General features: G+C 42.7%; 3 protein-coding genes across 5 annotated transcripts; 1 reads left to right on the top strand and 2 right to left on the bottom strand.

Moving 5' to 3' along the window:
• Window positions 1-33,640: 33,640 nt before the first annotated feature.
• LOC145343203 (isocitrate dehydrogenase [NADP], mitochondrial-like) lies at window positions 33,641-92,765 on the bottom strand. The gene is made up of 11 exons (XM_080189239.1): window positions 92,595-92,765; window positions 79,389-79,480; window positions 76,715-76,880; window positions 71,476-71,636; window positions 66,523-66,666; window positions 65,592-65,728; window positions 51,727-51,878; window positions 41,681-41,793; window positions 39,203-39,300; window positions 37,444-37,536; window positions 33,641-34,153 (listed from the first exon to the last, which is right to left on the bottom strand). The coding sequence occupies exons 1-11, from the start codon at window positions 92,680-92,682 to the stop codon at window positions 34,069-34,071; spliced, it is 1,329 nt and encodes a 442-aa protein (XP_080045365.1). The 5' UTR covers window positions 92,683-92,765; the 3' UTR covers window positions 33,641-34,068.
• An 11,560-nt stretch (window positions 92,766-104,325) lies between these two features.
• ptcd2 (pentatricopeptide repeat domain 2) lies at window positions 104,326-141,791 on the bottom strand. 3 transcript variants are annotated; one of them, XM_080189236.1, is made up of 10 exons: window positions 141,690-141,791; window positions 138,075-138,167; window positions 135,427-135,556; window positions 130,504-130,621; window positions 119,012-119,090; window positions 117,181-117,272; window positions 113,640-113,753; window positions 111,538-111,612; window positions 108,825-108,938; window positions 104,326-106,493 (listed from the first exon to the last, which is right to left on the bottom strand). In XM_080189236.1, exons 1-10 carry the CDS (start codon window positions 141,784-141,786, stop codon window positions 106,269-106,271), a joined length of 1,137 nt encoding a protein of 378 aa, XP_080045362.1. In that variant the 5' UTR covers window positions 141,787-141,791; the 3' UTR covers window positions 104,326-106,268. The 3 variants fall into 3 exon arrangements, with proteins under 3 accessions (XP_080045362.1, XP_080045363.1, XP_080045364.1); XM_080189237.1 differs by having other exon boundaries at window positions 141,684-141,778; XM_080189238.1 differs by lacking the exons at window positions 130,504-130,621; window positions 138,075-138,167; window positions 141,690-141,791 and having other exon boundaries at window positions 135,427-135,523.
• A 213-nt stretch (window positions 141,792-142,004) lies between these two features.
• Window positions 142,005-223,778, top strand: mrps27 (mitochondrial ribosomal protein S27). The gene is made up of 11 exons (XM_080189723.1): window positions 142,005-142,076; window positions 148,256-148,336; window positions 158,545-158,615; window positions 160,574-160,632; window positions 189,562-189,676; window positions 197,512-197,590; window positions 200,823-200,938; window positions 206,930-207,032; window positions 207,162-207,304; window positions 214,759-214,914; window positions 223,463-223,778. Exons 1-11 carry the CDS (start codon window positions 142,016-142,018, stop codon window positions 223,700-223,702), a joined length of 1,224 nt encoding a protein of 407 aa, XP_080045849.1. The 5' UTR covers window positions 142,005-142,015; the 3' UTR covers window positions 223,703-223,778.
• The last annotated feature ends 12,311 nt before the right edge of the window (window positions 223,779-236,089 follow it).

Raw genomic sequence — 236,089 nt, 5'->3', positions numbered from 1 at the left:
ACCTGTGTCCTCTCGTAGCGACCATTTCAGCCCTGGGAAATAGCCTCTGAGAATCCACCCTATCCATTCCTCTCAACATCGTATAAACCTCTATCAGGTCGCCCCTCAACCTTCGTTTCTCCAGGGAGAAGAGTCCCAGTTCTCTCAACCTATCTTCATAAGGCATGCCTCCCAATCCAGGCAACATCCTTGTAAATCTCCTCTGTACCCTTTCAATAGCTTCCATGTCCTTCCTATAGTGAGGTGACCAGAACTGTGCACAGTACTCCAAGTGGGGTCTGACAAGGGTCTTATAAAGTTGCAGCATTACCTCCCGACTCCTAAACTCAATCCCTCGATTAATGAAGGCCAGTACGCCATACGCCTTCTTGACCACATCCTCCACCTGCAAGGCCGATTTAAGAGTCCTATGGACCCGGACTCCAAGATCCCTCTGCTCTTCAACACTGCAAAGACTCCTATCCTTGATATTGTATTCCTTCATCCCATTGGTCCTGCCAAAATGGACACTACATATTTATCTGCGTTGAAGTCCATCTGCCACTTCTCCGCCCAGTCTTGCATCCTATCTATGTCCCGCTGCAACTTCTGACATCCCTCCAGACCATTCACAACACCACCAACCTTCATATCATCTGCGAACTTACTAACCCATCCCTCCACTTCCTCATCCAGGTCATTTATGAAAATTACAAACTGCAAGGGTCCTAGAACAGATCCCTGGGCACTCCACTAGTGACCAACCTCCATGCAGAAAAAGACCCATCCACAACCACTCTCTGCCTTCTGCAGGCAAGCCAGTTCTGGATCCACAAGGCCAAAGCCCCTTGGATCCCATGCCCTCTCACCTTCTCAAGAAGCCTTGTACGGGGGACCTTATCAAATGCCTTGCTGAAGTCCATGTAAACCACGTCTACTGCTCTTCCTTCGTCAATGTGTTCAGTCACATTCTCAAAGAACTCAGCTAGGCTTGTAAGGCACGATCTGCCCTTGACAAAACCATGTTGACTATTTCTGATCATTCTAAACTTCTCCAAATGCTCATAAATCTTGTCCCTCAGAAGCCCCTCCATCAGCTTACCAACCACTGAGGTCAGACTCACTGGTCGGTAATTTCCCCGGCTATCCCTGTTCCCTTTCCTGAAAATAGGAACCACATCCGCAATCCTCCAATCCTCCGGAACCTCTCCTGTCTCCATCGACGAGGCAAAGATCATCGCCAGGGGCTCTGCAATCACCTCCCTCACCTCCCACAGTAACCTGGGGTACATCCCATCTGGTCCTGGCAACTTGTCTACCTTGATAGCATTTAAAAGTTCTAACACATCCTCTTCCTTAACATCCACATACTCAACCTTTTCAGACTGCCGCAAACCTGTAGTACAACCTCCCAGATCACTTTCCACCGTGAATACCGAGGCAAAGTACTCATTAAGCACCTCTGCCATTTCTTCCGGTTCCACACAGACTTTTCCCCCTTCACCTTTTATAGGTCCTATCCCTTCTCTTCTCATCCTTTTACTTTTCACATATTTGTAGAAGGCCTTGGGATTCTCCTTAATCTTACCTGCCAAGGCCTTCTCATGACCCCTTCTGGCTCTCCTAATTTCCTTTTTACGATCCTTTCTACAAGCCTTATACTCCACTAGATCCTTATCATCTCCTAGCTCTCTGAACCTTTTATACACCTTTCTTTACTTCCTGACTAGGTTCACCACTACCTTCATGCACCACGGCTCCGCGACCTACCAAAACCTCCTTGTCTCATCGGAACGTTATCGTGCAGAGCTCCAGTCAAACATTCCTTGAATATCCGCCACCTTCCTTCTGTACTTTTCCCCAAGAACGCCTCCTTCCAGTTTATTCGTCCAATTGTCTGCCTGATGTCATCATATTTCCCCTTTCTCCAGACAAACACCTTCCTAGCCTGCCTGATCCTATCTCTTTCCAATGCTATCGTGAAGGAGATAGAATTATGATCTCCATCCCCAAGATGCTCTCCCACTGAGAGATCCGTCACCTGTCCTGGTTCATTAGCCAGCACCAGGTCAAGTACAGCCTCTCCTCTCATAGGCTTATCCACATATTGTGTCAGGAAACCCTCCTGAACACACCTAACAAACTCCTCCCCGTCCAAACCCCTTACCCTAGGGATATTCCAGTCGATGTTTGGGAAATTAAAGTCTCCTATCACGACAACACTGTTATTACTACATCTCTCTAGGATCTGTTTCCCTATCTGCACCTCAACTTCCCTGTCGCTATTGGGCGGCCTATAGAAAACACCCAGCAAAGTTATCGACCCTTTGCTGTTCCTAACTTCCACCCACAGAGACTCTGTAGGCAGTCCCTCCACGGCATCCTCCTTCTCTGCAGCCATGACACTGTCCCTGATCAACAGTGCCACTCTGCCACCTCTTTTGCCCCCCTCCCTGTCCTTCCTGAAGCATCTGAATCCTGGCACCTGAAGTACCCAGTCCTGTCCCTGAGACATCCAAGTCTCTGTAATAGCCACCACATCACAATCCCAAACAGCAATCCACGCCCTAAGCTCATCTACCTTATTTACTACACTCCTGGTGTTAAAGTAGACACACCTCAGCCCCTTGGTCTGGACATTTCTCTTCTCCACCACCCGTCTAACCTCCTCCCTCTCATACTGTCTACAGTCCTTCCCTACCCAGGAGCTAACCTCCTCGGTCTCAGTCTCCTCATCTCTGTTCCCTCCCCCCAACCTTTCGAGTTTAAAGTCCCCCCAGTAGCCGTAGCCAGTCTTCCCGCCAAGATATTAGTCTCCCTGGGATTCAAGTGCCACCTGTCTTTACTGTACAGGTCACACCTGCCCCTAAGGAGGTCCCAGTGATCCAGGAACCGGAATCCCTGCCTCCTGCTCCAGTCCCTCAGCCACGCATTCACCCTCCACCTCATTCCATTCCTGCTCTCATTCTCCCGCGGCACAGGCAGCAATCCTGAGATTACTACCTTTGCGTTCCTCTTTCTCAACTGTCTACCCAGTTCCCTATAATCCATGTGGTGAAGGGATTGTCTTATGAGGAAAGGTTGAGTTGGTTGGACCTATGCTCATTGAAGGTTATAAGAATGAGAGGTGATCTTATTGAAACATGCAGGTTTCCGACGGGGCCTGACAGGGGAGATGCTGACACGGGGGCGACCAACATAAGGGGCAAAGTTCAATATTAGGGGTCACTCAGAGATGAGGAGGAATTCTTTTCCCAAAGGAATGTGAATCTCTTCAATTGACCCCAACTCCATGATCAGACACCCCTCCTCACCCACAATTATTGACATGCCACAATCGGCCATGCCTCCGCATGCTCGCTGATCCTTCCCGCAATCATCGAACCCTTAACCCCCATGACTATTCCAGGCCTCTCTCCCACCCCACACTCCACACCATGCTGTACCCATCCCCTGTTTGCATTGTACAGCATGAAAACTACCTGTTTTTGGGCTCTGACCTGTCAATCAGGCTGATCCCAGCCACAGGAACTGATATAAAAACAAGGACATGCACAGGATATCAAGTTAAAACTCAACAATTTTTGGGATAACCAGAACTGTTTTCCTTCCTCCCCACTTGAATCCTGCTCCCATTTAGAACTCCTACTCCAACAAGTATCACGGCAGTGAAGTTTATTTATTAGAATCACAAGTAGGCTTACATTAACACTGTAATGAAATTACTGTGAAAATCTACACTCCAGCACCCATTCAGGTACACTGAGGGAGAATTTAGTATGGTCAATGCACCTAGCCAGCATGGCTTTCAGACTGTGGAAGGAAACCAGAGCACCTGGGGGAAAGCCACCCAGGGAGAACGTGCAGACTCCACACAGACAGTGACCCAAACCAGGAACTGAACCCGGGTCCCTGGTGCTGTGAGGCAGCACTGCTAACCGCTGTGCTGTCATTCTGGCTGTTACTGCATCATAACTCTGTAAGAAGCTAATGAGGATTTTTACACGTTGTGGTTCAGGTTGACTCATAATCAATTTAAAGCAGAAATGTAATAGTTGCCACCTGCAATTGTATAGACACCATCGTGAGAAACAAGAGCCCTGTGGGGAGAAAGGAGAAGGTCAGATCCTGACGAGGAGAGCTGGAGGTGTAAAGAGGTGAAATCATGGGGACTGCAATTGTTCCCAGTTAAGTATGTGTCTGGTTTTAACACGAAAACCAGAGGCAGTGATTCTGACTTCTAGATTTTGTTCATGAAGTGTAATTGTATATCATTATAAGCAGAGCCAACAGCAAGTTAGCTCAGAACAAATCTCCTTCATGTACAAAAATGCACCAAAGAGGCATGAATATGGAAATATAAACTTCTGGTTGATGAGTATCAGAAAGGAAGATAGGTTACTGTCTGCATGTCAGCAACCAATGAGGGATTAGTTCCAAAATGGCTGCCTATTTCTATTTTAGGCATTTCCCCTTTAATTATCATTCCTCAAGTATTTATATTTCTTAAAGTATTTTAAGAGGACATTTATTAATATTCGCTGCTGATGAAGCCGTTTCTATTGCAGAATTGCAAAGCTGGCAAGAATATAAAAGAATGAGTTGAAAAAAATAGCAGAAAAAAAATCCATCAACAAGTAAAAGACACAGCGGTGTTTGTAATCAGACAAAGAGAAGACTGGAGCATGTGAGGAGGAAGATACGCCTCTCTGTTCGCAGGGAGTGACCGGATTCAATCCCACGAGGCTCTGTATCAGCACTCCTCACTATTTCCTCTTTGCAACATGCACAATGTGAAACAAGGAGATTGACCATTTTCTGGACTTTTTAAATTCCTTTTTCTCTGCGCAACTTGCAGCTGAGTTCCCTTATTTCTTCAAACAAAGGAAAGGAAGCGGAATCGAAAACTCTACCCTCGTTTCCCCGAGGGACTGAGTTCACACACGAATGACCGACATGGAAAAAAGAGGGATTATAAGAATACAATGGAATATGGCACAGCCATTGCTCAAAGCACAGACACAAGCGAATGTTTCAGTTCTGCTGACCTGCTCACACATTTGTCTACAAGCTGAAATTTTAATTGCATATTTTCAGAAACAATATTCACACACAAACAACACACACACATAGACCCACACACATACATACAGACAGACACCCACACATATGCCCATACACTCACACACACAAACTCTGACATGCCCACATCCACATATCCACATTCACACACCCACATCCATGCAGATTTGCACATATCCACACCCATGTTAACCCACATAAACCCACATACATACGCACTCAAACACACTAACCCCTCACATACATACACAGACACACAAACCTGCACAAACTCACAACCTGAAAACCCCATGTACACACGCATTCTTACATGCACACACATAGACATGCCCACCCACACACAAACACACATGTACATACCCGCATGCACACATCCACACCTACCACCAGACACACACACACACACCCACATGCACATCCCAAACCCAGGCACATGCACAAACTCACGCCCACATAAACACACCTCTATACATAACAAATACACATGTCACACATACAGATGTTAACACACACAAAATACCTGTGCTGGATTTACTGTTCCCGTTCTTCTCAGCTTCTTGATGACAGGAACAGAATATCTCGTGAGATATTTGCATTTTACGTTGACAGGAAATCTTGTCGAAAATCCCACCACCCCTCCCCCCACCCAACCCCATCCCCACCATGGAAATCCTGATGTTGAACATTGGGAACCCCAATATAATAAATTTGCACGTCATTATCACACTCCCGTTTCATCCCACTCCCGTTAGCTAATCCATTCACAAAGGCATGAATTATGACTCAACTCCCACGGTGTGCGTCCGGCTAGCAGACTCAGCAGAGGATCCCAAGTGAATGTCACACTTAGGAGAAGCAGGTCATGACCAGGCAGTACCCTGGCATTGACCATGAAGCGCTGCTAGGCACTGCCCGTGGCACTGCTCTTGGCACTGTCCCTGGCACTGCCTGGGAACAGCTCTGGCACTGCCCTTGGGTGTAGTGCTGACCTTACTCTAGGCACTGACTCCTGGCACTTCCTGGGAACAACCCTGGCACTCCTGGGATCAGCCCTGGGAACAACCTCTGGCATTGTTTGGGAATAACCTTGGCACTGCCCCCTGGCATTGTTTGGAGTAGCGACAGGGAGGGTGGCATGGGGAGATGTGCACAGGGTGAGTTTCTATATTAACTTTTGTGCATTGAGGCAACCTTTAAACTGGCACCCTGATCTTTACATAGCTAAATAGCTGGAAGGGTGGACTCAATCAGAGACCACTCTGCCATTGTGAAGTTGTGGCACCCACAGTTTCTAACAGTACGGTGAGCAAGCTGCAGTCGGTGCCAACGACTCCAATGCCACTTTTCCCACCAGCTACCACACTCAGCAAAAAATGCGGTAAAATTCCCAACCTGGTCAATTTTCTTGCTCAAGCCTCAGCACAGATGAATTTGGTGAGCCCAGTCACTTGAACAGCTTGATTGTACCTCTGGTGTGAGCCCATTCCCTGGAAGGACCTGCACTTAGAAGCAGAGAGGAAGTTCAGCCAGTCCTGTCGCAACAGTGGATTCAGGCTGCTGTTCAAAAACAGTGATCAGAATCTCCAGCTGATCCCTGGCTCAATGCCCCTGAAACAGAAAACCGGCCTCTCTCTCTCGAGGGTCCCTGTGTGTCCTGACGACAGCTGGATACAAGACTGTAAAGCATGTTCCTTGTGGATGCCCATCTAAATACATTTGCAGATGCACACACTTTTGCTCACAGATACTTACAGATATGTCAATGTGTTTGCATCAATTACAATTTAAAAAGGATGGTTTATTTTAAATTACAATTCATTCTGATATCTCAAGCCACATGATGGGCCTAGGGATATCACATGAACACATTTGCTGCCAACATAACACAGCAACTCCAGTGATTGTTTATGGTAATTTCCAAATTACTGATATTTAATAATGAAAGTAAAAGATTCGGTAGATGAACGAGAGACCTTTACAACTTTTAGCTCAAAACAGCACTATCCATTTGTCCAAAACCTTCAGTCAGGTTCTCTGACCTCACCCGCAGCTGGGATTTTCCAGTCCCGCTGCAGTGAATGGAGACTTGGCCAAACACCAGCTTCTCCATTTTCGCTGGCACTGGCAGTGGGCTGTGATTGGCAAGAGAATTGCAGCCCCTTTGTGCTTGTAGACATCAACAGAAAGTAAAATTGAACAGCTTATATAAAGGGTGACTAGTTCAGAAAACACCAGTTTTACAGCACAATGAGAGTTGTCCCCTTAGGCTTTTCAACCAGGAAGGGAGGCATCTGAGAGGCGATCTTCTGACAGAATATCGAGAAAACTGCTTATGAAAGTGAAATGAAACGGTGCAAATAAGATGCTGCTCCATTGATTTTATTTTACTGTCAGCACTGAAAATGAACAGAGATGGAAGTTCAATGCTAGAGAAGGTCCAAGTAGCTTGAAGGGACAGATTTCCTTTTTCTAAAAAAAGGCAGAATGAAAAATTAGAATTTCTCATGTCAATGTCCTGATCTTGGTTGCTGTTACAATTTCCCCTGGGAACGGACAACCAGGGAAGCCAATTATCTGCTCTGTGGAGTGAGGTCTAAAGGCTGACTCAGAAACTAGACTGAGTAATAGCTAAACAGGATGGTTAACCAAAGCCAGCGAATGGGACTGTTTGCTGTAGATCAATTAGATAAAGGGGCAAAACCTAGATTCCTGGAAGACAATTCATACAAAAGTAAAAATGTGCATTAAGCAAAGATCATTTAGCCCATTAAATCCATTCCTCTATGAATTACCTATAACTGAGCCAATCATGAACACCACAAAACTTAATTAACCGCCTGAAAGAAATGTTCCAAAATAAATTTGCCCTTAACTGCAAATACTGCAAAGTGAATCTCTAGCATATTTAATTAACCTTACTATCTCTGTTATTCAATCCTATCCAACTATTTCTCACTGATAACCATTTCTCTGGTCAAGCCACCTTTTATGGAGTGTCCAATTAGATCTGATTTATTCATATAACCTTTAACCTTGTTCCAACCAGATACTTATCCAATTCCTTTCAGAAAAAGTTAACAAACATCCTATTAACTGGTGGTCTGTGGCAAATATCCATTATTCTGGCAAAAAATCTTTTAATCTCTCATGTCATTGCAACCTTATCCATTTTGTATTTGGACCCATTAGTTCTGTGTTAACAATCTAATTTAAACAGTCTGGCTGCCTCTGAAACATGAAAGTCAAAGCTTTTTATTCCCTTTGTGAACCATTGATGTGCAATCACTTGGACTTTATACAGAGTTGAATGACTGTTCCTATGGATATGCATTCATCTCAAGCTGCAGATAGTGACAGATCTGTTTGTACTAATGTAGGGTTTATCCACCAGTCAAACAATAGCACTCACACCAACCTTTTGCAAACTTCCAACCTACATCAGTATCCAACCAGCAAACTAGAAATACAAAATAAATTGAACACTAGTTATGTAGGCTTCATGAGCCAGATTGCTGGGATTATTCACCAAAGAGAAGAAGTTGGTGGATGATGAATCTGGGAAAGGATGTGTGGATAGTTTGAGTCATGTTGAGATCAAAAAAGGAGGAGATATTGGGGTTCTTGAGAAACATTAAGGTAGAAAAGTCCCCAGGCCCTGATAGGATATACCCCAGAATACTGAGAGAGGCAAGGGAGGAATTGCTGGGGCCTTGAGAGAAATCTTTGTAACCTCACTGGCTACAGGGGAGATGCATTAAAATGTCTGACAACACCAGGTTTAAGTCTAACCGATTTATTTGATAGTAAACTCACAAGCATGTCATTCTTGCTTTCAGACAACCACGCAACCCCAAACAGACCATTGTTCGCAGCAAACTACCCAGCCTTCAGGAGAACAGTGATCACAATACCACACAACCCTGCCACAGCAATCTCGGCAAGATGTGCCGGATCATTGACACAGATGACATCATCACACGTGAGAATACCATCCACCAGGTACACGGTAAATACTCTTGCAACTCGGCCAACGTTGTCTACCTGATACGTTGCAAGAAAGGATGTCCCGAAGCATGGTACATTGGGGAGACCGTGCAGACACTACGACAACGGATGAATGAACATCGCTCGACAATCACCAAGCAAGACTGTTCCCTTCCTTTTGGCGAACACCTCAGTGGTCATGGGCATTCAGCCTCTGACCTTCAGGTAAGCATTCTCCAAGGCGGTCTTCACGACACACAACAGCGCAGAGTCGCTGAACAGAGACTGATAGCCAAGTTCTACACACATGAGGACGGTCTCAACAAGGATCTTGGGTTCATGTCGCACTATCTGTAACCCCCGTGACTGGCCTGGGTTTGCAAAACCTCACTTACTGTACTGTCTGGAGACAACACACATCTCTTTAACCTGTGATCAGTGCTCCTTCCACTCTCATTGTCGGCCACTTTAAGACTTGAACAGCAGATTAGGTGTAAAGATTTGCATTCTAATCAATAATCTGTAAACTGTCTGTGCTTTATATGCTCTGTCTGAGGCCAGAACTCTCCATTCACCTGACGAAGGGACTAACCCCGAAAGCTTGTGAGTTTACTATCAAATAAATCGGTTGGACTTAAACCTGGTGTTGTCAGACTTTTTACTGTGTTTACCCCAGTCCAATGCTGGCATATCCACATCATGGATACAGGGGAGATCCCAGAAGATTGGAAAATAGCCAATGTTATTCCTTTGTTTAGGAAGGGTAGCAAGAATAATCCAGGCAATTACAGGCTGGTGAGCCTTACATTAGTGGTAGGGAAATTATTGGAGAGGATTCTTCAAGACAGAATTTACTCCCACTTGGAAATAAGTGGGCATATTAGCAAGAGGCAAAATGGTTTTGTTAAGTGGGGGGTCATGTCTCACTAGCTTGATTGAGTTTTTCGAAGAAGTGACAAAGATGATTGATGAGGATAGAGCAGTGGATGTTGTCTACATGGACTTCAGTAAGGCTTTTGACAGGGTCCCTCATGGCAGATTGGTGCAGAAGGTGAAGTCATATGGAATCAGATGTGAGCTAGCAAAGTGGATACAGAACTGGCTCGATCATAGAACAGTAAGAAGTCTCAAAACACCAGGCTAAAATTCAACAGGTTTATTTAATAGCATAAGCAGCGCTCCAAAAGCTTGTGCTTATGCTACCAAATAAACTTGTTGGACTTTAACATGACGTAGTGAGACTTATTACTGTGCTTACCCCAGTCCAACGCCAGCATTTCCACATCATGTCGATCATAGAACATAGAGGTTAGCAGTGGAAGGGTGCGTTTCTGAATGGAGGGATTTGACAAGCAGTGTCTCTCAGGGATCAGTGCTGGGACCTTTGCTGTTTGTAATATGTATAAATGACTTGGAGGAAAATGTAACTGGTTTGATTAGTATGTTTGCAGACAACACAAAGGTTTGTGGATTTGCGGATAGCGATGAGGACAATCAGAGGATACATCAGGATATAGATTGGTTCGAGGCTTGGGCGGAGAGATGGCAGATAGAATTTAATCCAGACAAATGTAAGTAATGCATTTTGGAAGGTCTAATATAGATAGGAAATATACAATAAATGGCAGAACCCTGAAGAGTACTGATAGGCAGAGTGATCTGACTGTACAGGTAAACAGGTTACTGAAAGTGGCAATGCAGGTGGAGAAGGTGGTCAAGAAGGCATACAGCAAACTTGCCTTCATTGGCCGGGGCACTAAGCTTAAAAATTGGCAAGTCGTATTGCAGCTTCATAGAACCTTAGTTAGTTCACACTTGGAATAGTGTTTAATTCTGGTCACCACACTACCAGAAGGATGTGAAGGCTTTGGAGAGGGTATAGAAAAGAGTTACCAGGATGTTGCCTGGTATGGGGGGGGGCATGAGCTATGAGGAGAGGTTGGAGAAATTTGATTTGTTCTCATGACGGAGGTTGAGGAGCAGTCTGATAGACGTCTACAAGATTATGAGGGGCATGGACAGCATGGGTAATCAGAAGCTTTTTCCTAAGGTGGAAGAGGCAATTACTTGGGGGCATAGGTTTAAGGTGCATGGGACAAGGTTTAAAGGAGATGTACGAGGGAAGTTTTTTATACAGAGTTGGAGGGTGCCTGGTACTCGCTGCCAGCGGAGGTAGTGGAAGCAAATACGATAGTGAGTTTTAACTGGTGTCTGGACAAATACGCGAATAGGATGGGAATCGAGGGATATGGTTCCCGGAAGGGTAGGGGGTTTTAGTTCAGTCGGGCAGCATGGTCGGTGCAGGCTTGGAGGGTTGAAGGGCCTGTTCCTGTGCTGTAATTTTCTTTGTTCTTTGAGAGTGGGAAATGGCGCATGAGCAGTAAGGGGAGCACTCCACTACTGTCGCAACATGTCCCCTCAGTGTTGATTAATGGATAACCCTTCTTCCTCTTTGGATTTTCTTCAGGACATTGACACCCTTTTAAAGATGGAGTACACACAATCACGATGGAAGGGGAGGCTCATGAAAATCTGGTGACCTTTCCCGCGGCAGGAGAGCAGAGAAATCTCTCTGTAACTTTCACAGGCCCAATTTGCACCCCTTCCTCTGGAAGCAATGTCACTGTAGAGCCATACCAGCCCACCCTGCAACCAGAATGCACTGCAGGTGAGCTAAAATGGCTGCCAATGGGGCTTCCACCCCTCACTGGAAGGAAAGCACCCCTCGTAAGCTGCCAGCCAATCGGGTTGGCCAGCAGATACAGCAAACCCAAGAGTGTCAAGAGTGAACTGGTAGGTGATGCTGAGACTGCCGGCATGCCCAAGGGGAAGGGCCATGGATCCTGGAGTAAGCTAAGTCCTGGATGTGGTAGGTTTGGGCAATCTGAGGAGAGGAGCTGAGGGGGGGGGGGGGTGGGTGGATGAGGGGTTTTGTGGAGCAGGTGGGTAAGTAGAAAGAAGGGTACAATCTCAGAGAGGCTGCCTCAATGTGTAAAGGGCGCCTCCCCTCAAAGATCGTACCCGTTCCTTCCCATCCTTTTAAAAAGATTTTTTTTAAGTGGCCTGCACACTCACGCTTGACTGTGCATGTCAGCCACGTTATAACGTAAGACATCGTGTTAACGTTTGTTAACAAATTCAATTTGCCCTTGATTATTTCTGTAAATATCACAGGCAGCCTGCTGATTTTGGGTGCCCAGCCCATCTCTGTGTTACGGGGGTGAGTTCTGGGATGGACACAAAGCTGATGGTGCTAGTTTACATGCCTCTTCCATCAAAACCGTGCCAGCCAGGGGCACATAAAACCCAGCCCTCAGTCTCTCAATCTAAGTCATTGATACGGATTGTAAATAGCTGAGACATAGAAAGATAGAAGCAGGGGTAGGCCATTCGGACCATCAAGCCTGCTCTCTCATTCATTTCGATCATGGCTGATCATGAGATTCAACATTCTAACCCCACCTTCCCTCCATATCCCTTGATCCCTTTAGAACATAAGAAACAGGAGCAGGAGTAGGCCATCTAGCCCTTCGAGCCTGCCCCGCCATTCAATAAGATCATGGCTGATCTGTCGTGGCTCAGTTCCACATTCCCACCCTTTCCCCATAACCCTTAATCCCCTCTCTTATCAAAAACCCATCAACCCGCGTCTTAAAAATATTTAGCAAGGTAGCCTCCACCACTTCAACGGGCAGAGAATTCCAGAGATTCACCACCCTTTGAGTGAAGAAGTTCTTCCTCAACTCCATTCTAAACTGCCCCCCCCTTTATCTTGAGGCTGTGCCCCCTAGTCCTACTGTCCTTTCTGAGCGGGAAGAGTCTCTCCATCTCTATCCTATCCATCCCATTTATCATCTTTTATGTCTCAATGAGATCTCCCCTCATTCTTCTAAACTCTAACGAGTACAAGCCTCGTTTATTCAGCCTCTCCTCATAGCTCAACCCCGTCAACTCCGGCAGCAGCCTAGTAAACCTCTTCTGCACTCCCTCCAAGGCCAAAATATCCTTGCGTAAGTACGGCGCCCAAAACTGCACACAGTACTCCAGCTGCGGCCTCACCAATGCCCTATACAGCCGCAGCAAGACCTCCCTACAGAACTATATCTAATTTCGTCTTGAAATCACACAACATTTTGGCCTCAGCTACTTTCTGCAGTAGGGAATTCCACACATTTGCCACTCTCTGGGTGAAGAAATTCCTCCTCACCTCAGTCCTAGCACTGATCCTTTTGGCACTTCACCATTCCTGCCTGCCAACTTCAAAAAGTTCTATTTATGCCCACGCTCTGCTTTCTAGGTGTTAACTAATCCGCTACTCATGCTAATATATCACTCCCAACTCCATGAGCCCTTATCATGCCTACTAACGTTTTATGTCGCCACCCATCAAATTCATTTTTGAAATCCAGATATACCATATCTACCGATTCCCCTTTGTCCACCCTGTTTCTCTCTCCTTCTTTGACAGGCGAAGTAATATTTGCCAATTTCCAATCCATTGAATCTATTCCTGAATCTAAGGAATTTTGGAAAATCAAACTAGCACACTCATTATCCCAGCAGCTCTCCCCAGAGTAGAAGCCTCCAGATCTTAAGGATTTATTGTACTTTAGTCTCTTAAGTTTCTCCAATATTTGTTCTCTGCTGATATTATTTTTCATCACTTTTAGCCCCTAGGTTACAATCTCTTTCTAGTATTAAACTTATGTCTTCTACTGTGAAGACAGACACAAAGGCCCAAATTTTCACTCATGGGTTGAATGCACAGAGAGGGAGATTTCTATCTCATATGCTTATACGATTTTCATATCCTTTTTTTCCCTTTTTTAACAACTTTTTGGTGGCATTCTACTGGCTTTTAAAATGCTCCCAAATCTCAAACTTACTCCTGTATTTTTCCAATGCTTTAAGCTAATTTACTCTTAACTTCCTGAAGAAGCCATAGATCTGTCTCTGCGATTTCCACTCTTGTTTCCCTCACTGTCCTGAGATACATGTCATCTGCTCCTGATACCTTCACAGCCTTAAGCACAGACAGCATATCCAATACCTTGCCCTTATCAATTTTAACTCCTTCAAGTGTCTGAACTACCTTCTCTTTCATTATGATCGACACAGCAATTTCTTCTATGTTCAAGACAGATATAAAATATTAATTTAGTACCTCAGCTAATTCCACTGTCTCCATTTGTAAATCCTCCTTTTGGTCCTTAATCGACATAACTCTGCAACTGATCACCCTTTAGCTATTTACTCTTCATATGTCTATAGGAGAATTTGGGGTTTACTTTCATGTTAGCTGCTGGTCTCTTCTCATTGTCTCCCTTTGCTTCTTTTTTAAATTCATTCAAGGGCTGTGGACTTCACTGGCTTGGCCAGCATTTACTGCCTATCCGTAACTGCCCCTGAGAAAGTGATGATGATGCGTTGCCTTCTTGAACAGCTCAAGTCCATGTCATGTAGTGCGGTTAGGGAGGGAATTCCAGGATTTTTGACCCAGTGACAGTGAAGCAATAGTGATATAGTTCCAAGTTAGAGTGGTGAATGGCTTGGAGGGGAATATTCTGGAACATCCTTCCTGTATTGAAACCAAAAGAGAAAATGCTGGAAAATCTCAGCAGGTCTGGCAGCATCTGTAAGGAGAGAAAACAGCAGATGTTTTGAGTCCAGATGACCCTTTGTAAAAGCTATAAGGCGTAGGAAATGGGAGGTCAGGGGGAGATATTGACTTGAAATGTCAGCTCTTTTCTCTCCTTACAGATGCGGCCTGACCAGCTAGACTATCCAGCATTTTCTCATTTGGTTTCGGATTCCAGCATCCGCAGTAATTTGCTTTTATTCCTGTATCGACCCTGTCTAGTCCTGTTAGAAGTTTCTAAGTTTCTATGAGATCCCCCTCATTCTCCTGAATTCCAGCAAATATAATCCTAACCGACTCAATCTTGCCTGATATGTCAGTCACGCCATCCCAGGAATCAGCCTGGTAAATCTTCTTTACACTTCCTCTGTAGCAAGAACCTTCGTCAGATGAGAAGCCAAAGCTGCACGCAATATTCCAGCAATGCTCTCACCAAGGCCCTGCATAACTGCAGCAAGACATCCCTGCTCTTGCACTCGAGCCTCCTTGCTATGATACCATATGCCTTCTTTACTGTCTGCTACACCTGAATGTTTACCTTCAACCACTGTTGTACGAGGACACCCAGGTCTTGCTGCACATACCACTTTCTCAATTTATAGCCGTTTCGACAATAATCTGCCTTCCTGTTTTTGCCGCCAAAGTGGATAACCTCACATTTATCCACATTATACTGCATCTGCCATGCTTTTGTTCACTCACTCGACTTGTCCAAATCACACCAAAACATCTCTGCATCCTCCTCACAGCTCAACCACCGACCCACCTTTGTGTCATCTGCAAATTTGGAGATAATACATTCAGTTCCTTCATCTAGTTAATATATGTTGTGAATTTCTGGGGTCCTAGCCCTCATCCCTGCGGTATCCCGCTAGTCACTATCTGCCATTCAGAAAAATACCTTTTTATTCCTACCCTTTGTTTCCTGTCTGTCAATCTGTTTTCTATCTATCTCAATACATCACTCCAATTCCACGTGCTTTAATTTTACACACTAACCTCTTACGTGGGACTTTGTTGAAAGACTTCTGAAAGTATAAACAAGCCACAACCACTAGCTCCCCTTCATCAACTCTACTAGTTACATTATCAAAGAATTCCAGGAGATTTGTCAACCTCGATTTCCCTTTTGTAAATCCATGCTGACTCTGCCCAATTCTGCCATTGTTTTCTGTGATAAAATCCTTGATAATGGGCTTTAGAATTCTCCCCATTACCAATCTCAGGCTGACTGGTCCATATTCCCTGTTTTCTCTCTGCCTCCTTTTTTAAATAATGGGGTTACATTAGCTATCCCACAGTCTGTAAGAAATGTTCCAGAGTCTACAGAATTTTGAAAGATCACCACCAATACATCCACTATTTCTCAGGCTGCTTCCTTTAGGACTCTGGGATGTGGATTATCAGGTTCTGGGGACTTATCGGTCTTCATTCTCATCAGTTTCCCCAACACCATATCTCAGCTGATACTGATTTCCTTCAGTTCCTCCCTCTCACTAAACACTGTGTTCTCCAATGACATCTTCTTCGGAGCCTTCAACATGTCATCAGTGAAAATGAATATCTCATCAAGGCCATACCCACACCTCCATTACTTGCCTTCAAACAACTGCACAACCTCAAAGAGACTATTGTTTGCAGCCTTCAGGAGAACAGCGACCACAACACCACACAACCCTGCCACAGCAACCTCTGCAAGACATGCTGGATCACCGACATGGATACCACCATCACATGTGAGAACACCACCCACCAAGTACACGGTACATACTCATGCGACTCGGCCAACATTGTCTACCTCATATGGTGAAAGAAGGTGACAAGGCATGACAAGAGCATGCAGGTGCTATGACAACGGATGAAGGGGCAATGCATAACAATCACCTAGCAGCAGCGTTCCCTTCCTGTCAGGGAACACTTCAGCAGTCAAGGGCATTCTAGTGGTGACTAGTGGAGTGCCCCAGGGGTCGGTGCTGGGGCCTCAGCTATTTACCATTTATATAGATGATCTGGAGGAGGGAACCGAGTGTATGGTGTCGAAATTTGCTGATGACACCAAGATTGGTGGAACGGCAAATTGTGCGGAGGGTGTGGAGAGTCTACAGAAGGATCTAGATAGGCTGGGCAAATGGGCCAGGAAATGGCAAATGGAATTTAATGTTGGCAAGTGCGAGGTGGTCCACTTTGGTAGGAAGAATGGTAGGAAGGATTATCACTTACGTGGCGAAAAACTGCAGCAGGCGACGGTGCAGAGGGACCTCGGGGTCCTTGTGCATGAGTCGCAAAAACCCAGCTTGCAGGTGCAGCAGGTGATCAGGAAGGCGAATGGGATGCTGGCCTTCATAGCGAGGGGGATTGAATATAAAAGTAGGGAGGTCTTGCTGCGGCTGTATAGGGCATTGGTGAGGCCGCAGCTGGAGTACTGTGTGCAGTTTTGGGCGCCGTACTTACGCAAGGATATTTTGACCTTGGAGGGAGTGCAGAGGAGGTTTACTAGGCTGATGCCGGAGTTGAGGGGGTTGAGCTATGAGGAGAGGCTGAATAAACTAGGCTTTTACTTGTTAGAGTTTAGAAGAATGAGGGGAGATCTCATTGAGACGTATAAGATGATGAATGGGATGGATAGGATAGAGGTGGAGAGACTCTTCCCGCTCAGAAAGGATAATAGGACTAGGGGGCACAGCCTCAAGATAAAGGGGGGGCGGTTTAGAATGGAGTTGAGGAAGAACTTCTTCACTCAAAGGGTGGTGAATCTCTGGAATTCTCTGCCCGTTGAAGTGGTGGAGGCTACCTCGCTAAATATTTTTAAGACGCAGGTTGATGGGTTTTTGATAAGAGAGGGAATTAAGGGTTATGGGGAGAGGGCGGGAATGTGGAACTGAGCCACGACAGATCAGCCATGATCTTATTGAATGGCAGGGCAGGCTTGAAGGGCTAGATGGCCTACTCCTGCTCCTATTTCTTATGTTCTTATGTTCTTATTCAGCCTCCAATCTTTGGGTAAGCGTTCCCCAAGGTGGCCTTCAAGACAAACAACAAAGCAGAATCGCCAAGCAGAAACTGATAGTCAAGTTCCACACACATGAGGATGGCCTCAATTGGGATCTTGGGTTCATGTCACACTACATGTAACCTCCACCATTTGGCCTGGGTTTGCAAAATCCTACTACCTGCCCTGGCTTGAGACAATTCACGCCTCTTTTTCCTGTGATTATCCCTCTCTCCACTCGCGTTGTCTGTACTTGTAAAGACCTGATTACCTGTAAAGACTCACATTCCAACCAATATCTTGCAATTGCATCTCTGTTTATATATGCCGTGCTTGTGAACCCAACTCTCCACTCACCTGATGAAGGAGCACCGCTCCGAAAGCTCGTGCTATCAAATAAACCTGTTGGATTTTAATCTAGTGTTGTGAGGCTTCTTACTGAAAAAAATATCTATCACTGTTACTTCAGTTACCTAAGTAACTATTCCGGGGGCAGAAAGGAGAGGGATGCAGTGACATAGAAGAGTTCACAACTGCCTTTGGGGTGAAGTAGACAGAGACCCTTCAACACACCAGGAAGGCTGATTAACGGCTTGTAATGTTTTATTTCACATCTTAATATGGTAACAATAGTAAATCAACCTGATGAGTTGGAGTGAGGTGGAATTTTTCTATTGTTTTGTCTGCTCTAGGTCACTGGATATTCATTAATCATGAATGATATATGATAGAATGATAATTTTATTTCAATTTGAATAAATGCATTGTGTCTTGGAAGGGATTCAACTCTGGTTATTAATCATTGCTGTAAGTGTTCAGACAATGTTTTTTGAGGACTTTCCATGGCCAAATTAGACTGATTTAAACTCATCTGTTGCTGTCAGCCTCCCCTGAAAGGACAGTAGTCTCACATGAATACTGGTGGACCAAATTCAACGTAAATGCTCAAGCTTAAACAGGCTAAAAGGAAATTAAATAATTGAAGCAATCAAACAAGAGCAATATGCTGATTTTTTTACAGATTTCTCTACAGGCCTACAAAAGGCAAAGAGAAAGGAAAACTGCAAATTTCATGACTATTCTTCCAGATATTATAAATAAAGTAACTTTTAACAATCATGTTTGGATGTATTTGAAACAAACATGAAGTAACGCCTGTAAATACCTTCTTGAAAGCTTCTAATTTCTAAATTGAAATGAGGGGAAAATGTAATTGTCAGGCAGGTGGTATAGGTATGGAGTTGGTGAGGTTTGATTTGCGAAAGTTGTGTAGGGTAGATGGATAGGCCATGTTAAATTGCCCCTTAGTGTCCCAAGGTGTAAAGTTTAGGGGATTAATGAGGGGCGGCACGGCAGCTCAGGGGCAACACGGTAGCACAGGAGCAGTATGGTAGCATAAAGGTGGCACGGTAGCACAGTAGGACCAGCACAGTAACACAATAGGGGCGGCACGGTAGCACAGTGGTTAGCACTGTTGCTTCACTGTGCCAGGGACCCGGGTTCAATTCCTGGCTTGGGTCACTCACTGTCGGTGTGGAGTTTGCATGTTCTCCCCATGCCTGCGTGGGTTTCCTTCAGGTACTCCGGTCTCCCCCCACAGTCTGAAAGACGTGCTGGTTAGGTGCATTGACCCGAACATGCGGCGGGGTGTGACGACTAGAGAAATTCCACAGTAACTTCAATGTAGTGTTAATGTAACCCTTACTTGTGACCAATAAATAAACTATAAACTTAAAAATGTGGGTCTATGGGGGATAGGGTGAGAGAAAGGTTAGCCTGGATAAGATGCTCTGTCAGAGAGCCGGTGATGACTTGACGGGCCAAATGGCTTCCTTCTTCTTCTGCACTGCAGGGATTCTAAAATTATATAAAAAGTTAACCAGGATTTCCAACTGAACCCGCTTCGAGGAGTATAGCCAGTGGGTACGAGCAGGTGAATGGGGCAAGAGGCTGTCTCTGGAAACTCACAACATGATTCCCAGCAGTTGGGGTGTAGCAACAATGGGGTTGGAAGCCTTACTTCTGCTTCACAAAAAAAAATTTTTAGTTAACTTTTCAATCCTGTCCTGGGCTTGCTGCTGCTTTGTCAAAGCTAAAAGACCTTTCAATTTTAGCAGAGGGTCATCTGGGCTCAAAACGTCAACTCTTTTTGCTCCTTACAGATGCTGCCAGATCTGCTGAGATTTTCCAGCATTTTTTCTTTTGGGACCTGGATCTGCATCGTAAGGGCTGTAACCTGCAATGTTACAGACCAGGTGCTGCAAAACGGGATTAAAATGGGCAGTCGGTTTCTTTTCTTTTGGCCGGTGAAGTCATGATGAACTGAATGGCCTCTTTCAGCATCACAACATTTCCATAGTTCTAAATATAACATTCTGCATTCACCCCTGCAAGAAATTACAATTAGAGCTCTAACAAGTGGGGGAAACATTACATGGGAACTGTCTTCAGTAATCGTGTAAAGAGTTCCTATCAGTTATTGGAACCACAAGATATAAAATACACCTCATCAATTGCTGTGATTCAATCACTATTCAATGGCATTGAGTTAAAGTTGTTCCATAGCTCTCATAAATATTCTCAATCTCCAAATACAGAAATATTTGCTAAATTGTTTTTGACAATTGCCATTGAGTCTTTAAAGTATAGACTACAATTCATTTAGTAAATAATGATTCCAATAAATAAGAAGGTTATTTTTTCTTAAAAAAATGTCATTTGGGAATATTTACTGTGCAAACTTGGAAGCATCAAACCACACGCCACTTTGAAATGATTAATTTCTATTCCTTAAGCATATGGTTAGCTGTTTCTCGTGTGAACGCTCACAGATTGTTTGCAATACTACTGTAAATCTAGTCAAAAATGTTGTCTGAATTCCCACAACTTCTTTCTGTTTCTCCCACTTTGTGTGGATAGAGACATGAGACTGAAACCAGAAAAATGTGAGGTGCTCACATCCTCTTCACAAGTTCCTGTGTGCGAAAATTATCTGTGCTTCATTCTGTTACATATTATTCAAAAATTAGTAATCATCATTATTCTCCAACAAAGGGAAATGATGCCTATTATTCCAGCATTGTCCATTTTTATCAGGCTCTCTAACAAACTACAGACAATTAATGTTGCTTCACTAGTGGAGAACATGAGTATATATTCACTTTGCAACATGTTTTTAGTAGAACACACAAAATATGGCAATTCTTTTGATCGCTTGGTGATTTTAGTCAGGGAGTAAGTGAACCACATTGAGCAGAAAGAGACTATGTGACATTCCTCTGCTGAATTGGCTGATCTCAGCTGGGATGAGAGTAAGAATTTTATTTTCAGCCCTGGCAGCCTTGAATTCAAGGAGAAGAAAAGTCTGCCGTGATTTCTGCTCTTGGTCACGATCCAATGATTATTCGGACTGGATTGGGTTTGGGTTGTCATAGGAAACATAGAAATCTCTAGCACAAAAGGAGCATTTGGCCCATCATGTTTGCACTGGCTGACAGGTAGCTACCCAGCACTTGGTCTGTAGCCTTATAAATTAGACAACTTCAAGTGCCTACTGATGTACTTTTTCGAGGGTTTCTGCCTCTCCAACTCTTTCAGGCAGCAACTTCCAGATCCCCTAGGTGAACAGATTTCTCCCCAATCCCCTCTCAACTCCTACTTCCTATCCTAAATCTATAACCTTTGATTCCCTCCATCAAGGGGAAGGGGATACTCTAATCCATGCTATCTATAACCCTCATCATTTTATGTGCTTCAATTAGGTCACCTGTCAGTCTTCTCTGTCTCAGAGAGAATAAACCTAGCCTATCCAATCTTTTCTCATAACTGAAATTCTCCAATCTAGGTAACATCCTCATAAATCTCCTTTGCATCCTCCCGAGTACAATCACATCTTTCCTATTGCGTGGTGACCAGAACTGCAAATAGTACTCCAGCTATGACCTAACTAGTGTTTTACAGTTTGAGAATCTCCAGTTCTTACATTCTATGCCTCAGCTAATAAAGGCCTTCTTGGCCATTTTATTTATCTGTCCAACTACCTTCAGGACTCAGTGGGCATTGACACCAAGATCCTTCCATTCCTCTATGTTTCTCGGTATCCCACATCTTATTGTGCATTCATTTGCCTTGTTAGTCTTCCCCCAATGCAGTCCCTCACATGCTTCCAAATTGAGCTCATTTGCCACTGTTGGGCCCAGCCATTAATACCTTCTTCCAATTTAAAGTTTCCTTTTCATTATCAGCCACACTGTTAGTGTTTCTATGGTCTACAAATTGCTTAATCATACCGCCTACATTCAAGTCCAAAGTCCTGAAAACAGTCACTAAAACACCCATTCATAATTACAATTGTTTTCCTGCATCTGAGCCAGATTTGGATCCAATTTGACATGCCTTGGAATTTTACTTTCATGTCATTTGCAACCTCATCAAAAGCCTTGCTAAAATTTACATAGATGACATCAAATGCATTATCCTCATTGAGCCTACTTGTTGTGTCCTCAAAAAACTCAATCATTCAGACAGCAATGACCTTCCCTTAAACCGTGCTGGCTGACTTTGATAACTCTGTGTCCTTTTAAATGAAGATTTATCTCATCTCTCTAAATTTTCAATAATTTTCCCATCACCAAGATTGAGCTGACTGACCTGTAATTCTCAGTCTACTCATTTTGACCTTTTTAAACAATGGTACAACATTAGCTGTCCTCCAGTCCTCCGGTAGTCAGAGACTGGAATATCATAAAGGCAAAATACTGTGGATGCTGGAATCTGAAACAAAAACAGAAAATGCTGGTGAAACCCAACACATCTAACAGCATCTGTGAAGAGAGAATAGAGCGAATGTTTTGAGCCTGGGTGACCCTTCATCTGAGTTGGAACATGATGGAAGTTTGGAACTTGATGGCCAGAACCTTATTATTTCTTCTTTTTCTTCCCTTTACAGGCAAGGATGAATTTTGTCCTGACTTGGGAGCATTCATTTTCAAAGATATTAAACCCCTTAACAGTTCCTCTCTCACAATATTAATCTCATCAAACTCCTACCCCCTGTTTACATCATCCCTCTCTTTTGTGAGAACAGATGCACTGTATTCATTTAGAACCATGCCATTTATAACCCATCTCCACACACCCTTATGTTCCCAATAATCCCTACTTTTACTGTAGTTATCCTCTTCTTTCCAAATTTAAAAAACATTCTCTATGGGATTTTCCTTGCCAATGTATTTTCATCTTCTCTCTTTGCTTTCCTTTTTAATTTTCCCCCCTATATTTTGTATACACCTGTAGGTTTTCTAGACCTCTGTATCTGTCCTAAGTTCCCCTTCTTTGCCGAATCCTCTCCTTTAAAATACTTGACATTATTTATGTATTTGTCAGTCTCACCCCTTTTCTTTAACTGCTCAACTTGCCACTCCGTTCCACTGGTCCATTTGTGATCCTGAAAACAGTCCAAAATTGTTCCCTCTCCTGTTGGGTTTACTACATCATGAGTACAAAAAAGTTCACCTGAATGAATTTTAAGAATCCTGCTCCCTCTTTGCCTAATCCTAATTGAGTCAATGTTAGGGTGGTTGAAATCTGTTACCACCACAGCCCTATTGTTTTATCGTTCTGAGATTTGTCTGTACATTTATTCCGTTATCTCCCTCTGACATTTAGCGGTATATATACTGCCAGCAGTATGATTGCTTCTTTTTTTATTCTTCTGTTCAACTCATAATGCTTCATTTAATGATCCTTGTAGCATACCAGCCTTCTTCACAGCTACAATTGCTTTTTCAATCAATGTTGCAACCTAACTCCCTCCCTATGTCACCTGAAAGTCAATAACCAGGAATGTTGAGCTGCCATTCCTTCTCTTCTTTCAACTGTGAGAGGGATTTTCCAGTCATGCCCACCCTGAGACTGGAAATCCACCCCCCCCAACCCCGCCGCCCGAGGTCAGCAGACCTTTAAATGGTCCAACAAATTTTCCATCTCACTGTGTCTTTGTTCTGGCTATTTTTTACTCTCATGTGGCAACCTGTGCTCTCTGGTCATTCGCCTTATTCTGTACATTTCTCGTAATGAAGGACACCATTTAGCACTGCCAAATTGATTTGTTTATTTTCTAACCTGTTCCCTCTGCCTTCCAGAAACATTTATTACTTTTCTGCCTATCATTTCCAACTCTTCTCTCCTTTCTCAATGTATTTTCAGGATTCCAACCCCTGCCAAGCTAGTTTAAACTCTTCCCAAACAGAACAAACAAAACTTCCTGCAAGACTTTTTAAAATTTCACGGGATGTGCACATTGTTGGCTGGACAGAATTTATTCCACATCCTCTATTGCCCTTGGGAAAGTGGTGGTGAGCCATCTTCTTGAACTGTTGCAGTCCATGTGCTATAGCTACACCCCCAGTGCTGTTACAGTGGGAGTTCCAAGATTTTGACCTAGCGATGGTGAAGGAACGTTGGCGATATAGCTTCACATCTGGATGGTATGTGGATTGGAGGGGAACCTCCGGATGGTGATGTTCCAATGCATCTACTGCCCTTGTCTTGCTAGATAGTAGCAGTCATGGATTTGGAAGGTGCTGTCGAAGGAAGCTTGATGAATTGGTTTCATTACATCTCGTAAATGGTACGCACTGCTGTAACTGTCTATCATTGGTGGAGGGATTGAATGTTTAAGGAGTGGATGGGTCTTAACCAAGTGGATTGCCTTGTCCTGATGTCAAGCTTCTTGAGTGTTGTTGGAGCTGCATTCATCCAGGCAAGAGAGGAGTATTATATCTGACTTGTGCCTTGTAGATGGTGGGCAGGCTTTGGGAGTCAGGAGGTGAGTTACTTGCTGCAGAGTTCCAAGCCTCTGACCACAGTAGCCATAATATTTATATAGCTAGTCCAATTCAGTTACTGGTTATTGGTATCCTCCAGGATGTTCATACTGAGGGATTTAGTGATGGTAATACCTTTGAATGTCAAGGAGAGATGCCATATCTCATGAATGAATAAAAAACCTCTGTTCTATCATTCAGTTAGATCGTCGTTTTACTATATCTTACTTCACTTACCTGCTTTAGCTCTTTATCCCTTCATATCTTTCTTTAACTTTTGCATTTGTTGGTTATTTTTGATTTGATTTGATTTATTATTGTCACATGTATTGGGATATGGTGAAAAATACCTTTCTTGTGTGTTATTCAGACAAAGCATACCATTCACAGAGTACATAAGGGAGAAGGAAAAGAGATGGTGCAGTCACAGAGTGTTGCAGTCATAGCTAGAGAATGATCAGCTGAATATATGGTAGGTCTATTCAAAAGTCTGATTGCAGCAGGGAAGAAGCTGTCTCAAGTCAGTTATCATGCATCAGATTGCTATGCATTTCTATATTCTTGACTTGCTTGCTGCTTTATACTAATTGGAAAATGCTTCTGTCATAATTTAGACTTGTGGCTTTATGGTGGGATTTACCAATCTGCTGTTAAAGCTGTGTCATGAGAAACCTCATAGCAACCATTGATTATCATCTATTGATGGTTTTGCTTGGGGGACCCTAGAAACGTTTCAGCATATTCAGGAAGTCCCTTGGAGTGTGATGTTTGCAGGAGGTGCTTGTGTGGGCTGATTTCTGAACATAGAAAAGGTGGAGAGCCTCTTCATTTAAAGAAAATCAATGTTCTTGCATTTATGAAGTGTCTTATCAAAGTTGCTAGTTGTCCCAGAATATTTTACAACCATCAGATTGTTACCTTGGAAGCACAATCATAGTTGTTAGATACCAGCAGTTAGTTTGTACACAGCAAGGCCTACAGACAACAAACAAATAACCTGTTGCTCTGTTTCAATGACATTGGTTAAGAGAGGAATGTTGGCTAGAAGTGAAATCCACATTCGGCTTTGTATAATCTCATATCTATCACGCACAAAAACAGAAAATGCTGGAAAATCTCAGCCAGTCAGACAGCATCTGTGGAGCGGGAACAGAGCCAACATTTCGTGTCTTGATGCCCTTCGTCAGAACTGTTCTCAGATCCTGCATTCCGCAGTAATTTGCTTCGATTTTAATGTCATGCTTATGTTCACTTATGTTCAGGAAGATAGGCACTTGGTTTACTCACTAATTTGAAAGATGATGGGTGGGATTCTCCAACCTCATCCAGCCAGTCCCTGGAGCCAACACGAATGGAGAATGGAGCACTCAGCCAAAACTCCATTCACTGCAGCGGCACTGGAAAATCCCAGCCACTGGTAAGGTTGGAGGTTTCTGGCGGATGTTTTTTTAATTCATTCATGGGACATGAGCGTTGCTGGTTTACTGCCCATCCCTGGTTGCCCTTGAGAAGGTGGTGGTGAGCTGTCTTCTTGAATCACTGCAGTCCAACCCAATTGTCATCAGGGAGGAAATACCAGGATTTTGACCCAGCGATCATGAAGGAACGGCAGTATATTTCCAAGTCAGGATGAGTGGCTTGGAGGGGAACTTGCAGGTGGTGGTGTTCCCATGTTGCTGCTGTCCTTGTCCTTTTAGATGGAAGTGGCCATGGGTTTGGAAGGTACGAAGGATCTTTGGTGAATTGCTGCAGTGCATCTTGTAGACAATACACATTGCAGCTACTGTTTGTAAATGTGGTGCCAATCAAGTTGGCTGTTTTATCCTGACTATATACCATTGCCTAGGTGCTACACTCAAATCAGTGTGGGTTACAGGCTTTAGAATATGGTGACACATGCTGTTTTGACTGCAGCAGATACTTGCCTTTCTATTTTATGGTACTTTAAATTCCAGAGGATGAGTGTGCCCATAAGCGGAATAAGAAATGTCGTGTCACTCTATTCAGAGGAGCACAGGACTAATACTGCCGGCAAACTAAACTCAGCACATAAAACGATTGTTAAATGAGTGGTCTCCTGGAACATGGAATTAGGTGCTCTCTTAATCATATAGAAAGTTTCACCTCAACTTTTCTGGGTTGTGAACAGTTCCGTTTTAAAACCATGTACTCTTACTCAGTTGTTTCAGGGAGCACATCCCCTTTCACATTCATTTGAATTGCTTGTTCCTATGTGGTCTGAAAATGAAATGGATTAAACTTCATGTTTAATTTTTTTACACCTATTTTTATAGAGGAAACATTTCAACTACTATTACACAGTGGCAAATTCAACTGCACTTATTGGTATAGTTGATAAACTACAAAGATTAAAAGGGAACATTTACAAGCGCACTTTACTGCAATCATTTATTTTCTCCTTTCCTTTTTCTCTCTTGTTGACTTCACAGTGGGATTCAGTTTTAACAATGGATATCTTACCTGAATGATCATTTTTGTTTCTACATTTAAACAGCGAGTGCTAACAGTATTAGTTGGAAATGAACTTACGCTCACCCATTGTCCTCTCTCACACATGTATATTCCTCAGACAGGACACTGGATAGCAATCAGGAACATGAACCCTGGCCAATTTTCTCTGGTAGCAGTATTTTGCAAAGAACAATGTGTTTGTTCATTTTTTTAAACATACCTTAATTTTTTCCATGTTTCTTTTCCTGCCCATTTTTCCATTGAAATAAAAGTTAATATCACATCTTCTTTTGTCCTAATAGGAAACATGCATTCCATCTTGTACTTTATTTTTTGTTACAACCCACTGTTCAGATCTCATCCTACCTACCTTTCACTTGTTGCAAAGCTGACATCTAATATCACAAAAATTATGTCCCTTTACAACTTGCTTTGCTTTGGTAGTTTAACGATCAGTTAAAGCTTAGTGGTCTTGTCCAAATAATGCAGCTAGAATTGTTTGAGATGGTCACCGACATTGTTGATTGAGAAGTGTCTTGATTGTCCGTATCAACGTCCAGAAGACACAGTAAGCTTCCACTGAAGAGAAGATGAGCAAAAATAAAAGAATTGAAAGTAACCATTTGATATGGATTGATCGGGAGTTGCAGACATGGAGTAGGGATAAAGGAAATTTACTCTACTTGGTGGGAAGGGGTAATTGGTGTTCCTCATGGGTGTGTCCAGAAGCTTCAGTTATTCAATATATATATCAAAGATTTGGATTAAAGAATAAGGAGCTGTATATCTAAGTTTGCGAAATTACAAGTTGTGTAGATAAAAACTGGCAATTTACTCATCTCTCCCACTCACCTGACAAAGGAACAGTGCTCTGAAAACTAGTGGCATTTGCTACCAAATAAATCTGTTGGACTTTAGCCTGGTGTTGTGAGACTTCTAACTGTGCTTACCCCGGCATGTCCACATCTCAATTACAAAGACAGGCAGACTAAGTGAGTGGGCAAAACATTGCCAGCTGGAGCTTAATGTAGGAAAGACTGAGGTCATCCATTTAGAATCCAAGAGTGACAAGTCAAATTATTTTCTTAGTAAGAGACTAAGAACCATGCAGACGTAAGGAGATTTGCATGTCCAAGTACAGAAAACAGAGCACAGGTATATAAAAAAAATCAAAAATACTCATGGAATATTAGCCTTTACCTCAAGGGGACTTGGAATACAAAAGGAGAAGTTAGACGTCAGCTGCACAGAACTTTGACAGATCCCATCTGGAATATGGTGAGTGCACTTCATAAAGGAATTTTAAAGGAGTGGCGCCAGGGTGGCATAGTGGTTAGCACTGCTGTCTCACAGTGCCAGGGACCCAGGTTCAATTCCTGGCTTGGGTCATTGTCTGTGTGGAGTCAGCACATTCTCCCTGTGTCTGCGTGAGTTTGCTCCGGTTTCCTCCCACAACCCGAAAGACGTGCTGGTTAGATGCATTGGCCATGCTACATTCTCCTTCAGTATGCCTGAACAGGCGCCAGAGTGTGGCAACTAGGGGGAACTTCATTATAGTAAGCCTACTTGTGACACTAATAAACTTTATTTTAATAACACCGCTTCAGTAGAATAGGCTTAAAAAAGTAGGTATGTGGACATGCTGCATAAACCTGCACACCAGAACATGGTAACACTATCTTAAAATTTGAGAAAGGCTAAATATGAGTGAAATCAGGTAGCACTTTTTCCACACACAATAGAAAGTTTGAACTCTCTCCACACAAGACTGTAGATGCTGGGTCAGTTAGTGATTTTCAAGACTTGGGTTGATTGATTCTTGGTAAAGGTGTCAAAGTGGATCAAAGGTAAGTAGATACAATTGAGATACAGATATTATTGAATGTCAGAACAGGTTGGAATGGCTGAACAGTATACTGTTGCTATTAATGACTTGGTCCACCAATGGATGGAGACCTGGGCAGGCCACATTTTTGGAATTTTCCATTAAACATGGCCGCCGTTACCAAACAGAAGAAAAATGATTAGACCAGTGAACAAAAGGAACATTTCCCAAATGACCCTTCCATGCAGCCTTACCCAATGGGCAGGATTTTACAGCCTCGCTCACTGCAAAACAGTAAAATCCCACTCGAGGTCAATGGACCTTCTCATTGTCTGTGCCTCGCACACTCCAATTCCCGTGGCGGACAGGGTAGTAAAATTCTGGCGAATGAGTTTCATGTGGCCAGATTAACAGGAAGCAAAACACTGCATACAATGGGGAAGGAGGGGTATATTATCCACTCCCATTTGGGGACGGAGGGGGAGTGGTGTGGGATGTGTTGTGGGAAGTGCAAAGTGGCAGGAGAATTGAGCAGGAGACCCAAAATGATTTTCACGTCAGTGGGACTTCCCTATTCACTTGTCCCCACCCCTGCCAATGATGTAACGGGAATCTCTATAGCCGTGATACTCATTTGCATTAGTCTCCCTACATTGCATTGTCCATTTATAAAAGAGTGAGGGCACACCAATGTGGATCACAAAAGTCCCCAGTGTGTGCACACTGAGTAATAGAGCCCACTGGAGGTGCACAGGTAGAGCAACAGGGGCAGAGAGGGTCATGCCCCAGCTGTAACTGGGCAGAGCCGAAGTGGGATGGCATGGGGGAAGCAGTGAGTTCCACTGGGGGGAGGGGGGGGTCCAAGCTTTGATTTTTTTTCAAAATGGCGCCCTGATCTTTCAAAGGTTACTGGCAGGATGGGCTATGTCGTGGGACCCACCCCTTCCCTTTAAAAAAAAATTGTTTGAAAGCATGGCAGGAAAAGACAGCAAGGCAGCCAACGGCTTCCCTCTGACTTTCCCACTTGAGACACTTCGAAAAAAAATCAGAAGATTCCAGCCAATGTCTCTCTCTCTGTCTCTGTAACTCCCAGGACTTTCTTACTTTGAGAGAGCAGAGTAAAAAAATAGTGATGATATAACTCTTGCCTTTGGATTTAAAAATCTGAAAGTTGTGAGGAGGGAAGACAGAGCAAGGTCAAGATTAGTAAGAGATTTAATTAGGTTTGGTTCTTCATGCTGCTTCTGGCTGGGTGCTTGCAATGTTATGTTACCACTGCAAATTGGCTGGAAGTGGCAGGTCTGGATGGAAACACTCTTGCATCAATGAGTCATAGCCACATCAGCAATGTGCGTTCTGCCTTTCTTCTGATATTCTTCATTAAATTTGAGGAAAAATCGCAAGATTGGGAGTCATGTGTGGAAAATGGAAGTTTCTTTGTCCTGCTGTTCAACAATACATTAGAAAGATTCAAAGTTCACCTAACTGTGATCTTTCCGTTCTAGCTGCTTTTACAGTTGTTTTTCTGCAAATGGAAGAGTGGATGGAGATATTCTTCTGAATGACTGTTGTGGGGAACACACCATGGGCTATTTTGTAGCCTTGATATTGGTACAGGTGCAGCCTGCTTTTGCTTGCCTACCAGTCAAACATAGAAACACCGAAACTAGAAGCATGAATAGGCCATTTGAGTCTTCAAGCCTGCCCCACCATTTATGATGATCATGGCTGATCATCAGATTGAATATCCTGATTCCCCACTTTTCCCCATATCCCTTCCTTCCTTAAACCCCAAGAACTATATTTGATTTCTTCTTGAAAACATGTCTACATATTGCTGTATTGACATATGGTTTGAGGTTAATGAACCAGATAGTGCAGGAAGAGGACTTTTACCCCATCGAGTCTTCACCAAATCTCAAAAGAATATCCCATCTGTGCTATCCCCACAATCCTGCCCATTTCCCATGGCTAATCCCATCTACACATTTACATGTCTTTGCACACTAAGGGACAATTCAGCATAGAAAATCCACCTAACTTGCACATCTTTGGACCGTGGGAGGAAACCGAAGCACTTGGAGGAAACCCAAGCAGATACAGGGAGAATGTGCAAACTCCACACAGTGAAGAACCCCTTGAGGGCCAGTTTCATATAAACCTAAAATGTTCAGCAAGAAATGGATAGATTCCATTAGGTCATCTGTTTTATATCTGACCTGATTCTATTCTCCATCTCAAAATAATAATAAAATAGCAAAAACTGTTTACTCTAGTTAGCAGTGTTGAAATATAGAAAGTAGTGATTCTACCACAATTGATCTTCAAAGATGAATGGAATAAGAATCAATAGGAAGCCATATGGATAATGTACAAAATCCATGCAAACAGTTCATTATCTTGATTCGGTCACACCTTTCAATTTTCATCACTTTCTATTTTCTCAATTGTCAGAATGCCAAAAAACAGGGGAAAAAGGTGTTTCCACGGCTTTCATGGTGTGTGAAGTTCCTCAGATTGACGACATTAGTGAAAAAAGTACAAAACAAGAATCTTATTAAGTTGGGCTAATGATTGTCAGCTAGATTTTTTTACTATGCCACAATCCCTAGAATTTATTAACTCCCTACTTGCTCACCATTCCCAAACCTTGTCATTTCCCATTGTTATCCATTCATTATTTTATTCTGGTTTGTTTCTTCTATTGCTCTCTTTTTCCCTTTGTGCATCTAACCCTTAGCCCTTCACTTTCACATCTTCTCATTGCCTCAACTGGAGATAATTCCACTTGGCTCAGTTTATCTACATTTGACTTCCTCTTTCTTGTTCAATATATGCAAGTTCCCATGTCTGCTATTTCAACAGCTGGTGCAATCTGTTTGCACGTTCTCCCAACCCGATATGCCTATTTGTCATTTCTGCCGAGCCTTTGTAAAGTTTCTTTTGTCCTTGTTCTTGGTCATAGCTGGAGTCAGTAGGAGAAACTGTTATCCAAACTAGCCTGCAATGTAAAATCAGTCTATCCCTGTTATATAGAATGGATCAATTAGTCATTGTAAAGTAGGGGAGGTTAAACCCAGCAACTTTCCCTGATTGAGAGCAGAATTGCCCTGACATCGATAGAGATAGGCATGACTAGAGGGTCAATTGTACTGATGAAGAACAGAATAGCAATAATTAAGATAACAAGCTTGATGAGAAGGCATTTTCATAAGCAAGCAAGGGGAGGCAGATTTGGATGCATGTGGGGGGGCAGGGGGATGTGGTTTAAAAAGTGACAGCTGAAGAGAATCTAGACATCACCCTGTTATCTTTTGGGTTTTCGCTCCAGTGGTTTTGCAGAGAAGTGGGGAACTCCCAAGCAGCTGTCAGGTATGGTACTTAAATATTCAAATAGGTCATTCAATTCTGTTTTAACCAACAACCCTGTCTTTATCAGGCAGCAGACCGGTTTCCTGAACTGTTGGCAACTCTCCAGCATCTTTCAGGCAAGTGCATAGCGAGAAATACTCCTTACCTGGAGATCAGCAAAATTGAGAAGCTCCAAACATGGTCAGGTGACAGATTACTGCTCACAGGCCCCTTCATAACAGTGATAACAGTGTTTTCAGTGCTTGAGGGGTAGTTGCCAACTTCTTGCAAGGCACTTCACCTGTCCTGCATTTCACTCACCTTTAGCTGTAGCTCTCTGTTACCGATCTTTGCCACAGCATGGGAGCAGTTTATATATCTTTACTTTTCATCTCTGATGAAGAGCAAAAGGGGTAACAGCACCAATAACAAGTGGACCAGCAGCAGAAGGAGCAACAATAGCAACAGCTGCCTTCTCCTCTGCCCCCATTCTGCTCCACAGGTCAAAGGGGATGGTCACCAAGATCCAGTGGAAGGAGGCAACATCTCCAACACACAGAGGATCAGTTCTCTCTCTCTCAACATCTTTCAGCACCTGTGCCTCGGGAGGCTAGTATGGATAGCGGAGAAGGACACCATTTGTCAAGGGTGGTTGTGAATCATGGGTGCGCAGGGGCAATAGGCTAAGGGTGAGAGTGACTATGAGCTGCTCAGATGGAATTGGCTGATGGAGACTCGGCCGGGAGACTCACCAAGGCCATGGTGCCTAGTGGGAAACCTGCGAAATGGCACAGTGGGCTGGGAGAATCGCCCCCATGCTGTTCTGAGGTGATCGACACTGGAGAATGCTAGGAAAGTCAGGTTTGGCATCTGAAATTATCTCTCCACTCAGCTTCTCTATCTCCCTGAGGCCCTGGATCCTCCCATTACTTAGTCTCCAGGATAGAGGGTCCACACTCTGGCTGTTGACTTTCTCCATGCCTGCTTGGTTGGAGAGGTCATCCTTCTCTGAACCTGCGCTGCAGCCTCAACAATCCACTTGCAGTTGAGCCTTTTAAACATGTGTCATGATTCCTTGAATTAGAAATGCTTCCGGAGATTCAACAGGTTCCCAACCCAGCACTCATCCTGGCATTTTGGCGGGGGATATCGTTATCCTGCATCCATTATTTTCTAAAACCATAATAACCGGTTAGTAATTAAATTTTAATTTTCACTCTAGTATCGATATCACCATTCATTACAAAGGGGCTGGAGATTTTAGCATAATTACTGCAAATCCATTTCATTTTAATGTCCTCACATACACACAAAGAGTCAATACGATATTTAAAATGAATTGGCAGCATTTTAGAAATTTTAATATGAAAGCTTCCGTTTTAAATCTCGGTGGCAAGTTGGAGAACAGCCTTTCACACCTTTACACCTCTTTCACAGATATCTCAGCGCGTAATTCCAGCTTATCCGAATGATGGTATTATAGAGCAGCACGGTTTTCAAAACAAAACTTTCATTTTAATAACATTTCTTTTAAATCAAAAGGCGCAAAGTACAAAGTTTCAATGGTTACTGAGCAGTTTCTATTGGCATAAGGAGAAGTTACAATTGGCTCACTTCTGTGTTACAGGTAACAGGCCTGAGACCACATGAAACCAAGAGTTGTTTTTGCATCAAAACTGCTGCCACAAAGGAAGGGATTACAGGAGGTCGAAAATAATCATTTTTTCCAATTTAAAATAAAGTTCATGTTCAAATAAACATATAACAGCGACAATGAACAGGAGTTCATCACAAATCAAAGCAAATCCAATCGCCCGAGTAAACTACCGCCTAAGTGCCTTAAATCTGCGTCAGAAAATAACATTGGCTAACAAGCATCCGGGAATGAATCCTGAAGGTTCTTCATTGTTCTCGGCCCTTTTCAATGACTCAACTTCTTGTCCAAGTTTTCCTTGATGGCATCGAGAAATTCTTCAGTGTACACATAGTGCTGCCCTGGTTTTACACTAGCAATGGAGGAAATGACAGAATGTGAGTGGAAACAGCTTTTGAGCATTCAGTTCCTTTTCAATTCAGGCACAAACAACAGAATTTGACCTTTGCAACCATACCCAGTTTGAACTGGTGCCTACTGCTCTGCAGCATAACTATTGCAACTAACCAGTCCCTGCAGTAGGCATCAATAACTCAAGCAATTTTAAAGCAGGAGGTCAAAACTAAGGGGTGCAGCACATTGCATTTGGGCCTAATTTAGGTAATTCCCCCCTCCCCAGAGGAAATATTAACACTAAAATCTGGCATGTCACTACCTTACATGTGTTACATTATTTTTGAGCACTGTTTACCAGTATAAGGGTGGGATTTTACAGCCTTATTCATTCTAAATCCTGCCCAAAATCAACGAAACTTACAATGGTTCATCTCTTGCCCGCTCCAATTCCCATGTAGGCGGGGCGGTAAAATTCCAGCCTAATTGTTTTTTAAAAATACCTGATTTTTGCTTACTTGTATCGGACTCCTTTATTATTTATGCCTCATTTCTTTGGCACTGTGGATGCAGACAAATTTTGTAACCAACTTTTCTCATTGTTCTGCTTATTGTCAGTTCTTCATTGCTATTTTTTGCTATTCCTCATTTGCCTACATTTTTGACAACTGATAGTAATTGATTATTAATGGGTACTATTAGCTAATTAAGATTTTTTGCCCCACCGATACGTGATGTTTTGCAGTGTACCACTTGGGAAGCGAAGTGTGATACCTTTGAAAGGTAGAGAATTATGGAGCTGTACTACATGCAAAACATTTAATTATATAGATGTTTCCACAAGTGAGTAAGCAGCAGAAAATATGAGAAAATTAGTATAGAAATGGAGGTGCTACTGATTTGGAAGTCAATGCATCTGTAGATACAGCGATGCTAGTTACTTCTGTAAGTGGTCTTGGCATCTTGCAGTTAGGAGAATGCCCACACTGCCCAACATCTATTAATACAGTAGTGTGATATAGTTCATCAGCCTTCAGTTTCAGAGCAATACTCACAATACTCTCCATAATGTAACATATTTAGGAAGGTCAATATATGGCGCAATAAACAACCTAACCAAAATCTTCATGAACTTTGTAACAATGGTACACACCCAAAAAAAAATGGGAAGAGGTTGTTCAAATCAATTAAGGTAAACTCTCTGGTATATTGAATCTCTCAGCATGACATCAGATTGTACTTTAAACAACGCCATTGCTTCACAGTACTTAGCAGATTACCCCAAATGTTCAACAATCAAAAGAAGCTGTTCCTGATAGCGCATTTAAATTTACGTTTCAACAACATCCATTTGTGTTCTCAATTCTGAAGCTTGGTGTACTTTGGGATAATAATCTGTTTTCTATATCGATATACCATTTTAGAGTTTAAGCTATTTTGATATATTTCCCCATGTATTCCCTTCCTTATCTAGGAGGCTCAAGATTCTTTATTTTTCTCATAGTTCTTTCTTTTCCTGAAGTCTTTTTAATGCCAAGTTTGTAGTGCAGTGCCCAAAATGGCATTAATTAAATTGTTGTCTGACTAATGCATTGTAAATCATCACAGTCTTAAATTTTACTTTTCAGCTAAATTGCCGAGTAATCTGTTCATTTTTATAAAATGGTTTTGTTGCGTTGTTCCCAGAATTGACAATGATATTGCTGCCATTATGCTCCAGTCCCATTCACTCTTTTCCACAGATCTGTCATCAGTTCCTGACACCAAGCTCAGGTGTACGCAATAGTGCCAAAACATGGGGTGGGGAAAACTTGCACTGCTGAATCCGCTTATCTGCACGTCAACAACAAAATTTAGATAGACATTCTATCTCATCACTTAAATGTTACTGAACAGAGTGAATTTTTGAGGCCCTAACAAAGGTCTTTGTGGACACCATTGACCCGACTTTACCATCAAGTTGCGCCCATTTTTGGGTGTGAGAATTTGGTAAAGTCGGGCATGAGGTGAGTAGCACTTGACTTAATGGGTTGCACACCCAAACTTATCAGCATTTCCCCCTTTACCACCGCATTCAGCACAAAACAGACATGGTCCGCAAAGGTCCGATTCAGACGCTCCAACTTCTGAGGAGATAAGTTCAGAGCTTCCGGTGGCTTTCCTCGGGGGTGGGAGGTGGGGGGTCTTTCTGGTGGAAGGGAGGGGTTGGGGCAATGTCTGTAGGGATGAGGAAGGCATTATCCAGGCTGGGAATGAAGTGGCAGAGGAGTGTTTTTCTATTTTTTTTTACTACGCATGCACAGTTGAAGGCGCCAATCGGAGTTGCAGCATTTCAGGTGCAATAGGCCCCACTCAAAGGCTGGTGCAGCACAATTCAGAATCACTGCTATTTTCTCAGGCAAAGTGCGTATACAGGCACCTGAGAATGGGTCTAAAAGTCAGATCTGAAACACTCCCAGTTTCAAGTCTGCACAGCACTTAGAATCAAAATGGTAAAATAGGGCCCCATGAGTCACATCCTGACAATTGAAGCATCTTCTTGTAATAACTTTTGCTCACCAGCTAGGTATGAAACAACTACGGGCAATCTTACCTAAAAATTCTAAGTGCCAAACAAGTGTAAAAATGGAAGAGAATTGCGCAGAATTTTTGGGCAAGTTAAAGATCAAATCTTAGCACGCTGTAAGGAAAAATGAAGGAAGACATGTTTCCTGCCAATAGGGGGAGGGAACAGGTTCTAAACTGGCCCAAAAGCCAGTGGCTTATAGCAGAGGGTGCCCTTGTGCATATTTCTCTGTTCTGTGCTGTTGCACACTGGCAGTGTCACTGGGCACCAGGCAGTGCGAAAGAGTTGGTGCCTAAAAGGAAGCAGCAGGGGGACACCGTGCACTGTGCAACTGGGATTGGGAGGGGAGAACACTGCCCACTCTACAACTCCCCCAATCCTAGTTGCAGAATACGCAGCATCCCCCTGCTTGCCTCCCCTTTGACCCCACCCTCTTAACCCTTGACACTGCACAGTGCTCAGTGGACCCCAGTTGAGTGTCTTTTAACTGGGGCATTATCAAATGCGTTCTGGAATCTATATTAAAAAATACCCATAGTCATTCCCTGGTTAGAAATAATGAAGGTGAAATACTGATCTTATGGGCACTTTTCATGAGTCTTCCCTCATTCCTATTCTAAACAAATCCCTGACCAAGTTTCATACCTTGTTCTTGATTCCTCTGCTGCTAATTTACATACAGGCTTTTTAAACTGACTGAGGATTGACTGCAATTTTACATTATAAAAAACATGCTCACTTACTTCTGCAGCCCATGAATACAAGCTGCCAAGTCCTTTGTCATGGTACCACTCTCCACAGTTTCTATACATACCGTCTCCAAGATATCAGCAAACCTTGGAGAAATATCAATAACAGAAAGTTGTATCACAATGGAAAAACAACAGGATTCTTTAATGTGCCATGTCACAGAGTGGGAAGAAACAGGTTTGTGGCTGGGGCTCTCTGTTAGGAAATCCAGTAGACTGGGGAAAATATACTGAAACAGACCACGTGCTTTCTTACATACAGGGAAGAGCGAATGGTGAGGCAATCACACTGGTCACTTCCTCTAGGGTGCTACTGCAGCAAAGGCTTTGCTATCTTGGACAGAACTTGTCACTGGGTTTGAAGTGACCTCCTGCAGCTTAATGACACACAAAGTCCCCAAAAATAGTGAAGGGAGGTGCTTAACGGTGTAAAGAGGAAGGATTGAGATTGGACGAAGAAAAGTTATATTCTGATAGCGAGTTCATAAGATATAGGAGCAGAATTAGGCCATTTGGCCCATCAAGTCCACTCAGCCATTCAATCGTGGCCAATATGCTCCTTATCCCCATTGTCCTGCCTTCGTCCCCCATAGCCCTTCAATACATTACCAATTATAAAACTGTCTAACTCCGCCTTAAAATCTGTCTAACCCCTCCTTAAATTTACTCACTGTCCCAGCATCCACCGCACATTGGGGTAGTGAATTCCACAGATTCACAACCCTTTGGGAGGAGTAGTTTCTCCTCAACTCTGTTTTAAATTTGCTACTCGTTATCCTAAGATATGACCTCTTGTCCTAGAATGCCCCACCAATGGAAGTATCCACTCCACATCTGTTTTATCCATATCTTTTATCATCTTGAATACCTCAATTTGATCTCCTCTCATTCTTATAAATTCCAGTTAATATAGGCCTAAATTGTTCAATCTCTCTTCATATGACAAACCCCTCATCTCTGGAATCAATCTAGTGGATCTCCTCTGAACTGCCTCCAATGCCACTATATCTTTCCTCCAGTACGGGGACCAAGGTTTCTAAATAGATGAAAGCATGAAGATTTTGATATTTGAATGGAAAGGAACTCCACTTGCAGACAGCACTCGATACAGCTGTGAAACTCAGCAGGAGGTTTGACAAAGCTGGGGATACATTGCAGCTGAGTGACATGATGCCATACCCATGGGACGGCACGGTGGCACAGTGGTTAGCACTACTGCCTCACCGAGCCAGGGACATGGGTTCGATTCCCAGCTTGGGTCACTGTCTGTGCAGAGACTGCACGTTCTCCCTGTGTCTGTGTGGGTTTCCTCCGGGTGCTCCAGTTTCCTCCCACAGTCCAAAAGACGTGCTGGTTAGGTGCATTGGCCATTCTAAATTTTCCCTCAGTGTACCCGAACAGGCGCCGGAGAGTGGTAACTGGGGGATTTTCACAGCAACTTCATTGCAGTTAATGTAAACTTGTGACTAATAAATAAATAAACATTACACGCATTTTCCACAACGGGTTCCTGGAAAGACCAGATACCATAACCATAGCTCCAAATGATAAAGTTCCTATTCCAAAGGTTCTACTTTCATCCATTTAGAAAACTGCAACAAGCACTTGGAACTACCAGAAGCATAAAATCCACACTTTTGCTCACTGCTTGAAACACTCAGTCTTGTCAGTATAATATTCTGCTTAGTCATGGTCAATCCATAAACTTCTGGGCATTCTCAGTACATTGCTTTCAAAATCAAAAAAGACTCACTGCTTGAGTTGCTGATTGCCATCGAGTTTTGCTCTATGCTCTAGCCCTCGAGTCCAGGCAAAAATACTGGCGATGGGGTTTGTGCTAGTGGCTCTGCCCTGGTGGTAACACAAGATAAAAAAAACAACAGTGTAAAGTCACAGTGTGGAGTGCTGAGAGGTGGTAATTCAGAAGTAAACCGTGATGCACCAAACGTTTGTGCAAAATTCACACGTACATCAGGGCTTCCCAAACTCTGGGTTGCAAATGCCTCTGGGGTCACACGATGTTCTGGGACTGCGAATTCCAAAGCAGAAATGGCTGCTGGGTGCTCCAGTTTCCTCCCACGGATGTGCGTAGATTTGCCATGCTAAATTGCCTCTTAACGAGCCGAGATGTATTAGGTGGATTTGTGGGGTAAATATGTGGGGTTATGGGAATGGAACCTAGGCAAGATGCTCTGTCAGAGAGCTGTCGATGGGCTGAATGGCTTTCATCTGCACTGTGGGGATTCTATGATTCTATGGATACTATCCCAACACACCCTAACTTGGCTCTCATTCTGGGATCACTTAGGTCATGGCAATTTTCAAACCTCATATTGGGTGAAGTGAGTAAAAGTTTGGGAAGCACTGGCCTATATGTTCTGTCAGTCACCTGTGGTACTGCACAGAGAGTCAAAACCAAAGTGAAGCATGACTGGAAGGCAGGGATAACAGAATATTATATTGTAAGAGGGAAAACAGATATAATTCAAGTCCCATTTTACAGTGACACATTCTATCTTTATTTTTATACCCCCCACTATAAATGCCCACATCTGTACCAATAATGAATGCTGCCTATGTAAACTCTTCCTGCTGTAACTATACCCACCAGCCAATGGTGGTGCAGTAGCACCCCCACTGGAAGCAGAGTAAAATTACAGGCTGACAAGTTCTCATTGTATGTCCATTGGAATTTGTGGCTGTGTTAAAATATCTTTTGGCTACACTTCAGTGAAACACCTGGAGACAAATTACTATGTTCAAGGTGATATGAAAGTGCCAGCTCTTGTTTAAGTAGAATTCTGGAGAATAATGAACACATTCTGGCGTTCCAGGTACTGTGGACAGGACTATCATTCACACGCATATTACAGTTTCCTATACACACACACACGTGTTACAGTCTCCTATACACACATGTTACAGTCTCCTGTACACACGTATGTATTACAGTCTCCTATACAAAGTACAAATGAGCAGGACAATGGTATAATGGCAGAATCGGTAGACACAGAGTTCAGCCCTACTCATCTTAGCTCCCAACCTGACACACATCTAGTGATGAAATGCCGTGAATCTCAGGAAATGGCCACCTTTGGGAGTAGCAGCACTGCTCTGTAAGTTAGGTTGATTGGCCATGCTAAATTCCCCCTTAGTGTCCTGGGATTAATGGGTAAAATATGTAGGGATATGGGGGTAGAGCCTGGGTGGGATTGTGGTCGGTGCAGACTCGATGGGCCGAAGGGCCTCTTTCTGCACTGTAGGGTTCTATGCTGTATGATTCTATGAAGTGGGGGATATACCTGCTTTCTCAAATACAGAAGTGTCACATCAGATGGGAAATTTACAGAGGGAAGAACTTTCAACTTCCAGGTTAAAAAAAAAGTAATCAAACAGAAGTGATTTCAATGGCTTTGTCTATATCAGACCTTTATATTATGTAACAGAACAGTTACATAGTAACTTATGACATAGTCTATATTGAGGTTTCCTCTAGCCTGCACAGGGAACAAGCCATTCACAAGCAATGTTCCTGTTAAGATGTGGACATGTGCTGCCACACATCAAGCAACTGTACGGTGCAACAAGTCTGCAGCTCACAACAAAACAAAAGATAGAAGGAATATGGGTTGATATAATCCATACAGTGCAGAAGGGGGCTATTCAGCCCATCGAGTCTGCAGCGACCACAATCCCACCCAGGCCCTATTCCTGTAACCCCACCTTGCTAATCCCCATGACACCAGGGGCAATTAAGCATGGCCAATCAACCTAATCCGTACACCTTTGGACTGTGGGAGGAAACCGGGAACACCCGGAGGAAACCTATGCAGACACGGGGAGAAGGTGCAAACTCCACACAGACAATGACCCAAGGCTGGAAGTTGAACCCGGGTCCCTGGCACTGTGAGGTAGCAGTGCTAACCACCGTGCCACCATGCCGCCCACTGACAATCCTTTTAATTTTGATTACAATTAGCTCCAGTTAAAAAAAAATCAACCAGCATGAGTTCTTATCGTTCAGTCTCAGTTTAAGTAATGAGTGTTTTAAAAAGAATAGAATTTCGAAGTTAAAACAAAAATCGAACATGGTGGGATGTAGATGCTACAGTCAGGTTGTCCGTTACAGTGTCTCTAACTCTGGTGTCTAGCTTTATCTGTCAGGAAAGATAAGTGGATAAGATATCCCATGCTGTATTATTTGCCAGCTCCCATGTGCAGGCACACTGACCTTCTGATGTTCTCTGAAATGGCGAGTTACAGTTCCATGAGCTGCCTCAGCTTCGATTGTTTTCCCATCTGGACAAATCAGCACTGAAGTCATCAGTCCAAGAGAACCAAAACCTGCAGACAAACAATGTCAGTGTGACAAACGAGACACAGCATTAGTCTGCAGAGCAGGCTTCTCCCCAAAGCAACCTCAAAATAAATTACTGTCAATGTAACATGAACTCAAGTATTTTCACACACTCAGCCAAACACTTGCTTCAGAAAACCATCTTACCAGCTCAAACGATTTGTGTTCATTCTGTTTCTATTCATTTATTTTTGTGCACTTTCATGTTCAACAACCAATGTTACCACTGCAGAAAGGAAACATGCCATTTCAGGCACTGGAGACAGTGGTTCATGCACCTGCAATTAGTGTGTTCTGAGAACACACCATAGTTTAAATACAGAGTGTGAACTATGGTGTGTTCTCAGAAGTCCCAAGGAATTCAAATCCTCACCGCCTTTTTAATGATGCTATTTAACCAATAGCAAGAACCAAGAATAAAGGGAGCAATGGCTGAAAAATATGCTAAAATGATATGTTACCTAGTAGGCAAGTTTGCTGATGACACCAAGATGGCAGGGTTGGCGGGTACTGAAGTGGATTGTCAGGTGATACAACAGGATATAGATAGGTTGGTGCATTGGGCAGATAGGTGGCAGATGGAATTTAATCCTGACAAATGCGAGGTGATGCATTTTGGAAGGAATAATGCAGAGAGGAGCTATGTGATAAAAGGTAGGCAGATTAGGAGTATAGACATACAGAGGGACCTGGGAGTGCAGGTTCACAAATCCATGAAGGTTGCGTCACAAGTGGAGAAGGTTGTTAGGAAGGCTTATGGAATGCTAGCCTTTATAGGAAGGGGTATAGAGTATAAAAGCTGCCGTCTAATGCTTCAGTTGTATAGAACGTTGGTTAGACCGCATTTGGAGTACTGCGTCCAGTTCTGGTCACCTTACTACCGGAAGGACGTGGAGTCTCTGGAAAGGGTGCAGAGGAGGTTTACCAGGATGTTGCCTGGCATGGAGGGGACTGGGTTACGAGGAAAGGTTGGAGAAACTGGGACTATTCTCCTTGGAAAGACGGAGATTGAGGGGGGACATGATAGAGGTATATAAGATACTGAAGGGAATAGATAGAGTCAATAGTGAGAGACTGCTCCCTAGACTGGGTACAAATACGAGAGGTCATGATTTAAGGGTGAGGGGGGAGAGGTATAATTTGGATATGAGAGGAAGGTTCTTTACGCAGAGAGTTGTGGGGGTATGGAACGCGCTACCGAGTAGCATGGTGGAGGCAGGAACGTTGGACTCGTTTAAGGTTCAGTTAGAAAGACACATGAGTGAAACAAGGATGGAGGGTTATAGTAGGGGCTATTAAATAAAGTTAGAACCTCGGGAGACACCGGAAAAGCAGACTTGTAAGATTAACATTTTTGTCTTTTTATTCCGCAGGTGGAGGTCCACCTCGTTGTCAAACGAGGGGCATGCACACGGTGGGTCGTGCATGGGCTGCTCCTGGAGGTTCCGGGAGTGGCCTAGTACTTCGTGTCGGTGTGTGTGCTTGATCCTGGACCGGTAGACAGGCGCCGCAACAGCTCAGTGACTAGCACTGCTAGCTGTGCAGATACATGGATTTGGGCCTGTGTCTGTGGGAGTTTGCGCATTCTCCCTGTGGTTGCGTGGGTTTCCTCCGGGCGCTCCGGTTTCCTCCCACACCCCAAAGATGTGCTCTTAGGCTGATTGGTTTTACTAAATTGACACTATTCTCCCCTGAATCTGGCTAAGTTAGGGGTTCCATTCGTAGACATGCAGGGTAGAATAGGTGTAGGGTGATGCGGCGGCGCGGGCTCGTTGGGCCGAAGGGCCTGTTTCCCGTGCTGGGTTGTTCTTTGTTCTTTGTTCTTTGTAATGTGTTCTGCAAAACTGCAACTAAATGCAAGTCAGAATTCAACACATCAAAACACTTCTATCAGCATCTCAAATAATCTGCCTTTAAGTCATTGAATTGTAGAATCCCTACAGTGCAGAAGGAGGCCCATCGAGTCTGTATTGACCACAATCTCACCCGTAGCCTCTTATATTTACCCTGTTAATCCCCCTGACACAAGGGTTAATTTAACATGGCCAATCAAACTAACCTGCACATCTTTAGATTGTGAGAGGAAACCGGAGCATCCAGAGACACAGGAAAACATACAAACTCCACACAGACAGGGACGCGAGGCCATAACTGAACCTGGGTCCCTGGCATTGTGAGGACTCAGCGCTAACCACTATGTTACTGTGTCAGCCATTTAAGGTCTGAGGACTAGACAGGTGGGATGTTACGGCCTCACTTGAGCGAGACCAGAAAATCCCGCCCGAGGTCAACGAACATTTCCATTGTCCGCTCCTCCTCCCCCTCTGATTCCATGGTGGGTGGGGTGGATAGAATTCCAGCAATACTATGGCTGGAATTTTAACCTGTTAATGATTGGTCAAAAAGTGGGACATATAGCAGGTCCAGAGCCTAACTACTGCAGGAGTAAGCTTTCTGAAGCTGTTTCACTGAGTTACAGGTTTCCAGGTCTATCAGAGAAGTCTGGTGGAATGAAGGCTCTTTATTAAGGGACCCTGTCAGGGCTCTGAATGACTGCAGGATGTTTTATGGGGGGGGGAAGGAATCAAAAAGATGCCTAATGAAAGATAGGGTAGGTTGTCCCTCCCCCCAACACCCCCTCCTCCCCCACCCCCTGCCACCGCCCACTGGTTCTCAGTCACTTCCCAGGAAACCATGATGGGGAGAAGGTGGTGTTGGATAATGTCACTTGACCAGTAACCCAGAGGCCAATGTTCTGGGGACATGAGTTCAAATACCACATGGCAGCTGGTGGAAACTGAAATCAATTAACAATCTGCAACTTAGCCAAAACCCCTCACACTACATTCCATATACAGCAAGCAACCTACATCCAACTTAGCTAAAACCACGGGGGCAATGATAGAAAGTGGGAGAAAAAAAACAAGGGAGGGGATTTGCTTGGGTGTTTATAACAATGGTAATGGAGTAACGATGGTCTTTATTTCAATGAATGGATAATTTTGTGTGAATTTCTCCCCTGACTTGTACTTTGTTGAATCCATTTTCACCCTGGACTGCCGCCTTCAGGTAAATGGTCTGATCAGCCTTTCAGAGAAGGAAAGAATATAAGTGTGATGGTGAAACGAGACGTGGTGAGGGAGGAATGAGGGCACAGTGTTTCTGACTGAATGGTCAGATGCATAGTGAAGCGTGCGTGGATGAGTCTATTGTGGGTCTCTCTGGCAGCCCAGGGTGTGGCTGCAGGAACCACGGGGACATCTGATTCCTCCCCTTCCTCAGAGGCCCAGGCTCTTTAGCCAGTGAAGGCTGACAACAAAGGTTCAGATGCACACGAGTGAACTCCAAGTCACTTGAAGGTAACTCTAAAATGTTGTACTTTACTTTTGAAGTAGTGATTTCAGGCTGACACTAGTCAGCACCAGATTTCACTGCGGCTCAATACTAGTTGCCATTTTGCAGTATTTGAAGCTTTCCTGACATATCCATTTCTGTAGGCAAACACTCTCCATCATCCTCTCAATCTGCGGTGGGATTCCAAGAGACAATGGAACCTATGTGCTGGCTGTTAAAGCCAGAGCAAAGGGTTAAAGTCTCAGTTAATTGGAACTGTGTTTGTATTCTATAGTTCATCATATTCATTTCCTGAGAGCTGGCTGGGAATTCCCTGCCCATCTCTGAAGCTGGCCAGCTGAAATCCAGGGGTGAGTGGGATGATGGCAGGTTCCCTAATCCCACACCTATGCCCACGTCCCCATGTCCATTCAAATTCCCCTTTGCGGGCATGCAACAGCTAAAGCTTTAGTCATTCAGGAGATTCAGTCCAGGACCAACTTGAATAACTAGCTGATGCAGACTCAAGCATGCACGTTCTCAGTGCTGTCTCTGCAGCCCCCCAAGCTTGAGCATTGTTGGGTGCAGTGTGGTTAACCAGCCACATTCCCAATTTTGTGCCACACATTCAACACCAGTAAAAACCTCTCATAACCAACGGGGCAGCATACTCGTCAATCTCAGCATTATGCACTTCTTGGTCTAATATTACTTGAGTCTAGTGTGAACTAGTTGAGCTAAATGGTCTCCTTTTATGCCTTACTGATTTAACAGGTTGGATCTTATGCCCTCCACCCTGCTGGCATATTTGAAGGAAGGGGAGCCTCCTAAAATAAAACAGGTGTCCAGCTCACCCTTGGCCTATTGAGGCCCTTAAGTGGCCAATCAATGGCCAGGGCCTCATTCCATCTCTGCCGCTGTATTATGTGGTTAGAAGGTGGAGGCCAGGCAGACAGCTTTCACTGTGTGGCTTGCTATCACCCAGGAAGGGGGATATCTCCTTTGCCCTGTGCCCATCATTTCCCCCAGCAAATCCAGCCCTTTGATGTGGTGAATACATTGCAATATTCTCTAATGCAATACACTCTCTGCACAGTGGTCAGCTAGTTATTAAAGCTGGGTCCTGAACTGAATCTCTTGAGTGACTAAAGCTTTAGCTGTTGCACACAATTAAGGGGGAATTTGAATGGACATGGGGATGCGGGCATAGGTGTGGGATTAGGGTTGGGAACCTGCCATCATTCCGCCCACTCCCTGGCTCAAGAAGAGCAGCTCACATTAGACCCACATCAGACTTTTCCACCTCCATTATCAATCATCCTGTGGCTTTCAGGAGATAATTAATGCAGAATTGGGGTGCATTTTGCACTTTCCTTCACTGACCAGCGAGTCAGATTGAGACAGGGCACATTATGTACCATCCAAAACCTTTCAAAGCTAGATTTGAATTGGTCTCAAACCAGCTGAATGCCTAATCCAGAAGTGGCCAGATATTCTTGCTACCTGTTGATCTACTCTTAGAGTCCTAGAGGTTTACAGCATGGAAACAGGCCCTTCACCCAACTTGTCCATGCCACCCAGTTTTTACCATTAAGCTAGTCCCAATTGCCCGCACTTGGTCCAAATCCCTCTTTACCAATTTTACCTATGTAATTGTCTAAATGCTTTTTAGAAGACAAAACTGTACCCTACTACTACCTCTGGAAACTCTTTCCAGACACTCACCATGCTCTGTGTGAAAAAAAACTGCCCCTCTGGACTCTTGTATCTTTCCCCTCTCACCTTAAACCTATGTCCTCGAGTTTTAGACTCCCCTGCCTTTGGGAAAATATGTTAACTAACTATTTTGTCTATGCCCCTCATTATTTTATAGACTGCAATAAGATCATCCCTACGCCTCCTATGCTCCAGGTAAAAAAGTCCCAGTCTGTCCAGCCCCTCCTTATAACTCATACCATCAAGTCCCAGTAGCATTTCAATAAACCTTTTCTGCACTCTTTGTAGTTTAATAATATCCTTTCTATAGCAGGGTGACCAGAACTGTACATAGTATTCCACGTGTGGCCTTACCAATGTCTTGTACGACTTCAACAATACGTCCCAACTCCTGTATTCAATGTTCTGACCAATAAAACCAAGCATGCCGAATGTCTTCTTCACCACTCTGTCCACCTGTGACTCCACTTTCAAGGAGCTCTGAACCAGTACCCCTGGATCTCTTTGTTCTATAAGTCTCTCCAACGTTCCACCATTAACTGATCAAGAGCTGAACTGATTCAATCTACCAAAACGCATCACCTCACATTTCTCTAAATTAAACTCCATCTGCCATTCATCAGTCCACTGGTTCAATTGATCAAGATCCTGTTGCAATCCTATATAACCTTCTTCACAGTCCACTATGCCACTAATCTTGGGGTCATCTGCAAACTTACCAACCATGCCTCTTAAATTCCCATCCAAATCATTAACATAAATGACAAATAACAGTGGACCTAGTACCGATCCCTGATGCATACCACTGGTCACAGGCCTCCAGTTTGAAAAACAACCATCTACAACCACCCTCTGTCTTCTGTCGTCAAGCTAAGTTTGTATCCATTTAGCTGCCTCACCCTGGATCGTGTGAGATCTGCCAATCTCATACACATCCTCTTCAAAGACTAAGTTTCTACCTATGGCAACAGCTTTGGCTTGGCCAACTGAAAACCTTTATTGTGCAAATATTTTTGACATTTGCTGAGAATAATAGCTAAGATCATAAAATTGTAAGTCTATAATAAAGCAGAAAAGGCAGGCTACACGTAGCTCCACAAGTAGCAGTTGTGAGTACTGGGAAGATAATCAGTTTGGTCTAATTCATTATCACGAACAATTGCATTTAGTGTCAACAGCTTCTCAGAAGAAAGTTTCCTGTTGATATCCACACATACAGAAGTAACACTATTTTCGTTCAAGGGATCTTTATAATATTTTCACTTCTTCTTCATGAAAGCAACTTCCTTTCACGTGAGATAGCCTAGCCCTCTCCTCATCCCTGTAGATGAATAACAAGTAGGTTAACAGAGAACATCGAGAGCCACATGAGCTTTTGAAACCCATTGGAAGATGAAGGCAGCATTAATCTGAACAACTTGCATTTACAGAAGTACCTTTAACATAAACAAAAATCTTAAGGTACATGAAAACAGACACTGAGCCATAAGCAATTCGGGAGCGAAGATAAATTAAAAGTGATGAGCTTTGAAAGATACAGTGAGGAGTGTAGAGGTGAAGAGGTTTAGGAATCAACTTTAACGTTTCAGGATTGAAATTGAATTGACTGAAGAGGAGGAAGTAATGACCTAATGGTGTCATCGCCAAACTATTAATCCAGAAACTCAGCTAATGCTCTGGGGCTCAAGGTTCGAATCCTGCCATGGCAGATGATGGAACTGAATTCAATTTAAAAATATCTGGAATTAAGAATCTACTGATGACCATGAAACCTTTGTCGATTGTCAGAAAAACGTACCTCGTTCACTAATGTCCATTAGGGAAAGAAATCTGCTGCCCTTACCTAGTCTGGCCTACGTGTGATTCCAGAGCCACAGCAATGTGGTTGACTCTCAATTGCCCTCCAAGGGCAATTAGGGATGGGCAATAAACGCAAGCCAGCCAGCAACACCCATGTCCCATGAATGAATATAACAGACTCTGCCTCTGAAGGGTTGGAATGATACCCAGAATGCCAGTGTATTTAGGAGTGGTTACAAGGCTGGGGAAGATTGTAGATATAGGTTGGGTTAGGCCATTCAGGCTGATGAAGGGTAAGGATTTTTAAATTGAATGCACTCAGGGTTGAGATGTGAAGAAATGATAGTGCAACAAGCGGAATTTGATAAGGAACATGCAAAGTTTTAGACAGGTTGTAACCTATAAGGTAAAGAAGAGGACAGAAATTCATGTCTGGTGGCTATAAAGACACACATAAGGGTTTCAGCTGCAAAGGGACTGAGATAAGGGGCAGAGGTGGGCAATGTTGCAGAGGTTTATATAAAGCAAGTTTGATGATGTATAAAAGCAAAATATTGCAGGTGCTGGATATCTGGATACAAAACACCAGGATTAACAGCATCTGTGGAGAGAAGAGCTCTGAAGAAGTCACACGGACTCAAAACGCTAACTGTTCCTCTCTCGATAGATGCTTGAGTTTTTCCAATATTTTCTATTTTGGTGACGGATAAAACGTGTAATTTAAAGTTAATTTTACATTCAAATGTGATGCCAAGATTGCGAACGAACTGGTTCGGCCCGAGAGTGCGGTTAGACAAAGAGATGGCACTGGTGCCAATGGACTGGAGTTAGTGGCAGAGGCTGAAGGTGATGAATTTGGCTTCCCTGATGATGCGCTGGAGGAAGATGTGATTCTGCCAGGATGTCAAAAAAGTAGTCAGTCCACATGGAAACAATTGAGTGTTTGGGAGAAATGATAGAGAACTACAGTTAAGTTCCATCAGCCCTCTTGTCCCAGTGGATGTTGTCATCACTGGAACAGCACATCGATAAAGTGGAGGACACAGTGGGTCCCTCAACATCTGAGAAAGTGGAGAAGAGATTGGATACAATGGCTGTTTTTGGGCAGATAGGAATCAAATCCTGTCAGGGCAGTGCCATGAAGTTAAATAAAATGAGAGGCTTTTCAGGTGAATAGCAAGGGTCACCATATCAAACACTGTGGGAAGAGAGATGCTAACAGGTAAAATATAGGACAAAACTATCGGTCACTTTAAGTTGGACAATTCTAATAAAATGGGACAATAATATTTGGTACAAATCAATATGGTCATTAACTAAATTTAATAATAATATAATGCAGAAAGCTGCCAAACAACACAAAACACCGATAACACAAGCCGGAGCCTGTAACAAATGTAGCAACAAGTTAATATTTCAAGTAGAAACCTTGGATCAGAAGTTGTGGTGGAGGATTGAAACATTGGCTGGGATTTTAATAGTCCATTGAAGATGTGGGCAGGCTGGTAAAATGGTAGCGGAAGGTGTAGGGAGGGGAGCTCACTGTTCTGGCTTGACTAGTCCCTGACTGAAACAGGCAGCCACATTATTCAATTAACAAGCCAACCGATGGCCATCTTACGACCCCACCAGCATTTTACCAGCAACAGGACGGACTCCCACCATATGGGAAGAGGTGGCAGGTTACCTGCAGGAACAAATGTGTTGCAGAGAACTAAATAAAGTTGAACATGTGATTGCCCATTCATAATTATTGCAGCTGTATAAACTCTAATTCTATTTATAGTTAAACTCAGAAGGAGTCACTGCCAGGTTAGACTGGTGAGTGTTGCTCTTGGCTATAGAGGGGGAGACAGTCCATTCGACTGAAATTTGATATGGGAGGGAGGTAAACTGGAGAAATAACAGCAGACATTGCAGGGAGAGAAGATTCTGTTCCAGGGCCTAGGGCAAAAGTGCAGCAGCTCAGATCCTTATAGACGTTAGCTGTACAGAAATAAGCTAACACTGAAAATACAAGTAATCATATGAGAATTAGTGTGTCAAGTTCATTATTTTCTTTATCCACAAAAAACAAGGTGAAGATGAAAGGAATTAATGACTTTAGATTTAGTGTGTTGATATGGTGCTAAATAAATCACAGGAGCATTTTCTCACCAAGTGTTTGCTTGGCTCCTGAGCAGAATAACAAAAATCTAATTTGGGTTATGAAGGGGAACTTCTGTTAAACACCAGATAGTCAGCCCTTACAACAACAACTTGTATTTAAATAACATCTTTGGGGGGCATGATGGCACAGTGGTTAGCATTGCTGCCTCAAAGCACCAGGGACCTGGGTTCAACTCCAGCCTGAGTGACTGTCTGTGTGGAGTTTGCATGTTCCCCCATGTCTGCATGGGTTTCCTCTGGGTGCTCCAGTTTCCTCCCACAGTTCAAAGATTGTGGTTAGGTTGATTGCCATGCTAACTTGACCCTAGTATCATGGGGATTAGCAGGGTAAATATGTGGGGTGAGGGGAATAGGGCCTGGGTGAGATTGTGGTCAGTGTAGACTCGATGGGCCGAAGGGGCATCTTCTACACTGCAGGGATTCTATGTAGCAAAGCTTACTATGTCACTTTACAAGAGCATACCAAACAAAACCTGACACCAAGTAACATCAGAGATATTAGAACAGCTTGGTCTTGTAGGTAGCTTTTAAGGAATGTTTTAAAGGAGAGAGGTGGCATGAAACAACTCCCACAGAAGTAATAAAGTATTTAGACCATTTACAGCAACAATTGATGTCACTAGAACCAAGAATGTATCCTCACCTTCATTTTGTTTTATAGAGTTAATCACACATGCTATCTATTTATCAGCATACTATTCACAATGCATTTATACTAAACCTTTATTTTAAAATAAACAATTGCACTTTTTTGCAGATGATTTCATGTACACAGCGGCCAGTTACACATTGAAGCATTTTGGCAAAATCTTTCTGAATAAGGAGTACACTGATCAGCTAGTCAGCAAGTGCTTTCAGAAGCGAAGGCAAATATCAGTTGTCTCCCCTTAAATGGGAGTTACCTTGTGCCAGGATGTCAGATTGAACATCTCCGTCATAGTTCTTGCACGCCCAAACAAAACCTCCCGAGGACTTCAACATCTGAGCCACCATATCATCGATTAACCGATGCTCATACCAAATGCCCAGCTTGTCAAACGCTGCTTTGTAATTTCTGTCGGAGTATAAAGGCCAGGCATAAGCCAGTGAACAATGAGATTCAGGTATGAATCATTATTAACTGCAGATATTTCACCATGTAACAAATGACAGCCCCATTCTAGTTAGATCTTGTTTATAGAAAAAGTCAGTTTGGTTCAGTGAAAATGCTATTGTATCAGTCTACACTGAGATAAGAACAGAATTTGCATTGCAGTGATGCGGCAAATTAAAACTGATTCAATTTAATACCTACCTTTGGGATCCATACTGAAGACAATTCTGCTAATTTTTTTTCAATATGGCTTCTCTGGACTGTGGGGAGCCATGTCTATGTATCACTTAAGCACTTTAACAAAGGGGTTTCTGTGGTTAAATCACGGGATCTGATTACAACATATACCCAGCTGAAAATAAAATGTGCATGTTTTATTCAATGGTAAAAGCTCCAGACAGCTAGTGTTAAATTATTGGCTTCAGGAACAGGGGGAATGTGCCTAGCACGACCCCTGCTGGAGACCTTGTGCCTGCACAACCAAGCTGTCATCATGGTACAAATATTCATCAGATTGCGAGGGGGAAAAGCACTATAAAATAACCATTGCTGAAAGTAAGAGATAAAGAATAGAATCACAAAACAGACCTTTCATGATTAATTATGTTTTCTCCTTTATAAGCCACTATCAATTTCTCAAATAGGTTAAACACAAAGCAAAATGGCAGCTTTCACTCTAATTTCTTCAGGTCAACCCTGAGGAATGATTCCTTGTTTATAAACTTCTATCAATTTCACCATTTGGAAGCTGAGAATTATTTGGCTTGTGATAAAAGGGACCATTCATTGTCCTCAGGATCTTTGGATTAATTAAACTTAAACATCTCCATTATAATTTAAGAGCGGGGTAGACATTTTACCCCATAAAGCATGGTTCATCAGTCAGTGAGATCATGTGTGACTTAACCCCACATCCCTGAATACCTTTATCAATCTCCAATTAAACATATGAGCAAGGAGCAGGAGCATTCGGCCAATCAAGCCTGCTCCTCTATTTAATAGGATCATGGCTGCTGAGACAGTATCCTCAAACCTACATCATATAACTCCCAATAGAATCATAGGGTCATAGAGGTTTACAGCATGGAAATAGGCCCTTCATCCCAATTTGTCCATGCTGCCCTTTCTTTTAAACCCCTAAGCTAGACCCAATTGCCCACATTTGACCCAAATCCCTCTATACCCATCGTATCCATGTAACTGTCTAAACACATTTTAATAAACAAAATTGTACCCACCTCTACTACTACCTCTGGCAGCTTGTTTCAGACATTCACCACCCTCTATGTGAAAAAATTGCCCCCCTGGAAACTTTTGTATCTCTTCCCTCTCTCACCTTAAATCTATGCCCTTTAATTTTAGACTCCGCTACCTTTAGGAAAAGATATTGACTATCTAGCTGATCTGTGCCCCTCATTAACCTTTCAGCCCTTGCCTACCGAGAAGCTATCCACCCCTGCCTTAAAAATATTCTAAGATTCTGCTTCCACAACCTTTTCAGGTGGAGAGTTCCAAAGACTTTTGACTCTCAGAAAAAATTCATCTCATCTCCATGTAAATGGGCGACCCCTTATTTTGAAACAGTGACCTGTAGTTCTAGGGTCCCTGCATGAGGAAACATTCTCTCCACATCCACCCTATGGAGAGCCCTCTTACTCACCTCTTACTCTTCTAAACTCCAGTGGATACAAGCCTAGCCTGTCTAATCTTTCCTCATTAGACAACTCACCCTTTCCAGCTATTAGTATGGTTAACCTTCCCTAAACTGCTTCCAAACTAACAACTGACCCAGCAGCCACTGCTGGTTAAAAATGAGAGCTCTGAATTTTAATCATCCTTTTCGTGATCTGATAGCCCACCAACACTTCCACTCAAGGTTCACATGAATGAATGCTACAACTGGTTGAAACATAGAAAACATAGAAACATAGAAGATAGGAGCAGGAGGAGACTATTTGGCCCTTCAAGCCAGCTCCACCATTCATCATGATCATGGCTGATCGTCCAACTCAATAACCTAATCCTGCTTTTTCCCCATAACCTTTAATCCCATTCGCTCCAAGTGCTATATCCAGCTGCCTCTTGAATACATTCAATGCTTTGGCATCAACTACTTCCCGTGGTAATGTATTCCACAGGCTCACCAGTCCCTGGCTGAAGAAATGTCTCCTCACCTCCATCCTAAATGGTCTACCCTGAATCCTCAGACTACACCCCCTGGTTCTGGACACCCTTATCTTGGGAATAGCTTTCCTGCATCTACTCTGTCTAGTCCTGTTAGAATTTTGTAAGTCTCTATGAGAACCCCCCTCATTCTTCTGAACTCCAGCGAAAACAATCCTAACCTACTCACTCTCTCCTCATAAATCAGTCCACCATCCCCAGAATCAGTCTGGTGAATCTTCGCTGCACTCCTTCGAGAGCAAGGACATCTTTCCTCAGAAAAGGAGACCAAAACTGCACACAGTATTCTAGGCGTGGCTTCACCAAGGCGCTGTATAATTGCAGCAACACATCCCCGCTCCTGTACTCGAAACCTCACGCAATGAAAGGAAACGTATCATTTGCCTACTATAATTGTGGTACCAGACTCCAATAAATGAAAGAAACAGAAGCTGGAAGGAGTCAGCCATTCAAACCTGCTCTGCCATTCATGTTGATCTTGGCTGATCATCAAATTCAATATCCTGATCCTGCCTTTCCCTCATGTCCCTTGATCCCTTCCGCCCCAAAAGCGATACCTAATTTATTCTTGAAATCACATGTCAATGCTATCAGGGAAGAAAGCAGAGCAAAAAATTAATCTGATGCTTTTATATTCAGTGGATCTTCTCTCAATCGTTAAGCGGTCATACCACTTTCACTTGTTTGTTTGAGTTGAATAAGATGGTAGGGATTTAGGATGCTTAGGAACTAGCTTCAATATTACTTCTTTTTGCGCAGTGATTAGAGAGTGATTTAGTAGCTTGCCTCAGTAGCTGATAAATCTTTCGTACACATTGTGTTGTAAGGTTTCATTTCTGAGTGGACAGTCAGGAATGAAGCAGAGTAAAGGACCCCTAAAAAGCAGTGTAGCTTTTGCAAGAGAGGATTTGTGGGGGCAAAAATCTGCAAAAAAGGAAAGTTCAAAAGAATCAGATGATATAGATGTAAACTTGTTCAAGTCAGGCAGAATGTACAGAGAATGGAAAAAGGAAATGCAAAAAAAACGCTAGAAACACGTAAAGAGTAAAAGTCAAAATAATAGGCAAAGGGCAGGGCGAAGTCGATTAGGGACTGAAACGGAAATCTTGTCTTGGCCAAGGTATTAAATTACCACTTTTCATCTGTTTGCACAAAAAATAATTCTGTGAATGTCAGAGCAAAGGGGAAGACAGTAGAGAAATTGAATAGGATAAAGGATTTAAAAGGTTGGCAGCGCACAAAATGGAAAAGTCACCAAGTCTGGAAAGGATGCAGCATGGATTGAGTGAAGTTAGGGGTAGAAATAATAGTCAGTCCTCCTCAGACACCAGCATGATGTCAAAGGACTGAATGCAGGAATCTTGGGAAATCACAACATCAGCTTTTCTTGCCAATGAAAACATGAACATTATAACTGGTTGACATGGCCATTCTGAAGCTTACACTGAACTATACTGTTAATCCTGCTTATGATATGCTCGGTGTAAAAGCAATCTGGAGGTGATGATTTTGGGGTCCATTGCCTGGTGCCTATTGATCCGAAAGGTAAAAAGAGGGACAAATGGTGAAAAGGCAAAATTCAGCAGAAAGCTACTGGAGTGTGAAAACAAAAGGCCTGCTGTGTGGAAAATAAAAGATAGATGTTCCCAGAGGCCCAGATACAGCTTGAACCAAGTGTGCCAAAGTGACAATTAGGTCAGGCATTAGCATTGGAATGTTTATGAACTGATAGGTGTCAAGAACACGCATAGCGCAAGATCCCGAGTGTTTTGACTTGGGCAGATGGTTCAATGACATCTTTTGAAATTGGGCCATTCAATTAATAGCAAGGTAATGATTGGGTTAAATCGGTCTCCATAAACTTTACAGTGAAAAGAAAACATGGAAAAGGATTCCCTGGGCAGGGAGAAAGATATATTCAGCCAGATGTGGTGTGACCACCAAGAAAGAACAAGGCCGGGAGAGTGACCAGGCAGTGATTACATGTACACTAGTAATGCAAAGATGTATGGGGGGGCCAGGTTCAAATCCCACCCATTCTGTGTCCATTAAGATCTTTCATCAATTTAAGGACTCTGTTAGGTTGCCTATCCAACTTCATTTTCCAAGAGAAGGGACTAGTTTGTTCATCCTTTCCTGGGTATAACCTCACAGCTCTTGTATCAACCTAGTAAACATTTTGCACCCTCTCCAGTGCCTCTATGTTCTGTTTATAATTTAGCCATCAGTACTGTGCACCATACTCCATCCTGTGTCTAACCCTGTTTCGATACAGGTTTAGCATGACCTTGCTACCTTTCAATTCAATTCCCCTCAAAATAAAATCTAGTGCTTGGTATCCTTTTTTAAAGGACCGTATTAACCCCCATTGCTACTTTTAGTGATTTCTGTGATTGCACAATTTGATCCAAAACCCCAATTAGAATTTTGTTTTCCAAATAATATGTACCCTTCTTAGTTTTCGTACCAAAACGTAAAAGCTCATACTCACATGTGTTGAAATTCATTTGCCAATTCTAGATGTCTATTCTGCAAGATTGGTGGTATATTCTTGCAATTTGCTGTTCTCTTCAACTCGCCCCGTCACAATTTAGTGTCATCAGAAAATTTTGAAAGTGCGCTTTTGATGGGATAGATCGGGAAGGGCTACAGAGGCTGGGATTATTCTCCTTAGAGAAGCAAGGGAAAAGTTAATGAAGGTGTGTGAAATAGTATAAGGGAGAAACTATTCCCATGGGCAGAAGGTTGGTAACTCGAAGGCAGAGACTTAAGAAATTTGGCAAAAAATCCAGAGGGTAGATGAGAGCTTTTATTTAAGCAAATGATCTGGAATGCACGTGGGTGGTGGAATCAAATTCAATTGATTGCAACAGGTTACATACTTGAAATGAAAAACTACCTTTGGAAAGAGCAAAGGAACAGACAGTCCATTCAAAGAGGCAGCAGAAGTACAAAGGGCTGAATGGTCCCTTTCTGAGCTGTATGATTCTCAGTCAATAATACTGAAATGGAGTAGCATAGCATCTTCATCCTTTTAATATCATATTGAGATAAGACATATCAATTGAACAAAATAAATCTGATTATAAACATAGTTCTGTATGTAACTCCTGTAGACAAAACATTTCTATCAATTTCAGATAAGTCTTGCCCCAAACTTGGTTTGCCTTGCTGGATGCAGGGTCAATGTGGCAAAGGCCATCCAGTCAGCAGTAACGGCTAGCCAACAAGGCCCATAAATGAGGTAAGTGGAGGAAAGGTGCTGGCACTGCCAGTATCTTTCTGACAATGGATGGGCCTCTTGCTGAGGTTGGAGGCTGGCAGGTAACTCCACTTTGAGTTGCCCTCATGGTGTCCTCCCTCTCCAAGCAGCACCCAGCTCTCCCAGCCTCACATAATTGTTGAGTCTCTGATAAGGCTTCCAACCACTTTGGTCTGCCCACCATGCTTAATTGAACGGGGGTCCCAGGGGTGGCTTCTGAATTGGCAGCCCTCAGGACGACTTCCAATAATAATCTGCCACAGCCACTTCCAGGTTCCTAATCCCAATGGGATTGTGCTCCTTTATTTCTCTCTCCAGAAGACCTGCTAAGCATTTCCAGCATTTTCTGTCTTTACCTCTATATTCATATACACCTGGGCTTTTTGGCAATGCGTCTAATGCCTCTTCATTCTGCAATCATATTTATCTATTTCAATAACATGTACCTTCCAATCAACATCAAATGCCGTTTACGATTCATCTGCCCTCCACTCTGTTTTGTTTTTCTGGGATCATGCTATTTTCCAAAGTCAGCTGAGTAAACCGCGATCTGTCTGGAATCAGGAACCTTGGCAGTGACAAATTCTGACGGTAATTGGGTCTCTATGAAAGACTCTGGTGAGGCAGGAAACGGTGAGAGGAGATCAAGACTGTATAAGAAAGAAAAAAGAGAGGAAAAGAGAAAGAAATAAAGGGAGACAAAGTATTAGTAGAGAACAGATAAGTAGAAGTGACAGGCAGCCAACAACTAATGAAACTTGAGCAATTCAGAACTACAGTCAGAACAGTTGAGATATGATTGGGAGTCACTCTGTGTAGAGGACCAAGACCCTGTCTAGGGACACTGAAGGAAGAACTTCAAAATAATCTCTGCACATTTATTAAAGCTTAGGTAACAGGGATGAGCTCAATGATTTGGAGACGATGACCAAAGTATAATGATACAATCTGGAACAATGTTCAGTGCATCACCTGAAGTGGCTGTAAAAGTAAATACAGGGGAGGGAGGGGTGAATACATCTGGAAAACAGATAAAAGCCTTTGGCTGTGGTGCCACTTTTGCCAGGATATAGGCATGGTAGCTTTGACGTTTTTGTTACTGGATTAATGATCCATAAGAATGCAAATACAGCAAAGGCTCTGGGCCCTGACAACATTCCAGCACTAAAACTGAAAATGTGCTCTAAAACTAGCCATGTCCCTATCCAAGCTATTCCAGTACAGCTGTAACACTGACAATATGGAATAACCCAACAATATGGAATATTTCCCAGATTTGTCCTGTACACAAAAAAGCAGGATAAATCCAACCTGGCCAATTACTGCCCCAGCAGTCTACTCTCAATCATCAGTAAAGAGAAGGAAGGTGTTGATGACAGTGCAATAAAGCTGCACTTATAAAGCAATAACCTGCTCACTGATGCTCAGTTTGTGTTCCGCCAGGGCCATTCAGCTCCTGACCTCATTACAGCCTTATTCCAAACATGAACAAAAGAACTGGGGGGTTGGGGGGGGGTGGATTCTCCCAGTCGGCTGTGCTGCATGAGTGGTGCAGCAGGCCGAGAGACATCAGTGGCAACCGTTGACGTCACAAACTCTGCCACTATGTTTCTTCCTGTAATAAGCTCCACACCGGAAATCAGTGCGGAGCTGATTACAATATGAGAATCTTCATTTCCATACGATTAGCGGGCCCAGGACTGAATTCTCTGAGCTCGCTAGCGTGTCCCCCATTGTCGGGAGTGGCTCACTCCAGACGGATTTACTCCTGCTCCCTACTAACAGGGAACAGGCGGCCTGACCCCACTGGAGAGAAGAGGCCACTGAGGCCCTCTGGGAGGTCAGGGGTAAGGGGAGGTGCTCCTTGGGCAGTGCCAGCCTGGCACCCTGGCACTGCCCAAGGGGCAAACTGACAATGCCCAAGGGGCACCTTGGAACTGCTTACCAGGCATCAGACTGTGCCAAGAGGTGGGGCCTGTTGGGGACTAGTGGGGAGGGCAATCCTCTGACACTCTGCACTTCGGATGACTGGGAGAGGGAGGGAGTGAGGCCAATTGGGGGCTGGCCATCTGAGTTGGGGGGGGTATCAGGACTGATCAGCGGGGGGCGGTTAGGCCGGGATTGTCCATTGCTGTGGGGGTTGGAGGGGTGGGGTGTTCGGGGTGATTGGGGCTGGCCAGTGAATGAGGGTTGGGGAGGAGCGGAAGATCAGCGTTGGAGGGTTGCGGGGTTGGCCAGCAATGAGAGGCCACTGCACTGACAAATCAGCACACACTCTGGTGCTGGCCTCTCAGGCAGGAATAGACCCCATCCATGCTTGGATCTCTATGATGTGCAGGGTGCCAGAAATTCATTTTGGAAAAAAAAACCAGAGGGATTTAATCCCATTTTCCCACACTTTGAGAACTTAGAATTTTTTTGGGAGAATCCCGGCCCTGAACTCCAGGACGACGTGAGATCAACCACCCTTAACATCACAACAGCATTTGACTGAGTATGGCATCAACTAAAATTAATGGGAAGCAGGGAAAAACTCTCCACTGGTTGGAGTCATTCCTAGCACACAAGATGGTTGTGGTGGTTTGAGGTTAAATCATTTCAGCTACAGGACATCACTGGAGTAGTTCCTCAGGGTAGTGTCCGAGGCCCAACCATGTTCAGCTATGACATCAATGACCTTCCCGCCATCGTAAGGTCAGGAGTGGTGATGTTCACTGATAATTACACAGTATTCAGTAACAGTCATGACTTCAGATACTGAATCGGTCCACGCCCAAATGCAAGAAGACCTGGATAATATCCCTCCATGACATTAAATGGTAGCACCATTACAGAATCCTCACCATCAACATCTTGCAGATTACCATCAACCAAAAATTTAACGGGACTAGCCACATACTATGACTACAAGAGGAGGTCAGAGACTGGGAATTCTGCAGAATAACTCATCTCTAATCCACAAAGCCTGTCCACTATCAACAAGGCACAAGTCTAGATGAGTACAGCTCCAACAACACTCAAGAAGCTTGACATCCTCCAGGGAAAATTACCAGGCTTCACTGGTACCCCGTCCACAATCATTCAATCCTTCCACTACTGACGCACAGCAATATGCACCACTTACAAGATGCAATGCAGCAATTCACCAAGGCTCCTTTGACAACTCCTTCCAAACCTGTACCTCTGCTACCGAGAAGGACAAGAGCAGCAGATACACCACCACCTGCTCATTCCCCTGTAAGCCACATATCATCCTGACTTGGGAATATATCGCTATTTCCTCACTGTCACTGGGTCAAAACCTGGAACTCCCTCCCTAAGAACACTGTGGTGTACCTACAGCTGGTGGACTTCAGCATTTTAAGAAGGCAGTTCACCATTACTTATTCAAGGGAAATTGAGGGTGGGCAATAAATGCTGGCCAAGACTGTGAGGCCCACATCTTATGAAAGAATTTTTTTAAAAACTTCAAACGTGAGAGTATTCTGCGAATTTGACTTCATTTTTGAATGAACAGAATCTCAAAATAAAAATTGTTCTCAGTAAAAGTAACCATGAAGCTGCTGGACTTTCCTTATAATCCACCTTGTTCAATTATATCCATTGAGAAAAGAACCCAGTCCTTCAGATCCACTCTGGCTATAGTAGAATCATAGCTATAGCAATCAGGGGGCCATTCAGCCAATGTGTCCATTCTGGTTCCCTGCAAGAGCAACTCACCCTAGTCCCATTCCCTCATCCTTTCCCCAGACACTGACATTTCTCTTATCTTCAGTTAATTACCAAATTTCCTTTTGGAAAACCCTGATTGAATCTTCTATTAACACTGGCAGCCAGAGTTTACCGGATCCCAATTTCACACTGGGTCCAAAATCTTTCCTTTGATTCTTGCCATTCACCTGAAATCAATGACCTCTGGTTTTTCACTCTTTCGCCAACAAGAACTGCTTCTTTCTATCTATCCAGTCCAGAGCACTCATGATCTCCCCTCAAACTCCCCTCCTCCAAGGAGAACAGTTCCAGCTTTCCCAATTCATCCACCTAATTCAAATCCCTCATCTCTGGAACTATTCCCATAAATGTTTCCTGCATCTGCTTAAATGCCTTCATATCCTTCCTAAAGTGTTGTCTAAAATTGCACACAATACTCCAGTTGATGCTAAACCTGTGATTAATAAAGGTTCACCATAACCTCCTTGCCTTTGTATTCTATGCGTCTATTATAAAGCCTAAGATTCTGTGTACCTTATTTACCACTTTCTCAGCCTGTCCCCGCCACCTTCAGTAATCTGTGCAAGTATGAACCCAGGTCCCACTACTCCTGCACAAAATTTGGAACCATATTCTGCATTTTATCTTACCCTTCCTTGTTCTTCCTACCAAAATGTATCACTTCACAGTTCTCTGCGTGAGTTTAATGTACCGCGTGTGAGCCCATATCACCAGCCTGCCTACGTCCACTTATAGAGTCATAGAATCATAGAAGTTTACAGCATGGAAACAGGCCCTTCAGCCCAACTTGTCCATGCTTTTTTAAAACCCCTAAGCTAATCCCAATTGCCTGCATTTGGCCCATATCCCTCATCGTACCCATGTAACTATCTAAATGCTTTTCAAAAGACAAATTTGTACCCACCTCTACTACTACCTCTGGCAGCTTGTTCCGGTCACCCACCACTCTCTGTGTGAAAAAATTGCATCTCTGGACACTTTTGTATCTCTCCCCTCTCACCTTAAATCTATGCGCTCTGGTTTTAGACTCTCCTACCTTTGGGAAAAGATATTGACTATCTAGCTGATCTGTGCCCCTCATTATTTTATAGACATCTATAAAATCACCCCTCAGCCTCCTACGCTCCAGAGAAAAAAGTCCCAGTCTATCCCGCCTCTCCTTATAACTCGATCCATCAAGTCCCGGTAGCATCCTAGTAAATCTTTTCTGCACTCTTTCTAGTTTAATAATATCCTTTCTATAATAGGGTGACCAGAATTACACACTGTATTCTAGGTGTGTCCTTACCAATGTCTTGTACAACTTCAACAAGTCCTGTATTCAATGTTCTGACCAATGAAACCAAGCATGCTGAATGCCTTCTTCACCACTGTGTCCACCTGTGACTCCACTTTCAAGGAACTATGAACATGTGCCCCTAGGTCTCTTTGTTCTGTAACTCTTCCTTACACTCTATCATTAACTGAGTAAGTCCTGCCCTGGTTCAATCTACCAAAATGCATCATCTTGCATTTGTCTAAATTAAACTCCATCTGCCATTCGTCAGCCCACTGGCCCAATTGATCAAGATTGCATTGTAATTAGAGATAACTTTCTTCACTTGAAATCTTTCACTATCCTCCTCAAAGTTTACAATATTTCCCACATCTGTACCATTCCTAAATTTTGAATTGATGCCCTGTACCAAAGTCTAGGTGATTAATAAAGATCAAGAAAAATAGTCGTTCTCTCTGAACCCCACTGTACACCAGCATGGATAGACAATCGGCTAACTTGGCTAACAATATTTTGTCATGGATAGAGGATTGGCTAACTAACAGGAAACAGCAAGTAGCAATACGGAGGTCTTACTCAGGTTGGAGGGCAGTAACCAGTGGAGTGCCACAGGGATCAGTGCTGGGACCACAGCTCTTCACAATATATATTAATGATATGGAGGAAGGAACAAAGTGCACTGTGGCCAAATTTGCAGAAGCTATAAAGATGGGAGGTAAGGTAGGTTGTAAGGAGGATTTAAATTGATTACAGAAAGATAATGACAGGTTCAGTGAGTGGGCAGAGAATTGGCAAATGGAATTTAATGTGGGAAAATGTGAGACTGTTAATTTTGGAAGAAGGAATGGGAAGGCGGTTTATTTCTTAAATAGAGAGAGACTGCAGAAAACAGTAACGCAAAGGGGCTTGGGGGTACTTGTACATGAAACCCAGTATGCTAGCAAACAATGTACAAAGAACAAAGAACAAAAACAGCCCGGGAAACAGGCCCTTCGGCCCAACGAGCCCACACCGCCATCTCAACACCACCAGTCCCCCTCTCTACCCACGACGCCTGTCTAATGTTTTATGGCCATCCAGATTGAGGGAAACTGATTTAGGGACAATTTATTCCTGCCAATCAGCCTAACAGCACATCTTTGGGGTGTGGGAGGAAACCGGAGCACCCGGAGAAAACCCACACAAGCACGGGGAGAATGCGCAAACTCCCACAGACACCGGCCCAAATCCATGCGTCCGCACAGCAATCAGTGATAGTCACTGAGCTGTCGTCTTGCCCAGTATCTTGTCCAGTTTAGGCACACACTAATGACATGAAGTACTAGGCCAATCTCGAACAACCAAGAGCAGCCCCAGTACGACCCATCGCGTGTATGCCCCTCGTTGGACACGAGGTGGACTGACTTAAAACCTGTGAATGAAAAGAGAAAAAACATTATTTTCATACTATACCCATTTACATTACCAGGGACACTCCAATGCTAATGACCCTTTTTTAAAAGGATCTCCTATATCCACCCATCTCCAACCCAGTCATGTGCCTGTCTAAGTTACTCTTAAATGACTCTAGTGTGCTTGCCTCCACCACCTTACTTGGCAGAGCATTCCATACTCCCACTACCCTCTGTGTGAAAAACCTCCCTCTAATATCTGTGTTGTACCGCTCCCCCCTCACCTTAAGTCCATGGCCCCTTGTCCTACGTGTCTCTACGTGTAGAAGGTAATAGGAAGGCAAATGGAATGCTGGCTTTTATTTCAGGGGGTTTAGGGTATAAAAGCGAAGAGGTGTTTCTGCAACTGGACAAGGTACTAGGAAGGTCACATTCAGAATACTGTGTACAGTTTTGGTTCCCTTATTTAAGGAAAGATATATCACTGGAGGCAGTACAGTGGAAGTTTACTAAGATGATCCCGGTTATGGAGGTTTGACATATGAGGAAAGATTAAACAGGTCAGATTCAGAAGAATGGGAGGTGATATGAAATATATAAGATTCTTAGAGGGTTAGACAAATTAAATGCTGCGAGGATGTTTCCATTCGTTGCAGAGTGTAGGACCAGAGGGCATAGTTGTAGAATAAGGAGGTGCTCACCTAAGACGGATTTGAGGAAGAATTTCTTCTCCCAGAGAGTGGTGAATCTTTGGAATTCTTTACTCCAGGAAGCTGTGGAGTCAAGTCCTTGAATATTTTCAAGGCTGGGATTGATAGGTTTTTAATCAGTGTGGGAATTAAGGATTACGGAAATAAGGCAAGAAAATGGATTTAGTGAGTGTTGGATCAGCCAAGGTCTCATTAAATGGTGGAACAGACGCGAAGGGCTGAATGGCCTACTCCTGTTCCTATTTCTTACGGTTTTATAGTCTTCCTCCAATCTAAAAAACAATTGTTCACTGTTACCCCTTGTTTCTTGCTACTCAGCCAACTTTACATCTTTGCTACCACTTCTCTTTTTATTCCATGGGCTTCAGGTGGCTAGCCTATTATGTGGTAATTCATCAAATGCTTTTTGAAAGTTCAGGTACACCACATCAACTACATTACCCTCATCAACCCTCACTGTCACTTCATCAAAAACTCAATCAAGTTAGTTAAAGGTGATTTAGTTAAACAAATCCATACGCTTTCCTTTAATTAATCTACATACAGCAATTTGGTAGTACTGACCTTGAGTATAGCTGAAAAAAAGAGACATACTGGGTGGGATTTTAAGGCCTCACTCCAGAGAAACCGGAAATTCCCGCCCAAGGTCAACAGAGATTCCTGTTGTTGGACCCTCACCCGCTCCAAATCCATGGCAGGTGAGGTGATTGAGTTCCGGCAACTAAGTGTTTCATCTCACACTAATGATTTCATCAGGACAGCTCTCACGAAAAGACCATCGTAAAGGGAGCAATGAGAAGAGAGTGCTGACTGGTTGGAAAGTGCACTCTGGTTGGTGGAGGGTAAGTCCAACCAGTTTATTTGATAATAAACCCTTTAACCTGGTGTTGCGAGACTTTTTACCGTGTTTACCCCAGTCCAACACCAGCATCTCCACATCGCGGTGTTGCCATGGGGAATGCTGATATTGTTAAATGCCAAGTTTTTGTTCAAATTCAAACCAGACTCTGGATTGCTCCTCATCTTTTTTTCCATAGCTCATCTCAACCAGAATCAGCATTTAGCTAGCTAGATTGCAGCATAAGGTTCAACTTTGAATGATTAAAGAGGAAAACTCACAGCTCAAAAATATCCTGGAATATATCCTTAAACCGTCCATCATAAGCCTTCATAATGGTGTTTTTTGTACTCATATAAAGGGGCCATTTCTTCGCTAGGGCATACTGGAAACAGCTGTGTGCAAATCCTGTAATAGACTATACATTTTAAAAAAAGTAGGTTAAAGACTATTCACTACATAAGATTGTTAAAATATTCTAAAAAGATATACAAAATTAGAAATATTAGTCCAATGTTCTATATTCAGTCTCCCAAGGGCTTCACACTAATACTGGAGGTGAAATTTAATGGCCGCAGCAGTGGGCATGTCCACTGGCGAGAGAACTCCATCACGGCCATTCCAGACCATTCCTCCTGCCAACCCTACCAAATGTGGTGTTTATCAGACACTTGCCTGGTTAGCGTCAGGGTCTTTGTCATGCTGAGGGCAGATTTATCTAATGACTCAATCAGAGGCTAGCAGCCAGCTCTCGTATGGGAATAGTGTCACTGCCAGAAGTGCAGGGCAGCCAGGTTACACGATTGGCACCAGAGGCTGGAGTGAGGGTGGGAGATGTGAGATTGTAGTTCCCGTCAAGGACACCCATCCACGATGGGGAAGCGTTTGGCTTAAAGGGCAAGGAGTATCTTCAAGCCTGTGTGGCATTGCCGTTGGCAGGTATCTCCAATGGACACTGGCCACCCAAGTAGCTTTGAGCTCCGGTTAGGGTTATGATACCTCAGAGCAAGGAAGTTACAGGCCATATATATCATACATCACAAATCAAAGGAAAATACTTTAAATATGGATGACTAAATATAGAAATTATAATATGCAAGTTGGGAAATGTGCACAAATATTAATAAATACTCAACAAAAGGTTACTGTTAAGTACAGGATGGATGGATAAACTTAAGCCATACTAAATTCTGACAGTCACAAGTGCCTTACCTCATCTGTATTGAACATTCCCATTCCTACCCCTCCACCAGGGAAGTCAAACACATTCCATTCCAGGGGTTTACTCCCATCCTTGGGTTCAAAGACAAGTTTAAAATTTCCTGGTTGGTCCATGACAAAATCTATGGCTCGATACTGGAATGCAAGCAATTGTTACAGTTTGAGACTCACATAAAAACATTAACCACAAAGTGTAAAAAGACATTTCAGTTTAATGTTTGACACTTGAAACCCAAGTCTGCAGTGCTGCTTTGTTTAATTTTTCCATGTTTTAATCACTTACCCAAGCCCTTGGTTTGACCAGTTATCCATTGCTGTTGTGCCCATTTGCTTCAGTTCTCTTCCACTATCTGGTGTTACTTAACAAACTATCGTTTTGTGTCTGAAGAGAAAATTCCACACTTATGGGGAAATACAAATCCAGTGTAACATCTTGTGTGTTACGTTTTTAAAATAAGACTAAAATAGGTAATTTTTCATATAAAATTCAGTGTTCTTTGGAGACAACAAGATCCCTTTAATTAATCTCACATGGAATAACACATGGACTGGATCTTCAAGGGTATCTGGGAGGTTCTGTGGAGGGGTGAAAGTAGTGGCTGGGACCCAATGCCAGTATTCCCTAGCCCATTCCCAGGGTTTCCAACTTTAAGGAATCTTTGCATTTCTAGCCTGGCCTGTTCCATTGCAGGGTCTGACACATCCTGGTCCTCTGCAGCTTTCATGGTGTCAGGCCAGCTTTTCAGCAAATCATGTTTCACCATACCTCACAGAAGTGTTCACAGAATCCTACAGTGCAGAAAGAGGCCCTTCGGCCCATCGAGTCTGCACCGAACACAATCCCACCCAGGCCCTACCCCCATATCCCTACATATTATACCCACTAATCCCACTAACTTACACATCCCTGGACACTAAGGGGCAATTTCTTAGCATGGCCAATCCACCTAACCCGCACATCTTTGGACTGTGGGAGGAAAACGGAGCACCCGGAGGAAACCCATGAAGACACGAGGAGAATGTGCAAACTCCACACAGACAGTGACCCGAGCCAGGAATCGAACCCAGCACCCTGGAGCTGTGAAGCAGCAGTGCTAACCACTGTGCTACCATGTATGGTGAACTATGGTCTACATGAGGGAACCTTTTAAAAGGTACGTTCGCAAGGTCCTCCTGATTCTCTCTCCCCCATGCCAAGATATACATCCTCCCACTCTATATGACCACTCCTGCTTCCACGGCAGAAGTCTGAGTAGTGTTGAGGAGCAGAAGGATCTTGGGGTCCGGGTCCACAGGACTCTTAAATCGGCCTCGCAGGTGGAGGAGGTGGTCAAGAAGGCGTATGGTGTACTGGCCTTCATTAATCGAGGGATTGAGTTTAGGAGTCGGGAGGTAATGCTGGAACTTTATAAGACCCTTGTCAGGCCTCATTTGGAGTATTGTGCGCAGTTCTGGTCGCCTCACTATAGGAAAGATGTAGAAGCTATTGAAAGGGTGCAGAGGAGATTTACAAGGATGTTGCCTGGACTGGGAGGCATGCCTTATGAAGTTAGGTTGAGGGAGCTGGGACTCTTTTCCCTGGAGAGACGAAGGTTGAGAGGCGACCTGATAGAAGTTTACAAAATGTTGAGAGGAATAGATAGGGTGGACTCTCAGAGGCTATTTCCCCGGTTTGAAATGGTCGCTACGAGAGGACACAGATTTAAGGTGCGGGGAGGGAGGTTCAGAAGTGATGTTAGGGGTAAGTTTTTCACTCAGAGGGTGGTGAGTGAATGGAATCGGCTGCCGTCAGTGGTGGTGGAGGCGAACTCGCTGGGGTCTTTTAAAAGACTTCTGGATGAGTATATGGGGTTTAATGAGATTGAGGGTTATAGATAGGTCTGTAGGTTGGTAGGTGATGATGTGATCGGCGCAACTTGTGGGCCGAAGGGCCTGTTTGTGCTGTAGTGTTCTATGTTCTATGTTCTATGCCAAGCTATTGCATTTCCATGCTCATTCACACTCTATATACTGTATAGAACCAATGAACCCTTTCATGGCAATAGGAAAAATAGCTTTAAAATAAACCATCGATAATTTTCTGTTTTCTTTTAAAAAAAACTCAATTTTTATTACAAACCAATAAAAATGTCAACCATCCAGATCCTTTAATTCCAATGGATCTCTGGGTTCTCAGCCAAGACAAATTACGTATACTTTGCTGATACCCCAGAAATCCAATAGACTGTTGGTACACTTGAACCCAAGGGAAAACATTGCTTAACAGCTCTGTCTGGCCTCTTCAGTCAATTGCTCAACGTTTATTTACACAATCATAGAATCCTACAATGCAGAAGGAGGCCACAAGGACCATCAAGTCTGCACCGGCCACAATCCCACCCATCCCTGTCCCTGTAGCCCCATGTATTTACCCTACTGGTATTCCTGACACTAAGGGCAATTTAGCATGGCCAATCCACCTAACCTGCACATCTTTGGACTGTGGGGGGAAACTGGAGCACCCAGAGGAAAGCCGCACAGTGACCCAAGCCGGGAATTGAACCCGGGTCCCTAGCATTGTGAGGCAGCAGTGCTAACCACTGTGCTACCATGTCACCCGACAAGGTACAGAAGTGTTTAGTGCTTGTAGTTTCAGCTACAGATACTTATAAGCGCAACAAACAGACACACACAGACAGTGAAATTTCCATCTTTCCTGGCTCTCCTCCCAAGATGTACCAGAAATTTTCAACTCCTGCTACCACCTCAATGATGGAAATCTAGCCCATGGTGTGAAATTCAACAATTACCTTGTGTTAAAACATCTAACTTTCTGTTCATAGTGAAAAGTGGGACCCAACTTTCAGTTTATTCATGTCCTTTCAGAAACCAATCATTTTTGATGAAAGCTTCTAATTCCATTTTCTCTCTGTCACAAAGGCTTTTTATTCAGACCTCTTACCTCTCTGCCCATCTCTACCTCTCTCTGAGCTGAAAGCACCTGTTTCTGAAACCACCTTTTACAAATGCACCATAGAAAACATTTTTTCTGGCTGTGTCACAGTTTGGTATGGCTCCTGCTCTGTCCAAGACCACAAGAAACTACAAAGGGTCATGAACGAAGTTCTGTCCACCACGTAAACCAGCCTTCCATCCATTGACTCTGTCTACACTTCCCTGCTGCCATCAGACCTTTAAAAGGACGTACCCTGCATTAAGTTCTCTGCACCCTAGCTATGGCTGTAACACTACATTCTGCACTCTCTCCTTTCCTTCTCTATGAACAGTATGCTTTGTCTATACAGCACGCAAGAAACAATACTTTTCACTATATGCTAATACATCTGACAACAATAAATCAAATCAAATCTGTCCTTGTTTTTTCACTATCAGACATAAATATTTCATTACTCCCCAACCTGAACCCTCTTCAATTTCCAGTGCTTCAAATTTCTGCTACTCAGATCCTCTCCCACCCCACATCAATCTCTGTTGACTTTAGCTGGATGTTCATCAAGGAGACCAGTTCCTCACCCTACAAACGCATCTCCATTAAGGATGCCCTGCTGCCCTAGTTTTGGGCCAGGGATACATGAATTGGCAATGAAGGTGGAGTGTGGTGAGGTCAGCAGGTGAGGGAAGGCCTGCCTCTGTTGACTGGGACGACGGCCCAGTTGTATCATGACCATTACGTACTTGAGCCCTTGCCCCAACGATCACTGACCAGAAATGTTCACTCTGTTCCCTCTACAGATGCTGCCTGACCTAGAGATTATTTCCAGCATTTTCTGTTTTAATTTCAGAAATGCTGCATTCTGCTTTTGTGGCATTATTAAGAATGACTGGTTCCCTTCCCTAAAGCTCACTCATGAAATAGTTTGGTTTTTTTTACGGCAATCTAACATCCTCATAGTCCCAGCAAGTCTGACAGTATCTGTGGAGAGAGAATAGAGCCAATGTTTCAAGTCTAGATGATCCTTTGCCCACAGATGCTGTCAGATCTGCAGAGATTTCCCAGCATATTCTGTTTTTGTTTCAGATTCCAGCATCTGCAGTATTTTGTTTTTATCCTCATGCTCACTTTTAATTACACCAGGTCTTATTGCCAACTGTATTTATTATAAACTGAATTCAAATCCTCAATCGTCATGGTGATAGTTGTTGCATTTCGAGAACATATTTAGCAACCTCAGCACATTTCAAAGCTCTTCAAAGCTTCATTAAATGTGAAGTGTTGTTTTGTAGTAAATATAGCTGCCAATTTGCACACACTTAAGATCCCACAAATAACAAATGAGATGAATTAACAGTTAATCTCTCCAGGTGGAGCGAGTTGAGGGATAGATATTGACTCGACCACCAGAGACCACTTCTGGATATGCAGCTATGTAATATCTTATCCAAAAGGGAACATCTCCAACAATACAATGCTCCCTCAGTACTCTCACAAGTGCCAGCCTATTTTATCCTCTCGCTATGAAACTGCTCTATACTATAAACCACGGTGACTATACTCATACAGTAATAGTCCTAGAGGTTTACAGCATGGAAACAGGCCCTTCAGCCCATCTTGTCCATGTTGCCCTTTTTATTAAACCACTAAACTAGTCCCAATTGTCTACGTTTGGCCCATATCCTCTACACCCATTGTACACACGTAACTGTCTACATGTTTTTTAAAAGACAAAATTGTACCCGCCTCTACTACTACTTCTGGCAGCTTGTTCCAGACACTCACCACCCTCTGTGTGAAAAAATTGTCCCGCTGGACCCTTTTGTATCTCTCCCCTCTCACCTTAAACCTATGCCCTCTAGTTTTAGACTCTCCCATCTTTGGGTATGAAGACAAATACTGAATGCCACAAGCAGGTTCAACTACATGCAGAACATTTGAACTGATCTCCAGCAGACATGAAGCAATTTCTTCACAATAGGGCGATAAATCTCATCAAACAACTGTCTTACCTGATCTCCATACGCATGTCGTCCTATTGTGATAGGTTTCACCCAACCGGGAACAAGCCGTGGGATATTTTTGCAAATAATTGGATCTCGAAAAACGGTGCCACCTAAAATATTTCGGATAGTTCCATTTGGGCTTTTCCACATCTTTTTCAGTCCAAATTCTGAAAAATGACCAGTTGGGCTTTGGTCAGTATTCACATTGCAAGAAACTACATTGGATATTCTGTAAAGGCTTTGTAAGGGAAACATTCATTATTAAGAAGTCAAACATTCACAGGCTGTAGGTTCGCAGTTCCTGGGTCACTCAGACTATCAGATTCACTATTTGAGAGGAAGTTCACCAGCACCACCAGGTGGCAGAATGATATAAAAATTAAGATTTCAGTCATGGCGTAAGAGGATGAGACACATTAGTTTTACAACATAAAATGGAAGAACAGATATTTTAAAACCTCTTTTAAGCAACGAAGCTGCTCTCATTCTTTTTTCAATGACTGACATCAATGCCAGATATTTTCTATCAACTGCAGATGAACTGACTAGTATTCCCGAGTGGTGACAGCAACAGTCAGTCAGTGAATCAGATCACATTATTCAAAGCCAGCCAAACACAGAATCACCAATTTAAAACACTTTCAATTGTAAAGTAAAACTGATCACATAATTACAAACAGATTCTTAGCACGGGATTTTCCAGCCTTTCCTGCCAGTGGGAATTGCCAGCCCCGCCGAAGGTGACCCCTGCCACAGGTTCCCCAGCAGTGGAATGGGCGAGCCACACAAAACACCATGGACTTCAGTGGGACCAGAAGGGTCTTCCAGTCCCGCTGAAGGCTAATGGTGAGCCACTTCACCACCACAAAACATGCCACCGTGTTTGGGGAGGGGGCGGGGGGGGGCGGTGGTGCGGGTGGAATCCACTTAAAGAACAAAGAACAACCCAGCACAGGAAACAGGCCCTTCGGCCCAACGAGCCTGCGCCGCTGCATCACCCTACACCTATTCTACCCTGCGTGTCTACGAATGGAACCCCTAACTTAGCCAGATTCAGGGGAGAATAGTGTCAATTTGGTAAACCAGTCAGCCTAAGAGCACACCTTTGGGGTGTGGGAGGAAACCGGAGCGCCCGGAGGAAACCCACGCAACCACAGGGAGAATGCACAAACTCCCACAGACACAGGCCCAAATCCATGTATCTGCACAGCTAGCAGTGCTAGTCACCGAGCTGTTGCGGCGCCATCTACCGGTCCAGGATCAAGCACACACACCGACACGAAGTACTAGGCCACTCCCGGAACCTCCAAGAGTAGCCCACGCACGACCCACCGTGTGCATGCCCCTCGTTTGACAACGAGGTGGACCTCCACCTGCGGAATAAAAGACAAAAACGTTAATCACAAGCCTGCCTTTCCGGTCTCTCCCGAGGTTCTAACCCTTATTTAATACCCCTACCATAACCCTCCATCCTCGTTTCACTCATGTGCCTATCTAACTGAACCTTAAACGAGTCCAACGTTCCCGCCTCCACCACCCTACTCGGTAGCGCGTTCCATACCCCCACAACTCTCTGCGTAAAGAACCTTCCTCTCACTTCCAAATTATACCTCTCCCCCCTCACCCTTAAATCATGTCCTCTTGTATTTGTAACCAATCTAGGGAGCAGTCTCTCACTATTGACCCTGTCTATTCCCTTCAGTATCTTATATACCTAAGATTGCACCAGGGCTAATCATATCTTGTACTGAGGGAAATGAGAGTTGTCTGTTACCTTCCAGACAATTTAAATTTAAACATCACAGGCAGACGGATTATCTAATTCAAATGATATTCCATCCACATACTGAGCTGTAAGAACAGATGAACCATATCACATTCAGTTTAACCTAATTTTTTTTTAAGTCTTATCTTCACCTATCAGCTGCTCTAATTCTTTTTGACTCCAATTGTTATCTTTTCGCTCGCTCAACATCTGAGTTTTTGTTCCCTCGTCGCTTATTTCCCACTTGTTTTATTCCACTAATTTGCCTCTTATATCAATTTCTGGTTTGCTATCTGTTAAATTACTCTTGAGAGAAGATCTGTTGACACTAAATAAACCACAATGTATTTAAAGTATTCTCATTTAAACTTTCAGTTCTGCCTTTATTCCTGCCAAGTTCAGCCAACTATAGAACATTTATGGCACAGAAAGAGGTCACTTGGCCCAAATTGACTGTTCCGGACAAAAAAATGGCCCACCCAGCATATTCCCACTTTCCAGCATTTAATCTGTAGCCCTGCAGGTTACGGCACTGAGGGCACTTATCCCAACAGCTTTTTTTTATTCATTCGTGGGACATGGGCATCGCTGGCTGGCCAGCATTTATTCCCCATCTCCAGTTGCCTGAGGGCAGTTGAGAATCAACCACATTGCTGTGGCTCTGAAGTCACATGTAGGCCAGACCAGGCAGATTTCCTTCCCCAAGGGCATTAGTGAACCAAATGGGTTTTTCCGACAATCGACAATGGTTTCATGGTCATCAGTAGATACTTAATTCCAGGTTTTTTTTATTGAATTCAAATTCCACCATCTGTCGTGGCAGGATTTGAACCAGGGTCCCCAGAACATTAGTTGAATTTCTGGCTTAATAGTCCTGCCACTAGGCCATCAGCTCCTTGAGAGCTTTCAAATTAATTGAGGGTTTCTGTCTTTGCTACCCTTTCAGACAGGGAGTTCCACACCTCACAACTCTCTGGGTGAAAAATGTTTTCCTCATCTGCACTCTAATCTTTCTACCAATCACTTTAAATCTATGCCCACTGACCTCGTCCTGCTAAATTAAATAGGCGCTTCCCAGCCACTCTATCCAGTTCCCTTTCCTCATAGCTGTAATCTTCCAGTCTTGGCAACAACCTCGTAAATCTCTTCTGTACGCTCCCTAATGCAATTACATTCTTTCTATAATGAGGTGGCCAGAACTGCATACATTACTCATGTTGTAGTTTAACTAATGTTTTATTTATTTCCAGCATAACCTCCCTGTTCTTACATTCTGTGCCACAGCTAATAAATGAAAAGATTCCATTTGCCTTCTTAACCACCTTATCAACCTGTCCTCCTACCTTCAGGGATCTGTGGATATTCATTCCAATGTCCTTCACTTCCTCTACATCTCTCAGTATTCCTCCTATTCTTGTGCAATCCTTTCTTTGTTTGACCTCCTCGAATGCTACACTCCACACTTCTCTGGGTTGAATTCCATTTTCCACTATTTTGTTCACCTGACCAGTCACACAGTCATAGATGCTTACATCATGGAAACAGACCCTTCAGCCCAACTTGTCCATGCCGCCCTTTCTTTTTTAAACCCCTAAGCTAATCCCAATTGCCCGTATTTGGCCCATATCCCTCTATACCCATCTTACCCATGTAACGGTCTAAATGCTTTTTAAAAGACAAAATTGTATCCGCCTCTACTACTACCTCTGGCAGCTTGTTCCAGATACTCACCACCCTCTGTGTGAAAAAATTGCCCCTCTGGACACTTCTGTACCTCTCCCCTCTCGCCTTAAACCTATGTCCTCTAGTTTTAGACGCCCCTACATTTGGGAAAAGATATTGGCTATCTAGCTGATCTATGCCCCTCATTATTTTATAAACCTCTATAAGATCATCCCTCAGCCTCCTACACTCCAGAGAAAAAAGTCCCAGCCTACTCAGCCTCTCCTTATAACTCAATCCATCAAGTCCCAGTAGCAACCTAGTAAATCTTTTCTGCACTCTTTCTAGTTTAATAATATCCTTTCTATAATATCTTTCGATCCAGTCCATTGATATCTTCCTGCAGTCTACAGGGATCCTCTTCACTATCAACCATGCAGTCAATTTTTTTGTTGTCTGAAAACTTCTTGATCATCCCCCCTCCATTTACATCCAAATCATTAATATATACCACAAAGAGTAGGGACCTGCTGAACTCCACCGGAAACAGCATTCCAGTCACAAAAATATCCATCAACAATTATCCTTCATTTTCTGAGTGAATTTTGCAATCAGCTGGATTCCCTGAATTCTCCTGGATCCCATAGGTTGATTTTTTTTTTAGCCAGTCTGCCTTGTAGAATTTTGTCAAAAATCTTGCTTAAAGGCCAAGTAGACCACATCAACTGCACCACCCTTATCAATGCTCCTTGTACTTGTGTGGAGACAGAGGATGTGGGTATAGTTCTCAGCTTAAACAGAGAATGGAAACCCAGACTTTCCTCAGCTACATGCTTCATCGAGCCATCAGAGCAACCCATCAGCTGCCCATTTCAGATTCAGCTTGTAACCTGGATCAATGACAAAAATTTCTTCCACCTCCCTTATAATGTCAAATTACATAGCCCTTCATTTCAGGAAAAATTCCTCTTTGTCAAATTATTTCAATCTAGATTACACAAAAATATGCATATTTTACATGATATTTATATTTTTCTATATTTGATAACTGGAGTGGCACTGTGGCATAGTGATTAGCACTGCTGTCTCACAGCACCAGGGACCTGGATTCAATTCTAGCCTCAGGTCATTGTCTGTGTGGTGTCACACATTCTCCCCCTGTCTGCGTGGATTTCCTCCGGGTGCTCCAATTCCTCCCACAGGGTTGGGTTAATTGGTCACGCTAAATTGACCCTAGTATCAGGGGGACTAGCAGGGTAAATGTATGGGGTTATGGGAATAGTGCCTGGGTGGGATTATGGTCAGTGCAGACTCAATGGGCCGAATGGCCTCCATCTACACTGTAGAGATTCTAAGATTCTATGATATAGCTCTTGGGGCTAAAGGTATCAAGGGATATGGGGAAAGGGGGATCAGGATATTGAATTTGATGATCAGCCATGATCAAAATAAATGGTGCAGCAGGCTCAAAGGGCCAAATGGCCTACTCCTGCTTCTAGTTTCTATGTTTCTATGATGTACAAGTTTCCTCTTTGCCCAGCAAGTGTGCAGAGAGCCAGAACTCACTGTTGCATGATATAAATACCAACCTTTTTATGAGTGCGCAAAAGTTGAACACAGCTTCGACAATGAATTGTGCAAAAAGCAAACTAGCTGACTACACCATTAGTTACTGCATTCACCAGGCACTAAAGCAGGCTCTATGCATACAAACACACACACACACACACACACACTAATACTTACTGATTTCACACAAATGGGGAAACAAGCTCTGGCTACCTATTTTTTTTAAACAAATCAATCTCAATCATATACCTGCCACACGAGCTTCATCTGGTGTAATGGTGGCACATTTCACCGCAACTCCGTATTTTTGTGTTGCCATTGCAGACTCAATTGTCACTCGGTCAGCTGTTCTATCTCGATTTGGGAGACCAAGATCATAGTATTTCAACTCCACATCCACATTGGGTAGAATGAGCTGCAAAATAAAGCACAGATCAACATCAGCACACAGCACCAAGAGGCACATCCACAAGCCACACCAGCTCCTGGGTACCTTGGGGAATAATGCATTAAACAGGTTTTCAAAGAAGACAGTGTTGCCAGGACTCTGACACAAAAATGCGTACATATTATATGGTCTGCAAAGTCTGGTGGTTAGTATAGATCTCATATAAAAATGGCATCCCCCAGCTGTGTCTCTGAAAGAACTGTTTAAAATGTATTTATTAGTATCACAGGTAGGCTCACATTAACACTGCAGTGAAGTTACTGAGAAAGTCCCTTTGTCACCACACAGGTACCTGTTCAGGTACACTGAGGGAGAATTTAGCACAACCAATACACCTAACCAGCACATTTTTTGGACTGTGGGAGGAAACCAGAACACTCAGAGGAAATTCACGCAGGCATGGGGAGAACATGCAGACTCCACACAGACAGTGACGGAATTGACCTCAGAATGGAACCTAGGGGAATTTCACAGTAACTTCATTTCAGCCTCACTTATGACTAGTAAATAAACTTTAACTTTATCTTTTAGGTCCCTAGCACTGTGAAGTAGCAGTGCTAACCACTCTACCACCGTACCACCTGCATTAATAACTGCATTATTATTGGGGGTGGCATGATGGTGGTGTGACTGGGGTATCAGTGTCTGTAAGGAATGATACCTGCCATTATTCAGAGTGGATACTTGCACAAAGACAACTAAAGCTGATACAAAATGTAATGCTGCTAAAACCTGTACATTAAAGCTTCCATTAACTTTAGAAGACAAATGAATTTCCCCTTCCCTAACCCAGGAGGCAATGAGGCAAATTGTAGTACACACCAATTAATTCAGGCTGGGCCAGTTATCAAACCCAATTATCTAGCCCAATCACCAAGATCAGTTCTGAAGAAAGTTCCTTGACCTGGCAGGATTTTATGGCCTCACTCAGCTGAGATCAAAAATTCCCACCCAAGGACAACTGACATTTCCGTTGTCAGACCTTCTCCCGCACCGATTCCATGGCGGGCATGGTGGTAGAGTCCTGGCTATTAATAACTTGGTTCCTCCCTCCGTAGATGCTGTCAGACCCGCTGGGTATTTCCAACATTTTCTAACCATAAGATCTTAAGACATAGGAGCAGAATTAGGCCATTCGTCCCATCGCATCTACTCCGCCATTCAATCATGACTGATTTTTTTTCTCATCCCCATTCTCCTGCCTTTTCCCATTAACCCGTGATCCCATTATCAATCAAAAACCTATCTATCTCTGTCTTAAAGACACTCAATGACCCGGCCTCCACAGCCTTCTGCAGCAAAGAGTTACACAGATTCACCAGTCTCTGGCTGAAGAAATTCCTTTTTTTTGGGGGGGTGGTTTCCCCCCACTAAGGCTTTCAGGTCTGTATGACTTAGTACCATTATGCTTTATGTAATGTTTGTTAATATAAATATTGTGAAATAATGAAAAATCTCTGTAAGCTCTGATATTGCAACACATTAAAAAGTCTGACAACACCAGGTTTTAGTCCAACCTATTTATTTGATAATATACTCACAAGCTTTCGGGGTTAGCCCCTTCGTCAGGTGAATGGAGAGTTCTGGCCTCAGACAGAGCATATAAAGCACAGACAGTTTAGAGATTACTGATTAGAATGCGAATCCTTACACCTAACCTGCTGTTCAAGACCTGAAGTGGCTGATAATGTGAGTGGAAGGAGCACTGATCACAGTTTAAAGAGATGTGTATTGTCTCCAGACTGTCTGGAGACAATACACATCTCTTTAAACTGTGATCAGTGCTCCTTCCACTCACATTATCAGCCACTTCAGGTCTTGAACAGCAGGTTAGGTGTAAGGATTCGCATTCTAATCAGTAATCTCTAAACTGTCTGTGCTTTATATGCTCTGTCTGAGGCCAGAACTCTCCATTCACCTGACGAAGGGGCTAACCCCGAAAGCTTGTGAGTATATTATCAAATAAATAGGTTGGACTAAAACCTGGTGTTGTCAGACTTTTTACTGTGTTTACGCCAGTCCAACGCCGGCATACCCACATCATTGCAACACATGCCATTAGTTTCTCTTGGTGTTCTTTTTTAAGACCCGAGTTCACTTTGATAATTTGAGCTACATTCATATTAACAAATGGTTAACAACATTAGTCGTAGGTGGAAAAGCTACTTGGTCAACAACTGGTTAAGTGGACACTATAAGAGAGAGGGATAGGGTGGATATAAAAGTTCATTACAGTGGTCATCATTCCCACTAAAAAGAGCTGATTTGGTATTGAAAAAGCAATTCTAAGCAGCACAGCTCCTGCTGATTTCGCACTTTCTTTAATGCTTCTCAGTGATTTTTTAAACTTTCAGAAATAATCAGATGCAGTATTAAATGATTCTTGCAATCAGAACAAATCATTGAGGAGGAGGAGGATACCACAGAACTTAAAAGGCCTTCATTCATTTGAATTCAGTCTATCACAACAACTACCTTCTCTTTAATGAAGCTCCATATCACTCTGGTCATTTCATCTCCATCCATTTCCACAATTGGATTCTCTGCTTTGATTCGTTTTTTGGCATCTGCAGACAAATAAAGACAGACATCTTTCAATCATCTACTGAAATCTTTAATATCAAAGGAAAGCAAACCTGTGCATGTGTATATGTGTGCAGACTGGAGGGCCTGTATATGTGTGTGTACAGAGTCACTTGCAGACATTTGGTAAGGGTGAGGGGAATAAAACGGCAAATGAATGAATGCTGCAGTGACTCATTTATTAGGTAGGTTTTCATCATTCAGAAAATTAGTATTTTCAATCCTAGCCTGCCATCTTAAGAGAAAGTTTAAGTTTATTTACTATTGTCACATGTAGACTTACATAAACACTGCAATGAAGTTACTGTGAAAATTCCTGGTTGCCACTCTCCAGCATATGTTCGGGTACATTGAGCGAGAATTAGCATGGCCAATCCACCTAACCATCTCATCCTTCGGACCGTGGGAGAAAACCGGAGTCCCCAGAGGAAACCCACACAGACACGGGAAGAACGTGCAGAGTCCAAAGAGTGACCTAAGGTGGAATCAAACCTGGGTCCCTGGCGCTGTGAGGCAGCAGTGCTAACCACTGGGCCACCATGTCACACAAGGCTGGCAAAATAACTTTACAAACCATGGCTTAAAGTGCAAGATTTTCCCAATAAATTCAACTCGAATGATACAATCACAATATAGGAAAGAATTCTGTTTCTATGGTTACTCTATCCAATTCTACGCATTTTTCATTCAAACTGTAATTCCAGTTACAATTGCATTTACTTGTATCATGTTACCATCTGCCAATTTCCCATGTCAACTTTTCAATTTAAAAAGTGCTGTGACCACATTTATAATAGAAAATGCCAATATCATATTGCAAGTACAATCTTCTGCCAGTACAACTTACATTAGCCTGTGCTGCAAAGAAACAATTCTGTTTCTCTGCTTCCAACTGTTTATCAACATTACATAAAAAGAAGAGAATGTATGATTACGATTGAGGACTAAATTACATATATCTGCGCAATCCAATTATTCCCCGCCTTCTAATCCTCTCACCTGAAGACAACTGGTCTTGCTGCCTTGTATTAGCATACCAAGATCGAGTAGAATTTATATTTGCCTGGAATTTGCAGAGTCTTTTCCTGGTTAAATGTCAGCATTATGAATTAGGCAGAATCTTCAGGATTTAGCACAAGCACAGAAGAACAGGGAAATCCTGAAACTGCGGTCTGTCTATTACTGCAGGCGCGACTGTGGTCCCACACTCCCAACTTCCTCAGAATCAGCAATCAGTGAAATCAATTCATCTGACCTGAACTTGCCCGTTTCTGTTGTCTGCACAAAATCCCACCGAAAGTTAAATCTTTGTCAACGAGCAGCACGGTAGCACAGTGGTTAGCATTGCTGCTTCACAGTGCTAGGGACCCGGGTTCAATTCCTGGCTTGGGTCACAGTCTGTGTGGATTTGCATGTTCTCCCCATGTCTGCATGGGTTTCCTCCAGGTGCTCCAGTTTCGTCCTGCATACTGAAAGACGTGCTGGTTAGGTGCATTGACCCAAACAGGCAGCAGAGTGTGGGGAATTGCACAGTAACTTCATTGCAGTGTAACTTCACAGTAACTTTCATTGCATAAGCCTTACTTGTGACTAATAAATAAACTTTATGAGGTCTGACTGGGTTTATTGGTCATCAGAAGAACAATTAGGAATGTATAGCCAATTTCACCCTGAAAGAAACATGCAGTACGCTACTGAGTGTTTCCAGTGTGATTGGAATCCTAACAGTGCAGAAGGCCATTCGGCCCATAGAGTCTGCACCAACCACAAATCCGCCCAGGCCCTATCCCCACAACCCCTCATATTTATCTTGCTAATCCCTCTAACACTAGGGTTTATTTAGCATGGCCAATAGAATTTTTAATCTAGACTTTTTAAATAGTCATTTTTTAAAATTACAATGACATTTCATCTTCTATCTTCATTACATGTGTATCGTTATTTTCCCCTGTATACAATTTTCAAAAGTTATTTGATTTTAGTGCATTTCATTTCCTGGTAATGTGATTGCCTGCTTCAATTGCCTGCTGATATTACTGCATCTGGGCATCCCCATTAAACTATACCACAATCAAATACTTATCAAAGCGGTTAAAGTTCTCATTGCAGAGGTCAAAAGATCCCTAAGTGAGGCTTCCTTTAAGGTTAGTTATCACCCTTACTTCAAGACTTGTAGCATAATCCAGACCAATATCTGTTTTGCACCTGGAATGCACAGCCTGTTAAGGACGCCTACTTCCTGATGCCGCACTTTTGTTCTAATACTTTGCTAATTGGATTACCCCCAACAAAAGTGAATGGGAAAGGTTCAAAATGGGCAAATCAAAAGCAAGGAGAAAGAAAGTAGAAAATTGCTGGTGGGAACTGACTCATTAGTTACAACTGACTAAAATAACTCCTAGGCCAGTGTCCCTTCACCAAAGTTAGATTTATTTACACAGTAAGCAACACTCAGACATTTGGAGTGCGCTTAATCCTTACGCTCGACATTATGTACACATTCAGGGCTCCCCGATTGGACAAGTCTCAATGAGGGCACTCGTATTCTAAGACGTCCACATCATGGGCCTTGTTAAAGTCATTACACTGACTAATCCTGAGTGACCAGTAAAAAGAATACATCAATAACAAAAATTAATTTGACAAAAATAATGAAGTGAATCGCTCAAAAACCATTGAGAACAAAATGCCTGACTTTTTCTTTAATAGATGAAATTTCTAATGCACAAACTAAGCTTGCCAAAATACATATTTCACAATAATAACTACATTTATTTACTGAATTGCCACTGAACATCTTCAGAAGGTCCACCCAGCTTGTCCACAAATACTAGGCATATGGAGATTTTAAACATATGTTCAGCTGGAGATTTATCCTTGCGTTAATGTTTCAGTTTGATGTTTTGTCAGATGACCTATATTTTGCTGGTCTTGTATCACAGCTCTTTTGACTGCATCTTCCAAAACCATGACCAATGAACAGCATGGTTACAAGTGGTTCACACTGCTGTCTCACAGCACCAGGGACCCGGGTTCGATTCTGGCCTTGGCGTCTGTGTGGAGTTTGCACATTCTCCCTGTACCTGTGTGGGTTCCCTCCAGGTGCTCTGGTTTCCTCCCACAGTCCAAAGATGTGAACGTTTGGTACATTAACTATGCTAAATTGCCCCTTAGTGTCCCAAGATGTGTAGGTTAAGTGGACCAGGGGGTGGGCCTGGGTAACATGCTCTTTTGGAAAGTCAGTAGAGACTCGATGGGCCAAATGGCTTCCTTCTGCAATGTAGGGATTCTATGATCTTGGTCACATTGAAGGACAAGGGCAGAAGAGGCATGGGAACATCACCGCCACCTGTAAGTGCCCCTTTAAACTGCACACAATGCAGACTTTGAACAAAATTGCCATTCCTTTACCGTTGCCTGGTCAAAAAGCAGCTGTGGGTGCACCTACACCACATAGACTGCGGTGGTTCAAGAGGAGACTCACTGCCACCTTCTCAAGGGCAATTAGAGATGGGTAATAAATGTTGGCCCTGCCTGTGATGCTCACATCCCATGAACGAATATATAAACAACACCACCATACTCACAAAGGATCATCAGCCTGAACTGGCAACATGACCCCTCCTTAACTGACAGAAGTTGTTGGTCTTACTGAGTGATTCCAGTTTTTAATTCAGGTTGTCAGCATCAACAGTATTTAGCTCTCTATGGTATCATAGTGACCCAGCGTGCATAGGAAGCATTTACACATGTTTAAACATTTCATTTACAAGGGCCAATAAATCACAGGTGGCTCTGCTGTTGGCTGCAGTGCAGTTTTGTTTGAAAGCTTTGTTTAGCTGCCCTTCCCCAGCACTCAGTCCTGAAATGCAGCATTCAACATAATCTCAGCTGCAACAGGAGAGACTTGTTTCCATTTTGACCTAGTTGGGCTACAGAATTAATCACAGCACATTAACATGGCACAGGGGCCACCTTCAGAAGGCAGGAATCCTAAACTCCAGTTTGCTTTCCTAAAATAAGAAAGCCTTTCTTTTCATGGTGGATTTTTTTTAAATTGGAGATGCATTTACTGGCGAAACAACTGCTGTGAATGTTTGCAATGCTCATTGGTTGTTTAAGGAGGGGGAGTGAAGGTGACTGAGTACATACTGAGCTCTTTAACAATCACTAGTCTTGTGACCGGCAAAGCAATAAACTGCAACTGATACCATGGCTGCTGCCACAAGCCAACACCATCAGTGGGATCAACCTTCACAGCAGAAAATAAAAAAAGATGACAATATCTGTAGAGGACATAGGATCCAAAGGTAAAGCACTTTTATTGGTAATATGTGGGAGGAAAGGAAAGAAACCAAAATACAACAGAAACAGGAAAGAGAGAGAGTGTGTGGAAATCACTACCACAGAAAGTAGTTGAGGCCAAAACATTGTGTGATTTCAAGAAGAAATTAGATACGGCTCTTGGAGCTAAAGGGAGCAAGGGATATGAGGGGAAGGAGGGGGTCAGGACATTGAATTTGACAATCAGCATTGATCAAAATGAATGGCGGAGCAGGCTCGACAGGCCGAGTGGCCTACTCCTGCTTCTAGTTTCTATGAGAAAGGAATTGAAAAGGACAGAGAGGGAAAAGGAATAACAAACAAAAATGGAACAACAGAATTAGACAGAAGCTAGGAAGGGGAATAAAACATGGGACAAAAGGAACCATGAATTCAAGGAAGAAATGAGAGACAATCAGAGGGGACAGAGATGGTGGAAAGCATAATGAATGTAACTCAACAAGCAGAGAGAGAGAGTGAGAAAGAAAGAAATACAATTCAGATTTTACTTAAATATCTGTGGTCAAGGCATGAGGAATCACACTGATGGGCTTTGACTGGGATGATGGGTGTTGTTGGGGGTCATGGTGGCAGAAGTAAGACCATGCCAGCCCTCACCCAGTGCCATCGCCCTGCTGAGATTAAGCTGTCAGCTGGCCAATCAGCAGCTTCTGGTGGCACCGTTGGTAAAGTGGGAAAGGCAGATGGTCAGGCAGAGAAGGGGCAGGCCCTCAGCAAACGGCAGCTATCAATGGGTGGGTTAAAGAGCCACTGAACGTGTGTATCAGGGTGATGGAGAAGCTGCGGCAGGAGGTCAGCAGGACCAGTCATTTACAATTTGCTGCAGATGGAGGAGCTGTCACCAACTGTGCAAATCTCAGCCTGAGGCACTCAACATGATCGCTGACTCTTCATCCAGCTCTCTCGCCCCACCATTGGCACAGATTGAGAAACATTAATATCATCGCCCAGCTACAGCAATCACTACAGCCACACGTGACCTCATGGTTTGATGATGACTCCATGTGTGCCCTTCTCAGTGACCAAATGGTGGGAAGCTCCTCTCCCGTGGGAAGGGAAGAGGTGACATCATGTCAGGCCAAGCAAACCTGGATGGAAGTGGCAGAGGAGGTTGGTAGCACCAAAGTAAAGGCAGGCTGTGTGCCTTAGTGACTATCGTCTGGTGGCTGTGACATCCATCATTATGAAGTGCTTCGAAAGGCTAGTCATGGCACGAATCAATTCCAGATTGCCTGGATCCACTACAGTTTGCCTACTGCTGCAACAGGTCCATAGCAGACACCATGTCCCTGGCCCTGCACTTAACCCTGGAACATCAGATAACAAGGACACCTCTATCTGACTCCTATTTATTGACTACAACTCAGCATTCAACACCATTATTCCTATAAAACTCATCTCCAGACTCCATGGCCTAGGCCTCGGCATCTCCCTCTGCAACTGGAAACTGAACTTCTTAACCCACAGACCACATTCAGTAAGGATAGGCAACAACACCGCCACCACAATCATCCTCAACACCAATGCCCCACAATCTTGTGTTCCCAGTCCTCTACTATACTCCGTATACACCTATGACTGTGTAGACAAATTCCCCTCCAACTCTATTTTCAAGTTTGCTAATGACACTACTGTACTGGGTCGGATCTCAAACAATGACGAGACAGAGTACAGAAATGAGATAGGGAATCTGACAAACTGGTGCAGCGACAATAATCTCTCCCTCAATGTCAACAAACAAAGGAGATTGTCATTGACTTCAGGAAGAAAAGTGGAGAACATGGCCCTGTCTACATTAACGGGGACGAAGTAGAAAGTGTCGAGAGCTTCAAGTTTTTAGGTGCCCAGATCACCAACAACCTGTCCCGGTTCCTCAAATGCCGACACTATAGTTAAGAAAGCCCACCAACACCTCTACTATCTCAGAAGACTAAGGAAATTTGGTGTGTCAGCTACAATTCTCACCAACTTTTACAAATGCACCATAGAAGACATTTTTTCTGGTTGTATCACAGCTTGGTATGGCTCTACTCAAGACCACAAAAAACTACAAAATGTCATGAATGTAGCCCAATCCATCACGCAAACCAGCCTCCCATCCATTGCCTCGGTCTACACTTTCCGCTGCCTCGGCAAAGCAGCCAGCATAATTAAGGACTCCACATGCCCTGGATGTCTCTTCCACCTTCTTCTGTCGGGAAAAACTCTGAGGTCACATACCAACCGACTCAAGAGCAGCTTCTTCCCTGCTGCCATCAGATTTTTGAATGGATCCACCTTGCATTAAGTTGATCTTTCTCAGCACCTAGCTATGACTGTAACACTACATTCTGCACTCTTTCATTTCCTTCTCTATGAACGGTATGCTTTGTCTGTATAGCACGCAAGAAAAAATACTTTTCACTGTATATTAATCATGTGACAATAATAAATCAAATTGAAATCAAGTCTCTTTCAGTTGACTAATTCTCCTGGCTGGCTGATGGAAGACTGATAACCATGCGTACAATCCTTTAACCCTTGCACTCTCGGAGTCCAGTGATGGCCCCGGCTCTCTCAGTATGGTTAGTGTTTAATCAGATGTAGCTCTCCTGAACATTGCAGCCATGCCAGGCCTGAGGAGCTGATAACTGGGAGATTAGGTAATGATCCCAAGGCTTAGAAATGCAAAGCCATGGTAATCTTCGGAGTTATAGGTATTAAAAAGCCACTGAAACAATTTGAGCTTGTTGCCACCTGCAATTATCTTATAACTATACATGGCTGCCTCAATGAGGAGATGCAGCTGTCGGAGAAACTGGTGCTCTGAAATCGGGAGGCAATTTCTACAGCACGTCTTGAGGGTATATTCCTCTGCTTAGGCAGCCCAGCACACTCCAAAGGCTGGGAGCATGTGCAGGGAGAAACCGGTGTTTCGAGCCCAATGTGATTCTTCTTCAGAACCGAAGAGTCACAGAAGACTTAAAATGTTTACTTTGTTTCTCTCTCCTCAGATGATTTGATTTAACTTATTCACATTTATTAACATAGTGAAAAGTATTGATTTTGCATGCAATACAAACAAAGCATACAGTTCATAGAGAAGGAAAGTAGATACTGCAGAATTTAGTGTTACAATCATAGTTAGGATGTAGAGAAAGATCAACTTAATGCAAGATAGGTCCATTCAAAAATCTGATGGCAGCAGGGAAGAAGCTGTTCTTGAGTCGGTTGGTATGTGACCTCAGACTTTTGTATCTTTTTCCTGATGGAAGAAGGTGGAAGAGAGAATGTCTGGGGCGCATGGGGTCTTTAATTACGCTGGCTGCTTTGCCGAGGCAACGGGAAGTGTAGACAGAGCCAATGGATGGCAGCCTGGTTTGTGTGATGGATTGGGCTACATTCACAACCTTGTGTCAGGCACACTGAGTGTTTTCAGCACTTTCTGCTTTTGTTTCAGGTCAAGTACCGCAAGTGGCTGGCCTGCAGGGCATTGCTGTCCTAGTCTCCCTCTCTTCCTCATTTAGTGGACCTCCATCAGGTTGCACAGTTCTCATCTTCCTCTGTGGTAGCTTCCCCTGTAAGGGTCCCTTCATGGCTACAGAGTTCCCCTTCACTCAGACTTGCCTCCAGGTGAAGGGGAGCCACCAAAGGCATCACAAGGGTTTCTCAAATAACAGTCCCTTCTCCTCTCACACAGTCTCAGCTGCAGCCTCCAACTCTTCCATGCAAAGCTCCTTATCAGACCTTGTGGCATACCTGTGCTGCATTGACCTTGCCAGAAATCTACACCCACCACCCAATGTAGCTGCTGTGATCAATGTAAAATTGCACAGGGAGTGAAAACTTGGAGTGTATTGGCAAATTAATTGTCTCAACTAGGATTTAAGTGGCTTACTAAAGTTGTGGCTGCTTGCCTACTGTATAACTAAGACCGGTATCATGATGTCTGATTTAACATAAAATTATACTCTGTGACTGAGATATGCTCCTATTTTGTACATGTGGTGACCTCTGTTACAAATCATTTACTTTTCCTGCTGTGGGCACTTGTTCATGGAGGTACCATTAGCATACCCCTTCTGGTAGCATAACCTGAAGGCAAGTTCCCAAATCTATCAACATTCAGAATGTTGTGCAGAATGAATCAACGGCACCTTCTGATGATGCAGAATGTCACAGCAGACATTCATTAGGAAGAAAATGTAATAAAATCTGTGTCACAGAAAGGACATGTTGTTGACAGGAGTTATGTGTCTGCAGCACGTTTGGAGTGTCATTGATGTTTGCCCTGTGCAGACAATTCCAGGATTGATATTGTCCAGTTTCCATCTAACAAATTTGAAGAGAATACGGTCACTACATTCATTTACCATCATAAACCTTTAGTTTGGAATTTACTTGGATATCTTTTAAGAACATTTATGCATATCATATGCATGCTTTCATGTTACCAAAAGCTAGATAGTGTATTCTGCAATAAAATCTCAATATACTATTTATAACAAAATAAATCAGATTAAATGTATGATGTAGTGACAGGCAGGACTGTGCAGGAAATGGCAATTTCTTCATCTAAACTGTTTTAAGCAGCATTTTAGCAATATAAAGTAACTTTCTAGAAATAGATTTAAATGTTTACAACATATTTTATTATTCTAGATAATCAAAAATGTCAATTATCCTTACTTGCCTTAAGGAACTCATTCTTTTACATTCAACTATTTTTGGTTGATTGAGCATGCTGGCAGAATGGCATCATTATTTAATATAAGGAAACATGGGCAGTTTGTTCATCACTGACAGTCCCTCAACTAAGTATTCATGAAAGTTGTCACCTTTCTGTTCTTTCTCACCTTCAAATCACAAATACCACTCCTGCTTTTGAGACCTCAGAGACATTTGCCATTGTCCACTTCCAATGGACATGTCACACTCAATGGTGTTTGCCCAACCAGCATTCATAATAATGTTCATTGTCTCTGCTGGCGAATGCTTCATTTGTAATACACGGTAATAATTTATCCTCAGGATATCTGTCAGCAATGTTGGCCAGGCTCCATTTATTACTCAGTCAAACCTGAGATTGGGGTAGAGCTTGTCCCCTCTGGGGCAGTGCAGGCATTACCCTGTTGGCACTCCCACGATTGTGCTCAGCAGCGAACTCATGGTTTTTGACAGATTAGCAATGGAGGATCTGTGGTAGATGTCTAAGTCTGGATGGTGTGTGCCATGGATGGTCCAACATCACTGCTCATATCTTTCCTGGTGTTAACGTTTGCAGGACTGCAAGGTACTGGTGAAAAGAGTTTGGCAGGTTACAGCAGTACCTGCTGAAGGGAAATACATTCTGCAAACACAATACACTGGTAGCAAAAAGATTGGACATCTTGGCCCAAAACAAGATGTCAATCAATCTAAATACACTGACCTGGAAGCTGCTGAGCTTCCTTCGTGTAAGAAACATGCTTTTACTGGCAGAAGGTTCAGTAACCTGAGGGTGAGATTTAAGATAACTGAAAAAAATTTGCAGGGGATATTAGAATTTCTTGTTAATCAGTTGAGTTGTACTTGCTGAAATGTAGAATATGAAAGGATAGTAGAAGATTTAATAGCGACTTTCAAAGGATGTTTGGATTAATGTTTTAAAAATAGATAGTCGGGACTCTGAAGAAAAAGCAGGGAAGTGGAACAAATTGCATACCCCTTGAGCACAAAAGGATCAGTGGTTTTGTCACTAGATTAGTCACCCAGACCAGTGACCCAGGGTAATCCTCTAGGGACCCAGGTTTGAATCCCACTACACCAAATGGTGAAATTTCAATTCAATAAAAATCTGGAATTAAAAATATAATGATGACCATGAAACCATTGTTAGTTTTTTTTTATTCATTCATGGGACATGGGTGACACAGGCATGGCCAGCAATTACTGCCCATCTCTAAATGCCCTTGAACTGAGAGGCTTGCAAGGCCATTTAAAAGGGCAGTTGAGAGTCAATCACATTTCTGTAGATCTGAAGTCACATGTACGCCAGACCAGGCAAGGCAAAGAAGGCAAATTTCCTTCCCTAGAGGACAATAGTGAATCAGGTGGGTTGTAAAAACCCATAAGATTCACTCATATCCTCTAGAGAAGGAAATCTGCTGTCCTTTGCTGGTCTCATCTACATGTGACTCCAGATCCCTCAACAATATGGTTGACTCTTAACTATCTACTGAAAAGGCTTAACAAGCCACTTAGTTCAAGGGCAATTAGGGCGACAAATGCTTGGCTAGCCAGTGATGCCCACATCCCATAAATAAATAATAGCCTCCTTCTGTGTTGTATGAACATAGAACATAGAACATTACAGCGCAGTACCGGCCCTTCGGCCCTCGATGTTGCGCCGACCAGTGGAACCAATCAAACGGCCCTCTAACCTAAACTATTCCAATGTTATCCATATGCCTATCCACTGACTATTTGAACGCCCTTAAAGTTGGCGAGTCCACAACTGCTGCAGGCAGGGCATTCCACGCACTTACTACCCTCTGAGTAAAGAACCTACCTCTGACATCTGCCCTATAATTATCACCCCTTAATTTAAAGCTATGTCCCCTTGTGTTAGCCATCACCATCTGCGGAAAAAGGCTCTCACTGTCCACCCTATGTAACCCTCTGATCATTATTCACAATTTGCAAGAGGATCCATGAAAGATAAAGATGTGCTAACAGTTTCTGTGTCAGTTTCTTGCTTTGACGCATATTATCCAAATTACATTGCTAGATACTTTAACCATTGCATTGAAACTTGCACTGAGTTTTCAGCTCCATTCTATCTGCAAATGAAATGATTTTGCTCAATTGTGGCTCACCTCTCTCCCATTCCCATTCAAATCTATCCAAATTTGACCTCTTTTGCTTCTCCAAGCTATAGGGAAGCAGACAACATTCAAACGGCACTGTGGGCAGACCTGACGATTTGAAGCAATTCAAGAAAGCAGCTCACCATTACCTTCCCAGGGCAATTCCAGTTGGGGAATAAATGCTGGCGGTGCCAGTGATGCCAATATCCATGAATTTTTTTAGAACTCCAGTAGAGGTCAAACTTGTGTTTTAAACAATAATGTATTCTATGCTTCTATTCATAAAGCCCCAGGGCCCCTTTTATGAACAATGTTTTTCAGCTTGCCTTTCCACCCTCTCCTCCAGCATTCCCTTTCAGAATTTCACACTGGACACTAAGGGGCCATTTAGCATGGCCAATTCACATAACCCGCACATCTTTGGAAATAGAAAGACTTCAATTTACATAGCACCTTTCACTCCCTCAGTGTGTCCCAAACTGCTTTCCTGCCAATGAATTAGTTTTTCTGTTGTGAAGTCAGGTTGAAATTTAGGAAAATGACAGCCAATTTGCATACAACAAGCTCCCACAGTAAGGTACATCATAGAATCCCACCGTACAGAAAGAGGCCAATCAGCCCATCGAGTATGTACCAACCGCAACCCCATCCTGGCCTTATTCCAATAACTCCACATATTTACACTGCCTGACACTAGAGTCAATTTAACATGGCCAATCAACCTAACCCACACATCTTTTGGATCGTGGGAGGAAACCGGAGCACCCAGACAAAACCCACAAGGTGAGAATGTGCAAACTGCACAGACAGTGATCCAAGGTTGGAATTGAACTCCTAGCACTGTGAGACAGCAGTGCTAACCACTGTACCACCGTGCTGCCCAAAACCATTACCAGTTGATCTGTCTTGGGGATGATGACTGAGGGATTGGCCAGGACACAAGGCTAACTCTGCTGTTCTTCCTTATATCGTTGCCGTGGGATCATTGACGTTCACTTGAGGGAACTGACGGGACCCTGATTTAACATCTCATCCAAAAGACAGCACCTCTAACAATGCAGAACTTTGTCAGTACTGCACTGAAATGTTAGTCTTGATTGAACTCTCCTCTTTATTAGTTATATAAAGATTGGAGATGTGGAACCAGCTGTTTGACAGTCAGGAATCATCTGAGTGGGGAATAAAGTTTTCTTTCAAACTTTCCAATTTAGCCATGCTGGTTGGGTGACAAACGGAAGTGAGGTGTTGTTGGAAACTGTATAATTAAACCTCTTAGAATATATTTAATCGGTTAACAATCCCATTCACTAATACACAAAGAACTTAGTGAACAAATCGAGTATTTTACAACACAAGTTTATAGGTGAACGATATTATAAATATAGACACAGACATTTGGAATGGAGAAAGCCGGATTGACGAAGTCTGGACACGAGCAGGGCACAAAGGAAGTTTTTTTTTGGAAAAGACTTATGGCTCTTCCACAAAACTGCTTTAACTCAAGTTTTGCATCGAACCATAATGGACCATCACTACCAGTTACTAAAGCTAGAATCTCTTCATTGTAGGGTCGCTAGCCATTGCTGAGCTCCTGGAAGAAGCATTTTTTGTGAATTGAATGCTTTGACCAATTCTCACATCCACCGTGGAATAGGCAAGAAGTGTAAAAAAGATAATTTTCCACGATCCTAGTGTGAGTAACAGAAAGGCAGCATGTGGAGCGTCGCAGTGTTCAATCTGGCCCCAAATAACAATATAACTAACAAATCATAAACCTGCAAAACTACAACGCCGGCAACCCAGCTCCAGGACAGACATTTACGTGCAAGCCGTCACGTCGCCAACTGATAGCAAAAGCTAAAACTGATAGCAAAAGCTAAAAGTTTGGGGGTGATTTCAGGCTGCAGCAAGTATCAGGCTGACTCACAGTCTCTTCGCTGGAGAGTGCAGATGCTGGGGAGGCTCCGGGACCCGCTGCAGATTGAGGAAGGCACAATCCTGAATAAACTCGCCATCTCTCTTTCTCTCTCTGGCTCCACAGGAGAGGCTGCGATGTGGGAGCAGGAAGAAGGCAGCCACGCAAACAGCGTGCAGCGCCCGCTAACGTGCTGCCATTAGGTTTGACACTGAGAGTGCGAATCTCAGCCAGCCCCCAGTGGCATACCGACTCTCAGAGCACTGCCCCGAAAGACCATCACCTCTAACACACACTGAGGCTTCGTTTACAGCCAGTCAGCTCTGGAAACCCCGGGCACACTCTCTTCCACCTTCTTCCATCGGGAAAAGATACAAAAGTCTGAGCAACAGACTCAAGAACAGCTTCTTCTCTGCTGCCATCAGACTTTTGAATGGGTCTACCTTATATTAAGTTGATCTTTCGCTACATTATAATTGCAACATTGTCTAGATCCAATCCTTTCCTTCTCCCCTCTGTACTCTAGGAATGGTATGTTTTCTCTGTATAGTGCGCAAGAAACAATACTTTTCACTGTATACCAATACACATGGCAATAATAAATCAACTACACTTTGAGATGAATGGTGACTTCCTGTTGAAGAGCAAAAGATAGAAAGTTATGTTTCTTAACACAGATGCTTCCTTCGTCACTCTGTGTGGAGTTTGCACATTGTCCCCGTGTCTGTGGGTTTCCTCCAGGTGCTCCAGTTTCCTCCCACAAAGATGTGAGGTTAGGTTTGTTGGCTGTGATAAATTGACCCTAGTATCGGGGGATTAGAGGGTAAATGTGTGGGGTTACGGGAAAAGGGCCTGGGTGGGATGTGGTCCATACAGACTCAATGGGCTGAATGGTACTGTAGGGATTTGACGGTTCAGACTGCCTGCCAATGATTGAGCTTACTTCACTGAATTGTATCTCTTGCCCAAATGGCCTTATCACTAAAAAGCACTTGCATAAACTGAGGCAATGATTCACACAAGGGAGCAGGACACTTCCCAAGAAACACCTCCAACCATTTCCATTCACAATGCTAGATAGAGGCTACATGTTACAGGTTTAAACCCAACTCAGTTGTCTCCGGGAGAATTTCCTCAGCTACTGGAAGTCGGCGGTCTGGGAGGATGTGAGTGAATGGCAACTTTGGCCATTTGACCTTTGGTTTATAAATAACCCTGGTGTCTTCAATAAAGCCTCACCTGTCATGATGGTCAGCATGGTCTGGATGGGAGGACTGTTGAACTCCACTAGCATTCGGGTGGCACAGTGGTTAGCACTGCTGCCTCACAGCCCAGGGACCCGGGTTCAATTCCTGGTTCCTGCTGTCTGTGTGGAGTCTGCATGTTCTCCCAGTGTCTGCGTAGATTTCCTCCAGGCCCTCCAATTTCCTCCCACAATCCGAAAAATGTGCTGGTTTGGTGCATTGGCTATGCTAAATTCTCCCTCAGTGTACCCGAACTGGTGCCAGAGTGTGGCAACTAGTGCATTTTCACAGTAACTTCAGCAGAGCTAATGTAAGCCTACGTGAGACTAATAAATAAACTTAAAAAAGAACTCCTGCAAGTTCAATTTTGATGGACCAAACTTTGTTCTGGAGAGAAAGTGTCTATGTCACCAGGGCCTGTTTTTTCTCAAATGGCCAACCTTTCAGGAAGGCAAAGTCCTTCAAAAGGCACTCTGAAACTCTCCTCAGAAGCACTGATATTTTGACTGGGAGGAGTTTGCCACCAACCATTCAAAATGTTGACAACTTATCCATCAAGCTGCATCACACTTTGAGTCACAATGTCTTAACAATGAGGCAAAGTAGCAGCGGAGAAAGGAAGTGGATACTACACTCCAGATCCTACTACGTCATGGGACATCCTGCCCCAAGTGCCCAAAGGACTAGGTCAAGAATCACCCTGTTTAATCGCATGAAGGCCCATGGCAGAAACTCAAGACCCTGAGTGAATATCATCCTTGAATTGAGAGACAGCTGCCACCACTAACAACTAGGCCCCAATAGAATCATAGAGGTTTACAGCATGAAAACAGGCCCTATGGTCCAACTTGTCCATGCTGCCCTTTTTTTAAACCGCTAAGCTACTCCCAATTGCCCACATTTGGCCCATATCCCTCTATACCCATCTTACCCATATAACTATCTAAATGCTTTTTGAAAGACAAAATTGTAACTGCCTCTACTACTATGTCTGGCAGCTTGTTCCAGACACTCACCACCCTTTGTGTGAAAACATTGCGTCTCTGGACATTTTTGCATCTCTCCCCTCTCACCTTAAACCTATGCCCTCTAGTTTTAGATGTCCCTACCTTTGGGAAAATATATTGACTTGATCTGTGCCCTTCATTGTTTTATAGACCTCTATTAGATCACCTCTCAGCCTCCTACACTCCAGAGAAAAAAGTCCCAGTCTATCCAACCTCTCCTTATAACTCAAACCATTGTGTCCTGGTAGAATCCTAATAAATCTTGTCTGCTCTCTTTCTAGATTAATAATATCCTTTCTATAATAGGATGACGAGAATTGCACACAGTATTCCAAGTGTGGTCTTACCAATGTCTTGGACAACGTCAACAAGATGTCCCAACTCCTGTATTCTGACCAATGAAATCAAGCACACTGAATGCCTTCTTCACCACTATGTTCACCTGTGACTCTACTTTCAAGGAGCTATGAACATAAACCCCTAGATCTCTTTGTTCTGTAACTCTCCACAACACCCCACTATTAAGTGTAAACAGCCAATACACATTGCTTACACATATCACCCAATTCCTGTATATTTTTCACAAGAGCTTTGATTGAGGCATCCATAACATTTTTAAAATTTATAATAAAATTTGGGAAATCTATTTAGTTTTAGAACACTTATTTAATAATTCACAGAATTTTAATCTAAAATGTACAGGGAATCAGACATTTTGATATATCCATATTCAACACAGCAACCAAGTAACCATTTGTTCAACTGTTTATGTAGTTATTCCTCACTCCTCACAAACTGCCCCTGCTCCAGTTTTATTGATACATTTGCTGCCAATGCAGAGAATTCCTGATTGGTACTAGTTTGCACTGGACATTTGTTTTTCAATCTGACAATTTCCATCACAGATTAGATTTTTTAAAAATGGTAATTTTTCATAGCTACTTAGCAGGATAAGACCATAAGACTATAAGACAAAGGAGCAGAATTAGGCCATTCAGCCTATCGAGTCTGCTCCGCCATTCAATCATGTCTTTCTCATCCCCATTCTTCTGCCTTTTCCCCATAACCTCTGACCCCGTTATTAGTCAAGAGCCTCTCTATTTCTACCTTAAAGACACTCAATGACCTGGTCTCCACAGCCTTCTACAGAAAAAGAATTCCACAAATTCACCACTCTCTGGCTGAAGAAATTCCTCCTCATCTCTGTTTTAAAGGATCGTCCCTTTAGCTTGACGTTGTGCCCTCTGGCTCTAGTTTTTACTACTAGTGGAAACATCCTCCCCATGTCCACTCTATCCAGGCCTCTCAGTATCCTGTAAGTTTCAATAAGGTCCGCCCCTCATCCTTCTAAATTCCAACGAGTACGGACCCAGAGTCCTCAACCATTCCTCATATGACAAGCTCTTCATTCTAGGGATCATTCTTGTGAACCTCCTCTGGACCCCTTCCAAGGCCAGCACATCCTTTCTTAGATTTGGGGCCCAAAACTGCTCACAATACTCCAAATGGGGTCTGACCAGAGCTTCATACAGCCTCAGAAGTACATTCCTGCTCTTGTATTCCAGCCCTCTTGACATGAATGCTAAAGTTGCATTTGCCTTCCTAACTACCGACTGAACCTGCAATGTTAACCTTAAGAGAATCTTGAACAACGGCTCCCAAGTCTCTTTGTGTTTCTGATTTCTTAGGCATTACCCCATTTAGAAAATAGTCTATACCTCCATTCCTCATTTCAAATGCAAAACCTCACATTTTCCATGTTGTATTCCATCTGCCACTTCTTTGCCCACCCTCCTAACCTGTCCAAGTCCTTCTGCAGCACCCGCCCCCCGTTTCCTCAATACTGCCTGTCCCTCTACATATCATTGTATCATCTGCAAACTTAGCAACAATGCCTTCAGTTCCTTCCTCCAAATCGTTAATGTGAAACATTGTGAAAAGTTGTGGTCCCAACGCTGACCCCTCAGGCACATCACTAGTCACTGGCTGCCATACTGAAAAAGACCCCTTTATCCCCAATCTCTGGTTTCTGCCAGTCAGCCAATCCTCTATCTTTGCCAGGATCTCACTCTTAACACCATAGGCTCTTAACTTATCTGACAGTCTCCTTTGCGGCACCTCGTCAAAGTCCTTCTGGAAATCTAAATAAATCACGTCCATTGATTCTCATTTATCTAACTTCCTTGTTACCTCCTCAAAGAACTCTTTCAGATTTGTCAGATATGACCTCCCCTTGACAAAGCTGTGCTGACTCAGTCCCACTTTATCACGCATTTCCAAGTACTCTGCGATCTCATCTTTAATAATGGACTCTAAATGATAGAATATATTTATAAAGTGCATCCATTAGCTAACAATCGGTACATACTATATCATTAGCTGGCTATGTTTCTAATTTCCAATTGCACTGAGGCTAATTGCATTCACTGTTATTTTTACACAAATTGCATAGCAACATGAGATGATGGGAGATACAAGATTAAATGAGACATATAAGATGATGAATGGGCTGGATAGGATAGAGGTGGAGAGACTCTTCCCGCTCAGAAAGGATAGTAGGACTAGGGGGCACAGCCTCAAGATAAAGGGGGGGCGGTTTAGAACGGAGTTGAGGAAGAACTTCTTCACTCAAAGGGTGGTGAATCTCTGGAATTCTCTGCCCATTGAAGTGGTGGAGGCTGCCTCGCTAAATATTTTTAAGACGCGGGTTGATGGGTTTTTGATAAGAGAGGGGATTAAGGGTTATGGGGAGAGGGTGGGAATGTGGAACTGAGCCACGACAGATCAGCCATGATCTTATTGAATGGCGGGGCAGGCTCGAAGGGCTAGATGGCCTACTCCTGCTCCTATTTCTTATGCTCTTATGTAAATGTGAGAATCCAAAAGTTGCTATTTGAAAGAAAAGCATTGCGTTGCTTGACTCGCCATCCTAATGTATTAAGCAATGTGAAATTCCTGTACTTGCATCGTAGGTACAAACCAAACATGTCATCGCAGGGGCTTATCAATTTCAATCCAGGTATGCTTTTTATATGGGAATTAAAGAAGATCAGGATCAGGGCAAATGGTTCCTTGCGCCTACTCCACAATTCTATAACATCATGTGATCTTCTACCTTAGTTCAATTTCACCCCACACCCCTTTGATTCCCTCAGGGTCCAAAAAAACCTATCTCCTCCAGTTTCAACAACTTGAGTATCCAGATCTCTGGGATAGAGAATTGCAAATATTCACAATCCTCAGAGTGAAGGCATTTCTCCTCATCTCAATCCTAAATGGCTACCTATCACCCTGAGACTATGACCCTTTGTTCTAATCTCTCCAGCTAGGGGAAACCAGTCACTCATCATCCATCCTGTTGCTTTATTTTCAAACATAAACTCGCCCTCTCACCTAGAAGCTCAGAGATAAATGGCACAGAAGGAAGTCATTCAACTCATTGCATCCATACTACAAGCAACTGATTTAATATACTCTTTAAAATACTCTGCCAATAAAATACAAATCAAACTTTGAAACTGATAAAAGATTTCCTGTAAGTTCTTGGTTCATTAATGAACAATTTGTCAATCTGTCATATTGGTTCAATTGCATAGCTTACACTGAATCCTATCAAAACTGGCAAGACTTTGACATACACCCAGCTTCTTTGCTGGGAAGTATTAATATGCTAAAATGACCTGACCCAAACTTGCAGCCTTCCAATAAAATACATTGTCACAAACTCTGCTGTAAATGAGGCGAAACTTGCAAATCATGAAGGATGTGTTTCATATGCAGGGAGTCATGCCTTATGCAAGACTTTATATAACACTTTAGGAATCTAAAAAAAAAGATGGAATGTCAACAAAAAGAAAATAACTTAGTTTTAAAGTTAAAATGTGATCCCACTGAAATTGCCAAAGAAGTTAGAAAGTTTATTTACATTAACTGAATTTTTCATCAAACTAATCTTTTGCATTCAAAAAGCTGGTTAAAAATGCAGCTGGAACCATGTTTATCCTTGATGATCACGACACTAACCTTGACATTTGGCTTGGTGGGAGATCCTGTACCCAGGAATGGGAACTATATTGGCATGACAACCAGTAAAGACTATATTTACACACCTGTCTGTCATATTTACTTGAGCTTTGTTCACCAGTGTGATGAAGAAAACTGATGGTGACCTTAGACTTCAGCAATTGTGAAACTGAATTTTGTAAACTATGGCTGAGATTAATAAACCTGTGTACCTCAGAGGTCTTTCACTTTCCTACAAGTCATGCAGGTATCTAGGGCAATGTCCTGCTCACCTTAATAGTCAGCATGCTTGCTGCAGCCTTATCAATAAATCAATGTAGCTCACCCTTGGATACACACAGGCAGCAGGTCGTGTCTTTTCATTGTGGCCTCATACATCCTTCAATGCAGCAGCTTTACTCTCATCACATTGTGCAGCATTCAGCAAGGACAGGCCCGTGGTTATACACTTTTGCTGGAGGTTTAGTGAATCACAATTAGAGTTAAAAGTTTATTTGTTTGTCACAACTAGGCTTACATTAACACTGCAGTGAAGTTACTGTGAAAAGTCGCCACACTCCAGTGCCTACTCAGGTACACTGATGGAGAATTTAGCATGGCCAATGCACCTAACCAGCACATCTTTCAGAACGTGGCAGGAAACCGGAGCACCCGGAGGAAACCCAGCAGACACGGGGAGAACTTGCAGACTCTGCACAGGGAGTGACCCGAGCTGGGAATCGAACTTGCTTCCCATGGCATAGTGCGACAGCAGTGCTAACAACTGTATCACTGTAACCTGCAGCATTTGTTCCTGCTACATGAGGTAATCTGCAAATAGAAAGTTTTTGTGCCCAGTGTCATAATACTTGGAAACAGCTTATTCAGTCTCTCTGCATACTTATCTGCTGCTTCCTCCACAAAGAACTCATTATTAGATCTTGGAGAAGCAGATGTTGTTTTGTTTGGCTCAGCTGGCTGGATCGCTGTTGTGGATCAGATTGGTGCCAACAGCATGGGGTTAGGAACATAGGAACAGGAGTAGGTCATTCAGCCCATCCAGCATTCTCCGTCATTCAATACAATCATGACAGATCGGACACTTCCTTGCCTTTCACACGCTATTTCCATAACTCTTTACATTACTGTTAATCAGAAATCTACTTTAAACATACTGAGTCTCCACAGTCCTCTGGGGTGAGATTTGAAAGATTCACAATCCTCTGTGTAAAGATATTTCTCCTTATCTTGGTCCTAAGTGACTTCCCCATTATTTTCAAATTGTGCCTCTGATTCATGATTCGCTAACCAAGGGAAAATCTTATCTGCATCTATGCTGTCTATTCCTTTAAGTATTTTGTAGGTTTCAGTGAGATCTCCTTTCATTCTTCACAACTCTACAGAATGCAGGCCCATTTTGCTCAATCTCTTTTCATAAGGCAATCCCACCATTCCCAGAACAAGTCTCGTTCAATTCTCTTTCCTGCTGGATGGATTTAGGAGCCCCCTCCTTGCCCTAAATACAATGAAGATTATGATGCTGTGGGTGGAGCACGTCATAGGGCAAAAAACTGAAGAAAGAAGGAACAACACGTCTAGTTGCCTATGGTTATGATGATTACCCTAATTACATTGACACTTAGTTACCTTGTAGTTGACAAACTATTGCCAGTGTCACAAACGCCCAAACTCACTGTTCCTCCAATTTTAACCTCTCCTTCTGCATCATCCTTTCCCCCAACACCGACACTCATGGCTTTCAGCTTTGCTGGCCCCATGCTGTAATTCTCTCCTTCAACATTGCTGTTCCTCCATCTGCTTTAGGATTTTCCTTCAAGCACCTAAAATCTCATTTGGCTCAGTGTCTGCTTACATTATTTTGCAGAGTAGGTTGGGATTATAAACATACACATCAGAAGGTGTATGACTTGCCAGAGGGAACGTTTTCTCCCTACTTGCTCTATCAAAATCCCTCAGAATTTTGAAAACCCGTACCAGGTCTTTCTTTAATCTTCTCGGTTCTAAAGGTGACTGATCCCACTCTTCCTGACCTCTTCTGCACCCTTTCGCTTTTCCAAGATAACAAACTGATTTTATTATTTTGCGATATTGGAGGGGAAACTAATAGTTTTTTGAATGTGGACATCACTTTAGACCATTTCAGTCTCCCAACTGCCCAATGTCACCCAGATAATCAGTGCCCAACCAGTTTTTCTTTCAACATTGAGATAAAGACTAGCAAGCCCCAGTGACTATTTGTTTTGAGATTTTATTTTAGCCAAACTCAAGCTTTCTTCTAATAGGAGTCATTTGATTACTTGCGTTACTGTTTTTTGCACGTGCATTGATGACTGCGTCCTCTTTTGTGAAAGGCGTAAGTAGTAATTCAGATTATTTACCAAAAGTTTGATCAAGGAAGTGGGAATTTCGACACTCAGAGGATGGTGTCTTTGGAGTTCTCTCTCCCCAGAAGGTTGTGGAATCTCAGTCAACAACTTGGTTCAAGACAGAGATCGATACTTTTTAGATATTGAAGACATTAAGGAACATAAGGATTATGCAGAAAATGGTATTGAGGTGTGTGACCAACCATGATCTATTTGAATGACAGAGCAGCCACGAGGGGCTGAATGGCCTACTCCTGTTCCCATTTCTTATATTCCAAGTGGTAGGTTGTAGATGAGAAATAGGGGATGATCAAGGTAGAACCTTGGAGGACATCGAGGTAATGATGTGGGAGCAGGGAAATAAACCATTGCAAGTGATATGCTGGCTACGAAAGGAATGGAATTTGATGAGTGCAATCCAGCTGCATGAGGGTGGAGAGGCATTGGAGGATGGTCAACTGTATCAAAGATCACATATATAAAGGCAAGATGAGATGATAGTCTATTATTGTCACAATCACATATAACGTAATTGTCACTTTGGCAATTTGTTTTGCTGCTGCAGAGTGGAGGAACCCAAATGGGCAGGTGGCATGGACTTGGAAGGTGACAGCATATCTGAAGCTTGTGGGGTGGAAAGGGAGGTTGGAAAAGGTGCAGTAGTTTGCCAGGATGGGGTTTTTGGTCTTTTGGTGTTTTTGAAGGACAGCAAATTCAAGGGAGAGGGGGAAGCGTACCTACGAAGAGAGAATTGCTAACAATATCAGCTAAAATGGGAGCCAAGAAGGTAAGTTGGGTGGTCAGCATTTTACGGGAATAGGGTCCAGGGAGCAGGATGCGGATATCACGAACAACATTAGCTCAGAGGGCATATGGGGAAATTGGAGAGAAACAGGAAGAATATGAAAGTTTGGGACTAGGACAGGGGGAACCTGAGAGGAGGTTTGGCCTGGTGGGTTTGAGAAAGGGATGCAGTAGTGGAAGCTGGTCAAATAGTCTCAATCTTAGCAACATGAGCTCCTTGATGTTTGGTGAGGGCAGAGGAGACAAGGATTAAGAGGGACCTGAGAAGATGGTTTGCAGTACAGAAAAGCAGCCAGGAATATCCTGGAATTGTGAGCAGTTTTGGCAATATTAGAGGAGGTCCCTACAGTACTTTATATGGTCCAGCTGGATTTGGCAACGAATGCCAAAATCAGTTGTTACTTTGTGTGACAAATCAGTGAGTGATTAATGTGAGGTAGTTATTTAGTAGCTTCCTAAATCTTTAATTTATTAAATCCAGAAATCAGTGATAATGGACACAGAAATACAAGAAAATATACTTTGCAGTTCAGAAGTCCGATTAGAGGGCCCCTTATTAAGCCCATTGAACAACATTTTAAAATAAAATAGTTATGGTAAAGGGAGCAGCTTAGTGTTCAAATACAGAACATTAACAGATGCAAAATTCATCATATCCTGAGTGGACTGTGAGCATCAATGAAAGGAACGTGGAAGGCAAGAAAATGCTTACCAAATCTGAAAGTATAAAACAATTAGTCATCAGGGTCCTGAAAGAAATGGCGGAGGTGATAGTGGATGCCTTGGTGGTTATTTTCCAGACGTTGCTGGATTCCAGGGAAGTGCCGGAAGATTGGAAAACGGCTAATGTTACGCCGTTGTTTAAGAAGGGTGCCAGGCAAAAGGCAGGGAATTATAGGCTGGTTAGTTTAACGTCTGTTGTAGGTAAAATGTTAGAATCCGTCATCAAGGAGGAAATAGCGAGGCATCTTGAGAGGAATTGCTTGATAGAGCAAACGCAGCACGGTTTCGTTAAAGGGAAGTCGTGTCTGACAAATTTACTGGAGTTCTATGAGGATGTGTCTAGGGCGGTGGATAGAGGAGAGCCGGTGGATGTTGTCTTTCTTGATTTTCAGAAGGCGTTTGACAAGGTACCTCACAAGAGGTTATTGCAGAAGGTCAGGGGACTTGGAGTTGGGGGTAGGGTGTTAGCGTGGATAGAGGATTGGTTGTCAAATAGGAGGCAGAGAGTGGGGATTAATGGGTGCTATTCGGATTGGCGGATGGTGACTAGTGGAGTGCCCCAGGGGTCGGTGCTGGGGCTTCAGCTATTTACCATTTACATAGATGATCTGGAAGAGGGAACTGAGTGTAGGGTGTCGAAATTTGCTGATGACACCAAGATTGGGGGAACGGCAAATTGCGCGGAGGGTGTGGAGAGTCTACAGAAGGATCTAGATAGGCTGGGCGAATGGGCCAGGAAATGGCAAATGGAATTTAATGTTGGCAAGTGCGAGGTGGTCCACTTTGGTAGGAATAATGGTAGGAAGGATTATTACTTACGTGGTGAAAAACTGCAGCAGGCGACGGTGCAGAGGGACCTCGGGGTCCTTGTGCATGAGTCGCAAAAACCCAGCTTGCAGGTGCAGCAGATGGTCAGGAAGGCGAATGGGATGCTGGCCTTCATAGCAAGGGGGATTGAATATAAAAGTAGGGAGGTCTTGCTGCACCTGTATAGGGCGTTGGTGAGGCCGCAGCTGGAGTACTGTGTGCAGTTTTGGTCGCCGTACTTACGCAAGGATATTTTGGCCTTGGAGGGAGTGCAGAGGAGGTTTACTAGGCTGATGCCGGAGTTGAGGGGGTTGAACTATGAGAGGCTGAATAAATTAGGCTTGTACTCGTTAGAGTTTAGAAGAATGAGGGGAGATCTCATTGAGACGTATAAGATGATGAATGGGATGGATAGGATAGAGGTGGAGAGACTCTTCCTGCTCAGAAAGGATAGTAGGACTAGGGGGCACAGCCTCAAGATAAAGGGGGGCGGTTTAGAACGGAGTTGAGGAAGAACTTCTTCACTCAAAGGGTGGTGAATCTCTGGAATTCTCTGCCCGTTGAAGTGGTGGAGGCTACTTCGCTAAATATTTTTAAGACGCGGGTTGATGGGTTCTTGATAAGAGAGGGGATTAAGGGTTATGGGGAGAGGGTGGGAATGTGGAACTGAGCCACGACAGATCAGCCATGATCTTATTGAATGGCGGGGCAGGCTCGAAGGGCTAGATGGCCTACTCCTGCTCCTATTTCTTATGTTCTTATATGTGCATTTACAGATTTTCAAGTCCAAATTCCTTTAGGAAAATACAGAATGTATTTGACATGGAACCACTTCATGTTGTGATTAAGAAGAAGGCCTTCAAAACAGAAATCATGACTGCATGTGTACAGGATGCTGTAGTATTGTATTGCAAACTATTTATAAATACTGTAAAATGTTACTGTATGACTTACGTTAACCACACAGTTTGGTAAAGGACCTTCTAAATTATCCAATGAAACTGTTCGCAAGAAGGAACTGAACATGTGCTAAAGGTGAAATTTTATTTAACATTTATTTATTAGTGTCACAAGTAGGCTTACATTTACACTGCAATGAAGTTACTGTGAAAATCCTCTCGTTGCCACACTCTAGCACCTGTTTGGGTACACTGGGAGAGAATTTGGCATGGCCAATGCACCTAACCAGCACATCTTTCGGACTGAGGGAGGAAACCAGAGTACCAGGAGGAAACCCATGCAGACTCTGCACAGACAGTGATCCAAGCTGGGAATCGAACCTGGATCCCTGGTGCTGAGGCAGCAGTGCCAGCCAACGTGCCAAAGAAATTTGACAAAAATACTATGACTTACTAAGACAACAAGTCTCTCTATTCAAGGTAAAATGGGGAACATTATTCTCTGTTTGCTTCATCTTAGAAAAATGTTGGCCTGAACCCAAAGTATGCTTCCCTGGTTTAAGAATGGACAAAAACACACTCCATCAAGCTGGCCAAACAATTTTGGAGCAAGTTTGAGGAATTATCCAAATAGAATTCCAAACTGAAGGTAGAAAAAAAAACATGCACGTTGCTGACTTGGGCATGCGCACAGGATCAATGATGCCCATATCCCCAAGGATATGTTATACAGGAAGGTTGCCCACGCCAAGGGACAAGCTGGGTGTCCAAAGTTCAGATTCAAGAATGCTGACCAGGGGTATGAAATGCCTTTAATCACAGCAAGTGGGAAACTGGGTGACGATCAAAGCAAATGGCGACATTAGCGGCGTGCAGGAATTCCCCATCACAGCAGAATGTGGCTTCAGAATCTCCTGAGCAGATGCCAACCCTGTAAACAGGCAGGGATCATCCCACACCACTGGCAAAGGACTACTTTTTGTGTGGTGACACTTGTGGCAGACTTTGTGTTTTCAGAATCAGCTTGTTCAGCCATCCAAAGAAGAGCAATGAATGATCACACCAGACCTCAGCAAAGTTCCATGTTGCATTTCCATCATCTCTTGCAGGTGGAAGGATAGCAATCACTTCCCGAAGTAATCATTATTGCTTTCTCTTTTCCAATATTAAATAGCCAGCTAGAAAAGACACAGTTTTATTAACACTACAGGAAAAAGTATATCATCAGGTTTTATAGTTTTATAATAGCTCACTGGTGCAGACAGTGACCAATGACATTTTTGCTAAAATTGTTGCTGTTAAAACTGCTCTCGCAAGCATTTCTTGGAACTTTTAGATGAGTGTACAAATGTATGGATTCTGATTTAAATTAAACCAAAAAGTGTGATGAATAAATAGTTTTTAATTTTATGTTTAAATCTGATGGAACTGTTCCAAGTTTTTTGTGGGATCTCTGGATATATTATAGTAAAATTGAGTGGGGGCACATTTTCCTTCTTTATCCTCCAAAGGCAGGTGGGAAAAGGTAGCATCCAAATTGCAACATGGTTCTTCTTACATGTATGGTTTTTGTCTTGAATCTTGCACAACTACTGTAAGAACTACAATTGTCAAAACACACTCATCTCCTTTCAATTCCTTTCTTCAATACTTGCTCTGTATCTTTGTGCGTTCTTTAAGTCTTGTTAGAAACAACAAAACTAGACCTTAGAAATAAATCCATTCTTTCAGACAACTGCATGACAGCAATAGTTTATGAAAGATGTCCAATACAGTTGTTCTACACTGTCCAATAATGCCTAGATCAGTTGAGTTACTCAGAAAGTAAGGCTGAACGTAGAGGCTTGAAGGTCCGTCTGCTAATTTTCCTTGTGTCTCGCAAAGGGTTAAGGGGCTTTTTTCCATTTGGTGTGTGGCAAAGCATGTCATCGAGACTCAGTGCTGTGATTTGTCCAGATTTTTTCAGCGTTTCACACACATCCTCAAACTGGCTTCGAAGCTCTGGGTTGTTCTCCAAGGTTTCACGCACCAAAGCCACCTGGATGATAAATGGATCCTCATTAATACTGTCTTATGATAAATAACCTGGCAGATCACATGCATTCTCCATGTCGCAAATGCGAATAGTTTGCCGATTCACAATAAAACTAAAAATTGGCAATAGACAGGGACAGATTTAATCTATCAGCAGCAATATACTTAATACGAAGGCTCAACCTTGCCCCTCGCCTGAAGTGTGGTGATCCTCAGGTTAAATCACCACCAGTCAGCCCTTCCGCTCAAAGGGGAGAGCAGCTTATGGTCATCTGGGACTATGGCAACTTTACCTTTCCTTTTACTTAACACAACTGAGTTGTCACAATGTTTTATTTCAAGGGCACAAAAGGGCAGAAAAACACGGAGCAAAGTCTGGGTAGATTATATTATTCATCCCGAGGAGTACCTGCATAATCTCCCTAGCTTTGCACCACAGCATATATTATGCATTTATTATGCATAACAAAAGGTGCACAATATATAAACCAGAAAATATATGAACAGCTAGGACAAGGTGGTGTAGCATTTCCTACAGATATAGAGATTACCTCAGCTAACACTCAGTTAGTCAAGTAACTGTCAGATGCTGTACTGAAACAGACAGAGTAGATCATTAAATGTGTGAGAATTATGTTATTGTTTTAATATTTGTGGGGAGTATTGTCCTACTCTGGAAAGAAGGCTGTGTGCCTGATTTAATTAAGTTGGGAAAAGGTTACTAGAGACAAGCTGTCTGGGAGGTCTAAGACATAAAATGATACAGGTGTTAGGTTTGTGTATTTGTAACAAGATATTCTGGTGGATTTGAGGTTCAAGTTAATAGGTCGGATCTAACATCTGCAATTTTAGATAAATTATATAGAATCATAGAATCCCGACAGTGCAGAAGGAGGCCATTCGGCCCATTAAGTCTGCACCAATTACAATCCCACATATTTACCCTGCTAGTCCCCTGACAGTGGCAATTTTGCATGGCCAATCAATCTGACCCATACATCTTTGGACTGTGAGTAAAACCGGAGCACCCGGAGGAAACCCCCACAGACACGGGGAGAACGTGCAGATTCCACACAGTGACCCAAGCCATGAGTTGAACCCAGCTCCCTGGCACTGTGAGGCAGCAGTGCTAACCTAATTTAAAGTAAGAGTTTGTTTGAATATTATAAAGGGAAGTCAGAAGTGACAAGATACATTTTGCATCTTACAGGAATTCCATGTGTAAACAAAACAGGATATATTACATTTTATTGACTGGAAGCAGAGACAAAATAGAAACATGAAAGGTTTTAGTTCCAAAAAACTGTGAGAACAATGGAACTGAAGATGAAGGGGTATGTTGAGTTACTTTGGAAAAATCTGGAGGTGCTGGCTGTGTGAGGCTGGGAGAAGGTGCAATTTGAATCAGCTATCCCCAGTCATGTCAGAAAAGCTTAGGGCTGCTAAAAGCAGTCTTGTTTCTGAAGGTTCCTTGGATCTCCACAGTACAGCAGAAGAAAGTTTCAGAGGTCATATGGCATATCTTATTAAAGCAACAGCAGTTTTACCTTGGGTAATAGTACTGGATTTAATAGTTAAACATCTATAAGGGACTGTTGCCTGAAAGGTGTTCACTTGTAACTCTGACTAAGTAGGAAGATCTTTGGGGGGAATGTTCTATATGACTCATTTTAACTATATAACTTCCCTTTCTTCTTGTTAGTGCACCTTGCACTTCAGATTTTTAAAATTCCATAAGTGTTACTGACTTCTTGCTCCTGAGATCAATGTTTTCCTTCTCATTTACAGAATACAAAAAAAGGGTATGGTCCAGAAAGTTTCCCTCTGGGATGTAGTTTGCTGCGCAATTAGCATCTGCTGTCATCATAACACACAATCAAAGTCCAGGTAGCAGTACAGTACCGCAACTGGCTTCAGTGCTTCTGGGCAAGATTCATGAAAAATCAAATGAGTCAAGGTTCCCGTCCATGATTGCTGTTCTCAACACTATACTGAATTCCATCTAAGCGAACTCGAGCTGATGATGTAAGTCTGTCACTGACACTAGCTACCAAGTCACATGAAAACCGATGGACTTCTTTTAAACAAAAAAGGTCTTTGTGACATGTGCGTTGCTGACAAGGCTAGCATTTATTGCCCATCCTCAGTTGTCACTGAGGCATGGTATGTGGGCAGGCCACCTTCTTGAACCGCTGCAGTCCTTGTGGGGGTATTCACCCAATCTCTGTTAGGTGGGGAGTTCCCAGGATTTTGATCTAGCATTGATGGAAGTACAAGGGAAGTGCTCAAGAGTTCAATCAGTTAGGACATCAAGTTTATCTATTTGCATACTCACCACTTCTTGCGAAAAATCCACCTTCTTCACAAACTTTGGGACATTGTCTGCAACTGCTTTTTCCAAAACGGACAGCAGATTTTGATGTGCTCCTGACAGAGCTAGTAAAAGGACCTGAACAGAAATTGCACAATTAAATTTGATATAGTCCTTTAGAAAAAATATATTCTCAGTTGCTGGTGAAAACACACTAGTGAACACAGAGTGTTCAATTGTGGTCGCCACACCACCAGAAGGATGTGGAGGCTTTGGAGAGGGTACAGAAAAGATTTACCAGGATGTTGTCTGGCATGGAGGGCATTGGCTATGAGGAGAGGTTGGAGAAACATGGTTTGTTCTCAGAGGAACGACATAGGTTGAGGGGCGACCTGAAAGAAGTCTGCAAGATTATGAGGGGCAGCAACAGAATGGATAGTCAGAAGTTTTTTCCCAGGGTGGAAGAGTCAATTACTAGAGGGCATAGGTTTAAAGTACAAGGGGCAAGGTTTAAAAGAGATGTACAAGGCTAGTATTTTACATAGACGGTGATGGTTGCTTGGAACTCGCTGCTGGGGCTGGTAGAGGAAGCAGATACGATGTGACTTTTAAGGGGGGGTCTTGACAAATACATGAGTAAGGTGGGTATAGAGGGATATGGTCCCCGGAAGAGTAGGGAGTCTTAGTTCAATCGGACAGCATGGTCAGTGCAGGCTTGGAGGGCCAAAGGGCTTGTTCCTGTGCTGTAATTTTCCTTATTTGAAAAGTATATTTAAATATTTATCACTTTCAAAACACATCAACTTTGTAAACTCATGGGATTAAATTTATGCAACCAGTTGCTTTAATATTTTGAGTGTCATTTAGGTGAATCTGCAGGGTACTCCCTCCAAGGCCAACATAAATTTCCCTGAAGTGTGATTTTCAAAGCTGAATGTAACACTTCAGGTGGTGTTTGACCAAGTTGTCGTTGATCAATAGTTTCACTTCTTCTTCTTGTCAAATTTTCCTAATTTGTCTCAAGATTCTATAGCCTAAATTTTTTAGTTCCCAAGCATAAGGGCAAAAGAAATAGGAACTGACATAGGCCACATTGCTCCTGAAGCCCACCCTGTCATTTAGTAAGATTTATGACCTCATCCCCACTTCCCTGTCCAATTCATCTATCCCTTAATCCCCTACGTGTCCAAAAACATATCTTAGTCTTGAATCTGCTTAATGACTGAACATCTACAGTCTTTGAGGTAGAGAATTCCAAATGTTGACAATTTTACTAAGAAATTCCTTCTTATTTCAGTCTTAAATTATTGACCCCATTTTCCAAGACTGGGTCCCATGTTCTAGACTCTCAGACAAGGAATCCACCTCTCAATATCTATCCTGTCAGCATGTTCATAATCTCATACTCATAAATAACGTTTCAACAAGACTATGTCTCATTCTTCTAACTTCCAGAGATTATTGGCCAAATCTTCTCAACTCCTTACCACAGAACAACCCTTTCATCATGGTAACCAATCTTGTGAACCATTGCCGCAATTTCCAAGTATATCATTTGTTAGATAAGGAAACCAGAATTATATGCAGTATTCCAGGTTTGTTCTCTCAAAGCCCTATACAACTGTAGCAAGACTCCTCACTCTCTTATTCCAAATTACTTACAATAAATATGGACATGTAATTTGCCTTTTTAATTGCTGGTGTGCCTGATTGCTAAGTTTCTGTGCTTCTTATACTGGGGCATCCAAGGCCCTCTGAACATTAACATTTAAAAGTTTCTCATTATTTAAAAAAAAATTCTGACTTTTGATTCTTCCCAAAATAAATAACCCCACATCTTCCCACACTGTACTCCAATGGCCACCGTGACCTGACTAAACCCTCTTTGTGTTGTCCTCACATTCCCATCTAGGTTTTGTATGTCAGCAAACATGAATATATTAATCTCTTTCCCTTCATCTAAGTCATTAATAGAGATTGTAAACAGTTGCAGTTCCAGCAATGAACCTTGTGGCACTCCAATAGTTAGTCTGCCAACTTGAGAAAATGCTCTGTTTATCCCTGCTCCCAGTTTTCTGACCATAACCAATCCTCCACCCATTCTAATACATCATCCCTGACCCATGACGCCTTAGTTTGGGTAATAATCATCCTTTTCCTGCAGCCAGGTTTCTGTATTGGTTTTAATTCATACCCTTTACAGTGAATTTGTGCTTCGTAACTCATTTCATATGCAATGATGTATGTGTACAGAGCTTTTACTTGGATAGCCAGCCCTGCCTTCTCATATATTCTGCGGACCGTTTTATCCTACTTTTTCATTTTACTTAATGCATATTGAGCACACCAGAGTCACAGATGGCAGAGTAAATGTCCTTTTGCTTTGCTGCGATGAAACACCTACTCTTTACTGGCAAATGGGGCTGAAGTGAGATTAATGGCAATGGAAGGCAATTTTTAATTTGTCTGAACTCCCTTTTGTTCCACATGTCAAATTAGCCTGTTAAAATGTTTACACATTTTTAGGTGGTTTGTAAATATATCACTGCTGCCAAGTTCTATTGTGAAAAGACAGAAAATGCAACACATTGAGGCCACTAGTAGCATGAATCAAGATTATTTTTCTGGTTTGTTCCACAAATTACAAGCCGTCTACTTCATAATCTTCCAGCATTTCTTGGTCGGATCGTGTTAAATGAACCCAAATTCTTTTGCTAACAGTGATGAAAATACTTACGTGGAGATTAAGACAAATTCTGCTGTCTGTGTGCATAATGTGAGAGTAAATTGACCGAGCTTTTACAACATCATTCTGAAAAAGAGAAATGAAAAAGGCATTAGTCTTTTTTTCTGTAACACAAAATTAAGAGCTGGCATCATGTGATGTTTCCAGTGATGGAATAGCAAATACCAGATGCTACAGATTTGTCCTGGTTACTAAGTAATGTTAAAGGTGCTGATTTTGTTATTTCCACAAAAGAAAGCTGCTGAACAGAGCATTAAAATTAGAAAGAGACAAGGTACATCTGTAAAAGGAGAATAAATGACTTAAAATGCAGTTCCAATATTAATGGGTGAACATTTAAATTCATAATTTAGTTACATCTCTGGCACAGTCTTGAACCACTTAAGTACTGTGAGATTAAAGAGGCTATTTTCCATTGGGATATCAGGATCCTAGATGCTAAACTCTGCAAAACAGACTGCAATTTGATTATTTTCTTTAAACATATTAAACAACTTAAAATCTTGGAAATTATACTTCACACAGTTGCACGTCTCAAACCCAGAAAAAAATTAGAATACCCACAAATCCAACATTGCCTGTGCTGTATTAAAATTTTTTTATATTGCTTTCTCTTCCCGCCCCATCCCCAGTGAAATATTTCTAAAATACCGTGCTATCACAATTGGGGTGGGAGGAGAAAAGAGAGATGAGATTCATTTCCGTTCTTTTTAAAGCATTTACTATTCATCCCTCAGGTGAATTTGCTGCAGCCAAAGTCAGCATTTATCACCATCCTTACTGCCTCCTGAGAAGACGACTGGGAGCCACTGTTTCAAGTGATTGCAATCATGTGGCAAAAGTACCCCCAAGCTGCTGCTGGAAAGCAGCTTCTAGGATTTTGATTCAGCGATGATAAAGGGATGATGCTATAGTCACACACTGTATTGATGTGGAGGTGGTACAGATTTGGAAGGTGCTGCTCAAGAAGCCTTGGCGAGTTGCTGCAGTGCGTCTTGTAGATAGTGCACACTGTAGCTATGTTTGTTTATTAGTCACAAGTAGGTTGACATTAACATTGTAATGAATTTACTGTGAAAATCCCCTAGTCGCCAAACTTCGGCGCCTGTTCGGGTACACTGAGGGAGAATTTAACATGGCCAATGCATCTAACCTGCACATCTTTGGAGAGCGGGAGGAAACCGGAGCACCCAGAGGGAACCCACACAGATACGGAGGATGTGCAAACTCCACACAGACATGACCCAAGCTAGGAATCAAATCCAGGTTGTGAGGCAGCATTGCTAACCACTGTGCCATCCCAAAGAGAGCAAATATTCAAGGAGTTGGATTCAAGCAAGTGGACAATTGTAGCCGTAGCATTATTTCTTTTCTTTATTACTTCATAGGATGTGGTGTTGCTGGCACAAAGGCATTTGTTGCCCATTCCTAATTGCCCTTAATTGATTAGCTTGCCAGACCATCTCAAGACACAGTTAAAAGTCAACTATATTGCTGTAAGGCTGGAGTCTCTAGGGAGTCAAACCAGGTAAGGGCAGTAGGGCCGTAACATTCTGGCCTCGTCGCACCTGACACAGGTCGTGTCGGGGCAGCGTGTGCGAGTGGTCTAGCCAGTTTTGTGCCAGTGCAAACCCATATTGGGATTCTCCCAGCCACCATGGCAGGGTGCCAGATTAGCATATTTAAATAAGATAAATATTATATATGATAATATATAAAATGTGGATCTCTTTCTTACTGCAATGCCACAAGCAGCGCAGTGTTGAGATTTACTCAACAAACTAAAAATTAAACAAGAATCCCACTGAAAAAGCTGCAGGATTCCTGTACTTTGGTTACAAAAATAACCTTAAATCAAAATGAAAGCAGAAGTATTTTCATCTGGAAAATAATTGAACCAAATGAACTACTGTTCTTTTTACATGTGTTCTCCCAGTCTAGAAGCTGTTGGAACCAAAACCACATAGAAAGAAAACACTTCTGATTCTATTCTACCATGGGCCAATTATTACTAATTATGCCTAATTATGGCATTACTACCCTCAGCATTAACTTATATACTGCGTGCTGCTAGGCTATGTCGAAAACCATACCTGCTTGATTGCAAGTGCTATTGCAAAGCAGAATGCATGTCGGGCAATGAATTCTCCTCTTGCCAATGATTCTTCCAGCAGCATGCTACATATCTTGTGTGCTTCCTCCGTATCCTGTGTGAAGATTATTCAGATGTTTTTACCAGGAAACAAACCTGGAGTTCAGATGATGCAAACCTGTCCTAGTGGACAAAGCCACAGACCATCCTCTCACATTAGGACAGCAGGACAGGTCAACATTCTCTGTTCAAAATGATACGTAGAAGAGAGGACATTCAGGTGATTGGATTGCAAGAAGAGGCAAAATAACAACTGAAGATTAAGGAAAAATACATATAAATTGAATGTGTGTCTTCCAGCTAAAAACTGTACATATAACACTAGTAATGATATTTGTCACATTTCTGTTGATGATTAGCAACTTGTCTTCGTTCCTTGGTTTCTAAGAAGTTGGCCTCCATCACAGTGAGGCCATCCAGTCATAGAATCATAGGCCGTAATTCACCCAGAAAATGTTCTAAGTGTCAAATTTGTGGGAAAACTGGTTCAAATCATGCCAGGTTTTTCAGAGCAACTCCAAACTTGAATCTCCCACACTCTGTGCAATGCAGAGATCACAATCGTGAATATCATTAAAAGCCTGGGGGGGGTGGCGCTATTCACTCTGGAGGCTGACAGCTTTGGGTCTCTGCAAATGTGCAGTGGCCCCAATCTGTCATCCTCCCGTTCGCTGGCCAACCCGGGACTCTCTCAGTACTGCCCGACACCTCCGCAGCCCAACTGCAGCCCCCACGAGCATTCCCAGGCCAACCCCAACATCCCTCCCCCCATTCCAGAGCATCCCGATCTCCACCCGCCCCGCCCCCCCCCGCCCCCGAGACTGACCACTCCCCAAGCCACCTCGATTGCTCACCTCCCTCCATTCTCGACCGATCCCAATGCAAAATGGTAGTGAGACCCCGCCATCCCCATAGATTGCGCCCCAAGTCCCACACCAGCTGGCCCCACTCCCGAGGCCCTGCACCCTTGGCACTGCCCAATACCCGATTAAAATAAGATTAAAAACAGATTCAAAGTATTTACCTTGTGTTCCACCGCTTTCCAGTGCAGCTCAGATGTTGCAGATATCTGGAGCTGGGACATAAATCCCGCTAAATGGCCGACCTGCGATTCTCCAAGATGGGAGATCGCCCCCCCCGTAGAATAGAATCAGAAGGCCATTTGGTCCATCAAGACTGCAATGACAACAATCTCACCCAGGCCTTATCCCTGTAACCCCACGTATTTACACTGCTAGTCTCCCTGACACTAAGGGGCAATTTAACATGGTCAATCAACCTAACCCACACATCTTCAGACTGTGGTTTCCTCCCACAGTCCAAACCACAGCATTTGGTGGAAACTCACGCAGCCATGGGGAGAACATGCAAACTCCACGTAGACAGTGACCCAAGTGAATTGAACCTGGATCCCTGGCACTGAGAGGCAGCAGTGCTAACCACTGTGCCACCCTGCTCTCTGTGGATTTGATATTAATAGGCTTTTCTCTTTCTTGCTGCCTGCCAAACAAGTGTTACAATATTTTCATCACTGGGCAGACATTGACTTTGTTACAGCATTGGACATGCCCACAGTGTTAATGATGAGCTAGAAATTCCCTCAGGTTTTATTTTATTTCAAAAAAAAATGAGTCTTCCATCTTCAACTTGTAACTGAAGACATTTCAAAAATTTTGGAAAACAGAGGTATGTGGATAAATCATTCTGGACAGAAGTAGTGTTGGGGTCATCTTGCCATGAAATAACACAACATTTGTCTGCTCACCTATCAACCCTATTTACATCTGCCTGCAGTGACCCACCACAACAGAGAAGAGAAAAAGGTGATCTATACAGGTCATCAAATACTGGTTAATAGTTTTCACTGGTCAGTGGGATGAAATCAGTCATCACAAACTTAAAATGATCACAAAAAGAATTAATAGGAGGCCAGAAAAAATATATAAACAGAAGATGGTGACAATGTGGAATGGATTGTCACAAATTGTTCTGGAAAGAAAATCCATAAGTTATTTTTAAAAGGGTATTCGATGTCTGCCTGAAGAATATAATTAAACAATATGGGAAATTAGTAGAGGAATAGAAGTAGTAACATAGGTTCATTCTCAAGGAGAAAATAATGGTACAGCCTTGGTGGAATCTACCATACCTTATTGAAATCACTCACTGGATTTTTAAAAACATAATCTGTGGGACATGGTGTTGCTAGCTTGCCAGCATTTACTGCCCATCCCTAGTTGTTCTTGTTCAGAGGGCAGTTGAAAGCCAACCATATTGCTGTGGCTCTGGAACCAGGTAAGGATGGCAGATTTCCTTCCCTAAAGAACATTAATGAACCAGATGTGTTTTTCTGACAATCAACAATGGTCATGATCATCAGTAGATTCTTAATTCCAGATTTTTTAAAATTGAATTCAAATTCCACCTTCTGCCGTGGTAGGATTCAAACCCGGATCCCCAGAACATTAGCTGAGTTTCTAAATTAATAGTCTAGCGATAATACCATGAGGCAATTGCCTCCCCCAATTGCTACACTAGATTAATGTCCTGGCAACAAATTAAAAATGTGTTGATAATGCGTTGAATATGGTATATTCAAGCCTATCAAAATGCATGCAGTCAGTCTAAGGACTATAGAAAGGTTACAGTGCAGAAAGAGGCCATTCAGCCCCTTTCATCTGTGCTGGCTGAAAACTAAAAAATAAAATAACTAGCCACCCATTCTAATCCCATCTTCCGGTACCAGGCCCGTAGCCTTGCAAGGTACAGCACTTCAAGTGTTGATCCACGTACCCAATTAACACACACTGTGTACCTTATAATGAAATGTTAAGTTAAACTTGTATTTGTTCGGGTAGATACTTCTTAGACTTGTATTTGTTCGGGTAGATGATTCAAGTCGAAAATGGCTTACAGTTAGAGCTTAAACCAGGGTTATAGATTTACAGATTAGAGTCTTTGTAGAAGATCTAGATGTTTGCAACAGAGCAGTAAGATTTTTTGCCATATAAGTGACTAAGTCTCTTGGTATAAAGTACTCATCGGGTATTTATATAGCCCACATCCCTTCTACCTTTTCTCTCCATGTCCCAATTTTATTCCTTACATACCAACAGGGAAGTGCCTATGACTAGAGTACAAGTCCATAGTTACGCACAGCCCTCCACTATTCACAGGCTACTAAGAGGAAACCAAGATGAATGAATGAGCATTGTTTAATAACAACATCCCCACACATGGTCAGGGCATTAACAGGTTTCAGTTGTTTCTTCATTTGCTTTTACACAGGCTGTGCATGAGAATGCTTTCTGTTTATTGACCAAATTCTCTGCATTCAGATCTTTAGGAGTGATGGCTTTCTTCCAGTGCCTCTATCTACAGCTTCAGTTGACACAGATAAACCAAGGTATAAATATGTTTATTAGCATTAGTGGAGAACTGTCAAACAAACTTAAAGCTTGACATGTTTAAAAATCACTTACCATTTTGTAGCAGACAGCAAATGCCAGCGTGTAAGTGTCTTTACTAAATTTTATTCCTTGATTTTTCATTTCTAGAAGAACTCCCAAAGCACCTAATCAAATAAAATTTAACACTGAATAATAACAGCACCATATCAAAGAGCAAAGACAGAAATTATTGAATTAACACTGGCATGACATATAATTTAATTGGCACTTCAATTTGAAGTAATCACATTATCATTATGCATTATACCAATAGTAATTACCCCGCAGGATTAAACATGCCTCATTCTCTGATATTACCTAAAATCCCACAACGTTCTCCTTACTCTCTGTATCTGGTTGTGTGCAATCTACTTTTTTCCAGGTGTAATCTAGGCAGAGACTTCAGTACAATAAAAGACTGAGAGTTGGAGTGCTGTATTATTCAGGGTGGCATGGCAACACAGTGGTTAGCACTGCTGCCGCACAGTGTCAGGGACCTGGGTTCAGTTCCTGCCCTGGGTCACTGTCTGTGTAGAGTCTGGACGTTCTGCCAGTGTGTGTGTGGATTTCCTCCAGGCACTCCGGTTTCTTCCCACAGTCCGAACGTCGTGCAGGTTAGGTGCATTGGCCATGCTAAATTCTCCCTTAGTACATCCGAACAGGTGCCGAAGTGTGGCAATGAGGGAATTTTCACTGTGACTTCATTGCAGTGTTAATGTAAGCCTACTTGTGACACAAATAAATGAAAAAACTTATTCATGTCTTTCAGATGAAGCACAAAACCAAACTACCATCTATCTGTTGCATTCATTCAATTAGATGTTAAATATCCCAAGACTCATCCAGCAAGTGCAAAGAGTTCTCCCAGTACCCCGTCCAGCATTCTACCCTCAGAAAATATTGCCAATTAAGTTCATTCAACTGATTTATTATTTATGAGAGCAATATGGTTGCCATGTTTGCCTTCATAACGGTTATTACACATTAAAAACCTCAATGGGCCAGTAAGCACGTACGGATATCCCAATAATATAATAAGACACTTTATAAATGCAAATTCTTCCTTAATGACTACTTGATTTGCAACATCTGTTGGGTTTAATTTTTCCCTTAAACAAATAATAACTTTTAGATTATAAATGTTTGTAATCGAAAGAAATTTGGGACGTTTTTCATCAGGTATTGGGACAGGACAAGTTAACAGATCAGAAACAACTATAAATTTAAATAGTTGTTAGTACAGAAACTGAGCATCGCTGAAAAAAGGGACATGCTGAAGTTTTTCATCTTGTACTCACCAGGATACTCGGTATTAATAGTCTTTGGTATTCTAGCAAATATCCTGATGAGTGCAAAATGAAGAGCTTTGACATGAGTCTATTTCCAGGATTACTGAAGTATAGATTGGTTTCCAGTAGATGCTATTACCACAGGAAGGTTTACAAAACCGTACTTGGTAAAGTTACATAACTCATGCTCTGGTAAACAATCACTTAGATAGCTTTAACATGCTCCTCCTCTTTCTCACAATTTGCTGAAATGTCCATATCACTTTACATACAATAATCAATTCATTACTTGGATGCTTTGAAAATTGTAAATCACTCCACTATGCCTTCAGGAGTGTAATGATTTGTGACTGTATCATTATGATTGTTGATATACAAGGATGATTCCATGGTCAGGCACCAGTTAGATAATTATGGGCACAAGTTTCCAATAATTTGAAAACACATCTGCACTTTCCTGGGTCTCTCACTACCACAGAATAAGGCCAATGAAGAAACAATCACTCATGTTCAACAATAAAAATCTTTGATCAGCACACATTATAAAGTATTCTGGTTTGTCAAAGTTCACTTACGCTCATAGCTTTCCTTCATAAACAGCATATCCATAACAATGTTGAAAGAAGTTGAATCAGAGAAGAAACCCTTCAGCTTCTACAGTCAAAAAAAGTGAAGTTTATTCGTCACGAGAAGAATTAAATTATGGGCACATATTGAGCAGAATTTTCCCAACCCTAAGGAGGTGGTTTTGGAGGAAGGGCAGGAAATTCATATAGCTATGACTGACTTCAAAAAGAATCATACAGTAATCATTAGTAAACAGCTAATAAAAGATGGAGAAGCAATACCGTGAGGATTTAAATATATTCTTCCAAAAACATTGGAAACACTGCTGCCTCGCAGTGCCAGGGACCCAGGTTTGATTGCTGGCTTGGGTCACTGTCTGTGTGGAGTTTGCACGTTTTCACTGTGTCTGCATGGGTTTCCTCCAGGTGGTCTGGTTTCCACCCACAGTCCGAAAGACATGCTGGTTAGGTGCATTGTCCATGCTAAATTCCCCCTCCGTATATCTGAACAGGTACCGGAGTGTGGCGACTAGGGCATTTTCACAATAACTTCATTGCAGTATTAATGCAAAAACACAAATAAATAAACTTTAAACTTCATTCCAGAAGATTGTTTTGCATTTTAAATTAAATTCCATTTCAACTTGTATTAAAATCATGCTCAAATTTCAAACGTTTCATCAACTCAAGTACGTACAATTGATTGAACAGGCCGGCATGGGTAAGAAACGAGGTGTACAGTATCCAACAAAATACAACACTATGTGGTCATGAAGGGAGCAGCTCCATGCGTCAATTAACCAACCTCTATTGTAACGTCAGGTTCTCTGGCACTTAAGTTATCCATTTATCTTGCAACAAAATATGCAGGCTTAATGTTTGGTGCAACATATTATTCCAACCGCACAAGATGCCTATTTATTTCAGAAATTAGTAACATGATTAAATAAATTTGTTCAAAATACAGGATTATATAACACAGAAATTAATCAATTCAAATTCTATCATAGATAATTTTCTGTGGTATAAAGGGGGAAACAAAATTTAAGTACTTGTAAGTTCTTCTGATAAGGAGTATGTTTGAATTTTCAACCATTCAGGAAAAAGCACTTCACAAATGTGACTTTTGTCAATCAACATAATTTAATCTTGCACTTTAAATATAACATTCCAAAAATTATCGTTTATGTTTAGACAAGAAATCTCCTTGGTCTATTTGACTTCAATTAATTTATGTGGGTATCGCAGCACGGCCAGTGTTATTATCCATTTCCAATTGCCCAGGAGAAGGGTTGTGGTGCACTACTTTCTTGAACTGCCACAGTCCACCTGATTAAGGTACACCCACAGTGCTGTGGGGAAGTTTCCAGATTTTGACTCAACCACAGTGAAGTAAGAGCAATATAGTCCCAAGTCAGGATGGTGTGAGATTTGGAGGGGAGCTTTCAAAAGTGGTGGTGATCCCATGCATCCGTTTCCCATGTTTTTCTAAGCGAGAGAGGTCATAGATTTGGAAGGTACTGTCGATGGAACCTTGGTGAATTGTTGCAGTGCATATTGTAGACGGTATACAATGCTGTTGCTGCATTGTAGTGGTGGAGGGGGTGAATTTTTAAGGCAGTGGATGGTGTGTCAATCAAGCTTGCTGCTTTGTTCTGGATGCTGTCAAGCTTCTTGAAGTGTTGTTTGAGCTGTACTGATCCAGGCAAGTAGGAATTATTTAATCACATTCCAGGCTTGCGCTTTGTAGACAGTGAACAGACTTTGGAAAGTCAGAATGAGTTACTTCTTGCAGAATTCCCAGCCTCTGATGTGCTCTTCTAGCTATGGTTTTTTATGTAGCTGGCCATTGGTATCCCCCAGGATATTGATGGTGGGGTTTCAGTAATGCCTGAATGTCAAGAGGAGATGACTAAATTCTCCCTTGCTGGCAAGGATCATTGCTCGGCACTTGTATGGCACCCATGTTGCTTATCATTTTTTCAGCCCAGGTCTGAAAGTTGGCTAGGTCTTGCTGCATGCAGGCACAGATTGTTTCAGCAGCTGAAGAGACAAAAGAACTCCTCACCTTAGCAAAAATGGCGCTGGAGCCCCAAATCCAGAAATCCTGCCCCTCTATCTAGCATCCACCATTTTTGCCAAGATGGGAGTGTGGGGTTGGGAGTGGGGGCAGGACCTTTGTCTGCATTTCACAGAGGCAGCAACACATAAGAACTAGGAGCAGGAGTAGGCCATCTGGCCCCTCGAGCCTACTCCTTCATTCAATAAAATCATGGCTGATCTTTTTGTGGACTCAGCTCCACTTACCCGCCCGTTCACCATAATCCTTAATTCTTTTACTGTTCAAAAATTTATCTAATCTTGCCTTAAAAACATTCAATAAGGTAGCCTCAACTGCTTCACTGGGCAGGGAATGCCACAGATTCACAACGCTTTGTGTGAAGAAGTTCCTTCTCAACTCAGTCCCAAATCTGCTTCCCCTTATTTTGAGGTTATGCCCCCTAGTTCTAGTTTCACCCACTGATGGAAACAACTTCCCTGCTTCTATCTTGTCTATTCCCTTCATAATTTTATACATTCCTATAAGATCTCCTCTCATTTGTCTGAATTCCAATGAGTATAGCCCCATTCTACTCAGTCTCTCCTCATAAGCCAACCCTCTCAACTCCGGAGTCAAACTAGTGAATCTCCTCTGCATCCCCTCCAGTGCCAGTATATCCTTTCTTAAGTAAGGAGACCAAAACTATACACAGTACTCCAGGTACTGGCCTCATGAGCACCTTATACAGCTGCAACATAATTTTGGTGGGGGTTTTTAAACTCCATCCCTCGAGCAATGAAGGACAAAATTCCATTTGCCTTCTTAATTACCTGCTGCGCCTGCAAACCAACTCCTTGAAATTCCTGCACAAGGACACCCTGGTCCCTTTGCACAGCAGTATGCTGCAATTTTTTATCATTTTGATAAAATAGTCCATTTTGCAGTTATTCCTACCAAAATGGATGACCTCACATTTAGCAACATCGTACTCCATTGGCCAGACCCTCGCCCACTCATTTAGATTATCTATATCCCTTTGCAGACTTTCAGTGTCCTCTGCACTTTGCTCTTCCACCCATCTGCGAATTTTGACACACTACACTTGGTCCCCAATTCCAAATCATTTATGTAAATCATAAACAATTGCGGTCCCCACACTGATCCCTGAGGCACACCACTCATCACTGATCACCAACAAATGAGGGGAGATCTTATAGAAATGTATAAAAAACACCCATTTACCCGCACTCTTTGCTTTCTGTTAGTTAACCAATCCTCTATCCATGCTAATACATTACCCGTAACACTGTGCACCTTTATCTTATGTAGCAGTCTTTGGTGTGGCACTCTGTCAAATGCCTTCTGGAAATCCAGATACACCACATCCACAGGTTCCCCATTGTCCACTGCAATGTAATGTTCTCAAAGAATTCCACCAAATTAGTCAAAAATGACCTGCCCTTCATGAATCCAGGCTGTGTCTTACCAATGGGATAATTTATATCCAGATGTCTTGTTATTTCTTTTTTGATGATAGATTCAAGCATGTTCACTATTACAGAAGTTAAACTAACCGTCCTATAGTTACCTGCCTTTAGTCTACCTCCTTTTTTAAACAGTGGTGTCACATTCACTGTTTTCCGATCTGCGGGAACCACTCCAGAGTCCAGCGAATTTTGATAAATTATCACTAGTACTTTTGCTATTTCTCCTGCCTTCTCTTTTAGTACCCTGGGCTGCATTCCAGCAGGACTAGAAGACTTGTCTATCTTTAGCCCCATTAACTTGCCCAACACTACCTCTTTCATGATAATGATAGTTTCTAGGTTCTTACCTGCCATAGCCTTCCTGTCATCAATTTTTAGCATGTTATTTGTGTCTTCCACTGTGAAGACCAACACAAAATATCTGTTCAATGCCTCAGCCATTTTCTCATTTCCAGTTATTATATCCTTATTCTCATCCTCTAAAGGACCAATGTTTGCTTTTGCCACTTTTTTTGTTTTATATTATTTGTTGAAACTTTTGCTATCTGTTTTTATATTCTGAGTTAGTTTACTCTCATAATCCACCTTACCATTCTTTATAGCTTTTTTCATGGCTTTCTGCCGATCTATAAAGATTTCCCAATCCTCTAGGTTCCCACTAATCTTTGCCACTTCGTACACATTTTTTCAATTTGATACCTTCCTTTATTTCCTTAGATATCCATGGCAGACTTTCTCTTTTTTTAAAAGCATGGCAGACCATAGCAGACTTTCTCTTCTTATCACTGGTATATATTTTTAAAAGTGCAGCAAAGCTGCCTTCATTCCAAAGCAATTTTCGTCACCAATGTTTCTGAAATGCAATCAGTGGGATTTACGAATGTGAGGGAACTGTTGAAAGCTACCAGAGTTCTCTGCAGAAATCATGTACTCTTCTGGAGGAGGATGGGTATTCATTTGGGATTGTTAAAAGTAGATATTAATCTGCTTAAAAAAAGATAAGCTCTGTGGAACTGTCAAGCTGTCAGGTTATTTGAATTCCCAGCTCTTTAAATTTTGAATAAAAAAAACCAAGCACCTTTGAGTTGAAAACAGTGCTCACAATTTCAAACATGATTATTGACAGAAACCTGTGGCTTATATTTATAGGATGAATATTGCATGACTGCTTCCACAACCTGTCATTATCATGGTTAATGGCCTGTAAATTCATTTTGACATAAAGGTTATAAAGGTTAACTATCCTTGGGCTACAAATACATATGTTTGTTTTTATACTGAATTAAGTTCTCAAAGGAATTTAAATGCATTGACTAGTTTCTTATCAGTAAGATTGTTTCTTTAACATAATGAAGTCTGTAATAGACACTGGGAACTTCATTTTATTTAATCTCAGCACGGCTCCTGAGACCTGCCCATAGTGGATACTGAATGAGTAGGCATAGAGGATGTAAGTACAAAGGCTGGTGGGTGAGGGGCATGAGCTGGCACTAGGTTGGTATATGGGCTACAAAGGGATGAGGGAATTGTAGGTTAGCATTAAGTTGGCATAAGAGCTATGAAGGGCCATGGGAGTGAGGTAGCATAGTATATATTGGCATGGATGAGGTATGGGAAATGTATGGGGGTGTGATGTGGAAGGGCTGGAGGGCTTTTTTCTATTTTACTGTTATTATAACTGAGACAAAATCCCAAAGGACTGAGATGGATCTTTTCAACTGCCTGCTTGACACTCAGCAGCTCCTATAGGTCTACAGCCCCCATAATGTTTCCGGGGAGAGTGGAACTGATTTCAGCATGCGCCTGCCAATCACCCCTTGAACAAGAATTGGACCATTCTGGAAGTTTCTTCTGAGTTGGGTTTGCGGTGTCAGGAAAATTTTCCGCCTCTGTGATCCAGGCCTGAATATTCACTTCCATCAGCAATCATACATCCGTACTTCTGATTTTGTGCGAAGGAAGGTCATTGGTGAAGCACGTGAAGATGGTTGGGCCTAGGACACAACCTTGAGGAACTCTTGTAGAAATGTCCTGGGACTGAAAAGATTGACCTCCAACAACGACAACCATCTTCCTTTCTGCTAGGTATGACTGTGTGCCAAACTGCCAGGAATTAATTTTATGCACCGAATCATTAAAGCATCTATTTCTTGCTGGTTTCTAATGAATTTTGGTATCTTCTGAATTTTATTTCAAAATAATTGATGTGGTTTCTTTATAATACAGCAGAACCCCATGTCAAAATTTAATTTGCTTCTAAGAGGTTGCTCAGCTACAGATGACATTCTTTGGGGCAGCACAGTGGTTAGCACTACTGCCACACAGCACCTGGGACCCAGGTTCAGTTCTGGCCTTGGGAGACTGTCTCGCTCTGTGTCTGCATGGCTTTCTTTTGGGTGTTCTGGTTTTCTCTCAATCCAAAGAATGTGTAGATTAGGTGGATTGGCCATACTAAGTTGTCCTTAGTGTCAGGAGGATCAGCAAGGTAAATATGTGGGGTTAAAGCGATAGGGTCTGGGTGGGATTGTTGTTGGAGCCAGCTTGATGAGCTGAATGGCCTCCTTCTGCATTGTAGGGATTCCACAATTCTATTCTTTGTTTGTGGCTCATTTCCCGACCAACTGGGCAGACAGATGTTTTACTTTCACATGAAAGATAGATCATTTCATCTCTCTGGAGGTACAGAACCTTCCACTAGCAGTAGATGTGAACAGCTCATGTCTGTGAAGATTTATCAAGGCTGCTGTGCCAATCTGACTCCTTTGTCTTGACTCAGATGCCTTGCAGTAATCTCTCTGAAACCTTCACCTATGCCAATTTGCCCGTCTTGCTGAGCAGGTTTGTTGCATAAACATTCAAAAGAAATGAAATTCTATTTGCATTAAAATTCTTAAGACGCAAATGAGCTACTTTCACATTTAATGATATTATCAGAACTGTTCAATCGTCTGGTAATTCACAGTCTGCCTTTTATTATTCTTTACACAGTACTCTAGGGAGACCACACATGCGGTATATTAGAATTTGTTCTTTTTAAGTGTGTGTGTGTCTGTATGGAGTGCTGATGAAATGGAATTAAACTGGAACAATGAGATCAGAGGCTATGCTTCAATTATGAATTAAACTGCCACCTAGTGGGAAGTCTGCTAGAAAGTCTCGATAATTCTGTTGCTGGAGGGTGCGAGGGATGGAAACTGGAATCTAAATTGATTTAGGCTTGAAGGCTAGGAATCAGATAATAACATTCTGTTCAATTACAATCCAGTGCATGCAGTAACCATGGAGCATCAAATAACCTTGTGCTGCTTTGTATGTACCGTCAGCTCAATTTCACTGATTTACTGCAAGATATCCGAAAATATACTTACTAAAACTTTATTTTCTCCCAGTAATCAATTAATTTGTAATGATACTGTTGACAGCCCTCTGCAAAAATAAACCCATAGTATAATACAGCTCAAACAGAAATACCTGGGAACTCACAGCAGGTCAAACAGCATCAACAAAGACAATGTTCAGATCATGGGTTATATAACAGAATTCTGTGCCATGATAGAATTCTTTGATAAGGTGGATAGTGATGCAGTTGATTCTGAGACCAGCGTCCTGAATCGCAATAAAGGTAGCTCTGATGGTATGAGACTTGAATTGGCCATGATGGGCTGGGAAACACTACTGAAAGGAAGCACAATGGACAGGCAATGGCAGGCATTCAAGGAACAAATAGGTGAACTCCAAAAGTTGTTTATTCCTGTTTGGCGCAAGAGTGGAAAGGGAACTGTGGCCAAACCATGGCTTACAAGAGAAAGTAGAGACAGTATTAGATTCAAAGAAGCAGCATACAAATTGGCAAGAGAAAGCAATAGACCTGAGGATTGGGGGCAGTTTAAAATGCAGCAAAGAATGACCAAGGGATTGATAACAAAGGAGTATGAAAGTAAGGAAGCGGGGAATATAAAAACTGACTGTAAAAATTTCCAAAGGAATGTAAAGAAAAAAGGATTGACAGGCCCCTTACAGTCAGAAATGGGAGAATTCTTAATGGGGGACAAAGAAATGGCTGAAGAACTAAATTCATACCTTGCTTCTGTCTTCATAAAGAAAGACATGAACAATGTACCAGAAGTTCTGATAGAAACAAGTTTTAGTGAGGAGCTGAAGGAAACCAGCATTAGTAGAAAAATGGTTTTGGGGAAAATGATAGGATTGAAGGTGGATAAATCGCTAGGTCCTGATAATCTTCATCCCAGCGTATTTAAGGAAGTGGTTCTAGAAATAGTAGATTCAGTGGTGGTCATTTTCCAAATTCTTTGGACCCTGGACTGGTTCCTACAGATTGGAAGGTAGCTAATATAAGCCCGCTATTCAAAAAAGGGAGGTAGAGAGAAAACAGGGAACAATAGACCAGAGAGCCAGAGAGTTAATACTGGGGAAGCTGCTCGAGTCCATTATCAAGGATATCATAGCACAGCATTTGGAAAGCAAAGGTGTAATCAGACAACGTCAACATGGATTAACAAAGGAGAAATGATGCTTGACGAATCTATTGGAATTCTTTGAGGATGTAACCGCAGAATTGGCCAGGGAGAGCCAGTGGATATGGCTTATTTAGATTTTCAAAAGGCTTTCAACTTAGCAGACTACTCTGTAAAGTTAAAGTGCATGGGTTTGCAGGTAGTGTCTTGAGATGGATAGAAAGCTGGTTAGCAGAGAGAAAGCAAAGAACTGACATAAATGTGTCTTTTTCCCATTGGCAGACACTGATTAGCGACATTCCATGGGGATCTGTGTTAGGACCCAACTATTCACATTACATATTAATGATTTGGAAGGAGGAACTAAATGTATTATCTCCAAATTTGTGGATGATACAAATTTGGATGGGAGGGTGAGCTGTGAGGAGGATGCAGAGATGCTTCAGCGTGATTTGGACGGACTAAGTGAAAGATCATCTGCATGGCAGATGCAGTATAATGTGGATAAATGTGACGTTATCCACTTTGGTAGCAATAAGAGAAAGGCAAATTATTATTTGAATGGGTGTAAATTGAGAGAGGTGGATACTCAGCAAGACCTTGGTATTCACATGCATCAGTCACTGAAAGTACACGCGCAGAAACAACAGGCAGTAAAGAAGGCAAATGGTAAGTTGCCCTTCATAGCAAGAGGATTTGCGAATAGGGATAGAGATGTTTTGCTGCAATCGTATAGGGCATTGGTGAGGCCACGCCTTGAGTGTTGTGTGCAGTTTTGGTGTCCTTATCCGAGAAAGGATGTCCTTGCTAAAAATGAGGTACAGCAAAGGTTTATCAGACGGCTTCCTGGGATGGCAGGTCTGTCATATGAGGAGAGACCAAGTTGGTTAGGATTAACTCATTGGAGTTTAGAAGAGTGAAGGTGGATCTCATAGAAACTTATAGAATTCTAACAGGGTTAGACAGGGTAGATTCAGAAAGAATGTTCCCGATGGTGGGGAAGTCCAGAACAATGGGGTCACAGTTTGAGGATAAGGGGTATACCTTTTAGGACTGAGATGAGGAGAAATTTCTTCACCCACAGGGTGGTGAATCTGTGGAATTCATTACCACAGAAAGTAGTTCAGCCAAAATGTGTGATTTCTGTAAGAAATTAGATATAGATCCTGGGGCTAAAGGGATTAAGGGAAATGGCGGGGGTGGGGGCAACGTTAGCAGTTTCTTCTTATCAAGGTCTATGTACATTAGTACAATAGGAAGCTGGTTGACAAGGAAATTATACACAGGTCAAAGAAAACATTAAAACCAACAAAAATCATGACATAATGAACCAATATTCAGTTTAATCTCAAGGAAAATATTTAGAAGAGATTGCTCAACAACTTTTTATCCCATGTAAATGTGTGTGGAAAGGTAAATTAACATTCATTTAAAAGTGTGAATTGTTCTGAACCAAATATCAATAATTGGGGTTAAAGGCTTGATTGCCAATTAAAATAGCAGTGACTTCAACATTGCTGAGAGTTGGATTGTTTTGAACAAATCGACTGACGGCAAAGTAGACTATATTGAACATGCTTTTGTATTGATGCCAGCGGGACAATTTCACTGCAAATTACTGAAGGACAGGTCTTGTGCGGCAAGCAGCAAGCCCAGGGCAAACCTGCCACATTCAGCAAGATTAGCACGTAGGAAAGCTATGGTTTTTAGCAGGTTTTTCAGGATGTCAGCCCTAGTGAATCTGGCAGAGTTACAATAGTGTTGCCATCAGCGATGGGAGATTTGCACTTTGGGAACAGGCAGTGCAAACACCCCACTGACACCCATAGAAACGCCTTGGGACGTTAGACTACATTAAAGACACTTTATAAATTCAAGCTCCTGCTATATTTCAAAGCAGGCTTTCCTCCTACAGCTTTATGCTCCCGGAGAACAACGAATCATCATTTGCTAAACATGTTTCTCCAATTGAGGGAAGTTGGTCAGAAGGAATGGGAATGAAGCTAATTGAGAAAGAAAATATCTCGTGTCTGTACAGTCACTTATCAGATCTCTTAAAAGTTTGAAAGCGTTTCATACAGAAAGAATTATGTTGCATAAATAAAATTCTTAATGTTGATGTACAAAATACACCCAACTATGGGTTGTGCCTGGAACGGACACAAGGCAATTGGTTCCAGGTCTGTCATTAGTGGTAATCACAGTAAGATGTCTCACAACACCAGGTTAAAGTCCAACAGGTTTATTTGGTAGCAAACGCCACTAGCTTTCAGGGCTTTGTGTTTACCCTAGTCCAATGCTGGCATCTCCACATCATGATTAGTGGTAACAGCAGGCAATCAGTTAAGGGTCTCGCACAAGAAGCCTGTTTCACAATATTAAACTGTGTTGGACTGTTGGTTTTGCAGGTAAGGCTAGCATTGAGATTCCGTCTCTACTTGCCCTGTGAAGTTGGTAGTGGGCCTTTATTCTGAAATGAAATTCATGGAGCAGTTTGCCATAACTGAGTGGCCAGACCAGGTGAGGACAACAGGTTTCTTTTCCTGAAGGGGATGAGCGACCAGTTGGGTCACTGTTTAAAAAATAAGGAGTCACTCGATTAAGACAGAGATGAGGAGAAATTATTTTCTCAGAGTCTTTGGAACTCTCTTCTTCAAACGACGGTGGAAGTAGAGTCTTTGAATATTTTTATTCAGGACGAGATAAACTCTTGATTAACAAGGGGGTGAAAGATTACAATCAGCTCTGCCGTGGTCATATTGACTGGTGGAGCAAGTTCAGAGGGCCGAGTGGCCGACTCCTGCTCCTAATGCATACTTCATAAGTCCAACAGTTTTACGATCACTTTCCCAATACCAGTTCTTAAATTCTAGACTTTTTCTTTGTTATAAATTGTTATAAACCTTCAAATTCTCTCACCACCATGCAGGGATTTTAACTCATGTTCCTGGATGAGGTGAGCACTGATCCAGATACATTATTATTATACGATCATGCCCCATTCTGTAGGCCAGTTTGATAACAACAATGACATTTTTAATTTATTATCCTGACGGTTTGGACACACCAGATGCAAAGGTGGATCAAGATTGTTTTAATCTCGATCAGTGCTTCTACAAATCCTCCTTCCATCTTTCAGGTACATTAGAACAAAAGTGTTAGCTCTGGGCTTTGATTACCAAACAAATTTAACAGTAGACATACAAGAAAATAAACATTATATGCATACAAGTTTAAGTTTACTTATATATATTATATTGCACACACATTCACACTTGGTATTAACATTGTAATTAACTTTTGGAAAGAGTTTTTCTTTTGAATATGAAAGAATTTTGCCAGTAAATATGCTCTAACAACTGTTCCAAAGACTCTCGGAAGACTCATCTTTAGGAAAGGTGTGTTCAATTCCGTTTCACCCCCCCCCTCCCTTTTCTCTATTTCCCTCGATATTCATTTCAAACAAAACTCTATCGATCCTCGTCAGGAAAACTTTACCTGGTCTTTCACCATCTCTTCTGCAGTGTCTTCTAAGCCCAGCTCATAACACAGTCTTATAAATAGAGGACCAAACTTGAATTCCCCAAATGCCATATTTCTATTCTCAGCATGGTATCTATAGACAAACAAGAAGAGTACTGCACTTTAAAGTTTATTTATTAGTCACAAATAAGGCTTACATTAACACTGTAATGAAGTTACTGTGAAATTCCCTAGTCGTCACAGTCCAGTGTCTGTTCAGGTACAGTGAGGGAGAATTTAGCATGGCCAATGCACCTAACCAGCATTTCTTTCAGATTGTGGGAGGAAACCAGAGCACCCGAAGGAAACCCAGGCAGACAGGGGGAGAATATGCAAACTCCACATAGACAGTGACCCAAGCTGGGAATCAAACCCCGGATTGCTGGTGCTGTGAAGCAGCAGTGCTAACCACTGTGCTCCCATGCCGCCCTAATTGTGATATTAATGTCAGTAAATTATACAAAATGAAAGCAGTGTCCATGATTGGAATTAAATTACTAATTACCCGTTGGCAACTGTTGTGCCAAACGCAGAGAAAAATTCAATTAATCCATTTTACATCACCATTCTTCTATCTGCACAATGGCAAGACTGTCTGAACACCAATGTAGCAATGATTCCATGAGCGGACAATATTAAACAGTGTAGGAAAATATTTTTCTTTGCTGTCTCCCAGAAAATCAAAGAAGTGAATAGATAGCTGAGGAATTTGTATGTTCCAAATAATATTTTACATTTTCTTATCACAAAAGGCAATTAATGATTGGTTGAGTGTTTATGACAAATCCACAGTTATGTGGCCATATTCATAAGAACATAAGAACATAAGAAATAGGAGCAGGAGTAGGCCATCTAGCCCTTCGAGCCTGCCCCGCCATTCAATAAGATCATGGCTGATCTGTTGTGGCTCAGTTCCACTTTCCCGCCCTCTCCCCATAACCCTTAATCCCCTCTCTTATCAAGAACCCATCAACCCGCTTCTTAAAAATATTTAGCGAGGCAGCCTCCACCACTTCAACGGGCAGAGAATTCCAGAGATTCACCACCCTTTGAGTGAAGAAGTTCCTCCTCAACTCCGTTCTAAACCGCCTCCCCTTTATCTTGAGGCTGTGCCCCCTAGTCCTACTGTCTTTTTTGAGCGGGAAGAGTCTCTCCACCTCTATCCTATCCATCCCATTCATCATCTTATACGTCTCAATGAGATCTCCCCTCATTCTTCTAAACTCTAACGAGTACAAGCCTAGTTTATTCAGCCTCTCCTCATAGCTCAATCCCCTCAACTCCGGTATCAGCCTAGTAAACCTCCTCTGCACTCCCTCCAGGGCCAAAATATCCTTGCGCAGGTGCGGCGCCCAAAACTGCACACAGTACTCCAGCTGCGGCCTCACCAATGCCCTATACAGCTGCAGCAAGACCTCCCTACTTTTATATTCAATCCCCCTCGCTATGAAGGCCAGCATCCCATTCGCCTTCCTGACCACCTGCTGCACCTGCAAGCTGGGTTTTTGCGACTCATGCACAAGGACCCCGAGGTCCCTCTGCACCGTCGCCTGCTGCAGTTTTTCGCCACGTAAGTAATAGTCCTTCCTACCATTCTTCCTACCAAAGTGGACCACCTCACACTTGCCAACATTAAATTCCATTTGCCATTTCCTGGCCCATTCGCCCAGCCTATCTAGATCCTTCTGCAGACTCTCCACACCCTCCGCACAATTTGCCTTTCCCCCAATCTTGGTGTCATCAGCAAATTTCGACACCCTGCACTCGGTTCCCTCCTCCAGATCATCTATATAAATGGTAAATAGCTGAGGCCCCAGCACCGACCCCTGGGGCACCCCACTAGTCACCAACCGCCAATCCGAATAGCACCCATTGACCCCCACTCTCTGCCTCCTATTTGACAACCAATCCTCTATCCACGCTAACACCCTACCCCCAACTCCATGTCCCCTGACCTTCTGCAATAACCTCTTGTGAGGTACCTTGTCAAACGCCTTCTGAAAATCCAGAAAGACCACATCCACCGGCTCTCCTCTATCCACTGCCCTAGACACATCCTCATAGAACTCCAGTAAATTTGTCAGACACGACTTCCCTTTAATGAAACCGTGTTGCGTCCGCCCTATCAAGCAATTCCCTTCAAGATGCCTCGCAATTTCCTGCTTAATGACGGATTCTAACATTTTACCTACCACAGACGTTAAACTAACCGGCCTATAATTCCCCGCCTTTTGCCTGGCACCCTTCTTAAACAACGGCGTAACATTAGCCGTTTTCCAATCTTCCGGCACTTCCCCGGAATCCAGCGACGTCTGGAAAATAACCACCAAGGCATCCACTATCACCTCCGCCATTTCTTTCAGAACCCTCGGATGCATTCTATCCGGTCCTGGGGACTTGTCCACAATCAGCCCCTCCAGTCTGTCGAGCACCACCTCTCTAGTAACAGTAATGTCATTAAGACCCTCCAGTCCTACCACCTTTCCATCGCTAACACCCGGCAAATTATTCACGTCCTCCTCCGTGAAGACAGAAACAAAAAAGTTATTCAAGACCTTAGCCATATCCCCATCCCCTACCACTAGCTCCCCTTTCTCATCCTCTAAAGGACCAACGTTCACCCTAGCCAGCCTCTTCCTTTTTATATATTTATAAAAACTCTTGCTATCCTTTTTTATATTAAGTGCTAGCCCAGCCTCATAGCTTCTCCTACCCTCCTTTATCAACTTCTTTGTCAATCTTTGTTGACATTTAAACCTTTCCCAATCCTCTTCTCGCCCACTACTCTTAGCTACTCTAAATTCCTCCGCTTTTAATTTAACACTTTCCTTCACCTCCTTCGTTATCCACGGCTTATTACCTCTCTTCCTACTGTCCTTTTTAACCATCGGAATAAATTTCTGCTGAGCACCAAGAAAGATCTCCTTAAAGATCCTCCACTGCTCCTCAGCAGACCTACCTTCCAACGCACTCCCCCAGTCCAGATACAAGTTTTTATCTATAGACCTTTTGTTGTCGGTACTGCAGGAGAAGTAGGTCTACCGATCAGGTAAAACGCGGACAGGGAGGATTGGGGTAAGCTGGGCTGGGTTTACACTGGGTACAAGCTGGTAGCTCCCCTCCCCATTCCTGCCGGGGGGGGGCGGGTGCAGGGAGAGGAATTTTTTTTACCAGTTCCAACCTCTACCTCCATGGGAGAGCACGGCAATGATTGCTTCATGAGACAAAAAAGGGGACGCTGAGAGGCAAGCAGATTTCAGCAGCAAAGTTAACTTCTTTCACTGCGGGAGCATAGAAGTTCAAACGTACGGGTCAGTAAGCAGGATTACTGCTTCAACAAAGCTCCTAGCAACATCGCTGAAGATTTGCCAGGCATTCTGTACAGAGGATTCAACACTAAAAGCTCACAGGGGAGGCTATGGTGCAGTTGTATTGCCACCAGGAAAGTAGTCCAGAGGCGCAGGTTAATCCCTTGGGAGCCCAGATTTAAGACTCACCATGGCAGATGGTGAAATTTGAATTCAATATCTGGAATTAAAAGTCTACTGATGACCATGAAACCACTGCCAATTGTCATAAAAACCCATCCGGTTCCCCAATGTCCTTTAGGGCAGGAAATGTGCCTCCCCTTACCTGCTCTGGCTCTGGAGCCATAGCAAGGTGGTTGATTCTTAAATGCCCTCTTAAATGAAATGTCACTCAGTTCAAGGACAACGAGGGATGTTGGCCTGGCCCATATTCCACAGATTAAAAAAAAATCAACATTTGTACTGTCCAGTTTGTAAAGAAAGTTGACCGGGAAGGCTTTGAGGGGAGCTGTGTGTTTGCTTGCTTTCTGTGGGAGAATCCATTTTGAATGCCAGTAGACTGGGGTTTTTTTCTAGCCCCATGATGACTTATGGCAGAAACTGTGTCCAGAACAGAAGTTATCATCTCAAGAGTCATCAAATTCTTTTTAGCAAACTGCACCCTGTATACCTTCACTTACAGCCTCCATGAACTAATACGTATACTGCACCTTACATTCTAAACACATCTAAACAGCACCACATGCATCACAAATAAGTGTAACGCCTACAATTCCTGCTAAATCTATGAACATCCATTATAGCCAGACCGGAACTCAAGTCTGTCAGTGAAATGCTTAACCTATTTAAACCAACGATAGTGCAGTAGCATTATTTTTCTACAGTTATTAGTATGATATTTAATGAACATAACTGCAACTGCTATAATGCAAGGAAGTATTGAAGTGATAGATGGGGAGGAGGGTGGAATATATTTCATGGAATCCCTATGGCGAAGGAGGAGAATTCAGCCCATTCGAGTCTGCTTCAAAAACAATCCCACGCAGGCCCTATCCCCATAACCCCACATATTTACCCTGCTAATCCCCCTGGCACTAAGGGGCAATTTATCATGCCAATCAACCTTTAATTATACCAAATTCAAAAATGCTGGACATATTCAGCACATCAGACAGTCCTTGTGAATACAGAAACAGAGAAGGAAAGTTGCAAAGACTCAAAATGTTAACTGTGTTCAACTCTCCACAAATGCTGCCATGTCTGTTATGTTTATCTAGAATTTCCAGCAACTGCAGTATTTTGCTTTTATTTTATTGTCAAGTCGTTCCCTTTCGTTAGAAGGAGTGAACAATCTGAAACATTCACTCTATTTCACTCTTTCCAGATGCTGCCAGTCCTGCTGAGTATTTTCACACTAAGATTGAATTTAGAGTTTGTTTTACATCTGAAGACTGGCTAAAAGTCATTAATATAATAAGGAAGTGAAGTAAGAAAATGGGAAATTTAAATAGAACTCAATATAAACTGTTTGCCTTAGTCAGGAATAAAAATGCATGTTTATTGGGTGTAATAGTATTTTTAAGTAACATACCTGTAAATTATATTCTTCGCTACTTCGACTTCCGCTGGTGTTTGGCACAAATGTAACAACCTTTTTAAATCATCTTTGAGGATTAACTCATTGTTTTTTAATTTCTCTTCAATGCTGTTGAAATATTGATCTGTAAAATTAAAAAATGGTTCTAGTCTTTAAAGTAAATGATAAGCAAAAATATGTAAACTTTAAATAAGTAGCAAAGTGAAATATATCATGCGTGGAATTCTCCCAATCACCCTCGCCCGCCCTCCACCTCAATGGGCAGCCAACACGTTGGAAACCCACGGTGTAAAATCACGTTGCAATTCTCCCAATGGCAGATTAATGGTGAGTCACTCTTCCTGCTGGCTGGTGGTGTGAACATCATTTGCATCTCATAAATGTTCATTAAAACAGTTGTCCATCAGTGTCCTGTCAGGCCTTCCAATCCTAAGCCATGCCAGTGGGAAACCATGTCAGCGTCAAACCCATTAGTGCTGTGCACAAGATGGTCCTATGCAGGTTAGAGGGATTAGCAGGGTAAATGCAAGGAGGTACAGGGATGGGGCAGTGTGGGCAAGATGCTTTATTAGAGATTTGGTGCAGACTTGATAGGCCAAATGGTCTCTTTCTGCACTGTAGCAATTCTACGATTCTCAGTTGACCAGAGGCTTCTAGATGAGTTCAGCAAAGCCTTTGCTCCATTGGTTCCTGCCCACCATCTCCATATCGAGTTGGTCTTCATAGACGGTACCATGCTACTGGATCCATGGACCCTCCTATGTCACCGTCACGATTATGTACTGAGCCTAGGATTGAGGAGGACAGGATCTCGTCTCCCCTCTGCTACCACACACCAGTGTCTATCTGAAAGAGGATGGATGAAGACTCCAGGTGTAGTGGGTAGAGGTCCAAGTGATAGGCTCAAAGGGAAGGTGGTTGAATCGGGGAACAGACTTCTCCTTGAGGCTGCTAGCCTTTTCCTCAGGACTCCTGCAAGGTCTGGTAAAGACAAGTGGCTGGAGCGAGTGATAGGAGTGTGCTGGAGTGGTGTTTAAGTATAGCACTGGGACCTTCAAACCCATCAGCTGAGGGCGGGTGGACGAATCACACCGTGGCCCACCTAGAGAGTTGGAGGATAACTCACCTGTATATAATTATTGAGTTTCCAAGCACAGAATTTAGGAATTAATCTGAAGAGAATGTTATAACTATGTTATAGGGAAGTAGGTCTTCCAGCACAGGGCACTGTAAAGCATATCAATATATTTTCAAAATCGATTATTAAGAACACTTTAATGAGAAAGGAAACAATCCTTCTCATTCTAACTTTTCCAGCTTCCAAAGCCACAATCTGCACTATCAAGAAGGACAAGGGAACACCACCACTTTTTGCGAGCTCCCCACAAAGCCATTCACCATTCTGAATTGGAACTATATTGCTGTTCCTTCATTTGTCATTGGATCAAAATTCTGCAATTCCCTTCCTAACAGCACTGTGGGTGAGGAACTTAAGCAGTTCAAGAAAGCAGTGCACCACCGTCTTCTCAAGGGCAATTAATGCTGGGCAATAAACCTGGCCTGGCCAGTGATGCACACATCCCAAGAACAGATTTAAAAAAAGCTCTCCTTTTTCCATTTAATATTTTGTTATCCCTCCTGAGGTTCTTATGTTTTCAACGTTTGATTAATAAAATGTTGAAGCAGAGCACAAACACCTAATGTTGACTCTATTGCTTTCCATATTATCAGTCAAAGGCAATAAATTAGGGGGAACTGACAACAACTATCTGCCCACCCAGTTAGCTCAGATGGTTTGAACGTGGTGCTAATAACACCAAGGTCATGGGTTCGATCCCTGTACAGGCCAAATGCAATTATCTGTGCTGATAAAATCCTGGCTCCTGTTACGTTCAGCAAAAAATCCAACATATCAAGTACACCAAGTTTATTAATCTCTCAAGGGAGGTGAAAAGTCCAAAAAGGAGAAAAGTCACATAGCCGTCTGGAGGAGACTAACGCCTTGGAAAAAGGGTCAGACTACACAAAGGCAGGTATGATTACTCAATCCATTTGCAGAGCCAAGCTCCTGCACGTTAATTAAAACCAGAGTTGGTTACTTACTTCCCCCTGACAGATTTTCTCAATTCTTCTGGATATATGCCTCTTTACAGGATAATGTCTCACAGCTGCTGTCAGCCCTCCTGTACCTCAACCAAATGATATTCAACACAGCTGTCAACAGGCTATCTATCCAACCATGGAAGCCACCAGGGCTCAATCTGATCTGAACACATCTGACATCAACACGGATTATTGACAGAGCAATCAGGAGTAAAAAACAGTATTTAGTTTCCCCAATCCCCCTTAGCTTAGGAGGTGCTGTGGACCACATGTAATTAATGACGAACTGTGAGAACAATGAAAAAGAGGCAGGGGCAGGATGCAAATCCATTTCAAGCAGTGAGTTTAATGAACAGTTCATGACATAATAACTTTATCACTAATAATTCTTAGTAATAATACTTGCCCAAAGTATTAAAAGTTGAATAATAAATCAGACATCCCCTTTGAACAAGCATTCCATTCAATGACAGACACTCAACTACCTTCACCAAATACTTCTATTGGGGAAAGGCAAACACAAGGCTGGTACAACTTACCTCTACTAATATACATTTGGTTTGCAATTGCAACCTTCTTCTGTTGAAACTCCACCAAACGAATCACATTGTCCGACAGTAAATATCGCTTCACTGCAAATAGAACATGAAGAGAGGTTTATGTTTGTACTAACATAATACATTGCTTGCCAATATAAGTCATGCTGCACCATTAAACTTCCCTTTAAATTTCAGAAATCCATTTTACAACACAGAACGTATCTGTCTCCAGTTTCCCTGCCGGCAGAGGCTGCCTGAGCTGCAGGGAGATCTCAGCATTTGTTGTTCAGATTTCAAATTTTCAACGTTCCCAAAAGGATAATATATCAAAGGTGTACACTTTTCAAAAAACTCTTTTCTTTACGTTTCCAGCTGTACCGTGCATTTACTAAGACAAATTTGTGTAGTGTTCACAGCTCCAGTAGCTTAGAAAAATATTTAACAGTCCAATGAACCTAACATTTTAAACACGAATGGATGGATTCTCACTGTGTAATGCCCTTCAGCTAATAAACCATTGAGCATTACTAGAGCCATAGGAACTTAATTAAAATAAACACCTGCTGTCTTCCTTCCCCTTCAGCAGCTACCAGCTCCAGTCTATTGGCAAAATTGCCTTTTATAACCTGTGTGAAATCGCTCTTTCCATCTTTTCCCACAATTTACCCTCTATTTTCCGCTAAACTTCTTGTCCATCCGATCCACCTCTTTGCAATCCTTGTAGCTTGATCATCAAACTCCACTGCCTGACTGACTCCCATGCTAGCTGACCATAACCACCATTCCTTTGGAAATCACCATCTTCAGCCTCCTCAAATAAATCCCATTTCCAAACCTTCCAGCCTTGCCAACTACTGACCGCATATAGTCTTCCATTTCACTGCAAGCTCAACATATTTATTGACATCCACCAGGCCTCTGCCCAACTCTCTTTAAACACCTTACTGGAATTCCTCCAGTTCAACTTCCATCCTTCTAACAGCACCACAATGATATTCTCTGCCACTGTGGCTATGGTCCAATACATCTCCTTGTGCTGGGTTCTTTGCAGAGTCAGTTATCCACGCCAGCCTCCTCTCCATTGTCCAGCTCCATGGGGTTCCCTCTGCAGGGTTAGCATGTCAGCCATGGCTTAGCTGGTATAATGTTCACCTGGCTGATACTCCAGTGCCATACTGAGGGAGTGCTGTAGTGTCGGAGGTGTCGTCTTTTGGATGAAATGTAAAACTGAGTCTGCTTTCTCAGGTAGGTGCAAAATATCAATTTTATTTCAAAAAGCAGCAGGGAAAGAATTCTGGCCAAGAATTATTCCTCCACCAACATTACAATTGCTGTTTGTGCAAGCTTGCTGTGTTAGAATCCTCCTATGTTAAAACAGTGGAAGCCATTATACCATCACATTGCACCTGTTTTCGAGGGTGATGCAGCGGTAAGGTGGAGCATGGTTAATGTATGTAAGTTTATTTTAATGCTGTTTTACATCTGCTTAGCAAGCCCAGCGCTCAATCACCTGGGCTCAGCCCACTTCATAACCTCACTGGGAAAAGTTCTCGCTGGCGAGGAATAGATATACTCCCCATGAATGGGGAGCAGTTGACTTGGCCTCTCTGGTGGAACTGTAGGCCATTGAGGCTTCCTGGAGAGCCCAAGGGCAAGGGGAGGGGGCCTCTTGGACAGTGCCAGTCTGCCACCTGGGCAATGCCAGGGGAGGGGCTAATGGGAGGAGAGGTTAATGGGCAGAGGGGGCCTGCAGCGATTGGCGGGGGGGGGGGGGGGGGGGGAGGGAGAGGGGGCCTGCTGGCACACTGCAGCGATTGGTGGCCGGGGGGGGGGGGGGGGGGGGGGTCCATGATCGGTTTGGCAGGCAGGTCGGCAGGAGCTGTATCTCAGGCCGTGGTCCCCCTTGATTGCACGGGGAGAGGAGCTACTTCAGGCAGCCTGCACTAGCAGGGGCCTGACAGCTCTCTCTCTTTTCTGTCAGACCCCTGCTGCTGCTAACGCGCACGTGCAGCATCAGAGCATGCATATGCACACTACCTCCCTCTGCAGGGCTTTGGGCACATTAAACCCCACCCACAGGATTCTGCAGCGAGCAACAGATTTACTCAAAATTTTGCAGGCTGAGTGTATATGGGGGTGGGGGTGGGGGTGGGGGTGGGGGTGGGGGGCCTGAAAACATACCCAAAAGACAAATCTGAAACTTTTGTCCACCCAGCACTTACAAATAAAGATAAAATCATCCTCAGTGACTACACTGCAAAAACAAAATACTTCATTGGCTGTGCTTTGGGGCATCAGGATGCTATACAATTGTCAGGCCTTTTCTTTTTGCTTTATATTCTGTCACTGCACCAGATCAGACTTTTTAGTGGCTGCCATAACAAACCTCTCATTTTCTTGGTCAGTTATGGGATGGATATTTGCCTGAGGGGGTGGGAAGCCTATCCGCAACAATTTGCGTTCCAGCCTTTTGTTTCTCTAGGTGTTAACATCAAATCCAATATGAGGCTCACTCATTAATTGCTTACTCAAGGTCCTTAGACAAGGGACTCTGCAAGAAGTGCAGCCCAATTCCCCAAATGTGACACCATGTACAATTTCCCAAGTGCAAGCTTAGAACACACAAAATTGACAGGCAGAAAATGACATGCAGGCCCATCATGCCTCTTCTTTTTCATTCTTGGGATGTGTGCATTGCTGACTATGTCAGCATTCATTGCCCATCCCTAACTGTCCTTCTTGAACCACTGCAGTCCATGAGTTGTAGGAACACCCAGAGTGCAATTAGGAAAGGGCTTCCTTCCAGGACTTTGAACCAGTGGCAATGGAGGAACATGTTCCATTTCTCACTTGTTTCTTAGCAAACATTAACAGCTTAATGTCCCTTGGACTATGTTGGTCAGTGGATCTTTTTGTCTCCACTCCTGAAAAGAACAGTTTGGATTTAGTATGTAGTAAAGGTAACACAGATAAAGACTTAAAGATTCAACAGGGAATATTATCAGCATTGCATCTTCAAATTAAATGATTTTTGTATCCAAAACAGAGAAAGCTGAAAAATTTCAGCAGGTCTAAGAGCATCTGTGCAGAGAATTGAGCCAACTTCTTGAGTCAGGATGACCTTGGTCAGAGCTTATAGATTTTTACATAGTGGGGAAAGGCATTGTGTATCTTGTCCTTTTTACAGACTAAGAAATCATTTTTGTTTGAGGAGCTCATTCCACATGACAGCACAGGATAAGACAGTGTTGCACAGGATCCCTCATTTTCACTTGGATGTGAACTTTGAAATCAGATGGAGAAACTGGACAGGACCCTTAAGCGGCAGCTTGGAGCTACAATGCCCAGGGGCAGATATTTTAACAGAGGGTCAATCGCTGATTTTAAAAGAATATGACCTATTACTACTCCTCTCTGCTGCATTGCTTTAATGGCAACCTGCCACCTGGCTGGCTGGGGACCCAGCAAACACGAATGTTACTCTCACACTGGCAAGGGGCACAGCGGATCCCTGCAACCCTCTCTCTCTCCCTCTCCCTCTGCCTCACCCTCACCCTCACCCCGACCCCTTTCCCTCTCCCTCTCGCTCACCCTGACCCCTTCCCTCACCCTCACCGCAGCGCCAGCAGTCACGGGCTTTGTGCCGTTCGAAAGTGCAGCCTCTGATATTCCAAAATAGAACGCTCAGCCTCCGCGTCACAATCACCGCCATTCTACCCGGATATACCAATGCCCGCCGGGCGATAGGGGGGTGACATCAGATGTCACAACGCACCCAATACCCTTGGGGGAGGGAAGGGCGACAGCAGCCTGGTTTAATCAATTCATCTTCAATTGTAACACTTTTAATAACAGAAGAATATGTTTGTTAAAATGTCTGGTTTATTTGTTTCAGTTACTATATCTCCTCCGGTTCAGGGTTTGGTTTGGTTCATTCCAAGATGGCAGCCTCCTTGCTGCGGCGGAGTGCGCTGCTAGCTCGAGCTGCGAGCGGCCGGGCAGGTAGGGCATGTTCCACCTCTCACTGCCCACCTGAGCGAGCGTTCCATCTCTCACTGCCCACCTGGGCAAGCGTTCCATCTCTCACTGCCCACCTGGGCGAGCGTTCCATCTCTCACTGCCCACCTGGGCGAGCGTTCCATCTCTCGCTGCCCATCTGGGCGAGCGTTCCATCTCTCACTGCCCACCTGAGCGAGCGTTCCATCTCTCGCTGCCCACCTGGGCGAGCGTTCCATCTCTCGCTGCCCACCTGGGCGAGCGTTCCATCTCTCGCTGCCCACCTGGGCGAGCGTTCCATCTCTCGCTGCCCACCTGGGCGAGCGTTCCATCTCTCACTGCCCACCTGGGCGAGCGTTCCATCTCTCACTGCCCACCTGGGCGAGCGTTCCATCTCTCGCTGCCCATCTGGGCGAGCGTTCCATCTCTCATTGCCCACCCGGGCGAGCGTTCCATCTCTCGCTGCCCACCCGGGCGAGCGTTCCATCTCTCGCTGCCCACCCGGGCGAGCGTTCCATCTCTCGCTGCCCACCCGGGCGAGCGTTCCATCTCTCGCTGCCCACCCGGGCGAGCGTTCCATCTCTCGCTGCCCACCCGGGCGAGCGTTCCATCTCTCGCTGCCCATCTGGGCGAGCGTTCCATCTCTCATTGCCCACCTGGGCGAGCGTTCCATCTCTCGCTGCCCATCTGGGCGAGCGTTCCATCTCTCATTGCCCACCTGGGCGAGCGTTCCATCTCTCACTGCCCACCTGGGCGAGCGTTCCATCTCTCGCTGCCCATCTGAGTGAGCGTTCCATCTCTCATTGCCTACTTGGGTGAGCGTTCCGTCTTTCGCTGCCCACCTGGGTGAGCGTTCCATCACTCATGGCCTACTTGGATGAGCATTCTATCTCTCATTGCCCACCTGGGTGAGCGTTCCATCTCTCGCTGCCCACCTGGGCGAGCGTTCCATCTCTCATTGCCTACTTGGGTGAGCATTCTATCTCTCATTGCCCACCTGGGCGAGCGTTCCATCTCTCGCTGCCCACCTGGGTGAGCGTTCCATCACTCATGGCCTACTTGGGTGAGCGTTCTATCTCTCACTGCCCACCTGGGCGAGCGTTCCATCTGTTGCTGCGCACCTGGGCGAGTGTTCCATCTGTTGCTGCGCACCTGGGCGAGTGTTCCATCTGTTGCTGCGCACCTGGGCGAGCGTTCCATCTGTTGCTGTGCACCTGGGCGAGCGTTCCATCTGTTGCTGCGCACCTGGGCGAGCGTTCCATCTGTTGCTGCGCACCTGGGCGAGCGTTCCATCTGTTGCTGCGCACCTGGGCGAGCGTTCCACCTCTCATTGCCTATTTGGGTGAGCGTTCCATCACTCACTGCATACCTGGGTGAGCATGCCATCTCTCATTGCCCACCTGGGTGAGTGTTCCATCCTTTGCTGCCCATCTGGGCGAGCATTCCAACTCTCGCTGCTCACTGGGGTGAGCGTTCCATCGCCCACTGCCCACCTGGTTGAGCGTTCCATCTGTCACTGCACACCCGGGCGAGCGTTCCATCTCTCGCTGGCCACCCGGGCGAGCGTTCCATCTCTCGCTGGCCACCCGGGCGAGAGTTCCATCTCTCGCTGGCCACCCGGGCGAGAGTTCCATCTCTCGCTGGCCACCCGGGCGAGAGTTCCATCTCTCGCTGGCCACCCGGGCGAGAGTTCCATCTCTCGCTGGCCACCCGGGCGAGTGTTCCGTCTCTATCTGCACGCCTGGGCTCGCGTTCCGTCTCTCACTGCACGCCTGGGCTCGCGTTCCGTCTCTCACTGCACGCCTGGGCTCGCGTTCCGTCTCTCACTGCACGCCTGGGCTCGCGTTCCGTCTCTCACTGCACGCCTGGGCTCGCGTTCCGTCTCTCACTGCACGCCTGGGCTCGCGTTCCGTCTCTCACTGCACGCCTGGGCTCGCGTTCCGTCTCTCACTGCACGCCTGGGCTCGCGTTCCGTCTCTCACTGCACGCCTGGGCTCGCGTTCCGTCTCTCCCTGCACGCCTGGGCTCGCGTTCCGTCTCTCCCTGCACGCCTGGGCTCGCGTTCCGTCTCTCACTGCACGCCTGGGCTCGCGTTCCGTCTCTCACTGCACGCCTGGGCTCGCGTTCCGTCTCTCACTGCACACCTGGGCTCGCGTTCCGTCTCTCACTGCACGCCTGGGCTCGCGTTCCGTCTCTCACTGCACGCCTGGGCTCGCGTTCCGTCTCTCACTGCACGCCTGGGCTCGCGTTCCGTCTCTCACTGCACGCCTGGGCTCGCGTTCCGTCTCTCACTGCACGCCTGGGCTCGCGTTCCGTCTCTCACTGCACGCCTGGGCTCGCGTTCCGTCTCTCACTGCACGCCTGGGCTCGCGTTCCGTCTCTCACTGCACGCCTGGGCTCGCGTTCCGTCTCTCCCTGCACGCCTGGGCTCGCGTTCCGTCTCTCCCTGCACGCCTGGGCTCGCGTTCCGTCTCTCCCTGCACGCCTGGGCTCGCGTTCCGTCTCTCCCTGCACGCCTGGGCTCGCGTTCCATCTCTCACTGCACGCCTGGGCTCGCGTTCCGTCTCTCACTGCACGCCTGGGCTCGCGTTCCGTCTCTCACTGCACGCCTGGGCTCGCGTTCCATCTCTCACTGCACGCCTGGGCTCGCGTTCCATCTCTCACTGCACATCTGGGCTCGCGTTCCATCACTCACTGCACGCCTGTGTGAGCATGCCATCTCTCATTGTCCACCTGGGTGAACGTTGTATTGTCCACTGCCCACCGGGGCAAGCGTTCCACTGCTTAGTGTACACTAAGTTGAGCATTTCATCTCTCGCTGAACACCTGGGCAAGCATTCCATCTCTTGCTGCCCACTTGGACGAGCATTCAGTTGCTCACCGCCCACCCAGGCGAGCGTTCCATTGCCCGTTGCCTACCCGGACTCTCAGTCAATACACAGTGAGACTGAGCAGAGCGCACACAGCAGCTGCAGCTTTGTCCCTTCAAAGCTTGCAAACTACAACATCCCCGGCAGGCTGTAGCAGTGCAGTGCCAAGTCTGATTGGTGTGTTTCTAACCCCTTTCTCAGCTACATTGTGTGTCACCAAGCATGGTTGTCCCTGTTACTTGGCTGCATTGGAAATTTTAAATTATTTTAGAAAATGGTTTCTCCTTGGAGGCTTCTGTTTTTAGGCAGACTGGGCATACAGGACACCTGCTTGTTGGGTTCCTGTTTTTAGCATTAGGTAAGAAGTCTCACAAGACCAGATTAAAGTCTAACAGGTTTATCTGATAGTAAACCCACAAGCTTTCGGAATGCTGTTCCTTTGAGTGGAAAGTTCTGATCAGAAACAGGGCATATAAAGGCACACACATTTTACAGAATACTAATTAGAATGCGAGTCTTTACGGCTAATCTGCTATTCAAATCTTAAAGATGCAGACGATGTGAGTGGTGATAACATTAGCATAGGTTAAAGAGATGTGTACTGTCTCCAGACAGGACAGTAAGTGAGATGTTGCAAGTTCAGGCAAGTCATGGGGGTTACAGATACTGTGACATGAACCAAAGATCCCAGTTGAGGCCGTCCTCATGTGTGCGGAACTTGGCTATCAGTCTCTGCTCAGCGACCCTGCGCTGTCGTGTGTCGTGAAAGCCGCCTTGGAAAAGTGCTTACACGCACACATGATAACAGCCTTAACCGGAATCTTGGGTTCATGTCACATTATCTGTAACCCCCATAACTTGCCTGAACTTGCAACATCTCACTTACTGTCTTGTCTGGAGACGATACACATCTCTTTAACCTGTGCTTAATGCTATCTCCACTCACATTGTCTGCACCTTTAAGACTTGAATAACAGATAAGCTGTAAAGACTCGTATTCTAATCAGTATTCTCTAAACTGTGTGTGCCTTTATATGCCCTGTTTGTGAACCGAACTTTTCATGCACCTAACGAAGGAACAGCGTTCTGAAAGCTTGTGCGTTTACTATCAAATAAACTTGTTGGATTGGACTCTAACCTGGTGTTGTGAGACTTCTTACTGTGTTCACCCCAGCCCAATGCCGGCATCTCCACATCATATTTAACATTAGGTGGCAGAGCAGCAACTGTTGGTGGTAGATGGGTCAAAATTTGCTCTGTGGTTATTGGGAAGCAGATGGGTGGAGAGATCAACAGGCTGTAATCCAATGTCCAGCAACCCTGGGTAATGGGGGAAATGGTAAATAAACACAGGAAAGACTGGAACTATTCAGCAGATCCAGCAGCCTCTGTGGAGAGAGAACCAGCTTCAGATCTGATCTGACTTTGTGGAAGTATTTCCAGCACTTTCTGTTTTGATTTCAAATTTCTAGGTTCTGCAGTATGTTACACTTAAGAACAACTAAACTTGACTGTAGACCGTTGTCCAAGAGGTAGCCTCGCTAGGGAGAACAACATACATCTTTACCAATGTGCTGTTGGAACTGATGGAATGGATTCAGATGGCATAATGTTTGTCAATTGACCCAGCAACATCATCATATGATCACGCTCTTATCTACAGCTAAGAGAGTTACTGTTTGAAATTTGGTGACAGGAAATAGACTTATTAAGACACCAATTATAATTAGGGAGATTTCTGTGACAGGACCAGTTCTTTTGTGTTGCCAGCCACACAATCTGGTTTTGAATGTGGGTAGGACTCACTGGCACACAGGAATGTCCTGAGTTTTCACTTAGGCCTCCCAAGTAGCTGGTAATGCACAATTACAGGCATACCCTGGTACTTCTCTTTGTCTGATGTGCTAAATTAGTTCCGTCTGGGGTAAATGGGGAATGAAATCTGGAAGAGGCAGATGATCCAGGCAAGAGGACAATAAATTTGAAGACTGACATCAGCAAGATATGTGATGCATCCAGGGCCTTCTCCTGATGAAGTGGGCTCTTGGTCAGTAACCTCAGAAATGATTGGGACCTTAACAAGCTTTACCTCATTCTCAGCAATTAAACACTGTGACAAAAGTGCTGCATGGGTTAGAAGTGCTGACACGGTGGACCCAGCAAGAGAAAGGAACCTGAAGATAGATAATTAAGTTTTGATAATTTAATATGTTGTTGCTGCCTCAGAAAAGCAGCCAACATAATCAAGGATCCAAAGCACCCCGGACATCCTTTCTTCCACCTTCTTCCATCAAGAAAATGTCTGCGGTTACGTACCAACAAAGTCAAGAACAGCTTCTTCCCTGTTGCCATCAGTCTATTGAATGGACCTACCATTTTTAAGTTGATCTTTCTCTACACCGTAGCTATGACTGTAACACTATATTCTGCATCCTGTCCTTTCCTTCTCACCCATGTCCTCTTTGAACAGTATGTTTTGTCTATAGAGTGCAAGAAACAATACCCTACACTCCTAGCTATGACTGTAGCACTACATTCTCTATGTATAGGATGCTTTGTCTGTATAGCAAGCAAGAAACAATACTTTTCACTGTATCCTAATACATGTGATAATAAATCAAGTCAAAAACCTTTATGGACTGCATTGTTTTGAACTGGGGATGGGGTTCGAAGGAGTGTGCAGGTAAAATCAGGCCCTATATCCTTGCCACTGATTCCTTCTCTTTTGAGCCATTGGAAAATGAAACATTTGCAACTTTGCCTTAGCTGAGCTTTCTATCCCTTATCCCCATCATAATAAAAAAGTACTGACTTCTGCTCTGTGAATCCATCCAGCCCCTGTTTTGGTTCATTTGGACTGAAATTCTCATCCACGTGATTATTTCAAAACTCGGCTTCACTTTCTCTCATGTTTCACCTCCTTAAACTTCCACTCATCCAGAATCCAGCATATGTAGTGTGTTATTTGTTACCATGTTCAAAAGGGAGCCAGACATGTACTTGGAAAGCATCTCAAATTATAGAATTTAGAGGGTAGTAATATCGGTTAGTTTGTCTCCCAGAACTTGCTTGATTACCAGTGAGAGCTGGAGAGAAATTGACCAGAATTCTTTTCCTTAATTGCTTAAGGTTATTTTCTTTTACAACGGACTGTGTGACTGGGGGTGGAGGGGCAGAGGGTTGCAGCAGAACAGTATAAATTCAAAGGCTTGACTGTTGGTTACCCGACGCTTGGAAGGCTTGATGGACCAGCTACGCTTTTCCTGTCCTTATTCTTATTCCAATGTACTAACTCACATTTGTCTCTTTCTTCAGTAACCAAAAGGTGTCTGCTGTCTGCAGCTTACTTAGATAGTCAGAAATGGGACCAGAGGAAGAAAGATCCTCAAAATCTGGGTAAGTGGAAAATCGTTGAGAGCTTAAATTTCAGCATTTTGTTGGGAATTGCTTCTGGGAGTGGGACCCTGGAATTAAATGTTTATATATCCCTGGTAACTTCCCCCTTATAATCACATTTCATAACGCTTAGAGCCTATCACTCTCAGTCCCACTCATTGGGTGTCTTGTATTCAAACTCTATTTTTATAGTTAAGCCTTAAATATTAAAGACATTGCGGAAACAGTAAGCAGCACTAGCGTGGCCTAGATCGATATCTGCGATACAAACCTCAAAAATAATTAACAGCAATAATAGGGAAGCATTTACAAAGTGAAAGAAACTCCCGTGGAACAGAAAACAGAATGAAAAGTCAGGAAACAAGTGAAATGAGAAGGAAATTTTATCTGATGAAGAAAGAGATGGATTCAATTGGAAGGCGCAGTTTCATTCTCAAGTACCCAGTATTGTGAAAACACTTTGCTTTGTTCCATATTTTTTGAAGACAAGATTCAAGCCACTCATATATTTTGGCTACTTTGATGATGTAGAGGGAGGAAGGTAGGTTTTATCTTTCTTTGCTTTCTTTTGGAATGTGAAGTGATTATCTACTATCCTACGAGATGTAACCTTCATCACCCTAAAGCAGCCTGATAAACTCTGGGTGGCATGGTGACCCAGTGGTTAGCACTGCTGCCTCACAGCACCAGGGACCCGGGTTTGATACCTGGCTTTTATTTATTAGTGTCACAGTAGGCTTACATTAACACTGCAATGAAGCTACTGTAAAAAAGGCTTGAGTCACTGTCTGTGCAGAGTTCACACATTCTTCCCGTGTCTGCGTGGGTTTCCTCCCACAGTCCAAAAGACGTGCTGGTTAGGTGCATTGGCAATGCTAAATTCTCCCATGGTGCACCCAAACGGGCCCCCGAGTGTGGCGGCTAGGAGATTTTCACAGTAACTTCATTGCAGTGTTAATGTAAACCTACTTGTGACACTAATAAATAAACTTAAACTTGATCATTTTTTGTGTGCAAAGCTTTATGTGCTCCTCAATCTGACAACAATATACAACCTAAAATCCTCTGTCTTCTAAAGTGGAATTATTTTTCCCCCATTCTGTCCACACTCTGGATTGTAGCTATTGGTATTTCTGTGTTACAATTTTTTACTCCTTTTGTTATTGCTGGGTTTCAGTTTTCACAAAACTGCTGAAATGAGGGTTTTTGAACAAGGATCATTAAATATATACATTTTATTAAACAAATAAAAATAATGATGTTTCTGAGTGTCAGTATCCTTGTTCCAGTTGTTTAAGGCCTGTTTAAATTTGTGTCATGATATTTAGCCTGAAGGCAGAAGTATCTGCCATTCCTTCTCACTGGAAAATTACAGAAGCTTTTTTTTATTTAAAAAGGATTACTTGATATCAGGTGATTTTTAAATATTTTTTAAAATACCAATAGCAATGAAAACTTGCATAAAGGTCTGCTTGTGTGGGGGTAATTATGTATATATCATTGGAATTTCAGATTTGAGTTATATAAATCTGATGCATCAATTGTTTTGTGAGAATTTTGGGGTTTGCAAGGTCAATGCTCATTATGGAACTGTCACATGGGAAATAAAATATGAAAAGATTGCTTCAGGCAGTTGCATTAATATTGCTTCCATAAGCAATAACCCATCATCAATATGTTGGATGCTTGTTATATTTGTGATGCTTGTTAGAGGAAGAACTTATTTTTAACACAATTCTGTTCAACCGTGTTCCACCACTGTGCACTCAAAGTCATTTACTTGAGTCTTGCTCCTTCCGGCTCAAGTGATGCAAAGAATGTTTTGAATGTGTGCAAGTCAGGTTGCAGGAAATGGACAAACGTATCCTGGTACCCAATACTCAGACTGACTTTGCACAAGCAATTTTTAAGCCCCGGATTCAGCCCACAATTGAATTGGCAAGGCAAGCCTGGGGAGTACACTCTGTTCAAAATATTGTTCTTACTCCATGGAAAGTGTTTTCAGGAACCAATTGAGAAGCAAATTGTGCTCGAGGAGCAAGTTAGCAGTAGCAGTGATTCTAGGCTTCCAAAGTAAAGAGAGATTTGTTATACTCCAAAAAATATCTATTTAAAATATCAGTTTGAAGTGTGTTTGTGTGTGTGCTGGATACCGTAATTGCGCTATCGATCATGGACATCTGTCCTTGATCATGTTGTAATCTCCCAAAACTGTGCCCATCTCTCCTGCAATTCCATGGTCGAGACCCTTCGTTCAGGTTTTTGCCCCTAGCAGAGCATTGAAATGGCCCTTATTGATGTCATAAATTACATCCTCTGTGACCCTGGCACTGTATTCCTTCTCATCTTCCTGACCTGGTTGCAGCCTTCGCCGTGGTTGACCATGCCATCTACCTCTGATGCCGCTGCTCTATTGGAGTCTGTGTGGAGTTTGTACATTCTCCCCGTGTCTGTGTGGGTTTCCTCTGGGTGCTCCAGTTTCGTCTGACACTCCAAAAATGTGCGGGTCAGGTTGATTGGCAGTGCTTAATTGTCCCTTAGTGTCAGGGGGAGTAGTGGGATTAAGGGGATAAGGCCTTTGTGGGATTGTTGTCGGTGCAGGCTTGATGGACCGAATGGTCTCCTTCTGTACTGTAGGGATTCTATTCTATTCTCCAGCTGAGTATAGAACCACATTGATTCTAAATTTGGAACTGCAAGAATCACCTGCAATGTCTTCTTCTCTTCCCACTTCCACATCATTACTTTTGGAGTCCCCTAAGCATCAATCCTTGGCCCTTTTGATGTTTATTGGGACATGATTATGTGGTGTGAAGTGAGGTAAAACTTGTATTATTGATACTATAATGGCTTATGTGAGTGGCACTATAAGGGGATTGTAAAAGCAGCAGCTTTTTTTTAAAGCAGCTATTTGAATGGATTTAAAAATATATATTTCAGGACTTGCCGTCATCACTATGTGGCTTGTTGATTCTATAGAGCAAAGTGGGCATGCAGGATGTAGGGAGGGCGTGCAGGCAACATGGGGGCCATGGAAGGGGAATGATGAGGGCGTACGAGGAGTGAGAGCGCAGGGTCTTACAGCCACAAATGTGACGGGACAAAGTGCGAGAGACCTGAGGCAAGCCTCTCTAAACAGCAGCCTCAGTACTTGTCCATCTTCAGAATTCCCCTGGAGGCTCCATCCCAACCCTCCTTCCCCGGAATATAAATCATAGAATCCTACAGTGCAGAAAGAGGCCCTTCGGCCCATCGACTCTGCACCAAACACAATCCCACCCAGGCCCTACCCTCTTATCCCTACATATTATACCCACTAATCCCTCTAACCTACATATCCCTGGACACTAAGGGGCAATTTCTTAGCATGGCCAATCAGCCTAACCCACACTGTGGGAGGAAACCGGAGTACCTGGAGGAAACCCATGCAGACACGAGGAGAATGTGCAAACTCCACACAGACAGTGACCCAAGCCAGGAGTTGAATCCAGCACCCTGGAGCTGTGAAGCAGCAGTGCTAACCACTGTGCTACCATGCCACCCATATGGAAAGTGGGGGACTCTTAAAGGAGGTGGATATGCTGAGTTAGTCTTTTTCCGAACTCAAGCGTCCCATGTCAATGCTGAAATTCCAGCCCATTATCCTAGTCCTTGCTGCTAATTCCATCCCCTTCTCTGCCTGAGGCTAAACTGGATTTTCCTATTTTTCCTGAGCATAACTTCTCCATTACCAAGAGTACCTATTTCCACCTGTTTTCACCCCTACCTTCCCATCTGCTGCTAAAACCCCCATTCATGCTTTTGTTACTTGCAGACTTCACTATTCCAAGATATTTCTGGCTGGCGTCCAACCTTCCCTCCTCTGAAAAGCTGAGGGCATCCAAAACTCTGCTTCCCATATCCTGATTTTCGCTGAGTCCTGCTCACAGATCACTCTGTAATCTCTGACCTAAATTGGCCTTTGTTTCAGCAACAGCTCAAATTTCAAGTTCTCATGCTTATGTTTAAATCTTTCCTTGGTTTCAACTGTCCCGACTTAGTTAACTTTCACCAAACCTACAACCCTTGGCATTTCTCCAATTTTAGACTCTTGAACATGCCCAATTTTAATCGCTGCAACAGTAGCAGCCGTACATTCAGCTGTCCAGCTCTGAAGCTCTGGTATTCCTTCCCTAATCCTCTCTGCCTCTTGACCACTCTCTCCATCTTTTCAAATACTCCTTAAAACTACCTATTGATCAAGCTTTTGGTCACCTGTATTAATATCTCTTAATGTAGCTAGTGTCAGATTTTGACTATTAACACTCCTGTGAAGCAGCTTTGCACATTTTGCCAGGTTAACGACATTATATAAATACAACTTGTTACAGCCTTCCTCATCCTCCACTCTAACCATACATGTCCCACATGAGCTCTCTGCTCAAAAAAAAACCATCTTTGGCCCATCTGACATTTCCAACTACTGCTAGAAATATTACAAAATTTAATGTACATACATTGTGTACAAAATTATGAGAGACAGATAGGATAGATTCAAAGAAACTTTTCCCATTAGTAGAGAGCTAAGTAACCAGGGGGCATAGATTGAAGATCAGGGGCATTAGATTTACATTTGAGGAAAAACTTTTTTACCCAGAGGATGGTGGGTATCTGGAACTCTGCCTGAAAGTTTGATAGAGACGGGAAGCCTCATAATATTTAAAGGAGCATTTAGATGAGCATTTCAAAAACCAAAGCATGCAAGGCTACAGACCAAGTGCTAGAAAATGGGATTAGAATAGATAGGTGCTTGATGGCTGGTACAGACACAGTGGTCCGAAGGGCCTCCTTCTGTGTTGTGAAGCTCTATGACTTACCTCTCCCACCCTGTTCAAGTACTTGAATGTATTACTTTGCAACACCATGCTCACCTCCCAGAAGCTGCTGTTCAAGGTCCTTCCGTCCATCTCAATGCAGCTAACACATATACCCTACAGTGGCTTTTCCTTCAATTCCCCGCACTCACCACAGTTAAATACGGAACCAGCATCCAGCCCAGTAACTCAGCCCCATACTAATGTAACATTTTCAAGCCAGGTGAAATGTTCAACTTGTGTCAAATCATAAAATTGATGAATTTCACTTTGCATCGTATACATAATCCACTGGCAACCAGTTTGAAAGTGCTTTTACCAATTTCACTTAGAATCCTAAAAGCTGTTCGAGGGGCTTTGTGTTATAATTCTGGGCTGAATTTGATGCCAAGTTTTGGAGATTCAGAAAACATTACAGGACCGCATTCATCCCTTTGAAAAGAACATTTTTCTAAACATATGAAGTGAACAGCACAGACTTTATACCTAAAAATTGCTGAACAGCTCCCTAAGTTTACTAGAGTAAGACTTTGGATTCTTCCATTTTTATTTACTTCCTGCTTTTCTCTCTTCTGAAAGTAGATGTCTTGTTGAAGATATCGTTCCATACATGACATAGAATTATAGAGTTTTATGGCACAGGAAGAAGCCATACGGCCACTGTGTCCATGATGGCTAAAAAACAGCTATCCAACTTAATCACTCTTTCCAATATTTATTCCAGAACCCTGTACCACAAGTGCACATCCAAGTATGTTTTAAATGTGACCAGGATTTCTGCCTCCACGACCCTTAGGAACAGTGAATTCCACCATCCTCTGAATGAAAACAATTTCTCCTTGTTAGGGACCAGATCAGAAAACCCCAGGTATATTATGAAGTTAGCCACGACTCCAACTTTTTTTGATTTTGGCATTAGGGGGAGCATAAGGGGTTTCGTTCCAGGTATGATTCCATTAAGAAGATCTCCATTAGGAAGCTTTAATCAAACAAACTTTATTTAACAACACAGTTAAAATATAACAAAAGAAGTAGCATAACTTTTACCAATTGAAATACTTAAACATGACTGGGTGTAATCCTTAACAGTTAACTATCTCTGTAGTTCCAATTTAAGCAATATTCCCACAGGCATAAATCCCTCTTCAGAAAATGCTAGCTCAAAAAAAATTGGCTGATACAGATACTAGATTTCTAGCCTTTTAATCCTTTGGGACAGATACAGAAATACACGTTTTCTGACTCTTATACAGCAGCCTCCAGAGAAAGAGACTTATTTCCTGGCAGGTCCCAATCTCCAAATTCAGAGACAGAAAGAGAGGCACTTCTCTTCCAAGCAGTGACTGACTTGATTTCTATGTAAGCCTAATCCTGCCCCTTCACATGATTTTCCTATCAATCAACCTATTCAAGCCCCACTCTGAAAAACCCCAAGGAAAAACCTAAAATAACAGCTGCATTAGTCCAAATGAAAACAAACATCCCAGCAATTAGGATCAGTTGTATTTCTGCAGCATCAACACATAGGTGAGCGGTTCTTGACAAAGGCGGCATCAATAAATAGAACTGACTGCTAAATAAAAACCTTTACAAGGAACACGACACAAATACATTTTTTAAAAGCAAGGTATTGTCGCACCCTCAACTCCCTTCACTGTTCTACCATTTATTTCAAATCGATGCTATGGTTTTTGACCCACTTGCCAATTAGTCCTTCCTACCTAGGCCCCTTGCAATTTTACATATCTTAATTAAATCACCCAATAGCCTACTTGAATGCTTTATTTACCACCATGTCTACCTGCCCTGGTGCTTTTGGGAATCTGTGGAAACACATTCTGTTTTTTCCTCTACATTTCTCAGTCTTCTACTATTTATTATGTGTTTCTTTATCCTTTACGCCCTCACCAAATGCATGGCCTCACGATTCTCCAGACTGAATTCTATTTGCCACTTTTCTGCCAACCTGACTAATCCATTGATACCTTCCTACAGACTGCAGTTTCCTTCCTCAATATCAACCCATGGATCATTTTTGTATCATCTGCAAAACTGTGAAATCATACCTCATACAGTTAAATCATGGAAATGTACCATTAAAAGCAGGGGACCTGGTATTGAACACCACTGCCTTCCCGTCACAAAAACATAATTGACCGTTACCCATACTTCAAATTTGTCATTTGTCCTTGAATGCCAATGGCTCTTACTTTTCTGACCATGTCATGTGGGACCTTGTCAGAAGCCTTGCTAAAATTCATGGGCACTACATCAAACACACAACCCTGATTAGACTTCCTTATCATCATCTCAAAAAATTCAATCAAGGTAGTCAGACAGTGCCTTCCATTGACAAATCCAATCTGGCTGCCCTTGTTTACTCTGTGCCTTTCTAAATGATAAATAACACTGTACCTGAAATGTTTTGAAAATGTATTCGTTCTCAGGATATGGGCATCGCTGTCTATACCAGCATTTGTTGCCCATCCTAATTATCCCTGAGGAGGTGGTGGTGAGCAGCCTTCTTGAACTGCAGCAGTCTATGTGGTGTAGCTGCACACACACACTGCTGTTAGGAAGGGAATTCCAAGAATTGGACCCAGCAACAGTCAAGGACCAGCGAAATAGTTTCCAATTGATCAAAATGAATGGCAGAGCAGACTGGAAGGGCCAGATAGCCTACCTCTGCTTCTAGTTTCTGAATGCTAGGATGGTGTGTGGCCTGAAGAGGAACTTAAAGGTTGTGGTGTTCCCATGTATCCCACAGGCGGTGTGCAGATTTGCACATCATCCCATCCTTGGACCATTTTCACAGAATTACCCCACAAACCAGAAAATGGTTAATTAATACCTATTGCTAGAGGCTGACTGGATTGTCCAGTTGTCCTCCAAGCCCCCTAAGATGTTGGGGGATAGACCAGCGGTCTGAAGATGGCCTCCCAGTGACGGGGCAGCATGGTGGCACAGCAATTAGTACTGTTAGCGCCAGGGACCTGAGTTCAATTTCCAGTGTGGGTCATTGTCTGTGTGGAATTTGCATGTTGTCCCTGCATGTGTTTCCTCAGGGTGCTCCGGTTTCCTCCCACAGTCCGAAGATGCGTGCCAATTAGGGTGGATTGGCCATGCTAAATTGCCCCTTAGTGTCAGGGGGATTGGCAGGGTAAATATGTGGAGTGACAGTGATAGGGTCTTGTCAATGGGCTGAATGGTTGGCTCCTGCACTGTAGAGATTCTATGACAGACTGTGTGTGGGGCTAGTGCTCCAGGCAGGTTTTGTAACTAGCCCCCTTTTTGCCTACAGTTAAATCCAGTGGTGGCTCTGCTGGTGAGTCTATTTTGTGTTTAAAAGTTTAAGAAGTTGGAGAGAAACTACTTCCAGCTTGAAGTGCCCTTTTCTCTGCCTCACCTGAAAAGGCAGCTGGCTGTTGCTTCTGTGATAGAGGGCCTCATTTCTTCTCTTTCTCAAGTCCTTCTGTCTCGAGGGGTGGCACAGTGGTTAGCATTGCTGCCTCAGAGCGCCAGGGACTAGGGTTTGATTCCCAGCTTGTGTCACTCAGGATAAAATTAATAATTTGGAATCTTCGCCTGTATTACTTTATGTTCCCATGTATATTGCACGAGTATGGAGTTATGATGAAAACTACTGCATTTTCTTTATTACAAGCCTACAAGCAACTGATTGAGTTGCATGTTCTCCCGGTGTCTGCATGGGTTTCTTCTGGGTGCTCTGGTTTCGTCCACCACATTCTGAAAGACATGCTGGTTAGGTGCGTTGACCTGAACAGGCGCCAGAGTGTGGCAACTAGGGGAATTTCACTGTAACTTCATTGCATTGCCAGTTGAGAGAAAATCATTCTGGGCGACAGTGCTGGCCGTGATCCTCATTAGGCTCTGATGTTTGAGTCCTGACCAGAGGTCAACATCCTGCCCAGTATTCTCTTGCAGCTTTTGTTAGCAATGTCCTATTGGAACTGAGGCAGAGCTGGAAGAGGAGATTGTGGCAGAATTGCTGAAGTGAAGTTTTGCAATTATTTCACGATGTTGAAGTATGCCTTGAGACTTATTTTTAACATTCCAACTTTTGAGTACAGTTTTTTCTTAAATTATTAATGATGCAGTGTCTTTAGATTTGATCTGGAAAATTGTGACTTTTTAAAACATAATCCATAATAAGAAAGCAATACAACCAGCATTATTAGACCCGTAATGGAAAATAAATCGCTGTATTAAGAGTGGAAACACTGAATATTTGATCAGTTGCTTGTAGGCTTATAATAAAGAAAATGTAATAGTTTTCATCATAGCGCTCCATACTCTTGCAATATACATTGTAACATAAAGTAATAAAGGTGAGAATTCCAAAATATTAATTTTGAAGGTATTCCTGGAAGTTGGGAGGCACCTTTAATGATTTAATGGATTAGTGTATGTGTACAGAGCTCCTTAATTGTAACAAGCTGAATGACGTGGGGGATGGTTTAGTTGAGATTTAGAGCAGTAGAAAAGCACAGCAGGTGGCAGTGTGGTGTTCCTCCCGGAGACATTTTTATATTGCATCTCATTTTCACTTATTCAGAAAATGTCTATGCCACAGGTCATTGCCAGTTCCAGTATACAGTGGAGTGCTTGCTGATATTGCTATTTTTATTTTTCTACTAATAATTGCCAATAAACCACAGGCCTCCCATCACCCCGCTGCCCAAGAATTCCCAGCCGTATGCAGAGTATAATTTAATATGAAATTAAAAGGGAGAAATTTTCCTGAAGGACAATTTGCCTCAATCCGCATGCATTTTAATTGTAAAAGATGATTTTGTGCCCTTTATTTTTGAACAGCTAGGAAGAAATGTTGTCCTCCGGTTTGTGGTGAAAACTACCCCTTATAATTTGAAGGAAATTTGAACGTGATTTTCCAGAACATATAATTTCATAAGCCGTATTTCATGACCTTGCTGGAATATTGATCGACTAAATGCCTTGGTTAATGAGAACCGATGGGCTTATCCCAGGGCCAGCACACTGGAAGCAAAGGCCTTTGTAAAACAAGTCAAGGATTCCTTCTTCCATTTATGTGTCAGAGATCTTTGCAGAAGAGCAGTGTTGCTATCTCTTAAGCAATGTAAAGCATTCAGGCATATTGCTAGTTTTTTTCTGCAGGGCGTTTATTGAATTTAATACAAGGAATCACATTCAAAAATAGTAATTGAGATACTGCTGAAAAATGGTTGCCTGATGGAACAAAAGGCTAACACGCTTCAGTTATTTTCCATAAGAATGGTTCATTTCTGTTTTGATGTGGGTATAAGTTTCTGTAATAAAAATATAATTGAACATGATTCTGTTTCTTTCAATCAGCGGAATTAGCTGCACTAATGGACATAACATATGAGAAGAAACTTCCTGTCAGCTCATTAACAATAGCACGGGTAAGGCTGGTACAGGCTTCCTCCATGTATTATTAATAATCATACAGAATATCTGTGATGTGCAGATTTACAACTAGTCCACAAAAAGCCCACTCGATTTCATGCATGCATTTGACAGATTTTGTTTTTGAGTCCAAAAATGTAAGCCAGTTTAAAGTATTGCCTTAACTCTATATCTATAATGCAATATTATCCTCAGGTTTCTGAGTTCTGAATGTACTCTCATGACAACATATTTAGACTGAAATAAGCATTATTTATAACTTTAAAGGAAAAACAGGAGGAATGCCAAAGATACACACTGTATTACTAGGGACATTGAGATGAGAACCAAATAAAATTATGTTTATTTGCAATGATATTATACCTTTCCCAAAATAACTGAAGATTTTGCCTGATAGTATAATAGTTGGAGGAGAAACGAATTTCAGCTCTTTACTTCTAAATATTGTCTTTCCAGCCTGAGTATTATTCGCAGCCAGGTTCCATTAGATCACAACAAATGAATGCTCTGGTTCTCACCTAAACTTCTTTCTGAAAATAGTCCACGTTATTGCAAAACTCTGTAGCAGTCATTAATGAGAGAAGAGAACTGTCGAAGTGGGTCAATCTCCTTTAGTCTTACTTTCTCTGACTCTGACTCAATAGCAATTTCTTACTTGTTGCCAAGGTGAGTGACTTAATAATGGAATCTTCATTAGGTAGAACTAGGCATAAAAATCATTGAATCCCTGCGGTGCAGAAGGAGACCATCTAGCCCATCGAGCCTGTACCAACAACAATCCCACTCGGGTCCTATCCCTGCCTATCATGCATTTACCCTGATTATCCCCCTAGACATTAAGGGGCAATTTATCATGGCCAGTCCAACCTAACCCGCCCACCTTTGGACTGTGGGAGGAAACTGGAGCATCTGGAGGGAGCCCACATAGACACGTGGATCCCATCAAGTAAAAATCCCATCAAAAACTGTCTTTTAAAAATAGATACGATATGACAACCATCACTTTAACAACACATCCGGAGGCCTATTCTTTGCTCCAGACTCTCACGGTAACCAAAGAGCTGCCTCTGGTATGATTATGAATCCTGGGCTGGAAAACCTGCCTGGGTTGGAGAGCTTTCTCAGGACTAGCAGAAGTGAACGCCCACCTCACTTCTGTTGGTGAGGACAATGTCAGGAGGTCAGGCCTCGCCATCTTGACCTTATTAATAAAAAATTGTTATTTTTAGGAATTAATATTTAAATTACTTAATGAAAACCATCTCAAGCATTTTACACACTTTTCAAAGCCACAGTTAATTTGAATGAGGCAGCATTATTGGCTAAGTGGTCAGTGTGTTATGTCATACTGACTTTTCTCAGAACTGTACCGATCACCATACACAAGGCACAACAATATTCAATGCAATCCTTTTATTTCTACTTGATATTGTCCATTGTAGATGAATTGTCATCACTCAAATGAATCAGTTTGGCTTCTTGCTGGAGGCATACATGAAATAAAGAAGAAGCCGAATAAAGCAGTAACTGATGCACATAAACAAGGTCTACATTTTCAATTCTGCGGAAGATTTTCTTTGAAGAATAATTTCTCTCCCCCTTGGGTTTATTTTGCTTGATTTGGTCATAAAGAGACATGTCAAATGATGTTTTTACTTCAGCATTTATTTCTTGCGTTATCCTTATAGTCAGATAGCTTCAAGCCTCAACAACAAGGCGACTATTGCTTTGTATAAGAGCTTTGATTTATCTCAAATTTTCCTTATCTGTTGGACAGCACCATTAATCGCAATAAAACATGACAACTTTAGTTGGTGGAATTATTAGTTAGTGTGATTTAAATGACCATCACCATGTGTCTTTTGTATTGCAGTAAATGTTGAGGTGATACAGTTTCAATTGTGGATTTTAATACCAGATTTAAATACTTCCTCTCATTGTTTTATTTCTGTAGTTTATCGACAACATTTCTTCAAGAGAAGAGGTTGAGCAGGCTGAATACTACATTTACAAGTACGTACATTTTGCTTGATCTCCCAAGTGCTCCCAAGCACAGAGTAATACAACGGTACTTTGTTCTGTTCCATGCCCACCGACCTGTTCCTGGGCTGCACGTTCTATGTAAAAGAAATAACAACCTTGGCTGTCATGAAAGGAAATATCAAAATGTTCATGCCCTTTTATTCTTCACCATTATAATGCTTTTCACATTTCCCTTCTCCACCATCACCAAGTCTGCCACACAGTAAGGAAAAATTCACATTGCTTGGTTGGCAGTTAAATATAATTTACATCAAAGCAAAAAAAATTGTCTAAATATTGAAGACAGCCAGAGCACAACAATTCTCTACCACATCCAGTCTCCTGACTTGGCTGAACATTGAAAGGTGTAGAGGTGATTGTGTAATTGATCTATGTTAATTTTACTGTCCATCTCAGTGTTACATATGTATTGAACTCATAGGGGCAGGATAGCTCATTAACTTTGTTCCTCGGTACTTATTGTCGATTGCATATTCTTCAAAGAAGCCACAAGCATTGGCCTGAACAGTCAGGAATCATATGATTGGTCACTTCAGTTTACCTTTTGGAAAGGTCCCTCCAGGTGGAATGAATATATGCTGAATGACCGAGGGCAGAATTCTCCCACCTGGGACTAAATCCCGTGGAGGGGACAAGAATGTGGAATGTTTTCCATTGAAGTCAGCAGGGAAAAGGCACCATATCATCCAGTGCTGCCCTAATTACTTAAGCAACCGTGTGTTCTTCACCATATTCCCTGGTGGGACAGGTCTGATGGCGCTTCTTCTGCCGTCATTTCCAGGTGCCACGTTGAAAGGCAGCATTGGAGAGAGAGGATGGACCGTCTGAAAATTAAGATGGAACTCTGGGAACTTCTGAGTTTAGAACGGTGGCATAATGGTTAGCACTGCTGCCTCACAGTGCCAGGGACCCGAGTTCAATTCCAGGCTTGGGTGACTGTCTGTGTGGAGTTTGCATGTTCTCCTTGTGTCTGCGTGGGTTTCCTCCAGATGCTCTTTCCTCCCACTTTCCAAAGATGTATAGGTTAGGTGGTTTGGCCATGCTAAATTGACCTTTTAGCAGGGTAAATCTGTGGGCTTACGGGGATAGGGCCTGGGTGGGATTGTTGATAGTGCAGGCTTGAAGGGCCGAACAACCTCCTTCTGCATTGTAGGAATTCTATGATTCTATGAAGATGGACTTGTGAATGCTCCACCAAGCCACTGCTGTGATGCTCTGGAGCAATGGTTGACAGCGGCCCTACATCCTGAATTCTGGAGACAGCCCCAGGCATTGCTCAGATGAATCCCAGTATCTGCGTGCAGTGTTATTCCAGGCGTGTGTTGCACCAATGTGTTTCCCTGCTGGCATCACACAGAGTTAAACGTTGTTGGGCTTTCATCTGAATCTCACTAGTGGGATGCAAGTCTGTTTCACGTCAGCCTCCTGCTAGCTAGTTTTCTGTTCTTACATGGATGGCACCAGCGGAAGAAACGATGGAAAATTCAGGCTGAAGAAAATCCAATTGATGGGCCTTCTGCCAAATTCTTTCCCCTCTTTCTGTTTATGGATGGGTGAGAGGAGAAATCAGGGCTGTTTAAATCCTGTCCATAACAGCTGGCTTAGACTAATTAGGCCCAGTTGAATCTTGTGCTGTAGATTGTACATAATGTTGAGAATGTGTACTGAGCAAGTACATAGATTAAAAATCTTCTCGTTTAGTATAGCTTTACAATCTAGAGCTGAAATTACATTTAAAAATTTGTACTCGGGTGGCATTCAGGTAGGAGTCAGGATGAGACTTTGCAGAGTCAGGCCAAGCTCAACCAGATGGAAGTCCTCCATTTCAAACCTCTGCTGTCCATGCCTTGGGTGTTAATTCAGAAACTCGGGGCAGAATTTTACATCCCTCTGCAGGTGGGCTCGAAGACAGGAGCGGGGAGTATAAAATGGGAACCCCCTAGGATTGCACCTGCTCCGACCCAAATACAATTTCACAGTGGGGCAGAAAGGGCCTTGGGCAGGAAACCCATCCTTTCCCGCTCAGGCTGAATTTTAACACCAGATGGTGCAGGATGGGAAGCAGGCAAAGAAACAATTCTCCATCTCAGGCAGGAAGGTAGGGGAGAGCCACAATCTGAAGACCACTTCACATTTGGGGGCCTCCCCTCTGTGACCTGGCCCATCCCCTCCAACCCAGGACCCCACTGTGGCAACTAGGGGATTTTGGCAGTAACTGCATTGCAGTGTTAATGTAAGCCTACTTGTGACACGAATAAATAAACTTAAACTTGGAACTTTAAGAACAGTTCTGGTATGTGGTTCTAGGCAGAGCTTTGCATTTGGATTTGGGTATCTCTTCTGGCCACTGTAGCCTGGACAGGTTGGAGAGTTGTTGGCCGTTCAGATTGCCCGCTAGCTCTCCAAGGCGGGACTTACTTCCAAGGGGAACAGATGTTCGGTCCACGACCAATCAGAACTCAATTCGGCACTTGCCAACTTAAAAATTCTGCCCTTAGAAAACCCATAAAAACATGCAGCCCCTTTGCTAATTACTGCAAGTTGGCATCTCTGCTTCTGCCTTATGTAACCCCAGAGTTAGGAATAATCCGGGGGCTGATGCCTTATAGAATCATAGAATCTCTACTGTGCAAAAGGAAGCCATTTGGCCCATCGAGTCTACACTGACCACAATCCCACCCAGGCCCTATCCCTATCACCCCACGTTTTTACTCTTACAAGTCCCACTAACATTAAGAGGCAATTTAGCATGGCCAATCTACCTAACCCACACTTCTTTGGAGTATGGGAGGAAATCCATACAGATATAGGGAGAACATGCAAACTCCACACAGACAGTGACCCAAGCCAAGGATTGAACCCAGGTCCCTGGCACTGTCAGGCAGCAGTGCTAGCCTCTGTGCTGTCCTCGGTGGACAAAATGGCAGGAAGTTGCATTCCTTGTGTTGTTGAGCATGAAATGTCACCATTTATAATGGAATTTAAAATTCCATTTAAAATTTATAATGGAAAGCCTGCTCCTGAAATATTGTCGTAAGGACATGAACAAAACCCAGGGGCTTTACAAAAGTAGTTTCAACCAGGGAACTCAACAATACACTGAAAAGTCCCGTGCAGGATCCTCTGCTAATGGGTATGTAGATTCTGTCAGAAATCATGTTCAACTTGCTGCACACTTCTATCTGTCTTCTCTGAATTTTCAACCATCGCACAAAAACTAACACCCATCTGGAGATGTAGTGCTACTACTGGAAATTGAAAATGGAAATACCTGGGCTAAGGATTGATTAACATTACAGCAGCAGCTCTTGACCTTGTGAGAAAGTTAATTAATCTAACAGAAATATAACATTGTTTGAAGGTTTCACGACAAGATGAGAAGGATATGAAAACAGCTTTATAAAGAGAAATAAAGTACAAAAAAAAGGTTTTTTAAAAACACTGGTTATGCCCCAGCTGAAATGTTATGGCCAATTCAATGCAACACACTTTAGGGAGATTGCCATGGCCTTCAAGAAAGGTACCACAGATGGAGGACTTCAGTAATGTGGAGCGATTAGAGAAATTGTTTGACTGTTCTCCTTTGAGCAGAGAAGGTTTGATGGAGATAAGATATAGAGGTTTTCAAAATCAGGAAGGTTTTGAGAGGGTAGATAAGGAAGAAACAGTTTCCAGCAATGAAGGGCTGGATTTTTACCGAGCCCTTTAAAAATGGCAGGCAGGTCCCAATTCCAACATTCCTAACCCTGTTCCTGGGCTGCCTAGATCTCGGGAGTGCCTCTGAAAGGTGTGGGTCAAAAGCACATACCCGGCACTCCTGACCTGGCTGGCTCCATTGCAGAACTAGGCATATCCTGCTTCACCTCATTTGTCATGAAGTCGGGCAAGGTTTTCAGAGCCACACTTCATCGTCACTCAGAAGTCGTAAGCCATAGATTGCACGAGGAGACCTTTTAAAAGATGCGTTCAAAAAAGGTCCTCCTCGTGCCCTGTGTGCCAAGTCATGCCACCCAGACAACCTCTATGGCCTCTCATGCCCCCATGTCAAGCAATGCAACTGCATCCATCCCTTTTGCCCTTCATGCTCACTACGCCAAGCTATGACATTTCCTTGCCCATTCACGCACTATACACTGTAAATCCAGTTAACCCTGTAGTGACAGTAGAACATGTAAAAGAAAACTTTACCAAAAAAAACATTTATTACTTTCCACTATGTTTAAAAAATGTAATTTAGTGAAGGGCAGTAAAAGTGTCAGTCATTCAGGCTCAGAACCCAAAAAATCTTTACTCTGTGATGGCTACCTCAGTGGCCCAAAAACAGGTAACCAGAGGTACCGTCTGTGTTGTAGCATTCTAACTTCTAGCTTTTAAAATTGCACTCCTGCAATATTACAAACTATAGAATGTGCACACTGTAATATACCAATGAATTTGAAGGAAAGTAATGAAGGTGGCACAGCGAAAGTAAAGGCGACACGGTGACACAGTGGTTAGCACAGCTGTCTTGCAATGCCAGGGACCCAGCTTCGTTTCAGGTTTGGGTCACTGACTGTGTGGAGTTTGCACGTTCTACCCATGTCCACATGGGTTACCTCCAGGTGCTCGGTTTCCTCCCACAGTCCAAAAGACAGGCTGGTTAGTTGCATTGACCATCCTAATTCTCCCTCAGTGTACCCAAACAGGTGTCAGTGAGTGGCGACTAGGAGATTTTCACTAACTTCATTGTAGTGTTAATGTAAGCTTACTTGTGACTAATAAATAAACTTTAGGACAAAAATGCACAGCATCTACTTATTTGTTGTCCTAACTATGTACCAAGAAGCATCTTGAAGCACATGGAGATCCATTGTTTTAAGTTTGCAATTAATATTGGGTCCAGGAAAAAAAATGCCCTTAGCTTTCATTTCAGCCTCTGACTTGATTTTCAGTGATCTCAGCCATTGTGAAAGATTAATTCTGAAAACCACAGTCAATAATTGAGATATATGAACCTTTTAAAACTATGAAAATATACCAGCAAACAATCAAATTTCCAACACTTGACTGTAAGTGCTTTGAAGTTAATCAAGCCAGTATGTTGCCCAGAAGCTATTTAACACTGTTCTCACATTGAAACACCGCCAGACTGACCTATCAGTGTCATGAGAGCAGTCTAAATAATGGTCATAGGTAGGGAGTGCAGTCTTAACTTACATTAAGTGATGTTTATTTCCATGTTCTTTTGCTACTAATGGGCTAAAGTGTATAGTAAAGGTAAAGGGATTCATCTCCTTGCATGGTATTAACTATAGTTGGCTTGATTAGTACATTGTTTTCTAAGAACACTCTCTCTAACCTATACTTCACTATTCACTTTTGGGTTTGTTTTAGGCAAGGAGTTTCACTTGCCCTAGTGCTGCTTTCTAAATGTAATGAGATTGGCTTAGCATTTCAGATGCTGGCTGTCCTGTAGATGATGAGCAGTACAGACAGACTTGAGAAGAGATTCAGAAACTGAAAGCTCCAGGACTAAAAATGTTTCAGCATTTGCTTGTTGCATCATTGGATGATTTACCTTACCAAATCAGCAAAATTACACTGGTAATCATCCAGTCAAGACTTTATGTAAAATATTTGGAATGAAGCATTAATATGACAAAGGGTTTAACTGTGATGCGAGGTCGAGGGGAGGTGTTGGAACATTTACTAGTATTTACATGGCTGTTTCCCAACTGGCAAGGAGAAATAATTAGTAGGAATCCTTAAGGTACTGTACTTTAATCTGCAGTCGGCCATATTACGAAGCAGAAAGCTGTGCTTGCTGATAACCTATAATCCCTCTTATCAGAACATAGTGAAATTTCTGAGATTTTGGTATTAAAGCAGTTTTGATGTTTGCTGCCGATATAAATCAGATTGCACTGAAGCTGCATTAGCACTTAGCAGAGTGCTGGAGGAAATTTCTTCATTGAATCGCCATAGCAACCACTCACCCCATCAGTCTGCTCAGTGCAGTTAGCCTATCATAATTTCAGATTCTAGATGACACTTTGCTTCTCAACCAATACCAATATAGATACATGTACCATTTTTATGTATAATATATTTGCATGTTTATGTCTATATCTGAATATATCACTGCGTAATTTGAAAATCAATGCAGAATATTTAAAATCCACTTTTTTAATCTTCTTACAATTGTTATATTTCAAGAATAGATTTGTTAGGCTTCCTATAAATTGAGAATCCGTGTTGTAGCTGCCCTAGTAATATGGCTGTTACAGGCCTCCAATGCATGTTACATGGCTGGATATGTGTTACAAGACTGTTCCCTATTTTCTGTGTTCAGCTGTGAAAATACTGAACAAAATAGTTTTGTCTTAATTTTATGTTGGAGTTTTGTGATACATCTGAACCTGGTTTCTGCTCTTCAATCTTGCCTTCTGGCAGGTCCCTGTCTCCATATTGTTCTTCCTAGATTAGAATACATGCAAACAAGCTCTGGCCTGTTGCATCAATTGGTTGTTGGAGACCAAAGTTCATTGGTTGAAACTGCCAGTGTGAAGATTCTCCTCTTTCTGTCACTTGGTTCTTTCTGCTCGAAAACTAGTAAAGTTCATCCCACTCATTTACTTTGGTTATAGAGATCCTGAACTTGATGCCACAGTACAAGCTTTCTTCTGGCTATAATCTGTCACAAATTCAATCGCTTTCTATTTTCAAAATGCTAAGAAGCTAAATTTAGGGACCTAGATACAAAAATCACTACACCCAGAAAATGCTGGAAAATCTCAGCGGGTCTGACAGCATCTGTGGAGAGAGAATAGCGTCAAATATAGGAAGAATATCAGTGGCAAAAACACAGCTTAGCTGTTCAGTCAACACATTTATTGTTTGTGGGATGTGGCTGCTATGTGTCCTCACGGAACAGTCACTGTGTTTCAAAAGTAATTCATCCTGTGAAGCACTTTGAGATCTTTCAAGAAAGTAAGGCTTTTAATATCGTTTTAGGAGACTTCTGAGCCATCACTTATGAGAGGCTTGAAAAACAGTGCCATTAAAAAAAATTGGAAGGAACCATGTTCTCAATTGCTCTATTGACTGATTCAGATTTTCTTTTAATGTGTTCATGAAATGTGGGCATCGCTGGCAACGGTCAGCGTTTATGTGATGAGCTATCTTCTTGAACCGCTGCAGTCCATGTGGTGTAGGTATATCGACAGTGCTGAAATTGTCACTCAACCAGTGCAATGAGAAGGAACCAGAAGTTGTACCCATTGAGGGCATACAATACAAAATGGTCATGTACCCTTAGTGCGTTACTTCTGACCTGGCTGAAATCAGCTAATTCATCCACGGTCTGTATGTGAGTACGAGACCATTTATTCATTTGATTAACCCACTGGAATACGCTCGGGACCAATTATCTGTCCACTCGTGAGGGGAAAGGTCTAAGACTTATTCCTATTGAAGGGAAAAGTACAACAGCATTTAGATTGCAGCAGTTAATGCTGTTGAGAACTGCAGCTCATGCATCTGTTCCAACGGGCTGCAAGTTGTTTATACCACCTAACCCTGGCCATAAGTTATCTATCTGGAATGTAGTACTGTAGTTAGAATCATAGAAACCCTACAGCACAGAAAGAGGCCATTCGGCCCATCAAGTCTGCATCGACCACGATCCCACCCAGACCCTACCCCACATCCCTATATATTTTATCTGCTAATCCCTCTAACCTACGCACCTCAGGGGCAATTTTAGCATGGCCAATCAACCTAACCCGCATACCTTTGGACTGTGGGAGGAAACCGGAGTACCTGGAGGAAACCCACGCAGACACGAGGAGAATGTGCAAACTCCACACAGACAGTGACCCGAGCCGGGAATCGAACCCAGGTCCCCGGAGCTGTGAAGCAGCAGTGCTAACCACTCATTGCACTGGTTGAGTGACAATTTCAGCACTGTCAATGTACCTACACCACATGGACTGCAACGATTCAAGAAGATAGCTCACCACCACCTTCTCCAGGGCAATTAAGAATAAACGCTGACCGTTGCCAGTGATAAGAACATAAGAAATAGGAGCAGGAGTAGGCCATCTAGCCCTTCGAGCCTGCCCCGCCATTCAATAAGATCATGGCTGATCTGTTGTGGCTCAGTTCCACTTTCCCGCCCTCTCCCCATAACCCTTAATCCCCTCTCTTATCAAGAACCCATCAACCCGCTTCTTAAAAATATTTAGCGAGGCAGCCTCCACCACTTCAACGGGCAGAGAATTCTAGAGATTCACCACCCTTTGAGTGAAGAAGTTCCTCCTCAACTCCGTTCTAAACCGCCTCCCCTTTATCTTGAGGCTGTGCCCCCTAGTCCTACTGTCTTTTTTGAGCGGGAAGAGTCTCTCCACCTCTATCCTATCCATCCCATTCATCATCTTATACGTCTCAATGAGATCTCCCCTCATTCTTCTAAACTCTAACGAGTACAAGCCTAGTTTATTCAGCCTCTCCTCATAGCTCAATCCCCTCAACTCCGGTATCAGCCTAGTAAACCTCCTCTGCACTCCCTCCAGGGCCAAAATATCCTTGCGCACATTTCAGTACTACTGTGCCGCCCTAAAGAATATGTATAAATGACACAGAACCCTCGTCCATGTGGATCGAATTTATATACACTCAGCGTGCATTTGGGCCTCTCAATATTCAAATCAACAACACCTGATCTATGGGACACCCTGAGCACTTTTAGACATGGGTTGATGTTGTACTGGAGTTGATGTCAAATCCTCACTGAATGACTCTGCCTCTTCCATAGCAAAGCATCACTCTTTCTAGGATCAAGCTTATACCTGGTGCTGTATTGCAACATCAGTGTTGTGTGCAAAGTGGAAACCATTAGGTAAAAATGTTCAAGTTGAATTATATCCTTCACCTCGAGGCTTACACTCTAAAATTGTGAGCTTTCTCTTAGATCCTTCATGGTCGCTTGCAAACCTTGATGATAACTTCAGATTGGGCTGGAGCAGAGGGAGTACATTAAAATTGTTCTCTACAGCATTTAAATTGCTTGTGAGTTTAAGAACTTCCAATAGTGTATAGTGCTTCCTGTAAATTTGGTACAAACTTGCTCTCTAAGTTTTGTCTGCATTATTTGACCACTCCCTCCCATGTTGCAATGATTTCTAACTTTTTTCCACCCTACTAAAAATACTTTTGAATCCTTATGCTCCCTGCCATAAAATTAATTTTGACCGTAAAATATTTCTTAATATATCAGTGAATAGCTTACCGATGACAAGTCATCGCAAATAAAAATAATTAAAATTCCTTTTCAGCTGTGACATTCATTAGTGAAGGAGAATTAAAACTGATGATTACGCGCAGAACGAAATGCTATTAAAAATCAGCGTTCTAATATAAAAATGACATTGCTATTTTTTTGTCAAGCTCATCCTATCCCCCTTCCCGTGACTCATCAATTGCTGCAATGCAGCACTCCAGAAAAAGAAACAAATTACTTACTGTTTCAGTTTTTATAACTCACTTATGGGATGAGGACATCATTGGCAAGGCTAGCATTAGGCCCATCCCGAATTGCACTGAGTGGCCTACTAGGCTATTTCAGTGGGCAGTTAAGAATACACCACGTTGTTGTGGATCTGAAGCAACATGTAGACCAGTAAGGATGGCAGAGTCCTTAAAGGATGTTAGTGAAGCAGGTGGGTTTTTATGACAATCAGTAGTTTCATGGTCATCTTTACTGATTTTGATATTGTATTACTATTTTATTCCGGGCTTGTTTAGATAATCTGTCTTTAAATTCCACATCTGCCATTGTGGGATTTGAATTCTTGTTTCTGAATCAATTGTCCGGCCCTCTGGATTTTCAGTATGGTTAACATAATGACTGCACCACCTTTCCAATATTGTTCCAAAAGTATAGCTTAAGGTTTTGTATTGGAAAAGGAGTTGTGCCAGAAAGAATCAGGAGGAATTTTCTAATCAATGAGATTGAGTATGGGTTTTCCTTGCTTTGCATATTGATTGTGTGCATCCTCTTCCTTCAGTCGCTCAGTTATTTCTTCTTCAGCATTCTGCTCTGTGTTTCGTATGAGACCCCCATCCCTGCAAAACTGTATTTCCCTTCCCCCTCACTTCTTCAGAGCCAATGCTACCTTTCCATTGTCATAAACCAACTGATGAAACACATTATGGATTGTTCATTGAGGCTGTGTTACAAAGGTGTTTTTATTTCTTCTCAAGAGAAGTATATAGCAGCTGTTCAAACAGCCTCCGTTAATTCCGAGAGTCTTGTTGAATCACAGATTAATGGTCAGAAATGAGTCACAGAAAATTAGCATGCAGCTACAGTAAGTAATTAGGAAGGCTAATGAAATGTTGACCTTAATCCAAGGGAGTTGAAGTATGAAAGTAGAGAAGTGGTGAAGCTACAGCTAAAATATAGTGTACAGCTTCGGTCACCTTGGGAACATAGGAACGTAGGAGCAGGAGTAGCCCATTCAGCCCCTCGAGCCTGTTCTGCCATTTAATGAGATCGTGGCTGATCTGTGGCCTAACTCAATATACACACCTGCCTTTGGCCTTTATCCCCTAATACATTTGCTTAACAAAAATTTATCACAGATTTAAAATTTGCAACTGATCTCGCATCAGCTACCATTTGTGGAAGAGGAGGCATGTACATGCATCGGAAGCAGTTTAGAGAAGGTTCACTTGGTTGATTCCTGGAGCAGGGATTTGGCTCATGAAGGCAGCTTAACCAGGTTTGGCTATACTCATTGGAGAATGAGAAGTGATCTTATTGAAACATTCTGAAAGATTCTGAGCAGGTTTGACAGAGTAGATTCTGAGTGAATTGTTTCCTCTCCTGGGGGAATCTGGAACGAGGGACAAAGTTTAAAAATAAGGAGTATTCCATTGAAGATTGGGGTGAGAAGGAATTTCTTTGCTCAGAGGGTCATTAATCTTTGGAATTCTCTTACCCAGAGAGCAGTGGAGGCTGATCTTTGAATATATTCAAGGCTGAGTTAATAGAGTTAGGACCATGATCAGATCAGCCATGACGGTATTGAATAGCGGTGGGTCAGGCCTGAGGGTCAAAACGGTCTACTCCTGGTCTACTTATGTTCTTACGAGAAAGCAATATTTGGCAAAAAATGAGACTAAAGAAGAAATTTTTAGGAGAGGTGGCTAAAATCCTCAGTTTAAGGAAGATTTTTGCATGAGAAGAGTAGTGGAGGCCAGAAGTTTATGATGGGGATTCCAGAGCTGAGGTCACTAAATTGCTGAAAGCACAGTTTAATTTTTTTTGGCAGTGTTGTTAGATCTGGATAGAAAACCAACCGATTGCTCTGGAGACAAACATACTGGTTTTCTTGCCAGAAACAACACTGCCATTTTTTGGTAAGATTTCGCCCATGGTTTTTGAGTCTATGGTAGCTTCTTTTGGAGTAATGAAATTTAACACACCAGTATTGAATCATAATGTAGTGGATCGTAGTCAGATAGAAGAGACTACTTAATCAGAGAAGGATGTCTAATATTGCAAAGATTGTGTCGTTGATGACATGTTATTTTTAAACCAAAGATTCATCACATGAAATTCTTAAATGCCAAGGATGCTAAATGTAAGTGACTCCACATTTGTTTACATCAGATTTAAAATTGTAAGTCGCCCAGTCACAGTTCACTGAAATGCCGGAGCAAAAAAAAGTTCATGATCTTTTTAAGTAATCCAATGAATGCGGTGGAAAGTGTGTTCATCCATGCAGAGGAACCAGCCATGAACCTGACTGCTGGTACAAAATCGCCAGAGGCTTTTGACATCAGAATTGCTAGAACATAACCCAGTCTGCTGTCAGAGTGTTTAATTTGGGAGTCTGACTGCATTTGTCACAAGCTGGCTCTTTTAGTGGCAAAAAAAATCTACAAATCGCAAAGAGTAGCATTTTCCATCATTCATCTAACAGCAGTCTCCTCACCAAACCCCACCACCAAACAATTAGTAGAAAACCTGTGCATGTTATCATCCAGCTAATATTTGGACATGGGGATCGGTTAGCTCAGTTGGCTGGACAACTGGTTTGTGATGCAGTACGATGCCAACAGCACCGGTTCAATTCCCATACCGATCTGAGGTTATTCATGAAGGCCCACCTTTGCAACTTTGCCTCTCGCTTGAGGTGTGGTGATCCTCAGGTTAAATCACCACCAGTCAGCACTGCATCACAAGCCAATGGTCATCTGGGAGTATGGCGACTTCACTTTGTTTGAACATGACAGAAGTGCTATTCTCCAAGTTAATTAGAAAGCTGTAACAGGTTTATTTATTTTAAAATTAATGGAGCTTGGGTAGAAATTACAATAATTTAGAAAAGATCCATGATAATTTCAAAATTTTCAGATGGTACAAAATTTGAAAGTATTATAAACTGATGAAATTAGTGATCAACTTCGAGAAGCTATAGAAAATTTGGTGGAACGTGTGTATATGTGAGGGTGAAATACAATGCATCAAAGTGTAAAGTGATGAATATTTGTAGAAAGAAAGAGATGAGGCAATGCAAAATAAAGGATATAATTTTAAAGAGGATGGAGAAACAGAGAGACTACACAAACAGATTGTTTACGTGCACAATTTATTAATGATGCCAGGGCAGGTTGAGAAAGTGTTTAATAAGTCATCTGGGATCCTGGGTTTTATAAATTGAGGCAAAGAGTTAAAAGCAAAACTGTTTATGATGAAGCTTTATAAAATTCTTATTCAGTGTCAACTGGATTATTGTGTCCAATTCTGGGCACCATCTCACAGAAAGAATGTGAAAGCTTAAGATATGACGCCGAACAGATTTACAAGCATGGTTCTAGGCATGAAAGCTTCAGCTATGTGAATAGATTGGAGAAACTGAAGTTGTTCTCCTTAGAAAACAGAAGGTTGAGAGGAGGTTTGACAGAGAGCCCAGAGTAGGTAGAGAGAAACTGATCGCACTGGCAAAATAGTCAAGAACCAGCTTTAAGTTGGTTGCCAAAGGAACCATTGGTGACGCAAGGAATATTTTTTATGCAATAAGTTGTTTGTATCTGGAATGCACTGACTGAAAATGTGTTGGAGGTATATTCAGCCATGGCCTTCAAAAGCACCTGAAAAGAAAACATTCACAGGACTACAGGGAATTGGCATGGCAGTGGGACTAGCTGAGTTGCTCTTGCAGAGAGCCAGCATGGACATGATTCATTTTTAGTACGTCAACATGAGGTTGTCATCTACTCAGGGTAGCAAGTTTCTGCCCTGGGTCTGAACAGGCCATTTCTCGAACCACAAATCTTTGGGGACTGGGGCAGGATTGTACTCTAGCTGACATTTTTTATCTAGGCTACATTTACACACACTGAACCTTGTAGCCAGGAAACTTGGGACTGGTGGTGGTGGTGGCGGCGGTATCACATTACTCTGTTTGACCCACTCTGGATTTTGAACGCATTCGTTTCAGATTTCCCACTCAAGCCAATTGCAATCATGTGAAAGAATTGCAGGATTATGAAAAAGATTCCTGCACTTCCAAACATCTGGAGCACCCTCCACAGAGCCTTGCAACTTATTGAGTCAAATGCTTTGATCAGAAGAGTTCCTGATATTTTTATTAGATTTGTCTGGCAACAATACTCATGTCAGGGGTTCCTCAGGAAGGACAAAAGCCACACTGTGTCTTTAGGAGGATTTCCCCAGCCACAGGATGTAGGCAATTCAAGAGAAAGCATGTCAGGATTTTTCCTGCTATGCTCAAGGGAAATCCCTCAATAGTTGGCATGATTCCATAGTTCGCATGATTCATCACCCTTCTTGAAGATAGTTGCACTAGTTGTATTCCTGAAGTTGGTGGTGGAATTTTTCTTCCTCCAAAATCTGTAGGATAACTGCATGGAGTTTTTGTGGACCTCCACTGGAATATCATTGGGACGGCATGCTTTGTTTTTTTTTATCAGTTTGATTGTTTATTGCAGCTCTCCCATTGATTGTGATTCACTTATGGATTCTACCACAGAGTACTGGGGAATAGCCTGATGGACCACGATCAAGAAATTGTTGAAAATGTTCTTTCCCGTATTAAGAGATGTTACTGTCATCTTTATGATCAGAAGCACCATCCTGTGAGTGAAGGGGAGTTTATAGTTTTGGTTTATAGGTGGCCCTGGTGCCTCCAAAAAAGCTTTGCGTGTCATGGTGGTCAGCATATTGATTTTGATTTGATTTATTATTGCCACATGTATTAGCATACAGTGAGAAGTATTGTTTCTGGCACACTATACATTCAAAACATACTGTTCATAGAGAAGGAAAGGAGAGAGTGCAGAATGTCGTGTTACAGTCATAGCTAGGGTGTAGAGAAAAATCAACTTAATACGAGGTTGGTCCATTCAAAAGTCTGACAGCAGCAGGGAAGAAGCTGTTCTTGAGTTGGTTGGTATGTGTCTTTAGATTTTTGTATGTTTTTCCTGATGGAAGAAGGTGAAAGAGAGAGTATGTCTGGAGTGCATGGGGTGCTTGGTTATGCTGTCTGCTTTTCCAAGGCAGCAGGAAGTGTAGACAGAGTTAATGGATTGGAGGCTGGTTTGCATGATGGACTGGGCTTCGTTCGCGCCCCTTTGTAACTTTTTACGGTGTTAGACAGAGCAAGATTCATACCAAGTTGTGATACAATCAAAAAGAACGCTTTCTGTGGTTCAACTATGAGAGATGGTGAGAGTCGTGGTGGACATGCCAAATTTTCTTATCTCCCTGAGAAAGTAGAATGTTGGCATTGGGGGACTAGGTCAGGGTTGTTGGTGATCTGGACATTTTGAAACTTGAAGCTGTCGATTATTTCCACTTCATCCTTGTTGATGTAGACAGGGGTATGTCCTCCACTGCACTTCCTGAAGTTTATGACTTTCTCCTTCATTTTATTGACATTGAGGGAGAGGTTATTGTCGATACACCAGTTCACTAGATTCTGTATCTCTTTCCTGTATTCCATCTCATCATTGTTTGAGATCTGACCCACTATGGTGGTGTCATCAGCAAACTTGAAAATTGAGTTGGATTGGAATTTGGCCACACAGTCATAGGTGTATAAGGAGTACAGTAAGGGGCTGAGGACACAGCCTTGTGGGTCATCGGTGTTGAGGATGATCATGGAGTTATTGTTGCTTATCTTTACAGATTGTGGTCTATGGTTTAGGAAGTTCAAGATCCAGTTGCAGAGGAAGGAGCCAAGCCCCAGGTCATGGAGTTTGGAGATGCAATTTGTAGAAATAATGGTGTTGAAGGTTGAACTGTAGTAAGTAGGAGTGTGACATGGGTGTCTTTGTTATCCAGGTGTTCCAGGGTTGAGTGCAGAGCCAGGGAGATGACATCTCCTGTGGACCTGTTGCAGCAGTACATAGAACATAGAACATTACAGCGCAGAACAGGCCCTTCAGCCCACGATGCTGCGCCGACCAGTTACAAAAACAATGACCCACTAGCCTATACCAATCCCTTTTCGTCCATAAACCTATCCAGAGATCTCTTAAACGCCCCCAAACTAGACGCATTTACAACTGCAGCAGGCAGGGCATTCCAATCCCTCACCACCCGCTGGGTAAAGAACCTACCCCTGACATCTGTCCTGTAGCTACCCCCCCTTAATTTAAAGCCATGCCCCCTCGTGCTAGCTTTCTCCATCCGAGGAAAAAGGCTATCACTATCCACCCTATCTAAACCTCTAATCATCTTATATGTTTCAGTAAGATCCCCTCTTAGCCGCCTTCTTTCCAATGAAAACAACCCTAAATCCCTCAGTCTCTCCTCATAGGACCTCCCCACCATACCAGGCAACATCCTAGTAAACCTCCTCTGCACCCTCTCCAATGCCTCCACATCCTTCTTGTAATGCGGGGACCAGAACTGCACACAGTACTCCAAGTGCGGCCGCACTAGAGTAGTGTACAGTTGCAACATGACGCTGCGACTCCTAAATTCAATCCCCCTACCAATAAACGCCAAGACACCGTACGCCTTCTTAACAACCTTATCTACTTGATTCCCAACTTTCAGGGATCTATGTACACATACACCTAGATCCCTTTGTTCATCCACACTATTCAAAGTCCTCCCGTTAGCCCTATACTCGACACATCTGTTGCTCCTACCAAAGTGAATTACCTCACACTTCTCCGCATTAAATTCCATCCGCCACCTCTCAGCCCAGCTCTGCAACCTATCTAAGTCTCCCTGCAGACTATGACACCCTTCCTCACAATCTACCACACCTCCAACTTTGGTGTCATCAGCAAATTTACTAATCCACCCAACTATACCCTCATCCAGATCATTAATAAAAATTACAAACAACAGTGGCCCCAAAACAGATCCCTGAGGCACACCACTCGTAACTGAACTCCATGATGAATATTTACCATCAACCACCACCCTCTGTCTCCTATCTGATAGCCAATTCCTGATCCAACTTCCTAGATTACCCACAATCCCATACATCTGCATTTTCTGCAGAAGCCTACCATGGTGAACCTTATCGAACGCCTTACTAAAATCCATATATACCACGTCAACTGCCTTGACCCCATCCACCTCTTTGGTCACCTTCTCAAAAAACTCAATAAGGTTAGTAAGGCACGACCTACCCGCTACAAAACCATGCTGACTATTTCTAATCAATTCATTACACTCCAAATAACTATAAATCCTATCCCTAATAATTTTTTCTAAAACCTTGCCCACAACAGAAGTAAGACTCACCGGTCTATAATTCCCGGCAAAGTCTCTGTTCCCCTTCTTAAACAATGGGACAACATTCGCTATCCTCCAATCCTCCGGGACTACACCAGAGACCAATGACGACCTGAAGATCAGAGCCAGAGGCTCTGCAATCACCTCTCTAGCCTCCCAGAGAATCCTAGGGTAGATCCCATCCGGACCAGGGGACTTATCTATTTTCAGCCCCTCAAGAATTTCCAGCACATCCCCCTTATCAACCGTAATACTGTCTATTTTACACCCCTGCAACCCAATGTCCTCCTCAGCTATATTCATGTCCCCCTGCGTGAACACCGAAGAGAAATATTGGTTCAATACTTCTCCAATCTCCTCCGGTTCCACACACAACTTCCCCCTGCTGTCTATAACTGGCCCTAATCTTGCCCTGACCAACCTTCTGTTCTTGACATACCTATAGAACGCCTTAGGATTCTCCTTAATCCTATCAGCCAAAGTCTTCTCATGTCCTCTTTTAGCCCTTCTCAACTCACTCTTCAACTCCCTCCTAGCCAATCTAAAGCTTTCTAGTGCACTATCTGAGCCCTCCAATCTCATCCGAACATAAGCCTCCTTTTTCTTTTTAACCATCGACTCAACTCTTTTAGTGCACCACGGTTCCCTAGATCTACCAAATCCTCCATGCCTGACAGGGACATACCTATCAAGGACTCGCAGTAGCTGCTCCTTGAAAAAACTCCACATTTCGGACGTTCCCAGTCCCTGTAATCTCCTAGTCCAATCTATGCTTCCTAATTCACTCCTAATAGCCTCATAATTGCCCTTACCCCAGCTAAAACTACTGACCCGAGGTTCATGCCTATCCCTTCCCATCACTAAGGTGAACGTAACCGAATTGTGGTCACTATCACCAAAATGCACACCAACTTCCAAGTCTAGCACCTGGTCTGGCTCATTTCCCAGCACCAAATCCAATATAGCCTCACCTCTAGTTGGCCTATCTACATACTGAGTCAAAAAACCTTCCTGCACGCTTTGTACAAACACTGACCCCTCTAGCGAGCTAGAACTATAGCAATTCCAATCAATATTCGTAAAGTTAAAGTCCCCCATAACAATTACCCTATTACTTTCACTCCTAACCAGGATTGTCTCCGCAATCCTTTCCTCAACCTCTCTAGAACTTTTAGGAGGTCTATAAAAGACTCCCAACAGGGTGACCTCTCCTCTCCTATTTCTAATCTCCGCCCATACTACCTCAACTGACAAGTCCTCATCAAACTTCCTCTCCGACACTGTGATACAGTCCTTGACTAGCAATGCTACCCCACCCCCCCTTCTACCTTCATCTCTACTCCAACTAAAGCATTTGTACCCCGGAACCTGCAACAACCATTCCTGACCCTGCTCTATCCATGTCTCTGAAATGGCCACAACATCAAAGTCCCATCAAGTCCCAGTAGGCAAACTGTAGTGGATCCAGGCAATCTGGGTGGCCAGAATTGATTCAAGCCATGACTAACCTTTCGAAGCACTTCATAATGGTGGATGTCTGAGCCACAATTGCCTGACTTTTCTTTGGTACTCGGATGATGGTCATCTTCTTGAAGCAGATAGAGACCTCAGATTGGTGCAAAGAGAGGTTAAAGATTCTGTGAATACCCCCGCCAGCTGGTCCACGCAGGATCTGAGTGCTTGTCTGGATACCTCATCAAGGCCAGTTACTTTCCCCAAGTTGACTTTCAAGAAATGTTCTAATGTTTGCGATGGTGACCTCAGATACAGGTTCATCCAAGACTTCCAGGGTGGAGGGCATGCTCTCTTTGAATCTCACTGTTGGATCTCTTGAGCATTCTCTCCCCACCACATGTTCTATATCTTCCAGGTTTGCCTTGGGGGCTGTCCTTGAGCTTTTGGAATGCTACCTTCTTGACTTGTAACCTTGGGTTGTTCCGCCAGGGAATGAAGGCTGCTTGTTTTTGTTCCAGGAGGTTATGTATTTCTGAAACATTCCAAAGGAATCAGTCACACTGGTGAAGATACTCAAACCCAATGGTCTGGGCGTGGAAGTCTAGTACAACTGACTTTATTTGATCTATTGTTTGGGAATAGAGTTGGAATTGTGAAATTTCTTAGACTTCTTTAATGCTGCCCTTGAAATTCCTCTCTTTGGTCAAGTAGCTTTAGATCTGAGAAAATGGTCATCTTCCTTTTGGATTGTTGGGCCTTATGTCTTGGGGCTAGGTGGATGTGCATCTCATATGGAACCAGACTATGATGTATCTAGCAGTTCCCTAAGCAGTGAAGTAACCCAGGATGTGTCAGTACTTTGATCTAGGATGGCTCCATGTGGTCTTGTATTTGTCCTTCTGGTGGAAGAGGGTGTTTGTTATGATGAGGCATGCTAAGCACATTTTGTCAGCAGGAGGATGCCGCTTGTATTGGCTTTCCCCACTCCATTATCCCAAGTGGGTCCACTCTAATCATCAGAGTCATGATCAACATGGGAATTAAAATAATGAAAACTAGAAATTGCTTGAAAAATTGAGCAGATCTGGCAGCATCTGTGAAAAGATGAACAGAGTTAATGTTTCAAGTCTCTTCATGACTCTTTGCCAGAACTAGAGAATCCCTCCATGAGTCTTTTCTTTCAATTAGAAGGTGCATCTCCCTCTTGCTCTTTGAGCTGTCCTCCTGTCAGAACTTGGTTTTACTGAATGCAATGACGTCACTTTGGAGACTTCACGGCTCATGTGATACAATTGTAATTCTTCTTTCTGGATGGCCATTCTTGAGATTATTCATGAGTGTTCTAACATTTCAAATTGCAAAATTTGAAGCTTTCTGCCTTTGACCACAGTGATGGTGATCCCATAGGGAGTGGTTCTTCAGTCAGGAATTTGTGGGACTGAGTACTTTTTCTATTCCCCCTTCCCATTTGAGCTGCGCAGAGAGTATCCTGAAGAAGACTACTCATTGACAGGTGCTGCTGCCCAAAGACACCTCTATCCCAACACAGGTGCCAAATGACCTTCTCACATCTGTCACCAGTGTGCAGGTTCTTGACGACAGAATCATAGAATCCCTACAGTGCAGAAGGAGGCCATTCAGCCCATCAAGTTTGCACCAACTCTCCAAAAGGGTATCCTATCCAGGACCAACTCCCACTCCCATCCTATTCCCATAACCCAAGTATTTACTATGGCCAATCCACCTAACCTGCACATCTTTGGAGTGTGAGAGGAAACCAACGCAGATGCAGGAGAATGTACCAACTCCACACACAGGATGGAATTGAACCCAGGTCCCTGGCATTGTGAGGCAGCAGTGCTGGCACGTTCACAGCTCTGTCCCCTTTGCCAAATCTCTATTGATGCAGGATTTGGCAAATTGACCCTGGTTGAAGCCTGTGCATGACTTTGTTTAAGGTGGTAGTTTTGGGGCATTGTCATTATCCACACGATCTTGATGGGCTGGTAATCAGATTTCAATGATGTGTCGAGTTACAATGATCAGGACCACCTTGCCACTGCAGCTTCCTTCCACTTTCACAACTGATGAGAGACACAGTTTCCCTCTGCCTCAGCTTTGTTTGGGTCAGCATGACAAACTAAAATCAATATGACCAGCTGATATGGTAGCCATGGCAATGAAATAATTATAGTGATAATCTAAAGACGGATTTTGAAGGTTTCACAAGATGAGAATGTGACTATTACCTTTGGCAGCTTGTTCCACTGTGGGGTTGTTCTTGGAAGGAAAGATTAGTTTTACGCTGCCATGGAAACAAATGGTCCTTGTAGATTTTGTGGATGGCTAGCTCAATGTTTTGTCATTGGCAGAGGGCACTTGGTATTTGTTTCCTGTTAAGGACTTTTTGGACTGCACTTCGTTTGGCACCTCTCCCCACCCTTACCGTGAGGGGCAACATTACCAGGAGCAAGGAGCTCCTGATGGCTTTGCTCAAGGGATTGCCAATGCGCACACACCTCTGCACATGACAAGGTGTTGACCCACAGAGCTTCTAGAAATGTGAGTATCACAATCAGTAGTGTGAACTGATTGATTGAACAGATTTTTGCTCAACACAGCGAATTGGGGCACATGGTGTTTGGTACAGGACAAGCAGGTGCAGAATAAAGTACTCTGCACCCTGCCCTAACTATGTGCCTCGGCACAGCTCTTGTTAAAGCCTATGAGACACTGTTTTCCATTTCTCCCTTCAGCCATCCTCACAGCACTCACCTAAGCCCAGTAAACTTGGAGTCAGTATAATTTAGCAACCCTAAGGAGCAGCTGGGCATACTGATCGCTGACTGAACCCCACTCAGCATGTTGTACTGATGAGCTTTTCGTTGCCTGTCTAATTAGGACCATGCTTTTCTGAGCAAAGTTGCCAATTAGTGCTGAATTAAAGACAGTTTTGTGCTAAAACTGGACTAAAAATGCCCAAGCTTATTTTTAAATCAGAACTGGTAGTCAGCTAACCAATCCAAACCATCTGTGTTGGGGTTATACATGGTTTTCAGGAACGAAAGACCATTGCGTGCTGCTGCTTTAAACCACACTTTTGAACTTCAGCTAATCTGCTGTGCTGCTATTCAACTTGTAATAACCAATTTTAATTTATGCATAGAAATAATTTATACATAGAGACCAATCAACATGCTTAGTCAACTCCAAACTGTGTTTTAGTTTGCCTGGCAATGATTGTATATTCCCCTGGGAGAAGAAATAGTTGTATTTAGGTTTGCTCCGCATCCTTCAGGCAACCTCAGAAACACCCCCCTCCTCTCCTCCCTCCCTCCCCCGGGTTCCATAGCAACCCAGTATCCACCATGGGCAGGTATCAAGAGCCAGGGCAATGTGATTAACTCTTAACTGTCCTCTAAAATAGCCTAGCATGCCACTCAATTGCAAAGACAATTAGGATTGGACAACAAGTGTGGGCTTGACAGTGACACCCACATCTCAAAGAATAAGGAACAACATTTCAAAGATTTTTAATTTCCATATGTCATGAATTTGGTATAAAAACAAAAACTTCCAGTCATAAGCGCATCAAAAATAGCAAATCTTTAACAGCCTCCTTAATCGTCAATGAAAATGTGAACTCATTCACCTCTGTTGAGATTGACTTTTGAAACTCACCCAAGCATTCATAATAGTCTCAGTGTTAATAGCAGCCCTTGAGAAATGTCAACAATGAAGTCTATTGAAACCAATAACAGATGTTAATGATATTTTCTAAGCCGCACCAGATGGCTTATTAACGAGTGGACTCTCGCAGTGTATGTTTATTTTTTAACTCCTGATAGCTGCATACTTGTTTTATTTGTGTTTAAGGGGCTGGTAATTTAAATAACTTCAGATCATGACACTTAACAGACATAAACCATCCTTCAAGAGCATTTATGCTTTATCCATCAAGTTGTGATTCCCACGCTATGTGTTAAAGCTCTTGGAATACCCAAAATGAGATCTTGTTTGAAATCAACATTAATTTCCAATGTTCCTGCTGTGTTGAGGTTTCCTGTCTGTGTCCTTCATGCCTTTCCCATCCTCTGCTGGCAAAAATGGGATCTGCTGGAAAAGGAGGCGGGGCGGGTCTTCCACATTCCAGTCCTGTTTGCCATTTTTAAAGGTTCTGGCTTTGGCCCAATTCAATGAACATCATGCCCATACTGTCATTATGCATAGAATGAGGCCATTCTACCCATTGAGTCTGTGCTGGTTTTCTAAAGCAGACTAATCTGCTCCATTCTCCCACTCTATCTCTGTATCATTGCAAGTTTGTTTCTCTCCAGTACCCATCCAATTTGCTTTTGAAATAGCTGATTATCTTCATTAATACCATCCTTGAAGGCTGGTAGGTCATTACCACTCATTGTGTACCATGTTCTTCACATTCCCTCTGTATCACTTGCCTAAAGCCTTGAATCTGTGTCTCAGTCTTTGTACCATCAGCTAGTGGGAACAGCTTGTCTCTGTCTGTCTTATTTGAACCTGTATACATTTATAGGTTGGGTGCATTGGCCATGCTGAATTGCCCCTTAATGTCCCGGGATGTGTAGGTTAGAGGGATTAGCAGGGATTGGGCCCAGGTGGGATTGGTGTTGGTGCAGACTCGATGGGCTGAATGGCAGCCTCCAGCACTGTAGGGATTTTATGGGTTCTAAAAGATTGCTCCATAATCTCTAGAACAACTCGAGATTCTCCAACCTAATTTAAATTCCCTCTTTCCGGGCTATTTCTACATTCTCCCAAGGAACTTCACATCCTTCCTAAAGTGTAGTGACCTGACCTGGAGGTAGAACAAAGAAAAGTACAGCATAGGAACAGGCCCTTCAGCCCTCCAAGCCTGCACCGACCATGCTGCCCGACTGAACTCAAACCCACTACCCTTCCAGGAACCATATCCCTCTATTCCCATTCTATTTATGTATTTGTCAAGATGCCCTTTAACAGTCACTATCTGCTTCCACTACCTCCCCTGGCAACGAGTTCCAGGCACCCACCACCCTCTGTGTTAAAAAAAAACTGGCCTTGTACATCTCCTTTAAACCTTGCCCCTCGCACCTTAAACCTGTGCCCCCAAGTAATTGACTTTTCCATCCTGGGAAAAAGCTCCTGACTCTCCACCCTGTCCATGCCCATCATAATCTTGTAGATTTCTCTATCAGGTCACCCCTCAACTTCCATTGTTCCAGTGAGAACAAACCAAGTTTCTCCAACCTCTCCTCATAGCTAATGCCCTTCATACCACGCAATATCCTGATAAATCTTTTCTGTACCCTCTCCAAAGCCTTCACATCCTTCTGGTAGTGTGGCAACCTGAATTGAACACGATATTCCAGGTGCAGCCTAAGGTTCTATAAAGCTGCAACATGACTTGCCAATTTTTAAACTCAGTGCCCCACCGATGAAGGCAAGCATACCATATGCCTTCTTCACAACCTTCTCCACCTGCCTTGCCACCCATGTACCTGTACACCCAGGTCCCTCTGCCTATCAATACTCTCAAGGTTTCTGCCGTTAAATGTATATTTTCCATCTGTATTAGACCTTCCAAAATGCATTACCTCACAATTGTCTGAATTAAACTCCATCTGCCATCTCTCCGCCCAAGTCTCCAACTGATCTGTATCCTGCTGTATTCTCTGACAATCCTCATCACTGTCAGCAATTCCACCAATCCTGGTGTCATCCGCAAACTTACCAATCAAACCAGTTACATTTTCCTCCAATGGTCCCAGCACTGATCCCTGAGGAACGTCACTTGTCACAGCTCTCTATTCAGAAACGCACCCTTCCACTGCTACCCTGTCTTCTATGATCAGTTCTGTATCCGTCTTGCCACCCACCTCTGATCCTGTGCAACTTCAGCTTCTGCACCAGTCTGCCATGAGGGACCTTGTCAAAGACCTTGCTGCAGTCCATGTAGACAACATCCACTGCCCTACCTTCTTCAATCATCTTCGTCACTTCCTTGAATAACTCGATCAAGTTAGCGAGACACAACCTTCCCTTCACAAAACCACTTGCTAATATGCCCATTTATTTCCAAGTGGGAGTAAATCCTGTCTTGAAGAATCATCTCCAATAATTTCCCTACTACTGACGTATGGCTCACCGGCCAGTAATTACCTGGATTATCCTTGCTACCCTTCTTAAACAAAGGAACAACATTGGCCATTCTCTAATCTTCTGGACCTCCCCCTGTAGCGAGTGACGGTACAAAGATTTTTCTCAAGGCCCTGGCAATTTCCTCCCTTCTCTCAATATTCTGTGGTATATCCCATCAGGCCCTGGGACTTGTCTACCTTAATGTTTCTCAAGAACCCCAATTCCACCCCCTTTTTGATCTCAACATGACCCAAACTGTCTACATACCATTCTCCAGGCTCATCATCCACCAAGTCCTTCTCTTTGATGAATAATCCTCTAATTTTGGCCAAATCAGAATTTTATAAAAGTTCAACATAACTTTCTAGCTTTTGTGTAGAACCAGTTACTTAATAGAATAAAACTTGAATATCGCTGAAAAGGGAGACCTGTTGCTAAATTTTTCATCTTGCACTGATCAGGATAAACTCGAACAATCGCAACAATTTATGGTGCAGGAGAAAGAAGTGCTAATTGGTTAGCAAGTCAACTTTGATCGAGGTATAATTATGGAGAAAGCATTAGCGAATAATAGGTTCAAAAAGTTCTTGGGTAATTCAAAGAAAGTGCAAGGCTTGAACATACTCCTTTTGTTAGTAGAGAACAAGTTCTTACGTATGAGCCTGTGTCACTTCCAGCAGGCATGAATGAACCATGTTATGAGCTTGGCTGAACATCTTAAATTGGTTTTTAGTGTATTAGCATACTTTGGATTCTTCAGCAAGAGCTGTCCAATTCCAGAATCATATCTCACAGAAGATATTGTGATTTGCAAGTAGGGGATAGTTGAGTACAGTCTGAGCTCTGCTTATTATGAACTACTGAAGGAACATATTGTTTCATTCAATCAGTCAATTGTTAGTACATACACCTACATACAACAACACTGAAATGACAAAAACATCTTCAAAAACAGGTGCACCCTTATTGGTTTCCCCTTATTTTATTTTATCCCAGTTTTATTCTTAATTTCGATTTTACCCAATTCTTGAATTTTCCTTTTACTCCAGTACCTTTACATTTCAACCTATGGTTTGGCATTCTGCTAAGATGTATCACCTCACACTTCTCCATATTAAATTCCATCTGCTAGTTGTCTGCACACTCTGCTAGCATACCAATATCCTGCTGCAGTCAATTGGTGTCATCCTCACTCTCTGTCACAACCTCAAGTTTGTTGTCACTGATGGATTTTGAAATCCTATTCTATTTTTGGCGGTGGACATACAGAACCAATTAAGGCCTGTCAACAGTGCTCTACTGAGACCTTCCAGATACTCATAGATGTTGGGGGCCAACTTAACTACCTGAAGATGGCCTCCTTCTGGCAGGCCAGGGTTCGAGCACTCCAGGCAGGCAGAGAGGTTCATGCTGCCTGCCTTGGTGCAGCAGCAGTCTCTGGCTGCTCCATAGTGGGGCTTCCACAATCCACAGTAATGGCATGTCTGCAAACACCACTGTTTAGCTGAAACCCCTCTCCTGCTCTCTAGTTGCTTTAGCTGCCTTGGCATCCCGCTTCTGCTTTCAAGCCCGATCGGGCCTCCAGCTTTGAGCGCTGGCTACCATTTGACCTCTCTGTGGAAAATCACAATGAGTGACTGTTTTCTACAGACTACAGGTTTCCAAGCCTGGTTTGAGCCTGATGGAGGGCATCAGAAACCCGTGGGAGAAATGTCATATATGACTGCCAGGTGTAAGATTTGCATATAGTGGAATCCATAAAGAGCTGTTATATCTAAAGATGTTGTTGAAATGCTCCAGTGTCAATTCATCAACTAGAATGTTTAATACCACACGATTGTTTTCACAAACATCTCCGGAGCAGCAATACCTCTGGTGGCAAATGTAATTCCTGTGCCTGAGCAAGACAGGAAGTCTGCTGCCTTTAAAGGCCATGGGAAGATTGGATGCTCAGAATAAAGATCACGCCTGCTGAGTTGATGTGATGAAAACTGAGCATTGCTCGTATTAATCTACCATTACACTGTCACCACTATTACAAAGTCTGTCTTTAAGAGGTGACAAATTCTAATATTCATATCCAAAAATTGGCATTATTTGTACAGTAACTTAAGTGATCATCTTCTATTCAATAAACTCCTTTCACAACTGTATGGAAAGGTTAATAAGATAATTAACACCTGTTCTGGGCATTAAGACTAAAATGTCTGAGAGCCATTTGGAAATGCTTTGTTTTTTTCAACCATCCTGTTATTTGCATTTTGCTCCTGTATATATAATTATATCCCAGGCCTATAAACTGCTGCATAAATCATGGCCCACTATGTGTATGATTATTGGAATTTGCCAACTTTTAAAAAAGTATTTTGTAATACCAATGGCAGGGTAAAGTAACATTAACATTTGAGGAATGATTTATTTGTGTGCCTCATGGGTTCTTCATGCCAATCACTCAACAGGCGTAATCATTATGCTTGTCCCTAAACAATCACCACTGAAAATGGAGAGCAACTGCGTGGGTTCAATTCCCACGCTGGCTGAGGTTATTCATGAAGGCCCTGTCTTCTCAACCTTACTCCTCATTTGAGGTGTGGCAATCCTCAGGTTAAATCACTGTCAGTCACAGCGTATGGTCATCTGCAACTACAGTAACGGCTTTACTTTTTACTTACTGCTGAAAATATTTTACTAATTATAATTTAAATTAAAAATGAATATGTGTAAGAATTAAATCTAGGTGATGCTTTATGCCACACTTATGCTACAGAAGCACTTCTACTTGAAATCATGCCTTTTGTTTTTATTTAACATGTGGTAGAAATTTAACTTGGTCTGTCCTGTTCCAGCAGCTCTGTAAGTAACTCTGTTTTGGACACAAATGCAGCAAACATCAGTGCTTCAGTTTTGGGAAATATTTTGAGTCTGATGTTTAAATGCCAGTGGGAGAATTCCCACAAGGTTCTCCCACTCTCCTGCTTTAACATAGGCAGAACTGCCCCTCCGCTCCTACCCTCCTCCTCCCTCCCCCACTCTCCCACCCTCCTCCTCCCCCCCTCTGCTCTCCCACCCTCCTCCTCCCCCATCTGTCTCTCTCTCCACAAAAATAAATGGGTTTTTTTGTCAATGAAAATTAAGTTGGGGTGGGGTGGTGGTGTGGTGGCGTGAGATGATATGGCAAGAGATTGAATGCACCCTCTCAGGCATTCCAGCTGCAGATTTACTCTACTGGTCTCATGCTTTCAATTCTAAGCTGTGGTGAAATGCGATTGATTTACATTGTGAGTGATTTGTACAGCACTGGTATCAAAAAAGCATATGCAGTTATTTAAAATTCACAAGTTATGATGTACATTACTTATTTGTCCTTTTTGGTGGAATGACAGATGTTTATAGTTTGCAAAGTGGAGCACGTCATGTCTTTGCTAGCTCTTGCTAAGCAATCCAAAATGAACCCTACCTACTCTCCATTGCCTTGTAACTTCCTCTTATCAAATATTTATCCATTTTTTCTTTAAATGGCACACTAGGCTCTGACTCAGCTAGTCCCTGTGCTAAAGCAATCTCCGAATAAAGAAATTGATGGAAAATGGGATTTAGTCAGCATCTATAAAAAACAATGGCCAGAATTGTAGGGGTCACCTGCAAAATTCACCTATGGTCTTCCCACCACTGACCATGCACCCTAAGCTTTACTGGGGCTGGGTGAGGCCTAGGCGGCCCAGCCACCCACACTCCTACATAAGTGGCATTTCCTACCCAGTAACAGTTTAGAAACCGGCAGAAGGAGCTCAGAGACAGGGAGAGGAGGCTCGGCAAGTTAGTCTGCTCTGGTCTCAAGTCAGAAAGGGGTGGGACTGGGGCGGGGAGCGGGCGGTGTGTGTATCCATCATTGGCCCCCTACATCACTGCTCCTCCTTTCCTAATCAGAGCAACCCTCCTGACCACTGCGCCGCACTACCATCCCCTCCGCCAAATGCTTCTTTAGCGTTGCTCTACCAGCATTATGCTCCCCTCGCACCCATCTCTCCGCAGGGGACACCCTGTCCTGCTGTGAGCCCCCCCCCCCATCATACTTACCTTTATCTGGGGACCCTGACACTTGTGGGACTAGGTGTAGTCCCAACAGTGGCTGCCACTACTGGTAGTTATGCCAGCCAATCAGATGGCCAGCAGCTGTCTGAGGCGGGATTTCCTCCTGACTGGGTCAGAAGTTCCACCTCCAACCAATTATTGCTCCCCAGAGCATTATATAGCAGCCAACATCGCGGCTGACATTTTGGGTGGTGAGGCAGGAAACCCCAATATCTAAACATTCCTGTCCCATGTATCTAGTGTTCCAGCACTTCCTGTTTTGAATTTAGTTATCCATATTTGATTGTGAAGCTCAAAAACTTACGTCCCTCACTTTTTTTTTTATTTAAAAATCTGTGTGCCTGACGCATTAGTTTAATTGTTTTTTATGAAAACACTTATTCATGGCTTTGAAACTTATTCTGTCTTTGTGTCCTTTTAAATCTCAGGTTTCGACATAGCCCAAATTGTTGGTATTTAAGAGATTGGACTATCCACAGCTGGATTCGACAGTGTTTTAAGTATGATGCTAGGGACAAGGCCTTGTACACTGTGAGAAACCAGGTACAGTTAGTAAGTTGTAATTGGATAAACATGCTTTGCAACAGGGAGCATTTTGTGAAGGTATGAATGAACAATACATCACAGTATGAAAATGAATTAAAATGGGTGAAGATTTTATTTTTAATTGTTTCAGTATTTCTGACATAATTAAAGATTCGTCAGAAATGATTTCTTTGTGCTTATTTGACCTGAATAAGTCTCTAAAGATATTTCCAAGAAGCAACTGATTTGAACTGCATCATAGAAATGACAGTGCGTTAACTTAAGTTTCTGGTATATTCCCAAGCTGGAGTTTAGCAGAGCAATCCTGATAGCACAGGTAACACACTAAACATTCCCATTGAAAGCAAGATTCTGATCGTGTAAGCATGCAATCCTGTACTGCATTATCACTCTCAGAGGCAGCATTACCTCATTTTGAGTCATAGAAATAGTTACTGAGTCAGAACTTAGTCCTATCGATAATAAAAAACTGCTTTTTGTATGTGTGCAGAGAATTATTGCAGGAGATTTTGTTTTGCACACGGCTACTTGAGCTGCTTTTTTTTGTAACAGTTGTAAACTTTATAGTTGCGAGCATATGACTAGAAAGATTTTTCAGTCTTATGCAGGTAGGAGATTGGAATTCTGAACATGTGTAAGGCAGTTTGGCAGCAGCAGTGCAGTGGAAAGCTATTCTCTAGTAATAAATAGATCCTCGTATTTTCTGACAGGTTCCCCCTATCACCCTGAAGGGGATTAGTAGTTTATAGATCATGGCCGAGATTTTCCTTTTTGGGATGCGATTACCACTCTATTTGATGAGGGAATGATGAGCTATGTTCCCATAGCTACTGCTCGGAATATCGGAATGGAGAGCTAATGCAACCAAGGGTAGAAACTAATACAGCGTGAAACCAACCAGAAAGTTGTAGGGATCTGCAACTCGCAACATATTTCTGGATCCCCTGAACTTGCTGGTCAAATTGAACATTAACAGGTCATTATTTTTCTCCAAGATCAAGCCCATTGTCTACAATAATAGAAAATGTATATTACTTTACTTCTTTGGGGTGCTGAGCCAATATTTGCATTTATAAAAGAATAAGCAATTTATCTTCTAATAGATGTTTTTATAGACTAACTTATACAGCTTGCACGCTTTGTGGTCAGAAATTTTCATTTAGGGAGTTAAAATATGATCTAACTTTGTCATGGTGACTAACTCTAATGCTGATATGTGAAACAGATGTTTTTCAGTGTCAGTTTTAATCTTTTTCCAAATTACCATGCACTGTGCTATGCAGTAATGTCAGTGGGTTACCCTGAGTGCTGCAGCGAGGCTGTGAGGTCATTGTGGTAGATTCCTGCAGCTAACTGTTTTTTCACTGAAAAACTGGTATACTGCCGTTTAAATGTTTGCCAAATTAAAAGAATTTCTGAAATTGAACTTTCATCTGGGGTGGGAAAACCCAACCCATGCACTTTTCCAGTTTGTAAAATGAACACCTGACCCATGTGTGAATTTACAAGGGATTTTTATCTTTTCACATTGATTGGGTTCATATTGCACTTTGCGAGCCATGCTGGAGTGTGTGATGAGTATGGGTGCAGAGGCAGGCTGGTTAGAAAGTCCGCCTTGGTTCTCTTAACACAGCAGCCCTCTTCCCAACATTGTTTCGAAGGTGCTAAACCTCAGTCCTCACCCATCTCATTTAATATTAAAAGTCGAGGTCATGTACCAATCGACTTAAGAACAGATTCTTCCGTGCTGCTATCAGACTTTCGAATGGACCTACGTCTCACTAAGTTGATCTTTCTCTACATGCTAGCTATAACTGTAACACTATATTCTGCACTCTCCCCTTTCCTTCTCTATGAACGGTATGCTTTGACTTTATAGCAGGCAAGAAACAATACTTTTCACTGTATGTTAACACATGTGACAATAATAAATCAAATCAAAACCAAATTACTACCCCACCCACCTGCATGCCTCCTCACATTTGCCCGGGTCAGCCCATTTAAAGGTGTCAAAACATTTTGGCACTTATCTATCAGAATGTTCCCGACTCCTCAGCAAACATTTGCATTTTCTTCACAAACTGTTCAACCCGGTCTTCCAAAACCCCCAGACCGCCAGACAAAAGTTCTGCACTGGAGGAAGAACAGTTGTTGGCCCCATTTGAAATAGGGAGTCTGACCTCTGCGGCAGCAGGTGTGTGAATCCTGAAATAGAAATTCACAACCCGCAAAAATGGTGCAGGAAAATAGGGTCGGGTGTGCTGAGGAAAATCGAATCTCCTCCAAAAGAAAACAACGTGGCCATTCATGCATCTCAACACACCGTGACAAAAATTCACCCCAATAATTAGAATTCAAAATCCAGGGAGAATATGCAGCAAGAATCTGGAATACAGAATCTGCAATTATTAGTTTTCCATATTATTATAGGTGTCAAGAAGAGGTGATTGAATTCTTCAAATGACGGCATCTTTTGAATCTTTAAACAATCTCAGTTTCTATATCAGCTTGGTGGGTTTTGAACATGCTAACAATGCAGTAATTGCATCAGAGGTTTACAGCATGGAAACAGGGCCTTCGGGCCAACTTGTTCATCCCGCCCTTTTTTTAAACCGCTAAACTAATCCCAATTGGCTCATATCTCTCTATATTCATCGTACTCATGTAAATGTCTAAATGCTTTTTAAAAGACAAAATTGTACCTGCCTCTACTACTACCTCCGGCAGCTCGTTCCAGCCACTCACCACCCTCTGAAAAAATTGCCTCTCTGGACACTTTTGTATCTCTTCCCTCTCACCTTAAATCTATGCCCGCTAGTTTTAGACTCCCCTACATTTGGGAAAAGATATTGACTATCTACCTTGTCTATGCCCCTCATTATTTTATAAACCTCTATAAGGTCACCCCTCAGCCTCCTACGCTTCAGAGAAAAAAGTCCCAGTCTATTCAGCTTCACCTTATAACTCAATCCTCAAGTCCCGGTAGCATCCTAGTAAATATTTTCTGCACTCTTCCTAGTTTAATAATATCCTTTTTATAATAGGGTGCCCAGAATTGCACACAGTATTCCAAGCGTGGCCTTACCAATGTCTTGCACAACTTCAACAAGACATCCCAACTCCTGTATTCAGTGTTCTGACCGATGAAACCAAGGATGCCGAATGTCTTCTTCACCACTCTGTCCACCTGTGACTCCACTTTCAAGAGCTATGAATATGTACCCCTAGATCTTTGTTCTGTAACTCTCCCCATTGCCCTACCATTAACTGAGTAAGTCCTGCCCTGGATCAGTGTACCAAAATGCTTCACATCACATTTGTCTAAATTAAACTCCATGTGCCATTTGTCAGCCTACTGGCCCAATTGATTAAGATCCCGTTGCAGTTGGAGATAACTTCCTTTACTGTCCACTATGCCACCAATCTTAGTATCATCTGCAAACTAACTAACCATGCCCCCTATATTCTCATCCAAATCATTAATATAAATGACAAATAACAATGGGCCTAGCGCTGATCCCTGAGGCACACTGCTGGCCATAGGCCTCCAGTTTGAAAAACAACTCTCTACAACCACCCTTGCCTTCTGTCAAGAAGAGTAATTGAGTTCTGCAGCACCATTGAATCATAGATTGATACAGCAAATAAGGAGACCATTTGGCCCTTTGTGTTTATGCCAGCAATTTGAAGGAGCTACTCAATTAATCTTGCTCCCCTTTCTTTTCCCTGTCACCATCTTAAAATTATTCCCTTCAAGAATTTATCCAATTCCAAGCTGAGGGGTGACCTGATAGAAGCTCAAAATTATCAGGGATATAGGTGGGGTAAACAGTTGGAAGCTTTTTCCCAGGGCAGAAGTGACAATTACAAGGGGGCACAAGTTCAAGATAAGTGGGGGAAATGGAGATGTGTGGGTGATTTTTTTTTTTTACGCGGAAGGTGGCAGGGGCCTGGAATGCACTGCCAAGTGAGGTGGTTGAGGCAGTTACGTTTGCCACATTTAAGACTTATTTGGATAAACATATGAACAAATGGGAAATAGAGGGATGTAAGCAGTTTGTGTAGATATGACAACATGATTGGTGCATTCTTGGAGGGCTGAAGGGCCTGTTCCTGTGCTGTACTGCTCTTTGTTCTTTTGTTATAACTCCCTTTGGAATATTTCCATTGAAATTGCTTCCACCACCCTTTCAAACAGTTAATTCCAGATCCAACAACTTGTGTTTGAAAAAAGAAATTACCTCATGTCACTTCTGGTTCTTTTGCCAATCACCATTCGGATTGGCGGATGGTGACTAGTGGAGTGCCCCAGGGGTCGGTGCTGGGGCCTCAGCTTTTTACCATTTATATAGATGATCTGGAGGGGGGAACCGAGTGTAGGGTGTCGAAATTTGCTGATGACACCAAGATTGGGGGAACGGCAAATTGTGCGGAGGGTGTGGAGAGTCTGCAGAAGGATCTAGATAGGCTGGGCGAATGGGCCAGGAAATGGCAAATGGAATTTAATGTTGGCAAGTGTGAGGTGGTCCACTTTGGTAGGAATAATGGTAGGAAGGACTATTACTTAAGGGGCAAAAAACTGCAGCAGGCGACGGTGCAGAGGGACCTCGGGGTCCTTGTGCATGAGTCGCAAAAACCCAGCTTGCAGGTGCAGCAGGTGGTCAGGAAGGCGAATGGGATGCTGGCCTTCATAGCGAGGGGGATTGAATATAAAAGTAGGGAGGTCTTGCTGCAGCTGTATAGGGCATTGGTGAGGCCGCAGCTGGAGTACTGTGTGCAGTTTTGGGCGCCGCACCTGCGCAAAGATATTTTGGCCTTGGAGGGAGTGCAGAGGAGGTTTACTAGGCTGATACCGGAGTTGAGGGGGTTGAGCTATGAGGAGAGGCTGAATAAACTGGGCTTGTACTCATTAGAGTTTAGAAGAATGAGGGGAGATCTCATTGAGACGTATAAGATGATGAATGGGATGGATAGGATAGAGGTGGAGAGACTCTTCCCGCTCAGAAAGGACAGTAGGACTAGGGGGCACAGCCTCAAGATAAAAGGGGGGCGTTTTAGAACGGAGTTGAGGAGGAACTTCTTCACTCAAAGGGTGGTGAATCTCTGGAATTCTCTGCCCGTTGAAGTGGTGGAGGCTACCTCGCTAAATATTTTTAAGACGCGGGTTGATGGGTTTTTGATAAGAGAGGGGATTAAGGGTTATGGGGAGAGGGCGGGAATGTGGAACTGAGCCACGACAGATCAGCCATGATCTTATTGAATGGCAGGGCAGGCTCGAAGGGCTAGATGGCCTACTCCTGCTCCTATTTCTTATGTTCATATGTTCTTAAATCTGTGTCCTGTGGTTGTTGACCCTAAGTATGAGAACGTTTCTCCTTCCTTTCTCTGTAAAAAATCTTCATGTTGCTTCTGTCAAATCTCCTCTTGACCTTCCCTCCCCTAAGGAGGACTAACTCTGCATAACTGAGGGTCCTCATCCCTGGTACTATTCTCTTCTGCATCCCCTTCACATTTTTCTGAAATTGTGGTGCCTAGAATTGAACACTACTCTGACATGAACACGACCCAGTGTTTTAGAGGTTCAGCATCACTTCCTTGCTTTTGTAGTCCTTGCCTGTACTAATAAAGCTAAGATTCCTTTTTTTTAAACAGCCTCTTCAACGTCCTTGTTCTCTGTTCCTGCGCCCTCTTTAAAATTGTACCATTCGCTTCATATCCCTTTCCTCATTCCCCCTGCTCAAAATGCATTCCTGTGCCAAGCCCAACCAGATTCTCCAACACTTACTTAATTCTTATAAAAAGTGTTGCTGCAGCAATTTTTGTGATAAAAGTACAAGTGTGGAGAAATGGGTTTGAAATATGAACAGTCCCCAGTGAGGGGAGAGAGCACAGCAATGAAACAAGAGCCGACGCTCGAGTGCAGCTGCCAGTAGCGGAGTGGGAAACCAAGACCTGGAGCAGCCAGTCAACAACTAGCCACTCCACTAGTCCGCTGTCAGAATAGTATTTCAACAGTAGTATATACTATGAAACTTTACATTGATATTGAAGGCGGTACGTTGACCAAAGACTACTGACCCCCTTGGTTTTTGCCACTAATACAAAGTTGAGAGGAAACAGTGTAATGGTGAACAGTTTTTCTGACTGGGGTTCACCAGGATCAAACTACTGCTTTTGTTGATATAAATTAATGATTTAGACTTGGATGTGCAGGTCACAATTTCAAAATTTGCAGATGGCACAAAGCTTGGAAGTATTTTGAACTCAGAGAAGGTTAGAGATAGATTTCACAATTCAAAGTCAGGCTGGTGGAATGGACAAACACTCAGCAGATTACATTTAATGCAGAGAGATAACAGGTATTGAATTTTGGAAGGAAGAAAGAAGACAGACCAAAATACAGGATACAACATTAAAAAAAAGTGCAAGAGCAGTGGGACCTCAGGAATATGCATACAAATTATCGAAGGCAGCAGCACAGATTGAGAAATGGTTTATAACACTTACATGATCTCTCGCGTTATAAATAGAGGCAAAGAGTACTAAAGCAAGGACATTATGGTGAACCTTTATTAAATTACGATTCAGCCCCAGTGGGAGTATTGTGTTCAATTCTGGACACCTCAGTTTGTGAATGATGTAATGCCATTAGAGAGGGTGAAGAAAAAAAATTCCAAAAATGTTTGCAGACACGAACGACTCCATTTACGTGGATAGATTGAAGAAGCTGTGGTTGAACTTCTTGGAGAAGAGAAGAGACTAGAAATGTACTATCATAGCATGCGGTGATTCAATCTTGGCCTTCAAAAGAGTTTTGGATAATTAACTGAAGAAGAAAATACTTAAGGGGCTATGTAGAAAACTGGGGCAGCTGAGCTGCTCCGCCAGGGAACTAACATGGACATGATGGATTAAATGGCCATCTCCTGTGATGTAACTGTCCATAATCCCATATAGTGTTTAATCTAGAATAGCAACCTGCTTCTTTACCTCCCCCCTCCTCACTGTCCAAGGACCCAAACACTCATCAGGTGAAGCAACATTTCATTTGCACCATCTTCAATTTGGTCTATGTATACACTAACTGCAATGCAGTCTGCTCTACATTGGTAGCCTAAATGCAGACTGGGTGACCGCTTTGCAGAACACCTTCATTCCGTTTGCAAGCATGACCCAAACCTTCCTGTCGCATGCCAATTCAAGCCAGCATCTTGCTCTCATGCCCACATGTCCCACCTAGACCTGCTGCAATTCTCCAGCAATGCCCACTGCAAACTGGACAAACAATCTATACTACCAGTTGGGCACATTACAGCCTTCTGGGCTCAATATTGAGTTAAACAACTTTAGACAATAAACTTTCCCATCAATCTTAACCCGCCAACCCCACCTTTTGGCAGTTTGTTGTTAGTTGTTTTTCATTTGCCTGGCCTGCCTCAGCATAATCCCACCCATTTAGCCACCTCTCCCTTGCTGCCAGGAACAATTCTGCTTTCTCACCTTTTACCACCATTAACACTCTTCATCCCTGAATGGCACTCCCTATTGTCTTACATGCATAAGAAGTCCTCCTATTCTGTCCCAACTCCTCCATCCCCTTTCCAATTATATAATTCCTTACATTTTTACTTTTCTTCAGTTCTGTAGATCTGAAATGTTAATTGTTTCTCTGCACAGATGCAACAAGACCTGCTGAGTTTATCCAGTATTTTTTAGTTTTATTTCAGATTTCCAGCAGTATTTTGCATTTTTTTTTAGAAGACTCCTTTAATTCGAATGTTGGTGATTTTATTTTCCTCTCTTGGATCTGTAAATATCTAACTCTTTTGCAGGTACAATATGGAATTTTTCCAGATAACTTCACGTTTAACCTGCTAATAGACAGTTACATTAAGGACGATGACCTTATGAGTAAGTGAAGGAAGTTAATTGACTGACATTAGTTTGTGTATTTAAATTGCCTTAGAGGGGAAAATGCTGCCAGTCATTTATCTCCAAATTATTTGTTGTAAGAAGGTCCAAAGTGTAGTAAAAGCCTGTACTAAAAACACTATATATGCATTTAATTTTATAAAATTACCCTGTCATTAAAATCTCTTTTAATTTGGTTGATAGTGGTAACGCAGCACATCTGAACATTCATTATCCCTGTCATATAATGAGAAGACCCATAGTTACCAACACACTAATTTACTAACTTTGGGCATTCCAATGGCAGTGTAGTCAATGTGGAGACTTGGACAAGTATTTTGCATTTTGAGTTGGGACCCCAATCCCAGGGTCAAATGCAGGTTTGAAATTCACACACTCACCACTTCAGTTTCTGCCCCAGACTCTTAGGGACTTAGGAGGATAACAGCAGGAGTAGGCCATTTGGCCCCTCAAGCCTGCTGCACCATTTGACATCAGGGCTAATCTTCTACCTCAATGCTATCTTCCCACACTATCCCCGTATCCCTTGATGTCATTGATATGTAGAAATCTATTGACTTCTGCTTTGAACATACTTGATGACTCAGCCTACCCAGCCTGCTGGGTAGACAATGCCAAAGATTTACCATCTTCTGACTGAAAAAATACCTCCTCAGCTCAGTCCTGAATGATCTACCTTATTCTGAGGCTGTGTACCCTGGCTCCAGACTCCCTCTCCCCCATCTCAACAACTCCCCCAAATAATGAAAAGATCCTTCCTGCATCTACCCTGTAAAAAAATTTGTACGCTTCAATGAGATTACTTCTCATTCTTCTGAACTCTAGAGAATACAGTCCCAATCTCCTTACTCTTTCCTCATAGGAAAATCCTGCTATCCTTGGGATTAATCTGGTGAATCATCATTGCACATCCATCATTCCTTAGTGTGAAGTCTCACAACACCAGGTTAAAGTCCAACAGGTTTATTTGGAATCACGAGCTTTCCACTCGTCTTACGAAGGAGCAGCACTCCTTCCAAAGTGTGCTAGAAGGAGTGCTGCTTCTTCCAGCAGCACTGCTCCTTGTGATTCCAAATAAACCTGTTGGACTTTAACCTGGCATTGAGAGACTTCTTACTGTGCCCACCCTAGTCCAATGCCGGTATCTTTCACATTATATCATTCCTTAGGTAAAGAGACCAAAACTGCACACAATAATCTAGGTGTAGTCTCTCAAAGGTGTTATACAACTGCAGCAGGACTTCCTTATTCCTATACTCAAATCCTCTTGTAATAAAGGCTAACGTGCCATTTGCCTACCTCATTACTTGCTGCACCTGCATGTTAGCTTTCTGTAATTTGTGAACAAGAACTCCCAGTCTCTATCCTTTTAAATTATTACATGGGTGTCGCTGGCTGGGCCAGCATTTATTGCCCATCTTTAATTGCCTTTAGGAGGCAGTTAAGAGTCAACCACGTTGCTATGCATCTGGAGTCACATGTAGACCAGATTAATCAATTCAGTATGATTGATGGCAGTTTCTCCATTCCAACTAACCTAGATCACTTAAACCTCTTTCCCAATGGTTAGTTGCTGCTTCCATGTGCTGTGACTGTTCAATATGGTTGCAAAAATGTATCTATAAACAAGTAGCAATTGTTAAATGTTCATTAAGATGTCTTGTTTGGGAAGGAAGTATGGGTTGGGAACATAATAGACAGCCGTCTGACAGTTTAGCAATTCATTAACCGGAAGGCTGGCCCTCCCAGTATGTTCAGCCAGTCTCAACCCTCTCCCCCCCTCTCCACTCACCCTGCAGTCTCAACTACCACTACCCCCCACCCCAATACACACTCCCAACCGCTGGCCACCTTCCCTCTGTCACTCAACCCGAGTGTAGAGTGGCAGCAGGAGCCCCCACCCACTCCCCAGTGCTTCAGTATGTGTTGATGTTTATAATAATAGGCAATGTCTTTAACTCCATCTTGTCCTTATTTCTTATGTCCTCCAATCAGTTTCAATTATCCAAAAAGCTGCTGAGCTAATTGTATTAAACATTATGTGAAGACCTGCTTATGGCAATGGGTGTAACTGAGGTTATGCTTTCTACTCTGTTGTAATTACTTTGATTTTTGATGTTTGTACAGTAGATTTATAATCTTGTACACATCTAGGACAAGGGGCGAGATTCTCCCAAAAAAAATTCTAAGTGTCAAACATGCATAAAAACTGGAGCAAATCGTGCTGATTTTTTTGTGGTATTTTCAAAATGAATCTCCCCTCACACACTGTGTACTGCAGAGTGCACTAGCATTAATCTTGTGAGAAATCAGTGAGCAGGGCCTATTCCTACTGAAGGGGCCAGCAGAATAACACTGAATGAGCCACTGTGCATACACCAATCTTTCTGAGATCAGCACATGTGCAGTGGCCTCTGTCTGCAGGCCAGCCCCATGACCCCTCATTGCTGACCTTGAGCCCCCCCCCGGCCCAATCGCTGAATCCCCAAATATGTCCGGCCAGCCTCAACACTACGCCCGGCAGACCGACCCCGCCCCCCACCCCAATACACAGCCCTGATCGCTGGCCTCCTACCCTCTGTCATTTAGCCTGAGTATACAGTAGCAACAAGGCCACCCCCGTCCCTGCAACCTTGGCACTGCACGATGCTTGATGGGGGTAGGCTGGCACTGCCGAGCAGGCACTGCCCAAGGCCTCCCACCCCCACTTACCCCACACCTCCTGGGGAGGGCCTCAATGGCCCCGTCTTCACTCCAGCGGGGTTGGGTCGCTTGCTCCCTGCAAGTGGGGAGCTATTGTAAACCCTGTTGGAGTAAAACACACCCAGCTGAGGAGTTGGGCAGAGAAGGAGATTCTAACAGGCCTGGAGGCTTCAGTCCTGGGTCCGCTAATGATGTATAAAATACATTAAAATGCGGATTTGTATAAATTGTGTAGCTCCGCGTCACTCTCTGGCACAGTGTTGACTGTGTCGGAAATCCAGCTTCTAGAGACTCGCAGAGGCTGTGGTGCCCTGCAGGGAGCCTGTGAAACAACCTCCGCATGAGTCTCCCAGCCTGGTGCGCTACAGAAACAGTGCAGCAGGTTGGGGAGATTCACCCCCAACACATTTATGTAGAATTTAAGAGAAATGATTTTTGCCTCAATTAAAAATATTTTATTTCTAAATTGGCAATGAGGATGATGTATGAAATGTTACTTCCCTTTCAGATGCACTAGCAGTTGTCAACGAAGTGATGCTGCAAGAAGCATTTGACGAGCAATGTACACAGCTTCTTTCTCTCTATGTGCTACATAAATATCTACACAGTCAGCCAGAGTTGAAGGTAAAGAAAAGTACATGCAATTTCCTCAATAGTGCCCTTGTTATGAAATGCACATTCAGTTCTGATTAGGCAGTTAAATTATAGTGACAAGTTGGTGAGGAATTTTCTTTCTCGGTGGAAAGACAATTTGAATTCTGCATGCGTCTGCACTGTCATTAGCTAATCACATTTTGGCAGACACGGAGGAGCATTAAACCTTCAGTGCATCTTCAGCACTGATGCATTTAAGGGGAAGATGAGGCATTCAAGGGGAAGCTAGATCAGCAGATGGAAAAAAATGATTCGAAGGTTATGCCACTAGGATTTGATGAAGAAGGGTGGGAGGATTCTTGTCTGGAGTGGTTGGGCTGAGTGGCCTGTTTCTGTGCTGCACCTTCTGTCTATTTGTTTCTTCTGTTCAAGCAACTGGCAGGTTGTTGCAGTGGCTACAGGACAAAAAAGGAAAATGGTGATAGAAATCCTACAATTATACCAAACTCCAATCTGCAGAAAGCCGTCTACAGTGTAATTGCTTGCTGACCCCGATGCATTGAAAGCATAACTTGTAATAGTCCCAATGTATGCAAGGATGAATATAGAATTGTTTCTATAAATGGAAACTGCAATCTTAGCAATTATTGCATAGATGACCTTCACATACATATCGAACCCCTGCAGCTACACATTCTGATTGTTACTAATAGCTGCATAGTTTTAAACATGCGTTAAATGATAAATGGTTGATTGACCAAGTCTAAAGTGACTGCAGCCTTGATGGTTAACATTATCAATTTTCTAGGTGTTTTGCATGATGCACTCATATAAAGATAGATAACAAGCCTACTTATTGGCTCTAATTTTTACATTTATGGTGCTTGGATACTACAGCAATCGTCAAAAAATTAATAGGAGGATCGCTCCATGAGCTGTCATACTGTGAAAGCAATTATCAGGAACCGCAATCAGAAACGAAATTCTTTTAATTCTCACAAAATCATGATTGCACTTTTTTTTCCCCCACTCTTGTGTATATGCAGATTAATCCTGTCGATTTTCTAACATCTGAAGGCCATCAAAACTCTCAAATATGTGATGGTGTTTTGACACTGCCTTTTGCTTATGTGAATCAATTATAATATCATATTGATAGTGGAAATGTAAAATACATTATCAACAGAGAATTTAACTGGATTATATTTTAGAACTCATACTGGAGTTAAAAATTACAATTTTTGAGTCTACACTTTTTTTTTTAAGTTGTTCTGTGAGGCAAGTCTAATACAGTAAGAAGTCTCACAATACCAGGTTTAAGTCCAACCAGTTTATTTGATAGTAATCCCACAAATAAACTGGTTGGACTGAAACCTGGTGTTGAGACTTCTTATTGTGTTTATCTTAGTCCAACGCCAGCATCTCTACATCAGGCAAGATTAATGACAGGCTTTAATGTCTATCAAAATCAAAGCTGATTAAGATGTATAGACCAAGTAACCAAATGGTCCTGTGGCATAAAGTAAATCAGATTAATAATTCATCATTGTATGGCCTTGTATATATGAGAAAATCCAATGAAAACCACGGAAGATTTAAAGAAAACTTCTGTTTGTTAATTTTTCATTGTTTGAAACCCTGCTGTCCAGCAGATGATTCTTCCACCACCCTGCCCCCCACACCCCCAACCCCCAGTTATACAAGCCACATTAGGAAACAAACTGTGAACTTGTGTCTTCGACTCAGGATTCCACAACACTACTGTTGTAATCTATCAGGCTGCCTTAAAAGTATTTCTCAGGAACAAAGCTGTTATCTTTTGTATAATGTTTTAATATTCAAGCCTTACAACTGTTTGTTTCTGCACCCAAGCTTTTAATTAGAAAATATGTGTACCTGGTATCTAAACTTAAGAATGTCTTAGTCAAGCTGCATTCACGCAGGTCCAACTCATAGACTGAATGTACCATGCCAGACTTTTTGCTGTGCACAGCAGTGCTGAGGAATCAGTGTGAAGCAGTGCTCCAACTGGAGTGTAGAATTACAGCTCCTTGCATTGTCTTAGTTCTGTTCTGTGTGCTGAAGTTAGGTTGTTCATGCCCACCTGGAAGAAAAAATGCTGCTCTTCCAGCATGTGCCAGACTTGACTGCGGTGTTGTGCAGGCCAAGATGTTATAGAATCCCTACAGTACAGAAGGAGGCCATTCAGCCCATTGAGTCTGTACTAACCACAATCCCACCCAGGCCATATCCCTGTAATCCCACTTATTTGCTGTACTGATACCCCTAACACCAGGGGAAATTTAGCATGCCAATCCACCTAACCCGCACATCTTTGGAGTGTGGAAGGAAACTGCAGCACCCGGAGGAAATCCATGCAGACACGGAGAGAAAGTGCAAACCCCACACAGACAATGGCCTGAGGCTGGAATTGAACCCAGGCCTCTGGCGTTGTGAGACAGCAGTACCAGCCACTGTGTTAGCAGGAAGGCATTGCAACCAAATCTGACATTCAAACTCTGTGTGGACAAATGTGGATCAAGCCCATCAGCCATGCAAGGACCCACTGAACCCTTGATTAGTGACACAGAATTTCTTAAGTGGATAGTCAGACTAATTAGCTAGTGATCACCAAAGAAAAATGCCACACAACGCAATGGAAGATATCCTGAATGTGAAGACAGAACTTTGTCTCCAAAAGGACTATAACTGTCAGAGTCATAGAGGTGTACCCGTACAGAAACGGCCCCTTCGGCTCATCATGTCTGCATCAGTCAAAAAAGCCACCCAACTATTTTAATCCCATTTCCCAGCACTTGGTCCACAACCTTGTATGCCTTCCTTAAAGTGGATTAGTGAACCAGATGTGTTTTTTATGACTATCAGCAATGATTTTATGTTCACAAGCTTTTAATTCCAAACTTAGTAATTGAATTTAAATTTCACAAGCTGTTGTGGGATTTGAACCCGTGTCCCCAGAAGCATTAGCCTGGGCCTCTGGAATACTGGTCCAGTGACATTACCACTATGTCATCCCTTCTCTCCTCCCCACTTCATGGGAAGTGACTTCAAAGTTTCTACTAGCCACCTCACGTGGCATAGGCCTTACAAAGGAGGGTCCCTGAAAATCATGATTGCTGTGAATTATCTGGGATATTTTTTAACGTAAAGACAAGCTATTTGACCGAGAGCTTGCTATTGTCACGTGCTGACATTTGAAATCACATTCTGTCCAGGATCACAGATCTGTCAAAGGTCCAGATATCCCTGGAATGGCTTGTTATTCCACATTAGGGCATTGATCTAACTGTACCACAGCAAGCTCCATGATGAATAAACCACTTTGTTTATGGCACAGCCAACAGTTGATCACAGGCCTACCACATAGCACTATAAAAAAAATGAGGACAGACGCTACAAATCAGACTGAGGCTTGCCACTGAAATGAACTATTCCAAAATTAGCTTTCATAAACTTAAATTTTAAAAAGGCCGATTCCAATTAGAAATTGTTTTGCAGAACACGAAAAAGTAATTTACAGCATCTGCACAAGCCTGTTCCATAAATATCCACAGCACAGTTGCAGTTTTGATGAATTGACAGACGTTTGAAGAAGGGAATGTGATCACTATTGTCTATGTGGATTTTAAAAAAGCATTCGACAAAGTACCATGTAAAAAGCTGGTTTACAAAATTGGGGTTTACAGAATAGAAGGGTCAGTGTCAGTCGCGCTGTATGTCACCGTCATTAGTACAAAACTTTTCAAAATAAAATCTCAGAATTCATCAACATTAAGGCAGCCTTGAAGAAAAATAGAAAACGTTGAGAACGCTCAGGTCAGGCAACATCTGTCCTGATGAAAGGTCACAGACCTGAAATGCTGGCTCAGTTTCTCTCTCCGCCACTGCAGTCCAAGTGGTGTAGGTACACCTACAATGGTGTTAGGGAGTGAATGCCAGGGTTTTGACCCGATGACAGTGAAGGAATGGTGGAATAATTCAAAAGTCAGGATGGTGTGTGGTTTAGACAGAGCTTGTGGGCGATGGTACTCCCATGCACAGGCTGCCCTTGAACATCCAGGTGGTGGAGGTCATGAGGTTGGGAGGCACTGTTGAAGGATCCTCGATGAGTTGCTGCAGTGTATTTGCAAATGGTACATATTATTGCCACTGTGTATTAGTGGTGGTAAGGATGAATATTGAAAAGTTGCTGAAAAACCTAGTGAGCATTTCCAGCATTTTCTGTTTTTATTTCAGATCAGCAGACCTGGCAGAAGTGCAGTCAATAAGTATTGGGGAAAACTGTGCACTGGTTGCAATCATAACCAAAGATTGTAGTTGTTGTACTCTTGATTATGAGCAAAGGGATGAAAGGTGTTGTTGACAGTGCTACCAAGCACCAGTTACAAAGCAATAACCTGCTCACTGACACTCGCTGTGGACCCGTCAGGGCCACTCAGCTTTTGACCTCATTACAGCTTTGGTTCAGACGTTGTCAAAAGACCTGAACTCAAGGGGAGAGGTGAGAGTGCCCTTTGCATTTGGCCCAAATGTGGCACACTTGCAAAACTGGAGGGAACTGGAATCAGAGGCTAAACTGTCTACTTTGGAGTCGTACTAAGCACAAAGAAAGATGCTTGTGCTTGCTGGAGGTCAATCATTTCAGTCCCAGGATATTGCCACACGTAATCCTCTGGGTAGTGTCCTCTGTCCAATCTTCAGCTACTTCATCAAGGACCTTCCCTCCGTCAGATATAGGGATGTTCTCTGATGATTGAGCAATGTTCTGTGCCATTTGTGACTTCTCAGATACTGAAACAGTCCATGACCTTAAGTAGCAAGTTCTAGACAACGTTCAAGCTCAGGCTTACAAGTGACAAGTAACACATAATTACACGGGTGTTCGGCAGTGAAAGTCTCTAACGAGAGAGAATCTAATCATTTCCCATTGACACTCAATGACATTACCATTGCTAAATCCTCCACGACCAATACCTTGAGAGTTACCATTGCTCTAGTTCAGTGTCCAGTCAATGATATAAATACTGTTACTACAAGAGCAGGTCAGAAGTTCAGAATGCAGCAATAAGTAACTCTCCACCATCTACAAAGCACACGTCAGGAGTGTGATGGAATACTATCCACTTGGCTGGATGAGTACAGTTCCAAAAACACTCAAGAGGTTGAGCACCATCCAGGGCAAAGCAGCCCACCTGATTAGCACCCTTCCACCAGCTTTGCAATATTCATCCCCTCCATCACTGATGCACACTAGCAGCAGTAATACCATCTAAAAGGTGAGCTGCAGCAACTCACCAAGACTCCTTTGACAGCACCTCCCAAACTGGCAATTGCCACCAAGTTTAAGAGCAGCATATGCATGGGAACACCATCACCTGCAAGTTCCCCTCCAAACCACACATCCACACTTGGAAATATATTGCTGTTATTTCTCTGTCACTGGGTCAAAATCCTGGAAATTTCTTCCTAATAGCACTGTGGGTGTACCAGCAAAAGAAGAAGTGCTGAAAAATCTGAGCAGGTCTGGTATCATCTGTGAGGAGAGAAAGGAGCTGACATCGAGTCCAGATGACCCTTTGTACTGCACCAGATAGGACTTCAGTGGTTCAAGAAGGCAGTCCCCACCGCCTTCTCAAGAGGAATTAGGGATGGACAATCAATGCTGGCTTGGCCGACAACACCCATATCCCTTGAAAGAATGAACAGAATGCCCCTCAAAATTTCAATCCATTTACAATTGAGTAGTTCCATAGCCAGGTATTCCACTTCTAGCAAATGTAAGGGCGCAGCTTTCGGTTCATGGCGAACCTCATCTTATGAGGACCATCTTTTTAATGAGCAGAAATTCAGGGTGCTGGAAGAAAAAGGAAATCTCAAAATTGAAATCTGAATTATTTTTAAATCTTGGTTAGTGCTGACCTGTGACACTTCGTCTGTTCGGTTGGTGTAAATTGTCCAGCTCAAATGTAAAGATTTTCTGTGCACCCTGTTGTTTTTCAGTTGGAAGATGAACGGAATCTGGGTGCAGCTTTACTCTTGGTCGGACTAAAGCAGAACAATACAATTGGCTTTAGCTCCCAGCTTCTGGGACTTGCATTTCTTGGTACGTTTCCTGCAGCTTCTTGTGTCTAATGTGCCATCTTACACAATCATTTCACAGTGTTATATACTTGGGTTACTTTTGATTCGATGTAAGCTTTAATTTTCTGAAAATATGGATAATCTTTCCCAGGAAAAGTTGAACTGGCTAAGGGGATCCGTGCTGTTTACACCAAAATGCCCCTGATCTGGACCCCAGGATACTTGAGTCGAGCTCTAAGTGTGATGGAGAACACGGTGGAATCTACAAATGGAAAAAAGCTTTGTAAGGAAGCGGTAAGAAAACAGTAAAATACATTTGCTGGAATTATACCGTCTTGCCCACCCCTGGCTCTTAAGATTCCACCCGAGGCCAACAGAGAATGGTGTTCTGCAAGCCATGCCCGCCCCGATTCTGGGGTGGGCGAGACGGTAATATTTTAGCCATTGTGTTTCTTTTTCATTTGAGCTCTTATGATGCTGTCGGGGGTACTAGTTTGTATGAACATTCACTCTGGTTGTTGGGCTTTGGATGTACTGTGCATCCTGCATCCATCACAATTGGCCTTAATGGGAGAATGGATTGTGAAAGTTTGGCCCTTTTCATTTTCCATTAAGTGGATCCTTGGAGTGGGGAATGGAACTTGCGTCTGACTGGTCCCTGATGCTTTGAGACAGCGCAATACTAGAAAAGAAAATGATGTAATTGGCTCTGTTCAGAACGCCAAGACATCTAGTTGAAAGGTGAAACATGAATATTTGTACTCTGGTGTGGTTTCCCTTTTAAAAGCTTTAAGTCAGCTCTTGGAGCTGAACCACTTGTACAAATAGAAGAATGCGGCACATAATGAAGTTTCTTTTTCAGTAACCATTGATTTATGGCCTGTCCTGAGTTGGGCATTAAAATGTCAATTGAATTTCAAATATTTTCATTCACACAGAACCATTTTCCTTCTTCAGCTAGGGAAGGCTTTGAAGGAATTAAACATACACGTTCTCCATAAGTGGTGGGAATGGCCAGACCTCATGCTGACCGGGATTGCCCTGCTTCTGTGCAGTGATTTGGCCGGCAGCAGTCACTGCAATCATTTTAGGGACTCTGTCCCCGAATCGGGAACCACGTAATTTCTGAACCATGTATTTGAGAGGCCTTTAATGGTTTTTAATTCGTGCAGCTTCTACAAACTGCAACTCAGTGAATGAAATGAACATTTTTTAAAAACCGTTTTGACAAGGAAACACATTTTTCAGCAAAAGGATAGAATTTCCCCCTCCTGGACAGCACGTCTGCACTACAAAAATGTCATTATGCCTGAGGGTAATTGCTGAGCAGTAGCCCACATGATGCTGGCAATTGACCATCTAATTTAATTGCCAGCAACTGTCCGTCACTGTTAACATCCTGAGGGAAAAAACATCCTCAGATGCATAAACGTGTTCAGAGAAGTGTTCACTGTGTTGCTATTTACAGCAATACGAAGCAGTGCTCCAAAGATTTAACTACTGGAGGACTACATGCTTGATTTATCAAATGACTCACTGAACAAGTGATAAGTCAACATTAACTAAAAACGTTTTTACTATTTGTTTACAAGTGCTGGGGCCAGTGTGCTCCAACAGTATCATTTTTAGTATTGTAGCAAATGGCCTGCTTTTTGTGGTGGCAATGACAGCAAAGCTGGAGTCCAAATATGCACTCATTCCCAGAAGGAAGAAATGAGTCTGTTCTCACACTGTTGGGTCATCCCTGCAGACCACTCCCCACCCCCAACAGCAATCAATAGGAAATGTAATGCTGTTAGGTTGACTGTGAAAACCCTTGAAAAAGTCTTGTTGAATGAGATATAACTGGAATTTCAGGTTTTTTTTTAAAAATTCATTCATGAGATGAGGGTATTCCTGTCTAGGCCAGCACCAATTGCCTTTGAGAAGGTGATGATCACTCACCTTTCTGAACCTCTCCAGTCCACGTGGTGTAAGTACACCCACAGTGCTGTTCAGAAGGGAGTTGCAGGATTTTAGAACATAAGAACATAAGAAATAGGAGCAGGAGTAGGCCATCTAGCCTTTTGAGCCTGCACCGCCATTCAATAAGATCATGGTCTTAAGTGAAGTGGATCAGTTCCACTTTCCCGCTTTCTCCCCATAACCCTTAATTCCCTTGTCTATCAGAAATCTACCTGTGACTTAAATATATTCAACAAGGTAGCCTCCACCTCTTCAATGGGCTGAGAATTCCAGAAATTCATTACCCTTTGATTGAAGAAGTTCCTCTTCAACTCTGTTCTAAACTGTCCCCCCTTATTTTGAGGCTGTGCCCTCTAGTTCTGTTTTCCTTTCGAAGTGGAAAGAATCTCTCTACCTCAACAATTTTAACTCAGCAACAGTTGTAAATCTGATATAGTTGTAAGCCTGTGACTTGGAGAGTTGCAGCTGCATTTTCTCAGGACAGTCTTGCTGTCTTCAAACACCCCCCCCAACGTACTGCAGTCCAGAAATGTGATCTGATGTACTTCAACCTAGTCTAGAGTGTTTATATGTGCTTTTTAGGTTATTATTAAGTTTGTTTTTTTTCCTACAAAACTTACACCAAACACTAAAAAAACTGGACTATATTTTAAAATACTCAAAGCCTTAAGCTTACACAGTCCACCATACCTTATGGAGGCAGAAACAGAACCTCCCCCAACCTCGTCTACACCAAATTCCCACTCTCACCAAATTCACCAGCACTAATTTAGTGATTATTGCTAAACACTTTCACTGACCTAGAAAAGCTAAGTTTATATTTTCACTTCAAATTTCTGCATTATGATTTTTTTTTAAATTCTGCATTTTCTTTTAATTTTCTGTTTATATTGATATTTTGGCTTCTATCTAATTTCAAGCATTAACATTAATTCTAAGGTCTGAAAATTTAAATTAAATGAAGGGTATCTAATTGTTTTTAACTTAAATGAAAGTTTAAAGTTTAAGTTAATTTCTTAGTCACAAGTAGGCCTACATTCACACTGCAATGAAGTTACTGTGAAAATCCCCTAGCCCCACACTCCGGCATCTGTTCGGGTATGCTGAGGGAGAATTTAACATGACCGATGTTCCTAACCTGCACATTTTCAGACTATGGGAAAAAAACTGGAGCACTGGAGGAAACCCACGCAGGGGAGAATGTGCAAACTCTACTCAGATAGTGACCCAAGCTGGGAATCGAACCTGGGTCCTTGGCACCATGAGGCAGCAATGCTAACCACTTCACCCTTTCTGCTTGCTGTGTATAAATACTTCAATGTGATTGGCTGTTTATCTGTTTGTTGGCATCATGCAGTTGCCAAGAGATCCCCTTGACACCAAATTTAAACTGATATTGGGAAAAAGGAAACCAGGCCATACTGGTCACCATGCCACACTGATCACTAGATCATTGTGAACAGCTATCTTTGAGGCAAACAGTGAGTGCCGTTCCTTTGCTATTCACCTCAAAATCTTGCCAACTGAGGTGGAAATTAAATATTATATTACCATATCCCTTTGTAACAAAAGAAGGTGCTGATGGATCTTACAAATGGATGGTTCTTATAAATCTCCAGAGAAACTGTTTGTGGTACTGCAGAAGTTAAAGCACTTCAAGCATCTTGGCTTCGTAAGGTTCAACTTAGAGATCTTAATTCATGACCCTGTGGCAAGCTAACTCAAAGCTTGAAATTATTCCTTTTTTAGAAATGATTTGAGCTTTTAAGGGAGGTGGGTAAAAAAGCTATTCATTTAAACAGCCCCCCACCACCCCTGCCACCATATCTTGGAAAGAAGTTTAGCCAGATTAGTTGTAGAGAACATAGTGCTTAGTAGATAGAAAAAAATGTCACCATGACATTTTTGTTGTACAGTGTAGCCTGTCGCCTCTTATTGAAGAGGAACCCTTATCATTCTTGATTGGCACTGGCAAGGCACGCTTGTGAACTCACTGAGTGCCTGCCAAACATTGCTTCCCAGTTTGATAATGGGCCAACAAAATGTCCTCTTGTTTTATCTACTATCACCCCATTTTGAAATGGAGTTTTTTTTTACTTTATATCCCTTTGTACTTTCCCTGTGTTACTCTGTCTCCTATAAAGCACATTTGGAAGTGTCTACAGATATTTATTTCCTATCATGTAAAGCTGCAGATAGCTGAATAGATCATTCAGTAGTACCACTCATATCTTGCAGGGAATAATGTCAAAGAGCAAATTAAGAGTCCTTTCACCACTTAAACTGAAAATGATAGTTTTTTTAAAATGCTTTCATGGGATGTGGGCATCGCTGACTGGGCTAGCATTTATTGCCCATTCTTAATTGCCCTTGACGAGGCATTTAGAAGTTACATGTAGGCCAGACCAGGTGAGGCTGGTGGATTTCCATTAGTAAACCAGATAAGTTTTTACAATATTAGATATTTTTCATTCCAGATTTTTATTAAATTCAAACTTCACCATCTGCATTACATTGGGTCTCTGAATTACTAGTCCACTGATTATACCACTGTAGGTGGAAGGATATGTGATGAGGATATTCTGATTCTGCGATGGGATATAGATACATAGATATATCTCTATCTATTATCTATTTATTGACTCAGTGCTCTCTAGTTCAATTCAATTTCACTTTATTGTCCATATGGAAATTTGTTTGGGTACATTGCTCGTTCACATAAAAATTACTGGGTAACTGGGGGGAAACCTGACAGTTGGAGTTTAATGTAGAAAGGTGTGAGGTCATGTTTGATCAATTGGACCAGTGGGCTGACAAAAGGCAGATGGAGTTTAATTTGAGACAAATGAGCCTGATGACTGCAGGTGATGCATTTTGGTAGATTGTAAATGGTAGGGTGTTGGGGAGAGTTACAAAACAAAGATCTAGGGGTACACGTTCATAGCTCCTTGAAAGTGGAGTCACAAGTGGACAGTATGGTGAAGAAGGCATTCGGCACGCTTGATTTCATCGGTCAGAGCATTGGATACAGGAGTTGGAATATCTTGTTGAAGTTGTACAAGACATTGGTAAGGCCACACTTGGAATACTGTGTGCAATTCTGGTCACCCTATTATAGAAAGAATATTATTAAACTAGAAAGAGTGCAGAAAAGGTTCACTAGGATGCTAACAGGACTTGATGGATTGAGTTATGAGAGGCTGGATAGACTGGGACTTTTTTCTCTGGAGCATAGGAGGCTGAGGGGTGATCTCTAAAATAATGGTCTATAAAATAATAAGATCAGCTACATAGTCATTTTTCTTCCCTCAAAGGTAGGGGAGTCTAAACCTAGAGGGCATAGGTTTACGGTGAGAGGGAAGAGATGCAAAAGTGTCCAGGGGCAATTTTTTCACACAGTGGTTGGATTGTCTGGAACAAGCTGCCAGAAGTAGTAGTTGAGGTGGGCACAAATTTGTCTTTTGAAAAGCATTTAGATAGTTACATGGGTACAATGGGTATTGAGGGATATGGGTCAAATGCAGGCAATTGGGACTAAATTAGGGGTTTTAAAAACAAAGGGTGGCATGGACAAGTTGGGCCGAAGGATCTGTTTCCATGCTGTAAACCTCTATGACTCAATGCACTTTGATAGGAGGAATCAAAAGGCAGATTTATCTAAATGGAGGGAGACTGCAGGTGAGTGAAATGCAGAGAGACTTATAGGTGTTCTGTTGCATGAGCCACAAAAAAGCTAACAGGCAGGTTCAACAAGTAGTTAAGAAGGCAAACAAGTTGCAAAGGGGTTCAAAATGATGAGGGCTCTGGACAGAGGAGATAGGGAGAGACTTTTTCTGCTGGCAGAAGGATGGAGAATATTTATGTTTTTTATTGTTATTACTCATTTTGTATGTAATTTTTATATGAATGAGCAATGTACCCAAACAAATTTCCATACAGACAATAAAGTGAAATTGAATTGAACTAGAGAGCATTGAGTCAAAGCAATTGACAAAGAAGCAAGGTCACAGGAGAAAAACAATTGCATGGCAAATGGTTAGGAACAGGAATGTACAGCCTGAGAATGTGGCAGAGACACATTTCATCATGGCTTTCAAAGGGGAATTGAATCATAGAAACCCTACAGTACAGAAAGAAGCCATTTGGCCCATCGAGTCTGCACCGACCACAATCCCACCCAGGCTCTACCCCCATATCCCTACACATTTACCCACTAATCCCTCTAACCTATGCATCTCAGGACATTAAGGGCAATTTTATCATGGCCAATCAACCTAACCCACACATCTTTGGACTGTGGGAGGAAACCGGAACATTCGGAGAAAACCTGTGCAGACACGAGGAGAATGTGCAAACTCCACACAGACAGTGACCCGAGCCGGGAATTGAACCCAGGTGGCTGGAGCTGTGAAGCGGCAGTGCTAACCATTGTGCTACTGTGCCGAGGATAAATATCTGACAAAAAGATTTGCAGAAACATGGCAGGGGCAGCAAGGGAGTGGCACTAGGTGAATTGCACTTGGAGAGCTGGAATAGTCAAGATGGGAAGAATGGAGTATTGTGCTGTAATTGTTCTCTGAATCTACATGTACAGATACCTTCCACATGTTTTCCAGTTCAGTGTATGACTTAAAAAAGACATGAATGACAACCAAAATCATTGTCATTAACTGTGGACTGCTGATTTGAGTACCTCCCCTCACCCCCACCTATATTTTTGAGGTGAGCTTGGGTGTGGCGAGTTGGCAGCTGTTCCATTTTACAACCCCCTGCTGAAAACATGCAAGACATAGACATGTAAAATGCAGCCCATTGGCTACCTGTGCCTGGTCACTCCACAGGTATGACCAGAGCTGCTGAGAGTTTCCAACATTTTCTTGTTTTTGTTTTGGATAGACTGCTTTTTTTTTGGGAAGTGAGGAAACTAAGGGAGATTTATTTGCAATGTAAAAAAAATGAGGGACCCAGATAGAGCGATTGGAAGGACCAATTTCCATTAGTAGTACGGTCAATAAACAGGGGCATAGATACAAAGTTAGTGGTTGAAAGGGTAGGGAGGTTGTTGAGAAGCTTTTCACCCAGAGAATGGTGGAGGTCTATGACTCATTGCTTGATGACTTTTAAAAAAAATATTTGATATGTATTGGGACAGCGGTAACCTAAAAGGCAACAGACTATGAGCTAGAAATTGGAATTGGGCTGAATCAACATGAAGGATCAAATGGTCTCCTTCTGCTCTGTTTCTAAACTTCAATATTGAGAGGACAGCTGTTTCAAATTTAAGTGAATAAGAAATCAAATTACAAATGATACTAAACTAGGAGGACAAATGATAAAAGCAAAACACTGCAGATGCTGGAATCTCAAACAAAAACCGAAAATGCTGGAAAATCTCAGCAGCTGTGGAGACAGAATAGAGTCAATATTTTGAGTCTAGATGATCCTTCATCAGACTTCTGTTCTCTCTCCACAGATGCTGTCAGACTGCTGAGATTTTCCAGCATTTACTGTTTTGGATCAGAAATGAGTTGGACAAGATATCAAAGTGTGCAGAATCCTGACAGATGAAATTTGGGGCAGATAAATGATAAATGTCGCATCTGGAAAGAAAAATATATTTCACAAATATTTTTACAGGCGAAGTTGAAAGAGGTCTAGGTGTCTTAGTCAACTGAGGAGTCGTAGTAAATCAAGGCATTGGAGCATAGTCACCAAAACACCAACTGTGAATGCTGATTTATTAGCTGGTGAAGTCACTGGAGATTTTTGCTCATTTTCTACAGGTGGATGCCATGGCAACCATATTGGAGAGAGCAGCATCTGAGTCCAGTGAATCCATGCTGACAGATGAATCACAGGAAACAAAACAAGATTCTGCATTCGATGACGATGATGATAATGAAAAATCAAAGCTTGCGGACTACTTGAACAAATTTAAGGTAGTTTTGAAAAAAATAGCAATGTCCTTTCCATCTTGCATACGTGAATTCCTAATCATTCCCCACCCAGGAGACATTTGTACAAGATGACAATGGGAAACTGTCCCAGGAGAGCCAGAAATCACTGTTACACTAAATACTCCTTTCCAGTATCCCTAATGTATAACTTTGTTTACGAACCTCAAGTCAAGCCTTCATAGATAGGCCTTTATGCAGTAACAACTAAAGAAAATGTAGTTTTATGTCTAATGTGATTTTTTTTTTAAATGACACTGCCAATATCCTGAATATCTGCTGGTGTAAAATGTGTTTCTGACTTTGAAGGCTGTTTTCCTCAGGTTTTTTTGTGCACAAATGCTTAACTTTTAAATATTCTCTCATAACAAACTAAAGCACTTGGTAACATACCATTGGCTCATCTTTTAATCAAAATAGTCTGGAGCGACACTGTTCTGATCAGGAAATTATTTTTTCCTCCAATTAGTAACATTAGGATTCTTTACAAAGAAATCATTAAGTACCTAGCCTTTGATTTAAATGGGAAATAGTATGTTGAGAGGCAAAGTAAGATCCAAGGCCTTGCATTTTTGTTCTGCAGGGATCTGCCACATGTCATTACAGACTTTTTTGGGGTCAATCGTAATTGTGTTATCAACAATGACAACTCTTCTTAAAGGCCTATATGTTGTGCAGCATTGAGCTACTTCTAAGTGACCAGACTAGTGCACCAAGGTACCCTGTGGTGAATTATTAATTTGCTGTTTTGTTGACACTCGATTGCAAAACAAGATATAATCACATCCTAGTGACTGAAAAATGGGATTTAGTCAATAAAAGGAACAATACATTAATTTTGTAACATTATTTTATCACAAGCTGTGTATGAACGAGAAGGTATAAAGCATATACTATATTTCAGAGAAATGTATTTGACCAATCACTTGGTTTGTACTCAATCTAAAAAGAAGGTTGTATTTAATGTTTTGTCATTGCTCAGGCCTACCTACATTTGAGCCTGTTGAATGTGATAGTTTAGCAATTTACTTTATTTTTAATATTCATAATTGCATGAAGTGAAATTCAATTATTTTCATAAAGACGGCTCATTACTTTATTTGCTGCAAGTATATAAGGGGAATAAGTGCCGCTTTATGATGCTGTATACCGTTGGAACATGTATTTTGTTTGTTTTCTTGTAACTGCCACAATCTAAGGTAAACAAATCAAGGCCTTGGGATCTTACTTTGTCTTTGAATTTAAATCAAAGGCTAGGTACTTGATGATTGCTTTATAAAGGATACTAATGTTATTAAATTGGAGGAAAAGATAATTTCCTGATCAGAGCAGTGTTGCTTCAGACTATTTTTTGATTAAAAGATGAGCCAATGCTATGTTACCAAGTGCTTTAGTTTGTTGTGAGAGAATATTTAAAAATTAAGACACAAAAAGTGCTTAATCTTTCTGCCTGTTGAAACTGATGAACTCCTTGTGGAGTGATGTGAAACCTCCAACTTAAGTTAATACCCGAGCTGCCACTAAACGCTAGGGACAATATTTTCCTCTGTTTGCTAAAGAGTAGGTGTGAGCTAATGCGCCACAAGAGAGTACCGTTGGATGTTTGTGTTTCATCGCTGCAAACGTTAGTGAAAAACTCAGGAAAATAATTGATTATCTCATAAAGAACCCGCTTAACATTTTTCAGTTGCGATTAGCTGAGTGTATTACTCTTGGTCAGACCCACTGTTAAGTTTTAAGGAATATGAAGATTTCAAAAGTGTGATCATAACAGTGACCAAAGTGAGTAATGCAGTCTCATTCAGTGGGAGGGCGAGGCAGTTTATACAAACCAGATACAGCTTGTGCAGAGGGAAAGTGGGTGTTAAGTGTGGGAATCTCTGGGGATTTTATTTTGTTTTTTTAATTAGTGCCCTGGTTGAGTGCAGAGCAAATCCTAACTGTGCAGTGTTAGTTTTATGCAAGTACACAGAATCCTGCTGGTAAGAATCATAGAATTATATTGCATGAGTTCCCCACTATCAACATCTGAGGGTGACCATCGAGCAGAAACTGAAGTGGACCAGCCGTATAAATACTGTTGATTACAAGAGCAGCTCAGAGGTGAGGAACGAGGAATTGTGTGGCAGGTAACTAACCTCCTGACCGCATCCTCTGGCAACCCCCACCACCCCCCAGGAGTGTGATGGAAGACTCTCTATTTGCCTGGATGAGTGCAGCTCCAACAACACTCAAGACATTTGACACCATCCAGGACAAAGCAGTCCACTTGATTGCTACCCCTTCCACAAACATCCATGTACCACTGAGGTGCAGGAGCATCTATCACGGTAGGAACTCACCAAGGCTCCTTAGGCAGCACCTTCCAAACCCATGACCAGTGGGGATAGCACCAACACAAAGTTGCCCTCCAACCCACACATCATCCTGTCTTGGAAATGTATCACCACTCCTTCACTACTACTGGATGAAAATCCTGGAACTCTCTCCCTAACAGCACTGTGGGTATACCTACACTGCAAGAACTGCAGTGGTTCAGGAAGGCAGTTCACCACCTTCCCAGAAGCAACTAGGGATGGGTAATAAATGCTGGCCTGGCCACTGATGCCAGCATCTCTTGAATGAATAAAAAAAATAACTCTTCACCACTACTTTCTGCCTTGTGCCTCTTTGCTGACTTGTATCCACGCAGTTAGTGCCCCTTTAATTGTATGGGCATTAACTTTACTGACATTTCATCAAGTGCCTTTTGAAAGTCTAAATACCGACACTAATTGCATTATTTGCATTAATTTGCTCTGTAACTTCATCGATAAACTTAATTAGGTTAGTTAAAGATGGTCTCCCTTCAACAAATCCATGCTGACTTTCAGTTATTCACCCATATTTTTAAATATGCAACTTAATTTTATCCTGGATTATTGTCTCTAAACGTTGATGACACAAACCTTGGAACAATTGTAAACTGTGAGGAGGACAGTGTACAACTTCAAAAAGGACATAGGTTGGTGGAGTGGGCAGGTAGGTGGTAGGTAAAGTTCAATACAGAGAAGTGTGGGGTGATTCACTTTGGTTAAAAAAGAGCATGGAGAGACAAAATATAAAGGGGTACAACTCAAAAAGAGTATGCAGGAGCAGGAGGATCTGGGCTTATACCTGTTTAAATCCTTAAAAGTGGCAGGCCAGATGAAGAGAGCAGTTAATAAATCATAAAAACCCTGGGCTTTATTAACAGGGGGATCAAGTACAAGAGCAAGGAGGTTATGCTGAAATTGTACAAGACACTGAAATATTATGTACAGTTCTGGGTGCCATATGCATTGGAAAGAGTTCAGCAAAGGTTTACAAGAATGGTTCCAGGGACGAGAAACTACTATTATGAAGAATGATTGGAGAAGTTGAGACTGGTCTCCTTGGAGAAGATGTTGTTAAAAGGAGATCTGATAAGAGAGGTGTTGAAAATCATGAGGGGGGGTGGTTTTAGACAGTAGATGGGGGAGAAACGGTTCCCACTTGTAAAAAGGGTCATGAACAAGAGGGCACAGAATTAAATTGATTTGCAAAAGATATAAATGAGATGTGAGGAAAATCTTCTTCACCTAGCATCTTGTTGGGATCTGGAATGCACTGCCTGGAAGTGTGGTGGAGGCAGGTTCAACCGAGATATTCAAGAAGATGTTAAGATTATTTGAATAGAAACAACATGCAGGATTATGCGGAAAAGGCAGGAGGATAGCACTGAACAATAATGCTCGTCTAGAGAGCTGGTGCAGACATGATGGGCCGATTCTCCATTGACTGACCAATACTTTGCTACTATTGGCGTTTGCTACAATTAAACCTGTTGGACTTTAACCTGGTGTTGAGAGACTTCTTAATGTGCTTACCCCAGTGCAATGCCAGCATCTCCACATCATGACCGATAGTTACCAGGTCTCCTTACCTCTTTTTAAACAGGAGCATAACATTTACAACCCTCCCATTCTCTGGCAACACCTCCATATCAGGAGAGCATTGAAAGATTGTGACCAAAGCATCTGCAATTTGCACCCCTCACTTCCCTCAGCAACCTTGTGTGCATTCCATCCAGACCAAGTGACTTTACTATCTTGAGTGCAAGCAATCTCTTAAAATGCTTGCATTTTATCCAATTTCAACTTGTCCAATTTCTCCACTCTCTTTATTGTAACATTGTCAGCATCCTTTACACTACTGGAGACAGGACAATGTCGCCAATTAGTCCTTTCCTCCATACTAGAAGATCTGAATCAGCCCCTGCATTCCTTTGACTATCCTTTTAGAAAATGTATGGAAAATAATTTTGAGTTCCCTTTTATATTACCTACAAACTTATTCTCATATTCTCTATTTGCTTCTCTTATTTCCCTTTTCCACTCCTCCCTCTATTTGTTATATTCAGTTTAGTCCCTTACTTAACACTAATAAAGTTATTGTGAAAATCCCCGAGTCACACTCAGGTGCCCGTTCGGGAGAATTTAGCATGGCCAATGCACCTAACTAGCACCTCTTACGGTCTGTGGGAGGAAACCCATGCAGACACTGAGAACATGCAGACTCCACACGGACAGTGACCCAAGCTGGGAATCAAAACCAGGTCCCCATCACTGAGGTAGCAGTGCTATCCACTGTGCAACCGTGCCACAATTATTGCCAGTTGCCACTCGGGGAGACACCGGCACAGTGGTTAGCACTGCTGCCTCACAGCGCCAGGGACCCACATTCGATTCCCAGGTTGGTTCACTGTCTGTGTGGAGTTTACATATTCTCCCACGGTGCCCTGGTTTCCTCCCACAGTCCAAAGATATGCTGGTTAGGTGTATTGGCCATGCTAAATTCTTCCTCAGTGTACCCGAACAGGCACCGGAGTGTGGCAACTAGAGATTTTCAAAGTAACTTCATTGCAGTGTGAATGTAAGCCTACTTGTGACACTAATAAATAAGCTTTTTTTAAATTCAGTTATGATTGTGACCCTCTTTTGTCAGTTTCTCTTTAATCTGCACGTAGATAATCAATCATTGTTCTCTATTTTTGGAGGCCTTCCTTTTCTTTTACAGAAATGTGTAGAGTTGGTCCCCAAGCAATTTCCTCTTTTTGAGGGACTCCTATTACTTATTTACTGTTTTACTCTGCCAGTCTCTGATAACAATCCAATGGAGCCCAGATCCCTTATCCCCTCATTAGCCATCCTCTAGAATCATAGAATCCCAGTAGTCCTGAAGGAGGCCATTCAGCCCATTAAATCTGTACCGACCACATCCCACCCAGGCCCTATTCCGATAACACCACACATTTATCCTGCTCTCTGACACTAAGGGGCAATTTAGCATGGCCAATCAACCTAACCCGCACACACCTTTAGACTGTAGGAGGAAACAGGAGCACCCAGAGGATAGCCATGCAGACACAGGGAGAAAGAGCAAGCTCCACACAGACTGTGACCTGAGGTCTGAATTGAACCTGGGTCCCTGGCACTGAGGCAGCAGGGCTAACCACTGACTGTGCCACCGTGCTGCCCTACTTGATGCTCTAGTGGAGTATTATAACATTTGATTTTTCTATGTCTTTTTCCATAACTACTCACAACCCAATAATATGATTACTGTTTCCTAAATACTCCCAGAGTGAAACATGCCCCACTTGCCCAATTTCATTCCCTGGATTTTGGTCCAGCACTGCTTTCTTACTTGATGGACTACATACTGATCAGAAAAGCATGTAATAGAAGCATTACTGTACCCATAAATCTACATATCTTTGGCTTAAATATACTCAATGACTGGGGATCCACTGGTTCTGGGGTAGTAGATTCCAAAGAATCCATGATCCTCAGAGTGAAGATATTTCTTCTAATCTGTCCTAATTTAATCTGAAACTGTATTCCTGTGTTCTAGATTGCCCAACCAGCTGGATTTTCTCAGCATTTACCATGCTTCAATTACATTACCTCTTATTCTTCTGAACTCCAGGGAATATAGACTGAGTCTATTTAGTATCTCCGCATAGAACAAACCCCTCTTTCTATGAAGCAGCATAGTGAACTTTCATTACATTCCCACAAGTACATCCTTTCTTGCGTAACCAGATAAAAACTTTTAACATTCTCCAGGTTTGGCCTCACCAATTGCTTCATATAGAACACCCAATCCCTGTCAATATAAACATTTCCCAGTCTCTTTTCAAAAAAAGGATTTGTTAAAATTTTTCTTACGAAAGTTAATAACTTTACTCCTTGCCAGAATGAATTCCATTTTCCATGCTCTTGTTCCAATCTATGCGTCTTTTTGTTCGGTTTCCTGCACAGGAGTGGGAGGAGACTCGTTAAGTATAAACACTGGCATGGACCAGTTGAGCTGATGACCTGTTGTTTGCTTTATATTCTTCTGTATGTGTGTCTGTTTTTTTCTGCTGTCCCTTTCTGGTTTAATCTGGCAATCTCTTTCTCTTTTTCTGGTTCACATGCTTTCTTGTCTCTCTCTCTCTCTCTCTCTTTCTCACGATCCCACGCTTTCTCTCTCTCTCTCTAAGAGCAAAAGAAAATTACAGCACAGGAACAGGCCCTTCGGTCCTCTAAGCCCTACACCAACCGTGTTGTCTGACATAACTGAAACTGCCTACCCTTCTAAGAGCCATATCCCTCTGTTCCCATCCTGTTCATGTATTTGTCAAAAGTCACTACAGTATCCGCTTCCACTACCTCCCCCAGCAATGAGTTTCAGGCACCCACTACTCACTGTAAAAAAATCTGCCTCGTACATCTCCTTTAAATCTTGCCCCCCACACCTTAAACCTGTGCCTCCTAGTAATTGACTCTTCCACCCTGGGAAAAAGCTTCTGACTATCAACTCTGTCCATACCTTTCATAATCTTGTAGGCTTCTATCAGGTCGCCCTTCAACCTCTGTTGCTCTAGTGAGAACAAACCAAATTTCTTCAACCACTTCTGTTCATTCAGGTAATCCAATTTGCTGTGACAACATGCAATTTTACATGCATGTTGTAGCCTGAAGCCATAGATGGTGATGGTAGAATCTAGGCTCCAATGTTCTTTCCGTCACAACATCTCTTCTGCTCTGAGCACCTGCCATTTGTGTGTGTTTGGAAGGATTTTCAGGTTGATGCTCAATCTGTTTTCCATGTAATGAACTCTTGGCTCTTCCTCTGACTTAGAGGCAGGGGTGAACCCACTGTGCCACAAGACCTGTTCCAAGGGAGTCAGGACCATTACACAAAATGATAATAGACCAGGAGGAAGTGAGTTCTTGGCAACTTCCACAAGCTTTGGTCAGGATCTCCAATCCAGAGGCACTCTCTACAAGGCCATTCCAAGGAGTATTTCTTCCATTGCCACTATTTGCCCATTCTTTTGCCTTTTCCATTGTTTGATCTTATTCCTTGTTGTTCTTAGTGGTTTTAATTTAATTCTTCCCAATACCACTTCAGACCAAAGATCTTCTGTATCATGTATAATAAAATCATATATGGCTAACGTTAGAAGGAGCTGCTCTCGGCAAGAGGCACTCAGCTTTCCTTTTTCCCATAAATCTGGACTTTATTATGCTTTAGTTAACTATCCAATCCCCTTTTGAAAGTCATGCTTGAATCTAACTTCACTGCACCCTTGGACTGTGCATCCCAGATCCTAATCGTTTGCTACATAAAAAAAGTTTTTCATGTCATTATTGCATCTTTTGCCACTCACCTTAAATGGCAAGATGGTTCTCAATCTTCTGCCAATGGGAAGAGTTTCTCCCTATTTAATCTGTCCTGATTCCTCATGATTTTGAGCACCCCATCAAAACTCCCCTCTTCTCAGTACTAAAGAGAACAGTTTTAGCTTCATCGATGTATCCTCACAACTGAAGCCTGTAATCCCTGTAACTATTCTCGTGAATCTTTCCTGCACCCAATTGAAGCTGAACAAATGCTTTGTGAAGGTGCACCATAACTTCCTTGCTTTTGTCCTTTCTGCTTCCATTTGTAAAGCTCAGGATCACGCATGCCTTTCCATTAACAGTTTTAACACCCACATTCTCTCTTTGATTGATACATATAATAGTTTTCTCTGACTCCCATTCCCATCTTTGTCTCTTCACGTTTCTACTCTTGCTAAAATTGTCTTTATCCGTCAGTCTTTAGTTCTGGTGACAAATGAATGTCCAGAACAATGTAACCTGTCTTTTCTCTTCATCGGTCCTGAATGATCTCTGCATTTTTGGTTTTATTAATAGCATAGTTACTTCCTTTGAAATGAATGCTCCTGTTTATCTTACTCTTGCAGACAAACTGTTCTGTTTAGTTCAGTAATATTGCTTTGATTAATTTGTCAGGGATCAGGAGAAAGAAAGATTGGTGCTGATGCCAAGAACAAATTGCTTGGCTCATAGCATTCACAAATTTCCTTACGCTTGTCGGTTCCTAATGATGTTTCTGTGCACCTCATTGTACAGAAATGGAAACTCCTTTCTAGATATAATATACAGGTAGTAACATATATCTTTGGTTCCTTCAATAGAAACTTTACACAGAGCTGGAGTCTCTTGGAAAGATTGAAACGGAAAGTCTAATGACTCTGACAGATAAGCTTGTCAAGGAGAATCTCCCATCGGCTGAAGCTGGCGAGATCCTTAATTACGAGAAGAGGTTGGAAAAGTGGGAAGAAGAGCGAAGTGCCCTGATTCAGAGAGAGAAGGAGTTGAGAGAGAAGGCTCGCCAAGAGAGAGAAGCCAGACAAGCAGCAAAAGCCACATCTTAATCCTAATTATACTCCATCTTTTGTAGAAATGACCATGTTGACCTGCTGAGCTGATTAAATTGTACTATGAGTTGCAGCCCATGAGTATTTTTTCATTCTTTATCTAACATTATAAAGCAATTGAAATAATTTGTTGAGTCTTGCTGCTTGATATTTGCAAAGCTGAAATATGCATTTTCCACAAGCAAATTCAATTTGAAACATCTGGATATAACACTTTAATCTCACTTTAAAACATAAACTAACATATATGAACTGAAAAATAAAAAGGCAGTGATTTGCAGAAAACCCTTTGATTAGCTGTAATGTTAAAGAGGATAAATATTTTCCAAAACAGTCAGAAACAACCCTACAGCCACGTGGCGAATACAAACTTCATAGTGGTTAGAAACTCCAAGGTATTTTATGAAGTTCGGCTAGACCTTAACATGTGATTTTGGCATTATGGTGAACATAAGGTGTTTCACTCCAGGTATGATTCAAATGACCCACTAGGAAGCTTTTAGCTAAACAAACTTTATTTAAGAGCACAGTTAGCATATAATAAAACAAATTAGCATAAGTATTTAACTGGTAAAAGTTAAACATGACAAAGTATAATTCTTAACAGCGGGGTATCTCTATTGTTCTAATTTCCACGGACATGAATCCCTTCTTTAGAACCAGTTAGAACAGAAACCAAAGATAATTACAAAGGTGCTTGATTTCCAGCCTTTTGACACTTTGAAAGAGTGATCCAGGCAGATCTCTGCCTCTAATTCTCATGCAACAACTTCCAGAGAAAGTGCCACCCCAACAGTAGAATCTCAGAGGAAAAGGCTTAATTCTCAGCAGATTCCAGTCTCCATTTCAAACAGAGAAAGCAACATGTCTCTAAAAATCCCAAAAGCAGACTGCCTTGAGTTGTCTGTGAAAGCCTAGTTGTACCCAGTCATATGACCTTATTAAATCAACCTAATCAAGCAATATCCCAGGGAAAAACAGAAAACAATTGAGCCCTACATTAGTTCAGATAAAAACAAACACTGCTTCAATTAGGATCAATTATGTTGCTGCAGTAACAATACAGAGCTTCTGGATCCAGTTAATATGGTTCCGATAAATTGGAAAGGACTAGTCAACACATGCAGCACAGAAACATGACTAGAATACATTTCTTAAAGGCACAATATTGTCACAATAGAAAGCGATCACCCTCGACACCAGTGCCCCACAAGGCTGTGTCCTCAGCTCCTTCCTGTACTCCTTATACACTTGTGACTGGGCAAATTCCCCACCAACTCAATTTTCAAGTTTGCCAATGACACCATCGTAGTGGGTTGGACTTCAAACAATGGCAAGATGGAGTACAGCAAAGTGATAGAGAATCTGTGAATTGGTGTGACGACAATATTCTTTCCCTCAATGTCAACAAAATGAAGGAGATAGTCATCGACTTCAGGAAGCATCATGGTGAACATGCCCCTGCATACATCAAAGGGGACAAAGTAGAAATAGCCAAGAGCTTCAGGTTTTTAGTGTCCAGATCACCAACAACCTATCCTGGTCCCTTCATGCTGACACTATAGTTAGCAAAGCCCACCAATGCCTCTATTTTCTCAGAAGACTAAAGAAATTTGCCATGTCCACTACAACTTTCACCAACTTCTACAGATGTACCACAGAAAGCATTATTTCCAGTTTGGTACAGTTCCTAATCTGTCCATGACCACAAGAAACTACAAAGGGTCATGAATGAAGCCCAATTCATTACTCAAACCAGCCTCCCATCCATTGACACTGCACTTCCTGCTGCCTCGGAATAGCAGCCAGTATAATTCAGGATCCCACGCACTCCGGACATACTATCTTCCACCTTCTTCCGTCAGGAAAAAGATACAGAAGTCTGAGGCCAACTCAAGACTTCTCCCCTGCTGCCGTCAGACTTTTGAATGGACCTACCTCGCATGAAGTTGATCTTTCTCTACACCCTAGCTATGACAGTAACACTGCATTCTGCACTCTCTCCTCTATATACAGTATTCTTTGTATAGTACGCAAGAAACAACACTTCTCATTGTGTACTAATACATGTGAAATAATAAATCAAATCAAATCAAATCAGTTAGCGGTTGTGATATTCTCTCAAGTTATTGACAGGGCTGCAAAGTTCTAGTAATGTAATGCAAATCTCAGATGAAAAGTTACTGTTTTGAATTATTGCAAGAGAATATTATTAATAAATGGAATAAGCTATGATCAGAAAATGATTCTCAAAGTAACTTTATCCTTGAAAGTATTATTGATTCATTGTGTAAATTGAGAGATGCAGATACTCAGCGAGAGACTGGTGTCCTCTTGCATCAGTTGCTGAAAGTAAGAACGCAGAAACAACAGGCAGTAAAGAAGGTAAATGGTAAGTTGGCCTTCATACCAAGAGGATTTGAGTATAGGAATAGAGATGTTTTACTGCAGTTGCATAGGGCATTGGTGAGACCACATCTGGAGTATTGTGTGCAGTTCTGATGTCCTTATCTGAGGAAGGATGTCCTTGCTATAGAGGGAGTCCAGTGAAGGTTTACCAGGCTGATTCCTGGGATGGCAGGTCTGTCACATGAGGAGACACTAAGTCGGTTAGGATTGTATTCATTGGAGTTTAGAAGAGTGAGAGGGGATCCCATAAAAACTTATAAAATTCTAACAGGCAGAGTAGATTCAAAAAGAATTTCCCAATGATGGGGGAATCCAGAACTAGGGGTCATAGTTTGACTCTCATTACCACAGAAAGTAGTTGGGGACAAAATATTGTATGATTTCCAGAGGAAATTAGATATAGCTCTTGGGACTAAAGGGATCAAGGGATATGGAGAGGAAGGCGGGGGATATCAGGATATTGAATTTTATCATCAGCCATGATCATAATGAATGGCAGAGCAGGCTTGAAGGGCTGAATGGCCTACTCCTGCTTTTATTTTCTATGTTTCTAACTGTCTTTTATGGGGTTACTATGAGCTTAAAAATTAGATAATCCCCCTTTATTGGACCGTATTTTCAATTTTATTTCCAGTTAAACCATGCTAAGTGTATGATTCAAGCCTGATTCAGAGTGTTTCTTAGATCAATTGATTCATGGTTTAGGTCAAACAAAAGAACTAGCAAACAATAGTCATAAAATAAAAATTCTGGTGTTCAGTTGTTTCTTACTGTACACTGATAAATCATGGCCTTTTATTTGACAATTTTTATAAGTCATGGATGATGCACACAATATAAATTCTGGCTTGCTCCATTTTATGTTCTTGCACTGAGCTGTGTATTCAATAGCCTTGATATATCACCTCTACCAATTTAAAACAAACCAGCTAAGCCGTTTCTGCTAATCATTGCAAGACCATCCTGTCCTCCTCAAAAAGGTCATTGACTGGGTTCTTCAGGGAAATGAAAGCAAGAATGTGTATTTATTCTGAGGATGGTGGCTCTTCGCCATCTCCAAAGGGCAAATGAAGGTAACAGGGCTGAGGCCCAGAGTACAGGATATGAAGATTGAAAAGAGTAACATCAAAAATGAGATGAAACAAAAAGTGATGCCAAACTTCTTTTCTAAAAACCTTTGGCACGTATGAGGAAGACAGTTAAAAGTTTAAGTATTATTGTCACAAGTAGACTTACTGTAATGAATTTACTGTGAAAATCCCCTAATCGCCATACTCCCTTTGGTATCTTTCACAAGTCATGCTTAGAACTAACTTGTTTCTCCTTTTATATCCTGCATTCACTTTTGCACGTTGTTAAATAGTAGATAGACACCTTCTAAACATGGAATACTGATGATCTTTTGGATAGATAGCACCATCTTATGCAGCATTGACACAAAACTAGGAAAGCACTAGATTCAATGCTGACTGTGTGATCAGTCAGACCTGTTCACCAAGGGAGAATTTAGTTTGGCCAATGCACCCAACCAGCATGTCTTTCGGACTGTAGGAGGAAACCAGAACACTCGGAGGAAACCCGTGCAGACTCCACACAGGCAGTGGCCCAAGCCGGGAATCAAACCCAGATCCCTGGGGCTGTGAGGTAGCAGTGCTAACCACGGTGCCAACCCCCCCCACAGATTTGGAGAGGTAAGGAATTCTGAAGTTTTCGAGTTCTAGGAGAGAATGTATTTTAGTCAGAAACTAATGCAAGTCTTGATTTCAATACAATGGGGAGAGGCGATATGGAGAAGAAGAATGTTTGGGATTGCTAAACTTAATATCATACCTCATTAATCATCAAATCTCCAGCTGCCAAAAAAAAACTTTGCTTGACTATTAATCTGTGGTTTGTAACTTTGCACTTCAGACTTTTTTTTATCTGTCTAGACTAATATTGAGGCTTTGGCTGGTTCTGTATATTTTCTTCTCTATTCAGATGAACGTACTAGAGGTATATCCGTAGGTACTTCAACTTCTCCCCCAATTTTCTTCTGTCCTCATTGTGAAGTCTTGTACCATAATATGCGTATGCAGGCTCTGACTATCTCCAACAAGTGGCAAGCTTCTTGAATAAATTTCAATTCTGAACGATGAGGGATTATAACCAGAGGGAATATCACGTCTAAGCCTTGTTGGACTCTCACCCAGGGTTCACGCACACCCAGTTTCCCGAAGAGGTCTTTAGATTATGATTCCATATTTACTGACAAATTGGTGAAGAAGTGACAGTCTCTCTCCTCCTGAGGGCACAAAGGCCAATTGTAACATCCTCATTGTCTTGGCAGCAAACTAGCTGATCACACAGTCAGAATTGAATCTTGTGCCTTCCTAGTTTTGTGTCAATGCTGCATAAAATGGTGCTATTGACCCAAAGGATCATCAGTATCCCACATTTTGCTGGTGCCTGTCTAATTACTACTTAACAATGTGCAAAATCGAGTGCAGGATGTAAGAGAGAAAAAAGTTGATGCTAAACATGGAAATTGTGAAAAATGCACAATTTCCAACAAGATATTTTTCAAAGAACAATGTGATAGTGTGGACTCCTGTGACTAAACTTTTGGTCAGATGGCCTTGTTAGTGATGTCCATGATAATAGATTTAATTAGAAAAAGAATGGGAGATCATATTTCTTCTAGTCTAGGTTATAATAAAAGGAAGCACAAAGCAATTTGCAGTGTTAAAGTTATATATTCCCACATTTGACTTTCTATGCATGCTAAATAGATACCCACTTCATAGAATCCCTACAGTGCAGAGGAGGCCATTCAGTCCATTGGATCTGCACTGACCACAATCCCACACAGGCTCTGTTCCCGTAACCCCACATATTTACCCTGCTAGTCCCCCTGACGTTAGGGTCAACTTCACACGGCCAATCGACCTAACCTGCACTAATTTGGACTGTGGGAGGAAATCGGAGCACCCGGAGGAAGACCATGTGGACATGGGGAGAATGTGCAAACTCCACATAGACAGTGACCCAAGGCTGGAATCGAACCCGAGTCCCTGGCACTGTGAGGCAGCAGAGCTAACCATAGTGCCATCAGGCTGCCCCCTTGTTTTCCCATACAGAGGAAAAGGCGAATCAACTGGTGCATTACTGGTATTGTTTTCCTTGATTTTAAGAGCCTTTTCTGGTAACTGGTATGGTACTTTGCCTCAGACCCACAGTCTTTGGTCTCTGTGTTTACCGAAATTGACACCTGAGCTTTTGATTATTACCTCATTTTCAAGAAAGGAAAAATGATTTGTCCAACTTTTGACTCAGAGATCGCAAAGAAAGTAGCAGGAAGACATGATAGAATTTAAAAGGTCACGGTTACAAGGTGACAGTGTGATAATATACAAATCTGTAAGTACTAGATGCCTAGAGCAGAAAGCTGACTATTGAATAGGGTAGTTTTATGGTATGATGCAGTCAAAAACACAAGCTGGACTAAATTGTCATTATTCTGCTGTGTAATCAATTTAATCACTTTAAATGAATTAAGGAGACGGAATATAACCAATTATATCATGTTTATTTGTGCCCAAATAATCTTATCAGTATGTCTGTGGGAAGCTAGTGTTTGACAATGTATTGAATGTGTTAGAAACATCTGGTTACTATTAATCTGTACCAGGTCAGCTCATTTGTCCACATTATCACTTCTTGAGTCAGAAGTTGTAGACTTAAGCCCCAGTTGAGGAACATTATCTCGGCCAGTGTTTAACTCCAGTATAGAGGGAATTCTGCATTACAAAATGTATTTTTCAGGTAAAGATATTAAGCTGAGGTTCCATTTGCCTCTTTGGCAGACATGAAAGATCATATGGTTCTATTTGCCTCCTGCTGCCCTGGTAAATTTTCTTCCTTCAACCCACAGTGCTAAAAACAGGTTATTTGATCCTTTATCATAGTTGTTTATGGGAGTTTGCAATGTGCAAACTGGCTTCCACATTTATCCACACAACAGCAGGAACTACACTTCAGGGGTTTATGGACATTCTGTGACCATGATAAGGAGCTGCAGAAATGGAAGTTATTTTTGTCTTTAGCAAGAGAATCTCAGAGACATCCAGAAAGTAGGAACAGGATTATCCGATTGTACAGTTTTGCATTGAACTATCCCTTAGCAATGTGTTAAACAGTGCAGGCTGATAAAGTCATGGAACACACATTATTGAAAGCTTTCCTACTGAATACAGTGGGTGCCAGTTCAAAATGGACCAACTGAGATTTGGAAAGAATTTTGGGTAATGCATTGGTTAATAAAAATAATAGGTTACAACACAGAGTTGGCCAAGTTATTAAAGGCAGGGAGTGAGTGCTGTAAAATGGATGTTATTGATCAGCTTTCCATTATAATACTTACCCAACAACTCCCTTTCTGTTGAAGTCAATGGAATGGAAATTCATGCAGGAGGTATAATGTTTCTTTACTTTTCCCCTAATACCTCAGTTATTCCCTGTGGCAGGGCATTCCTTTCTCTAATGACCAGATAAAGATATTTTTCCTAATCTCTCTTTTCATTCTGGTCATAACTTTAAATTGATGACCCCTCGTTACTTAACATCTGACCAGAAGAAACAGTCTTTTGCCAATTACTCAATCAAAATCTCTTCATGATTTCAAAAACCTATATTAAATTTCCTCTTCAGCTTCTCTGCTCCATTATGAGTAGTATCAGCATCTCAAGACTCACTTCTATAATATATCACCCAGGTCAACCTTTACCGTACACTATGGCTTTCACGCTCTTTCTATAATGGGGGTAACTATACACTGTCCTTTTAACTGTGGCATAACCAATGTTATTTACAAGTTCATTATTATTTCTTTATACTTGTTCCCTACCCGTGTTTCTAAAACTCAAAATTCTATTTGCCTTTTCAACAACATTTACTTGCCTTGTAGGGAATTGTATATTTGAATTCCTCAGCCTCCTTGTTCATCTGCATTCTTTATCATCTTTTCATTCAACTAGTGTTTCTGTTGTTTGTTATATCTCCAAAAACATATCACCTCACATTTATTCACATTAAAGTAGACTTGCCATCTATCTGTCAATTCTGCTAACTGGCTATGCGCTCCTGAAGTATTTTGCAATCTTCATTGTTTGCTAAAAGCCCCTTTCTCTCTACCTATCTTCCAAAGTTCTTCCTCATATTGGCTGTCCTATAGGGCAGGATTTTCTGGCCCCACCTGCCACTGGGATCGTTTGATCTTGCTGAAAGTCAAAAGACTTTAGGCTGGTCTATGGCATCCCCTGCAGCAGGTCCACCATGGCAGGGCCAGAGAATCCCAAACATAGACTTTCAGTATCTTGTCCAAACAGCCCTTCTTGCCACCGTGAGTCTAGTCAATGGATGTGTGAGAAAGATAGAGCAAGTGAGTGAGTGTGTGTGTGTTTGTGTGGAGAACTCCTATCAACCACGTCCTCACCTGACATCAACATGTACACTTCCTATAGGTGGTAATTGAATATTGATCAAGCATGCAAACCCTGGCTATATTTTCTTCCCTTGCCAAGATAGTGGGGCTAATTGTATTGTTTCTGCTATAACTCAGTTGAAATCAAATTTAAAGTTTACCTTTCAATTTTGTAAGTTATTTCTATCTTTTAGCTCCCCGTGAGGAGTTCAAACCCCACTCTAGGACTTGAACACATAATCTACCCTGGACTTCAATTACATAAAAACATCATGCTTGTGGAAGCAAAGGGTGACATTACAGCCAATCGACAGTAACAAGTCAGATTGGTACTTACTACTTTTCTTTATTGTGGTTCACGAAACTTGGAGAACTTTGGCTCTGAGTTGTGAAACTCGGGCGAACAAATTTTGCACAAGTTTTAAAATCCAGCGATTATTTGCATTTATTCAAAAAAACTTCTTTAAAAATAATTTAGCTGGAGATATTCTGAGATTCAATAGAAGGAACTCACGTTAACAAGTGATTTATAATGTCCTCAGGACATCGCAAAGTGTTCATGAGCACTTGAATGCTAATTTGATGCAAATTCTTCATAAATGAATGAGCATGTCTGTTCCATATTCAGAATTAAAATTGAAAGTGCAGAGAAGTGAATTACAGTACATTTCCCATTAAAGACGATGTATTTAAATTTGGAGTTGTTCATTGATTTTCAATCGTGAACAGCTATTGAAAGCAAATGAAGTGTGTTGTTAAAGGAAAAATTTGGCTGCATCAAAACTGATCAATCAGTGCTTTAAATTGCCTCCTTTCTTTTTTGCCGAGGTACTTTTATTGAAAACCATTGTGGATTTTTGTATAAAATGAAGTTGCATTTTTTTACAGATACAGGTTTCAGACACATGGTGAAATCTTGAGCCTGCGCTCGCTGTCTGTGTTAATGTCAGCGGGGGATCAAGATTTGGAATCACAGTTCTCACCAGCGAGAGTAGAATTTTGGACCTTCCATGTCCCTTGCCAGCGAAGTCATCAGCTTCATGCCCACTGATTGACATGGATTTCCATTCATTTCAATATTATTAAACCCCTTCCCGCACTTGCTGTATCTTGACCTTCTGCCATATCTTCAAACCATGCCATTGTGATCAGTTTCTCTGGAGAGAAACATGTCAGTTTTCTCACCAGAAACAAAACTCTGTCATATTTTGGTAAGATTTCACCCATATTTTGCATTAAAACCCTCTCTCAAATGATACCGATTCTAATCTAACCAAGATTGGGGGAGCGGCAAATTGTGCGGAGGGTGTGGAGAGTCTGCAGAAGGATCTAGATAGGCTGGGCGAATGGGCCAGGAAATGGCAAATGGAATTTAATGTTGGCAAGTGTGAGGTGGTCCACTTTGATAGGAATAATGGTAGGAAGGATTATTACTTATGTGGCGAAAAACTGTAGCAGGCGACGGTGCAGAGGGACCTAGGGGTCCTTGTGCATGAGTCGCAAAAACCCAGCTTGCAGGTGCAGCAGATGGTCAGGAAGGCGAATGGGATGCTGGCCTTCATAGCGAGGGGGATTGAATATAAAAGTAGGGAGGTCTTGCTGCAGCTGTATAGGGCATTGGTGAGGCCGCAGCTGGAGTACTGTGTGCAGTTTTGGGCGCCGCACCTGTGCAAAGATATTTTGGCCTTGGAGGGAGTGCAGAGGAGGTTTACTAGGCTGATACCGGAGTTGAGGGGGTTGAGCTATGAGGAGAGGCTGAATAAACTAGGCTTGTACTCGTTAGAGTTTAGAAGAATGAGGGGAGATCTCATTGAGACGTATAAGATGATGAATGGGATGGATAGGATAGAGGTGGAGAGGCTCTTCCTGCTCAAAAAAGACAGTAGGACTAGGGGGCACAGCCTCAAGATAAAGGGGGGGCGGTTTAGAACGGAGTTGAGGAGGAACTTCTTCACTCAAAGGGTGGTGAATCTCTGGAATTCTCTGCCCGTTGAAGTGGTGGAGGCTACCTTGCTAAATATATTTAAGACGTGGGTTGATGGGTTTTTGATAAGAGAGGGGATTAAGGGTTATGGGGAGAGGGCGGGAAAGTGGAACTGAGCCACGACAGATCAGCCATGATCTTATTGAATGGCGGGGCAGGCTCGAAGGGCTAGATGGCCTACTCCTGCTCCTATTTCTTATGTTCTTATTTCTTATGTTCTTATGTAATCTAATGATATATACTGAGGATTGTGAATAATTTGTGCAAGCTGCCATTTGAGGGGTGAATCAACTGGTGGGCCAGCAGGCAGCTACGAGGGAGCATTAGCAAGCAGGCTTGGCGGGTATTCTTGCCTAGCCCTCATTAACTTATCACTTGCTGATTTCCTGACCAAAAAGGCCGGAATGTCAGTGAGAAGGGAATATTTACGTCTTAACGTAAGATGTCAGGAAGAAGTGACTGGGGCCCCTGAGAAGCAGCCCTCTGCATGAGGTTAGTGCTTCAGAGGGACATCTAATCCAGAAAGAGAGGAGGATATGAATCAAAGGAGGCCCAAGCTTTCCTTAAGGGTTTGGACAAGGACTCCAACTAGTTTTGGCTAGCAAAGAAACTCAAAAAAAGTTTCAAACTTATCTTCTGGGCCTTGCCTGGTACTGGCTCAGTTCCTGGCTGGTTTGGGGCACTGCAGAAGCAACCACTGCTCTGCCACTCTGGTCTGAGGTTAGAATGACAGATTGGGCCCTGATGGTGCCAATTCATTTTCTTTGAAATTGTAATAGCCAGGTCAGGATTGGAATAGAGCAAGCTCTACATTACATTTTAACTGCCTCCCACCATGTGGAAGCTAAGGGCCACTCTGAAATGTTGATTTCCCAACCTGCTTTTACCCAGAGCTGTTAAGGTCATTAAGAAATATTGATAAACGTGCCTTTCCTCTGCCTTTCTCCATTGATATTTTGAATTATGAGAACAACCTAGTGAATTGTATTTATTCAATGATTTAGTTCAATACCTAGTCTCCAAATAAATTCATGTATAAACTCTAGTTGCTGTAATATAAATTAAAAGTGTCATTTGTATTGTGTCTTTTGTTAGAAGTGAAACAAACCACGAAATTCTATCCCTCTCTTTGCAATAGGTTTCACATAATTAAAGTAGTACAAAGTCTGTTAATGTAAGGAATGAGATCAAAGTTCAAAACAAAAGCAATTGCTGATCTTTTAACTGCAGCTATTTTTAAGAGTAGAAGATTAAAATAATGTCCCACTGTAAACAATTTAGAGATACGGGTTGCACAATGGACAAGGCATAGAGATGTAACTGAAACTTTATGACTGCTGCAAGATTGTATTGCAATTGAAGTAACAAAAATGTCACAGCTCAACTTGACTTATATACCTTTAGTTTGTTATAATGGTTTGGGCTATGATGACACAGTGGTTAGTACGGCTGCCTCACAGCGCAAGGGACCCTGGTTCAATTCCTGCCTTGTATCACACTCTGTGCAGTGTCTGCACATACTCCCCATGTCTGCTTGGGTTTCCTCTGGGTGCTCCGTTTTCCTCTCTAAAAGACGTGGTGGTTAGGTGCATTGACCATGCTAAATTTTCCCTCAGTGTACCCAAACAGGCACCAGAGTGTGGTGACTAGGGGATTTATTACAGTAATATCATTGTGGTGTTAATATAAGCCTACTTGTGACACTAATAAATAAAAACTTCAAAACTGATTATAACAGAATATACTTCGAAATAGAGTAGCCAATAATTCATTCTAATTATAAATCATTTAATCCCACCGGGGTGAAACTTCAAGCATGTGGTAAGCTTAGCCTGTAAACACTGGACTAATCTGAAATGACATGCTGCAGTGAGGGCCTTTGAAAGATGTACTTTCAGTAAAAATATTTTCTTTTTAACTGCCATGTTAGAAATGATCTAATCATATTGTATTAAATCTTAAGTGTTTTTGTTAAGCATCCTTCCTATCTTTACTGAGGATGGTGTTGAGTTAAGTCATCAAACTTTGCAATATCTTATCCTTACTATGTTGGCCATGCCCAAACTATGGAACAAGAAATAAAATACACATGTATAATTTAGGCGCAGAAGTAGGCTACCTGGCAACTGGAGCCTGCTCCACCATTCAATATGATCTTGGCTGATTGGATCATGACCTCAATGCCATTTCCCTATAACCCTTTGACTGCCTTATTTGTCAGGAATCTTTCTGCCTCTGCCTTCAAAATATTCACTAACCCTGCCTCTACTACTCTCTGGAGAAGAGAGTTCCACAGATTCATCAAGTAATCTCATTTCTGTCTTAAAATGGGAGAGTCTCTTTACTTTTAACTTCCGTTTCTTTCCCTGGGGCAAACATCCTCTCAGCATTCACCCTGACAAGTCCTCTCACGTGTTTCCAATTAGCCCATCCAACATATTCCCTCTTAAAACAATCTAAATCCTACCCTATCATTGCAAAGTCTAGATTGCGCATATTCACATCACTGTGGTTTAACCTGTCATCCCAA

Source organism: Carcharhinus amblyrhynchos, chromosome 5 (assembly GCF_965287045.1).
Source record: "Carcharhinus amblyrhynchos chromosome 5, sCarAmb.v2.hapA, whole genome shotgun sequence".
Classification (NCBI taxonomy): domain Eukaryota; kingdom Metazoa; phylum Chordata; class Chondrichthyes; order Carcharhiniformes; family Carcharhinidae; genus Carcharhinus; species Carcharhinus amblyrhynchos.
Note: the sequence above shows the minus strand (reverse complement) of the source record. Positions and strands in the feature narration are given on the sequence as shown.

Excerpts from the sequence above, each read along its gene's own strand:
- LOC145343203 (XM_080189239.1), bottom strand. The coding sequence starts at position 92,682 with ATGGCGAGTTTATTCAGGATTGTGCCTTCCTCAATCTGCAGCGGGTCC. Across the intron at positions 79,481-92,594 it reads CACTCTCCAGCGAAGAGACT|ATGCCAAAAAACGAATCAAA; the intron begins GTGAGTCAGCCT and ends ATTTGTCTGCAG. Across the intron at positions 65,729-66,522 it reads GAATGTTCAATACAGATGAG|TCTATTACAGGATTTGCACA; the intron begins GTAAGGCACTTG and ends TAAAATGTATAG.
- mrps27 (XM_080189723.1), top strand. The coding sequence starts at position 142,016 with ATGGCAGCCTCCTTGCTGCGGCGGAGTGCGCTGCTAGCTCGAGCTGCG. Across the intron at positions 197,591-200,822 it reads TAAGGACGATGACCTTATGA|ATGCACTAGCAGTTGTCAAC; the intron begins GTAAGTGAAGGA and ends CTTCCCTTTCAG. Across the intron at positions 214,915-223,462 it reads ACTACTTGAACAAATTTAAG|AAACTTTACACAGAGCTGGA; the intron begins GTAGTTTTGAAA and ends TTCCTTCAATAG.
- ptcd2 (XM_080189236.1), bottom strand. The coding sequence starts at position 141,786 with ATGGCGGTGATTGTGACGCGGAGGCTGAGCGTTCTATTTTGGAATATC. Across the intron at positions 130,622-135,426 it reads GCGAAGAATATAATTTACAG|ATACCATGCTGAGAATAGAA; the intron begins GTATGTTACTTA and ends GTTTGTCTATAG. Across the intron at positions 111,613-113,639 it reads TAGCACTTGCAATCAAGCAG|AATGATGTTGTAAAAGCTCG; the intron begins GTATGGTTTTCG and ends TCTCTTTTTCAG.